Source organism: Magallana gigas, chromosome 5 (assembly GCF_963853765.1).
Source record: "Magallana gigas chromosome 5, xbMagGiga1.1, whole genome shotgun sequence".
NCBI classification, from domain to species: domain Eukaryota; kingdom Metazoa; phylum Mollusca; class Bivalvia; order Ostreida; family Ostreidae; genus Magallana; species Magallana gigas.
In genome coordinates, this window is record NC_088857.1 from 17142021 (window position 1) to 17419364 (window position 277344).

General features: G+C 33.8%; 12 protein-coding genes and 3 long non-coding RNA genes across 64 annotated transcripts; 10 read left to right on the forward strand and 5 right to left on the reverse strand.

Annotated features, from left to right (window-relative positions):
• The first annotated feature begins 13449 nt into the window (after window positions 1–13449).
• On the forward strand, window positions 13450–14847 carry LOC136275920 (uncharacterized). Its single transcript, XR_010714433.1, has 3 exons — window positions 13450–13613; window positions 13753–13994; window positions 14201–14847. It is a non-coding gene; the product is annotated as an uncharacterized lncRNA (long non-coding RNA).
• Window positions 14848–17750: 2903 nt separating this feature from the next.
• Window positions 17751–18362, forward strand: LOC136275510 (uncharacterized). The gene is made up of 3 exons (XR_010714095.1): window positions 17751–17822; window positions 17948–18046; window positions 18145–18362. It is a non-coding gene; the product is annotated as an uncharacterized lncRNA (long non-coding RNA).
• An 11800-nt stretch (window positions 18363–30162) lies between these two features.
• Window positions 30163–36334, reverse strand: LOC105338504 (alpha-1,6-mannosyl-glycoprotein 4-beta-N-acetylglucosaminyltransferase). The gene is made up of 5 exons (XM_034474056.2): window positions 36148–36334; window positions 32659–32784; window positions 32537–32565; window positions 31838–32006; window positions 30163–31598 (listed from the first exon to the last, which is right to left on the reverse strand). The coding sequence occupies exons 2-5, from the start codon at window positions 32756–32758 to the stop codon at window positions 30478–30480; spliced, it is 1419 nt and encodes a 472-aa protein (XP_034329947.2). The 5' UTR covers window positions 32759–32784; window positions 36148–36334; the 3' UTR covers window positions 30163–30477.
• Window positions 36335–43355: 7021 nt separating this feature from the next.
• Window positions 43356–51775, forward strand: LOC105346846 (sodium-coupled monocarboxylate transporter 1). The gene is made up of 16 exons (XM_011455621.4): window positions 43356–44096; window positions 44332–44400; window positions 44681–44732; window positions 44975–45042; window positions 45169–45249; window positions 45383–45456; window positions 45581–45721; window positions 45986–46115; window positions 46899–46987; window positions 48255–48367; window positions 48883–48953; window positions 49385–49471; window positions 50002–50186; window positions 50824–50927; window positions 51039–51157; window positions 51477–51775. Exons 1-16 carry the CDS (start codon window positions 43758–43760, stop codon window positions 51693–51695), a joined length of 1941 nt encoding a protein of 646 aa, XP_011453923.3. The 5' UTR covers window positions 43356–43757; the 3' UTR covers window positions 51696–51775.
• A 3348-nt stretch (window positions 51776–55123) lies between these two features.
• LOC105346920 (uncharacterized) lies at window positions 55124–58566 on the forward strand. Its single transcript, XM_066085039.1, has 6 exons — window positions 55124–55558; window positions 56154–56393; window positions 56946–57175; window positions 57371–57519; window positions 57617–57733; window positions 58056–58566. Exons 1-6 carry the CDS (start codon window positions 55249–55251, stop codon window positions 58309–58311), a joined length of 1302 nt encoding a protein of 433 aa, XP_065941111.1. The 5' UTR covers window positions 55124–55248; the 3' UTR covers window positions 58312–58566.
• Window positions 58567–59823: 1257 nt separating this feature from the next.
• LOC105346986 (trichohyalin) lies at window positions 59824–105549 on the reverse strand. Of its 32 annotated transcripts, XM_034474094.2 has the most exons (24): window positions 105411–105549; window positions 103478–103606; window positions 92831–92903; window positions 81982–82083; window positions 77212–77292; window positions 74683–74760; window positions 73670–73754; window positions 72978–73031; window positions 71681–71923; window positions 71023–71340; window positions 70779–70868; window positions 70570–70659; window positions 70380–70463; window positions 69666–70193; window positions 69267–69332; window positions 68940–68999; window positions 67411–67503; window positions 66263–66413; window positions 64745–64845; window positions 64395–64438; window positions 63585–63623; window positions 63367–63463; window positions 62516–62561; window positions 59824–61058 (listed from the first exon to the last, which is right to left on the reverse strand). In XM_034474094.2, exons 4-23 carry the CDS (start codon window positions 82041–82043, stop codon window positions 62553–62555), a joined length of 2373 nt encoding a protein of 790 aa, XP_034329985.2. In that variant the 5' UTR covers window positions 82044–82083; window positions 92831–92903; window positions 103478–103606; window positions 105411–105549; the 3' UTR covers window positions 59824–61058; window positions 62516–62552. The 32 variants fall into 32 exon arrangements, with proteins under 32 accessions (XP_034329985.2, XP_034330002.2, XP_034329994.2 ...); XM_034474111.2 differs by lacking the exons at window positions 103478–103606; window positions 105411–105549 and adding an exon at window positions 103286–103400; XM_034474103.2 differs by lacking the exons at window positions 103478–103606; window positions 105411–105549 and adding an exon at window positions 101148–101230.
• LOC105348710 (ankyrin repeat domain-containing protein 49) lies at window positions 81309–109419 on the forward strand. 3 transcript variants are annotated; one of them, XM_011458257.4, is made up of 4 exons: window positions 81309–81376; window positions 108007–108114; window positions 108229–108389; window positions 108577–109419. In XM_011458257.4, exons 3-4 carry the CDS (start codon window positions 108273–108275, stop codon window positions 109195–109197), a joined length of 738 nt encoding a protein of 245 aa, XP_011456559.3. In that variant the 5' UTR covers window positions 81309–81376; window positions 108007–108114; window positions 108229–108272; the 3' UTR covers window positions 109198–109419. The 3 variants fall into 3 exon arrangements, with proteins under 3 accessions (XP_011456559.3, XP_065941119.1, XP_011456556.3); XM_066085047.1 differs by having other exon boundaries at window positions 108007–108103; XM_011458254.4 differs by lacking the exon at window positions 81309–81376 and adding an exon at window positions 106787–106941 and having other exon boundaries at window positions 108007–108103; window positions 108577–109418.
• Window positions 109420–109832: 413 nt separating this feature from the next.
• On the reverse strand, window positions 109833–125026 carry LOC105348706 (vacuolar protein sorting-associated protein 18 homolog). 2 transcript variants are annotated; one of them, XM_066085040.1, is made up of 31 exons: window positions 124866–125026; window positions 124310–124401; window positions 123937–124010; window positions 123601–123710; window positions 122164–122312; window positions 121859–121943; window positions 121524–121603; window positions 121225–121251; window positions 120441–120553; window positions 120052–120140; window positions 119761–119859; window positions 118975–119056; window positions 118643–118729; window positions 118347–118404; window positions 117843–117946; window positions 117585–117645; window positions 117280–117344; window positions 116441–116576; window positions 115867–116019; window positions 115130–115223; window positions 114728–114801; window positions 114445–114600; window positions 113841–113981; window positions 113356–113487; window positions 112839–112923; window positions 112259–112386; window positions 111980–112101; window positions 111665–111782; window positions 111180–111317; window positions 110484–110542; window positions 109833–110083 (listed from the first exon to the last, which is right to left on the reverse strand). In XM_066085040.1, the coding sequence occupies exons 2-31, from the start codon at window positions 124388–124390 to the stop codon at window positions 110020–110022; spliced, it is 2964 nt and encodes a 987-aa protein (XP_065941112.1). In that variant the 5' UTR covers window positions 124391–124401; window positions 124866–125026; the 3' UTR covers window positions 109833–110019. The 2 variants fall into 2 exon arrangements, with proteins under 2 accessions (XP_065941112.1, XP_065941113.1); XM_066085041.1 differs by lacking the exon at window positions 121225–121251.
• Window positions 125027–127931: 2905 nt separating this feature from the next.
• Window positions 127932–134605, forward strand: LOC105348705 (CD82 antigen). Of its 5 annotated transcripts, none has more exons than XM_034474268.2 (9): window positions 127932–128089; window positions 128731–128813; window positions 129491–129700; window positions 129864–129938; window positions 130196–130291; window positions 132035–132100; window positions 132304–132399; window positions 134214–134297; window positions 134410–134605. In XM_034474268.2, exons 2-9 carry the CDS (start codon window positions 128748–128750, stop codon window positions 134470–134472), a joined length of 756 nt encoding a protein of 251 aa, XP_034330159.2. In that variant the 5' UTR covers window positions 127932–128089; window positions 128731–128747; the 3' UTR covers window positions 134473–134605. The 5 variants fall into 5 exon arrangements, with proteins under 5 accessions (XP_034330159.2, XP_034330168.2, XP_034330162.2 ...); XM_034474277.2 differs by having other exon boundaries at window positions 127943–128089; window positions 128735–128813; XM_034474271.2 differs by lacking the exon at window positions 127932–128089 and adding an exon at window positions 128173–128286.
• Window positions 134606–137475: 2870 nt separating this feature from the next.
• Window positions 137476–162531, forward strand: LOC105348704 (low-density lipoprotein receptor-related protein 6-like). Its single transcript, XM_066085789.1, has 16 exons — window positions 137476–137685; window positions 141464–141854; window positions 144935–145341; window positions 145688–145822; window positions 146238–146438; window positions 150115–150310; window positions 150716–150978; window positions 151520–151660; window positions 154606–154898; window positions 155386–155615; window positions 155980–156161; window positions 156364–156567; window positions 156833–156973; window positions 157208–157422; window positions 157593–157792; window positions 158034–162531. The coding sequence occupies exons 1-16, from the start codon at window positions 137640–137642 to the stop codon at window positions 159541–159543; spliced, it is 4755 nt and encodes a 1584-aa protein (XP_065941861.1). The 5' UTR covers window positions 137476–137639; the 3' UTR covers window positions 159544–162531.
• Window positions 162532–166297: 3766 nt separating this feature from the next.
• On the reverse strand, window positions 166298–168088 carry LOC105348703 (uncharacterized). Of its 2 annotated transcripts, none has more exons than XM_011458229.4 (2): window positions 168015–168088; window positions 166298–167699 (listed from the first exon to the last, which is right to left on the reverse strand). In XM_011458229.4, the coding sequence occupies exon 2, from the start codon at window positions 167685–167687 to the stop codon at window positions 166815–166817; it is 873 nt and encodes a 290-aa protein (XP_011456531.3). In that variant the 5' UTR covers window positions 167688–167699; window positions 168015–168088; the 3' UTR covers window positions 166298–166814. The 2 variants fall into 2 exon arrangements, with proteins under 2 accessions (XP_011456531.3, XP_019918056.3); XM_020062497.3 differs by having other exon boundaries at window positions 166298–167718; window positions 168015–168082.
• A 158-nt stretch (window positions 168089–168246) lies between these two features.
• On the forward strand, window positions 168247–184468 carry LOC105348702 (actin-like protein 6B). Its single transcript, XM_011458227.4, has 14 exons — window positions 168247–168394; window positions 175386–175462; window positions 176270–176432; window positions 176882–176982; window positions 177297–177394; window positions 178718–178812; window positions 179144–179250; window positions 179387–179473; window positions 179842–179903; window positions 180357–180471; window positions 180947–181030; window positions 181441–181536; window positions 183853–183939; window positions 184227–184468. Exons 1-14 carry the CDS (start codon window positions 168370–168372, stop codon window positions 184305–184307), a joined length of 1278 nt encoding a protein of 425 aa, XP_011456529.1. The 5' UTR covers window positions 168247–168369; the 3' UTR covers window positions 184308–184468.
• A 3133-nt stretch (window positions 184469–187601) lies between these two features.
• On the forward strand, window positions 187602–210131 carry LOC105349010 (secreted frizzled-related protein 5). 2 transcript variants are annotated; one of them, XM_011458655.4, is made up of 5 exons: window positions 187602–187756; window positions 204241–204420; window positions 204722–205281; window positions 208092–208169; window positions 208490–210131. In XM_011458655.4, exons 3-5 carry the CDS (start codon window positions 204792–204794, stop codon window positions 209068–209070), a joined length of 1149 nt encoding a protein of 382 aa, XP_011456957.2. In that variant the 5' UTR covers window positions 187602–187756; window positions 204241–204420; window positions 204722–204791; the 3' UTR covers window positions 209071–210131. The 2 variants fall into 2 exon arrangements, with proteins under 2 accessions (XP_011456957.2, XP_011456959.2); XM_011458657.4 differs by lacking the exon at window positions 204241–204420 and having other exon boundaries at window positions 187618–187756.
• Window positions 210132–217204: 7073 nt separating this feature from the next.
• Window positions 217205–229918, reverse strand: LOC105349011 (glycine N-acyltransferase-like protein 3). 10 transcript variants are annotated; one of them, XR_004602428.2, is made up of 6 exons: window positions 229675–229918; window positions 224522–224644; window positions 223415–223519; window positions 220241–222627; window positions 218213–218321; window positions 217205–217999 (listed from the first exon to the last, which is right to left on the reverse strand). XR_004602428.2 is itself a non-coding variant. In XM_066084558.1 (6 exons), the coding sequence occupies exons 2-6, from the start codon at window positions 224597–224599 to the stop codon at window positions 217573–217575; spliced, it is 840 nt and encodes a 279-aa protein (XP_065940630.1). In that variant the 5' UTR covers window positions 224600–224638; window positions 229675–229908; the 3' UTR covers window positions 217205–217572. The 10 variants fall into 10 exon arrangements, 9 of the variants coding, with proteins under 9 accessions (XP_065940630.1, XP_034330233.2, XP_065940634.1 ...); XM_066084558.1 differs by having other exon boundaries at window positions 220241–220361; window positions 224522–224638; window positions 229675–229908; XM_034474342.2 differs by having other exon boundaries at window positions 220241–220361; window positions 229675–229908.
• Window positions 229919–256489: 26571 nt separating this feature from the next.
• On the forward strand, window positions 256490–257669 carry LOC117690356 (uncharacterized). The gene is made up of 3 exons (XR_004602430.2): window positions 256490–256638; window positions 256749–257313; window positions 257444–257669. It is a non-coding gene; the product is annotated as an uncharacterized lncRNA (long non-coding RNA).
• The last annotated feature ends 19675 nt before the right edge of the window (window positions 257670–277344 follow it).

Here is a 277344-nt window from a genome sequence, read left to right on the forward strand (position 1 = left end):
TTACCTGAACCCAAAATCTTTCACGAGTCTCCCCAATGAAGACTTGAAGAGCCTGACTCCCCTTTCTACCAGAGCATCTGACAGTTGACGCAATAAAACGTACTGTCCCTTCAACTGCATGTCATGGATTTTTTTTTTTTTTTTTTTTATGTATATATTTATTTCATAACATACAAAAGAGATTTTGAGGCAAAACCTCCACAGAGGCCCTCTAACTATTCCTCACCTGGGGTGCCAGGGGCCCCCTGGATCGGAAGTTTGTTATATACAAAACATTTTTAAATATAATCATAGATTGAAAAAGTTTACATTCTTATATTGATATATGAGACATAACATACAAAAGAGATTTTGAGGCAAAACCTCCACAGAGGCCCTATAACTATTCCTCACCTGGGGTGCTAGGGGCCCCCTGGATCGGAAGTTTGTTATATACAAAACATTTTTTATATGTAATCATAAATTGATAAAGTTTACATTCTTATATTGGTATCTGAGTCAAAAGTAGATAAAACTGAGAAATAAGAATATACACTGTACGTGTCTATAAATATATGCATATAATGCCTTTTTAAGCATACGTATGCGTAGTTATATAAATATTCTGATATATAATTATGTTATATAGTTCAAAATATAAATATGCAGTATAGTAAGGTATAACAAAGCAAGTGCAAAGTAGCAAAATATAATGTATTAATACATGAGCCACTCTCTTTCAACCGGAGGTAGCATCCCAACACATCTCCAGAGTCTCTATAAAGCTACCCCCGGACTGAATTACCTACATGGTGGCTGATCTACCATGTAGTGAGTTTTGTACAATTATAGCTTTAAATATAATTTTTTAAAGAAGATTCCATCACAGGTCTTACGCATATATTTTAAAACATTTGAGTAGATCAAAACAGAATCTTTTACCGCATAAAACAAAGATTGTTCTGTTTCTTCAGTGTTCTCAAGTCGACAGTACATTTTATGTTTATATATTTTATATGAAATAAAAGAGAAAAGTAGGTTGTACACTTTGATTGTGTTGTTTTGTGATGAGTAAAAACCTATAATCACATGTTTCCACTGAACTTGAAAAGTTACAAAATCACTGATTGCATTCCATATTTTCTGAACATTTTTACAATCAAAAATTAGATGTCTTATATTCTCTGTGTCATTTTGACACACTTTACATTTTTTATTTACTTGACTATTCCATTTGCTTAAATACAAGTTATTACATAAAATGTTATTAAGAAGTTTATAATTAAATTCTGCTATTTTTTTTATCTTCCATTGATTTTATTTTATTGGAATAGATACGTTCCCAATCTGACTTCGATTACTTACTTTTGTTATGTATAACAGTTGCAAAATCATCTAAGGATTTTAGTTTTCCATTTGTATTGAAAAGGTGTTTTGTAAATAAAATTCCACTTTTTATCCAATTTTTAAAACAAACAGTTTTGCCCTTGTAAGTAAAAGAGCTATTAGACCAAATAGGTTGCTTCAAAAATGATTCTGTAGTTTTAAATTCAGGTCTCGTTTTGCAAATATTAAAACACGAAAAAATTTCTTTGTAGAATTGGGGCATTTTTTGAACAATATCGAATTTCTTAATTGATATTTCTGATGTGATAGAGATAAAGCGAATGTCTATGTTTAATTCTTTGAAAAAGCTGTTTACAAAGTCGTTTATAGCATGTTTAGTTTCTAATAATCTTGGTACCCATGCAGCTTTTAAAGCTTTTAATTTTGATTCAATATCTATTAAACCTATTCCTCCGTCTTTTATATCCCCTATCAGAGTATTTCTCTTTATTCTATCATGGTTGTTCCATAGAAATTTAAAAATTAATCTGTTTATATTTTTTATATAGTTTTCTTCCGGTAATTCTAGTATTGTGGATAAATATATTAATTTCGGGACTGCTAGAGTATTTATTATAGAGCATTTACCAAAAAGTGTTAATTTTCTTTTCTTCCAAGATTCAAATAGTTTTTCTATGTCATGATAGACTTTCATCCAATTTTGTGTATAACATTCTGTTTTGTCGTGGCCTAGGTATATGCCTAGACATTTTACGTGCTTTGAGACATTAATTCCGCTTATGGTTTCGTATTGATCTTTTAGAGTACCCAAAAGTATACATTCCGTTTTGTTTAAATTAATTTTTGACCCAGCATGTTTACCGAAGACCTCGATTGTATCAATTGCATGTGCCAAAGATTCGATATTTTTAAGTGTTAGCGTCATGTCATCTGCATGTTGTATATTTTTAATTTCTTTATCTGAATTTCTGTGTTTAAACCCCTGAATATTTACATTATTCTTAATTTTTGCCGATAGGATTTCCGCTACAAAAAGATATAGAATCGCGGATATTGGACACTCTTGCCTGATTCCTCTTTTCATCTGGCATGTTTTTGACATCCAACCATTATTTTTTAATCGAAAGAGTGGGTTTTTATACAATATTTTTATCCAGTTTATGAAGCATTTCCCAAAATTGAATTTTTCTAGGGTTTTAAACAGAAAATTCCATTCAACCGAATCAAAGGCTTTTTCAAAATTTAGAAATAAGAGTATCCCTTCCTGATTGTTATTTTCGCAATATTCAAAAATGTCTAAAATCAATCTTGCATTTATACCTATAAATCTACCTTAAATATACGCTGTTTGTTCATTGCTGATGTATTTGTCTATGATATTTTTTAAGCGTCGAGCGAAGATAAAAGCGATTATCTTATAGTCCGTATTTGTTAAGCTGATTGGCCTGTAATTTTTTAACAAACGTTTACTTCCCTTTTTATGTATAAGTGAAATAACTGAGAGTTTTTGTGTGTAGCTCATTACGTCATTTATGTATGTTTCTTTCATCATACCATAGAATATGGTATATAAATCTTTCCAAAAACTTTGATAAAATTCATTTGGTATTCCGTCTAGGCCCGGGGATTTATTTGATTTTAGATTCATCACTGCGTCTTTACATTCTTCAAGTGTTGGAAAACTATCACAAATTTTTTTATCGTTTTCTGTTAAGTATTTTATTTCACAATCACCTAGATATGAATTTATTTCGTTATCGGGTATTGAGTTAGAATTGTATAACTTTTCATAAAATCTGCACATTTCTCCTAAAATATCACTGGTGGAAGAGCGAATTTCTTTTTTTTCTGTTTCGATTTCATTTATCACATTGTTTGATTGATGTTTTTTTTCTAGTCCTAAAAAAAAATTGGTGTTTTTTTTCACCCTCTTGGATCCATTTAGCACGAGATCGAATTTGTGCACCGTTTGCTTTTTTATCGATAAGGTAACTTAATTGAGTTTCCAATTCTCGTTTTCTATTCATATTTATTAGGTGATGAGGTAGAAGTTCGATTTCTGATATTTCTTTTTCAATATTCAAAATACTTTGTTTCAGTGTTTTCTGACGGTTTTTCGAATAATTTATTGAAAAATCTTTGACCCTTTCTTTAAGCGTTTCCCATTTTTCAACATATGATTTTTGTAATTTTTCTGTATCTCTTATTATTTGAATAATATTCTTTTTAAAATCATCTTCATTTAAAATTGAAACATTCATTTTCCAGTATCCTTTTCCTCGTTGGTTATTATAAATATTAAGTTCAAATTTAAGCGCTCTGTGATCTGACATCCTTGTACCGTTGCTATGGGTACCAGGGATTTTTCTAATTAAGATGTTTCTAAATTGATTTAGCAGGTCATTATTTACAAAAACAAAATCTATTCTACTTCTTGGTGTATCAGATGCATCGCACCATGTAAATCCATTTAAATCTTTGTGTTTGTCAAACCATAAATCGGTAATGTCTAAAATTTGTAAACATTCTTTGAGAATTTAAGTACTTTTATCATTCATGTTATTCATGTTGCAGTTAAAGTCTCCACAAAGGATAACATGAGACTCATATAATTTATGAATGTTAATATAGGTCTTCAATCTTTTAAAAAAATCTATTCTACTCGATTCTTTGTTTGGAGCATAAACATTAACCAAAGTAATGTTTTGTTCATTAATCTTGACATTGACAAGTAGTTTTCTACCATCTACTGATTTATGAATATCTATAATTTCTACATGTGTGTTTTTTTTAAATAAAATTGAAACTCCTCTGCTAAAATTGGAATCTGAAAATGCATGAATTGATTTTCCTGACCAATTACAATTGTACTGGAATTCGTTTTTTTCAATGTAGTGTGTTTCTTGTAAAAAACATATGTCTATATTTGTGTCTGATATCCAGCTATAAAGTTTTTCTCTTTTTTCTTTTAAATTTAAACCTCGAGCGTTAACCGAAATTATTTTTAGTGCACACATTTTGATTAGTTCACATAATATTGCATATATATGGTAATAAAAGAAACATAATTAGGCAAACAAACAAAAGGTATCATTGGTATTGCTACTGTGAGTCTTTGGGGTAGTATGATCGATCTATCCGGAGTTTGGCGCCTTTTTTGCGCTGGTTTTTCGAGAACTAGCATTTTTATAATCCTGTATCATCTGTGACACATCCATCTGACCTGACTCTTTCCCCTAAGATCTCGAAGCTGATGCGAACCTTACCGACGGCGAGCGAGCGCGTAGGCGAGCAGACATGTCAGCTAGGATTTTTCCGAGGGTGTTCCTGCCGGGCCAGTGTTTAGCATTCGTATGGCTTGTTCCTATGACGTCTAATCCTGATGCCCAGAAGTTGTCGTATGTGGACTCTGCAAAAACTGTTGATTTTTTCGCGGCTTTCAGAGTATCGGCAAAAACGGGCACCTGTACAGCCTTGGCCTCTATGATCTCGGTCATCAAGGAGACCTGCTCAGCAGCGAACAACGGTGAAGGGGTGACCAGGTTGCCGATCTTTTTGGCCTCAAGAGCCGATTTAGCCGATTGGATGGCGGATGCTCGTGGTACATCCCCACTTCTCATGGCTTTTACATATTGGTAAGCGTGTTCGGCCGATTTGTGGTTGTGACCAAAGATAGAGATGTCGCAAGGGAAGAAGTTAGATAGACAACTTTTTTCCCCGGAGAAGGGCACAACATTTGTCGCAGGTTCTGTGTAATGCTTACATGCTGGATCGCCCGGAGTGTGTCCTTCTTCCTTACATACCTTACATCTAGGGCTGTTAGGACATTGTTTTTTGAAATGGGAGTCTTCCCAGCACTGGGTACAGTAAGGGGTGCGTTTGTTAGAGGGCTGGCCTCTATAATAAATGAAACACTTTAGACCCGCGCATGTACTTGTACGGGGAAGGAAAGTTCCTTCGCTTAAAGCTTTCACATAAATGAACCTGTTTCCATTAAAAATGCCCGTCATTTTATGTGTTTCTGGGTGTCGGATCTTTTCATATTTGAGATCACTGTTAAAACTGAGGTTGAATTTGTTGAGCATTTTCAGGACTTCATCGTCATCAACTGACAGAGGTACCCCCTTTACTGTTATTTTCAGGACTTGTTCATCAGGAGTTGATAGACCCGCAGAAAAGGGTCATGGATGGTCCTCTTCACCAGGTCTGCATCGAAGTCATCCAGCTTCCTATCTGGTCCAGGTTTCTTCTTTGGAACAGGGACTTGCAAGTCCTCCACCACCATATCGACTGGGTTTTGAATCACTTTTCTCTTCCGTGTATTCTCAAATATTCCTATAGATGTAAAAACAGATTTTATTAAATATGTATTTAAGTACCATATAAACAAAACTGTTGTGTTGCATGGATTTATTCAAATTGATGCTAACAATTTTATAAATGTAGGTCTCTAAGCTAAGTCACTCGGAGAACCTACTGGCTTGCTATCTGTGACTGTAAGTTGTCATCCATGGTGCTTTGTGCCAATGTTGAATTAAATTTTCATCATTTGTATAAGAAAAATAAATGCATGCAAAGTATCGAAAAGGATATAGATTTTTGAAAGGAATGGGTTTTCTATTTACAAAGACTTATTTTTACCGGTTGCGGTTGTGAGTCTTTTCAAAGGGTTTTTGATGTTCTTCACCATCCCCCGCTTGCTTTCAATGATAAACTGCTCGTATATCTTCTTTAAAAGATCTGTAGGCTTAGAAAAGAACATGTGTGTTTTAGATTTAGAGCATTAGAATCATTGCATAAATAGGTGTCGGAAGCGGGGAGGGGGTATGGAAAGTATTACCCAACCACAAGGCACATAGCATCAGGGAAGGGCCAACCCCCCACACCCCCACCCCCCAATTTTTCTCGAAGCAAACAATTGTTCATCCCCCCCCCCCCCAATTTTTCGCGAAGCAAACATAATTGTTCATAAATTTACCCTGAAAAGATTGAAATATCAAATGAAATATCAAAAGTGTTATTGAAAATTAGACCCAGGGATCAGGAATTTTTCATGATTTTGGGAAAAAAAATGTTTGGTAGGTAAGATTTTTTTTTTGGAGTTTTAGTTATACCCCCCCCCCCCCCCCCAACACCCACCCCCTCCAACGGATTAGAATTTTGTTGAATTTGGGATTAGATTTTTATTGTCAAGATTTCTGATGATTCTTTCTAGTCCCCCCCCCCCCCCCACTTTCAATTTGCTTCCGACGCCACTGCATTGATTCAATACATACATGTAATCATGTATAAACTTATGTTATTTGAATTGGGAATTATTTTGATTCTTGGAATACTCAGACGAGTAACATGAATTTTTATTGTTTGATGTGTTAGTTTTAACTCACTTAGTCAACTAACATGAATTTTCCTTTTAAATAGTCTAACTAAGGGCAATTTTCGTAAAAGCCCAAAAACATGAATTTTCCTTTTGAATAGTCTAATTAAGGGCAATTTTTGTAAAAGCCCAAAATTCCTAGAATTAAAATAATTCCAAATTCATGTCATGAGTAAAATTGGTTCTAAACACTGAAAGTATTAATGAAATTAATAATTATTGACAAACCATTCGATAATTTTACAATATCATGGAATTAAGCTCAAACAAAGTTGGACTTTTTTGCAAAACAGGAAATTCGGACTAAAATTTTCAGATTTTGTTTTTCACTTAAATATTTTTGGTAGGACTGTAATATTCAAAGTTAAGTTTTATATGTTAGTCAACATGATTTTGCATATTTTCTGTTGGTTTTATCTCACTTTTTCGTTTAGATATTCGAATGGCACACACTACAAAAATATTGAAAATTGCTTAAAAACGATAAAAGACATCATATCTCAAAACTTTGATCATCAACATCATATAACTTTTATGCCTCCATAGTAAGGTCAATATACCTAGTTTAATGCTATAAATGTTTTAGTATTATCATTTTTGTTTTGGTAAAATTCAATCTATAAAGGGTAGGAATTTGAAAACTAATAAAGGAAATTCGGACTAGAGTTTTCATTAAAATTGTGAATAAAAACTTAGCTTTGTGTCTGTTTAGTGTCACAGCCATTTATAAACTATTACATTTTTAAAAGGGTTTAGCAATATGTATTATTTTCACAATTAAGAAAACTTCAATCATACTGATATATTTTTGGGGGACTTTTCTTAAATTTCAAAAAATATACAATGGCCATTATCTCAAAAAGTACGTCATTGACCTACTTTTTTGAAAGTGAAAAATAGCACTCCCATGATAGGTCTTTAACACACAATAGATGGTTTTTCATTATCATCAGTGGAATTTTTTTTTCATTCTGAGAAAACGTATACCTCAATTACTATTTTATAGTATTTTTCATGGAAAACAGATGGTGGCACTTGCAATTTTTTTAATAAGTGAAAATTTTGATTCATGATGAATATTATCTATCTTTTGCTCATTTTTAATTATATTTTTTAAAATTTCAAACACTTATTTGAAATGCAATTTTAAACCTCTATTATTTCCCTTGCAATTTGTTTATGCAAATTACCTGATCTGATGAAAGAATGCTTTTTGCACATTAATGGAATTACCTTATATATATCAAGATATATATAGCATTTATACACAGGTACCTGTTGATAATTTTTTAAAATATTTTTTACAAGAACTGGTTCTATATTTAACAAAATAATTCCATGTACTATAATAATAATTATATTAATTATAGTACATGGAATTATTTTAATGCATTGGGGTCTAAAATGACATGGTACCTGTTTGTATTTATACAAAGGTCATGGTTCAATTTTAGTGACATCATACAAAGCGCAGACAGCAAGGAAACGTTGGGGATGTAACTTAGAATTCAAATCTTGCAGTGCTATGTCCAGGTGGTGATATATGGTCTTGCTTTTGGATTGCTATGGAAGTTTTAAATATGATACATGTAATTGTGTTGTTCTTCAGAGGATAAGGAATGGTTTCAACGATGATTTCAAGATAGGCCTATGTGTTTTTAAAATTCTGTATTAATCTCAAAGAAATAATTGAGAAAGCGTACATTTGGATGGAAGATTTTAACGTTATACGGTTTCAAGTTACGACAGGTGGATATCATTAACGTGAATACTGAAGAATAAATAGAAACAATAAAGTCCTTTTTGCAATAACATCGGAAAAACTCGTGTTGCAAAAAAATACCTCCATTAAATTGACCGTCTTTCCACCCTTATTCATAGACATATTTTTTCTTCTTCTTGTTTATAAGTTTTTAATTTTACTCAAAAGCGGACTATATAAAGCCTATACATTTGGGGGGGGGGGGGGTTTGGAGCAGAAGTGTTAAATAAAACGGCAAGTACAGAAACTTTCCGAACGTAAGCGCGAACGCGAGCAACGTGCGCGACGTTACATACGCCACAAACGTAAAATTACGTATAGATACGAATTTATGTGAATAATGACAGGCCCCTGCCGAAGTGGTAGCCATTTTCTTCAATGTTAAATTCCCATAAGGATCGAACTTTTGGCTGTGTAGGTTATCAGTTTGACTTTTAAAAACTATGAATATGGCAGATGTCTTGGAAATTTTTCATATTATTGAATGAATATCTTTTTTTTAACTCAGTGATATGTATAAATATCGAGTAATCGTGCAAAATCTGAATCCAAGATATCTTGGGACCGACTTTAGATTTCTCTGTTCTAGAGGTAACTTATCTTTGATAGTTAACTTTGCGAGAGCCTGCTGGTCTAACGGAGGAGCCTGTGGCTCTACTATGCCTGAAACGGAGGGAGTTCCCAGCATCACTCTCTAGATAGGGGTTATGGAAACTGAAATCCTCATCGATTAGGTCTTCGAAAGTGTTGCTCTTTAAAGCCAAAGCCGTTTCTTGTAATTCTGCTGCAGGTGCAGTTGCAGCTATCTTGGGGTTGAATCCGGAAGTGACAAATGATACTTTGCCCCAGTCGAACAAAGAAGTGACCAGTGTCGCTTGATTCCCTTCTACTCAGTCGTATATAATTGACCCCCTCGGTAAGATATGCCAGGTTTGGATTAGTCCTTAAGAATTTTTTCTTGGTCGCTTTGATCTTCTTAAAGGCTTTTGCCGCCCCCACGTGTTTTGAATACCCCTTTACATATGCTGTCAGTTTGTCGTGTTCTGCTTTCAAAAAATGACATTGGGTGCAGTAATACGGCACTTGGTCAAGGGAAATATGGTATTTGTACAAGTGAGCGATGATTTGCCGCCTCTCCAATATACTTGATCATTATATTGGTAAAAAAAATTATTTTTCAAAGGTCGAGAAAAGATATAAAGATATGTTTTGAAATGTTAATGTCCTATTTACAAACCTATTACAATACTGAAAGGAAACTATTTACTACTGTAGACTTTACTAAGAGATGGTCACCATGGAGTTGTCTCTTTCCAGTATAAATATTTAATTAACACATCATTGATGATATAGATATTAATCTTCTTTTTCTTTAGATAATTTGTACTGTATGTATCTTTAAATATATATAGGTGTATACAAATACACTGTACCATCTTGCTGTGTGTGAGAGTCTGTGAGAAATGGGGTGTTCTGTCTGTCTGTCTATATACTATAAAAATTTGAAAAAAAATATATATATACTTGATCATTAGCTCCTCACAGTCGAAGCATTGGTATGCCCTGCCACTTTTCCAAGTTTGAACCTCTGCCTTATTCTTTCACCAAAATAAACAAACAAGTCCGATGTCCGTTGTTGTTATTAGGGTTTATTTTTAAGTAAGTACAATAGATTCCTTTCCCACTCTTATTCTATCTACCTGGATAAATAAATTAAATAAATCCCACTGTTTTTGTAGCGATGTGCCTTTCTTAATCTCTTCTTCATATAATGTTAAGCATGACGAATCATGAAAAACAAATGCCTCATTATTGTGATCCTTCAGTCTCTCTATACTTATTTAAAAAGAACTCAAATGCATTGTCAGAAATAATTGTTAGTCCATGTGAAATACTTTGTTTCCTTTCAGTTTCTAGTTACTAATAAATAAAGCCATCTGGTGAAGGAAATCTTCAATTCATCAGCTCTTTTTGGAGATTTCTTAAATTATTCGAGAATATTGATTTGATAAAGCCAAAAGCAACCGAATGATGACAAGGGACAATTTGTTTAATAAGGCTTTAATTTATAATGACGCACAAACTTATACAATTGTAGGTGACATTTGCTGAGTTCTGTATTTTAAAGGTAATATTTGACATCTTTTGTACAATGGTACATCAACTACAATTCAAATCTCCCAATTTCCTATCATTATAGCTCTCATTGAGGAACCAAACTTTAACAACTTCTTTGTATTGATTTATAGAATTCCTAAAATTGAAGAGGTCTGTCTGAGAACTTTATAATTTTTTCCGAGCTATACAGTGAGATGCTTGCAGCTTGTCTCCGAGATTTTCTACTTAAGTTCCATACTCTGTTACTAATTGATCATTATTTCATGTTTTGGACCCACATATGATTTCTGATTAAACCTAAAACTCTCTCCCTCATATAAGGAGATTAGGAGTTAGACCACTAGACTTAGGCAAAATCGATCTGTATGAAGAGTCTGTTTTATCATCTTTGATGTAACTTCTGATCAGTTTAATTTGTGTCCTATCGAATTGCTAGGTTTTCTCGCATATAATACAGGCATTGATGAGACAAATTAGTAAGAGGACAATCAAAATAATCAATAGTTCCATTTGAAAGAACTATTGTCGTAGTCACAACCGTCAAATCACAAATTTGATGTATTTTAATCAAGTTAGTAAAATGGTCAATCGCTGTGAGTATGTATTTTGCCTCGGACAAGGGCTCAAGGATGTCACAAGAGAGTCTTTCATGAGTTGACCCCAAGGTCAGGTTTCTCATCTTTGCCCTAGAAGCAGGATAGGGTCTTCTTCCAAAATTTCTTGATTTCTACTTTTTAACAGTTTAACTCATGCGCAGATCTAGAGGGGGTTTTCAGACTTCCACCTTCCCGGAAAACTAGAGGTACCGTGTGCAAGCTCACAATTGATACCTCCCGAAAAGAAAAAAATCGTAACTCATGTATTTTTTGTATTATAGAAAATATTGGATGAACCTATTTCACCCGCCATTTTCTATAAATAACAACTGCTCTATTTTTTAAAACTGTTTATACTAATATGAGTACACAAACCAATATCTATTCTTTAAATTCCATTTTAGTTCCATTGAACTGTTAATGCATGAGGGCATTTGCATCCTTATGTTAACAAACATGACTCGAATCAAAAGAATTCCACATGTTAAGCAGACATTTGATATAAACATTTTGAATAATTGGTATACTGAGCCCGATTCTTTTCCAAAATTTTTATTCCACACCTTTTTTCCAAAAAAAAAATTACATTGGGGCAGGCCATTTTCAAAGAAACGGGGATGAGAATCTAAAAAATAGTTTTATATGGCCTGAAACAAGCGAGCTTTGGGTCAAATTTTATCTTATTATTATTTCCATTTATACAAGACATGAATGACACAGACAGGAATTAAGTATTTTCTAAACAATGACCTTGAACTTCCTCAATTGACCGTTGGTCAAGATCATAACTTACAATATCTGACCATTAGAAAGATATGGACTGGACATGAATTTGCACTTTTCTGCCAGTGACCTTGGCCTTACGTAAATGACCTTGGGTCAAGGTCATGACACACCCTTAGGTCATAAGCAATCTTTGTATGAACTGAGAACTTCCAATGTTTCTCCATAAAAAAGATATGGACCGGACACGAATTTTGCACTTTTCTGCCAGTGATCTTGGTTGAAGGTCATTACACACCCTTAGGTAATAAGCAATCTTTGTGTGAAGTGAGAACTTGCAATGTTTCTCCATAAGAAAGATATGGACCGGACACGGATTTTGCACTTTTTCTGTCCTTTACCTTGCCCGAATGATCTTGGTTCAAGGTCATGACACACTCTTAGGTCATAAGCAATCTTTGAGTGAAGTAAGAACTTCTAATGTTTCTCCATAAGCAAGACATGGACCGGACGAAATTTTGTACAGACGGATGGACGGACAAGGTGATTTCTATATACCCCCCCCCCCCAAACTTCGTTTGCGGGGGAGTATCAAAAAAAGTTAAATTCAGGGGCTGACAAATCCGATTGCCCGACGCCCGGGGCTAGTGCTTTTTGTGATCGGGCAAGTGAAAAATCAATAGGAACTTGCCCGAGGGCAAGTGAATTTTTTAAACACAACAAACGACTACACTGAAAATAGATTTACGTACGAGTTAATATTTTATCTAACTTAAACTTTACATTCGGCAAACCTCGGTCGATTCCCTAACCTACATCAAACTATGAGATACGAATTGGCCGAGGTGTGCCGAGTGCTAACTTTAGTCACAAAAACGCTTTTTCATGTCTCTGTAAAAAGTAAAGGTAAAGCGCAGAAAAAACGTATACATGTGACATACGGCGCGATTTAGAGCTCGACGATGGACTAGTTTGTAACAATAACGAAGAGAAAATGTACTGATGATCAGACAGCTGATAAAAACAACAACGAAACTACATTAGCGAAACATGGTAAATACGAAAAGACCAAACGGAAAAGATGCTACGTGAAAACGTGGGAGGAAACTTGCGCGAACTTTGACGGTGCAAATGTCATGCAAGGTAAGAAAAATGGAGTTGTGGGAAAACTCGTAAAGGAATACAATCATGTTTTGGGAATGTGGTGTATTGCACACAAACTTCAACTGGCAGTGATGGATTCAGTCAAGGATGTTCAAAGTCTTCAGAAATTGGAAAGCACTTTAAAAGGAATCTATAAGTATAATCATGGATCACCAAAGAGACGCAGAGAAATAAAAGCCATAGCAGACATTCTTGATGCTGATCTTGCACATATTCCAGATGTTAAAGATGTAAGTTTTAAAATGAAATACATTTTGTTAGTTTGAAATGTGTACTGATTGTAAAGTTTTTCATATTATTTTTATAAATGACATTGATTGATATGTTGTCTCTATAGGTGAGATGGGTTGCGAGTCAAGGAAAAGTCCTAAGAGCCATCCAAACAAATTTGCTTGTTGTCACAACACATTTAGATGAAGCTGCAAGCAGGACAGACTTGTATGCAGGCACAGCAAAGAAATACCTCAAAGATTTGACATCTGCCCCAGTTTTGAAAATCATGTTTTTACTCATTGATGTCTTAGATGTCATTACAGATCTGTCCAAGGTAAAGTGGAAACTAACAGTAAACTAATTTAACTTATTAATTTTAATTGATGTAAGTGACTTAAATTGATTGATTTGAAAATTTTAGACTCATTTTTATCTTCTGAAATCTCTGCTTAATTTTACATTTTTCTGAGCAGTTCTTCCAAACAGAAGATATGCTTGTGTTGGAAGTGCTTCCCAAAGTTGAGGCAGTCATCTTGAGGTTGACCTCATTGAAATTTCATCCTGGAAACAACATGAGGGAGTTTATGTCCAAGTATAATCCAGAGGAGAAAATGTTTGGAGATCTTAAACTACATGGTCCCTGCAATCCTGTTGACTACATGGACAGTGAAACAAGAAAGATATTGGATGCTGTGATAAAGTCTTTGGATGAAAGGTATTGGCACTGAAATATGCACATAATATTTTTTCTTGATCTACAGTCTGAGAGAGATCAACTACTAATTCATTGTCAATATCATTTATAGGTTAAAAGTGAATTGCTGTAACTGAGTAAATGACTATTATGTATAAGGTTACAACTAATTTCTTATAATTTATGAATTTGACACAGAACTATATTTGATTTAAATTTCATTTCAGATTTGGCATGTTTAGAGAAAGTCCACTGAAGGATTTTAACACTGTGTTTAACTTCAAAATCTGGCCATCAGACAGAACCTCTCTAGCTCTTTATGGAAGAGATGGTCTTGAAAACATTTTGAAATTCTTTGAACCTATATTTGATGAAACTAAGGATTCAATTTTAAATGAATATCTTGATTTGAAAGTATGTATTGCACATTATAAAACTATGTCTATCTATGATGCATATTTGCTAGTGTCTGAAACAGCTTCCCCAAAGTTTACACATTTGCAGAAAGTCATAGATTTAATGTTGAGTGTTAGTTGTAGTTCAGCAAAATGTGAGAGAGTTTTTTCAAGCATGAAATTAATGAAAACAAGACTAAGATCAAACTTAAGTCAGGAAAATTTGCAAGCTCAGATAAATGTTATGGTTGAAGGCCCACCCCTCCATGAATTTAAGGCCTCCAAGGCAATGGAACACTGGTTAGGGTCATCCAGGGGTAGACATGTGAATGTACATCAGGCCCCTGAGAGAAAATCCAGACAAAATGAAAATGATTTGTATAACTATGATGAATTTGAAGTGTATGAAAAATGAAATAAACAAGTACACAACACTTTGTATGAAAATTGTTTTTATTTTATCAAAATAAAGATTTAGGTGGGGCAAGTAGATATCAAGGTAGGGCAAGTGAATTTTGCCTAGTCACTTGCCCAAGGGCAAGTGCTTTAAAAATGTATTTGTCAGCCCCTGTAAATTGCATAAAATCTAACAAAACATAGGCACCCCGGCAAACAAATTAATCCCCCCACTCCGCATGGTTTCATTTACTTTTTAAGAAGGGGTGAAAACAGGATAGATTTTGACGTCATTGGGTTTGTGACTTTTTATCTCAGAATTTAAAGGGTTCAGACTTCTAAAATAATTATGATCTATCTATGAATGAAGTTTGCATGTATAGGATCAGGCATTCGGTGAATTCTACTATTTGCGCACACATTACGATTCGCACTAATAACTTTGTTAACTATGCAGTGACAGCTTTGTGTAAATTAAAAATTTCATATTTTGATGCATTTTTCTTGAGATTTAAACTTGTATACAGTGACATAATTATTCAATCATACTTAAATGCTTTGTTAACTATGCAGTGACAGCTTTGTGTAAATTAAAAATTTCATATTTTGATGCATTTTTCTTGAGATTTAAACTTGTATACAGTGACATAATTATTCAATCATACTTAAATGCTTAAACATGTTTAATTGGGAAGTACTCTAGCCTCTACTATAAAAGTAAAGTTAAGTTACATGTGTATTCGGAAAACAACAAAACATTGCAAATTATGCTATTTGATGCATGTTGTAGTTTCGGCATAACATTAACTTATTTCATAATACTGATAGTTCATATCACATGCCAATAATTTCTTTAAAAGGAATACTTTGTTTCTGTACTGTTAGCGACAACTTTACAATTACAGCGCCTTTGAACTTATGTGTGCATATGGCACGGAATCCCGAACCCGATTTAGATAAACGTGTGCTAGCCTGGTTCCCTGAGCTACCCATTACGCACAGGAACCATGCTAGCTCATGCGCAGGCTGAATTTTCCCCATAGCATCCGGTTTAACCTCGCTTATATATTTTCTGCGTGGACCTCAGGGTCCACGCAATTCAGATCTTTCAAAAATATGTTTAATTCTGTCGACGTCTTCCCACGTTGAAGGGAGCGGATCAGAAACTGGAAAGATGTTATGTCGATTGCCATCAGCCATTAATTTTTTATCCCCTGCGTTGGACGGTCTTCACCCCCCCCCCCCCCCCCCCAACCACTCACACCACATTCGGACATTCTTAAAAAAAATTAAAACAGCTATTCATGTCTTTTGAAAAAAAGTATGTCTTAAACTGTAGTCGAAAATATTATTTAGAAAAAGAATGTGATGTGCAGAAATTAATTTCGTGCTCTGAGCGTTTATTGCTCTGTTGGTTTAAATTGAGTTTAAAAAATCGTTTTTATGTTACAAATTAGCCTAACAGTATAATATAGTAGCATAGATCGTTACTTCGCAAAAATGTTAATCCCACCTCGCTAAAGGCTAGTTATTTAAAATTGTTTAGAACTCGCCCAGTCACAAATTTACTCGCTGACAAAGAGGACAGAAGGGGTAAAAATAAAAAGATGGCAAATACTATTTAGCACAATGGAAAAGTATAACAATTGAAAATCATTTTTATTTTCATCCACCACAAGTTCCAATTAAGCTTGTGACGTCTTAAGGATCTGATGTCATAATGGTCATAGAGAGAAATCGTCGTCATGATCACAACCAAAGTCACAAACTTTTCCGTACAGTGTACACGTTTTATCATCTGACTTATTTTTCACAGATCGTCAAGATTGAAAAATGGAGTCTAGCGCTCATTCAGAACCAAGGGATGACAGTCACCACCGTGGTGAGTTCCCTGATAGAAATATTTTTTTGTCTTATAATAAAGTTCGTTTTTCATCCGTTTGTTTGGGGTTTTCTTACATTATTGATTTGTTAATTCCCACAGTTTGAGACACATTTTACACAACATAAAATCTTAAACAGAGCTTGTTACCTATCATAATGACATAAGCATATTTTTTGTACTTAAGCAAAGACCACCTAAATATTGGGATGTCCCGTCGTTTCTTGAGAATGTTATACTTTTGTTACAGTATAGCCGGCGTGCTGTAGAGACAATGGACGATGGGCACTGTGCAGATTATTTAATAAAAAGGTTAGAAGAAATGTTGCAAAAATTCCAAAAAATATCCCTAAAGACAGATGCGTAGAACGGTGAGGACGAAGAAAGAGGAGAAAAGACAATGCAAACCAAAGAGGCCGGCAAAAAAAAAAGTCGTCACCTACAATTAGCGAATCAGCAAAGTCGGAGGACTTGCGGATGCTGAGAAAGATTTAGAAATGTTGCAGCAGATAGAGAAAAATAGGTTTACTTTCAGAAATGGCTTTAAAACAACTACCGTGCCTAGAGATCGAAGTTGAAGTCAGAGGAGGAGATACAAAAAATAATGAACCTGGCCCCCAAAGACACGATAAGATAAAAAAAAAAAAAAAAGCGCATACGCGGGACAAGAATTGCAAAAAGGTTGAAGAAAAGAAAACATATTGTAGATATTAATAAAAACCGTAGGACTGAGCACTTAATAAATTCATATAAATCTACTTCTGATAACGTTGAAAATACTAATCCGTGTGTGTGTGGTTGGGTTGGGGGTTAGCAGCATACCCATTACTGCAATCTCGCAGTTCATTTCCTTATTTCACTTCATTTTTTACATGATTCTGAAATGTGGAGTGAAGGGCCAATTCCATCTTGCATGTAATTAACTTTTTATAAGCAAATTTAATATAAATCTTTCCTGTACCAAAAAGTGGGACCCACATGTCTGACTTTAAAACGTATGCAGTTAAACGTATGAAGGAGCATAATGATATTGTCAGCATTTTTTTTTTTAATAAAATCACATTTTTAAACAAGAATTTCATCCGTCTTAACCTTTATTTTTTTAACAGATCCATAAGTGAAGAACCATCTGAGTTTGACGAAGCCAGTTCCGTTCAAAGGCTGGACAATTTGAATGTAAGCTCTTTATTTGTGAATCTAATTTTGTATTTTCTCAATAACATATTAATCAGATACATGTAGTACACTAATCACTAGTATTTTGAATTCGATATTCTCACATGATGCGATTTGTTTTTCAGAGCACATTCAATGCAGATGCATCTGAACCTAAGACGGCAAATTACGAGAAATTAAAACAAAAGAAAGAACAAATGGAGGCTGTTTACGCAAAATTGAAGGTAAGCCACTATAATAATAAAAAAAAATTCTTTTCTACATCTAACATCTACATTGAACGATTATTTTACGCCCTAAGAATTCGTCTTACTATTTTCAGGTCAAGCATTTGTCAAAGACTTGGATGAAGTGGGGGAATATCATACAAAATATATCAAAACTGCCACATGAATGTAGATTCTGATTGTAATGCAGCATTGTTTTTGTGATAAGTTAAAAACCGACATTTATTAGAAAGGTTAAAAGAAAAAAATCTTCCTTTCAGAAATCCCGTACGCGAGTGAAATTTTTTAAAAGGCTCGGGAAAAGTTGCTGAATGAGGCAACAGCATTGCGGGTAATCCATGCATATATTTGTAATTAAAAAAAATAACAACATGGAATCGCTTAACATCTTTTTTTTCTTTTGAGTTAATACGGAGGTCCTATCATGTTTATTATTGACAGTTACTTCAATGTGGATCTATAGAAATATTGGTATACATGATTAGAAAGAATTGTTCTTACAAACATCACATAAAATATTTAGCGCTTATAAATTATTTTCGTTTTACAGGCAAAGACAGATGTTGAAATTGAGAAAATTAAGGTAAGTAACCCCCCCCCCCCCAAAAAAAATCTGGTTGAATAATTTTCTCTCTCCTCTTTAATTGTTTTTTCTCAAATAAAGCGAGAATGTCCATTTGTTATTTGTATATTTGTCGGAAAAATCGTGTAGAGAAGGCCCGTGAAAGCGTGATGCAGGAGTCTGCATCTCTGAAGGTATATTTCTGTGTAAATGAATTCAAAATTCTTTTAAACTATTCTATGCATTGTAATTGTGCATAAAACATAAAAAGGGTTGTTGATACTTATAGTCTCTTCAGGTTCCTCAAGACCCTGCATCCCTGAAGAAAGATGGAATCGGTGAGATTGACATGGACATCAGAAAATGGGCATTGAAAGCAGTGCACCAGCAGCTACTGATAAGAATTTAATTATTTTTATATAATAGTTTACGGATGTACATTTTCCTCCACGAGAATTGTTTATTTTTTTTTTTTTAGTATATTATTAAAGGTGAATCTGGTGGAATATATTCCATTTATGTTATGTAACATCGGCTATGCGGGCGTTAAGTTTTATGAAAAAAGTATAGCGTAAAAAAAATCACTTTGCTACGGTTTCTGAGCAATGTTTAACATTTTAAACAAATTTTTTTTTGATTTATCGGTATTAAAGGCAAAAATTCGAGTCTATTAATTTGATTTAGTAGTATAGATATTGACCCTACCCAATTGGTCCTTAAATCCTGACCCAAGACTGGCCAAGAGCCATGAATTTTAAAATCTAGGAAGAAGGCTTTATGAATATCATAACTATGCATTCAGTATATCACCCCTGCTTTGGATGAAGACAAGATGTTTTTCTAAGAATAAATACATTTTCCTTGTAAGGCCATATTTGCCCCGCCATAGGGTTTAAACCCCTGACCCATGGGTTTTCACATTTTACGTTCAGGACTTTGGAACATCAAGGCCATGCAAATTGTTTATTTCAAATAAATAGATATGTCTAAAAGGTTAAGTGCTTCATGGACATCATAACCGTGCATTTATTTTTTCTGAAATATGAATGGGAGATGAGAAAATTTTCTAAGATTTTATAAGTTTCCCTAAACAGCCAAATTTGCCCCCATCCAAGGACCTGAACCCCTGAATCAGGGAACATGAGTTTGACATTTTACGTTAATGTAAGAGGGCAAAGTATATTTAACATCGGGTTCGAGATTCACATTTACATTTTCTATAAAAGTTAAAATTTGGAAATAAAAAAGAATTTTTATGTTTATATCCTAATTGAATAACTGTTATAATATCAGTATTCGGTTGTAAGTAATTTTTATTATTAATTTTTTACACTTGTGAATCTGTCAATTGATTGGTCAATTAACGGTATAGGCAGTAGGCCATCTTTTGGCGGCATTTTCATCGTAGATGTTGACGGGGAAAGACCTTTTTGTCTAATAGATTGCTCATATGCTGACGTCACAGTCACAGTGAACGGAAGCCCTAATACAGCATTCCTTACTTAGGTTTGTAAACTGTGTACATTATTATTACATTACTTATACTTCATAGTATTTCTTACTTAGATATTATGTTGTATGATAAAGTGTAATAGCAAGAGGTCATAAACATTTTTTATGAAATTATGTCAGTTGATGTATGACTATCATTTTCAATTATTTATATTGTTTATTTTAGGACCACTGTCAATATTACCAAATAATAAACTATCAAGAATAAAAGGACTGCAACATATAAGGACTGTGTATTCTTATGTGCTACATTAAGGACATCATGGACATCATTACCGTGCATTTAGTTTCATTCAAATAAATAGATTATATTGGAGTAAAGATTAAGATTATTTTTAAAGATTTAATACATTTCCACTAAATTGTCATATTGGCCCTGCCCAAGGGCCATAATCTTTGACAAAGGGACCATGAATACCAGAATGAATTTAGGTTAAAGGCTTCATAGACATCATAACCTTGCATTTAGTATTTTTCAAATATGTGTGGGAGTAGAAAAGACGATTTTTGTAAATTTGGTCATTTGTTTGCTTATTTTTGCTCAATGAGGACCTGGAATTGGTATGGTCAAACATTTCACAATTTTATATATATTCCTCTTATAAAAACCTCTTCTCTACATCCGCAGCAGGGATGAAAAACTGAATGCATATTATGGTATTCATAAAGCCCTCTACCTAGATTTTAAAATTCATGGCTCTTGGGTCAGGACTTAGGACAATTGGGTAGGGTCAATATGTCCTCATAGTGTAAATGTTTCTTTTAAAATATGTAGTTTTGCAGCCGATGGAGACTATATAACAAACTACAAACTAAATACGTTGTTATTATATACATGATGTCCTGGATCCGGTTGTATCAATATTTAATGGTTTAATAAAGCATTATTATACTGCATATATTTAATGAGTCATTAATTTCCGTTGCGTAAAAGCTTTAATGAACGAATCGGTTAATTAAAACTTCATTAATTTCTCACATTTTAATGATGCCAATGGGGCTTAAATAACGCTAAATAACAATGGCGGCTAACGTAATGTTTCATCAATTTGGACGAAGAAGAGCTGACAGAGTGTTTCGAGAACGATTTTCCATCGACAATATGTGTGAAGAGGAAATTAAGAGGAGATATCGGTTCGGTAAAGATTTGATGATCTGATTGATCCAATCATTGGCCACAAAACAAAGAGATCACAAGCTTTCTCTACAGCGTTACAGGTACAAATAAAACTGACTTTCCCATAAGCTCTGCATAACGTTATATGTCTATGGCCTCTGTCAAGCAAGGGCTAGCTTCCCTTTGTTTTACTTGATTACGTCACATATCCTGGCGTTACCAGTTTTCGATAGTGTAAAACTTTTGTCACAAATAAAAATATTTGCATCTATATTTTCTGCCCAAGGCTATTTATATCAGCATTAATTGACAAAAAATAGATGATTTTCACCTTAATTGTTTGGAAATCATCAAAAATCGGGAAGCGATTTGACTTTCTTTGGATCTGCCATGATCAGAAATGTTTTGGCTGACGTCACCTATTTTAGATAGCAAGTATGGCGCGTTGTTCGTGATAAAAAATAAAATAAAATTAAGTCTGTTTCGAATTAATTTTAATCAGCCTTAACTTAAAAACAATAATAACAATTCGATATTTATCATTTTGCAATAATAACAATTCGATATTTATCATTTTCATGGCTGGCTTTTTTATAAAATTTGATGAAAATGATCATTGAAATCAAAGGTAATTAACTGACAGAGATTAAAGTCATACACAATGAGGGCATATATTAAATATATCATTATTGGTGTGTGTTCTGTGGAGTTCATATCGGATGTCTTTTCGCCTAAATCTTCTGGATTTAATTTTTGCCGATTTGTATATTGCGCCAAACTTTTCCCGAACTTTTTTTTCGGGCCTCTCGTGCGTTACCGTTAAGTCAATGACATTCGGAACACGGGAAGAGTTATCGTTCTTAGCATACATTTCTCTGTGCAGTTAACTTCCGTAGCTTCTACTTGGAACGTTTTAAAATATCGTGGGCGCGAGTGACACATGTTTATTAATTGGATAGATTACGGTTCAGCGTGCTAATTTATATAAGTTTTCAGATAGAAGGATATGTGTGGAAGTGAGAAAAATAACTGCCAAAAAACTGAATACATGGTTATGATGTCCACTAACTCCTCTACCTAAATTGTGAAATTCATGGCCCTTGGGTCAGGGGTTCAGGCCAAAATGGATGTATAGGTGATAATGCATATAATGTTAAAAATTATCTTCTTTACTCCCACACACCTGAGAGGAAATAGAATTTATGATTTTGTAGACCAGATCTTTTAGTTTTTCGCCAAAATTATAGGTTTCACAGTTCTTTTTCAAAGATTTCAGGCAGGGAGGTGGTCATCATTACAAATTCATAATTTTTCTAATCCAGTATGAAACCTAATTTATTAGATGCATATATGAGACTCCTCGACAAGTTTGTGTATTGGTTATATGCTACTCGGGTGACCGTTAAGGCCAATTGGCCTCTTGTTAAAAAGCTATCAGCAGGACAAGGAACTTTCTCATCAGTGGTTACATCAGTTGTTGAAGTGCAATCGCACCTTCTCGGGCCTTTCCAGCAAGCTCGGAAAAACACCTCGAATGTATTACCTAGACGTCCATGACAACCCCCTTTTTATAAAACTTGATATAAATACAACACATTTTACGATCTGTTGAGATGTAAGCTATAATTCATTAGAGTAAACAATATACACTAAAATATAAGAAAGAAGCGACACACAAGACTGTCTAGCCGATACTTATTTTAATGGGAAGCGTCTCAATTTGGTATGAAATTCTAACATCCGGTGATGTTAATACATTCGAGGTGTTTTTCCGAGCTTGCCGCAAAGGCCCGAGAAGTTGCGATTGGTTGAAGTGTCGCTGATGTCTGCCTTGCCTTTGAATACCAACGATGGTAAAGTCTTACTTTCACTGATTGATGATTCATTTATTGGATATATGCCAGTTTTCCTAAAGGCTTATCTTAAGTTTTGGGGACTAAGTGCAGTGTCATAAACTTTACATACAAGTCTGCATATATTGTATCTTGTCACCGATGGACCGGCACATCGACGCATGAATTTATGGGCTTCCTGTTAAAAAGGGGTCTCAAACGGCCCAAAACACCCAACATCCATTGGCTGCAAGAGATGACTTGTATGGGGAGGCAAGACAAAAAGAATTATGTTGTTCTCTCTGGCCCATAGGATTAGTGAAAGGGGGGTATGGCTCCTGTGACCCTCATACAGTAGCAATATTGGGTGTTCACGGTTTCCAGAGTGTACATATTTGCTAAAATGATTCTTTATGTAGCTGTTGAACATTTTAGTGTTTGAGTAGCATGTGTCACTCATAGCTCCATCACAACCAGTAGTAGCAACATCTAATAATTCTGGCAAGAAACGTTTGCCTGGAAACACCAGAAATGGGGAAATATATGATCCCACAGCATTTCAACACCCAAATACAGTAATGGTTTGGGGTCTCTCAGAGGTTACAACTTGTGCTGCAATCCCTTTAGCTGCAACAATGTTTGGAGGCTTTGATCTACCTGTATTTATTCCCTTTTCATAAACATTGAATATAAGTTGAGGTTTATCTGCAAGTCCATGCTTGTCAATGATGGCTTTCAGCTCTTTGAGGTACTTTGAAATACAATCTGGAGATACAGCTTTAGCTCTAAGTTCCAACAATCCTGATGGCTTAACAGCGTGTAGTTCAGGCCACCTTCTCATATAGTACCACTTCATTGTCAAGTCTTTTCCTTTTTCTCTTATGCCAAGATCCACGGCATAGTCTGAAGCAAGATTCAAGACCTCTGCACGGGTATATTCGTAACCTATCTCGGACATCGTTTTTATATGCTCAACTATGTACGATTCCTGTTCCTGTGTGAACAGTGGTGGAGGTTTTGATGAGACAACATCAATGCTAATCTGTCTATCCACCCTATCTCTTAAAGTTGTCAGGGGAACTTGATATTGTTTAGCCGCATCATGGACACTCATACCCTCTTTTATAGCTTGGAAAGCATTATCTAAGGCCTTTGAGCTATAATTAATGTAACTCCCCCTCTGGATGGACAATATCTAAAAGAAACAAGCAAAAAATTATTAGAAACAATTTTTTTATGCATGGAAAATTTTCTTAACTTTATGTAAATATAGCAATTATGAGTTTCCATACTTTTTTTAAAGCGGAATTTTGTTCAAAAGGAGGCTTATCTATTTATAGAACATTGCACTAAGCTTTATACCAGACGACAACATAAGGTGATATGGTGCCGATTTCATAATAAAAAGGGATGTTTTTAAGGTGGATTTTTTTTTACCTTAAGGAAAAAGACGTTTTATGAGTAAATGAAAAAAAATAATAGAATCTTACCACTTCAAAAGGCATAATTCCTGATCTTTTCGGCTTTTAAATACTCGCAACTACAGACGCTAATTATTTAAGAATCGTTCCGAAAAATGACGTCACTGTTTCCAAATGATCGCTAAAAATAGCAGCCTATCGAAATTAGGATACTATCGAAAATAGGTAACAACACGATATGTCGTCATTTTGGCCGCGGATCCTAGACGTTTTTAATGCTGATACTGAAGAATATTGATTTATATCTTGTCACTCCAAAAAATGTAACTTGTGTTACGGTCGGTCCACCAACAGTTTCCGTTCATTTTCTTTGCAAAGGATAAACATATTGAAATGAAATTTTGTGGTTTATCATGATAATATCTAAGTCAAGTTCGATATTGGGTACAATCGAGCAATTTTCGACAGAGTTATGGCCCTTGGACTTAGAAAAATTCGGGTTATATGCAGTGTCCGCTCATTTTCTTCGCAGAGGGTGCAGATATTAATATGAAATTTGATATGCAGGTTTATCTAATTAATATCGAGGTTAAATTTGATTTTGGGTATGATAGAGCAATTTCCGACAGAGTTATGCCCCTTGGACTTAGAAAAATTCCAAATATTTGCAGTTTACGTTCATTTTCTTTGTGGATGTTTGAATCTTGAACTATCCCGATTTAATAAAAACGGGAAATTTGTATACTCGAATTTATAAAGACATGTAAAAGGAACGGACTTCAGCGGATAGAATGAGAAAGATTTATTAAACTTGAGATGATGTTTTATTCAAGTAGAAATTACAAACGTTCTTAATTTAACTATAAACAATTAAAAATAAATTACAAATAAATATTAGATCAACAACAGCTGCAGACTTCCCCAAAAATATACTAAAGATCAATTCAAGAATTTAAATATTATGATAGATTGCCTACTGTAAGTCTGTTAAATAATTTAGAAGAGAAAAATTGTTAAAAGTTCCTATTCAAAAATAAACCTACGTCTTTACAAGATGAAGAAAATGCTGAAGTCCTCGTCAACGGACGCTGACGGGTTAATATACTACCGTTAATCAACGGATAAACGGACCGTTGGTTTCCAACTTAATCTGTGCAAACCCAACGGAGAAAATTCCGTTGAGAAGCAACGGAAAATAGATCTTTTAATTAGAAAGTACTTTAAATGTTTAAAACATACTAAAATAATGTAAGTTTAATTCATTTAAAATTATATTTCTAAAATAATTACCTTAAAACTCATTTTACTTGTATTACAATAAAATAAAAGAGTATGGATATATTTAGGCGGATCAAAGAATATAAACCGGAAATTAACCATAATGCAATGCGCCGCCATTAGAAATAGAACCATCAACAGTATGTCTGCAGCATGCGTGTTTACACCCGAATGCTAAACACGTGGATTATAGCATAAGTAAAATATTACATAGTAGAATGCATACGTAAAGTATCCGATGAAAAACAATGTAATGCTTACTCAATTATACCGTATGTACAAAACGTGTCTACGTTCACTTTATAATTAATAGATTGACGAACGTAGTTAGACTTATATACAGAAAAAAATGTCATAACTTTACATATATTTTGTTGTGAAAGGTTAAACATTGAAATAATATAAATTATATAAAACACGTATCTACAGACTTGATAGAATTTTAACTTATGCAGTATTGTTGTTATTTATCGTTATATCTAAATACATGTAGTTTTACGTGGGTTTTTTCAAATACTACTTAAATAGAAATTTATTTAAGGGGTAAGGTCACGATTTTGGTCAAATTTTTACCAATAGTGGTTTTGCACAAGGGCCTCCACCGGTCTTTCTCTGGGACAGCTTGTTGCTACTAAATTCTTTTTTTGCTGTCTGGTGCATATTTGTCCACTCTGTGGCGTGATATTTTCCCAAATTCTTCTTTTTTCGTTCGTGATGGTATTCGTAAATTTGCTGTTTATTATATCGATATTTTTTTTTCACCAAGTATGCAACTACTTGAATTTCGCTTGTATCAAATTTTCCCCCTGTTTCTACCTGACTTTGTTTGGACGTCGGCGTCTGTTATCCTGGCAGAATGTTTACAAACAAAGCAGACGCCCCGGAAGTTGATGTACATAGCATTATCGGTAATATTGAAAGATAAGAACGTTTTAATGACTCATTAATATTTTATTGCTAACTAATAAACCTTTAATAACGGTTTTGTACAACAACCTTAAAGCTTTAACGTGTTTATTAACTAATGATTTTTTTTAGAATTTAATGATTCATTAGGCTTAATAACACATTAAATTGAATGAACCGTTGTAACAAGTGGATCCTGCTCTCAAATTGCGAAATTTGCTGTGGGGCAGGTCACGGGGACCAAGCCCGTTTTAACATTAATTTCAATGTAACCATAAATAAAGAAAGGGGTCGAACTCTTACCCAGATAAAAAAAACTACCAGCTCGCTTCAAAAGCCTAATTAATCAATTAATTTTAAAACACTCGCAATATGCACGTATTGTTCAGAAAAGTAATGTCTGAGATACACTCATGCCGAATTTCAAGTTGATGGGTCTTAAAATAGCGGAGATGTACGTCATTATTCTCTCGAAGTCGCGAGTTTATTTTTACTCGGACATTTACCGGTCCAGGGCTCACGATTTTGCCTATGACAACGGCAGTATTGCAACAAGTCAAGAAACATTCGCACTAATCTTTTAAAATCTCACAACAAACGTATGCTACTTATATCCTTAAATTCCGATTAAATTCCTTAAATACTCTCCATACTGAACTTTTATTCTGCAACCACATTGACTTCCGACGAGGCCAGCCATTTTGACGTCTTCGAGAAAGACTGATTCTGATTGGACAATCAGGAATATTAACCAATGAAACTGAGTTTAACATTAGCTATCACAATGGCCGGTCTGGTCAGAAGTTGATGTGGCTGCAGAATAAACGTTCAGTTTGGAAATTACAAATTTTGGTGATCAAATTTGAAAATCAGTCGTATAGTTATTAGCACAATACAGGGCTCAAATTCTTTGTCATGTACACAAGGCTCGTGCCCTGTTTTTTTTTTACATGGGTTCAATATACCAGTAAAAAATACTTTTCAAGCAGATTTGTCTATTTTCTTATTCATTGCATGCATAAATAAATAGTTTCTAGCGTTTAACACATTCACTTTAGTTATAAAACTGTAATTTTTACTTCAACATTCAAAATGTAAACAAAAGATTTTGGTTTACATAGCTAATAATTGTAAGCTTTATCACTCGTTTATAACTATACGAATGATACTCAAATTTTGGTTGCCTATTAAAATGCCTAAGTGAAGAATTGTAAACATTGAAATAGGAAAAAATGATTTTTTTATAAAAACTGTGACCAGGCTTCTTAAATTTCCTGTTCATTTTATGCGTGTAGAAATGAATTGTATGTATGCTATAGCTATGTGCATTATTTGTATATAAATGAAGCTTAATATTATAAAACATTGACCATTAAAGGCCTGCAAGATTTATTTTTTACCAAAAGCTTCTGGAGCTAGGGTAGAAATAATTCAAGATTTCTCCGACTCTTTGCCCCACTCCCCCTCCATCTTAATTAAGATTGGAGATCACAGTCAGAGGAATTTCGAATAATGGCTAAGATTTCCAAACGAAGCTTAAAATGCACTCAGGTGTAGGCCTCTTGTTTTTGGTTCAACGCGGCTGGTGTTAGCTGTAATAGTAGACATTTATTTTATCTCCTTACTTCATCAAAACTGAAATTCAACTTCGTTTATATAATCTTCAAGGCATGTCAAATAATCCCGAAACCCTCGACCAACTATGTCATCTTTCTTTACCCAGTTGCGGATTTTGATATTTGCCCAAATTTTGTGGCTTGACCTAGTAATGTGATTATAATAAGTCAGTTATCGAAAGATTAAATACAGGTTTATCAAGTTGTCTTCTATAGTATGTCCCAAGTTATTGCTTCCATCACTTTTTGATGATTTTTAATAAAACATACACATACCTGTGAAAGAAATACAGTTTAAACCGATAAAAGGGAATATATCCGAGATAACTTCATTGTACAATTATCATTTTTTACTCATAAAGGTCCACAGGAATGAAAACAAATTTCTTACGAAGATTTATAATGGGAAATGTTTACATCTTTTCTCCATTCGGAAGTACTCGGGATACCTCGCACAATTTTTCAACGTTATCATCCGGGCTTAATAATGGCTGATGCAATGCAAAATCCCCGTAGACTTTCTATTTTGTTTACCAAAGTTTGGTTGTCTAACTTTCCTCCACGGAACGTTTGATAACGTTCTTTTCTACATGATAGTACATATTCTCTGATTGGTCAGTGCATAAGAACCGGGAAAACTGACGATTTGCGATTTTCAAAGCATTCAAAAAATGTAGTTAGGCCAATGATTGAGTTATTTGCTAATTTAGTTTTGACTGTCCTTACCCGTGATGACTTAACTCTGCCTTCTACACATTTAAGCATATGATCAAATGAGACTTCTTAAAGGACTAAGTTTATCTTTATCAGTGAAGTGTCTCCTTCAGTGTTTTTATGTCTTGGTATATTTTCTAAGTATTTAATTCCAAATACCTTGTGTTAAAAATGTGCTATCATTCCGAATATTTCTCTGCAAGGATGTTGGAGTTTTCAAAGCATTTCACGCAATACAAGTTCTAAATAAATTATATTCTTTTCAAATAAGTAAATTAAATTTTCTTTTAGATTATATGAAACCTTTTCAAGTCTGAAACTTCTCTCTAGTGAAATATTTTCAGAATATGATATATCTAATAACAAAGTCTTTGATTAACAGACGGTTTTCCTCCACTCTATTAGTTTTGACAGGCATTGATATTATTCATGCATTGAAAACATGTGATTGCTTTCAAGATAAGATGTTGTTTTGCAGATCGATTGAACATAATTATATCAGATATGTGCATAATACTTTGATTTTGATTTTTTTATTGTGAAAAAAAACACCTGTTGAACTTAATTAATTTTTTGGCAAAATATTGCATAAAGGATGTCCCTATGGTGTGGATGACTCCTCATGTAACTTCCATAATAGGAAGTTGTTGTTTTGCAGATAATTTGTATATACATGTATATCAGAAATGTGCATATTACTTGGATTTTGAGTTTTGAAAACTTATGAAAAAATACCAGCTGAAGAACTTTTGCAAAAAATATTGCATACAGATTACCCAATTCCTCTGGATAGGGAGTGCTTATCAATTTAGGTTTGATTGACAAATGAATTATGGATACTGTTCTCACAAAAGAAACCCGGGTTTCTGTCACATTGACAGCTTTTCATTTGAATTATTTTTATTGTGCCTGTAGCTTGTCATAAAGGTTTATATATTCCTTTTTTCATTGCTTCTAAAACACCTAAGCAACCAACAACTCGTTTATGTGTGTGTGTGGGGTTTTTTAAAGAATTTTTTTTCTACAATTGCAGGTACATGTATTATATGGACTTTGAAGTAAAGACTCATAACCAGTTTTCATAATTACGAAAAGATGTCGATAACTAAGTCCGTAACGTATATTTTGTTAAAAAAAAAAAAATTATGACATCATCAATTGAAAACTAGGATTATTTTGTAATGTTATTATTGCATACGTTTTATCAGAATAAGAATTCGTTGTGTAAGAGTAAGACAAATCAAAATATACACTTATTTGTATTCTCACAATTTGATTCGCTTACTTTAACTGAATTTTCTACCAATACACTTGTCTAACGTAAAACAATGCCTTAGGTCTCGCACATATAACTTCTAAACGTATCTGATAGCGTCCAAGGAACGGTAACTGTTTGTTTTCTATATACGGTACTTCAACAAAATTAATACGTTTACTTACTGTGTATTCTTTTAACACTCTGTCAGTTATTCACAGTTTTATTACTTGCACTAGTATATTCCGCAGCATTAACCAATCTGTCTGTCTGGATTTCACAATGATTGATAAACAACTAACATTATACAAAAGATCAGTATCAATGGTATCTACAAAACCGTCTATGAACGCCCACTGCATGGTCAAGTTTTTACACTCTCTTGTGTCCATGTTAAATTCTTGCCCTGTCGTCAGAATGCCGGACATTAATTTGTCCGTATTAATGTAACTTCCAGTATTAACAACTATCCGTTGAATTAATTGAGGTTTGAGGAAGAAAACTGTGACGTAACTTCCGATTTGAAATCCATTTGACCAAAAGAACGTGTGTGGGTTCCTATCGTATACATATTTTAGTTCATGGTCATTATATTGGCGCATGTCTGTGAATATTTTTGCAGCGGGATTAATGGTTTTGCTTTTGAGTATTTCTTGCACTACTTCTCGTCTGCTGTAGTAAGACACATTGGTACTTTCGCCCGTTTCCACGTAGGAAAAGAGGGCTTTCTGTGGATATTGGAAATAAATTTTATATATGTTCAGTCTCTCTTCTGTCGTCAGCCTATCGTATGTATGCAGAGCATCTTCGGCCATCGTTTGTAAATGATCTGTGCGAAACAATCGTCCATATTGAGGATTTTCTGAAAAATGGATCTGATCCCATTTAGTTTTGAAGGAATTCACATACATACGCATTGTCTTGAAAAAATATGTCGCACATGTTGAACCTGGCCGAAGTTCGATGAAAAATTGGGAGAGACCTCTTGAATACAAGAAAAGAAAAGCGTCGTCTATGTTGCTCTTTGCAGAATTGAGTGAAATAAGTTTGTTGGCCTTTCGAAGACTAGAATACAAATATTCATCGAAGTAAATATCAGTAGCTGGTCTGATTACTTGAATCAACCCATCGTCGACAAAATCCTGATATCGTCTGCCTATTGTTTCCTGTAGTAGGAGTCTGGTTCGATCCTTGGTGAACGGCAGATAGAGAATGATGACGTAATGTCGTCTGTCCTTTATTCCAGTGGTCTTAAGAATTGAACCTATGGTTTCCCTTGCTAGTTTGAAATCTTTAGGATTGGTGCTATTCAGACGAATACCAATGGTGAGGAAAACTAAGGAAAAAAATCATTCATTTAATTTAAACATTAAATATTAAATAACATTTAATATTTTTATGACAGACTCTTTGTCTTACTCTTTTGTCTAAAGGAAAATAATTTGCGTTTGTATTATTCACTAAACACATTTACTTTTTACCCAGCATTTAATGGAAAAACAATTTTCTGTGTGCTTTCAGGGTTCATTTTCAGCCTTCAAATTTATTTTACCCGTTATATTTTTAGTGGCACACCTTTTTCAGAAGTCGGAAGTCCAAGGAGATCTACTATGTCACTGTCTGCATGCTGGATAAGTTCAGAAATTTTCTTTAACTTTGGAATTAGCAGTGGAGGATCCATTATGTTGACAGTCCCGTTCTCGGACATACGATTTTGACGTTCACGCCGAAGTTCAGGAGAAGTCTGACAAAGATCAAATCAACTTTAAATGTAATTTAAATATATTGAGAGTATACTTTCTAAAAATTTTATTCGCGATAAAGTTATTACCACTGATATTAGTCCGAAATATCTTATGTTTTTCTGGCTTTTTTAACGATTTTGATATTTACTTGCCAGGGTTTCATGCAAGTAAATATCAAAATCGTTAAAAAAGCCAGAAAAACGTTTCCTGGCAAGTAAATATCAAAATCGTTAAAAAAGCCAGAAAAACGTCAGATATTTCGGACTACACTGATATGCAAGCGTGTTTCACTAACGCGCTTAATGTCACTTTTTATCTTCCAAAATTGATAACTTTATTACGTATTTGTCACAATAGAGATACATTGAAATTGATTTCAGATGATCTGAAATTTAACCATAGTAAAAATCCACTAGCAGATTGTATTAAATTTTCCAATAAAACACCTGTGTTTTAAATTGATCGATGTAGCTATTTGTGTAAATGTTATTTACTGAAATGAATATTACTTCCTAAAGGTCATATTTACCTGAGCTCTGCGAGTTGATGATTTTGAAACTGAAAACAATAATAATCATAAAATTTATGCATCAATATTTATGAACCATTAGACCATTGCCAGAAAGGTATGTGCGTAGATAATTAAATCACCTGAGTGAAAGACCAGCATCTGGGAGATGATATAAACTGTTAAAACCGTCACAAGCAAGCGAAACAGTCCCCGCAAGGCGAACTTTATTCGTATTGCCATTCATACAACAAATGGGCGCCTCCACCCTGCACCAAAAAAATATATATATACATATAAATATCCACGAAAATTGATACCCTTGAACATTAATATAACCACAGTAGATTTCCAATGAAGACTAATAGGTCAACAAATAACCAATTAGATCCATCTACAATTAAAGAACACAATTCTTTTAGGTAGAATTTTTTTTTAATAAAGAAAAGATCTAAACACATAGTTCTACTTTTTTTCAATATTCTTAGCTATATTTTCTCAAGAGTTTTAATTAAAAGGCTGGGGTCATCATCGTCAAGTTTTTTAATGAATTAGCAAAAATAAAGAATAAATAAAACTGCATTGCATGTACTTCACTCAAAACAATAACAATCATTCCATTTTGTACGGTTTGAAATACTCTTTTACATAAAACTGGACCTTTATTTCTTTTACAGTGATTGACGAGTAAGTTCAGGGTCAATCGTTAGCACGAGGGGGTCCATCAGAGTGGGAGGAAGCCGGCATATCCGGAGAAAACAACTGTCCAAGCGGGCGACCACCAAACCTTTCCGGATAATACGACTATCGCATGTACCTATCTAGCACTCTGGAATCAGGAAAAGTTATACATTTTGCAGATAATATATAATGAGGCTATTAATCTTTCATATCACATATCCAAACCGGACTAATTTTATTGTTGTTCGGTAGAGGCAACACATTCATTGATTTGCAGTATTTCAATTAATATATATGAAAGAAATGAATGGAACTGATGAGGAATTCTTTGAACATAATTATACAGCTTTAAAGTTTAGTGAGTCTTTTTATGTACCATCATGAATGATATATGGAATAACCAAAGCTTGCCATTCATGGCGCTTATCGCTAACATGCAATGTATCCGGTATGACAAGAATTTTAAAAGTAGTCAGTAAAATGGTGTTCGATCAGAGGTTGGATGTGTAGTCTTAAATAGGGGGGAGGGTGATCATCAAATTAATCATCAGATCTTTCTTAATTTCTTAGACATGATTTGTTTAAGCCTAACTGTAAATTATCATTATGTAAGAAAAAAAAGCACATATTAAAACTTAGTTTTAAAATTGGAAATGACCATATATCTTAGAAACTGTTAGAATCCTGACCCCTAAACCATATTTATTCTTGTTCCATGTGTTAAGGGGCATCAAATGGTATATAGGTCATGAGCCCTGGGGATGGTCCTGACCCCCCTTAAACAGGAAGTGCCCAAATATCTTGAAAACGGTTAAGATCCCCACCCCTTAACCATATATATTCTTGTTCCATGGGTCATGTTGGTTCACCTGATGTATAGTAAAGGACCCCTGGGGAACATCATGAAACTTCAGAAATAAAAATAATAAAGTTCTAATTTTTTTGTCTGTAAAATTTGACCCATGTGGGTCATCCCTACTCCCAATGAATGCCTTGTTCGATTGGGAGACTTTATAATCGCCCCGATTATAATTACATCTTGTTTTAGTTGGCTTTGTCCTTATCATGAAAATATGTTTATGATTACAAATTTTATTGAGCACCTTATAACGACATTGTTTTCTCGCGTGTTTTTCCCTCTTAAAGATCTCTGATCTTTATCACGTCAAGGTCATTGACGGACAAGCAATTAGTGCTAATACACATTCTGAACGAGTTAAAGCTTTGATGTGCGGGTATATACGATAGATTCTAGGATCTATATACCGCTTGTAAACAAAATCTATTTTGAACTTAACTCTAAAAGAGACTAAATCGATACTAATTCCGGTGAGTGTTACTATCGATCACCCTTAAAAGACTAGAGAATTGCAAGTGAAATGATTTGATTAGAAATATTGAAATGAGCTTTTCATTTTTGGAATTCCACAGTTATCATGGAGATTCAAATGGAATGTGTGTTGAAAGACCATTTCCGTTCCACACTTTCATGCAGTACCCTTTGTTAAAGCTGTAGCAGCTCTGTGTAACATGAAAACCCCTAAATAAATCTTTTCATTTAAATTATATATATTTTTTATTAACGAGGCGTAAAAGCTTTACGGAGCTTGAACGACCCCGCTTTGATTAAAACGATTCAGTTCATTTTCTTATCAATAAAACACAGCATACCGTTATATGTTATATGAATGAAAGTAATAGTTTAATATGTACATAGTCAATAAGATAAGCACTTGAATTATAGCCTTATAATTAAAATTTTATGAATAACGTTATTTCAGTATACACGTAGATAATTCAGACTCTGTAATTTTGTTCTGATTCATATTAAATATAAATGAAGGATATATATGAAATTATGTTATCATGGTCCATGTACTTCAGATTGTTCAAAATTCATTTGAAGTTATTTTTATACTTAATAAAATCGTATCTGTGAATCTAACCAATAGAACAGCTTAAAAATTCATACATAATAGTATTGACAAAATCTATGACAATAATCAGAATCATACTGGGGTCAGAATAATTTTTTTCTAGATACCACGTGACATATTTAATACAATACATTCAAAATGCCTTGGTCTCATTGACTTCAAAATCTCAAAAAGTCAGTTTCCCTTATGTAACATGCATACGTTCATTTCGAAAACAGAACAATTAGATCAACGTATATATTGGCTTTATATGAAAAGAAATAAAAGTTAAATGGGTCTTATTCATTTACCAATGCAAAACCTCTTTGTTATATGCATATGGAAAAGATGACGTATTTGTGTAAGCTTATACACCCCTTAACTTATTTTTTTTACCATAGAAAGAGGCAGTATGAGAATCTTTTGTTTCTTTTTTGAAATGATAATTATGTAGACATACTAAATATAGCTAGCGCCCAAGAAGTTACCTGCAGGCCCTGGGTTTGAATGCGACAATGAGTTTCTTAAATGAATACACGAATTAGTGTTTAGTTTAAAGTTTATGTTTATAGGGAATTTGAATTTTCTTTTTCTTTTTTTTTTTTTGAATTCGTTCTGATACTTTTTGAAATTGCTACATTAAATCAAAGTTAAGTTAAGAACTAAAGTAAGTTGACCTCATTTGAAACACCTAAATTCAAACGATCGATGTTTGGGAATCTTAATCAAATTCAATACATGTATGTAAAATATCAAGAGGTATCTTTTGTAGTTTTAAAATTTTAAAGTTAGATTAAAAGTGTTTCGTACACAATTCATTGCAGCAAGTATTGTTACGAGGAACTAGTTTTAAATAGTGGTCTGTTTTCCCTAGGCAAATTGTCCATAAAACTATTTGCTGCACATAAATGCTTAAGAAAAATAAAATAAAACTTAAAAAATTAAGTTACAGAAATGTGCAAAGAAAATTGACTGATAAAATAATAGAAAAAGAGGAAATTATCAAAGCAACAAAATATGAACTAAAACACTTACTGTGGGTTGTGTAGTTAAATACGAAAAGTCAGACTTGGATCACCGTTAATTTGATTACATAAAGTAGCACTATGCTTGTAGTCTTTGAGTACTGCTGAAAACACCGCCCGGACGAGAACTGTCAACTGAGTCTCAAGATCTGAGAGCCACAGCAATAACGACCTTTAAAAAACTGAGACAGTTGTTCAAAGTATAATTGCAAAGCATTGATCGCCATCGATTGGCTGAGGCACTCGACTTAGGTCTTCAGTTATTTTAATTTATTTTTAAAACAGATCAATAAGCATCAACAGAAATGTATTATAGGTTTACGACTCTCGACCTTTTTCAATTGTTTATCTAGCTTTGCTACTGGACGCTATCGTGTAACGATCTAGGCAGGATATATTCGTTCTGCAGTGGCTTAGTCACAAATGTAATGAAGGAGCTAGAATCAATGGAACGTATATGGATAACAAGTAAACTATTATACAAATATCAGAGAAACATGCACAAGTCTATAGAATGCCAATTGTGTATACACTACTTAAGTTTGCCCGATTTCACATAAAAGTATTGTTTTGTTGAAACCCCTGACGCATTTTTACACAATTCACCCAAGTCCTGTAACAAAATTTTCATTAAATAATATATATATATATATATATATATATATATATATATATATATATATATATATATATATATATATATATATATATATTGAAACACAATAAAATCCACAGTGGTCGGCGAGTTATAGATAAAAATTAAATAAGAAAACACGAAAAACGTTCAATATAGCTTAACGAGGCCGGTGTCATATAATATTTTGATACCGCGAAATATTGAACCCGGGTTCAATATATTATGCGATATTATGAACCCGGGTTCAAAATATCGCTGCGATATATTGAACCCCCCCATAAAATATTGAACCCCGGGTTCAAAATATTATGGCTGCGATATATTGAACCCTCTACCTATTTCCAATTCCCATTGGAGAGGGGGTTCAAAATATTATGGCTGCGATATTTTGAACCCCCTACTGTTTCCAATTTCCTTTGGAGAGGGGGTTCAAAATATTATGGCTGCGATATATTGAACCCCCTACCTATTTCCAATTCCCTTTGGAGAGGGGGTTCAAAATATTATGGCTGCGATATATTGAACCCCCTACCTATTTCCAATTCCCTTTGGAGAGGGGGTTCAAAATATTATGGCTGCGATATTTTGAACCCCCTACCTATTTCCAATTCCCATTGGAGAGAGGGTTCAAAATATTATGGCCGCGATATTTTGAATTCCCCTCTATTTTTTTTTGCTATTGGAGAGGGGGTTCAAAATATTATTGTTTCTAATTCCCTTTGGAGAGGGGGTTCAAAATATTATGGCTGCGATATTTTCAACCCCCTACCTATTTCCAATTTCCATCGGAGAGGGGGTTCAAAATATTATGGCTGCGATATTTTAAACCCCCCTCCATTTTTTATTGCCATTGGAGAGGGGGTTCAAAATATTATGGCTGCGATATATTGAACCCCCTACCTATTTCCAATTCCCATTGAAGAGGAGGTTCAAAATATTATGGCTGCGATATTTTGAACCCCCTACCTATTTCCAATTCCCTTTGGAGAGGGGGTTCAAAATATTATGGCTGCGATATTTTGAACCCCCTACCTATTTCCAATTTCCATCGGAGAGGGGGTTCAAAATATTATTGCTGCGATATTTTGAACCCCCCTCCATTTTTTATTGCTATTGGAGAGGGGGTTCAAAATATTATGGCTGCGATATATTGAACCCCTACCTATTTCCAATTCCCATTGGAGAGGGGGTTCAAAATATTATGGCTGCGATATATTGAACCCCCTACTGTTTCCAATTTCCTTTGGAGAGGGGGTTCAAAATATTATGGCCGCGATAATTTGAACTCCCCTCAATTTTTCATTGCTATTGGAGAAGGGGTTCAAATATTCCCTTTGGAGAGGGGGTTCAAAATATTATGGCTGCGATATATTGAACCCCCTACCTATTTCCAATTCCCATTGGAGAGGGGGTTCAAAATATTATGGCTGCGATATATTGAACCCCCTACTGTTTCCAATTTCCTTTGGAGAGGGGGTTCAAAATATTATGGCCGCGATAATTTGAACCCCCCTCAATTTTTCATTGCTATTGGAGAAGGGGTTCAAATATTCCCTTTGGAGAGGGGGTTCAAAATATTATGGCCGCGATATATTGAACCCTCTACTGTTTCCAATTTCCTTTGGAGAGGGGGTTCAAAATATTATGGCCGTGATATACTAAACCCCCTACTTATTTCCAATTCCCTTTGGAGAGGGGGTTCATAATATTATGGCTGCGATATATTGAAAACCCTTCTTATCACTGGCTATTGGAGATCTAGGGGTTTCAAAATTTAATGACTGTGAAATTTAATTATAAATAAATGCCCCCCTTCTTTTATTGCTTTTGACCCTCCCCCCCCCCCCCCAAATCTTTACTTCATGCATATACAGAATTCAATTTTTTTTTTGGGGGGGGGATAGATGGGAAGGGGGGGGTATAATTGTGCTTTTATTGTCGCAGCCATAATATTTTGAACCCCCTCTCCAATACCTATGAAAAATAGAGGGGGATTCAAAATATCGCAGCCATAATATTTTGAACCCCCTATCCATTGAGAATTGGATAAAGGTAGGGGGTTCAAAATATCGCGGCCATAATATTTTGAACCCCCTCTCCAATACCAATGAAAAATAGAGGGGGGTTCAAAATATCGCGGCCATAATATTTTGAACCCCCTCTCCAATGGGAATTGGAAAAATAGAGGGGGGTTCAAAATATCGCAGCCATAACATTTTGAACCCCCTCTCCAATACCAGTGAAAAATAGAGGGAGGTTCAAAATATCGCGGCCATAATATTTTGAACCCCCTCTCCAATGCCAATGAAAAATAGAGGGGGGTTCAAAATATCGCAGCCATAATATTTTGAACCCCCTATCCATTGGGAATTGGATAAAGGTAGGGGGTTCAAAATATCGCAGCCATAATATTTTGAACCCCCTCTCCAATACCAATGAAAAATAGAGGGGGGTTCAAAATATCGCGGCCATAATATTTTGAACCCCCTCTCCAACGGGAATTGGAAAAATAGAGGGGGGTTCAAAATATCGCGGCCATAATATTTTGAACCCCCTCTCCAATACCAATGAAAAATAGAGGGGGGTTCAAAATATCGCAGCCATAATATTTTGAACCCCCTATCCATTGGGAATTGGATAAAGGTAGGTGGTTCAAAATATCGCAGCCATAATATTTTGAACCCCCTCTCCAATACCAATGAAAAATAGAGGGGGGTTCAAAATATCGCGGCCATAATATTTTGAACCCCCTCTCCAATGGGAATTGGAAAAATAGAGGGGGGTTCAAAATATCGCGGCCATAATATTTTGAACCCCCTCTCCAATACCAATGAAAAATAGAGGGGGGTTCAATATATCGCGGCCATAATATTTTGAACCCCCTCTCCAATACCAATGAAAAATAGAGGGGGGTTCAAAATATCGCGGCCATAATATTTTGAACCCCCTCTCCAATGGGAATTGGAAAAATAGAGGGGGGTTCAAAATATCGCGACCATAATATTTTGAACCCCCTCTCCAATAGCAATGAAAAATAGAGGGGGGTTCAAAATATCGCGGCCATAATATTTTGAACCCGGGGTTCAATATTTTATGGGGGGGTTCAATATATCGCAGCGATATTTTGAACCCGGGTTCAATATATCGCGGGGTTCAAAATATTATATGACACCGGGTCTAATTTTTTCTGCCCTAGATTTTTGAATGAAATTTTTTACATCAATTTCTACTGATATAATTATTATTTTAAGATTAAAAAATAAGACATTTACCACACCGTTTGTTTAGGGGGTCATCTCAAAGTTTGTTAATCTTTAACATAGGACCCTATGGGATTTTGCTTGAAATGTATCAATTTTGCATATTTTTTACATTTTTTCAAAACTTCTGCCCTAGGGATTTCTTTTTCTGTTCTACATATTAAAGTTATTGCTAAAAGGCATCAAATGGTCAAATAAAAAAAACCTTTTACCTCCTGGTTTGTTCCAGGGGTCTTATCAAAGTTGATTTTTGTATGCCCAATTTCCCAGATTCGTCAGATAATGGCTATTTTTTATTTGACAAAGGCGGAAAAGGTGATCTATATAGTATTATTAAAACATTCAGACATATTTAAGTAATAAAAAAAATATATAACATCACATATTAAGGGTCATTAATATAAAATACATGGTTACTGTCTTGAAATGTATGAATTAAGCTATATTTAGGCGGGTTAAGAAAACGTGACAGAGGGCTAGGCTTGCTGAACCCTCTTCTCGTTTTCGACCCGAGCCCAAATATAGCTTATACTTCGAGACATTTATGTTTATTCCACAATATAACATTATTTTTACGCATCAAACGAGATTTTTTCAACAATTTTCGCTGAATTTCTGCAGTTCAAACTATCACGCCATGGCGTCAAGCAAGCAAAAAGATGACGTCACAATACAAATGAAACGCTGTGCGAAAGCGTGCGTACTCGTTCTGTACTCGGCCTCGTTAAGCGCTTTCATTTTAAAATCTTCAGAAGCTATATAATGGTAACATAGTAACGTGACGTCAAAAAACTTGAACGTTGAACGGCAATGTCTATTATGACGTCATAGTTAGATTTAGCGGAAAAAATATAATTTGCAACATAGTATATAACATACAATTCAATACATTGTTATTACAGACAGTTCAATTTGGGTTTAAAAATACGGATGAACTGTTTTTCTTTTTCTCTTCTTTGCACATTACTGTCACTCAACAGTTTGTAAAATGGAAAGATTTTAAACTGTTTATTGCCGCAAGTGTCCATATTATATTATATTATATTATATTTTTTCCGCTAAATCTAACTATGACGTCATAATAGACATTGCCGTTCAACGTTCAAGTCTTTTGACGTCACGTTACTATGTTACCATTATATAGCTTCTGAAGATTTTAAAATGAAAGCGCTTAAGCTATATTGAACGTTTTTCGTGTTTTCTTATTTAATTTTTATATATATATATATATATATATATATATATATATATATATATATATATATATATATATATATTTCATCTACATGCATGTTAAGGCAAAATTTTTAGGTCTGTTTTGCAGTTATAGAGATTCAATGATTTTGTAGATATCTTAAACGAACGACATTTGTCTACTGAAAGAAAGTCATCAAAGAATTTATGAAGTTCTTCGAAGAGACTTTTGTTCATCCAAGTACATATATAATCTGATGATGTCATAGATGTTAACGACTTAAACCGTAAATGAAATCGGACATTTACTAAATTTAGACATAAGATGACATATTGCACTGACACATGTTAAGCAATGGCATAAAAAGGGAGGCTTGATTTTAAAATGGTGAAGACAAAATCGTATTCAGCAAAGTGCATGAGTAACAGTCAAACGGTAGATTGAAAGAGGAATGTTTATTGAGGAAAAATTTTAATATGAAGGCTGAAAACTGCAATCAGATGAAATTAGTTTTACAGACGGCAATACTGTTAAGCTCTATCATAAAGACTTTAAAAAAAGACAACGATAAAAGAAATGGAGACTATTACAAAATTTGATGTGGAAGAAACTATCTACATATCTACATTCTTGAGATGGAAAAAATATAGAAAATAACAGTAACAGATTTGAACTGTTTGAGGACAGCAAACAAACCAAATGAAGAGAGTATTTGAAATTCCACAGTTTTGAGTTAAATTGAAAAGACATCTCATTCAAAACAGTAGTCATTCTAATAAGTCTTTTAATCTTTCTATGTTATAGCACAATGCCATTTCCCAGATTATTGATTAAAATAAGGATAGGAAGAAATTATTTTCACCAAATAGGTTCCTTTGTGACAAATAATGACCACTCCATGAGTCGATATTCCCCTGATATAATATCATTTTGCTAAATAGAATATTATACATATTTCTTGCTCTGTGTTTGGCTGTTATATATCAACATTCCAGAAAAAATAAAAACTGTTATAAACACATGGGCTGCGTTTTACAAAAGAAAGACCAAATTAATGAATGCTAATTAGTCACCAACTAATCAATGATTTATTCTTATGGCTTGAAAATATAATTATGGAAATTAAAATATTTGTAAACAAATGGTGTTATGTCAATTGTGTACTTTAAAGATCATTTTACGAGGCTATAAATATTTACGTCTTTGTCGTACGTTCTTTTGTAAAATGCAGCCCTGTACTTTACTTACGGGATGAATATCACTTTTGATTTTTTTTTTCTACATTGCTACGCTTTTTTATCATCTTTCCTGTCGTCCAATGAAATTTCACGTTTCTGCCTGTGTTAACTGTACTACCTAACGTTAATAAACATCATGTCTGTTTCAATTTGTTTCAATTTGTCATTAAATCATATATTAAAAACAATATTGCTGGGTGATCAAAACGATAGTTAAAGCTACCCTCGAAGTCAATTATTTCTTCGCCCTTCGGGCTCGATGAATATTTTACTTTCCGGGAAGCAAAATCCTTTTATTGAACTTTTTTTTTTTAAACTGTAGTTTTAAAATGCTTATTGTTGACACATACATGTATTTTCGCCAAAGGTGTCGATGATCTTCGAGGGGGCAGGGGTCCACGAATGATCACTTTACCCACAACCACTGCCATTTTCGAGGATCGAACTCCAGTCAAGCGGTGTGAAGCGAGTGCGTTTATTCTTACGCAATAGAACAACAGTCATTTAGATTATAAAAAAAATCCACGGATATGATTTAAGTGTTAAATATTTTATATTACCAGGTGTTCAATGGGTCACATATATTCTCGAAGTCCTTAAGTTTAAAGAGTTTTCTGATGAAAAAAAAATGCTATCGTAAGTAATTTTGGTCATTGTGGATACAAGGGAAAATTTGGTTTTCTTTCTCATCTCGTTATCTACCTTACAACCAATCAATGCAGTGATAAACTTTCTTCTTGATCCTTTTTAACAAACGCACACAAAAAAATGTATCAGTTGACGCGAGCGTGCACAGTCATACACTTTACTTCTTTTAGGAAAAGACAGTATGATAAATATTTATGCAACCGAATAAGATATAGACGTTTTTTTGTAAACTGAACAGTAAACGACGGTCCACCACGGGCAAATTTCGGGTTTGTTTGTCTTTGTCTGGCTAAGTTTGAGGTGATACTTAGAGGGTCTCTAATGAGATGCATGCCGCCCGGGACCAGATACCTCATCACAAAGACAAACACGGCCATTCAAGCAAGGTCAACATTGCGCAGTACCCCACTCAAGGGGATTCAACATTCCGGCGTATACCCAATGCGGTGCTTATCATTTCATTCACGACTACTTATAAGTAAATCAGCGTACAAATCAAACACGTCTTAAACCAGGGTGACTTATTACCAAAACGATTAGATAGGGGGACTAGGAGCAGCTGCTATAGCTGACAAGAATAGGTGCAAGTGTTGGGGTGTTCAAAAAGGATATACAGCTGCATAAAAATAAAACTACCCGAACATGGAGGAAAACAAATTTCAGTTGGCGGACTATATCATCTTCGGAGTGATGCTATTAATTTCTGTCGGCATTGGAGTGTTCTACGCTTGTGCAGGAGGAAAACAACAAACGAACCGGGAATTTCTAATGGCAGATCGTAGCATGAGGTCACTTCCGGTTGCATTATCTGTTTTGGCCAGCTTCTTTTCCGCGTCAACACTTTTGGGCACTCCGGCCGAAGTCTATGTATATGGAATCCAATACTGGATTTCTGTATTTGGCGCTATTTTAGCGCCGTTGACCGGCGCTTTCTTATTTGGGCCGATGTTTTTTAAGTTAAAACTTGTTAGCGTTTATGAGGTGAGCTTTAGAAAAGGAAGGCATTGATTCACTTTCGTGTCCTCCATAAGGACCTCCATTTTGGTCAAGGCATTGATTCACTTTCGCGTCCTCCATATGGACCTCCATTTTGTCAAGACCCTTTTCCCCGCTTTTTTTGTTTTTGAGATGGAATCTTTTTCATTTCATTACATTGTATTCAATTAAAAATAATTTATCAGTATTTTATTTCGATTTCTTTTTTTTCCATTTTCAGTATCTTGAGTTAAGATTTCATTCCAAGTCCGTCCGTTTGTTTGCAGCAGCCTTGTTTATCTTGCGACTGGTAAGAGACAAATTGAAATACTTTCATTTTTATAAATAAATGTTTATTTTACATGTTTGTTTGAAAGTCAGGTAAGTTGGAATGGTATTCAACTTGACGCACCCCCCCCCCCCCCCCCTCAATTTAGAATCCTATATGTCCTATATTATTTTCTGTTACAATAGTAGCATATGACATGTACATGAATATTATAGCTCATCAGTGGTTTGCCAAATAAAGATTGAAGAGCCCTAAACCAATTATACCAGATATATCTAATAACTGTACTTCTTTGTTGTAGATTATGGGAATGGGCATCGTTCTTTACGGACCTTCGACAGCTCTAGGGGCAGGTATTTGTTCTGAATATCTTTTTTAGTTTTAATTTTTGAACTAATAATATCTAGTGTATAAAAAAGAATTGCATGCTTTACTTTTGATTTTTGACACTTACACAAGTACTCCTTCTCAAACTTGAGTAATGTTTATCAGGAAGAGACTGAATACTTCCGGTTCGGGATTGTTTATTTGAATGGTTTTCTAAATTTATTAATTTACGACATTATCTGTAAATAAATGTCTCATTTTATTGCAGTGACGGGATTCCCAGTATGGGCCATTATTTTAGTAGTGGGCGGAGTCTGTACGTTTTACACGACGCTGGTTGGTTCCACGCCTCTTGACTCATAAACAAACACAAAATAAACAAAATTATATACAAATTCCTTTTAAAACAATATTCATCAAAATCAATCACTACTATCTAATTATGAGGTCCTTAATTTTTAGGGAGGAATGAAGGCTGTAATTTGGACAGACGTCTTCCAAACGTTTGTCATGTTCGCCGGAATGCTGGCCGTTTTTATTCAGGTTTTGTAATGAGACTGTAAAACGCATTGCAAGTTAAACGCACAAAACACTGCAATTTAAATGCCACTGTTGAAGAAAATTATGAGATCACAATAATCATATATTAAATTTCATGCAATAAATATTTCTTCAGGGATGTATAAAGGTGGGTGGCCTTGAGGAATTGTGGAACATAAACTACCAAGGAGGGAGAATAAATTTCTTTGAGTACGATACATGTATTTATCTTTATAAAAATCTAATTTTTTTGTTCGAAAAAAAAAACAGTGCAATTTTCTTCCTAAACAAAAACAATGTATATGTCACACTGACAAATCATTTTTTTTTTAAGTTTTGACCCAGACCCTCACATCCGCCAGACATTTTGGTCTTTGACTATTGGGATGTATTTTGTATGGCTGTATCCTTACACTGTGGATCAACAAATGGTTCAGCGATTTTCTTCAGCGCGCTCCCTAAGCGACGCAAGATTGTAAGCAACTATCATCAATCTACCTCCTTGATATCAACAATTAAAATGTCTTTAAATACTTTAGGAATAACTATTTTTACTCTTATTATGCAAGGTCTGACTCTGTGTTTGTCAAATATTAATTTTATACTTCCATTCGAGCACTATGTAAATATTTTAACTTCACTACCACAAGAATGGACATTTAAGTAAAATATTGGTTACTGTGTAATGAAATACATGAAATCAATTCAGAAAGTTGAAACGTCAACGTTTTGTTTGCAGTGCTTTGATTTGTAATGTTCCCGGGATGTTTCTTCTGATTACGCTGTGTTCTTTTACCGGATTGGCTCTTTATGCAAATTACGTCACATGTGATCCTCTTAAAAATGGCGATGTAGCAAATGAAAACCAGGTACATCACAGAGACTTCAACATTTATTTTAATTAGAGAAGTATCCACATTTCATCCCAAATATTCGTATTATAAACATTTTGGTCAATATAAAATAAAAAGGCTTGATATTCATTTTTAATATAGATTTTATGTAATGCATTCTATTCAAGTGGCTAATTGGAATTCCATCACATATTTTTCCATGGGAGTTTGATTGTGAAAGAAAATCAATAATTTGAGAGATTCTTGCTAGAAAACATTAATAGTTTTTATGTTAATGGGGATATGTTCAATTAAGAAATTGCATCATATTTAATGAAGGAGGACAGAAAAAGCTGGCATGATGCTTGGGGTTGAAATTGTCTTGAATTTTGAATTTAAAAGATTAAAAAAAAAGAAGGATTTTTCCATTTAAGAGGGTTCAATAGTCGTGGCAATTTTTGGACTGTATTGATCTCTTTTAAAAGGAGAGCTCTCTGTAAGAATATAAAAAAAATATGTACGCATTTAAAAGGTTAAATTTATTGACTTTTTCTCTATAAATTATACTTTATAGCTAAAGGCATCTTATCTTAAAGTTTAAAGAAAATTTGATGGCTAATTTGTTAACAAACACAAAAGGTTTTTTTTTACTTTTTACAGTCAGGAAATTCTTATTATCCTCATTTAAGTAAAAATATTACGATTTTTCTCCTCGACTTTTTATGTAGACACGACTTAAAATTATTCTTAAGGGAACATGTGACAGTGTACATATGTATAAACATGCCTCGATCGTTAACTGCTGTTTTCATATTTCAGCTCTTACCACACTTTGTGATGGAGGTGTTCCAAGATCTGCCAGGCCTACCTGGGCTTTTTGTAGCATGCATGATCAGCGGTGCTCTTAGGTATATATATAACACGTACAAACTATGTCTTTTTAATTTTAAGCCCAATTGTTGTAATTATAATTAATGCAGATTTGCAAATATAAGTTTTAAAAATACCAGATCAACAGCAATACTGGTTTTGTGGGGTTTTAAGAGGAATATCAACAACTGTAAATACCAAATATCAAGTTCTTCAAGTACATTATTTTCATAAGGCTCAGTCACACTTCATCGGATAACAGAAGCTTCTGGCGGGTTTTTTTCCAAATCTGATCGTCTTTGATTGCGCCTTAACTGTCCATTTTCGTATTTGGCCAGAACATCCAATATCCTGTGAAGTCTGTACTTTTCAAAAGAAAATATTGAGCAAGCTCAAATCTTGGAACGGTCACCCCCTTGCAAGTTGTTCGTTAAAAAAAACCGTATTTATACGTGTTTTGTGCAGTTTTCATGTGGATCCTTTCTTGAATTTACGTTATGCTTCCGTAGATTTCCGATGGACTTTAGACTCGACCAGATGACTACCGAGCTTGCTTCGGTCTGACCGTTACACAGCCGTTTGTCCACCGTTAAAAATTCTATCTGAAAACCGTTTCTTCAGTTGCTTTTGTTTTTTGTTGGGAGCTGGGGTGGGGTAGGCATTCGACATAGCATACATGTGTGTGTGTATATATATATATATATATATATATATATATATATATATATATATATATATATATATATATATATATATATATATATATATATATATATATATATATATATATACTGTAGACGTATTTTTTTCCACGGGGTCATAATTCCGCGGAATCACAATATCAATTTAATCCGCGGGTAAAAATTTACGCGGATTCTTTGAACGGAAAAAAAATCATTTGAATAACTATTATTAAATATAGTTCTGAGCGATTTTCATTACCTAAAATTTGTCAAACTTTGGACTTAAATTGTAAGAACTGTTCACAGTGAACAGTAATTATCGATTGTGCACTGGTCGGTAGTCATTAGTTAGCCGTCAAGATGTTACGACGCTTGCTAAAATGTGTGTGTGTGTGTGTGTGTATAAACGATTGGTAACCTTGACCATTTAATACACGTTAAATACAATTATTGCGCAGCGATGATGACGTTTTTCAGCAAAGGATTGCGTCAAATCGCTGTTGGGTTTTTTTTTCGTCCGTGGGTGTGACGGGGGAAGTTCCAATTAAATTCAGCTCTATTAATAGTCAGAAATTTCAGTTTTTAATGATATTAATGAAATGTTTTCATTATCACTTTACAGTTCGATTTCCTCCATGTTGAATTCGCTGGCTGCTGTCACATGGGAAGATTTCCTGAAATTGAGATTCAGCTCTTTGTCAGAGAGAAACGCAACAAAAGTCACGCGAACTCTCGGTAAAGTGTTGCATTTGGAGATGTGACAATTTAGACCATACATGTCCTGTGCTCAATATATAACAACTACTGCAGTTTCACAAATATTCGTGTGTATCAATTTTCGCGGGTTTAGTGAAAATGACAGTTTCATAGATTGTACCCAAATTTTAAGCTAGTCACTTTATCAATATAATATTAGATATGTTATTAGATATTGCACTTCAATGAATATATAATTTGATTTGTCAACTTTACAACGAATTCCAAGAAAATTGGCGTTCAACGAATATTGCCAAAGTTATATATTTGAACCTATGATGAAAATTTTAATTTTAAATAAGTCTATGTATTTTGTTCGGTTATATTACACACGTAACTATACAAAATGGATTTCACTTGCTTGCGGAAAAAAGCGAGATATGAAGTTTTTCTTAAGCCTAAACCATTTCTGTGCATTTCTATACAACTCCTTGACCATTTTTAAACTATTGATTGTGTTTTTAAGAACAAAACGGTTTTGAACATTTTTCCAGCGTTCCTATATGGATTGCTTGGTATAGGAATGGCTTTCGCTGTCAAAGAGATGGGTGGTACAGTTCTACAGGTAAATGTCTCTTTAACTTATTTCAAATATTGACTTTCTTTTCTCGGTTAGTAGAATATTTCAGGTAATCAATAAAGATCACGAGAAAGCTGTTAACCTTTTTTCTTTAATCTTCGGACTACATACAACTGAAGTAACTTGTGAAATGTCCAAAACATTACAATAGGAATGTGACAAAAATATAATTTAATGAAAGATGACTGTAATTTTTCATTAACAAAGAAAGTATAGAGAAGATTTGGCACACACATAAAAGAGAAACTAATCCTCATTTTTAAAAATCGGAATTTGAATGTCAATGGATTTTGTTTTTAGGAAAGTAACGTCACTGAGTATTCAGTGCGTATACAATGTAATAGATTTATTAAATTTTCTATGTAAAGAACCAATCCATGTTTCTTTTCATTTTTAATTTCCTTCCAATTGACCAGGCATCCTTGGCTTTCAATGGCTCTGCTGGGGCACCACTAGTGGGCGTATTCATTCTAGGGGCCTGTTTTACCAGCTCCAACTGGGTCGTAAGTATGATTTTTATTTATTTGCATAAAAGTCCATCCTTTGAAGCCGAGAGAAACAAGAGACTCATAATTAAATTATGAGAAAGAAAAAAAAATCAACTTACATTATTGCTTTTATATTCAGGACAGACGTATAGTCTGGTGCCAGCCTTTTACATTTATATCATTGTAGATGCATTTTCTTAAATCATGCTAACAAACAATTTGTTAAGAATATACAACGTACCAAAATTGAAATATTGATTGACACAATGTGCAGGTAACAGACAGTGTAAGATTCCATACATCTAATATCATATCAGACTTTTGGCTCAATACTTCAGAATAATATCTAGCAACTTTGTGATTTGAATTATAATTAGCCAAATTTTGTAATAACTTTAATTTTTTTATTAGTATTCCTTCCCTTCATTATTTTTTTTATATCCGTTTATTAATAAAAAAAAACGACAACTAAAAAAAAACAAAAAAACAACAACTTTGTGATTTGTGACGTATTATGTAAAATTTTATATGTATCTTTTACCCAGGGTGCCCTGGTTGGGGGTGTTCTGGGATTCGCTTTCTCCATGTGGGGTCAGATAGGAAAGTACCTCTCCCTACCAACAAACGCTCGTCTCCCCACGTCCACCTTGGGCTGCCATTCCAACACAACCACTGTTGATGACGTCATCATGTCGAGCGACTACAAGATAAATAACCCGGATCCCTCATTGTAAGAATGCTGAGCGTCATACGGTTTCCATAAAAGTTACGACAACGTAAAAAAATATTTTATCCCAATGGAATTACCTTTAATGCATAACATTTATACGAAACAATTTCTTTTATTAAAAACTATTATAATAATTTTTTTATATTATTGTTGAATCTATTTCATTAAAAATTTGGTAGCTAATATGGTAAAGTCATGGGTTGTTTTGAAAAGCATGGAAAATGTGCAGTGAATTTTAGATGTCAGTGCCATAGAAGATCTTTTTCTATACGCATGATTCTTCACTCCTTGGCCAAATTTTGTTTCTAACTTCACATCACGAGTTTTCGTCGGTACAGATATACGTCAAAGAATGCAAAGATCAAACATAGTTTCTTGTTGTCAGCATTCTCTTCTTTTCCTTCCTTTGACCAACCTGTCTTATACGTCAACCAAAACATAGCGTGTACACAATGATCTTAAACTAAGCTTTAAAAGTTCTTTATATCCTTTGCCATCATTAGCTAACAGCGGGGCCCTTTGAAATGGTCATTATCTCTATAATTTACAATATTTAATGTGCCAATGGTCATTTATTAATTGTTTAATGTGACTTTGTGCCATAGTTTTAAAATACTTCTTGCTTTTTGAATTTCAGAGAGGGACTAGATAGGTTCTATGGGATTTCCTACTTGTGGTTCAGTGCCCTGGGTGTTATCATCACAGTGTGTGTCGGTCTGTTCGTCAGCTGGTGCACAAAGGGTAAGGGAGTATACAAGCATACAGTATTCATTGTGGTCAACACATTTAATTTATTAATTAACATGTTATAATTAGGGCAAGATTTAAATGTCTACCTTGCAAACATTGCAGGGCAAACGGAGAAGACTGGTAAAGTACCAGATCGTCTGAGGCTGAAGATGTGGGAGAATATTTGTATGGGTCTGTGCTTCCCACCACATATCCTCAAAAAAGAAATGAAACAAAAGCAGGTATTTAAACGTGTATATTTTAGATATACGTTAACATACATGTACATGTACCATGTGTTGTTTTCTGATCCAAGGTCCGGAGTCCGAAGAAGGAATAAGTCTCTGCGACGATATTGCCAAATTGCTGAATACATCTGTGCCATTTTAATGGTTTTTGAGACAATCATCCGCTGTTGTTTATGTTGTGTTTTATGATGATATAGAGTTGATTATGTGTATTTGTGGAAAATATGACGATCATTAGGATAGTAAAGTTCGATACAAGACATTTAACAAAAATGAACATGTGCAATTCGTATTGTTAAATTCCTACTTTCAGCTTCAAGATCAGCTAAAGGATGTCCCCTCTATTACCTATACATACAGGCAACCCAGGTCTAGTATACTGATTCTGCAGCCTTTGGAAGTTACATTGGATGTAAAACTAGATCAGAGGGCATCGAGTTCCGACGACGGACCGGATGTCAAAACACAAGCAGACGACAACAATTCCTTGGCCGATTCCTCTAGTGTAGACAAAATATTGGCGAAAAGTTAGGAGGAAAAATGTTGATGACTATTGTTGAATCGGGTTATATTGTATGGAAAAGGGAAATAAAAATATTTTTAAAATGCCAATTTTTGAACTTACATTTTACGTGTAAAAGAAGTGTATACGCATTATTTTCAAAGCTATAAACTTCAACATGCTGTTTTTCTTCCCAGCAAAATCAGATGCATTCTTGGTATTATTCTAAATATCTTCTAAATCGGATCTCGCTCTTTTTGGATTAAGATTAAAGTGTAGTAAAAGTCCATAAACTGTCCTGATAAAAGTATATATATAAAAAAATAACGCCAATGTTGAATAATAAACAATTGAAATATTTCAAAATTCAACAATTAAACTGTGCAACATCATGGTGCAATAAAGTTACAACTAACATTGTTATCGGCAATTAATCGTTTTAATCTTAGTACCTCCTTGCTGCGAGCTTAATAACCAACTGCAAACAGGTCGGGTGTAAGGGGGATACCTTTCACCCTCGCCCCTCACTGCGTTGTTCGAGCCTGCGATATATTCTGACGAGAGGTTGATACTTTCATTTATAAACAATTTATAAACTGAAGAATTTTTTAAGAATGCTAAAAATATAATCAGTTTTATAAAAGTATAACATGTAATAACATTTTTAAAGATTTCCTTTATTAGCTCACCTGAGCTGAAAGCTCAAGTGAACTATTCTGATCACATTTTGTCCGTCGTCCGTCTGTCCGTCCGTCTGTAAACTTTTTACATTTTGAACTTCTACTCTAAAACCGCTTATCCAATTTCAACCAAATTTGGTACAAAGCATCCTTATGGGAGGGCGAATATAAATTGCAGAAATAAAAGTCCGATCTGTATTCAAAGCGGAGAAAACCTTGAAACTGTAGAAAAAGGGGGGTGTATTTTTTAAAAATCTTCTTCTCAAGAACTACTGAGTCCAATTCAACGTAGTTTTGCTTAAATTATCCTTATGGCAAGGAAAATATAATTGCAAAAATTAAGGGCTAATTCTGTTTCAAATCTGAGTTATTACGAAAATAATCAAAGTACTGAAGAACTGACGGGAGTTGATTTTGTCGATGTTTATTATTCTTAAAATCAATAATATGTTATTTTGCATGACAAGTACATGTAGTTTCTAATTTGTATTACGCACATTTTTATAATATGAATTTTTGGACTTTTTCGACAAGAATGTCTAGAAACCCCCATATGAACCATGTTAAATAATATTTAAAGATAAAATTAATTCAATCAAACTTTGTATCAGTCATAGAAATATTTCTCAAAAATTGTATGGATCCAAGCAATATTGAACTCTAGTCTCGTTCAACCAAACGCTCGGCTGACACCGTAAATCTCCGACAAGGATTTACGGAGACAGCCGAGCGTCGAGTTGAACGAGACTATATTGAACTCTGGCGTAGGAATACATACGACTACAAAAAATATTTAAATTGTTCGTACCATTTAAAATCTGAATATTTTCAAGGTTTTTATAAATAAGTTTCCTTGAAAAACAATGCTTTAGCATACATTACATCGAATTTATCGATTATTTTCAAGAACTAAGTCTTGTCAGCAGCAATGATTTATGCTGAGGTCCAAACACTGATTCACTTTCGGTTTGTCTGAGTAACTGCATAGGAGAGTTGATTAAAATCAACTCCCAATAATAAAGGAAAGGCGTGTTTCAGCTTCGGGCTCGGCATCCGGTAAAATGGATAGGCAAGACTTGGACTGGGCAAAACAAAAGATTGGCAGTTATTAATCTGCCAATCTCATTAGAATTTCAGGATATTTGATGGACCAGTATATTTGGATTTGCTGTAAATATTGCTGCAAAATAATGCGTATTTGGAATTGACGATTGTCGATCTGCCCCGGCTTTTATTTTGCCACGGCCCGGGTTTGCATACCCATTTTACCAAGACTCGTATTCCATACTTCTAAAACGAGGTTCTTTGTTTTAAGCAGCCATGACATTATACGAAAAAGGGTCGATCTGACTTGTTATGCAACAGTTCGCGTATTACGGGAAGTTTTTGAAACATGCAAAATATATTGGTGCCGATTTTGTGAAGTAAATTGAAGCTAAATATTTCAATGCGTTGACAGTTTTCACACATGACGTTGGTGTTAGCTTATTCTGATTTTCGTTTCATTTTCATTATTTATGCTTTGTAACCGTGGAACTATCGTCTGTATTTCGTGATTTTTACGTATCAAATCAAACAGAGACTTCGGTAAATCAAACAGTTAACTGTTTACCTGCGCAAATTAAGCAAAACCTACGCGAACTGTGACCTCTGTATCTTGCTTATAATTCTACGATTGACGCTGAAATTTTGGTTGAACATTAGAAATTCTATATGAATTAGAGTATGTTAAATACTTGTACAAACAAAATAAAAGAATGATATTCTGTATATACCTACTCTCTTTATACAATAAATAATGTGAAATATATATCAATTTTGATAGTTATTCAGACACGAGTAAATAAAAACGACATCTTTAAAACAGTTTCCATAGTTCTGACACCTTTCTGTTGTGGGGATAAAGTTATTATCGCTATTCCTAAGAAAATATCACAGCGAAAAATGATCCTGGTTTGTACGCGAGGTAAATAACAGTCATTTAATTATAATGGAGAAGACAAATTAAATTTTTGAATGTTTTTAATTTAAGGAATTGAGCACATTGTTACAATTTTCTTCTTCACATCTATACATGTAGGATTTTTTGAATAAAATACAATAACTATTATATTTTTTTTAAAAAATACAATAACTAGTAAGTAGTTGATGAAAAAAATGTATATGCTCTCATATATTTCGATCGCTTTACAAAGTGGGGGGGGGGGGCAGAACATAAATATAGGGAATTGGAAGTTAACAACTTAACAGTGTACCCCTACCAAATGTTTAGTTTTATATCTTGCGTAGGATTTTCTTATTCTGGTAAAAAATAGTATTTCATGAAGGTACAATGTCAAAGATTACGTGTATGCAAAAATAAGTGTAAAATTCGAATACTTGACAATATTTATTTTTTGTTATTCTACCGAGAGACCATATGGCACAATATCTTTTGAACGCCCATTGTTTGCTCAGGTGAGCGATGTGGCCCCATGGGCCTCTTGTATCCTGCTTTGTATGAAAGAAAAGTAAACACTATTTGAGTCTTTTGAAGAACGGTATACGATTCCGTTTGATTATGACACTTTTTATAGCAACACTGGTTGTGAAAAGGTGAAAAGGTGAAAAGGTCACCCAAGTTAATTCTTTATATAGAAACACATGGTTAATTACATGTATCATCAAAACCAGACTACAGCAGACATTGGACCACGTGAGTTTTTCGGTATCCATAGCACTAAAAGCCCTTTACACAACCAAGGTCGCCTTATCGCCTGGAATAAAAACTCACGCTTCCGCCAACGCGAGATCTTTGTTTATATGTCCATATTGACACGATACTTGTACAGAATTACGAGAAAATTGACCAAAAAGGGGTGTATTGTTTTACCAGATTCAAATAATTTTCCAAACTCAGAAACATGGAGAGGAATTTCTTATTAACAATAATCGTGGGATGTGTCATAGCATCGTTTAGCAATGCCGTGCGTAATGTTGGAAAAATTCCGTTGAATTCAGCAGCATTCGCGAACCTTTATGAGAATCCAAATGCACAGTCTCCGAGTGAAAAATATGACTTGCTTTTATCAACATTCTCCGGAAATCCTTTCACCTCAGGTACGGTCAATCTTTACCGAGGAATCGGACAGCAAATTAAAAACATCGGGAGTGTTCGGAAGGAAGTTCTTGCCAATAGAATGTCCTGGCCAAATGAAGTAGCTGGTGTTCCAGGTTTGTTTCGCATATATGCTTTTATTGAAACTTTGGACGTCGCTGAAGTGTGAATTCTCTCCTCTCGCTGAAAACATTGCATGCTTACAAACCTTTATGATCATCTTCAGTTATATTAATTTTTTTAGGAAATTTGAAAAAAAATGTATAATAATATTTTGCAAAAAAAATATCACTACATCAATGTTGTTATTATAACCTTTGATTCCTTATTATAATCATACATTGCAAAGCTCCTCGGAGTAAACGCTTAGATGTATCTTTTTACGCGATTTTCATTTTTGGTTGACGCTAACATTCGGGATCTGTCATTTTTGCTTTGTTACCCCATGCTAATAAATCATGCTACTAAATTGCCATGACTCAATTAACAAAATTATTATCTTTTTACAAATAAATGCTTTCTTAAGTTCTTTTAGCATATATATCTGACAATTTAAGTACTTGAATTAGACTATTGACCGCAATAACAGAAAACGTCTTTGAAAAGAACATGGTTTATGCATTTTCTCTTGATGTTCTCTCATAGCTTATATGAGTTATGATTTGTAATTAGAGTTTTGATAAAAATACAAATTATATACATTTTATATAGAAAGCGTCTTTGGAAAGCGCATGGTGGCCATTCCAGACGGCTTCCTTGTACCGTTCAAAGACGACGGGTACATTTACCTGGTGGATATCTCTGGGAGCACCCCGCAGGGGCCGTACAAACTGACTGACCACACGGAGGGTAAGTGGTTCTACCACCGCGTGGTGTGGAAGGATATGGACGGGGACGGGGATCTGGACATACTCACCTGTCGGGCCAGGGAACCGGTCTTCTCCATCTTCTGTAAGTTGCTGTTCAATGAATCCACTCTTATGTAAAAGTTATACGATCCTAGTACATTTTATAAAGTCGAGCTTTGGATGTCTTATTTTCTTTATCTTTACAATTTGAGGATCTTTTCTTTTCATATGGCCAACATTTACGGTGTTAGATATTTTTATATTTTTTGTATATTTGTTTGGAGGTTGGTATGGTTGGGGGCTGAGAGATTATTAGCCCATAAACATTTAATTAGAAAGAAAGACAAAATTTGATGCAATGCAAGCGATATCGCAAAGATTCAATCAGACTGAAAAATTCCATTGTAAGTCGTTTCGATCATTAAATCGGATATTCTTTCTTCGTCATAGATAGTACATATACTTTTCTACAAATTTAAATCAGAGTTCCATACTGTTGAACTAAATATTATATTGAATTTGAATAGATAATTCAACAGAAAGCAGCTGACTTTTACGCGGCAACATTTTCTATTAACCTTGAAGATGAAGGTATGGACTATTTTATCAATAATCTCGTCTTAACATATTACTGTCTTTCCTTCACATATATTAGCCACAAAAGACACGGAACTACTTTGGTTAGAAAATCCTGACACGCACCAATACAGATCACCATGGAAACAACACGTCATTACTCACGGACCCGACGTCTACTTCAGGAATCTGAAAGTAAATACGACTGATGGAGTATATGACGTCATCGTCACGACAGAATTTTTTGCAAAAAAGCTGAGCGTTCATTGGACCACTGATAGCATGAACAGATGGAACGACTTATCAAAGGTTGTCTGCACTATAAGGAATACAGTAACAATGATTGTATTTGATATGAGAAATATTTTATATTGCGGGGGGAAAATAAAATGCACTAATGTACAATGATATGTTAAACAGAGTTTTTACGTGAATATGCTCAAAAAAACTAAGTAAGATAAAACTGAATTCTCTAGTATTTCATGAGTTTAAATCTTTTAAAAGGTACATTCTAGAACAGTAGATACTACAGCCGGGGCTCTGTTTGACGTAGAAATCAATGACGTCAATGGTGATGGACGAGAGGATCTCCTCGTGGTATCCAATGGCATGAACGGAAGTGTACTGGTCTACGAAATTCCCAGCGATTTCCGGTTAGTTGAAGTTAGACACCGTTCAACATGAAATTGTCTGATTACATTATTTTGAAATTCAATAATAAAGCAACTTTATATTTATATTTGAAAACAGAACGGACAACTTTCCGAGACACACGATAGCGACCAACTTTGTCCCTCGGTCGACGGGTCAAGGAAAGGGGGCCCCAGGGTCAGCGTTCTGTATCCGATCTCGGTCCTCCGACAGAAGGTACGTTGATAGTGTGACAGAAGGTATGTTGCTAGTGTGACAGAAGGTATGTTGATAGTGTGGTACAAGAAAACTAGAAGAATCAAATATTAGTACTTAAACTTGGAAAAATCATATTGTTTTATTTCCTATGTTGGCAATATGTGGCATAAGATATTTTCATTTATTGAAAAATATCATCATAATAATTATGCGTTGACAATGTAGTATCATTTTAAGAGATCGTAATTGATCAGTTGTAAAAGAATCCCATACATGTACATGTAATTGGGAAATTTTATACACATTTTTCTAGGCTTAACGATTCACATTATTCTAACAGTTCTCGTCCCATGATCCTTGTGTCTGGAGACGACGATGGACGGGCCTACTTCCTGGAACCCAACAGTAACTCGACAAAGGACTGGTCCTACACCAAAAACGTGTTTCACGACGCCGGAAGCGGAACTGTAGGACAAATTGCGTACGCAGACGTCGACGGAGACGATTTTGTTGACCTCTTTGTTCCTAACTTTAATCTAAATGATATATCAATTTATACATTTGCGCCTTCTGAACAAATCCCCTTTGGTTATTAGTACTATTCTGTGATGTAACGTTTCGTAAGAATTTTATTTTGGTGTCATTCCATGTTTAGTGTCCAGTACTTGTACTGATAAGAAACATCGTGATAGTCAAATTCTTCAGTACATGTATAAGGAAAATTCCACTTGTGAAACATTACATGAACTCATTTTATGTTGTTGTTTTGTTTTAAATAACTGTTACTTATACATACATTTTGTACTATATGTATGGTATGAACTCATTTGTTTAATCCAATTAAAACATATGTGCAACTTCTACTTTCTGTCAAAGAATTTTTTCTCTTCGAATAATATCTATTCAAGAAAAAAGGAATCTCCCGGTCTGATTGATTGATTGTGGTTTTACGTCTCTTCAAGAATATTTCTACGGAGGCGTCCCAATTCCTCAATCGGGGTCTTTTGGAAGTCTTGTCAGTTTCTAGAAGGTTTTATTTATTCTATTTTGAGAAGTGGACAGGCATATGGCCTACATCCACTTCTCTTCGCAAGCCCTCGTATTTTGATTCTGGAAAACGTGTAAATGTCGGAACCGAAGACGAGCTACACTTCGACCCATGTTTCGACTATAGTTTCCCTAAATTTTCGTAACAAATTTCGCATTTTTGTTTTCCAGAATCAAATTTGAGGGCTTGCGAAGAGAAGTGGATGTAGGCTATGCCTGTCCACTTCTCAAAAGAGACTAGGTTTTATTAAGACCCACAACGTAACTGACAAGGAACACTTGTTCAAAGATTTGTACGAGTTTGGTTTGTCGAAATTTAGGATCGATCCCGGGACCTCCCACACATAACAGTACAATATAAAGACGTCTTTCTTTTGTTTGTTTTTAAAATTCATCTTAGAAGTCCCCTTAATTAAAATATTTCGGTCTATATAGATACATATTTCAAACTAGAGTTACTCGCATAACGCTATTTGTCCAGCTACATGATCAAAATTTTAACTAAGCTCAGTGCTTTTTTTTATTTTTGTTTGACATTACGAGGAAATCATTTATTTCAGCTTGACCATTTGCATTTTCTTTTTTTTCTTGAGCACAGAAAATAAATGTTCAGCTTGCAACTGGCATACAAAAACACTCATATATGTACACTATTTTAAACATTTTGTCATATTTCTGTAACTGTGCGAAACAATTGCTTTAATATTTTTTAGTTTAATGCAAATTTATACACGAGATTATTATCCAGTTCCGATCTTTATAACTGTTCATCTTCAGTCACATACGAAACTAAGGGTTGTACATATACATGGCTTTACACAGTGAATTTAGAGATGCAGACGATACATTGGTTATATTTGGTATATGACAGTATAGAACGCAGTTTTTGAAGGGAAAATATGTTCTAAATCATTAAGTACACCGGGAAAGCTACTATAATGCTCAATGCATCCATATAGAGTGGCAATATGAATTTATGTGACAGGGATAAACTGAGACTACACTCTCAGTGTCTGCTTTCCAGTCTAGAAGGCAGTTGACACAAAAACTTAAGAAATTGGTTTTTGGCAAGGAATGAGTTTATTGCTTGAACAGAATACCTCATCTATATCTTACAGAAATTTCTTATTCACAGTGAAAGAAAAAGAAATCACTACTTGGATGTTATATTCCATCCTGGTCAAAGTGAAAGTAAAAGTAAAATTGCTATCAATCAAATTTTTGGGGGGAAAGAGGTTTGAAGATCAATTTTTGAATATATGCATACATAGAAATAAACATATAGAGCCAAAGCATTTTTGTTTTTGTATTTTTCATAAGGGTACATTATTTGCCTAAGACCAATGTTTAATAAAAAGCAATATTTATTAATTAAAACATATATGGATAAATCTTGAATATTATCTATGGAACATATAATATATTAGATAATTTGAACAATAATTAATTGTAGTCATATTAATATTAATTATATTATTATAACCCTGCTGCTATAGTTTTCAGCAAGGGGTCTCTATCTATTTCACACATATTTACAAGTACACAGCAACTGCCACAATATTAATAAATACAATAAAGGTATATCTATAAGGCTTTTCCTAAAGTTTTCGGTCATTAATTAGTTGTTAATTATCATCTGCAGGTGAAGAAGCCTTCTTTGGAAGCCTAAAAATCTATTCAACATAGTTTTACTCCAATGCTGTCCTGCTAGCAATTATTAAAGAAGTACTATAAACCTAGTTCAAAGAAATAAACTCAAAACTAACTTAGTTTTGGCATGACATTTTTGATGTTAGAAAATAATTTAAAGATTACTTCTGGGTATTCCAGACACAGTCTGCATAGATTGATTCACAATATGTGAAAACGACTAACTTCCATTAAGACAAAAAAAATTTAAGATCAACCTTTCATACATTCATAACTGTTTTACACGATATAACATATTATAATCGTACATGTTGGTATGAAAGAGAAGAAATATTATGTAAAATGTACACATATACATTCTAATAGAATTGCTATGAGATTAACCACAGTCCAGACAAAACAATGTTTCAGAAAAAAAAAACTGAACAAAAAATTCTACTTCGAAAGATGAAACATTTTTATACTGTGTCCCACACATAAATTAATTGATAATTAGAAGAAAAAATAAAATTGGTTGAAAACATCGAAACCACACAGGAGGACGTTAAAATCATGGGTAATTTTAGGACAATCGCCAACTACTGATGTTTCTTCTTCTAATTTCTCCGACACTGCAATCATTGCCTCTGGGTTTTTTCTATTTAGCCTGCATAAAAAGACAACAAGAAAATGATTAACATAAATAGTTTTTTTTAATTCTTTCAAAAAGTCTTTCATGTGTATTAAAAACTGCATATTGGAAGTTATTTAGGTTACTCAAATGTTAAAAATAAATTATGCAAGACAAGCAAAACTATCTTTCTTTATATTACAAGCATCAAAAATTTGGTTCTGAAAAGGTCAAGTAATTGCTATTATTAACAATAAAGGTGCAAATTTGTCTTGTTCTTGGAAGTATAAATGACCTGCAATGCACATGCTATCCATGGCTTTGTCTTATCTAAGCAAAGATGTCAAGCATAAATAATTGTTATTGATAATATATATACACTGTATATATTTACAGTATGATAAATAAGATTCATATAATGATATTAATCATGGTCCATAAAAGCTGTGCAACAAATTCATTATTGGGTTTTAATCACTTGTTCACGGTTACTTATCAAATTAAACAATGAAACATGAAATTATAATTTCATTTCATTGAATTACATATATTAATTTCCTTTTTTTAAATTCATCTAATTAATGTTGATTATTGATTTAGCTGAAAAAGTGAGAAGAAAATACAGTACCGATAAGACCCGACCTAACACCAAAGTAAACCACAACTAAACCCCGGGTTTACTGCTTTTTGAAAATCTGGGTTTACGGTACTCAGGGTTTACTTTAGGTTTACTTCGGGTTTACTTGGGAATTGCTTTTGGGGTCCACTGTACGCACTGAAGTGTGAAGCAGGTTTACTTTAGGTTTACTTTGGGTTTACTTGGGAATTGCTTTTGGGGTTCACTGTACACACTGAAGTGTGAAGCAGACCAGTCTTTTATCTTACCATCCTACTGCCTGTAAAATCTGCCCCTTGAATATTCCAAATACATAGTGTCTGATTTCAGGGGTACACTTCTGATCGGGGTTTACAGTAAACCCGGAGTAAACCCAGGGTTTAGTTGGGGTTTACTTTTTGTTAGGTTGGGTCTGATCAGCACTGTATATATTTATGAAAACCACTCCAAACAGTTGTATTTTAAATAAAGTTAATGCATACTAAACAAAACTGCAAACATCTACATTGATCGAATCTTTGACTGGTTCATCTGAACTCTTGTTATTAAGGCTATACAAGTACTCTAATCAAAAAAAGTGCATTCTATGTAATATACATTAGAAACCAGTTCTATATTTTGCCTCAAAAAAAAAAAAAAGAAAAAAGAAAATTGTAAATTAATATTTAGATGCAACTGCAAAAGAGATTAAAGGTACTAATAAAAGAAATAAACTTAAAGATTACTGGAAAAAGGAGTGCAAACAATGAATGTGTTGATGTGTCATTAAGGATTTCTGGAACAGTGTAGTAATTGCTGAGGATATAGAGTAAAATAATCTAGTCATGGCAATGCAATTTCTCTTCAAAGGGAAATAACTCCTCTACAATAAACATACCTCAATTTATAGCTAGCGTAGAAACCAGGTTGATAATTTATTCCGCCTGAAAAGAGTATTCAAGTTCTCTAACACTCCAGAGCACAAGATACTGCATTTAGCTGGACTAGTTTAAAACACCATAATACACTGGTGAACTAGTCGACCAACAATTGATTCCAATGATTGGGTACGTAGCATAATGATAGTCATATAAGGGACACAAATCACTCAGAAAACACACACACACACAGAAGTTAGTGTATGACAAAAACAGACTTAGAGACACAGTAACATAAGATTAATCCCATCAGCCCCTGCTCAGCGACATTTTATATGTACAATGTACATGTTTCATAAGATTAATATTTCATTTGTCTAGCCCCGCCCATCTTATATGTACATGTACATTCAAGTACAAGTCATCAAATCCATTTAAATTTCGAATTATGCATTGTACTACACAACATATTTTCTATTAACAATGTCAGATCATCAGAAATTTCCATTAAGTACACTTTTTTATATTTACAAAAAAAAAGACATTAGTTCTTTTCCCTATTTTACAAATTTACATTTGATATCACCCAATATCCACATCAGTAATTTCAAATTTTAACAACAACACAGGGGCCAAAAAAATCTATTAAGATTTCTTGTTAAATTTAGTGCAATGAACTCAATTCATTTTCTCTTATTCATAACCACTCTCATTTTTCTCAATCTCCTCCAAAATTGATTATAAAGCACTATTTTATCTCATACAGACTTCATGCTTCATTTTCCTCTTTACCCCTCTTTGCAGTGAAGACATAACACTTGATTTACAGAAGCAACACAGAAAATGGACAGAAAGCAGAAGCAATTCTTACCTTTTCTTCCCCTTCCTCGTCCAATGCATATTTACTCTGTCCTGTGGACTTCAAATTGCCACGGAAATCTGATTTATCTTTCTTAAGCTTATCAAATCTGCAAATGGTAAAAAAGAAATATGTAGTAAATAGCCTTCGCATCAGCTCTGTTTCCAAAATAATACTGAATGACTGTCCAAGTTGTTTAATCACATCTTTGGTTATTTAGAAATACTTACTTGCTTTCTTTGTTGACTTTTCTAAGAACAGGCTTAACGCTGAAAATGTATGATATGAAAATATAAGATATCATTGTCCTTATGAAAATTATCATATTTAACCCAATTTCAGTCTCAAAACTTCTAAAAATTTAAATATATGAAGAGTACTGGATCTTTCTCAACTTCTGGATGAATATAGTTATGTGCTATTTAAAAACATCAGAGCATGTATAACAAATGTCTCTTGTCAGTTTGTTGATTTTTGAGTTTTCACATCATACTGTAGACCCTCAATAATATGAAAACTGAATATTACAGTACCGATCAGACCCAACCTAACAGAAAGTAAACCCCAACTAAACCCTGGGTTTACTTTCTGGGTTTACTCTGGGTTTAGTAGAGTGCACCCAGAGTAAACCCCAAGTAAACCCAGAGTGGACACAGAGAGTAAACCCCGATCAAAAGTATACCCTGAAAGCAGACGCTACATGTGATTAGGAATATATAAGGGGCAGGAATCACAGGCAGTACGATGATAAGATTAAATACAGGTCTGCTTCACATATAGTTGACTCCAAAAGCAATTCTTGAGTAAACCCAAAGTAAACCCAGAGTAAACCCCGAGTGGACCCAAATTTTCAAAAAGTAAACCCAGAAAGTAAACCCAGGGTTTAGTTGGGGTTTACTCTGGTGTTAGGTTGGGTCTGATCGGTACTGTATATATTGATGTAAATGTAGTAAACTAGGATCTTCATGGCCATAACTTTAGGTTAACTATATGTTCATTTTAAGGTCAAGATCACACTTGACCATGTCTTTTGCACTTACAATTTTCCTTTGGAATCGTTCACTTTGAGAGATAGAGAGTTGATCTACAAAGAAAAATTAGCAAATATTCATATTCACACAATTTTTTTCACACACCAGTCAAACTTCGTAATCTCAAACTAGATGGGACTGTTTAAAAACTTCAAGATATCCGAGTATTCGAGATACTGAGGGTAAAATACTTTAAAAATAAGGGGTTGGGACTTACAAATCACTTCGTCATATCCATTGTATTCAACATATCAGTGTTTGAGATATCGAAGTTCAACTGTATGTATCCATTATAAAATACGAGCAGAGTTTAGAATGCTGTAAGGAATGGTTACAAATATGTAACCATGACAACTTACTTCTCCTTCCTGTTTCCTAACTTTCATGTTCCAATCATAGACTTCTTCCTCCAGGGTGGCCATCAAAGTATGAAGGTCCTTGCATAGTTTAATAAGAGCAGCTGTTAAATAAGAATACAATCATTGAAAACATAATGAATTTTTATGCTGCTTAGCTGATGTATTCAGATTTTTATGCCAGGATTTTTGTAAAAAAAAATCATTAAGAAAATATCATTACAAGTAAAGGTTTTGTACAAATTAAAAAATATGTTTTGTACAAATTGAAAAAAATACATTTTCTACAATTCTCATGTTCATGTACGTATTAACAAATAATCAATAGCAGTGAATCATTAATTTTGTTCTTTATGATGAGACACACAGCAAATTTTCACATTAAACGACTTAAATTATTATGAATTCTTAAATAACTAGAAACAACATTCAAAGAAAACTATAAGACATGGTAATTCAAAGAATATGTAATGTTAAACTCTCTATTTAAGGATGCAGGAAAAGTGTATATGATACTCAGATAAGAGAAAGGGTAACACATCTCACAAGAGCAAATAGAAATAGTAAGTTGTTCTTTTTTCATATTGCTTTTCAATCTTCACCAGAGTAGATTTTTCATTTTATATACAAATCAGAGCAATATTAAACTATATATAGACAGACATGCAATCTTTCAAACAAACAGAAAACGTAGTACATGTATTTCACAGGAGTGTTCATATCATGCAAAAATATAAAAACCCATTTTAGACTGAATGGGCTTGTACATGAAATCAGTCATAGATGTATCAATTTTGTTCAACAAATCAACAACTGAGCATCCACACTCCATGCTGCACTATGCTTCATGCTTCTGCAGCCTACCCTTGTCTTTGCCCTGGGTGTCACAGGGCGGGACCCGCTCGTTGATGAATCGCTCCTTCTCCTCGGCTTTAGCCTTGGCTTCATTTCTCAAGTCTTCTGCCGCTTTAGCCATGATCAATGCCTTTAATCAAATTCCCACAAGTTTCACTTATATTCTTGCTCAAATATATTTTAATTTATCAGAGAACTTCATGCCACTCCATGCCAATTATTTAGAAAGAACTCGTGAAACCCAAAGAAATCCATGCCTATGTCTACATATATAACATCAACAATTCTGTTTGAAATTTTCATCTCTATACACACTACTTACCAAAATGCAGAGTTAAAGTCATGCTTTGATTGAAATTTCTTATGTGTTTTGAACTGATACAATATTATGCTTCATAATTTGTAGCTGTAATGTTTCATTTGTTTTGGGCTTGTCCATATCTGTAATTTTCAAAGGAGACTCTCTAGCTTAAAATCAATCTTCTTCACAAACATTCTGGTTCCATGGTCACATAAAATGGCAAAAATGAAAACCATAACCACCAATCAAATTTAGATCCAAAAATGGAAAACCAAACAATGTGCAATGAGAACACAACACAAATCTGTACAAAAAAAATACATAAAAGTGCAACTGGACAACAAAAAAGTATTCCTCAATGTTACCTTTACTCATGCTTTCCAGGTCAGATGGGAGGGGGGTGACTCTGTGCATTGGCCGGGGGTTTGAGTGGGAGGTGTGAAAGGAAGAAGAATCACTGGATGACATGCTTTCCTCGTCTTCGTCATCCGCAGAATCAGAGTCACCATGCAAATCCTGACAACAACATGCTCACAATCATGCTCACTTTTTCAATGATGAAAAAATTCTTTACTTTTATTTCTTTAAGGAGGTATGAGACACCTCTATAATGTGAAATACTTTCTTTCAAAATAAACAATAAAATATCATATACATGTACAGGTAATATTACTAGTTCTGTCTTTTGCAATATTGATGGCTAAAGGTATGGCACAATTATTAAATGGTCAGTTATTGATCTGCAAGTTTCGAGTTTGAAACCCAATTTTTAATAATTTTATCTTTCGATCTTCATACTTTAAAGTGAATCTTATTGCAAAATATTGTACAAAATGATCATTTTAAATTGTGATTATATTTTGAATATGATGTTCCTTCATTCACATGAATATCCTGAGATGTCCCATACCACCTTAAATATTTCAAACCAAAAAAAACCAAGTACAGCACAAAAAACGTAAAAATGGAAATTAAAACCTTCAAATTCTTAAAAGAAATATTTTCAAGACAGCCTCACTATTTCATATATCAACTAATTTTGCAAAACAATCATGCACAAGATATTTAATTCTGTGGTTGTGTGGTCAACATATGCCATTTTTTCTATCATAGTTTGAGTGATATTTTTGGGGTCTTTTTTCAGGTTTCTGCATTTAAATGAAGTAAGTAAATCAAAATGCTCCATTTCTACTGCATGTACTTTACAACAAAATCATGCAAGACAGTAGAAAAATAAACAGCAAGCAATTAATGAGGAGGATGATATGATTTTTTTTTCATTATTGGTTTAGTTAACCTTTCAAACAGTGGGGGGTAAAAATTTTGAAGCTGGGGTATATTCTTATGATAAATTTATAAAAAAAAAATAACATTTGGATACACTTACAGGTTGTTACGGATAAAAAAAATCGGAAATTAAACATGGTCGTTTATTTTTTTCTTTCAAAAACTCAATTTCTGGGTTTTGTTGATTGTGTGAATATGACCTACTTTCTGAGAGGAAGTGACCTACTTTGAGCTTATTCTTCTTTTCTTTGTCAAGTCCTCCCAACCCTTTCCTCTTGCGGTTTCTCTTCTTTTGTTCCTCTTCCATCCTTCTTGCTGCCTACGAAATGGAAACAATGACTGTCCAAATACACACCGCCTAAAACGGCCACCATCCTTTCTCTTGTGACACAATTACTACGACCTCTCTTCAGCAATTCTTAATCAATTTCCCTTTAACAGACTATATCCCTTCTAAATATCTAAATTTTTCGAAAAATTTCCTTCATCTGGTAAATATTTTTTTGGTGCACATTATTAATGGTGCAATTATATGGGAGAATACATGAAGTAACTATTACAGAAAAGTCGTTCACAACTAAGAGACAGTTACAGACTTTTTACTGGTGTACGAATAAATGTAGAGGGGTGAAAACTATTTTGTTCTGACTGAAAATCTTTCCTTTTTTTAACATTGCGTCATCCTATAGGACATGATGAAATTTTAAAGAACGTATCTTTTTGAGAAAAGATTGGAAACGTAACAAGAAATAGAAATATATGAAATGTGAGATTAGTTCATGAGACACAGGACAGATGGGAACACGTCACGACGCTAGACACCCATGGACCATGTGGCAATGTCTATTTCTATGGCATTCTCTCTATCCTAGAATGCTAACTCTCATCTTCTTTTTTAAATTTTGTAAACATGCACAGATTCAACAGTGGTGAATTTTCTACCATGCATCTATTTTTCTTTTTATTTTAACCTCTGAGACAAGTCAGCAATTCAAATAAACAAAAATCTTTTCTGAGGAGGCTACCAAGTCAAACAACTTGTTATTTTTTTCCAATTCTTTCTTTTGACAGGCAGACAGAAAAATAAATGTCTGCTTGTCAGAAAAATAAAGAATTGTTTGTATGACATTTTCAAATGTTTTTTTTAAAGATCTCGCCCCATCCTCCGATTGATGGAAATCATCACTGTTTCATCTGATGTCATGTGATCACACCTTTGACAAATCAAAAACCTCTATATATTGATGAATAAAGAGGAACAACTGCCATGCAGATCTGCATGTTCATATATTCTTAAAAGCAGAGGGAAGGAATTCTACTAAAAACGCTGAAATCACAACTTTATAATCCTATGTGCTCACACAGATACATATTTGTGCTGCCAAAACATCAACAAAAATGAAAATTTTGCAAATATATAACAAAATTATTTTGGCTCATTTTATAAAAAGCAATAATTAATTTATATTTTTCAAGTTGCACAGTCTGAACTTGACTCTGTTGAATATAATCTTTGTTTAAAGATTCTGCCATTTTTGTTTCTTTACCTCAATCTTTTTTTTTTAACAAACAGAAATAGTACAGTTGCTACACAAAAGTCTACGAAAAATCTATTTGCAAACAGAAATACACATTGCCACTTTAAGAATTTAGAAATTTTTGATAAATTTTTTATAAGTGAAGTTTTCCCTTCTTTGTGACACATTTCAATACCATTGGCGAGAAATGGTCTCCCTTTGGTAATTTAATACGTACTTCTTCACGCTCCTGTTCTTCCCGATCCAATCGCTCTCGCTCAATCCTCTCCTCTTCTTCCTAATTGTCAAATAAAAAAAGAAAATACCATCAATATCAATAGTTTATTGTATCCTCTCCTTTATTACTTCAATCAAGACATCAATCATTCGTCAAAATTTATAGCTTCATCCATACAATCCTTTATAATATTGTGCGATTCAAGACATATGAAACTATAAAAAATTTTAAAAATCTTTGAGAAATTTACCTATTCTTCAACACTTACCTCAATACAGCATTCATCTAACATAATAAATTTATCAGGAGACTAATTCCTCGACCTACCTTAGTCCCGTTTGTACGATGCCAGCCATTTGTTGTTATGGTAACAGGGGTTGCAACAACAACGTCCTAAAATTTGAACAATCACATGCCAATACAGCCTGCTTTTCATGCGATATGTAAAATTAGTCTGTGGGGTTTTATTCTATTTCTAAAATTAAGGCTAGTTCAAACCAAATGTAGGTGTTAACATTAAAACAAAAATTCAAAATAAACAAAATCTTCAAACAAAGTAAACAATGCAAGCAAGTAATTAAGTAAAAACAAAGATTTCATGCAATTACCAATAGCAAGACACCTGTAAATCAAACAAATTTGTATATCACTGATAGTTTTTTTGAGATATAAATTTTATTAAAATTTAAAGTATAAAATAAAAGAACCATGTAAGGCTTGACCTACTTTCTGACTATCACTGGAAGAAGCTGACAGTGGCCTTGACCTACATGGAGAAATGAGTTGACTTTCTTGATATGACAGTGATTCTCTGTTTGATTTAAACGGAGATGATGGTTCCTTGTTATTTTTTGATGAGGATGCACCATCTTGCTTCTCAAACTGCCATCTCTCTGAAACTTTGGCTCCCATAGATTTCTGCCTCCTTAAACTAGTAGGAGCAGGTTCCGATTTTTCTGTCAAATCTGTGCTCTCTGACCAGTGTCGTCGTATTGATGATACATCCTTAAAAGACCCAGAATGCTTCAGTGTTGTGGGTGAGGTCACATGATTATCGTTCAGAGATTCTTTGGATGTGGCAAATCTTGATGCCAAGAGTGTCACTGTGCCAGATTTGCGTGATGCACCACTGTCCATATTGGTTGTGCTTGTGGCTTTAAAACTTGTTGCCAAGGGAGATTTCTGTGAATTATGGGCTGGCTGCCATCTGTCTAACACTTTTTTACTTCCAAATCGAGGAGACTCTGTTTTCTCCTGGAAAGTGTTTTTGAAATTGCAGGAAATTTTAGACCATCTCTTTTATATCTTTTATTTTAAATTTCTAAGCAAAGTGCATTACTTCATTGGTATTGAGAGAGAGAGAGAGAGAGAGAGAGAGAGAGAGAGAGAGAGAGAGAGAGAGAGAGAGAGAGAGAGAGAGAGAGAGAGAGACTGGCTTACTGTAATATTGAGATGAGTTTCACTTGCACTCAATCTCCCGAGTCTATTATTGCTGAGATCCCCATTTGATTTCTCCCCCTCAAACTATCAAAAGTTTAGAATTTATTTATAAAATACTTTTCAAGTAGTACAATGAAATGTGCAATTTCAATGCTACTGTTTCATATAAGAAATCACAAGAGTAGCTTACTCTTTTTTGAATATCTTTTAAGCGATCTGAGCCAGGGGAGATAACTTTAGCATGGTAGACATGCAGATCTTTGGGTGAAAGCGATGCATCCTAAACAGTGAAAAATAGCTAAGTTTTAAAATTAATTGATAAAAATTTATTACATATTGTAGAAATGTTTCCATATTCAATTTCAACGGCAGATTGAAATATCTTTAATCTGTGTTTACCTTTGGGGAAATTTGAAGTGAAGATTGATATTTGATTAGCCTTTCTTGAACATGAGACTGGCTTGACTCATCCAAACTTAGGTTACCTGGCTGAATAACCAAGAAAGTTTGACTGATTAAAGCCTCACTAAGGGTTTCAACTGGTAAGAAATAGATCATCTATTTACATTTATGTATAGTCTTTTAACATGATCTAAAAAAGAAAAATAAAGAGTAAGGAATATCCTTATAACAAATGTCTTACATGCTGGCGTTTATTAGATCCATCTTTCCTGTGGATTTCAAGATGGAGTTCATTTGATTTTTGCTCCTCCATTCTATCCTCGAAAAATGTCTTTAACTGACTGGTTTTGTTGCTTTCTGATTTTCTCCTCTCCATGTCTGATAACTTATTTCCGTGCACGCTGTTGTTTGTGTGATTATTCCAGTCGTCCTCGTCAATAAACAGGTCGTCATTCACCGTGTCATTAACACTCTGTAAGTTGCGTATTCTTTCGTTGATTCGTATTTCTTGCTCTTCTCGCTCTTTTTTCTGTCTGTCTAGTATGTTATCTATTTCTTCCTGTTTATGGCATGCAGAAATAAACATGCAGGAAATATATCATGCATGATAATATTGAACAAGCATTCAAAGAAAATTTGCATAAACAAGGAACATTGAGTCAAATAATATTTCAACTTTTATCACTGAACTGTTTACAGTTAACTTAAAAACAAATCTATCATTTCAATTTTTATAAACAAAATCATTCAGGACACACATGCTCAAACATCACTTACCTTGCAAAAAAGAAGGTTAAGACTTGCATTCTTTTATTTGTTCAGCATGTCAACTTTTTTAAAATTTCACTTAACCTACCACTCACGTTGAACCTTTGACCTTCAGTTGACCTATGACCTACCCTCTTAGCACGCTCAGCCTCCTCCTGTTTTCTTCTCTCTTCGTCCTGTTTCCTTCGCTCCTCTTCCTGCTGGCGTCGGACTTCCTCCTGTCTCTGGCGCTCTTCTTCTTCCTCTTCTCGTCGAGCTCGCTCCTCCTCTTCCTGTCTTTCCTGCTCGGCTTGAGCTGCCCGGCGCTTGCGAGCTGCTTCCTCTGGGTCTACTTGTGGTTCCTCGGGAGCGGCTTCTGGGGTTTCTGGGGTTTCCTAAATACGCCACAGAATATTACAATTCATCACAGATTATTACAATTCATCATTGCCTGTTACAGTCCATCACAAATTGTTACAATTCATCACAGATTGTTTACAATTCATCACAAATTGTTACAATTTATCACGTCATCATCTTAAAATGATTCTAATTACAATTCAGGTAGAATTCAAATGCAGGTAAAATCATTCATCTGCTTATTTTTTTTTTACATGATATAGATACATGTATTCATCAAAATGCCTATTATTTGACTACCTTTAAAAGATTGAAATAAATACTGCAGAAAAATGGATTTAAATAGGCCCTGACACAATCTGTCTTTAGAGTTTATATGATATAATTTCATATACTTCTAATCTATCTACAGCAATACCCGGTATATAATAACCTTTATAAAAGCCCATGTACATATAAATACAGATAAATACAATTATAGATGACCATAAGCATGTAAATACAAATTTATGATCTATATAAGCAATATTGATATGGCAAAGCAGATATGTAAAAGTACATAGATGTAAAATTGCAACACAATTTTCTTAAACCAGTATCTTGAATATCCAAATAGAAATGCATTAAGGAATCAAGTGCATTGGGTCTCACAGTGACTTTTTGGATCAGTTAATAGAACCTGGAACCCCAGACTCATAAAAATGAGATCTGAATAGGAATTGTCTGGAATAATCTACGGAATTGTAGTGACTGGGTATAAATCAAACAGCTTGGGTTGTTTCCTAATGGGACAGCTTAATGATAAGCTTATACATGTACATGCAAACTACTACATACCTCTAATGGCCATGCTTTTTAAAATTAAATGTTCAATTTTCCCACTTTTAATAAGGTAAAATATTTGGGGTATAGGGTGGAGATCTTTCATTTAATTTTTTTTTAAATGGTTCTTTTCCTTGGAAACTGGTCTTTGAATTGGTGCGATGTTAGGCATAATGACAATGATGTTAATGGAGCTAGCTCTACATAATGTGATGGAATTTATCGGAGTATACGTCCATGGAGACAACACCAGATTTATTTTGTTACCTCCTCATCGTATCCACGTCGGCGACGAGAACGCGTGCTTGTGTATGAAGATTCCTGTATGCAAATGAGTGATCAAACATTGATGAAGCTCTTATTACTCATGGCAAAACAACTGATGAAGATCTTTTTACCAATGATAAAACAATGTAACACAAACAGTCCAGGTCTGCTATTCATTGAAGAAATCACTATCACCAAACCCTATCTAAACTGAAAGGGTCTATCTATCTAAGAGTAAAACAAGTCATACAGAATCTAAGGCAATTAATCTGATTTATTAAATTGCTCAAAAATAAAGTTTGATTTATCAAATTTTTTAGGGGATCTTAATGATAAAATCCAATAATAATTGTTTCAATAGTGGCCATCAATTTTCATGGATTTTGTAAAACGCAATTTCAGGGATACCTATATTCAAGAATAATGCTCTACACTGATAGAAATTATATTCAATTATGGAATATTTAATTTTGTGTATCAGCTCCCATTTGAAATCCATGAAAATTCCTGCTCACTAAAAATTGATGAAACCAGAGTACCATAATCCAAAATTTTAAGATTTCATTCCAAAATTTGCAGTTCCATTTTCTCTATAAATTTTTAGCTCATAAACTAATAGGTCATTACAAAATGAGGTGACTTTCTAATTAACATCAACAAGATTGAGACAAGTTTAGATTTGAACCTATTACCTCTGTAGCATCTATCTCGTCCTCTGTTCCTCTGCGACGCGTGCGGCGACTGGAGGTGCTGGTATCCTCTGCGACCTCAGAGGACCTAAAGAAAAATACCACAAAACTCTTAATGACCTACTTACACAGCAATGCACCTGTAATCTTTTCTACTTCTTTCCCTCGTTAATTAAAATTATTTTGAACTTTTGTTCAAAGAAAATTAAAGTTTAGTTTGAAATATTATAAATAGTACCTTTTAATATTTGTAACTTTATAATTTTTAGTCCATATGCATATCAATTCAACTTAAATAGCTCTTTTTGCAACAGAATTCTTAAACACGATATTTAATAAAATTAAATGCCTCACAAACAATGAGTTATACAACAGCATTGTTTCTAGATAACAAAGAAAAAACCTAAAACATATGCAATTCTGAAATAATTCTAACCTTTGCTTGACCAGAAAAAAATCCCAGGTCTTGCTCCATATATCAAAGTTATTTATTAAAAGCAGAACCTTCCCTTTTTGTCAGGTTTATTTAAATAGCTTGTGCTCTATATACTGGCCTGAATGAAAACTAATGTACCATTTACAAGACTACACTACACTCATTCATTTCCAATTTCTTCAATTTAAACCACCACTGATATTGCCTGATTCATGAAAAGAATTCAATTTAAAAGGCTCTGAACATTTTCATAAAATTCTGTAACTGAATTTGGATCCAATACCATATGAGACTTTTATTTACTTTTGTCACCAAATTTTAACATTTGACAAACATATGTTTAATTTGGAAATTTGTGACAAGAATACAAAAAAAATAATAACTGTATGAGAGCAAGAACTCGATGTTTTTGCAAAATACACAAAAACTTAAAAGAGAGATAACTCTCAATTTGACAAGTTGCTGTTGCAAGAAAGATAACTAACAACAATCTTAACAAATGGTTGCCACATTATATACACTGTGACTGCCCCACACAATAGATACAGTGCCACGTTATAGGGTGGCTAACTCATCTTGCCTGAGCCGTTGCTCTCGCCTTTCCCTCCGCCGACGTTCCAATTCATCCTCTCCGTTTATTGCATTTACACCCGCAGCTCTGTGTTAGTTTCGGAAGAAAAACAATGGAGGTAAAAATTCACACACACACACAAACCAAAAACTTGGGATGCTGGGAAGAGTCGAGAAAGAAACTGCACTACTTTTTTACTTTTTTTTTTCAAATGTATCTGCAACAGGCAAATCAAAAAGACATGATATTTAATGTCATTGATGTATTATCTCAACCACCAACTGAAATGCTTGATTTTCTGTACTCCAAAAGGAAAAAAAATAAATTCTTGTTGTTTGAAATATTCAATGATATTTACTTTATATAACATAGATGCAAGTATGCTCTTATAAGATACAATGTTTTTTAAATATTTTTTTAATGAATCCCATCTACATTTCAGTTGGATATGATCTACTTGTCAATGAGTCACAAACAGTTAAAACAAACTTTTAAGAAATTACCTTTAATTTCTATCTAATGGAACAATTAATCATAAAAATTAAGGATAAGGAAAAATACATGCTAATCTTATCATAAATTTCCTTAACGAACAATGTATTCATAGAAAATTATTACAATATGTGTTAGAAAAGTAATAATTACTGTAAATGTATTTGTTATTTGGTAGGTATGTTTACATATGCATGTACATGTAAACCATACAATAACATGATATATATGATAAAAGAACTTCCAAGATATTTCATATGATTGCTGTTTAGATAACATTCTAGCTTATTTGCCAGTGGTGCCTCTTCAACACTGATACATATCTCATTCCAGGAGTGATTGCCCATTGAATACAACACAGATATATAGTACCCATGCTATGTATATATTTATAATCTTAAGAATGTGGAGAGCCAGCCAGATTGAGGAGAAAGATTCTTATCTTTCTCTTACACATAATTCCTCCATCTTTACAACACTGACTACAAAATATATCTTAACAGATCCTTAAATCAGAGAAATATTTTCATTTATATCATATGAGGAGCCCCTTTCCCTGTAAATTCTGGCGACATTTTAATCTATATCTTGCTTTGAAAAAAATACAAAGAAAGATAAAATCCTGAACAACGCTGCAAAGATGACCTATTCCTCCTCTACGCATTATATGTTTGTTAATCTCTTCTGTTTTCTAGATCTAATCTGTAACCATCGGAATTGTTTGGGGGAAAAGCCGGAAAAAGAAGAGGGCAAAATAAGAAGGCAGAGTGCTAACTTGCAGCCATAAGTTCTGACTGATGGTACCAGTCTGTTAGATAAATCATAGCGTGCAACTTCTTGGAAATCGTCCAACATATTGCTGCCTCCTCAGCCTCTCCTAATGTAGTGTTGTACACTAGTGAGTTCTGCCCATGCAATCTGATGACTCTGCACTTACTGCGGCAGAGAGCGGGAAAAAAACAGCTAGCTCGAATAGGAGCAGACGTTAACCTAGCTCAAATACCAAATACTACGCAGATAATAATAAAAAAATAAGATTGAGCAATAATATGTTTAATATGTTTTCTGGTGCATTCCTATAATTAACAATCAGTCACCTTGACATTCGTGTTTTGCGGCTCAACAATATATGAAATGTAGATCAAGGTTTTGATCATGCTAAAGACTAACAGTGAACATCAATAAATGTATATTTTGTGGATTATGAGAATTTGTATGCTTTGAAGACTTTACAAGTTTTGAAGTATATAGTTACACATGGCAGGCTTACTATGCAGCATATGTCAGAACTGAGATAGATAGATAATGATAGGGTAATATGAACCATATGCAGTATTACATAAACTTGGTACACATATCATCTTTCCTATCTCATAACATCCCTCTGTAAAATGCCTACATGTGCCTATGGCTTATATACATCCCGCTGAGTTTCATAATGGCTTTGTATGTGGTGCGAAAGTTATGGATCATAGTAGATATAATTGTGTTACATCTTGCATGAAAAATAAAATTGAAATATTGAATTACTGTTATATCTCTTTTTGCACGTTATCCTTTCACTTATTGAGTGTAAATCCAAAAATATCTGGCGGTTGCTTGAACGATAGAGATATTTTCCTCTAAAAAGTTTTCACAATTTACAACTTCAGTTTTGAGATTATCTTGAATTTTGTGTATCAAGTAGCTGAAATATCTTGTTTTCAGTTTAAAAAAAGAAAATCTTAACAGTTTTTGAATTCCCATGCCCCCCAAAAAGCTAATGGAGCTCTGCTTTAGATTACCTCCTTCCAACCAGTTTCAAAATGAAAAGTGCTAACTTTTTTTTCAAATTATAAATATACAGTAGCCAGAAAAATTTAAAAGATCAAACTAGAGGTAAAAATATTTAAATTTTACAACATCAAATTAGTGTAAGTGTTCTAATCACATGTATTGGACATGCTAATATCTAGACTAATTATAAGCTATTGGTGTTGTAAATTATATGATATTTAAGACTCTAGAAATGAATACATCCATCTTTATGCAGCAAGATGCACGTACATGAGTTTCAACCTTGATTCCCGTTCCCTTCGGCGCTGACTCAACCGTTCGTCAAGGTCATCGTCACCGTTCAACTGAGGCCTGTGTTCAATCATGCACAGCAAATCATGCAAAAAATCAAATCAATTAGAAAAAAAGACATCAAAGCTAGTGCAATGCAGGGGGAAAAGGAAAAAGATTATGAAACAAAAAAGCTAAATACTGCATGTACAAAAAAACTTTTTTGATAGTAGTTGCCAATCTTCATATTTTCCTTCTATTTTCATATAATATACCAGTAGTACAAAATGTAATTAAATTGATCATTCCACACAGATGAAAATGAATTTTCAGAACTGTAATATTCAATATTTCTAATCATAATCTGCTTTGTTTAACCTGCTTGCACACAGTACAATGTATCATAATTCTGAGCTATTATGAGTGGTGGTAGCAATTGGCTGCTGAGGTGAATTAAATTTAAAATCAAGATATTGTGAAGACTGAAGACATCCTCTCTATAAAAGAGTCAGTCCTGTATGTAACATAGATCCATCTTCAGAATTTGCTGATGTGGGAGTACAGAAGCAAGAACTATAAAATCTGTTCTTCTTTGACAGCATGTAAATTAGTACCATTCCAAAGGAAGGCGAACCATTATACAACTATGTACACCGAGTTCAATCACCTCTCAGGAAAAAATGGAGCTTCTTCAATAAAAGGTTTTTAAGTCAATTCAGCACTTGTATTAATGAATAACTGTTTCAACTGAATCCAACATTCCAGGCATTTCAAACTATTTAACAACTTGGTCCCACCCTCAATTAACATGATTAAGCTTATTTGTTGCACTCAATTAAAAAGCTAGGTTAATGGTAAAAACACAATGTGGGAAATCTTGTCTTACAGTATGTGTAATGACCAAATGTACCCCCGGCATCACTTTTACAGAAGTTACTTGTTCTGAACCTGAGCAGCTATTACAAGCATCTATCAGGATATTGAACAGGATTTACTTTATTTAAGTTTAAAATTTGGATATTCAAATAAAAAATTCAATCAACTGGAAGTACAACGTTCTTGTATACCGATCAAGTGACAGGAGAACAAATGTATATCTTGTTTTTTTAAATTCGACCCCCTTCCTCCAATTGCATTTGTGAAAGGATGATTTCCACCTGCTTAAGAAATCTTAAATAAGCACCCTTTTCTCTCTTCAGATTAAATTTGTGTTTTCTAGAAGGAGCCTGATAATCTCTTTAATATATTTTGACAAGATTTTTTTTTTGTTTTGATGTGTGTAAGCGGTTTTTTTTTCTGCCTCTCAAACTGAGAGAGAGGCTTCCAGTGTTGATCTAGAAGTGGTTTCTATGTGGGTGTATACAGGCAGCGCATGCTACACATCTTCATGTCTATATAAAGCACACTCTGTGCCGTCTAGCTGCTGTTTCTGACGCACAATGAAACGTCTGCTGATGTCAAGAAAAATCGCAGATTTTACGAAATATTTCACTGCAGCAGCATTTACGTTTTAATCTCTGGACATGATCAGATACTAAACTATTCTTTCATATACACAGTGCACACTTGAATAAAAACATACTCTGAATTATTTCATCATGAATTCCAACTATTCTTGACCTTTTCAGAATACTTCATTAATCAATTTGTACATGTACGTTGAGGCTGAATGGTCTAGCCAGTAGATGATGCTATTCTGATGAAATTAGATTTTAGAATTTAGAGCTAATCTACTTTGGCTGTCCAACCCTTGCTAAATTTCAAAGTGTTGTATTATTCTTATCTAAATGTGTTGTCTTTACTTCATGCTTCATACAAAGGCTGAAAGCAAAAGAAATCTTTCTTTCACATTTAGGGTTTTCACAAATTTGTAGCATTTTTGCCTAGCTGATTTGTATTGGAAAGTGTAGAAAAAATGGGGAGTTGTTAAAAAAATTAGAACAGCAATCTGGATTAACTGATGAATCCATGAGCCTTCTTACAAATGATCTATTGATGTCCTCTGTTTTACCACTGAACCATTCCTTGACAATTAACAGGTAATAGGACCACTATATAGCCAAATTCTATGATATAAACAAATAATTTCCATAACAAGGGACTATCAAATCTAGGCATGGGCTAATATAAACCCTGATGCTTCAATGTTGGTATTTTCAACAGATGGTGTCAATCAATTCATATACTGTATACAGTGTTATTTTCGCCTCATGTAATTTTTGCCCTTCTAGACTTTATAACAGTTTTGCCTCTTCTTGAATTCCTCCAGACACAGTTGTGTTTAAAGAGAGATATTATGAGACATTGGAATTCCCCCATTTATAAATTCACCCACTGACAAGGAGGGCAAAAGGGGCGAAAATAAAATGGTGGTGAATATTTACCTGTGAACAGTATATATATTACAGATGACCATATAAGTTAAGTTAATATTAAGATCAAAAATGATAAAATAAAGTCAAAATCTTTCTGGTCTTCAAAAAGCAATTCCAAAATGGTCATGGGTGATACAATATTCATTTACCAGTAGATGATAAATTGTATAGTGATAGCTGCCTAGCCTAGAACCTGTGTACTACGAAATTTTCTATATGCTGAAACAACAGTATTGCAGAAAAGGCACTGACCAAATATACAGGGTTGTTGATTTGAAATCATGATAATCATCAAATTTAACTTGATACAGACAGCTATGAATACATAATCTGACATAGATCTGAAAAATTCATTTGCAAAAAATGAGAATGGTCTTGAAAGAAGTATTTGACATTGACGGGGCAAAAAAATACATAATAAAGTTGATCTACAATTCAAAAAGAAATCAAAAAAACTTCTTGTGTAAATTTTTACTAATGAACTTTGCACCAATAAGATCTTCTTTTCACATGAGCAGATACTGCTAATATAGATTTTCACCAATATGTAATATACCACAAAATTTGTTGAGACATACTAGACAGTGCAAATGCTTTTTAAAGAACTCTCTCCAGCTTAGAGGGTTTAATACAATTTATCATGATTTCTTTGTTTAAAGGGAATTTATTTCAATTTCATTATTTATTTAAATGAGACAAAATAATGTATTTTCCTTAACAACACTCTTTGATCCAAAATGCAGCAATGTATAAGCATTTAACAATAAATACATGCATTCAGAATCAATTGTAAATTTTGCAATGAAAAACTTTAAAAGCATCCCTTAAATTGTCAATGAAAATGTAAGCTATTTTATAGATATTCTACAATCAATACAGTTTACCTTGCGTGAAAGCAGTCCAAGATATAAATGCGAAAAAAGACAGAAAAGAATTGCGATTTGTAGCAAATATTATTATCATGCTAATGGACAATATTAATTAACTGTGATGTGCATGTTTGAGGCCTTTCCATAGGGAACTTAAAAAAACGACTTTTCCATTCAATATATTATACATGAAGCACATGATATAATCTAAGTCTTCACCTTCCTCTTTTTTAAAGTGATTTCTTCAGGCCTATTTTGCCTCAACCATGTGAAATAAAATGTAGGTACTAGTCCTTAAACTTTGTCAATTCTTTTATTGAAAACAATTTACCCCCCAAAGTATCCCCCATACCTCCCCCTGCACACGTAAAAACCAGTATTCTTACTATCAGCATCATATGTGTCATATCAAATTTATTGCTGGGACAAGAAACGAATAATGTTGCTGTGGAAACGTGCAACCGAATTCCCATCCATTGGCTAGTACATTGTCTGTAACATGTTTATCATCAATATGGAGGTAAATCAGTGAGGTGGATCAAAAGAATCATACATGTTTATCTATATATCTATATACAAATGTATATATACTCAACTAGATTTTAAATCATATATGACAGCTAACTCGGCATTGTTTGACCATTTGCAAAATTCTCAAAAACCCTTTTAATATAGTTTTATAATTGACATATTTCTCTCATAAAAGACTGGAAAGAAATACTTATTTGATATATATTCTTTTTTAATTCTTGGAGAACAGGGGAGGAGGGGGCCTGTAAGAAAAATTAGTGCATCAAGGTATTTAGACTGACACCATGATACAGAAGAAGGCATTATTGGTGTCAGAGGCTCACTTCCTCCAAGAACCTCAACCAGTAAACACTGATCCAGGGGAACCAGAAAAACAGATGAAATTAAAAGGTAATTCTACAGACATCCATCATCTTTATATATACAGTGCTGCTTGTAGAAGATGTTTGCAGAAGTTTTCTTCAAAGGAAGGGCACTTTTAAAGTGGTTTCTGATTAGAGTCTTAAATCATGTTGCAAGCAAGTTTAAACAAAGCAAAATGGGCAGGAAAAAAGAAAATTCAATGGGATATGGGAATACAGGTCATGAATCACTGCCCTAAATATTCTAGAAAGTTGTGTGCACTCTTCGGTATCCATGGTTTCATGGTCTAATGGTGACGACTATATGTGATTAATTGTTTTAAATGAATGACTGATCATTTATAAATATGTTTGAAGGAAGATTGACAACTGAAACTATGCAGCAAAGGTTCTTTTTCCTACCTAGAGGGTTTTCATTAAAGAATTTTGGCATTTGTTTAAATTGCTTGTTGAACCATGCCAAAAATCATGCTAAAAGTTAGTTACAAATCTCAGGGAAAATCAAGTCTCTATTTGTACTTAAAATTATTAATTCTAAGAGCATAGTTTTCATTCAATGGAAATTAACACCATGGTAACTAATTTTCTGGGAAATAAAAGTGTTATTCCAATGTTGACAAGAGCTCAACTTACCCAGACTCCTCCTGTTGTCGCCGCCGGCGACGGGCCTCACGTCTTTCTTCTAATGTGCTCATGATGATATGTATGGATTAGTCCCTACGAAAAATGAAAGCCCTGTAAAGAGAAAAATCATATTCAATTTAGCCATTTCTTTAACAAAATGTATGACAGTAAGATTTTCATAAATGTATAGTCAATATCCATTTCTTGTGAATTACTGATGAGTTTAATCACACACATCTTTTTTTTTTTTGGTTTCAAACTCTAAGACAAGAGAAACCGTTTTCATGGACATGTCACTTTCTTAAAAAAATTTACTAAAATCACGTAACAAAGACAAAAATTAATCAAATTGTTTGTTGTTTCAACATTATATTTTTGTTGTATCAAACTTATGGCTACAATAGTATATGTAGGTTTTCCTACACCTGTTAGGGTGTCCAACCAGTAGCATGCATATGATTCATAGCCTTTCAAAACAACTTCATACAAGGCTAGGAAGTTGTGAAATCTGGAAAGATCCATTTGATACCGTTCCGATCTCACTGGTCTGTATAGAGAACAATACTTTGATATCTTTGAAAAAGGGATGCTCTCACGTCAAGAGATTTTTAATTGAATTGATGATGATGATGCACGTTAAGTGTAAATCAGTACTTTCAGTACTTTGATTATTGTTTTTCAACTGAAATATAGAAACCTTTTAAAAATATAGAATTTCTTTTTTCATTCATTTTCTACTATTCTGCCAAATATAATTGAAATGCAAACGATCATTTAATAAAGAAACAAGCAGCTAACACAGTAGGACCCCATCATAAAATTTTGATTTGTCTCCCTGTATGCTAAAGAACACATCACATGTTGAACAATACATGAACCAGTTCACCTCCCCGAAGGATCATGCAGAAGACAGTATATATCTAATGGAGCCAAGATCAGATGAAATGCACAGGTTTGTATCCTGTAAGGCATGATTTCAGACTGAGCAAGAATTTAAAGACATTCCAGAAATAGTTTTCCTGTGATTTTCCACTACCAAACTATACACAATGCTCAGGGGATGATTTTTTTTATATTTTTTGGTAAAAGTGCAATTTCTACGTATTCTTGTTTAGATTGTGTAGTAGAAAACGTACAAGTCTGTGTTCATCGAGAAAATTACGCACTGCAGGAATTCTGACAAGCACAATTAACATTTGTTACGTGATTTCCATCAGGCTCTGGAGTTCCTTCATCACTGTGTATTCTAAGCTTGGTATTTTGATGTTGTAATTACTCTGGATTGGGATTTTAGAGCAGCAAAAACATATTACGATACCTACACACAGAGCTTAATGGATATGGATTTCATAATTAAAATTTCACCCCTCACTGGTCAAACTTGTATCAATCGACTCTTGGTCTTGGCCACTTCCTGGTCTGAACACTAACCAAAACTCAGTCTGACCACATGGGATCAAAGCATAGGGCCATACATTAACAGGACATGTCACACTGTCCAAAAGCCTGCTTTTATTCATATATAAATAAGCTGCACCTATTGTGGAATCAAAACCATTTGTGGTGGCTAATCCATTTCCATGGATTTCATTGCCCCCTCCCTCTCATCAACAAATTGACATCCTTGACAATTTTTTAAACATTCTTGATTCATTTAACATAAATGCAAATTACAGAGATTTATGTACGCATGAACCTGTAAAAATTCGTAATTCACAAAAATTGGCCTCCATAAATTTTCATGATTTCATAGAATTTCAAATTATCAGACATCTATCAAAAATCTGATGCTCGAAGATTTATCTGTTTTACTTTCTTGAATGTTGAACATAATCAACCAAAAATTTAATTTCTTGAGGCATAAACCAGATATATTATGGTACAATGTGACAGTGTTTTAAAAAAAAATAATTTAATTGGCATATCTCACTGTTTTTTAGTACCTGCTGACATTACTCCAGTGCAGATTAACAAAGGCCTTCTTTTCCAGTGATTTTAGATGAAGTAGCTATCTTCAAGCGTTATGGCAGATACGATAATAATCAAGAGCCATAGAGAAGCCAGTATTCATTTTTAATATAAAAGTCGATTACGCAAAATTCCCATTTCATCTTGTCTGTATGATGTCATAGATAATGCCGGGTAGACAAATTGCAGAGCAAGCTCTTTGGAATGCAGCATAAAAACTGTGTCTTAATGTTTCGTGATTCTCCATGATACTACAGAAAAAAGAAGTTTTAGGGAGAAAAAAAAAAGATAAAACTTTATTACTTGAAAATATCGATCATATTAGGCACTTATGAGCTAGGAAAGTAGGTCGGTCTAAATTGCTGGCATCAAATCAATTTTTTTTCTCTCTCTTCGTCTTCACTATCTTTTGCTTATCACTCGAAAACCACTACAAAAACCTGCTCCTCAACAATGGCTGCTGTTTTTTCAGCTTTTAGTAGCTCAAGGTGAACCTAGAAAAACCATTCACACCCTGGGACATAAAACATTTCCTAAAGGAAACAAAATACACTCCCAAAATCTCCCCAATTTTTACAACTTAAAAACTTCATATCACCAAGGAGATGGTAACTAAAGCTGCAAAAATTTGTACAATCTTTTCAGAATAAAATTTTACCAATGGCAATAAAGTGGAGCCAGTAATAGTGAAATGCATCCTAAATATATGCTTAATATTGACCCTGCAGAAATGACCAAAAAATCGTCTAAGTCAATGATAGAATAGATAAATTAGTTAACATATTTGTCAACAGTAAAATATGAAAACCAAATCTTCAGCACACAAAGCTACATTGTTAATTAATCCATAGATAAAGAGTTAATAAGAGCACCAAACTATTAACTGGGGCTGCCAAAATCACAGGGGAAGACCTTTCAAGGTCAAAACAGGCTAAGAAATACTTTTACTTTTCAATATTGTTTTATCAACATTTTTCTCTCCTCTTTTTCTATAATAAGCTACTGTAACCTAGTTTAAATTATATATATGGTTTCATATAACAATGAATGCAATTCCTCCATTATAATATTCACTTTTAGGTATTCCATTGAAATTTCCTTCAAATGGATGCATATAAAGTATGAGGATTTCAGTGAAGGAACAGAATCATCATCAAATATTATTGTAATTTTAAAGAAAATATATTTCCTTAAACTCCATTTAATGGCAATGCAGTCATATCATTTCAAATTCTTTAGAAAAAGTGGTAACTTACCTAATTTTGTTTAGTGCTTAAACAAATATTACAATGCCAGTTTACTCCAAACACATGAAACTGCTAAATTATCCTCTTATCAAAAACCTGTTAAGCCCTAAAAATCAGAGGAAAGGAACTCGAAAGTTTACAAAAAGAAATCCAAGATTTTGACAGATCTTCTTGTTCTTCTGAATGTTTAGGAATCTGTGACAGAAGGGGCGAAGTCTGCAGAGCCTCCGATTAACCAAGACCATATGGGAGGGGCTCACCAGGGGGCACACTGTGGCAGAGGATGTTGCATTGGCAGCTGTGTGATCTTTATCAGTTGATGCTGATCTTGTTTAGTGCCGGTCTGGTGGCTCACAAATCATTCATTAGGCATCCGCTAATTGACATGCCCTCACACTTTCTTGTCTCAAATCTCATACACTTTACAACTCACCTATATCAATATTTTCTTCTCTGCAAAGAACTGGAGGGTTTCATAAAAAAATCCAACTTCACTACTTTTAACAATGATGACTAAAAATTATTCCTGGGTTTTGTTTTTTAAAGTAGAAACCTTAAGTGTACCTTAAAAAATCTGCTGCCAAAGAATTTTACAACCGTAGAAACTGTTCTAGGCCTCTTATGAAGAAAATATTTTCATTCAGATGATATGTACAGAGCAGATAATGACCTGGAGAGGTTAGCTCAAGATGTAACCAATCAAACACTTTAGATCAAGTTGGAGCTGAAGATGCAACTGTGTACCTCTTTGAGGCCCTCCAGGGGAGATGATGGCCAAAACCACATAAATATCTAAATCTCCCTAAATTACCTCAATAAAAATATTCATGTCATGAAATCTCCATCTGTAACTTCACTTTTTTGATGACTTTAATTTTTCTATCATTAGAAATTTGGAAATGAAAAATATCTCCCTACAAGTGTACCCCTTTAGGGCTCTCTCACCCCTTGCTGGGCAAGCTCTGGTTTACATTCCAAAATAAGTTATTTGGGAGGCATATAAAAGTTATGCAAAGCTTGTCCTGTAGTATCACTAGTAAAACAGGCATACACTCCACACTATGATGATCAATATAGGCTTAGATCTAGATTTGATCCCCTTGAGTCTTACAAGCTATATCCGTGCAATCCCTGGTTTACACCTTCAGAAACCACAAACTGTAATTTAAAATAAGTGTGTACAGAAATGTTCAGGCAATTAGACAAAAACTGCACTGTTGCACCTCTACAGCAGTCTATCGCTAGACGTAAAAATGCTTAGGGATTGACTCACACTAATTGATGTAAAGTTCAATTCACCACTGATGAAGAAGTATCAAGTTCTAGTGTTTATTTTTTTTTTAATATTTTCAAATCAAAGACCCCTCTGCAACATGGTTTGTCTCAATCAAGATCCTGTCAACTTTAAGGCTTTCACAGACAATAGTCAACGCTGTAGTAGCTTATCAGTGGTTTTACATGTGTATGCCAAAGATGAATGCCATAGCTGATGACAAAACAGCAACTTCTCAGAGAGGGAGATAACTCTAATTGCTAATGACAGCTTGAACATTATTTTCTGCACGCACATACTTATTGCAGTGTATATAAAAGGTGGTATTTGTGCAATCTGCAAAATAAATTGCTATACAAAAACTACGAAGTCCTGCCATATCCTCATATATCAAAAGAAACTCATATGAACACATATCTTAAACAAGTCAACCAGTGAGCTTCCAACACCATATACTAGTATAATATTTGCATCACAGGTATGTGAAAAAATCAAAGAGAGAACATTTCCCAACCCTTTAAAGTTTCAATTCCTCCTCCCCCACCCCCATTACCACAATATTTGGTCTTTTAATTTCTTAATATGATGCCTGCAGATTCTTCCCCTTTAAATGACAATTTTTCATTCTGTACAACTGAGCAATAAAGGTCAATGTCCAAGGTTCCTTAACAATGGGTGCTTCAGAAATGTTATGGCCACTGGAGCAAGGTTTTCATGAGGCTGTTTGATCCCCAATACACCCTTCACTGTTTGGTCACTTTAAAGAGGATGAGATGATTTTCACACTGTACCTCCAAGTGCTCTGTTTACTCATGTTTCCCTTTCCGACAAAAAATTGCAATCTCCGTAAGTGATATATTTTCCACAAACAATCTTTTAACCATTACAAATCTAAAGTAAAATGGCATGATGGTGTCAACCCTCTGATAATGGGGGACTGCTGCCAGTATAAATAAGGAACAGGGTAAATATGTCACCCATTTTAATGTCCTGTTTTGAATACATTAGCTAATCTTTGTTTAAAAGACCATTGGAAAGAAAAATACAGGGCCCCTTTTTATTCGGATGTTTTATTAGGTGTGACTAAAGGCTAATTGCTTTTGTTATATTCATGAGGTAGTTCAAGTCTTAAAATCCAAAATGTGGAAGCATAAATTTGTTTTTCTCTAAACAAGAATTTTAAAAATTCCTATTTCATGCTTAAGAATTAAATGACGTACCCGGTATGTTAGTGTTACAATATTGGAGAATGTCCTTCTTGTTTGAGAAGAGAAAGAAAAATGTGCTCAATAAATGAACACAATAAATAAAGCCTCTCAACTTTACATGAAATTACCATCATTTAACATCAAAATGTAAAAAATAATGATAAAATGTGTCCAATTTAAATTCTTCTTAAATTTTTTGTGATTTATAACTTAATTATGCTTCCATATAATCATTGTAGCATCATTAGACATTTTTACATGTACCTCATCATATATTATCCTGGAGAGGGTCTGACAAACAATATGGTGTCAAGAAATTAAGATTACTGTGGCATATGCATCAGAAAGAGTCTGGATTAGATTTAGGAAGATAATCCCTGTAGAATAATACTACATCAGCAAATAATTAATCTAATAGAAACTTGAGATGGGGGGTCAAGATAAATGGCCGCCCCTCCTACTGGGAGCAGACAAGCTGTGTTAGGTGATGTCGCACACTTAATTGATAAAATCCATCAAGATCTGTCTGGTCGCCAGTTCATTCATAAATTTTGTCAGTTTCCCACATGACTGCTTCAGCATGAAATTGATTATTAAGGTATGCAGGCATAAACTTACCTGCCAGAAATGTTTACCTGGGTCATTGTTTCTTTAGACATGACAGGATTAAAGCTATGTCGTATTTCAGATGTTTCATAGACAAAATTACAACCACTGGCACAAAAATAAAGTATAAATTCTAGATCTAATCAAAGAGCATCAAAGAGCATCATATAGTTCTTTAGGTGTATATGATCATCAAAACTGCAAATTACAGTCAACACGTAACCAAAACTGACTTGGTACCCAAACAGACTTGTGATCAAATAGTCCGAGTGAAAAATGACTTCAATTCTATTATCATGCCTGCCTTCAAAGTGTGAGAAATTAAGAATTTATAAATTTGTCAATACAAAATAATTGCATGTAAATAGAAATTGTCTATCAAATGTTGATATTGGAAACTCTTTGGCAAACTTAAAGGAGATGACATTAAACTTTGTTAGAATATATCTTAAATTCTACTATATAAATAGTGCCTGTTTGGGAGGGTAACAGTTGAAATTGACACCCCGAGAAAACCATTGTCAACCGACGCGAAGCGGAGGTTGACAATGGTTTTCGAGGGGTGTCAATTTCAACTGTTATCCTCCCAAACAGGCACTATTTATTTTGTTATACTGAATGTCTTTTTTAAAATTTTAAAGAAAATTTTACTGCTTTTATATAGGAATAACGTGAATTCTACAGCGAACCGTACGCGCATAATTTTCGCGCATGTAACATTTTTTAATGTTACCCGTTGCCAAGTGCGTTGCTAACGCTGAGGGTAATAGTAAATATTATTAACTGCGTCTTAACCAATCAGATTTCAGTATTTAACATGAAAGTAAAACAAATTCAATTATCTCATAATTTCTAAAATATTTGTAATTAAATCAAAACCTAACCTAAACAGCTTATCTTTTATATTTTCAAACCAAATATCATTGTTTATCAGTGGACGAAAGGATTAAGAGTGTGTTTGGGTAATAGTCAGTTTGGGTATGACTTCACTTGATTCCAACCACACAGTGAAGGTGGCAGGGAACAGTTTTTTAATACAATTCACCGTAGCCAGGGGATGAGTATCTTCGGCACTCCGAACTAGAATTTCCTCAGTTACCATTCAGCACAAATACCTTTGATTCACTCCTTATGAGGCCAATCACCAATTCTGAGGAAAATTACTTGTCATAATGTGCAAAATTTTCTACATAGTGGTTTTTCTGAGATTTCGACCATATCCTACTCCGCCCTTTTTTCATGATTTTTCAGCTTTTTAGACCTCCCCCAGCTAATTCCCTTGAAATTAAGGGTTGACCCACCATACCGTGTGCATGTTGCACCATCACATGTCAGAAACTTAACGGTGTATAGTTTATAATGTCCCATCCACCTATTTTTCGTGTTATTTTACATCCTGCTATCAACAACTAGTACAGTATACATAACGCATGAATCTTATAAATGAAAGTCTTTGCAATTTTTGTAAATTTTAAGGGTTTCTCTTTTTAGTAACAACACTAAATCAAGAACTATAGAAGTCTTAAAATGTCTGCTCACCTGCCTTGTGGAGTTTTTCTTTTATATATATCTGACCAACTAATCAGTGAATAGGAAACGAGTAAACAAACACTGACATGATATGTAAAGATGCTGTCAGGGAAATGATGAAATGCGAGTGCCTGCTGTTGCCTAATCATTGGGATATGTATAAGGACCATATCTCACTAAGGCACCATGGGAGGTAGGCCAACTCTTTACATATTCATAAAAATCCTTTTTTTTTCCAACACATGTCCACTTTAACAGAGCAGATTAGTGGAAACTATACACCGATGGACTAATAAAAACTCCCTGCAGAGACGAATGGCAAGATATACTGGTGGTAAGATGTGCTAGTTAGAAATTAGCCCCTTTCAAACCAATAGTCTTGCTTTCACTAACAATCTAAAAAATTATCTCCATGATTGAAAAATCAAAAATAGCTTAAATATTTTTTTTCTCCATTCACTCAATTAAAGACCAGAAAAGGCAATGTAAAGGCTTGAAATACCTTGTTATGAAAAGAATAAGTGGGACCTATTGTGTAAAGGTTGTAACAGTTCATGCTTGGTTTCCAGAGAAACGGTACTAGGTGGTACTATCCGTACCCTGATGAAGCACCTGTGCTCAAAAAGTTTGTTTTGTTTTCTATACAGGTAATCTTTAACCCTCATAAATAAGATTATTTTTTCAGATGCCATTCAACAATATGTCAAATTTGATTTTGCCGCTTGATAATGTCATGTGTATGAATGGATTTTCACACCCATGGCAAGGGCATGTAGATTATAAAACATAAAATCTGTCCAGCTTTAAAGTAAAATCAACAGCTTCTTAAGAAAAATGTTTCGTATCCATCTTTTGAGCTGTCCGATATTAGAAAAAACACCAAATGCCACACCTAATAAGATTGATTTTCCCTTCAAATTAAAATATGGGTTTTTTTTAAAATGTTACTGTAAACCAATATTTTTTCAAAATCATTTTTTTTCTCAGTTGAAATAAATGCAAGTCTTTATCTCATGACAGATTGCTGCTATTAACAGCAGATGTCAACTTTTCTTACTTTAACGAAACGTGATGTGTTAAAGGAGCACATTAAAATAAGAAAAATCTCACAAGGAAAAATGGAAAGACTCAGAAAAAGTGATTATGAAGAGATTATATCCAGAGATTCAGCAGGCAAATCCCAAAATCGTGATACATCCATAATCCATATTCTATATTATTCCGAGAATCTATGAAAAAGGAAACAATTTTCAGAGGCTGTCTCGAGAAAAAAACAAGAGCATTTAAAAGCTAAATATATTTCATCTCACAGACAATGATCTGGTATATATATAGTAGTGAGATACATTGGTTATCTCTATTAACTTGAAAGGAAAAAAAATAAATGATATCATTCATTTATGAGCATGTGTGAAAGAGAATTTCCTGGTGCAGTTTCATGATGAAAGATGAGATGTCTCTACATTTGCTAAAAAAATACTTCAACCATACACTTGTGAGAGGTATCAATGATATTTTGGCATAAAGTAAACCTCTGGCTCCCATCTACATGTACAGTATGTAGCAGTAACAAAACTGGACTATCAAAGACAAAGAAAAATACCAAGAGGTAACTGACTTCTTAACTTAAAATACCAACTGGCTTCATTGATAAAACACAGTGTTTTCAATGAACACTAAAGCCAGACCAAACTTCAAACTAGCAACAAGTCAAAGCCTTGGATTTTTGTTGGTCTCAATAAAGATTTTTCTATGGTTAAGAACATCAGAGTGCATTTGACCCTATACTGCTACATGTACTAGAATACAGTTTTGATTTAGCTAGATTGCGTGTCATTCAAATCCACATTTTTACATTTCAAATTCAAACTATTCTGTTTAAAGGAACTAAAATAGCTCATTCTTCAATAAAAAGTGAAAATGAATTAAGATTTTTTAGGGCCTTGAAAATATAGTATAACACATGTACAGATCAAGATCTTGATAAGATTAGCACAAAACCCTGGGCTGGACCCTTAAAGTGCAGTTCTGTTGACTTTAATTCAGACATGCCTTTCAATTACAGCTTCAATGAAATGTCGATTCAAATACAAACTGCAATTAAAATGGCAATTGAGTGTCATCTGCACCTTGCCCCTTTCTATTATATCAGAATCTAAATCCTTCAATGTCAGGTACTACTTAGATCAGGCCAGCAGAGTGGAATCTCACTTTGGCAAATACCAACATTACATTCTTGTGTAATTGTGAAGTTCCTGCAGTTATCAATCAAAACCTCTTTTGATAAAGATCTGTCTGTCTGATTCCTATCTTGGTCTAACTTGGTATGGAAAAACAATCAAGAAAAACACTTAATATCTCTCTCTCTCTCTCTCTCTCTCTCTCTCTCTCTCTCTCTCTCTCTCTCTCTCTCTCTCTCTCTCTCTCTCTCTCTCTCATATTTATGTACATAAGTGCATGTAAAAAGAATAAGGCATAAGAACCAGCATAAGACTGGAGAAGTGAGCTATGACTGGTGGTACTATGCAGTGTATACAACAATACTGGCTGTTCCGCCATCTGTTTTGAATTAGATCTATACCTACATAGCTGTTCCTATCTGTCGGTTGATTACAAGGGGGAGGTGTGTTCTTCAAAGATCATTACAATAATAACCACAATATGGCCACCAGACTATCACACCTATAGTCTCATATTCCTCACACATGTATTCAACATGGCTGTTTTACTTATATCAAAACATGCATGTACAAAAGAAAACCAATTTTATAATTCTTGTATTGGTCTAATTAACACTGATTAAAGATGTGTATGAAATTGCCTTATAGTCACTACAACAGTATATATATATAAACCACAGAAAAGATGACTCAATTCTGCTCATTTATATACCGGTACCTATTATTAATTGTCTTAAAAACTTGAGAGTCTGTTATACTGGTGCTGCTGCAATGTAAACTCCAAACAGCTAGTTGATGTAAAAGGATTTTAATAAGGAAATTTGTACATAATTAAATCTAACTTACCCTGAAAAGCTGTTAATTGGTCCAGACAGCTAATCTGGATATCCTTCTTTGTGGAATATGGTCTTCAGATGGTCTACAATGATAAAGGATGCAACATTTAAAACAAAAGAAAAACTTAAACATTTACTTTAATCATCATTATAAATTATATTATATACTATATATCATCTTTTTAATTACAATACATTTCTAATTTACACCACTAATCCCCATGCATTTGCATACTAACTGGAATATTAATTTTTTTCATATTTCAATATTTACTTTACCTTCAACAATAACACAAGTTCAGTTTACGATACCAAGAAATGTTCTATCAATGAAACTTGTGGATATCATGTACAGAATGCCCCTTACCTTAGACCGATGTAAAAAGCCCAACCCAATGAGAGGCAGAAAACCAGAGACAGAGGATAGAGCACATAATCATAGACATAAAATAGATCCATATGGGGGGCCATGGAGGGGGAGGATGTACGCACATTACATGTATTAACATGCCAATACAAAACAAATATCATAGAATTGTTGCACATGTTTCATCTGTTCAAAATCTATATTATGTGGCAACAGTGGCACAATCAAGTGGTCTCTGTTTGACTTTTGGAGCAGTTTTACACACATGTAATTATTGATGCTTCATAATTTAAGTCTGCACTGCATTTGGGACAATGTTGAACAGAAGTTGATGCTGGTCTATAAACAAATGCCATATTTTACCCTGGAGATTGCTGCATGGAGCTCATTCTGTCCCGATCTAATGATTTCACAGGTCGCTCTAACTGGTAAAACAAGTCAGGTGCAAGTATTTTTGTAGACAAAGACTATCCAGCTTGTAAGAGCAATTTGACCAAACCAATGAAATTACAAATACCAATGCACGTGTAATATGAACTTTAAAAAATTCATGACAAATCTGTGGTTTCTTACTGTGCTTGAAGATAGAAATTCTTTCTTGGGTCACTCTATGAACTATGCATGTTACCAATATATATTAAAACTATATAATGTTTTCAATTGACTGATAGGATGTATCTTTCACTGAAAGACAAATAAATTACAAACATGTACTAGCTAGATAGGTTAAACAGTGTCAAAGGTGTTGCTTCATAATACATGTACATAAAAATGTCATTCAATGACTTCTTGTAAATAATGTGATCCAAACTGAAAGCAGCATGAGTGAAATATTAAGAGATGAGGGTGCAGCAATAAGAAGCTGCAACACAACAGAGATTGAGGCAGCTGCCCCTATGTTGCACCTCTTTCTATCTATATGAATGTAAGAATATAATATATCTAGTTGGTTAATTGATAAAACCTGCGGACCTATCTCCTGATAATTGGTAAACTGTAGATCCCTTCACTTACATCATGCCTGATACCAGCCATTACATTGATACCGCCTGTCATATCTTCAGACTGTTACCACATTCATTCAGAAAACAGAAGAAATTGACATGATTATGTAATATTTTCACTTTCATTTTTTTCCCTCAATTTTTGTATTTTACGAGTGTTTCCTCATTCTTGTTCTCTTACCAACCAATGGCCAAATATTTCTATGAAGCTTTTGTTACAATGTTAACATTTCATAAAAATTAATAATTTTTCCTGGTCAATTTCAATATGCATTAATTAAACAATTTTCTCATGTGAATAATCTATAAGGTAACAAATTCTGTACTCAAAACAACTTTTGAATCATTTCAAGTAAATAATTCTAATTCACAGACTGAAAAGATTTAATTAATTGTGAAATCATCACAATAAAAATAAATGCCTCTCTCTCTCTCTCTCTCTCTCTCTCTCGCTCTCCATTGACCTTCTATAATACCATTACCAGCCCAGAGACGAGGGACAGTACAGGAATGTGTAACAGAACTTTGTTACTGAATTAACTTGTTAGAGGGTGTTAAAGCACAATGATGACAAGATTAACTGCCTGGCTTTATCACAATCAGAGCCCTGTAATTACACAGATAACACAGGCTCATGTCAAAACTCTCACTTAATTCAAGATATGACTTCTTGTCTTGCTTCCAGACACAAGATTTAATGAAAATCATCAAGTTCTTATAAACAATTACACAGTATAAATTCAATAATTTCAATGTTTATATACTAAATGCTTAGGTGATACTTTTTTCCCCTCAAACCAAGAGAAATTTTAAATGATTGTTCGCTTTAAAAAAAATAGCTAAAGTGAAATAATGAAGACTTACAATAGCATTATTTGTTCGAATCCTATTCAAATTTAAATTCATCTCGCTTTTTGCTTTCTGGTGGACTCTTACCAGCAGAAAGTTTTAGTGGACAGGATCATAACTTGCAAATGGTATATTACATGTATCATACTAAGAAGTCCACCACTGTGTTTGCCGGTGTTCTGCAAGAATCCTAAACAGATATTTTTTACTACCAGAACTTAACTCTATTGGAAGTGATTTTTAACAGAAAGTACCGACAAATTTCCTTTACACTGTGACCTTTACACAACTGTTAGTCTACTGTTAGAACACTGTTTCATCAGTTTCTCATACGTTTAAACACATATCATATATAAAAAGAATCAATATACAAGAAATTTGTCAGTCTTAAGAATATGAAGTAATGCAATAACAGCATCCTATTCTTCAACAAAACTTAATCATGAGTTGACAAAAAAATTCAATTAAAAAATGTACCAGATTTCTGCAGTAAAATTTTTATAGAATTTCAAGGAATTTTTGCTATTCCCAAAATGCAGATCACTGCAGATTGCAATAGGACAAAAGCTTTTCCAATGGTTCCAGCAGTTATCCCAAAATAGTAACACAAGCTGCCAAAAATATCCTCCGAGGTCCCAAAATAAGAAAGCAGTTAACATTCACCTGCCGTGATGAACCGAGCATCAAGCAACACTTTCATTAAAAGTGCATCATTTAAACCTATTTCATTGAATTACTCAATTTGATGACTCATCCATTCATTTACACAGTAGACTTGATCCGAAGATCCCAAAATATGTCTGCCAAGATTTAATCTCAGTATATCTGAGGTTATCACATTAGGAGCTTCTTCTCTTTACATGCATAGATACATCAAAAGCAACGCCATTGGATGCAGGGATCAAGTCAAAATAACATTAAGTTTCTAAGTATATTTACAGTTTATTTAATGGCTTATAATCTTTTATTTTATATTTTACCCTCTTTCAATCAAATCATTAACTTATCCCTTTTCTTCCTGAAGTCCAGGTGAGAAAGTGGGGGATGTTAGGGGGATGAGGGGGGGGGGGGGGGTCAAACACAGGAAATCAAACCATAATTGGACTATCCAATAATAAATTGAGCAAATAAACCCATTAAAGTAGAGCTTCTGTAAACTTGTAAAAATTATTTGATAGTGTATTCATGAATGTTTTGAAGGTTAGTCAACTGGACTTTAAAAAACTTTATTATAAATTATATGTATGTAGGTGATTTCTTTTTTTATTGGTTTAGTTCTCTAAATTATAGCTGTTTTACTTAATTTATTAATTTTTATCTATTTGCAGATCAAAAATATACATATAAGGCTTATGGTAAAATGCAGGTAAACCTATATTTACTAATGAAAATGTAGGTTTTTATTTATGTGATAAGTTAATGATACATTTAAAATATACAATGAATTCAAATCACTCTGCTATAAGCATCATTTCATTATAATGTTGTTTGCTATACCCATGATTTACCATAGCTACAATCCTTCCTCTAAACTTTTTTCATTCAAAACCATGTTCCAAAACCCTTCGAACCCCAAGATATGACAGATTCAAAACCAAAAGCCATAGAGTTGTTTTGTTTTGAACATATTTTATTGTATAGGGTACATCAAAGAATTCAAAAGCTTCAGACACAGGTTCTAACAACTTACGAGATCTTAACCTATATTTTTGATACATTCCCCGATATTTACGTATGGTACTGGATGCATTTATAGATTGTGTTCTGTGTCATACTTAGAGAACAGAAGAAGAAGTACTATGCACATGCAGTATTGTGTGCCGCATAGTTTAAGAACAGCTTGTGCTAAGTGACACAATGAGAGAATTAGTCTTATTTATAGCAGAATGAGAAGTACTATGCGCAGTATATCCCAGAATCCCCATAGATCCAGTCATAATGTTCAGTACATGCAGCCCCAGGAGACAGACATCTAAATACCTGACTTAATGACTAACTATCAACATAATAAACACGGAATCTATACCACCCTCTAGTCTGGTGCGCAAAAGCACAAACGTAGAAGTCATCTCCAATCTTCATTTTTATCATTGTTGTTATACTTCAAAACAAATCCGTTATACTGCGAAATGACACTTACGGCGAGCTGAGGCAATATTTTAAAATTGTTGGAACACTTGTGGCTCTCATAAATCCATCTGCATTTCATCTTAAATAAACATCCAGTACCAGGTATATATATATACAATGCTGAAAAAGGATGCCACATTGGGCTAAATATATGAAAATATATCAAATCGTTACACAATTTGAATCTGCTATATATATCAAAGAAAATTGCCTCTTTACTATTTGAGAGACAACCACATCTTAATCATTATTTTCTATTATGAATTTCAAAGTAAGTATAAACTATATAATGAACAAATTAATACAATATGTACTTCAGAATCAAAAGTTACAACCCTGTAAGAAAGAATTTGATTTACATTTGCAAAGAAATATCAATACCTGTAGCAGTTGCAACTAAATGTGTTGGCCACATCAAAACTGTCATTAATTCATCTACCTGGTCTTATAGCTTTATTCCCATTCATACATGTTCCTTATATATTTTGCTGCCAAATATTTATATAAGCAGAGTACTGGTTAACACAAAAAGCCAAACAGTCAAGATAGACGGACTTAAAAGTATCTGTATATAATTAGGCTTTCTTATGAAGAAATCGCTGAGAGAAACATTCTTAAAAACAGATGACAAACAGACACTTATAGAATCTGTAATTAAATATCATTAAGCTCCAGCATTTCAGAGTAGACCTTTTAATTATAGACCATCTTCATTGGCTATTTCAAGAAAGTAGTTGGTTCAGTAAACATACCCAAAGTCACCACCGAAGACACTCGAAAGTTCGAATAAATCCAATTAGCAGGAATAAATTCTTGTTAGTACTTAACCTTGTATAGTGATCAATGGATCATCAAGACGAGATGGGAGAGAATCTGCTGAGTGAACAACATCTACAAGTTAAGGTACCCCCCTTGAAATACACTTCAGAGACCCCAAAAGATCAATCAGTCAGCCACCTATACCTGTTTATCAGCCACTTGGCTCACCTACGGAGAACGAAATCTGTAATTGTAGCCAAAATAGATTTCTGACATGATTTTAAAACTGTTTAGGGTGTAATGACAAAGGAAACTGTTTGCTAACCTCATTGGTGGTTGAAAGAGAGGAGGAATTTACGTTTGCGATAAGATTCTTATCGTTTCTTGTTGCGGCCATTATTTTCGGTAGCAGGCGGGTACAGCACCAGGTGGCACCCTGTACCTGTCCATGTTAATGAGGGGAAAAAATAAGCGATTCCAGATAGAAGGAAAAATTCAATGAATAATGAAATGAAAATAAGAATGTAAAATATTTAATTCAGAATTTCAAAAGAAAAATTTCATTGAAACATTATGAAGGACATGAGAGATTTTATCAGGAAATGGTTAACTTAAACCTTTTAATTTTGAAGTTTTTCTAAACACAGGTGACTGGAGAAGAATGCATATTATCTCAAATCACTGATGAAAGAAAAAGACCACAATACAAATGAGATTGTCATTTACAGCACACCGAATTCCACAGCTGAGGAATTGGCAACTGTCCTGTCAGAAATATGAACTGCGACCAAAATGACAAAGAATCCATGTTCAAATCCAAAACACCCCCTCACATCAAATCTTCTCTTATTTCCTACAGGTTTAATTTTAGAGTGCAGAATCTTGCATCCAGATAAAAAATTGATATTACATGCAATCTAACAATAATCATCCTTAGCAATACGAAACAATATTCGCAAACCATGATTTGTAGTCTATACATGTATTTTCTTTCATGGAATCAAGCAAAATGATTGATCTTGCTGTCATATTAGTCATTAAAGATAAATATGACATTAATGATAAGTTTATAAATACAGTATTAATTGAGAGATTTTTTTGACACCCTTTGTATGCACTGTAATTTGTCAAGATTTTTACATTGCTTAAATCATCCCTTAAACACATATTTTGGTGCATGTGTGGTCCTACCAAGTTTGAATCCCATTCATCACATATAAAGAATTTCAGCTGAAGCTTAAAAAAAACGGTACTTATAATAATATATAATCACTAGAACAATGTATTGTATTCTGACCAACCTCAATTTGAAATTAAAGCAATTTTCAATTATAAATAATATGTCATTCAAAATTCTACTAGAATTGGTTAGTGAATTTGCCGTTTAAAGATGATGGCTATTCTCGATAGGAATCTAATCAACAACAACCAATCAATCACTTTATATTTTTATATTTTTACCATGCATTAGATCTTAAAAACAAAATTATCAAAACTGTTAATAAGAATGGTATATTTAGATATCTCCCTAACACTTATTATTTCCATGTCCCAACTTCTCTCCTGAAAATATTAGAATTATATTCCCTTGAAATAGAATTACTATAATAACTTCATATATCATGTCTTTGATAAAATCTTAAAAACTTAACTTCAAGAATTCAAATGAATTCTTTTTTTTAAGGGGCACAGTAAGCAAAAGTTGATGATCATGTTTGAATAGAAATATCCTAAATATCCAATGACTAGGACATACTATGATGATTTGTAAAAGTAATTTTATGGGTGGATAGCACTGCTTGATAAAACACAAACCATTTCAGATTTCTGTCAAGATAATAAAAGATTTCATTCAGATCAACTGAATCCAGCAAAATCTAACCTGGACTCCAGTGAGCATTTTCGGATGGAAAACAAATGCCCTGTGGGATAAGTGTAATATGGATAAACATGAAAAAGGTCTGGCTTAATACCATGAACAGAAAAATATTCAATTCAATCTGCAAAGCCCAATGCTTTTAAAAGGCAATATAGCCAGATTCTTGTAAGTAATGGAAAAGATAGGATCTACCATGCAATTTCAATTTCACACCAGTTTAACAGCTAAAATATCCTTTGTGACAGTGTTTTGCTATAAGTGTGAGGAAAACCGTTTTTGACACACCCTTGATTCCAAAGAGTTACTACCTATGCTGGTCATAAAAATGATGGGAAGCAATTTCCTGGATATAAACCACTACAAATGGTGTAAAGCTATCTCTGTCCCATCTCCTTCTTTAATGACTTCTTTTTATGTAAATTTGAGCTTACAACCCATCCTTGCTCAAGTTTATGAATGAACGAAATGCTCAGATATAGACAGCAAGTTTTCACATCATCTACAATATTCCTTTCTCTTCCTTTGAAGAAATTGTAAAATGCCGAGAAAAATATATTTTTTTTTTCAATAAAATCTGTTGCAGAAGCTGACTCAAAAATATAAATCGAGCAAAAGAATGCACATAGATGCAATGCATAATTACTTAATTGCACAAAAATAGAATTTTTTTGATGCAGCATTACTTTTTTATGCAATAGTCTAAACTCAATCTGCACTATTATAATAAGTGCATAAAATGGTCGATTTTATGAAATCAATAAGATTTGATACCTTTTAATACCAGAAATTGATCATACAAGTTGTAGCTCCTTAACCTTTGTGACCCTCGCAATGATTACAAAGCACAGAGGTCCTTTCCAATGCCTTTATCAGTCAGGATTATCTATCTGCAAACAGCGGTCCAAAGCCTTCCTCAGTATGGAGTCCAACTGAACCTTAGTGATTCATTACCTAACACCCCAAACTTATCATCATTACTATCAACGAGAATACACAAGGTCAATTTCTCTAAACGATAAGAATATACAAACACGCAAATATTAAAATCTTATTTCTTTTCACACCCAAAGACGTCTTAATTAAATCAGTGATCATAACACTTCATTCCCTGAGCAATCAAATTTGACAACAATATTGCATAAAGCTAGAAATAAATTCTGACTTCATTAGCATATATGAAGAAGTGTTCATTGCAAATGAAGTCATAATGGAATAATATATCACCTTACCAAAAAAAAAAAAACATGCTTAAAAAAATGATTTTTTTTTAATTGTTCCTTAAAAGCATTCGCCTAATTGAATCTAAGATATAAACACACGCAGTTTCATGAAAGCCTACCTGAAGTTAAACACAGATGAACAAGAATTAAATTCCACGCCTTTCAAATAACGACCAGAATTTCCGGCCAACTTTAAAACACTGATGCCAGTGAAGGAATTGAACGTTCCGTTTCGTATCTGTCATGTATATACATACACACCTTGATAGCTTTGGGTAAAAAAGAAGAAAGAAAGCCGGGCTTAGAATCACCTGGGTCATTAAAACATGCTCCCTTATCCCGCAATCTAAACATTATACCTTCATTACTAACATTTTAATTACCTGAACGATTAATCATGTACCGATTTGACATAAGACTTTCTTAAAATGAACTTTATAAGCCTTTATTAAATCTGCATGCAGATTTCACAAGATGGATTAAAAAGCGATTGACCTTTGTAATGTTTTAATGATTGAGAGAATGGAGAGGGGTGGATTAGAAGTTACTACCCTTTGTGTAATCTGATTAAAGGAAGGCAGGAAACATTATTTCTGGGGAGAGGTGTTTAGTGATCCCCATGAAGTGTTCTTGAGAGAGAGAGAGAGAGAGAGAAAGAGAGAGAGAATATATGGGTATTCCTGCATTGGTGTCCTCACACTGTTGAAACAATGGAGAGGCATGATCAATGAATGATTCAATGCCAATGAACACATTATGTATAAATACATGTACATGTAATTAGAATAAAGATGATTTAATACTGGTTACAAATCTTACTCATAAAAGAAGATTTTAGCATATCGGTGATATCACTATGAAATAAAAGTGAGACACACAGAGAGAGATAGAGAAAGTGTGTGCATGTGCAAACCAGATAGATAAATAATTATACATTACATGCAGTCTGCTCTTCATGCTAACACAGGCATGATGAAGGCATATGTTGAACCTGTCCATTAATTTTCATCAATGGTGAATATTAATAGCATGTTTCAAGTACCATGGATATGAACAAAAGCAATCACAATTCATAATACCTAGTGTTAGAATCGTCTTAACACTTTAATCCACGCCCCAATCAGATACCGGTTCATGTTTGTATGGGATTGAATTATTAAAATATTTTAAGATGATGAATATTTTTCTAATCTGTCACACCCTAATTAGGTTAGAAAGGAAGGCCAAAGTAGCAAGCAGTTGACACAAAAGCATTTATTATATACACCTGTCTCCTTCAAATAAAATATCTATCATTAAATAATTTAAAACTTGATCCTTACACTAGTGTCAGCCAATGCTGTCATATTGAGATAGCTTAAATACCCATATCATTAGCTGTCAGATCCATCATGATACAGGTGACGATAATCAAGTTTCTGTACTTTTAATTTGGTCCAACAAGAGCATAAAGTCGTTATCTTTTAACTTGGTTTTTGATAGATTGCGATCAGTTTTAGCATTATAACTCATCGTTTCAGCCCATCAAGATTTGGAAGGAGCAGAAAGACTCTCTCGGATTGGGTTCCCTGTGTCATTTGTAAGACCTTTTAGTCTTTAGTCTGTACCACTTTAGTGGCTAACACCACTATTTGTCAGATAAACGTGTCAGATTACTTTTAAACCAATTTAAAAAAGAAATGTGGGGTACATTTCTTGGATCAACAGAAACACCTGTCCCCTGACATGTATAAGCACCCTTTACATTCCTATCTGTGAAAAAATGACATTTCATTCACAAATTAAAGCATTTAACTTCACAAAATAGACAACCCTTTTATGTTCATTTCTCTCTCTCTCTCCTCCTCTTTCTTTCTTCTTAGTGCACAATCACCGATTATGATAATAACTGACAGATTACTATAAGACCTTTTCATTTTCAAAACCGCAATACTACATTTAATTTTATATTACATGTACTCATCTCCTTTAAATTTCATTTTTAGTTTATCAATTGCAATTTTTGCTCGAATTGTTTTTAAAAATTATTACTTATACGCATTTTTCATGATTTTTTTTTAGGTTTTTTTTTCCCAATAAGCATTGATAGCTAGATTCAAGCTTTAGGTATTATTATACTAAACAATGTCAGACTATGATATCCTATCATAAAAATAACTTTCTTTTAAATTCAAATTGATATATCTATTAAATTTATAGGAATGTACCTCAGTTTAAAAATTTGTAAGTTGAAACAATTTCAAAAATAAAAACAGACCTGATAAGCCACTGCAAAATCTGATGCATCTATCCAAAACATAAATTTCAGTTTTTCCTCTTTTTTTCCTCTCTCCAAAAAGTGACCAGGAATTCAATTTATGAAAAGAAGGGAGGCGTGCACAGTCAAATTCCTGTCAGATATTAAAGCGCTGCCTTCATGTGTATTGATGCTAATTCGGTATTTTGTTACCTGCCGTTCAGTCACGCATGACTGGAGATGACCATGAGACAGCTGACCAGACCAGACGACACATCACCTGCTAGCCAACTGGGTCCCTGCATTCTTCTGGTCTGGGTCTCCACTAATCGCTTACTGTACCTGGCGGAATAAATAAACAGATTTTTACCTGAGCCTTAGTAAAGACCCTGTCCTTAGTGAATGAACAGCTCTCGATGCTAGGGACAGAAATAGCATGCAGCATACAGGAGAGAAAGAATAACACGGGAGTTCATTTAGTGATTAATAGTTCTTAAACCACAAATCAGACTTTGGCAACAAAATGCCACAGACTCAGAACTATAACACCAGACATCTTATGTTACACATGTGTCACATTAAATTTGCATTTCCTATTGAGATCATCGTGATTTAAAAACTGGTTATCCACAAACCTGCTGGAAAAGTATCATCATTTTTTTTGTTTTTAGAATCAATAAATCTATCATAACCAAATCAAGTTTGATTGGAGCAAAAGTAGTGATGGTCCTTTTCATTTCAATTTTTTTTTTTCAAGAAAATTAAAAATCTGTTGATTATAATGTTATGTACATATAAATGAAATCCAACATTTCCTGCTAGTGCTACTTCAGGAAAAAATATTAATAATTATGTTTTGAAATATTTGCTTGGAAGTTTTTCATTTTACTCACAGGAAGCTAAAAAAACAAACAAATTAAAAAGCAAGGAATCTTAGTCATCACCTTAAAAAATACTTCTCTAGGCATGTAAATTACATAGATTCTCAAATATGTGGTCATACTCTCCTCAGGCTTGTCTGACATGCATACTGCAGATCTCAAAACAGAGTGAAAAATATTACTCATCCATAGTTTGAAATCATTTAAGAAAGCAAGGACTCAAAACATTTAATATACTTAATGTTGTGTCAAGTTGATTTACTTATATACATGTAATACCAAAGACTTCTGCAAATTCTAAAATTACTGTTGAAAATAGTCTGCAGATAAATCAAATTATTAATTACTGTAGAAGCAGAAATATTAGTAGAGGATTTATATCTTATCATTTTCGTTGGCTGTATTTATCAACGAAATTAAATCCATGACAAATTTTTAACCCAAGTATTAATGAATACAAAAAGAGTATGCTTTGACAAAATAAACTGCCAACGAAATTTTATTTGGTTTTAAAACAAAAAATCTTGACCCAACGAAAATATGTGTTCATAGTAGTTCATAAATTTTAAGGAGCATGGCCATTAGGAGATAAAAAGGAAGAGCTCAAATCAGTTTTCATATTTCCATTCTTTGAATATAAAATTGAGTTAAGTATTGAATCCTTATTTTTTGAAAGATATAGTCTCATAACTGCAACGGTGTGTGCATACAAATTGAATAACGCGCGTTAGCGCGTTATGAAAATTTGTTTGCACACACCGTTGCAGTTATGAGACTATATCTTTCAAAAAATAAGGATTTAATGCTTATATTTACATTTTTTACCTTCTTGCCTTGTACGCAAATGCGAATTATACCTCAAAATTACTGTACTATCCTATGGGTAAGTTTAAATTAATGGAAGAGCCACTGCAACAGCCACAAGCGTGAACTTTGATTTTCGCTTGTGACGTTGTATTTATCAGCGTTCAACGTTTGTGACGTCACAATTAAAACTCGTGATTTAACCTTTTAGTACCATGTCTGTGTTATGGTGCTATATCTGCAGTAGCTTTACATGCAAAATATACGTGGAATGTAAATATAACACAATATCGAATAAAAAAAATTTATTGGGGGGGGGGGGGGGGGGGATAGGGATTTCTGAAGTCAATGATTGCTAATCAATATGATGAAAACTTAGATTAAGTGATAGAATAAATAAACCAAGGAGGAGATATAATCACCACAAATAGTATTGACAACACTAAACAAAGTGAACTCACATCTCTGGGAATTACTGGAGAGTACAATGTAGGACTGACTTGAGGGCGTGAATGAAATCTGCAATACACATTCACAGTCATGCTCATGCTGACCCCAGGTGTATTCAAATGGAATATACCGGTACCTTTGCTACAGAAAGCTGATAATCTTCTAAAAAATAATGGATCCATTTTTTTTAAAGAATTAATTATGACAATCATCACTGACAGAGATCTTTTCCATATTGAGTGCTTATACATAGACATTAGGAAAGTGATATTACCTGATATTAATACCAAATCAGTCTCAGATTTGGCAGTCATCACACATTTTATCTAAAAAAAAAAAAAAAAATTTAATTAAGTGAAGGGCCATCATCGGAACCCAGGGTTTTCTATCCGTTACACTGCTTTCATTCGTGTTGAAAGCAGTGTAACGGATTGAAAACTAGTGGGTTCCGACGATGGTGAAGGGCATTTCTTGATGTATTCGATATATAACAACAATAAATCAATGGTCTGATATTCTTTATCATGATATCATTTTGAAGGTGTTATCAAATAAAAATACTCCACCAGAGGAATTTTCAAAATTTTGATTATGGTCCAACTAATTACACCTTGAATTTTGCATTGAAGTCTTTGGGCAATGTATGTTTTAAGATATTGTAAAAAGTTACTTAAAATTCGAAAAACTCTCTTTAATAAAATATTTAATTTTAATATTTATTTAAGTTAATAAATGCATAAACTTTCTCTTTATTAAAATATGAAATAAAATAAATATCATTTACCACAGATATTTCGACAAAACTAAAATTTTCTTTTTTTCATCAAGGGGAGATAACTCTTTAAAAAAAACTTAATGTGCAAAATGACCAACTTCTTATATGTTGTCAGTCATGTGAATTAGGTCCATTTCACTTTCGTTGTTATCTAGCAATACATATTTAACTAGTTTAAAATGATTCAAAATTGTTCAATATCCCTTCATTATACATTGAATACCTTTTATTTAAACAGAGTTATTCTGACCTTGACTTTGAGTCTTTATTTAAAATCCATTCAAGGTCACTTCACATCCTGCATGTATAACCATGCATGTACTGTAAGAATGAAGTTTGACCCTACCCTGACTTAAGAGGAAGTTATTACATGCACAATTATTTTAACGTTAAAAATGAAATACAACGTGCAATTTTCATTGACATCAACATTTTTCACGATTGCGTTATATCTTCATCCACAAATTCTGGTCAAAGTTGATATTCTGTAAATGAACTACATATAGCACATGTACTCCCAACCCTACGTGTCTTCAAAAGTGTTGTCCAACATCATCATTTCATAAAATCTTTTTCCCGGGGATTCTTTTATTCGTCGGGTTCGACATTCCACTATAGTGATTGTAAACAACAAACACAGATAGTCACAGTGAGACACCAAAGAACCTAAAGGGTTAAAAGATTTTGATATAAAACAGTTTGTCAAACGGTTGATACACATTAAAGAGCCAACAATGAATCCGCTTGATCCAGAGTTATTAGAGGCTGTATGTATGAACTAATATCGATACATTTTGATTCGTTATGATCAGATGATCATCAAGGCCACAGGGTTTTGACACGACCTGTGCTAAAAAAAAAAAGTCGTATCATTAATTCCGGTATGTTTACGATTTTTTTTTTGCACAGGTTGTCTCAAAAACCCTGTGATCAAGGCCTACTATTGCTGATTAAGCCTTGTCAACATGTTCCTATTCTGATATTAAGCACTATAGTTCATTCACAATCTTTGCTTGAATATATTTCAACAATTTAATAATGTTTGAATATTCTTGATATTCATAAGTATTTGTGTGCTATGGTCATGTTGATGTGGACCTGATGGCCTATTTTTTATTTAGTATGCAGTATACCACTGTTTATGTTATACAATCGGCATTGTAATCCTTTTAATTGGGGGGAGGGGGGTAAAAACTATTCAAGATGCATAGATTATTTTGAATGCTAACACCAGAGAGTACAATAAACCTGTGATTTGATTTCTGACCTGCTGTATTAGACTTCTTGCCTGCATATACCTTTACAAATGTAAAAAAAAAAATTGTCACAGCCAGAATTGTCTTGTTGGTAGAGCTTCTGACTTCTAAAAGCTCTATATTTTCTGATTCATCAAGGTTCTCAATACTTCTCATAGACAGTGGCATAGTGTTAATTGGTACTGTGATTCAGCCACACACTAACAAGTAAACAGGTTAATGTTCTTCCAGAGGACTTGATTGAAAACAGATCAGAATTGTTTTTGTTCCCATTGATTTGAGGGTTAGGAAATCTATGGGAATGTGATGGTAAAATGGGCTTGATTGTTGGTGCATGTCCAGTGTGTCAGTTTGTTGAAATACTGTTTTGTAATTCGTTGGGCTCCAAGACAGCATTCTTGGCTGGTCTTTCAGATTTTCTTCCTACTATTAAGTTACAGCCAACATGTCTTGGTTTCTCTTTGGCACTATTGTTAGAGCTGAGTAACTTTAATAGTTTTAAGATGGTTCATACTCAGAATTATGGATGCAGAATGCTCATTTTCTTTACACAGAATTTTTTTTTTCGATTGATAGCTTATGATTGCCAGAATGAACAACCCTGGGATGTTTCAAAGTTTCTGGGAGTTGGATGAACAAGGGGTAGAAGAAGAATCTGAGGAGGAAATACAGAGTATTGAACTGGTTATTTGTTGTTCTTTGCATAAAGTTGAATAGATGATGAAATAAATCACAAATAACCAGAACTAAATTCAAGTAACATATATTTTTTCACCGTATTTTTATTCATGACTTTAGAGGATCCAAAAAAGAAGATCTTATGGGCTGCAGAGAATAACTACATGGACATCGCCAAGAGTTTACTTGATGAAGACCCTTCATTGGTGAACAGTCGAGACAGTGACTTGTACACCCCTCTACACAGAGCCTGTTATAATGGACATACAGATATGGTGAAGGTACATGTATTAAACTCCAATTACTAAGCCTGAAAAATTCTTAGAAAGAGCTTGAGACATCCACACAATTGCTTTTCAGAGCCCAACATCTGGGTAATATTTTTTATTGGCAAGGAATCATGTAAGTGCATGAATTCCATATACTAAATCATTCAAATGCTAACACTATTATTTTTCTCCTCCCCAGTGTCTCCTAAATCACAATGCAGACATTGCAGCGCGGACAGAGGATGGCTGGTATCCTATACACAGTGCGGCAAGGTGGAATCAGGCTCCGGTGATTTCTATTCTGCTGGAACATGGCGCTGATATCAATGCCAGGACCAACAGTGGACAGACCCCACTGCATCTGGCAGCTTCAGAGAAAGAAAATGGAGAAACAATTTCACTGCTTTTATCCAACTGCAACCTTAATACGGAGCTGAGGAACAGTTTGGGTGAAACTGCTGAAGACATTTGTGCCAGAACAAGTGAACATCATAAGCTTTTTGATGAAAGAAAAAAACATCAGCAGAATTATCCAGGTAATATGGATCACCAGGAACATAATCCAGGTTGTATGGATCATAAATCCGCATCACAGGAACATCAAGGAAATGAAAGAGGAAATGACAGTTGTACAAATTCCACAGAGACATCTATCAATGAAGATCCCAATGGGGAAGTATTGAACTTGTCAGACAATGTTGCTCAGGGATTTGAAGATTTAAGTGTTTCCATGGATACATATGAAAATGATGATGAAAGTCAAGATCAGCTTGAAAATTGTCAAGATCCAGATCATAATGCCATGGATGAGAATCCATAAATCTTGTTTCAAAAACCCATGCAGTTTAAAGACTTTAAATCATGTAGAGGAACATGTATAGTGTTCAAGTTTGTCCAAGAAACTCATACAACATCATGCTTAAAATCTCAGGTTAAACCTGTACAATCACTTTGTTTAACATTTTTTTTATAGATCTCATTTATTTGATACATCTTTAAATTAAATGGAAACCAGACAGGGTATATATTCTTAATAAATTAAGTATACTCAAAAAGTCTCTTTGTTCTATATTTTACATACCCGGAACATGTGAAGTTTAAAGAAATGGTTTAGTTTTAAATGATAGTGGTACAAGACATTTTTGCACATTACTGGTACGTTATACAGATAAAAGAACATCATATTCAATATACATATATATTAAACCAACAGAGCTAACCCATTGGATCTAAAGATGAAAATTATAAAGTTATTGTTACTTTTGTTATTACATTCATTCAAAGCCATAAATTTAATTACCTGGTAAATAATTAATATTCAAAGCTACTGGTAATTTTTTGATTGTGTTAAATCTCACCCTAGTCTGCATATCCTTTTTCATTTGAGGAAATTTTATATTCCAGCATATAATCTGAATAATTCCATTGGTATTCAAAAATGACTATCATTCAAAATAATTATAAATATAAAATTTATTCTGGTACATACATTGTAATACATGTACCATACATGTAATATTGCACATCAAGAAATACAACTTTCTTACAAACAAAGCAACAACAGGTTTTCAAGTTAACAGTAAGCACTTGATGTTTGTTTTCACAAAATAGCGAGTCTAGATATCGATTCTTGAAACTCGATTCAAAGCCATCCACTAAGAACAAGATCCTCTTCGCCTTCATCCAGAAACGGTTGATCTATGCTCCTGTAGAACAAAGTAAACATGCTATTATAAACATTATATTATATTTGAATGCAGTGGGTTTTTTTATTTTATGGTCTACCATAATTTTGATGATGTGATTTTTAACTCATTTAACATATGCATTCTAAATTGTATCTTAATTTTATGATCCCACTCTAACAAAAGCCTAAATTAAACTGAAGCCTCCCATTGTGAAACTACCCAGTAAGCAACTTGCTGCTAAATAAAAAAGAAAAAAAGAGCATTGTAAGTGGAGTTTGAGTAACTAACAGGTAAAACATTTAATTAACTCTGATTTCGCCAATAAGGAACTAATAACAAGTTTCAGAAGATACTGGGCTTTTCAATGCTTTTCAACCACCAAAAAAAAGAAGACATGCTTCTTTTCTTAGATCATTACCTGACCATTAGGTCTCCACAATAGATGCATTCTGATGCCACTAAATCATCTAACTCAGCCTGTTAATTAAACAATGAAGAAAATTTGAATGCATGATCACCAAAACTTTACTCTATGACAACAGCAAACATATTTGTAAAATATACATTGAAGTTTTAATAAAGGGAAAATCTTAAGTACAAAGACAGAAAGCTACTATTAACTTATATTGATCTGAAAAATTCTGTTTTCAATGTTCTTTGCTTTCACAAAATTTATATCTATACAAAAACTGTGCTTATAATGAGAAATTGCAAAATACTGCCCCTTGAAAATTATTTTCAATTTATAAATAAATAAAGTTCTGTCTATGTATAGATAACACAAATGATAGATCCTTGTCATGGTTTTCATTACTGTATACAGGGTTTATTTTCGCCCAGTGTAATTTTCGCCCTTTTTCACTTGCAAACAATTTCACCTGGTCTTGAATTCGCCCAAACAAAGTTGTGTTAAAGAGATTATATTTGAGACACTGGAGTTCGCCCAGTCTTAAATTTGCCTACTGACAATGAGGGCAAAAATGGCAAATATAAAACGAGGGCTTGGGGGGGGGGGGGGGGGGGGGGGGGGCGGTATTTCCCTTTATACAGTAGTTTTCTTTATGTTTTACTGAGTACTCTTTCAGTTCTGGCTTCCTTTACCCTTCAATATTACCTTTGTGTCTTTTGATTTGTCTGTTGAGTTGTCTCCTCTTACACCGACAGACGAGACTCTTGAGTCCTCATTTTCAGCCACTTTTCTTTGTAGCTCCTCAACTCTCTGTCGCTTTTTACTGGTCAAGTTTGGCAGCACCTAAATTAACAAAACAACATATTTGTGTGCAGTCAGACTTTATGATATACAAATAGAATTTTAATTTTGCTTGGTTTTCATTTTTTCTTCAGTACTAATGTTAGATAGGTAGCAATTCCTTTTTTACGTGAATACATGTACCGGTACTTAATTTTGCGATTCAACCATTTTCCATCAAATCACACAAACAGAAAATCCCAAACACTGAATTCTTTTCATAGTTTCATTAAGTTATGAAAATTTCAAATTTGTGAGATGCATTTCTCGCTAAATTACGCGGATATTAATTCCTCGCGTTTATTAGTAATCTACATTACCTTTTGAATACAAAAAAAAGTACGAGTTACCTCCCCTATCAAGCAGTCACTGTGAAACTTGTGATGGCATGGAAATAAATAAAAGCTCCTGGCCATTAGAGGAAAGTTACAGGCAGCACATTTGTCTGTTGCACTCACAAAGGCATATCTGAAATAGAACAACCACTGAATAAATTTTAAAATGATCAAAACATATGTTCAAGGGACAGCAAATACCAATACTTAATGCACATGAAAGTGGCTCTACATAAAGTATTTTTACATTTTCAATTATTTCACAAATAATGCTTCAGACAGGAACACTGAGTTTATGAACTAAATGTAGATAATGTGACAAAATTTTACTTGTTTCTAAAGCTCTGGATCTCCTTTCGGATTTCCTCTGCACTTTTAGTGGCATCATCCATTTCTTCCTTCAGCTGTTCAATGTGGTGGTTGTATTCTTGTAGAGATGTTACTATGGCATCCTGTAATAATTTAATAAAATAAAATCAGGGTTCTTTAAGCATATAAAGAAAGAGTACTGGCACCCCTCTCTCTCTCTCTCTCTCTCTCTCTCTCTCTCTCTCTCTCTCTCTCTCTCTCTGCCTGTCTATTTCTCTCTGACTACACTAGAAAGCCCACCTTGAAGTGGTCAATGGTAACAAAGTCGGGGAAGAATGGGAGGATGTCCTCTATCTTGAGCAGTTCACAGTCATGTAAGAACTCCATGGCTCGCTTCACATCTTTCTCTTCTTCCACAACATGGCGGGCTACACGAAAAATTAAGGTCTTTAAAAGTAAAATAACTACATTTTCTGTATCTTGAGGTATCCCTTTCTAATAGTAAAATTATATGTAAATGTGACTATTTTGGCATTCATGAAAGCAATTTACTTGTATCAATTCACTGAAGTAGTCTTGACACTAAAATTTGATTTAATACTGTAAATTCCTTATATTACGCAAGTACAGTACTTAATTCCGCGATCCCATTGTTTTGAGTCAAAGCATATAAAATCGCGAACGCAGAACTTTTATCCAAATATTTTATAGTTTTTGACTCTCAGAAAATAATGGCAAGATTTTAAAATCCGCTAAAGGTGCTTCTCGCAATTTTATGTGGATATTAACTCCTCGCGTTTCATTAGGAATCTACAGTACTGTATTTTTCACATCAAGTTAATGTACATGTTTCTGAGACTGACAGATTATCGTTTAATACCGATTCTTAACCAGAGTTTTTTCCTGAGATCATTGTCATCTTCATCGGGTTTGTCTGCTTGTTGTTTGGCCAGCTCAACATCCACCTACAGAGATAATGACATCATTGTAAATATATGACATCATCAAATAGAGACTGTAGAAACTATACACACCTCTTTTAATTAGTCATAAGTAATCTAGAGTACCGGTATTCTATCTGCTCACAGTAAACTTAATTCATCATAATAAGGAGGAGAGTTTTTTGTGTGCATTCAAAGAACCACTCTGCATCTTTGGGGAGTATTTCCATGTGTAACTGTCACAGATGACTAAATGCTGTCCATGTGGAAGTTCTTATGCATCAGATGTAAATTCACTCATTAAAGGAACATGTATATACAAGACCCTGGAACATTAAGCCCCTTAGAGCAATGACAATATCTTAGTACCTTCCTTCCATCAATAGGTATACATATGTAGGTCATATAACCACCTAGTGTTTATTTCTGGTAACTGTCGGGACTTTTGATACATACCTGGAGTGCTAGATCGACAGCCTCCTCATAGAGTCCCATCAGGGAGTAGATGTGGACGCAGGCCTTCTTGTGTCCATGCTCAGCACACAGTCTCAGGGCATACTTCAGGTCGTAGCATATCGTATCTTCATCCTACAGAACAGCCAAGAGATCATGTTTAGAGTAAGTTTTTTTATTACTTTAACAGTTGAAAAGAGGGAGGTGAAGTTTGTTTAAAAATAACTAAACAAATTGTACGATATTGGAACTTTCCTATTTTTTAAGGACCTAAATTTGTCAAAGTAAGAAAAAGAACTAGTATAAATATATATGATTACCAGTAAGTATTTATTAACTCAAAACATAATTACAAACATTTGAATGCCAATTTTTTAATCAAAAGTGACTGAAAATATCCAGCACTGTACATGTATTTAAAACTTCTTCTTTACATATGAATTGCCCAATGGTTACAGTAAGAAGAAGATAATATGAAGAAGTCTGACCGTTCCCTGTATGTTGAGGTATGTCATGAGTTGGTCAGGTTTAAGTTTGGCATACAGAGACAATAGGTAGTTATGGATAGCCTGGTCCTTGTTATCCAACTGTTCTATACAAAACTCCAGGTATTTAATGGCCTCATTTCCCTGTAGAAAAAAAAATGACAAATTACCACAAGGCTTCGCCAAAATGTGCTCATCACACTGTATCTTGTTTTCATGCAAAATAAAGTTTGTCTAATGAACTCATCTCTCTTTGACAGAACATACATTATTTTTAAATATGGCAATGTAAAACATTCCAAGACATTTGATTGTTCTGCGTGTTCCTCTATATATATATTGTAATCTACCTTAACAATACATACAAGCTACTCTAAATAATCGTAATGCAGTTTAAGATACTCTTTAAAATACTATTTAGCCTTGACTTTTTTCAGAATACTTGTACTACTGAACCTAAACCTACTCTCAAGAACGCTATTGAACTTTGACCTACCTTCGAGATTACTACTGAACTTTGACCTTCTCTCGGGAATACTGACCAAGTACGGTACACACTGAACTCTGACCTACCCAGGATACGTAACCAACAGACAGGACTACTGACCTGCTCCCGGTTCTTGTTGTGGTCGTACTGGACCAGGGCGGGGATCAGTTTTATTGGCTCCAGGCTGCCCCTCAGACTGATCCACAGACTGACCGTTTCCCTGGGAATGTACTGCATCAGCAGGGGAGAAAACTTGTACACCAACTCTGTGTCCGTCTGTAATAAGTTTCAATACACCCATCAAGTATTAGTTATTTTCTACTTTATTCAAACACATGAACTAGCTTGCATATCAAAAGCAGGTGTTTACACATTACATGGTGTTTGGAATTCCATATCCTACCTGTTTTGAAAGCTGACCCAGGGCCCCTTTATAGTTGTCATGTTGAATGTGATGGGTGATCACCTTCTCAAAATCTACAAGACAGAAGCAAAGCAACAATATAATCAGCAAGTTTAATTAACAATCATCATCATCAGTGCAAGGTGTGCTTAAGGTGTTCTCAGAGAAAATATTTTTGTAAAAGAGATGTCATAATGCTGTGAAAACCTTTACAATATTTAAAAAACAACCTGAGGATTTACACTGACACCGAAGCAAAAAATAAAAATTATTTAGAATTAAAAAAAAAATTCATTTCAGAAGATACTTTATACAAAATTTTTGCTCTTTCTCTCATAACTGCTAATATTTTAATACTAAACTACATTAGAAATATAAAACAGTTTTATAATTGATTCTTGCCTTGCATTAACACAGCAAAGAAGACCATGTCCTCTACATCTCCGTGACTGGCTATCAGGTCATACACCACCCCTCGGTTATTACTGACACATTCCTGGAATTAAAAAATGTCCAGTAGAGAAATAGAGCACCACTGTCTAAATCAGCATACTGTATTTTGCAGAAAATAACATGCACTTTTTTAAAGGGACTTGGACACAATTTGAGCTCAAAATTTTCAAAATTTATTTTTCCATTTTTAATGTCTAGAATGGTTAATATGGATATTGTTATTGCTTCCTAAAAATTTTAAAGTCAAATATTGAGTTACAAGCAAAATACAGAGTTTGAAATTCTCTGTTTTGTAAACAAAGCTCGAGTCTTGTTATTGTTTAAATATGTGTTGTATTGGTATAAGTTTCAATGAAAAAGTGCTTTCTTTTGTTGATACACATTGAATCAGTTTATCTTGTTTGCCACAAGTCATTTTGTCAAATAAATGGTAATTTCTTTACTCGATATTATTTGACTCAAGCAGTAAATCGTGTCCAAGTCCCTTTAAAAGAATATTTCTATGCAAGAAAAGGGTGTGTATTAAACACCACAATGGGTTTTTGACGCATTTTTCTTTTAGGTAAAGAACAGTTGCTTTTCACTCTCCCTTAATCAATTTGTACACCCAATCCCCTAAAATGGTTGAAAATGATGCAAAAATCTATGATCTAGTTCAAGCAAACAAGACAATGTGCAGTAGATACCTTGTTTTTGGGCTGAGCTAGAAACATTCGGAACTCCTCTTGAACCTTTCTGTACTCATCAGACTCATCCTGCCCTTGTTCCTTCATCTCTCCTAGTTGGTTCAGGAAAATCTCTATCAGCCATGTCACCAGCATTGTTATCTGGGTTTTATCCTTAGAATAAAACATTTGCAAGAATGTGAATTAAAACCAACTTCTTTGTGATCTTTTGTGCCAACAGGAATAAAATGTTTAGAAAAGAAGCATTAGACAGTTGTTTTTTTAAGATAAAACCAACAGGTACTTGAATCATTTTTATAAAAAAACATCTTTTATGTGAGGTGCTATTTTTTGCTAAGATTTACTAAGATTTGCAAATTCATCTCAAATAAAAAATCAAATAACTCTTATTGGTTTATTTACTGTATAGCATCATAGTTGTAAAAGACAAAGTAAGTTTCTGGAATCAAAATGCAAGCAATTTCAGGAAAAAAAGGACCAAGTCACTTATTGTCATCTTTTAATCTCTGAGCGATTGCATACATAGCGATCTACATCTATAAATCTCTAGCTTTGCAAAATTAATAAAAGTAACCTGAGGTCTCAGAGCAGACAACTTCTTCTGTATAAAGGACTTGAGTGCATCTTTCCCGTCCAGCTTGATGAACTTTAGAGCAATCTCCTCAAACGAGTTCTGTGTCTGAGCATACATCATGGCACTCTCTTGATATCTACAGAAACAAAATAAATACATACTGAAGATTCATAATTAAACGCAAGGAATTAATAGCCGTGTAAGATTGTGAGAAGCACACCTCGGGGAATTTAAAATCTCGTTATTATTTTTCGGATATATATAAACTAAATAAAACTATGCTAACAATTCGGTGCTCGCGAATTTATATTCTTGCGATTTGATGCAAACCTATTGAATCTCAAATTAAGTACTCGCGTAAAATAAGGAATCTACAGTAATCCCAAGCCAAGCTCACTTATAAAAATCATGATGTACGGTATAAAAATTTAAAAGTTTTGAAAATATTAGCAACAGAAATGTTGTTTCATCAATATTAGTTAATACCAATTTATGGATTTTGTTGTTACATTGAAACAAAAAATTATATACAGTTGAACTTTGATATCTCGAACACTGTTATCTCGAATACTGTGGATAAGTGATTTGTAAGTACCAAATACTTTTTTAACAGTCACATCTAGTTCGAGATAACGAAGTTTGACTGTATATTTACAGAAGTGCAATTGTCTAATAACATATTGTATTGATAATATCAACGTCCACAAATTTATGTCTCTTTGAAAGTGTGATTTCAATAAATCCACGAAAAATTGATGCCTATTAAAATTAATGAAACAACAGTATAGAAAAAATTGTATGAAATACTTGATTAAAAACCATGTAAAGGCAGCACTTACTCTCCTTTTTCAAACAGGTACTCTGCTTGTTTTGTCAGCACTCTATCCAGCTGAGCCACATTGTCCTAAAACATGAAAAGTTTTAAAACTCAGGAAGTTCTTCCATAATTTAATGGCAAAATCTACTTTATGCACAGATTTTCTTGGAAAAATAAACATTGTCAAGCAATTTTTTGAACATGTACACAAATGCTGAAAGAGGTTTGATAAGACTTCTTGAAAAGAATCCTCTGGCATATAAATACTGGTACATCTACTAAATGAAACGAATCTATGAGAGAACTTAATTTACAACCAAACCTTACTCTGCAATATTCCTTTGCTAGCTCAAACTCATTCTTGTCCAGGTACATTTGCCAAACATCTCTGGAATAGAAAGTTAACAAATTTCAAAAAAATTCACTAAAAATTCAGGCAATAATATGATATAAATGGATCTTTCCCATGAATTACCCACATCAGCAGCACCTTTCATCTAAATCAATTTTAAAACCCTGGAATTTGAATGCCCACCTTTTCTCTCCTAACCAATGAATGAGTGGTATATTGGACCATGTACATACCTGGCCTCCCGAGTCACTTTGTACTTGAAGATGCTCTGCCCTGTAAATGCCCAAATAGTTCCCTTCACTGGGTCAGAACACAGCCCAAGTAACCTCCCAAACCTCTGTACACACAAAAAAAAACCATGAAAATTATATTCATTATTTGAAATATTTCTCAGATATTTGAAAAACCTGTTTATTTCTCTCTAAGATAAATAATCAAATCAAGCACATCTATTATTTTTTCTCTCAAAAGTAGCTACCAGTAGTATTAATTTTTTATTGTTTTATCTTACAATTACAAAGACCTAATAATCATTAAAGAACCTTTCCTTAAAACATAGCATATTGACCCTTGCTTTCTTTAAAGTGTAAAATTGGTCTTAAAGGGCTAAAATCATAATATGTTTATCAAGTTTGTGGATGGAGAAACAATCATTGGGGTCCCAAACAATGGCGTTTGAAACCTTCTTAAAATCTATCAATACCAAAGACATTTCAAGTTTTTGATATGTAACTTACATCTGGAAAGACATCCTCGTAAATCAGCTGCTCGTTTAAAACACACATCACTTTTAATCTGTAAATAGAAAGCAAATTTTAATCTGTAAATAGAAAACAAATACAATATTTTGTCAGGTACAAACCAGTAACTACAAATGATTTTTGGTGTACCTCATGATTCAACATTACCAAGACTGGGATGGATCAAATTCTTTTAAGATGTTTTAAGAAATTTGAAGACATTATGGGACTGTTTGATACTTGATAAAATGATTAAATTTCAATTTAAAAACAATGATAGATTGGAAAATTACCTGTCTGGAAACAAAAGGAGAACATGGAATTCGGTCATCACCATGGAGAGTGGATTCTGGGATTTCTCGTCTCCATCACGAGGATATCTGCAAATGTATACACATATCAAACATTCCACAGAACTAAATCAAAAGTCAAGAAAAGGTATGTGACTACTGTACGTAGTTAATGTTCATGGCTTATCCAAAATTCTTTGATGCTTCCATCTTCAAAGTAAGCAAGGAAGATGAAATTTTTATTTGATTAACATATGCTTAGAAAAAAAACTACATGCATCTGACCCCCTTCCTCACGATTTCTAGTACATGTACTGTGATAGACAGGTGCTGACCTGATTAGTTTGGTGTTGACGGTCACCGACTGAGGTCCTGCCGTTCCTGAGACATCTATCTCACCATGGTACACACCCGGACCTGCAACAAAACACAACAGATAATTTCATAACTCTGTATATCAGGAAGTATGACAAAACACAACAGATAATTCATAACTCTGTACACCAGGGCCTGTAACAAAACACAAGAGATTATTTATATCTCTGTACATCTGGACCTGCGACAAAACACAACAGATAATTTATTACTCTGTTTATTATATTAATACAGTGTATCGTATTTTTTCCAATCACATGAAAGTTGGATTTCTGTCACATGATCTTGCTTTAAATTCTATTATAGACCTAACTATACTAAAAATAGAAATTTATAGACCACACTATACTAAAAATAGATTTTCATGACAAAAATTGGTTTTGGCACGTGTGACATTGTGACATAATAGCGAAATGAACACCTATACATTGTGAACAAAATATTTTACAATTATATGCTTGAAGAAAATTAAGAGGATTACTTTTTGAGTTATCATATAAAACAGTTAAAGCCTTTAGATATCGGTCAATACATGGTTTTATAGACCTGGTGAGAGTATATCAACCTCGGACTTCGCCCTCAGTCAATATACTCCTATCAGGTCCATAAAACCATGTATTGACCTCATCAAAAGGATGTAACTGTATAATACCTGGACCTGCAGCAAAACACAACAGATAATTCATCACCCTGTACAATCAGAGACCAGTGGGTTTTGATTCCCAAGATGCTTCACTCTTTCTCACCTGTCATCCAGGCAAAGCTTTTGACACATTTGGCATGACGGGGTCTGTACATGGTCAGTTCACTGTATCCAAACTCTCCGGGAAGCTCCGAAAACTGTTCTGTAAAGAAAAGGAACAATGGATCCAGGAAGAAGTTCCAGTAGAGTGAAAATATACAAATCTTAAAGAAATGTCATTACATGTTGTATATACACATTTAGTAGATATATTTCAAAAGTTAGTGTTGAAATCATTCCTTTAATCACATGTATTTCTGTTTAAATGTTTTATTTTTTGTTGCTGTTTGTTTACCTGCTCCACTTTCATACTGCATGAACAGCTGTTGAAATAGAGGGGGGTCTGTGGACTTGGATACATTTCCAACAAACTGATACAACCTCCTTCAAATACAGATCAGAAAATCTTAGAAATTTTCAAACATAAATGTGTGCAAATGAATGAGCATACATAAATATGGAAGGAATAAACACTGAAAGAATTTCTTATCACAACAAATAAAAGAAAAACCTGAATGTATTTGGCAGAGATTTCTTCCAATTTATATATTTATTTCCCTACTAACACTGTTCTTAAACTCATTTAATCTTTTCATTAAATCAATCCAAAACAAAAACATAGAGTGATGTTCTGTCTGTCTGTGTGTCTGTCTGTCTGTTTATCTGTCTGTCTGCTTTACGTACCCTGGAGTAGTAGCCAGAATGTAGTATTTGTACTCCGTCATGGAGTCTGATGGCATCCTGTCGAACTCCAGTCCAGTGATGGGGACTATCTTGTCCTTGGCCAAGTTAAAGAGCTGCCAAAACAAAACAGACAGACAAGTGTACAATGCTTTGTTAGAAAGTGTTTTGGGATTGAGGCTTTTTTTGACAGCAGAACTGAACAGTTGAAAAACTAGGCCTTTAATATTATGACATTTTTTCAACAGAAAAAGAAATACACAGTGTTAGGAGATGAATGTAATCTGATCAAATATCCTTTACAGACAGTAGCACTCTGTAGTAATGACAATTAAATATATAATGAAACATATCTTTCAAGTATGTCTCCTTTACAATATAATGGATAGTAAACAGACATTGTCTATTAAGGTAGCCACTTACAATTAAAAATATGAGGTCTTGTTATAGGAGGGCAAATGACAACACTCAATACTGGTATATGTATTGTAACACACTTTTCACCCCCCCCCTCCCCCCAATATCTTCTCAAGTACAAAGAAGTCTGACCTTGACATTGTGACCTAAAAAAGGTAAGCAATATCGTCACAAGCGTTACAATGAACTTAAAACAGATCTAAAAATATTGCACATGGTGTTTACAAAATGATACTCAGAAAAACTTATAAAACAGGAAAAGAGGCCAAAAAAACATAAAATGCACATCAGCAACTTAAAGCTTAATAAAAGTACTTTGTAAGTAACAAAAAGGAAGCATTATCACACTCAGCACTCCTTGATACCTCACCTCATCAGATTTGACCAGCAGTTTAAACTTAAGAAGATAGTGAAATTCAATACAATTGGTTATTTAATTTAGTAAATATCTTGAATCATGAGAATTGAGTTCTGCATATAGGCATACTCTAACAGGAACATGACTCTCTTTTATAGAATATGAAGTAACCATTTCACCAAGGTGCATATCTAGTGGTAATTTCAAGATCTTCAAAAAAAGAGATGTACCAAACAGGAGTTAAGAACACATACAATGGTTTTTCCAATGGTCGTTATTTAAATGTGACAGGTCCTCTCTAGATTTCTCACCTGTTTCAGGTACTGGTCCAGACTCCCCTGGAAAAATCTGCTGTCACCACTGTCTGTTAATTCTGTCTCAAATATCAGTCCTAAAATTTAAAGAGAGATCAATTAATACCTGAATCCAAAACAAAAACAAAGTTCATCACTTCACATGTCTAAAGGCTAAAGCACAGAAATTGACTAGAGGGGGTCATTTATTCTTATTGACAATGAAACTCGTTTATGAGTCATTTTTGTAAAAAAAAATTATGCAAGTTTAACTTTCATTTACAGCATCATAAATTTAACAAAATGAAAAATGTCAAACATTAAGATTTACAAATTGACTATCATAAACACACCTCTACTGGTTCCAAGTAAAATGGCTCCAGTTGTGTTCTCGTTTGTGTTCTGCAGATTCCAAGCAACTGCATTCACAAGATGACCCTAAAAATAACAGACATGGAAAAACTGAGTTACAAAATTTATAACATTAAAAAATAGCTTCTTTTTTTCCAAAGTAAAAATCTGTTTCACCTTCCCATGCTAATTTTTTTTCTACAACCAACAACAAGAGTAGAAAAAACTTCATTTGTATCAAAGAGTATGGCACTGTTTGGTGTTGCACAAGACTTTAGATTTACTTCTGTTTGACACTGTTCTTTACCTTTAGTTTACCAATAGATCTGGGTTTTCTGGAGTTTCTGGATAAATACAGGTTTTCAGTGGACTCCATACAAATGATGAGGTGTTTCCCGGTCGGGTCCAGAAACAATCTGTACACTTTGTCTTCTGAGGCCTTTGGTAGCTCAATTTCTAGAATTATGAAAAATCTCCAATTACAGTCAAACTTCGTTATCTCGAACTAGATGTGACTGTTTTAAAAAAAACTTTGAGATATCAGAGTTATTGAGATATTGAGGGTAAAGATTTAAAAAAAATAAGTGGTCGTAACTAACAAATTACTTCGACATATCCACTGAATTTGAGATATCAGTGTTCGAGCTATCGAAGTTCAACTGTATAATCAAATGAAATTTTGCGAAAATCACCATGTATTACAAACAATATTATCCCTTCACACACATTCCTAAATCTAAAGATCAGAATGTATCCTCTAATATCAGCAGCAGCAAAGAATACTAAGTAAAATCTTTATCATATGAAGTGGATTGTTTCCTGATAGAAGCAGACAAGTGTATACACATTACATGTTCAATTGTTTTCTTACTTTACACTGTAGATTTTCAACAGTTGAACTTTACTAGTATAAAATAATATACATGACCAAGTACTGTAGACGTATTTTTTTCCACGGGGTCATAATTCCGCGGAATCACAATATCAATTTAATCCGCGGGTAAAAATTTACGCGGATTCTTTGAATGAAAAAAAAAATCATTTGAATAATTATTATTAAATTTAGTTCTGAGCGATATTCATTACCTAGAATTTGTCCAACTTTGGACTTAAATTGTAAGAACTGTTCACAGTGAACAGTAATTATCGGTTGTGCACTGGTCGGTAGGCATTAGTTAGCCGTCAAGATGTTATGACGCTGGCTAAAATCGTCTTGTGAAACACCACATCGTTTAAATTATGAGTTGATCAGTTTTATCAATTAAAAGTCAGAGCACAAAGGGATCTAAAAATTACGGTAAAAACACGGGTCTTAGCGTGTAGTTAATTGGGTCATTGAATGTCAGACCCGCTTGGGGCTATTTGTCGTCTGACACGTGCCGTTATCTCAAGCTGGGAGAAGTTTAAATTTCATGCAAGTAAATTTACAGAAAATTCAAATCTTTAGGAGATTAAATTATTTATTATGTGAATTCTCAATACAAATTTCTTTGACAGTTTGCATAGATAAAGATGATATATATTGGGTACACGTATATGCAAGTGTTATATAATGTAGTAACTTCCTATTATCCTTATCCGTGTAATGCAATTCCAAAATTTCATTCAAAAATGAACTTTAAGTACACTGGGAAAAAATTCCGCGGAAAATTTGTGCCCGCGTTCATAGCGTAAATTAATACCACGCAAACAAAAGTACGTCTACAGTATACCAAACAAATGTATAATATACAAGCGGACTGACCTTCCTGTTGGTCCGGGTGTTCCAGGTCCAGTCTCAGGAGAAGGTTGTTGCTCATGGCCATCACCAGAAAGTTACTGGATACCACAACATGTGTGAGCGGGTCCGAGGGTCTGAAAATCACAAAATACATTCACGAGTATTTCAACATCAATTTTCTTTTTTGATAATGATGCAATCTAATATTTTAAAATGTAACTGTTGCGGGGTTTTTTTCAATGATATTTCCACTATTTAGATACATACAGTTTGGTATTAAAGAAGATTTAAAGCATTCATTATTCTTTACACTTTTAATGACTGTGTAAAAAAATACATTTTTGCAGTGAATGTACTTACTTAAAGTTGATTTTCTTTTTACTGAAGATAGGTGTATCCAAATCTGTCCTTGCATCAATGTATCCTGGGCCAATCTGTCAATGAAATATATGATCAAGTATGCATATACAGAGATGTGAGTTACATAGGTAGAAAACAGATGAAATCAAATCAATCAAGGGTCTGCATTGATCTCAAGAATGACCATTTAAACTTTTAAATGCGTGTTTCCTTTGAAAATTATAATTACTATTAAGTAGACAGTCATATTTAACTGACAATCTAAAATCAAGATATGAAAATTTTGTATATTGATATGTTTTAATATAATTGAAAATACAATATACGTAAATGTACCTTCAATGTGAGTTGAGTGAAATATATTTGAACTTACTGGGACCTGGATGGGGGTGACGGAGGAAATGCTGGTGGCCCTGGCCGACTCCTCTTCATACTGATCCAAAATAGAGGCCATCGGGATTGCTTCTACAACGGGTTTGTAAGAAACTTTGTATTCTGTTTTACAAATGGATAGCTATACCATGCCAACTCTTTTAATTATGTGTTAATCTGTTGATAAGGGGTTATCATGACAATATCTAATGCAACAATACTTGTTCTGTTGTCGACTAATTTTCATATCATAATGTTCTTATCTTTACTTTAGTGGGATGCCACAAAATTATAAATAATGAACTGCAATTGCTTTCATCAATCTATTTGAAAGTATTCTTAAAGTTGTAATGCACACGACCCGTCAGGGACGTGTGTTGCATTTTCAAGAACATTGTATTTCATAATAACATACATTGTCAAGGCTTTGGGTTTGAAAATAGCAACGCACTTTTGACGATTAAATAAGAATACAGGCTTAAGCCTCAACAAAACTATATCAAATCGATTGCTTTAAAAACGCCCATTTTAATAGCGTGAGAGTTATCAATACTTACAGATGAAATTTTTAAGCAATCGTCTGTGGATTTAATAAATATAAAAATCTGTTGAGAAACAAACAAATAAAAGATCGAGATTCAGCGCGTTGTAGTGAGTTTTTTTCATTCTCAGAAAAGTTCCATGGGCGCAGCCATCTTTGTTACTGACAGGGATTTAGTGCGCATCATTTGGCGCGCACACTCATTCAAGAAAGGTGCGGATCCGAAATAAAATGTGTTTTGACAATAGATCTAAACAAAACGTCAGACGCATACATTATGGATCTGCTGGGATCGGATTCTTCCTGGGAAATTCAAACTTATTAAATTCACAGGTAAAGATAATCGAAAATAGGCCTCTATTTATTTGTAAAATCTTTTAAAAGTGGGAGAAGTGTCTTAAATTAATTTTACGTTTTTGAAATAACGATTTTTTTCTTAGGAAGAATAAGATGCCTGTAATATATTGGCTTTGCACTTTTATCAGTGTTCATTATTCGATAAAACATTACCACTATATGTATATCGTATAAAAACCATGAAAATATAAAAAAAAAAATAATTATAAAAATACAAAAAAAAATACACGTCAACAGTAACGACAACAATATCATCGATATCATATATTTTAAGAGTCCGATGTTCATATACAGAAAACCTATAGAGCATTTAAAAAATCTTTACTAGTTTTTATAAGAACCGGATGTTTGCAAAAAACAGAATTGAAAATTATACATATCATGTAAACACAGCATTTTATCAATATTGTCGACATATCGCTGTCGACATGCAGCGTCTACGATGTGAACGTAAAAGAGTGAAATATCCTCGAAGTAGAAAAGGTCGACGTACGATGTCAGTGTCAAGGAACTGTCGACGATGTAAACTCGATATCGAATCAACATCGTCGATGTCGCGATATCGACAATGTCGACGATGTGAACGTCAAAGAAATATCGGCAATGTCGACAATGTTTAAATCTATGTCGGTTTAATATCGTACGACGTTATGTCCACATTTTAACAATATTGTATACATCGTGACGTTGACGATATCGAAAAAGAAATATGTATATAACATGAATGCTCAAATTATCCGAATTTGGATGTGTGTTTAAGAAAGGGGGGGGGGGGATAAATTTTCTTCAAACATAAAACTGATGAATATTGTCGTGTTATTCTTTCTTCAGTGTGGAAGAAATCATCGTGATTGTTTTCAGTCAGCGTATTGCGAAGCGTCAATTGGACATTCAGCAGGTTACGAATCCGAAGCGTTGTTTTATCATTCAGCAAAGGACAGCTAGAACGTCAGTGTACACAATGATACTTACTTACTTACTTACATATCCTGTTTGTGCCATGGATGACACACGAGGCCGTGCAACTAAAGACGCCACTTACGACGGTCGCTGGCAACAACCTATATATGCCCCTCTCCAACATTGCAGTGCCACCCCAGTTTTTCTTTCCCTTTTTCACTGCGCGCCTTCGGGTGCTCTTTGGCCTTTCTCGCCTTTTTTCCCGCAGTACCTGATCCCAAATCAGAGGAGTTTTGATGTTCGAACTGTTATTCCTTTAATTAGGAGACAAGGCCTAAGCATATTTCCAACGCCTTCCTTTGGTTGTTCTTGATAGTGGGATCGTTGCTGTGTTTATTTGATATATTGTCTTGCCGATGTATCTTCAAGATTCTCTGAAGGCACTTTCGATGGAACGCCTCAAGCTTCTACTCATATTTTTCGGTGGTTCTCCAGAGTTCAGAGCAGTATAGTAACACTACCATAGTGTTGGTATTGTGTTGTTATTCAGCAACTGACAAAGTGTCAGCGTCAATGTTGTTGGGTTGTCAATCAACAAGGGACAGATGTTGACGTGTTGTCATTCAACAAAGTACAGATGTGTTATTGTTGTTGTGTTATCATTTAGCAAAGGACAAAACTCAATGTTGTTGTTTAAATTACTCTGCAAAAGACAGAACGTCAGCGATCATAATGATGTGATATCATGGTCCACGCGACCATCAAAATAAAGGAAGCTAGTGGAAGGTTTTATTTTAATCAGACTGGATTTAAAAGAATAACTAATGGTGATACCGGAGTATCAAAAGAAAAAATAAACACTCTATGATCATAGTTATCCACATAAAAAGACGAACATTAATGCGGCAAGAAACGAAACGAAATGTCACAACACGACTTAAAAAATGCCAGAGGTCGTAAGTTTCAATAAGCAAGGACAAGAACAAGCGTCATCGATCGTGGCGTGGGTTGTGATGTGAGTGGTATGGGTTGTGTTGTGAGTGGTATGGATTGTGATGTGTGTGGTATGATTTGTGAGGCGAGTGGTATGGGTTGTGAGGCGAGTGGTATGGGTTGTGAGGCGAGTGGTATAGGTTGTGATGCGAGTGGTATGGGTTGTGAGGCGAGTGGTATGGGTTGTGAGGCGAGTGGTATGGGTTTTGACATGAGTGTTATGGGTTGTGAGGTGAGTGGTATGGGTTGTGAGGTGGGTGGTATGGGTTGTGAGGTGGGTGGTATGGGTTGTGAGCTGAGTGGTATAGGTTGTGAGGTGAGTGGTATATGTTGTGAGGTGCGTAGTATGGGTTGTGAGGTGAATGGTATGGGTTGCGTGTTATGGGTTGTGATGTGAGTGGTATTGGTTGTGAGGCGAGGAACTAACGGATTGTTACAAGCCGTGGATTTAAACACTACACATTCATACAATTCTTATTTCAAATACGAAAATTAATAATCCGAGTTTCCTATCTACTGCGATAGTTTTAGAATCGGTGGCGTTTGGAATCACCCAACACAACCAAAAAGACCAAACACCAACACCTTATTTTTGAACTGCAACTGAGGAAACAATTAACGGAGATTTATCAGTTTAATCACCCTACATGTATGAAGCAAAATTGACTCATATACTTAACGGACTGATAATGGACAGTTTATCTCTTCGATGCATTTACATAAAGATACCATGCGCTTGATAACCGTAAGGTCATGTGAATATAACTCGTATAATGAACACTTTTCATGTGACTTTATGTTTATATAATCTATATAAATTGCTTCAAATAAAATGTGTCATTATATACAGTTTCATACTATATCATATGCTAGCTAAATAAATCGTAATTAAACGGATATATTCCCTTTCGTTCGCCTTCAAATCATAATTGCTTGCACAAAACAACTAAATTCAAGTGTCTGTACTGAGTATTGAAACACACGCATAAGGTATGTTGATTACACTATTTTCCGGTTATAATTAAAATCTCTAAAGTAAACTAACTTTGTTAATATTTTTTTAAAGTGTAGACATGTATGCACGTAATATTAGCGCAGCTGTAAGGGCGATGCACTTCCCCTCGGTCAAAGTTCACATTCAATTATTACTACGCATTCATTTGGAATAGGGAGCTTGTTTTAGAACGGTGGGTATATATATCTATAAATTAATTCGAATACAAGTACAGTATTATGAGTAATTATAATTATCGGGACTTGAAGTCGTTTTATAAAATGTCTTCAGAACCCTGGTAAATATTTGCTAACTATACTACTATACTAGTATTAATTTTAGGAAGATAATTTATGACTGGTATAATATGAAAGAATAAACGATTCGCAACTGCTGTTATTAAACCAAACCATACTCTCTCTCTCTCTCTCTCTCTCTCTCTCTCTCTCTCTCTCTGTGTTATTTTCACCATTATTACAATGATACACGAGTATTACTAGCAAGAAATTATGTAGTTAGTGTTAAAATGAAAATGATAATTAATTCGATACTGTTACAAAACTAATAATACATGTAGTATTATGAAATATCATGGTTTTTTAAAAATGATTCAACTGAAAGTTTTTTTTTTGTCAAGTCAGAAAAACCAGAACAATGGGGGACGGATGTTGCACGGGCTTCGCTAGGTTTATACTTGTAGTGTTCAACATCATATTTGTGGTAAGGAAGCATATTTTTTTTATTTTACACCATTATTACCTTATTTGTTTTTATAGTATGATAATCCATTATCAAATCATGAGACAAAAATGGGCTTATGGCGGAAGATCGGTAAAATTATCACACCTGCTATCTTTTTTAGCTCACCCGAGTCAATGATTTCATTAATATTTGTCCGCTTGTCTTTCTGAATGTTAATATTGTCCCGAATGTCAATGTCAACCAAACTTATTACAAAATATCCATTTGGTGAATGACTTTAATACTTATTCGATCAAGGGTCATACGTACACATTGCGATATGGAATTATGTTAGTAAAGTTCTGGTAATATTATATTTGTCGGAGAAAATATTTTAAAAGCATAAAAATCTTCCTATTCCGCTTCATAATGTGTACTTTGTAAAATAACAATGCAGAATGACACTGGATTAAAAAAGGAATGTGAATCAAATTCAATAATAATCGCAATATCAAAAAGCAACATTCTCATAAAAATCCATGCGGTTCAAAGTCTTCCATAGGCAGAGTTTATCCACATGGAAAGTCAATGTTTTTAATCAGTTATAATTCATGTACCTAAAATGGTTAGGAAAACTAGTACTTATAGAATAGCGATATGGTCCACGGGCCTCATGTTAAATTCAGCACTTAATTATCCTAAACGCCTACTTTCAGCTGTCCGGTGGTGGCATACTCGGCGCAGGAATCTGGCTTAAAGTAGACCCAGACTCGGTAAACATCCAAAAGCTGATATCCGTCGACAGTCACGACACAGCCATCTCCTCCACGGCCTATGTCCTGATTGGCTTTGGGGGAGTTGTTTTCCTGGTCGGATTTCTTGGATGCCTTGGTGGAATTAAGCAATGGAAATGGGCCTTGGGAATGGTTAGAATATGTTTGCTCTTCTTCTTTTGAGTTTTTTTCCCAATGGTTTTTTAGATCTTACAAAGATATATTGGCTGCAATTTGCAAAACCTACGCAGTCATTATTTACTTGTAATTAACATGTCATGTAAATATTCTAATACATTCGTTGTTTATTTTATAGTACATATTCTTTTTGGTCATTATTTTTCTCGGAGAGTTCTCGGGAGGAATTATGGCAGCGGTTTACAAATCAAAGGTATTCAAAGCAAAGAAATAGTCTACAGTATAAACAAAATAAAACTTAATATCTAGTAGAGATTACGCAAATAGTTTGAATACTCGTCTACAGATTTCGTTTGTTAAACATTGTAAGATTTCAAAATTAAAATCCTGTCTATCAGCAAATCCCGGATACTAGTGTCATGTGAAATTCAAATGACCTCTAGCATCTCAGCCTAATTTGAACCTTTGGATAATGTTAGGCAATGTTTCTATTGTTAATTACTTGAAAAGGTAACCGACGAACTTGGAACAACGCTTAAAAAGTCCATAGCTGAGTACAAAAACAGTTCCATCATAAAAGACGCATGGGATGCGGTACAGAAAACGGTAAGTTTACCGCTCATACGTAATGTTGTCCTACTTTGATCAATCAGCATTGCAGTTTGTTAAATAAATCCTTGTTCTGTAAATACGAGGATTGTGGGGTGGTTTTTCGCTGTTACATTCACCTGATGCAAATTTCGAGGATGAAAAAATTGTTATTCATTATTTCTTTAAATATCCATATGAAGAAAGAAATCATAAGTTAATGACTAGTTGTTGGTTAGTACGTAGCATACATGCAACAAAACAACCTTTATATTTTTAGAAGGTTCACTCTGCACTTTTCCAAATTAGCCAATGTTTGCCTAAATTATTAAAGGAATGAGGAATCATTCTTTGGGTAATATGTGATCAAATCCAAGTAAGCCCAAAGGGCTTTATGATAGATTTTACATGTACTACGCTCCGGCCGAAATTACCACCTCATAATATTCAAATAATGATTCATTATTACTTATATTACTTATATTTTTATTATTTCGAATTTCTTCTCTTTGAAGCTACATTTTTAAACCACGATTTTGATAGCACATGCTTTGTATTATTACGCGGCGCAGCCAATAACGTTGTTCAGTTATGCTATAAGACACGCCCATATTGTGTCGCCCATTTTTTATGAAATTATTGGGCTATATGCTTCAAAATTGATTCAAAATGTTATCACAGACAAAGACAGTCGAAAATGTTAATATCTAGACGTCAGTCCGTGTTGTTCGTACTGTATTAGTATAGCTAAAGCTTCAATTGATAACGATTAAATAAAAAAAAAACTTTAAGAAATCGTGCACGTTTATGTTGCATTTGTAGATGCTGTGTGCAGATGAATTCCACTTCATTCTAGAATGTACAAAATACAGCCATTCACGGTGTATAAATCTTAAGATGTATTATTGGTCAAAGCCTTCTTGTTCCAAGCTTGTTTAATTGCTTAGTTTGAGAATAAAATACAATTAAATACTAGTAAACGATGTATTTTTTTTTATAGAAAGCCACGGAGAACAGAATTAATTTGTTCTAATAAATGTGTACATCTTCGACTTGATGTGAAAATATACGTAAACAGTATTACATGTGTATATATATATGTTTATTTGATCATTAAATTATACATTTGTGGCAATATCTTATCATGGCAGATGTGTCTGTGTACTGGCAAATTTGTTTACACTGATTTTGCATTACCATGTATTTCATTACCATGTATTTATACAATGTCTATAAATTATCTTGTTTTGAGCTAAGAAACTATACTATGCAATTCCTCCTTTCATATTCCCCTCCCAGATTTTTATATCCTCAAGATAAGTCTGTAGCTGCGCCATTCTAAGTGATTAAAAAGGCACTGTACTGTTTTCGAACGTAATTTGCATACATAAAAACCATGTAAAACCTCATAATTTTTGATTTTGTAAAAATCTGTTGACAACAGGTTTAGTCGGCAAAAACAAGCCTGTTCAATACATGTTTACATTTTGGTTCTCACATGCCATGTACAAGATGGCCGTACATCCTCCTTAAAAATCTTCTTTTCGAAAACTATACAATGCTTCAATTTTTGATATAACTACATGTATTTGCAAGCAATCATACTTCTTATAAATGAAACATCTAATAACTGTGTACCATCTCCCACCACATCTCTGATTTTAGAGTGTAGCATGAACATTCTTGAAAGATACAAGTACTTGTTAAGAACTGTAGTCATGTGAGCTATGTGACCCATGTATCTCTTGTATTTTGTTCCAGATTCATTGCTGCGGAGTAACTTCGTACAAGGATTATAAGGACTACGCCCACTTCAACGAAACTGTGGTATCTCTCTTTCTTTTCTCTCTTTCCCACATCTTTTAAAATACAAAATGAAATAATTAAACGTTTACATTACAAAACAATGATTGTTGACAATTATAGAATCTGTTACCTATAAGCGTTCATATTATTGACCCACTTTAATTTCAGTAAATTAAATATTCTTAAGTTTTTGTCATTCTAATTACATGTTTTTGACATTGCAGTCAGTTCCAGAGTCCTGTTGCCGTGGCAATTATGTGGATTGTTATACGGAGGCGAGTAACAATGCTACCAAGAGTTATAAATCTTTGAACACTGAGGTGAGTTTTTCGTTTTCAATTTCAAGCTGAAAATCCGGTGTTTGAAATATCCCTCCGAAAAGAAAGACAACTCAATCCTGCAGAGTTTGATAGATCATTTATAAATTACCGTCATAATTTCGTACAGTGTAGATCGCAAAAGTATGGTGTCCGGATAGGGCCATTTGCGTTAGCGCGACATCGCGTTCAGGTAAACGAGACATCGCAATAACACACAACACGCCGTCGCGCTAACGCAACTTTGCATAACACGCCGTCGCGCTAACACACAACACGCCGTCGCGCTAACGCAACTTTGCACAACACGCCGTCGCGCTAACGCAACTTTGCACAACACGCCGTCGCGCTAACACACAACACGCTGTCGCGCTAACACACAACACGCCGTCGCGCTAACGCAACTTTGCATAACACGCCGTCGCGCTAACACACAACACGCCGTCGCGCTAACGCAACTTTGCACAACACGCCGTCGCGCTAACGCAACTTTGCAAGTTTCACAGTCTAGTAGGAAGTCGTGTCCGGAAATATCAGACTGCGCATGCTTAAATATGTAGGCATGCACGCAAGCATGGATGAAAAATAAATAAAATGTACTTTGAAATACATATGTACATATATTATTTTCAATTATTATCAATACATATGAATAAAAATATAGTTACTAGTATGTCACTGTATAAGGATATGCTAGAGTGCATATAAATTATTAATAAATCTACCAATTGATAAATTTAGCTTAAATATTTGATGTAATTAATTAATTTAGCAATGATATATTTATAACATGTACATGTCACAAATTCATATTAGGTGCTCTGTATATTACCAAAGCAAAGAAATTTTAAAATGTAAAATTACAGGTATATAACATGTCACACTGGCGTCGGAAGCAAATTGAAAGTGGGGGGCTAGACTGATCCTCAGAAATATTGAGAGAGGAAAACCTACTTCCCAAAATCATGAAAATCCTAATCCGTGGGGGTGGGGGGTTATGCCTTTTACTCCAACTTCTAAATATTTCAAACGTACGTTACGGAACAATTATGTTTCCTGCGATGGGGGGGGGGGGGGGGGGGGGGGGCTGAACCCTATATTCTGCTATGTTCCTAATGGTTAGGTATTACTTATCAAAAAAAAAAAGAGGGGGGGGGGGGCCCCACCCCCCACCGGTTCCGACGCCTATGTGTCATGAATATATTATTGTTGATTTAATGAATTTTATTAAATATTTAAGGTAAATGTATCAATTGGTAGATTTTATAATAATTCATATCCTTATACAGTGACACACTAGTAACTATATTTTTATTCATATGCATTGATAATAAATGAAAATGATATATATATTTCAAAGTACATTTTATTTATTTTTCATCCATGCTTGCGTGCATGCCTACATATTTAAGCATGCGCAGTCTGATATTTCCGGACACGACTTCCTACTAGACTGTGAAACTTGCAAAGTTGCGTTAGCGCGACGGCGTGTTGTGCAAAGTTGTGTTAGCGCGACGGCGTGTTGTGTGTTAGCGCGACGGCGTGTTATGCAAAGTTGCGTTAGCGCGACGGCGTGTTGTGTGTTAGCGCGATGTCTCGTTTATCTGAACGCGATGTCGCGCTAACGCAAATGGCCCTATCCGGACACCATAAAAATGGACTTCACCAGACCTCCCCAGACAAATGATTATATTTGCTGAATGAGAAATTGCGCATGCGAACGGATTGAGAATTGTGTCGTCTGTTTGGTGACGTTAGGCGTCACCCCTGAGCTATGATTTGGGCTTTAGATGATTTCTTGTATTTGTTTGTTGTAGGGGTGTTTGAATAGTCTGCAAGATCAACTGAAGAGCAACCTTTCTATCATTATTGGGGTAGCGATTGGAATCGCAATGATACAGGTATATGTATTTCAAAGTCATAGCAGACATTAAACGATGTAAAGTAGATAATTTTTGTTAGTCTTACGTCATGGTATACATCACTCTTTTCTCTTTTTCTTAAACTCCAAAGCTTCTGGGAATTCTGTTGGCCTGCAAATCGTGCCGTTCCAGTGATGTGGATAACATGGTGTAATGGCTTTGAAGAAAAATAGTGTGATTCATCAATCTGTTTCCCCGTACCTTCAAAGCTTCAGATGGACATTGAATGATGCCGCATTATTGTGAGAGATCGATATACATTTGATCACAACTTTGTCATAATATTGTGACTAACATCTTCGCTAGCCAAGGGTTTTCGGTCCACTTTGCTCCCCATAAACCCTTGGCGGATTTCATTGCGAAAACTCGGTGATGTGGTGGCGCTATCTAGCGAGCAACTGGAGTTGCGCCCCTTGCATATTTACATTTTAATCGAATTAAACAACGGGTTATATACACACTACGGCATTAATACAACTTGAAAACATGTTGACTACCGAATATCGGAACATAATTAACGATGCTATTAAATACGAATTAAGTTATAAACTAGGGAAAGCATGGAATGTTTTATTCGTAGTGTTTTGTAAGGACCTGTACCAGGAGTGAAAAAGTCGCGATTTATATCAAAGCTTTCATGTCATAAAACCAGGTATCGTTGTCGTAAATATTGTGAACCAAAGAAATTAAATAAAATAAATCTCAATGAACCTTTAAAAGCAATAAACATAAGCAGGAACGTATATACTAACGGGATGGGCAGCTTCTACATTCGCCATGTTTACTTCCCATGCTATCACGCGAGCCTTGACAAGTTTGTAGAACTATGTTCAATCCCAGTAAAATATATAGGTTTTTTAAGCGATCTGGTTAGACCATCGTTGGCGAGGCACTGTACTCGAGAACTTGTGTCTCAATTTGTTAAAAGCACCGAATGATTTACCTAAGATCACACACGTGTTTTCTTTTAAAGTTTATATTTACAAGCACTGCGATTGGATCAGCTACTCGCAGCTGCAGCCAATCATAAAACGGAGCTCGTCACCGAGTTTTCGCAATGAAATCCGCCAAGGGTTTATTGGGAGCAAAGTGGACCGAAAACCCTTGGCTAGCGAAGATGTGTGACTAAAGGCTGCTGTTGATTAATTTATGATATTGTTTGAGAGTTTTAATAAATCATATTCATGTGGTGAAATCAATAAAAATATAGTTTACTCGAAATATTTACCGATTTATATGTTGTGATTTTTAGTTGTGCAATAAATTGTTTTTTACTTGTATTCCGAGTGAAATATTTTTGAATCGTTCAATTACATGATGTACTACTTGATTGCTCAATTCAAAATAGTGACAAGTATTGTGCTTGGCATGCAAGATTAAGTTTGAAAAGTAAAAAAAATTCGAAACTTAGGTAAATAAACATAATGAATATTATGTCTTTGAAAAAACTTATACTTTTAATGTATCTCCATGAGATGGTAATTTTTAAAAGTAATGGTCACAAAGGACAATAACTCTAGAGGACGTACGGCAAGTTTTATAAAAAAAAAAAACCCTAGATTCATGTGCATAAAATTAAATTAAGTTTGATTTGAACCCTATATGCATTTGTACTTGTAGTAAGGATAATTTTACATACTGTCTCTCGATTTGATCGAAAAAAAATTATTATTTCAAGTTTTTAAAAATATACATTGGCGTATGTACTATATAATCAAAAGAGTTATTTTGTTTGTATTTAGACTGATGTAGAGGTATACGGAGTCACAAGCACATGACCCTATTAAAATATTTCATTTATAGATTATCATAACGGTACAGGAAACTATATATCTCTAAAAAGTTCAAGTGCCCGCATGTGGTTTAACTAAGTCATAACATCCCCCTCTAAAAACCAAACAACAAACATATTAAAAAACAAAACAAAACATCGAAAGAAATAATAACAAAAAAATTAAAACAAACAGCCGTTCTGCTCCACCCCTCCCGCATTACCCCCCCCTCCCCCCGGCGAAACAAAACATAACCCTAGGAAATTGTTATTGTGTGAACATAATATCTGCGACACTTCCCTGTAGCAGCATGTGTGTATCAGTAAGTTATAATAAACATGGAATGTTTATAATCATGTATACTACATGTATATATCGAAGAAAGGTGAAGATTATCGTATACATATATACGTATTGATTATTTCTTTTTTTCCAACCAAAGAATAATAGAAATACATAGCAACTTAATTATCTGATTCCACTGTACAATATTTTTATATAAAGTTACACATGTAATTACAATTTAGTAAAAAGAAAACACGCCAAAAAAACAACCCCTCCCCCCCCCCCCCCCTCCAAAAAAACCCAACACCATGTAGTTATATTTGGCCGACGGAATGAATGAGAAATGTTCAAAGAGATCACAAAATTGTTAGACATGTTTTTACATAATTGGTTAGGCGTGTGTGTTAAGTTTGCTACCCTTGTTTCAAAATCTATATAAGTTTTCAATGTGTAGATAGTTATATAGATAGCACTTCCTCCCTTTATTTAATGTGTTAAATTCTGATCTATTTATGTGGGTTTTTTTAAAATACAAAATTAGTATACTAAGTATTAAATTCAATAAGTGAAGCTAAAAAAATGTTTTTTCTCCGCAAAATAATTTAAGCCCCTTTGTTTAAACCCAAGAAAAAAGCGGATGAAAGTTTTGTATGAGTAAGACGAAATTTTCAAATAATAACGTTAAGATATTCGAGATGTATGTTACTTTTTCCATAATAAAACATTATTGAATAAAAAGGACTTTTAATTCTCTTATTTTTTCGGGAGGGGGGGGGGGGGGGGGCTCTAGAATGAGAGAGAGAGAAAAATTCTAATTTTCGTTTGACAGTTGCCTAAATTTTATCCTGTAAAGGTCAAGAGGTATTCCGCCTGAAAAATTAAACACTCTGTTTTCCCTTGATGTTGCATTTTCAAAGTGTAGATTCATTAACTCCTATAAAGTTGGTTTTTAAAAACTTTCAGTTCGGATATTAATGATAAATCAATCCCCGATTCTTTTTTGTTCACTGCATTAAGATTGTTTTCGAAATGTAAACAAATTAATCTTGACCGAATCACGAGCCCTACCTGTCATGCGTAGTAATAATTCTGAAAAATAGTCCCTGAAGATCTAGTTTTTTGTAATGGCCGGGTTGATTGAACGCAAAATATGTAAGGGCCACGAAAGACAACAACATTTGTCACTTTATCCGAAGCTCATTGATGTCTGCTTCAATTCAGTTCTGGACTGTCAGACATTGGTCTGCCGATAGGGCTTCAAAAAATGTTATTTATATTAGTCTTTCTTGGAGTAATTTACACGAGTTCAGGTGAGTCCTCTAACTTGACCTAGATAAAGTGTTTGAGTTGTATGATAGGGCCTAGTGAGAATTAGCACATGCTCGATGAATGAATTTTATTTAATGTATCAAAAATGTTATACTGAATCAACATGGTGAAGTCATATATACTTGATTTTACGTCAATTCGTCCTATACTTGGAAAACGCAAAAAATACAAAAGCATGTTTTTTATTTAAGGATAATGGTCCGCCATGTTGAAAGAGTTATTGTGATGGAATATGACCCAAATCTTTGTTGAGAATGACCAACACATTATAGTTGCTTCTTAATCGTTCTTCATTTGACAAATTGAAAAGTTACGTTGTCAATACACACCTTGGAAAGGTACATGAAAAGACAGAAGGATGGAGAAATTATTTCGAATTTTCTCTGTCATGAGCACATTTTAATAACTGGTGATGGTAGGGGACATTCAGATTGGGGTTGCTATGTGAGTTTGGGTTGAATGATAATCAGTTTGTGTTTTATTTTATAAACATCCATTGTATCACGTGTATTTCATCTACAGTTGTTAATCTACTTTTACTTGCTAATTAGCAGATGATTTATCATATGAATTATAGCTTATTTTGTAATTGTTGGGAACGCTTTGTCCATGTGTCTGTCCATGGGTGTTTTACATGCAAACATTAACTACTTATTTGAAAAAGGTCTGTCTTGTTATGTTTGAAATTCCATGTATTGATGTTGATCAGAAATTCACTTTGCACTTTATTGTGTACTGTAAACAGGGGGATGGGTTCAGGGTCTAAACTTCAATGTCTGACCTGTCATCTAGAACTAAATTTTTCATAGTTTCATCAAGATCTTCCATTTCAATGATTTTAAGTGCTTCATTGAGGAATGGTGAATATTGATCTGAATTTGTAAATCAAGTAGACTAATTGTTATTTATTACAGTGCACAGAATTTATATTTCCCTTTTTTCCTAAGGAAACTTTTCAGATATGAATATTTTTATAACATAGAGTCCCATATACAAAGTTCACATTTTAATATTATTATTGGACAAAAACTTGGGCATTGGGGGGATCAATCAAGCTAACTACCAACGATAGTTGGGCAGTAAAAAGTTTTCTTTACATTCATGTACAGCAGAACTAAATAGTACTTTTATGATTTAGAGCATGCAGTTGGATTAAGTCTCATGATAACTATTGACATTTAAATGATATGTAATGTTTGGTGTTGAAAGTAAACTGTTTTACTATTAGGTACTTTAAATTGGTAATGATGTTAAAGGGATAGTTTAATTGTCAAATCATTACATGTGAATTAATTCACACAATTCCTAATTCACTCAGTCATTTGTTTTTATGTTTTAGTAATATGCATATAGTTTCATATGCTTGAATGTATATTATTTTTCATGTTTGTTTGTATTTTGAAGAAGGTAGAGTGGGTTGGATAAGGTGAATCTTATTTGGTCTGTCTGTCAAAGGCAGTTTCCTCTCTTCAATGGAAAGTAATTGACATTTTTTTTTTCTTAAGGATAACATGTTTGCAATGTTTAAGAGCATATGGTAGATTGGTTCAGGCATATTATATCTGGGACATGCAGTCTGCTTTTAAATGAAAACACACAACTTTTGGAATGGTTATGTAAAATGAACCTAATATATACGTAACATTGCTACCTTTTGAAAACACATGAAAAGTTCCTCGTTGCATTAATAAATTTTCATTGAAAAAGTTGTGCTTGATTACCTTGATGATAAAGACAACTGAATGGTGTTGTAAACAAAATGTAATTTCACTACAATGTATAAGTATTGTCTTTAGGCCCCCCAAAAATATCAGTTGCCGTGACATACCATTAGTACAGATCGTTTAAACCATAAAGATGAAAAGACAGGCCTATAACATTGAGAGGCAAATGAATAAAAATTCCTCTACTATGGAGTGTACACAATTATAGACAAACAGTTGAAGAAAAACGCCTCTTTATTGATTTTGAAAGGTGTTTTGACACAAATCAGATTAGCAGTAGTACAAAAGGTACCAGTATTTGAGCCGTGCCATAACTTAGTGTCAGGCGCTGTCATGACATAATAAAGTCTTTTGGGATCTCTTGATAGATCCAGGTATACAAAGAACCATGACCTCTAGAGCATTTATATTGGGAGGGGATGAAACAACATTAAGTGATAAATATTTTGAAATTAAACTCCTATAAAAATTCCTGTAGAGGATGAGGGTGTTTGTTATTGTTTGTTCTAAACATAATTTCCCATGATAAGTAATTTTATTTATCTTAGTTTTATTTTAGTGGCAATGTATCTTCATTCGAATGGTTAGGCATCCCAAATCTACTTGTCTGGCTTATCTTTATTCAAAATACCATGTATTCTTTAAAACATGGAGTGTTTTGGCAGTTGGCTAATTAAGAAGTACATCTGAAGTATGTTTATACATGTAGCAGTCCTAATAGGATTTTTTTCTCTCAAAACAGATGTTACGGATTTTTTCCCTGATTTCAGAAACCATTAGAAATCATGCAAGGGGAGGGGGTCCTCCTTCTCGTAGATTGCTTCTGACAGCTGTTACGCAAGACATGTCAGAGTTACAAAAAACACAAGTAAAGAAATGGTCAAAAATAACTCCTGATTGATAATAGAATTACCCTTGTTATTAGTGGCTTCCCACAAAACTGGCTGTTTTTAATTATGTGATTTATTGTTTGGATAGAGAGAAAAGATAAAGGGGAAGATGGATATGAGAGAGAGAAAGGATGAGAGATGGAGAAATCTCTCAGTCTTATTTCATGCTCTTGACAATTCGAGAGATGGTAACTGTAAGGCTCCTGTTGAGATGTGATGCTATATAGTGCACAGAATTATGTAACAAAAAATCCAGAACATTTTGTACATGATCCAAAAAAATTCAATCTCGTTAATCATCAAAAAAGTTGGATATCTGACATGATAAATGTCTGAAAGTCTGAAATGGTTTTATTTCAGAAAACTAGATAAAAATTGTCTTCTTTCCTCCTCTTACCAACAGCATGTCTGAAAATGAGATTGGTTTCTGCACGTAGATGCACATTATTATATCCCAAACTTATTATTTCTTTATGATTTTATTAAAGATTTGAGCTCCACCTTAATGCTCCAGTCAAAATATTAGAAAGCATGATGTGACTGCTGTCTTTGCAATGTTGTTTTTTATAAGCTGAAGAATTGTTTGTTGCGTTGTTGATGACTCAATGTCATGTATATTTGCTCTCAGTTATTGATACTAGTGCAACTTCATGGTCAGAGGTCAATTGAAGAAACGATACAGGAGGGAAATGTTTTCTGAAAACTTTTTTTTACATTTACTAGGATTTGTAGTGAAAAATTCTATTTTGATCAGATTTAGTTTATGAAGAGATCACCATGAGTTTTTGGCTCTTTTCGTGCATATTGTGTCCAACGAATATAGTTAAAATGCTATATCTTCAAATCAATAAGCCTGTTAATGAAAACCCCTGAGATATTAAAAGATTTTATTTATTTGGGGTAAAAGAAACAGGCATTGTTTCTTCTTACTCAGTTTTATAATGATATGCACAGTATTCAAAATATCAATGTTTTAGATACAAAAGTTAGAATATGTGTTGTAAGAAAAAAGCATATTGCTGTATAATGATTCTTTGTTATATTTTTTATTCATTTGCTTTATTGACATGTTTTTCTTCCCTTTTAAAAACTCATGATCATATTCAGTGAACTGAGATTTTCATAATTATTAATTTTTTTTTTAGCTAAACCATATTTATTACTGGCAAATCGTCTAGACGTACAACTTATTGATGCCGCCTATAGTGCTAACTCCACCATTGTCCAGAATGGTCTGGAAGATGCGGCCGCCTTAGACTTCTGCTACAAGGACAAATCAGTGTTCTGGACAGACGTTAGTCTGGCCAAGATCAAGAGGACGTGGATAGAGAGACCGAAGAATGCGGAGGATATCATCGTTTCAGGGCTGGTGTCGCCCGACGGTCTCGCCTGTGATTGGATTGCAGAGAAGCTGTACTGGGCCGACTCCGAAACAAATCGACTCGAAGTGAGCAACCTGAATGGAAGTTTCCGCAGTGTGCTGTTTTGGGAAGAGTTGGACCAACCCCGTGCCATAGCCCTGGATCCACTCACGGGGTAGGCTTGTGGTCTAAATTGTCCTTGCTGGTAGTTTATTAAGTTATATTATATATTCAGGCCAGTTGGCAAACAGTGGCAGGGATTTGGGGTATAGGATCTGTGAGAGAAATAGCTACCTGTTTTTGAATCATTAAGTAGAAAAATTTCTGACAAAGTAAATATCGGGCCTATCCATGTGTATACATGTGCCTGCATAATGTATAGTAATGAGGGATTAAGTAAGCCTGCATTCAAGGTTAAAACTGATAAGTAAAGATGGAAAGTGCTTTTTGATCTCTGTATTGCCTACTGGAAACTGTAATCGGTGCAATCAGGTTATAGGTTAGGCCGACCAGGAAAAAAAAGGATCTTTGTTTCAGGCCTCAGGACTAAAACCTGTTATCATTTGCATCAACATTGGGAATTTTCAGAGTGGATTTTTCCTTGTATACCTACTCATATGGGAGATTTGTGTACGTCTTCTCCATGTTCCGTGTAAACAGATTATTTTGTATAAACTTTTGCTGAACCAAAGTCATCAGCCTTACAATGGGCCAAATTGAGACTTATGATCCACTATGGTTTTTAAAATAAATTGAGTTATTTCTTCTAAATAAAATGGGATAAAAAATTGTTAGAAAATCAACATCAAACACCTGCAGTATGTATTCTGATTATTGAGAGATTTTTTTTTTTTTTCACTCTCTGACAGGAATGTTATCTTTGAAATTTACAGCATGCCATATATTTCAACCTTCAACAATGTGTGCATGAATAATGATTTTTGTCAGCCTGGCAAAGGGTCATTGATTGGAGAAATACTTCACATAGCTGAATTGAGAGAATTTGGAGGTTCTTTTTTTTTTGTCTTGGTCTTGCTGTGAAAAGGGGGTTACTCTGTCAACATCAAAGAGCCCGAAATGATTAGGGACAGTTGATGAAATGAAGGCTAAAGCTAACTCTGAATGAATAGAGAGAAAAGTGGACTGCGATTTAATGGAGGTAAAAGGGGCTATTTTTGGTGACACTAATTGTACTGAGAATTGCCAGTTCACAGACTGTCCACTAAGTTTTGAGTGAGAGGATGTATAAAGCTTTAAGCAAGGGGAAAAACTGAAGAGGTTTTTTTGTTAAATTAAAAAAGAACAATTAAGTTTGAAGTAGGCATTGTATGATTTTTACAATACCCTTGATAAAAACTTGACTAATTAATCAAGTGTTAGGATGAAGTCGGTAAGTGTGGTACTTATTGCAATGTTTATTGGGGTTAATGTACTAAGTTTTAGAACATTTGATAAAAGTTTAGAAATTGGGGAAAAACCCCATATGCAAAATAAATTAGTACTGTTGAAGTCAGGATGACTAAGGGAAAAGCTCCTCTTATTTATTGAATGTGAAATGTGTGGTAGGGTTTTGGGGGGCTGTTTGAACAGATGAATAAATGACACATTCAATGTAAGCAGAGATGTGCATGGGTTGAAATGAGGCTAATTGAACCGCACATATCCGTGGATTGTGTAGTGATCTTATTATTGTCACACTGTCTACAAACTGAAACTAAATTGGGTAATTTGTAACTACACTTGAGTGACTGTAAAGCATCAGATAATAAATAGATACACCAGTCAAATACAATGACGAAGCAGGTGTCGCCAGTGCTTGGAGTAGGGAAAAACAACTTTCCGCGGCCCGCGAACTTACGAGGTGTGCCTAAATTGATGATTGTTGGCGGTGACAATATTATACCACCAACCTGCCACTAAATAGGCTTTTTAATGACAAGTGTCAAAACACAAGTGCAGTGCACCCTTGAAGGAGAAATGGCGCTCGAAAGCTTCATTTTTCACTGCCATTAAGACAGTCTGCCTGACTTTGGGAGACCTTCCAATGGAAGGATTAAATGTCATTTCTAATAGTACTTGTATATTTAATATAGTTGTTCTTGTACATAGCCTGTCAGTCAATCAGCAGCGACATTTACTCTACATTTGTTTGAATGAGCGTGTCATAATGCCTGCTTGTTTGTTAAGCCATTCAGAGGCAATGTTGCCTATCATTCACAGCAGTGTATTTGTTTACAACTTTTAAACAACATTTTTAGGAATGGAAAAAAAAAATCTGACATTCCAGGCCTTTTCAGTATTCAAATTATGAGAGTTTGAGGTGAATTAATGTATAGATGCATCAGGAAGCTGATCTAGTATTTTGGCAGGTGTCCCTTTTAGCCTACGTAACAACAGCACTGCAAAATGCAGGGTGAATTAAGATTTTAAAATATTTACTGTTGACATAGAATTTATAAATGTCCATAGGCCTGCCAGCATGACAGCACTAGTCATTTACCTGTACTAAGTAGCTGGGCAGGCCCAACTACTGAGGCTCTCCAGGGGGTTTATGGGTCTTTCATGACAGGCCAATCATTGTCTTGACAGCCCTATTTTGTGACTGTGTGGCCCTGAAGTGTTTCAAGGACAAGGTTCAACTGCCCGTAGATGACCATTAAACACCTGAGTAGTCATAAATGGTACACGCAATATTTACTCCCATTCTCAAGAAATGTGTCAAGTTACTGATTGGATGCATGTACCACTAATTAAAATGTTCATGTAAATGCTAAATGATTAGTAAAAGATTATGTTAACTATGTTGACAAGTTTTTATGAAGTGATAAGGTTGCTGGGTGGACAGTTTTTACTGACTTACCACATCTTTGTGCACTCAAAAAATGATTTTATACTGAGAGACTTTTTTACAGCAGCTACCTATTAAAATACTATAAAATGACCACAGCCTCTTCTCATTGATAAGTGTTTTCTCATAGAAATCTCTTGAATTTTCATTGCATATTCAAAAACTATATAAAAGTTGGTGTGCTTTGTTACATGGGAAAAAGGTGCTGCTGTTTTGCTATTTTCATAGTTTACATGCTTTAATATATGATAATTAATTTTATGAATTCAAACTTTTCAAATGTTTTTGTAATAATCAAAGTTAATTAAAATCTTAATTTTTTTTATGCAATTTACTAAATTAAGGTCAAAGTCATATGTCAAGGTTTTAAGTTACAATTTTCAATAACCTCATTTTGTGTTTTTTAGATGGATGTTTTGGACGGACTGGGGCGAAGTGCCAAAGATAGAGCGTGCAGGTATGGATGGCGATCGCAAGACTCGGTCCATTATAATTGACAAAAATATTCATTGGCCCAATGGTCTGACCATCGACTATGCAGACAACAAAATCTACTGGGCTGATGCCAAAGTCAAGTACATTGCCAGCTGTGATTATGACGGCAAAAACCATAGGGAGGTAGTGGCGGGGGAGAAGATTCTGTCCCACCCGTTTGCTCTGACCCTGAGTGATAGAACCCTGTTTTGGACTGACTGGCAAGAGCGCTCCATCTTCTCTTGTGATAAAATAACTGGCAGCAATATCCGACCAATCATGGAGAACATTTACTCTCCTATGGACATCCATGTGTTCAGTGCCAGCAGACAACCTAGTAGTAAGTACAACTCTATTGACAGTCCTACCACAATCTCTTTTGATGGTAATTTTATAGTAATATTGGTGTTTGTGGTCAAAAACAGCAATTTCAATCGTAAGTAAAATATCAGAACGTGTTTTTTTGCAAAGCGTTGCTCACAGGGATAAACTGGTTTGTGGCAATGAATATTTTGTATGACAGAGCCTATATTGATTATCATATATATATTAAGAAATTCTAAGAAGGTTTCATGGCAAAAAAATTTGGATGCTATTATAACTTCTTGTTGTTTTCCATTTCACAGTAGCAAGGAAAAAGCTACTCTTGTATACTGAATACATAAGACGTTTTCTGTGTGTTTTAGGGCCAGATCGGCATCCCTGTACAATCAACAATGGGGGCTGTTCTCATCTCTGTCTGATCTCGCCCAAAAAGCCATTTTTTGCCTGTGCCTGTCCAACAGGGGTCAAGCTCCTGAACAAAACCACCTGTGCAAAAGGTAGGACCTAGCCTACAGAGATTTTATCTTGGTTTGACAATTTGATGAATGACAATAATGATGCAGAATTAAGGATATATTTAGTAACTTGGTTACACTACTTGCATCCTTCCCAGAGATAAAACTAGCAAAAAGTGGGAAATGATGTTGTGAAAGCCAATCTGTGGTTATTATGGTATAATCTGGCTGCAAATGTTATTTTTAATCCCTAAGCAGTTTGACATGTATAACCTTAAAATAGTGTGACATACAGAATCTAAGGTCATCTTTTCAATTACAATTCAGCCTTTGGGAAAGAGACAAATATGACTCACAAGGTCTCCTATGCTATATTAATGTAGACAATTTTGTGTCTGAAAAATGACATGCTATCGTTTTCATCAGACATCATATAAACATTTTAATAAATTTGTAGGCGTGGAACAGCTGTTGCTGCTGGCCAGACGTCGGGACATCCGTAAAATCTCGCTGGACATGCCCGACCACACGGATGTAGTGCTGCCCCTCAACGAGATCAAGCATGCCATCGCTATTGACTACGACCCAGTGGAAGACCAGGTGTACTGGACGGACGACGAAGTCAGGGCCATCAAGAGAGCGTACCTGGACGGAACAGGTGAAAGAGCTTTGAAATACTGACAGAGTTTTCTATAGCATTTAAGCAGAATGTTATGTCATTGCAGCAAAGCCAAGCAGTACAAAAGCAAGCATTCTGTGATGATTTTTTAATAACGAATGAAAACAAAGTGTATGGCAGTAGAATGCGTAAAGAAACCAGGGTGAAATGGGTTTTTTTAATGTCTGTTTTTTGTGTAACTTTTTAGCTCACCTGAGCTGAAAGCTCAAGTGAGCTATTCTGATCACATTTTGTCTGTCGTCCGTCTGTCTGTCTGTCTGTCCGTCCGTCTGTCTGTAAACTTTTCACATTTTCAACATCTTCTCAAGAACCACTGGGCCAATTTCAACCAAACTTGGCACAAAGCATCCTTAGCCTAAGGAGATTTAAATTTGTGAAAATTAAGGATCACGCCCTTTTGCAAAGGGAGATAATTGGGAATTTATGAAAATTTTCGAGAAATTTTCAAAAATCTTCTTCTCATGAACCATAAGACCAGGAAAGCTGAAACTTGTGTGGAAGCATCATCAGGTAGTGTAGATTCTAATTTGTGAAAATCATGACCCCCGGGGGTAGGGTGGGGCCACAATGGGGGGTCGAAGTTTTACATAGGAATATACAGAGTAAATCTTTGAAAATCTTCTTCTCATGAACCATAAGACCAGGAAAGCTGAAACTTGTGTGGAAGCATCCTCAGGTAGTGTAGATTCTAATTTGTGAAAATCATGACCCCCGAGGGAAGGGTGGGGCCACAATGGGGGGTCAAAATTTAACATAGGAATATATAGAGTAAATCTTTAAAAATCTTCTTCTCATGAACCATAAGACCAGGAAAGCTGAAACTTGTGTGGAAGCATCCTCAGGTAGTGTAAATTCTAATTTGTGAAAATCATGACCCCCGGGGGTAGGATGGGGCCACAATGGGGGGTCGAAGTTTTACATAGGAATATATAGAGTAAATCTTTAAAAATCTTCTTCTCATGAACCATAAGACCAGGAAAGCTGAAACTTGTGTGGAAGCATCCTCAGGTAGTGTAGATTCATAGTTGTGAAAATCATGATCCCCGGGGGTAGGGTGGGGCCACAATGGGGGGTCGAAATTTAACATAGGAATATACAGAGTAAATCTTTAAAAATCTTCTCATGAACCATAAAACCAGGAAAGCTGAAACTTGTGGGGAAGCATCCTCAGGTAGTGTAGATTCATAGTTGTGAAAATCATGACCCCCGAGGGTAGGGTGGGGCCTTAATGGGTGGTCGAAGTTTTACATATGAATATATAGAGTAAATCTTTAAAAATCTTCTTCTCAGAAACTCATCAGCCAGGAAAGCTGACACTTGTGTGAAAGCATCCTCAGTTAGTGTAAATTCAAAGTTGTGAAAATCATGATCCCCAGGGGTAGGGTGGGGCCACAATGGGTGGTCGAAGTTTTACATAGGAATATATAGAGTAAATCTTTAAAAATCTTCTTCTCAGAAACTAATCAGCCAGGAAAGCTGACACTTGTGTGAAAGCATTCTCAGGTAGTGTAGATTCAAAGTTGTGAAAATCATGACCCCCGGGGGCAGGGTGGGGCCACAATGGGGGATCGAAGTTTTACATAGGAATATATAGAGTAAATCTTTAAAAATCTTCTTCTCAGAAACTAATCAGCCAGTAAAGCTGAAACTTGTGGGGAAGCATCCTCTGGTAGTGTAAATTCAAAGTTGTGAAAATCATGACCCCCGGGGGTAGGGTGGGGCCACAATGGGGTGTCGAAGTTTTACATAAGAATATATAAAGTAAATCTTTAAAAATCTTCTTCTCAGAAACTAATCAGCCAGGAAAGCTGAAACTTGTGTGGAAGCATCCTCAGTTAGTGTAAATTCAAAGTTGTGAAAATCATGATCCCCGGGGGTAGGGTGGGGCCACAATGGGGGATCGAAGTTTTACATAGGAATATATAGAGTAAATCTTTAAAAATCTTCTTCTCAGAAACTCATCAGCCAGTAAAGCTGACACTTGTGTGGAAGCATCATCAGGTAGTGAAGATTCATAGTTGTGAAAATCATGACCCCCGAGGGTAGGGTGGGGCCACAATGGAAGGTCAAAGTTTTACATAGGAATATATGGAGTAAATCTTTAAAAATCTTCTTCTCAGAAACTAATCAGCCAGGAAAGCTTAAACTTGTGTGGAAGCGTCCATAGGTAGTGTAAATTCAAAGTTGTGAAAATCATGATCCCCAGGGGTAGGGTGGGGCCACAATGGGGGGTCAAAGTTTAACAAAGGAATATATATGGTAAATCTTTAAAAATCTTCTTCTCAGAAACTAATCAGCCAGATGATTCTTAATAATTGTTAAAACTTTGGCCCCAGGACAATTCTTTGGCCTCACAAGAAGGTTCAGAGTTTATGTACGTTTATATCCCATATATAAACAATTGTTAAGGATCTTTTTGAGAACTGCAATACTCAACATATGATATGACTATAAAATCATCCTGTTAGAAAAGATTATTATAAACATAAGAATATCCAGGGGAAAAATGGATTTTATTTATACAGGATCAACATGTAGTATTGTACATTGTCCAGATAGTTTGTATTATGACTCCATTAAGCTGATTTTATCATACCTATTGTTCCTCAGGTGAGCGATGTGGCCCATGGGCCTCTTGTCTAAGTTTTCATAATTAAAATCAGAGTGTTATGTCACAGGAAAAGCTAGGTAGTAGATAGGGAAGCAAGCACTCTGACAGTTTTGTAATATTCAGTAAAAACATTGTCTACAGTAGCTAGAAATGTTCCAAATAAAGTAGGGTGAATTTAGGTCTTTTAGTGTCTGTTTCAATGTTAAATGAACAATAGAATGTTCAAAATTTAAAGACGTCTTTCAATGGATGGAATTGATTCTCTCTGTTAAAAAAAAAAGATGGAAAAACCCAAAAGTTGATAATAGGATAATATCTGATAAAAACAATGTAAATGCCTGCACTTTAATGTCATAGATCTATTTTAAAACAGTTGAGACATGAAGCATTACCTCATTGAAGCTTGTTTGAGGCCTCATGGCTTGTCGCCCACGAACTATTGCACACCTTGTTTGTAAAGAGGTCTAAAAATTTCTTCTTCTGTGGGGGTGGATTGGTACAAGCCTGCTGATTTGTATGCTGTATGGGACAATTGTTTACAATATAAATCTAACAAAAACCTACAAATGCCATTGTATAAGATTGTATCTTATCAGATGAACAAAAATCTTAAGAACAATATTGTGCCTCAAAATGTATGAATTTTCAGTTAATGCGTATAAATTCCTGATGTTTTAATATTCTGCAAGAAACAAGTCTCCTCTTATGTAATATTTAGAAACTCCTGTTGATTTGATAATCAACTAGCATGTTTCAGCTAGTTGGCACTCCAAAAATGAGGAAGAAATGTTTCTATTATTTAACATGTTTAAATTTTTTAAATATTTTTTTGATGTCCTTTTTATTTTTAGCACTGAATAACTTTTCATCCAGGTTTGATTTGTAAAATACTAGAAACTAATGCCATTTTGATATTGGTACACAACACCAGTCCCCTTCCAAAAATGAATTGATTTCAATTGAAGCAAAAACAAATATTAACAAGCAAACAACTTAAACACATGCCAAAAAAGTATGTCCCTAAATTTTATTACTTTGTTGCAGGAGAAGAAGTTGTTATCCGGACTGGAGTTTATCATCCAGACGGAATCGCTGTGGACTGGATTGCCCGGAACTTGTACTGGACAGACACTGGGACAGACCGAATAGAAGTGGCGAGGCTGAACGGGACCTCCAGGAGAGTTCTGATCTCGGACGACCTGGATGAGCCCCGGGCTATAGCTCTGGATCCAGCTGCCGGGTGTGTACTAAGTGCTGACTACTCCATTACCATTCTAATGATCAAATAAATTAAAGGGGAAGGCTTTTCATGTAATGGTGGTAAATGATTTTACACTGAAAGTTTTATGGCTATTTGTTATGATGTAAAGCAGGGTTTTTGAAAAGGGGAGGCACAAGTTGAATTTTTACTGTCTCAATGATCAGAATTAGCTGCTTTTTATTTCATAATTGGCTAAAAAAATTCAGAGAAAATAATTCTAAAAAAGCCTCTTTAAAAGAGTTATTCACCTCTTTATTTCAAAGTTATTGAAAGCCTTGTTGTAATGTTTAAGTACTCTCTTTCTAAAGGTGTGTCTAGACATTTTCAATGTGCTCTGACAGAGCAATAGCAGTAATGTTTTGTTTCTTGTTTTTGCCACATTAGGCAAATGTACTGGAGTGACTGGGGAAAAGTGCCAAAGATTGAGGTGGCCAACTTAGATGGAAGTAGTCGACAGGTCCTCATTAACTCCTCCCTGGGGTGGCCTAATGGACTGGCCATTGATATCCATGCCACCCCTAAGAAACTCTACTGGGGGGATGCAAAACATGACAAGATCGAGGTATCAGATGTGGATGGGACCAACAGAATTGTACTGGTGGATGAGAAACAGAACATTCCCCATTTGTTTGGATTCAGTTTACTAGGTACAAGACACAGTCATATGTAGCCAGTCTTTATGTATTGCACGTATTTGAAAGATGGGTGGAGGATTCTAGAACTGCATGAATTTGGAAGAAAATAAATAATCAAAAAGTGTTTTATTAATTGATTATTATTGATGCAATTTTTTAGGCAGTGATCTAGGGTTATGTAGTTCAAGAAAGGACAATTTGGTTAAAAGAATTTTCTGGTTCTGACCAGTCTTGAAAATACATATATAATTATAAACAATGAAGTCAGTTTTGTAGGGGGAGGCTACCAGTAGAAAAACAATTCTGGAAAGAGTTATTTCTCTTTGTAAAGTTATTATAATAAGGACTCATTGAAGGGGAAAATTAATATATATAACTTCAATAACATTACACAAAGTAAATTTGAATTCCTTGTTTAATATGATCTTGTTTGAATAGATTGCAGATCCAAATACTTTTGTTTGGGATGTTATAACTGAGTTTTGAAGAAAAAAGTATATTAAAGGAATGCGTGAAATGCTATTAATGATTTCGGATTTATCTATACTTATAGGGGATTACATCTACTGGACTGATTGGCAGAGGAGGTCTATAGAGAGGGTCAACAAGCACAATGGGACGGACAGAAAAGTCATCGTAGATCAACTCCCAGATCTGATGGGGCTCAAGGCCGTCAGTGTGTTCAATTACTCAGGTAAACAACACAGCCAAACAACCGGGGGGGGGGGGGGGGGGGGGGATGTACCGTCTGTTGAATAGTGTCTATTGGTGACCTAAACAATCTGCCATGTGTGTATTTCATCGTGAGGATTCAATGCAAAGATGAAATAAAGGGAGAGCCCCAAAAATAACAGAATAATTTACAAATTGTTAAGATTGAAGTTTATCGTCTGGATTCTCCAAGTTTCCATATGATCATTTAGGGATCTTAGACAAGACAGCAAAAAATAGAAATAGTGTTATGTCATATATCTATCTGTTCTGTTAAACAGGTTAATTTGTTTGCTTTTTGGGAATTGAATTTTTTTGTGTAGTTAGGTGGATTATGTGTAGCAAGTGGAGTGATATGGTTGTATGCATCTTGAGTAATTTTTTTCTCGAACAGGAATTCATGTGTGGAAAATGATCCTTATTTTAGAACAATTATAGTGCTTTTATTGTCACATTGTTTGTTAACTGGGCTTATGATCTGGAACATCACCTGTGAATTGGGGAGTTTTACGATTCACTGATAGGATTTAAGTGTTCAAAAATTGCAAGATGACTGCATAAAATTAAAATTCATGGAGGTTTCTCTCATTTTCTTCTTTTATTTCTTTATCCTTTTTCAAATTGTTTTTGAAATTGTTATCTCTGAATCAGAATGGGAATGTGTGATGTGATAGTTTTCTTTTATTGTAACGATGAAGGATAGACATGTAATTTTAAAAATTAAAAATCTTCAGAGGAGGCGTACGCGACTATCCTGGTAAACTACGCTCTGGTATTTATTTTATTAGTCATCAGATCCGATTTTATCATCAAACAATTCTCAACTCCCCAACTTTTTAGTTTCAGTGACTGTGCCATCATTATGTGTGTGTGTGTAATGGAGTGGGGGTGGGAGAATTAGGATGGGGTGGGGATGAAACTTAATATGAACACCGAGTCTTTGTTTCCTAAAGTTGTGCATTTTTTGTAGTAGACATGAGAAGTAAAATTTTATTGAAACATAGACTTTGAAAATTTTTTTGTTAGAGAACTGTTTTACGTTTTTGTGCTTGCAGATAATATTCAAATTTATCTGATTTTTATGTCATAAGCAAGAAGACAATATCGAAACATGAAGATGTTTGATATAACTATTATAAAATGTGAATAAAGATGGCAAAGGATAGATTAGGGTCAGTTGTCAGGTATGCTAGGATTAAACTTAGCAATAGAAGGTTATGATCTCTTTGATGTATGACTAAATGCGACAAAATCTTCGCCAGTAATCCCTGACAAATTAGAAGCTAATTTGCCATTTTTGTTGCATAAAACATTTGATCGCTCTCTCGTAGTTGCCTGAGAGTTTGATCAGCAGACCGTATCACTTTTATCTTCTCCAATAGTAAAGGCTTCAGTGAAAATGGAGGCAGATAGTTTTTTTTTTTTTTTGCTCTGTATAAACATAATTGATGAAGCGGTGAGTATGATTGTGAAGAGTTCAGTCTTCAGTTGCACTTGGAGAAGAGGGTAGGACTTTTGTGGACTATGCATGGCGAGGACAGATGTTTTTGTTGTGATCGGGGTTTGGATGTGGATCGGTTGTGTTTTCTGTAAGTACCTAGTGTCTGGGGGAAAGTTGTCACAGTAGAGGTCTACGAGATAGGGACGATCCTGGAGCAGTTAGAAGTAGTTAAAAGTTTTACTGTCATTATGGTGGTAATAAGACATTGTCATTAAAAGTCCAAGGTACGTGTGAAGGATCCATATCCTCCATTTATGAGTATCAATTTGGGGGGGGGGGGGGGGGGGGGGTGGTAATATAAAAAATTTCAGGGTCAATTTTAAAATTAAGAATAATTGATAGTGATTGAACTGGAGGAACCCATCTGAAAAAAACTGTACTTGTTGACAGAATACTGTTAGCTAGAGATTCATTTTTGTTTTGTTATTAATGAACATATAAAATATTCACATAAACATGATAAAACTGAAGAACGGATCAATATACATGTAATATCATTTTATGTGATAACTTGCATTTTGGTATCACTTTATTACAAGGAATCTTGTTTTTCTGTTTTCTTATGAATTTATAAGGTATTGTACATCAAATTAGTAAGGTTATTTATGATTCATGTACTAACAGTATGAACGCAAGTGTTTTGACTAAAAGGCTTCTAAATTAAGAGAAAAAAAAAATTCAGAATGAAAACAATTTTTTTATGTAGTTTCCTATTAATATTGATCAACAAACATTAAAATTAAAGTCCAATTTAAAAACCAGAGGAAAGCTTTTAGCGAAAAGTGTGGCATTTATTGTATTGCTGCTGCAGTAATTGTCCAAAAGATGACAAGAATGGGGGGATGGGGGGTGGGTGTATGTGACAAGAGAGGACATGTCGGGTGGGGGTCGGTGAAATAGCAGTATACCGTACAGCTCGAATCAATTAATAGTGGGCTTCAAAGGCCAAGGATCTGAAAACTTGCCGCAATGGATGAATGACTCCAATAACATATTTTGGATTTGATGTTATCATCTCATGCATATTATTCAAAATTACAAAAATGTAACATCTCATATACAATGAATAATTCTCTTTCATCCCAACCCTTCTGAAGTAATTATATTGATGGGGACTTCAAAAAGTCTACTGCAGTTAAAGGTTTGAAAACATTAAAAATTAGTAGGTTTTTTTTTAAAGGACCATGATTTTTTAAAAATATGGTAGCTTTCCCTTTGGTGTTTGGAAAATCCATCATGTACCTTCATGGGAAATATTCTCATGATTTTGATGCCAAAGAAATGCGTTTTGAGTGATATGTTCAGTTTTTGTGCTGATATTGTTAGTTCAGACGGCATCATTTATGAGATGTTGAATTAATTGCAAGACAATTGCCGTTGTTCCATTTTCATGAATAAAAGACAAGCCTTTGTTTTTCGTTGTACAGGTACCAATCCGTGTGCCCACTACAATGGGGGATGCAGTCACCTTTGTCTGTACACGGCCGACCAAGGAGTGGTGTGTGCATGTCCAATGGGATTGGAGCTTGTCAGTAACGGGAAAACCTGTATTGTCCCTGAGGCGTTCCTTCTGTTTACAAGTCACCATGACATTAAGCGCATGTCGTTAGAAACCAATCACCGAATTCGTCCCATACCAATCAAAGGGGTCAAAACTGCTCTTGCGATAGATTTCCACATTGCTGACGACAGAATCTATTGGACGGATGGAGATCTGAAGGCAAGATGATCAGACATTGATTGCATGATTCACTTATCTAATATTAATGGAATTCTAGGACCTGCATTTTCTTTGATTTTCCTGTCTTAGGAGAGGAGGGTTTTTTCCCTCCTAACTCTTGTGTTTTAATAGGCAGTGACATGCGAAAGAATGATCCATGTCAGATATCAAAGGCTTATATAATACCTTTGATAATGAGATAGGGGACTTACATTATATAATATAGGCTTTTATCCTTAATCTAAGATCGGCTTAAAAGATGAAAAAGAATTTATTTTTTTAAATGCATATTTCAATATCAAAGTAATTGGGGAGTTAAGGTTCACTAAACAAATTCATCTCTTGCACTCTACCTTGAAATTCCAAAAAAAAAATCTTGTTTTTTATTACATGTATTATTAATATTTAGATAAACAGGCATTTTAAAGCAATGAAATAAAGAGGAGGAAAGGATTCAAATAAAAAAAAAACCATTTTGTTTTTACAGAGAATCAGCAGGGCTTTCCTCAATGGCAGTGCATTGGAGCCCATTGTTCAGTATGGCCTGACTTATCCAGAAGGAATAGCTGTTGACTGGGTGGCTAAAAATATCTATTGGATTGATACAGGCATGAAACGACGGATTGAGGTGGCTCGACTAGACGGGTCCTCTCGACGAGTGATCATATGGAAAGATCTGGAGTCACCAAGGGCTTTAGCTGTCAATCCTCCTGATGGGTAGGTTACTATATAGCCATTTTATCACAGATGACAGTTGGTTAAGTTTAACTAGAACTTGAACTAACATCTTCAGTGAATAATCAAACAAAGTCATTTGCCACCTATAATAACTTACCAATGAAATTCTGTTCCCATGAACCTGTGAAATTTTGGCAATAATTGAATATTGGCAACCACATATTAAATGTTTTTAGAAAACAACATTTATTTATCAAATATGCAGTACATGTATTTTTAACTTAAGCCATTTTTCTCATGGTCATTACAGTTAACTAAACCAAATATCACATATTTACCCGATTTGTTGGGTAGAATTAAAATTTCACCTAATTTTATTTTTATTTGCTTAATTTGTTTGCAGCTACATCTACTGGACAGACTGGTCTACACAGAAACTAGAGAGGGCAGCTTTGGATGGAACCATGAGGGAAACCATTAGGAGAGAGATTGGACAAGTCCATGGCTTGACCATTGATTATGGAGAGAAGAGACTGTACTGGACCAGTTTAGACCAGAAAGTCATTGCCTCTTCAGATCTGAACGGTATTTAGAATACTGAATTTCAATACAAGCATATCTGCTATTAAACTTATACTTTTTTCCCCTTCAGACTAAATATTTGAATAATTGTGGTTGTTGAAATGGCAAAAAAGTATGATTTGTTGTTATTTGGTAAACCAATGATGGATTGTTAAATTATGCAGTGTATATGATTGTGAACTTAACATTTTTTCTGTGTTTCCAGGACAGGACATGGTACGTGTGATTACAGACCAGGTCCCCCAGCCCATGGGTCTGACCCTGTACCATGACTTCATATTTTGGGCAGACTGGCAGAGACAGACCATTGAGCGGGCCAACAAGTCCTCGGGAACCAACCGGACCACCATACAGAGCAGTATAGACAATGTCCGAGATATCCTGGTCTTCCACTCCTCCAGACAGTCTGGTTAGTAGCAGCCATTACATCAGCAATCCTCATATATTTGATCATTTTGATGTGCATTTTCTTTTTCTTTTTTTGACATCCATCAATAAAGCTAGTACAAGACTTAAGTGGGTGGAACATTGACTCAGTTTTATGAATCATGTTAGTTTCTCAATTATAGAAATAAAATACACATATTTGATTCTGTGGAGTTAACTTATAAATCTTGTTGATATATCCAGTTTATATGTACATGTGGTTGATAGTTGTGCTTGTATATTTGTAGGGATTAACAGCTGTAAGGACAACAATGGGGAATGCTCACACCTGTGTCTGGCCCACCCTGTCAACCACTCCTCTGGAACCACTCATCACTGCGCGTGTCCCACACACTTTCGGCTCAACGTGGATAATAAGACATGCTCAGGTAAACCCAGGTGTATGCAGAAGTTTTTGAATAGGTGTGAATAAGAGGGTCGGCAAATTAAAAGGCACTGATCTACAAAAGAGTCAAGAAAGCCGATTTGATTAGTGCGAAAGTACATAAGTAAAGCTTCTTTCAAAGAATTTTTCAAAAAGTTGTCAACAATGTACTTTGATTGAAAGTATCATATCAACTATCATTCACGTATTTGAACATAATCCACTGATTTTTTGTTAGCTCCCAAGACATTCCTGTTGTTCAGTCAGAAGAACACCATCAGTCGTCTGGTGATCAACAACGACGATTTCGACCCGGACACTCCAGAGGTCGTCCTGCCCATCCCACAGCTGAAGAACATCAAAGCCCTCAGTTACGACCCAGTCGAACACTTTCTTTATTGGATCGAAGGCAAAAACATGGTCATCAAGAAAGCTGCAGCTAATGGGACTCTGGTAAGTAGCTTGTCAATCAAATTTATCACCTACCTATAAACTTGTCATAAATCAAATTTTGTGTAGCTAGAAAAGGGTCAAGATTTTTAGCTTCTTGTAGAAATATTTGACTTTATTTATTTGTATGAGTTGAAGTGTGTCATTTCTTAATATTTCCTGTTTTTACCTAGGTATCCACTGTTGTGACCAATCAGAATGGAGAGCACCGACCTTTCGACATTGCTGTTGACCCTTACTCCCGTGTTCTTTACTGGACTTGTGCCAAGAAGAACACCATCAACATCACAGGACTGAATGGCACTCCAGTAGGGGTCATCGTAGAGGGGGATCATTATGTACCAAGATACATTGTGCTCAATCCTTTGGGAGGGTATGTAAAAGTTGTTGGGGGACGGGGGGTTTGGTGGGCTTACAAAAACAATTACTTTAAGTAATTTGATATTTCATGAAGTTTTTGGTTGATTGGTGAAAATAATGTTTAAAGCAATTTGTTATGACCTTTTTTTAAAACTAAATAAACAACATGATGTCATTGTATAAAGTGACCTTCTTTGCTCAAAAAGTGTTTGATGAAATTTTCTTAAATTTCTCAATTTTATCATTTGTTTTAGGCATATGTACTGGACAGACATGGGAAGCCATCCTTCCATTATAAGAGCATCTATGGATGGAACAGCACGTATCAAATTGTTTGACTCTGAACTGGATCGCCCTGGACCCCTAGCTATTGATATTGAAGGCAATAAGTTGTACTGGGCTGATTCTCGCCTAAATCGCATTGAGTGTTCAGACTTGTCTGGTGGAAACAGAAAAAATTTAGTTGATCAAGATGTGTCCAATCCGCGGGGTATGGCCATTTTTGGCAACTTTCTGTACTGGATTGATAAGCAACAACATGTGATAAGTAGAGTTGAGAAAACCACAGGGAAAAATCGTTCTTTCATCCAGGGAAGACTGGAGAGCTTGAGTGATCTTCTGGTGGCCCGAGATTTGGTGTCTGAAGATCTCAACCACCCTTGTGCCAAAAATAAAGGTGAATGCTCGCACATCTGTGTACCTGATAACGCAGGGAAGGCAAGATGTTCATGTCCATTGGACCTGATGCTAAAACTAGATGACAAGACTTGTGCCGATCCACCGACCTGCTCCCCAGAGCAGTTTACGTGTGAGAGTGGAGAACTGCACTGTATCCCAACAGTGTGGAGGTGTGATGGGACAAACGAGTGTGCAGATGGGTCAGACGAGAAAGGCTGTCCCATTTGTCATACACACGATGAGTTCAAATGTGACATTGATAACTGCATCAGCATCAAGCATGTGTGTGATGGGGAGGCTCAGTGCTTGGATCATACTGATGAATCTAACTGTGACCCTCATAGTGAAACTACTACTAACTGTAAGGATGATCACTGCCCTGCCACAGAAGCCAAGTCGTCACCCAGCAAAGTTGTGGCGACATGGACTATTGTCATAGTGGTAGGGCTACTTGCCATTGTGCTAGTGTTTGTGTTTGTGTTTGCATGTCGCCGCAGGACTCCACGGATAATATATGAAGACCGCAGCGACATGAGTCAATTGAAACCGTTGAATTCTTTGCCAACGGGAGAAACAACTCTAAATACCTTGTCCTCACATGGGGGTAAATCTCACGAGACAGGGTTATCCTCTGTGTCAATGCCCATGTATGATAGAAATCATGTGACAGGGGCTTCCTCCAGCAGTAGTACAGTGACTCAATACCCCAAGGAGACGCTGAATCCCCCACCTAGTCCCGTCACTGACCGGTCTGTGTATGCAGGGGCGTACTCTGGGTACTCCTCAAACAGTCCATCCACGGTCAGGTCGTACCGACCGTACAAACTCCGAATACACAATATCCCCCCTCCTCCCACCACCCCATGTAGCACAGACGTTTGTGAGGAGAGTGAACCTTACTGTACCAAAAAATATTACCATCAGTCTATATCAGAACTGTATTCATACGATCCCTACCCTCCTTTACCCACCCCTTATTTTTCAGATGATATGAGTGGTCCCCCTTCACCCCCATCAACCGAGAGGAGTTTCTTTAATCCATACCCCCCACCTCCCTCACCTGTGGCCGAGAGTTCAGACTGTTAGTGTATGCATGTTCTATTGATTTTTATACAAAACTTCATTGTGTCAAATGTGATTTTTTTTTTATATTGAGTGCTAGTACTTTGAGATGTGTGATAAGACAAAATGAATTTTATATACATATTTTCTTTGTTATTGTTTGACAGTATTTATACACATATGAAATGAGAATCAGCATTGTATGATCCATATAACTCTATGTATCTTCTACTTGTAGAATCTCTTTCTATTTATATAGAAAACAAAAAATTGGCACTTGTTATTATTATCCGTGTAGCAATTGTATCCTCATCATCAGCTGGTTACCTGAATGCAGACATCTTTTTCAGATTAGCTTGGGCATTTCATTTAATTCATCAAGATGAAAATTGTTATGTATTTTATCATCCTCAATCTTGATGCATAGTTGTACATATCTATGTGAACTTACTTTAATAACATGCTATGGGTTCTTTCAAAAAGAATTTTTTTATATCGTTACTAATAATCCTGAAGCTTGTAAGTCATGTTCGTTACATCAAAATAAAAAATCTTCAACAAAATAATTGTTAAAAATTAAAAAGACCAAACTATAAAACTGATTTAGAGTCAGATATCAATTCACCCAAAAAAATTTGGACACGAACAGCTTGATTATGAATTAAGAAAAAAAAAGAGTTTTGAGATGACCCATGGTGTGTGAACAAGGTTGTATATTTCTGACTGTATGGAAATCCTGGTGTTTGTATAAAGAGGTGCTTCGCTGAGTTCAGTTCCAGGAGGCTGCGGCTGATGTGTTCACGGTAATATTTGTTTTTATTTCTACCTCTGGGGGCGGAGCAGTCCTTTGCGGCGGTCAGTAGCAATCTGTTGGTCACTGCCCCCCTCAACACCCTCTGTGTACCCCCTCTTACACGGGGGTCACATTTTTTATTGATTGAAGCTTTAATTCGTCAATTTTTACAAGTTTTGGGGTTTTATGGAATTTTATAGAATTTGAAAACAGGCACATCAATAGATGTTCTTATGAAGACATCTTTGAACCTAAAAATGTTATTAATGTCCTCAAGTTTCATTATTTTTGTAATATTTATGGAATTGATTACGGTTATAATTGTCTCTCTTAAATAAATTTTCACTCCAAAAAAAAATAAAAATCACCTAATATTCTGCAATATAAATTGCAGAACATTAGTCAGTACACGATGTATAACGAGTAAAGTGACCAACAGATTGATGTACAGTGTGATTTTGTATAAACTGTAGTGTGTGTTTTATATTGAAATCAGTGTTATTGTGTTATGTACATATGATTTCCTGTGCCATATTTTTATTAACTGAGCAAGAGAACTACACTTAAGAAATTTCAGAGAGATGTAAAAGGGTAAATTTACTATTTAAAAAAAATACCATGTACAATCCTTCAGCAGGCAAAGACATTCAAGTTTTGGATGGGAATTCTCCGTCTTCGTTCTTTTTGAAGTTTGTTTTGTCTGTCACGGACAAGAACTCTCAGACATCATTGTTTCAGAATATAAAACTATATATATATTTGCTAATGTCAGAGGCAGCAATGGAATGAATTTCGTACATGCAATCTATGTAAAATTATATCTGTGTATTTATGACTTGATTGAGAGAGACTCCCTGTGTCTATAGAATTTAATACATATAGTGATGTTTGTGATGTTTACTACAGTTTGATTTTTATTACTGTGTTTTTAAGTTCTGTAGTGCTGCCGATGTACTTTTTTTTTACCGAAGGAAAAAACAACTATGTGCTTAAAGTCTGTTTGACAGACATAAAAAGAGTTTGTGATATTTATTTCTTCATTTGATGCATGCTGAAAATTTTATTTAATATTTGTTAATTTTTTAGTTTTCCATTTAAGATTCTTTAGCCAATCGTGTTTAAAATGTAAAACTTTTATTTTATTTTTAACTCTATAAAGAATTGCTGTTATTCTCACATACAGATTTTATTATCAGGTAATATATATATAATGTGCATAGGAATGCCAGGTATAAATGGCATGTAAAATTCACACAACTCAGTTTAATTTGTCTTCCAAGAAAAGCGTACAGCAGAATTGATTTTGAACTGAAAAAAGCCAATGTGCATGCGAATTCCTCTACCAAAATAATAAATCTTTGTAAGGCTGTAATAGTGCAGCATATATTTCTGAAAAGCACAGACATTTCACTTCATCTTCCAAAATTTAAAAGTTGTTTTGGTATTTATTTTACACTTTATGTTAAGGTTTGGTATAATTTTACATAATATTTTAGAAACACAAGGTTGTATTTTTGATTTGTTATATTCTTAAATAAGAATAAGTGATTTTTAAGATATTTTGGTTGCATAAATATTCGATAGTTATGGTAATTTTCATAAAAAGCATCATGTTTAATTAAAGATGTTTGTATGTACATGTATACATTTATTGTAATTATATATATTTAACAAGGTACTTAATTCAGTGAACAAAATAGACTGGGTTTAATAATTAGTTCTTTACATACATTCAGAGTATGTTATGCTTATGAAAATTAATTAAAAATTAATTGAGAATGAAACTTGAAATGGCACCTTAATAGAACCATTTGTTTATTGATGTATTATGTGTAACTGTTCCTCTCTACAGCAAACCACACTTGTACTCAACTTTCTTGTATTGAACGTGTAGTTTCAAAAGAGGGAATGATTTTGATATATCAAATCAGTAAAACTAATAAACACATATACCAGGTACAATATTGTATTTCAACAGAATTTGGTTTTGATGTGTTCAATATAATGAGGTTCTGTGTAAGTGTGTTTCACTGTAGGATTTCTCTCACATCGATATGTTACTGTACAAATCATTTCTGTAGCTTCATGTTTGTGCCTTAGATGTTGCTCTGTATAAAAGCTTCACAGATTATGACTCTTGACTTTACTTGAAAGGCTAGGTAGAAATTTAGCCACATAAAAATACCATAAAAAACCAATAAAACATAACAAAATAAGAAGCTCTGAGTTTGTGTTCATTGAGTCTCTATATCCATAATTTATTAATTTAGCAGGACAACTTGCATCTTAGGAAATTTTAAAAACAAGCAATGTACTTGGTTTTTCTGGTGCAATCGGTAGAATAGGAAATCAATACCATACTTTACCTGTATACCAGAGACTTGTTGTGATATCTTCTGCCCTCTAAATGTTTGTCGTATAAAAATAAACTCGGGATTCAACTGTAGCAAATATTGACAAGTTCAATAATGTAACAAGTACTTCAGGGTTCGTGCAGCCATTCTCTTTCATGTCAAATGAAGAGTTTTCCATGTGTGGGAGTACCGTTAAAATGGTCTACTGAACATATCGAATGGAAATTTGCCTAAACAGGAATATAGGGGTCTGTAGTCTGTACCAAACATCCCTCTTTGATCATGCCATCAATTTTTTACAGAAAGCTGTAAACTTCAAGAGATGAAAATTATGAACAGATCAAGTTTAAATAAGATGAAGGGACAATATATCAACTGAGTACATGCATCACCTTGGTGATTGGCAGGTAAAACAAGAGGCCCATGGGCCACATTGCTCACCTGAGGAACAATAGGTATGATAAAGTCAGCTTAATGGAGTCATAATACAAACAATCTGGACAATGTAAAATAATACATGTAGATCCTGTATAAATAAATTCCATTTTTCCCCCTTGGAACTCGGATAGCCGATTGCTGCCAATGTTTACAAGAGCAGACTTTAATCACCGCTCCTGCTCATATATAGGGACTCAACGTTACGCAGGCAGGGATGACCGCACACTTACGCAACTCAACAGGTACCAACGTTAACGCAAGCAGGGATGACCGAACACTTGCGCCAACAGCTTAACCTAACGCAAGCAGGGAGTGCCGCACACTTGCGCTAGAAAGGCCAGAACACCAGCAGGGATGACCACACACTAGTGCTCCGCCGCAACCACCACCAATACAAGCAGGTATGACCGCACACTTGTATTAATGCGATACAGGGCATGGATGACCACACACTCTGTATTGTAGGTTAGAAAACATGGAGATTAGATAGAGCAGGGATGTCCACACACTCAATCTATCCATATCTGTTCAAATTTAACCCCAAATAGTCGCTACTCATAACGCAATAGACACTGTCCCTATATATGTGCCGGCCTAAAATAATTCATAGTATCTAAAAATTGGAAATCAAAAATAAACAAACTAATCTGGCCTAACCCAAAACTACTTATACAGAACAACTTATATACATTGAATATTTATTATTGTATAAAAATAATCATCACAATAATTGGTTAACAGTGGATGCATTAATTAAAATAATCAAGAATCAATAAATCAAGGGCAAAAACTCAATACAGTAATACAAAAAGATTCTAATGAAAAAATAGCTGCCTGCTTCAATTTTATAGTCATATCACATGTTGAGTATTGCAGTTCTCAAAAAGATCCTTTACAATTGTTTATATATAGGATATTTAGCTACATCAAACTCTGAACCTTCTTGTGAGGCTGAAGAATTGTCCTGGAGCCAAAGTCTTAACAATTATAAAGAATCATCTTGCTAATTAGTTTCTGAGAAGAAGATTTTTAAAGATTTACTCTATATATTCCTATGTAAAACTTTAACACCCCCCTCCCCAATGTGGCCTCACCCTACCCCCAGGGATCATGATTTTCACAACTTGGAATCTACACTACCTGAGGATACTTCCACACAAGTTTCAGCTTTCCTGGCTGATTAGTTTCTGAGAAGAAGATTTTTAAATAGTTACTCTATATATTCCTATGTAAAACTTCGACCCCCCCCCCCATTGTGCCCCACCCTACCCCCAGGGATCATGATTTTCACAACTTTGAATCTACACTGCCTGAGGATGCTTCCACACAAGTTTCAGCTTTCCTGGCTGATTAGTTTCTGAGAAGAAGATTTTTAAAGATTTACTCTATATTTTCCTATGTAAAACTTCGACCCCCCATTGTGGCCCCATCCTACCCCCAGGGGTCATGATTTTCACAACTTTGAATCTACACTACCTGAGGATGCTTCCACACAAGTTTCAGCTTTCCTGGCTGATTAGTTTCTGAGAAGAAGATTTTTAAAGATTTACTCTACAGCAAAACTCGTTTAGTACGAACACGGATATTGCGAATATACGGATATAGCGAAGTCATCTTGGATCCCCAGCAATGTAAATTTAATGAATTTCTTATACGGTTATAATGAATTACGGATATAAAGAAGTAATTTCTTAGGTCCCAGTGACTTCGTTATAACCAAGTTTTGCTGTATATATTCCTATGTAAAACTTTGACCCCCCCATTGTGGCCCTACCCTACCCCCAGGGGTCATGATTTTCACAACTTTGAATCTACACTACCTGAGGATACTTCCACACAAGTTTCAGCTTTCCTGGCTGTTTAGTTTCTGAGAAGGAGATTTTTAAAGATTTACTCTAAATATTCCTATGTAAAACTTCGACCCCCCATTGTGGCCCCACCCTACCCCCGGGGGTCATGAATTTTACAGCTTTGAATCTACACTACCTGAGGATGTTTCCACACAAGTTTCAGCTTTCCTGGCTGTTTAGTTTCTAAGAAGGAGATTTTTAAAGATTTACTCTATATTTTCCTATGTAAAACTTCGATCCCCCATTGTGGCCCCACCCTACCCCCGGGGGTCATGAATTTCACAACTTTGAATCTACACTACCTGAGGATGCCTCCACACAATTTTCAGCTTTCCTGGCTTTCTGGTTCTTGAGAAGAAGATTTCTGAAAATTTCTCGAAATTTTTCATTAATTTCTAATTATCTCCCCTTGAAAACGGGTGTGGCCCTTAATTTTCACAACTTTGAATCCCCTTTGCCTAAGAATGATTTGTGCCAAGTTTGGTTGAAATTGGCCTAGTAGTTCTTGAGAAGATGTTGAAAATGTGAAAAGTTTATGGACAGACGGATGGACGGACGGACGACAGACAAAATGTGATCAGAATAGCTCACTTGAGCTTTCAGCTCAGGTGAGCTAAAAAAGAGTATAAAATGAAAAAAAAATAATGAAGTGCAATGACCATCTTAAGAATTAATAAAACTATCTTAGTTTGTCCTGAAACCCCTAGCTAGTGTGCTGAATTTAAAGTTTCAGAAAACTATAAATTATATTATAATGGGGCTCTAAATTGTCCATAACTGTTGAAAAGCATGGTTCACAACTCATAATAGGTACTTTTTTGGCAACTGAAAAATTAATACATGTATTCCAAATATAAATTTCCAAACTCAACAATTATTTGAAAGTCATTTTCACAAACCATGTTCAAAATGTACAATCTGATTGCATGAGGGAAAGATCATACATGTTCATTAATGTAAAGACCAATGTGAGTAAAGCATACATTCAGGTGTTGACCTTTGATGTAACCTTTTATTAACCAATTTCTGTTTACCATACACATGATACATGAAAGGTGTTGTTTACTGCAGATCGATCACAGTGGACTAATTGTTTACCAGTAATTGAAACAGGTTTTAGATGTGATATAACAGATGATGTATGAATATTTACCTTCAAGATAATTATGTGATTAAACAGCCACAGGTAGGAGAGAGCTATGCAGACTCCAGACTGTGGCTTCAGTTGATACAATGTTTGGATGTGTAGCAAAACAGAAATAAGTTGATACCAAAACACAGGAAAACCAAAATACAAGTTTTATATTGTATAATTTTTCCTGTAAAAAAAATCCCAAAAGTAATGCAATTTTAAAATTTTTTAAATGCCCCACTCCCACTGCCAAAAAGTGGAATGAGAACACTACACATATAAATATAAACTAAATGAGCATAAGGATGGATGGTGAACCTTTATGAAACAATTTGTACAAATGATAAAAATTTCAAAAATATGTACATGTACCATGAATGATGTTAATTTGATGCTTTTGTCTATTAAGTTAAACGTGAAGTTTGATGTCTGGTAAGAAGCAATGAAGTCAGCATTGTCAATATATGCTGCCAGAAGATGAGCCACATCAGAATGAGTAGCTTATCTTACTGTCTCTTTTATCACCTCATTTGTCATTCAATATACAACAAATTCAGGAATTTAAAAGTAATACATGTATTCAATTTTTAAATGTAAAACTAAATTCACTTTCAAATGTTAAAAGGAAACTAAAATCATACTAAAATATTCAAAAAGGTACTGATACTGGAAAGTGGAACTCAAGAGAATTTTAATAGTTTGCATTAATCCAGAGGCAGTGTACTGTATCAGTCATCGTCATCTGTATCACGGCTTCTAATGCTTCTCTTGGACTTTTTGAGAGACTTAAATGTCACTTTCTCTTCTTGCACTTTTTCTGTCTTTTCTTCCATCTTGTTATCTTCCTCTTCTCCTACACCAGCACTTATATCATCCTCTTTGGAATTCAGTAACTGGTTACTTATTTTTGAAGACACTGAACTTTTGCCCTTTTTATTTTCATTTTTCACTGGTTTCTTAAAGGTAAAGATTCCTTTTGAACATGATGTATTATCTGTATTTACTGCCTCAACTTTCATCTCACCTTCTCGCAATTTCCTACGCTCCTCCAAGAATGCAAAAGCTGCCTTTGTATTAGATGATTCAGTCATATCCTCATTATCAACATCCTCCAAGGAATATTTAGTCCACTTCTCTGGGTTCATTTTATAATCAGGAGTCCTTTGTCTCCTATTCCCTCTGCTGTTATAATAAGGATGCCCTCCTCTTCTTCCCACGAACTGCTTTGGCTGAAGTTCCCTCTGAATGCTGCTGGACCCTCTGTCAGCTGACCTGTCCTCTCCCCTATCACAGTGCTCCCTCCAAGGTGGGGGACCCCGGTCCCTGTGTTGTGCTCTATGCCTCAAAGGCCCACCTCCCTCTCTGTTTGAACCTCTGCCTAGCTGGGGAGTTTTGAAGGCTGAAGTTATCGTCTCTGTGTCCACATCCAGATGATCGGATTTCTGAATATCAACATCATCATCTGTTCGAAACTTTGTGTTTTCTTCATGCTTCTTTTCAAGTTTTTCCAGATTTCCAAAAATATCTTTACACTTGCTGGAAAACTGAATGTTGTTTTCCGTCTTTAGCTCAAAAGGAGTCTCTTTTTCAGTTGCTGACATAGTGGAAGGTATCTGGAAATATCATAGAGGTCTATCAAAACAAATACAAAAATTATATTATTTGGGAGTACTTTAAAGTGTGAACCTCTGAATCAGGTGTCAAATAAACATCTTCCATCAAATCAACATAACTATATATACATCATTATTTCATTAATTTATTTTGATTGTATAACAGTTATACATGTACTTGTGTACATAATAAGTAAATATGCAAATGGATGATGCTTAGGCCGTTAGGGCTCTTATTTTGTGGAAAAAAAACTCCGACAATAAGGTTAGTGTCATGTCAAATAGTGATGAATACACGATTTGTTTTGAACATACCGTTGCAGCGAGAAAAAACCCAAAATCCGGATTGATGCAAGGTACGGTTTTCGTTATTATGTTCTTGAAAGAAGTTGTACATTTAGTTATTCGGAAACAATGATTTTTGTAAAAATACTTGCTATTAAAACGTTCTTAAAACATTAAATACCTTGCATCAATTTTTTTTGTACGATATTAAAAGGATAAATAAATAGATATAAGGCATTAAAACCAGGCGACCCTTCACAATCGTGTATGAATAAACACAGTACAACTTAACTAAGACATCTTCCGCCGGCTTTGGTGCTTTGTTTTTCGTTGAAAATATAAATCTTCGAGGGTTTTCTTTTTATCAACACGATATTTAGTAAAAATGAGTGGTGGTGTTTATGGAGGAGGTAAGTCAGATTCAAAATGTTTTGATTTTCTATTGTGTGTTTAAAGCATTTTTGGAGAAAGTAGACTTTCACTTCTCAGAAATATTCTGCATAAAAAGTAAAAATTATATGATTCTTGTATTTTTTGTTAATGCTACAAAGATAGCAGCTGCATCAAATGTGTTAAACATAAAATATTATGTCGGCAACATAAAAGTTTTAGAAATTTTTGTGATTAACATGATATGTTAATATTCACTAAGGAGTGAAATAGTGTACAGTAGAGACACCCATCAGACGGGTGATACTAAAACAAGTCCCACAGAGAAAACAAGTCCCACGTAAGTCCCACATAAGTCCCACGGCAAATGCAGCTATATATCGATATAATTATGATTGATTGTGATTAAATGTGATAAAATAATCATAATTAACACAACAAAATATTTTTATAAGCTTTTATTACGGATTTATCGACGAAAAATCAAAGATGTTGGTAAAGGTAGATAACTCGTACGTAGAATTCATACGGCAGCAGAAGAAATCTGTACACCCGCCGTTTATTGATGGATAATTCAAATTTTCTTTCACAAAATAAAATCTAATAGCAATAAAAAAAATGACTTTATATTCATCAAATAACACAAACTAAGTAAAAGTTGGGTAAGTAGACAACTCCTACGCAGAATGCATTCGCCGCCGAGAAAAGAGCACACCTGCCGCTTACCTGATGGGCGATCTTAATGTTTTACTTTTATTTTCTAACTTAAAAAATGAACATATTAATATTGATAAAAAAAAAATACCACATTTATTAATTAACACTCACTAAATTAGTAAAAATCATGAAAGTAAAAAAAAAATTACGCAGAATCCATAATCTAAACAACTAATTGCTATTTTTTTATTGTATTTATTTATTTATTTATTTTTTGTATGTTAGTCTTTTATTTCATTGTACTAAAAAATGCATAGATAAAATTATTAATTTCTTTACGCAAATTTAGAAAAAAAAAGCGCGAATGACTTAAAAATAAAGGGAAATCTCTAACACAGAATTCTTACGACTGTGGATTTAAAATGTACGCCTGCCATTTATAGTTATGTCATTTTATTTGTAAAATATTTCAGATGGCTGTAAAGTTAACATTTTGCCTTATGATTATGTTCAGAAGAGAAGTTTACTTATTGCTGTGATTAATTTATTATATTACATGAAGTTGGGTGATACGAGTTTTATATAGTCCGTATATCACTCCTTTTAAGTTTGACCCAGTTCTGTTCTCTCTAAGAACTGTCATGTTGTAAATTTTGAATTTACTGGGTGGGTGTAAATACAAAATTTCCGACATGTGTAAATTTTGTATTTAAACCCACCCAGTAAATTCATGCGTTCATTCAGGGTATTTTTTGGGGGGTGGGGGGGGGGGGGGGTATTCAGGTTTGTCGGGGGAGGGGGTCGAGGCATATTTTTGGTCACTTTACGATGAAAATTTACGAAATTTGATTTTTTTTTTCCGGGGGGGGGGGGGGGGGGGGTCCACCCTATTTTCCGAATCCAATCTAGATCAGCTCATGAAAAGTCTGTTAGTGGTAAAAATCTTCCTAAAAGTAAAAGAAAAAATCTTGCATCTACTCCAAAAAAAAAAAGAAAAGAAAAAAGAATGATGACTGAAATAAATACCGGTATTTGATGGAAGTTCATGAGTTATACTAACATATAGATGTATTGTTATTAAATTGTTATTGTCAGCAAGAACATGCATTCTAGTCTACGGCAGCTTACCGTTCACAAGACTGTTCCACGATCTTTGGGTCTAAAGACCAACTCTGTTTTAAATGTTTTTTTCTACATAATGAATGAAAAATCGTGTTTCAAAAATAGAAACCAGCAGAGATCGTCATATTTTTCGAAACCCTTACGATAAAAGAGAAGGCTTTAAAAACAAGTATAAATATATAGTTGTTTGCTTGTCAATTTTCAGGAAGGAATCAAGCTGTTTTCTCGAAATTTCCATTATATTCCCCCAATTTATTCGGAAACCTATGGAAATCTATACATATGTTAAAAGTAACTTTCTACTGAAATAAATGTTTTCGACTTCTTATTTTATCGAATTATTCATAATAACAGCTAGAATCACACAATCGTATATGTATACAAGTATGTACTTGTATATTTATAAACATGCATTTCTTTCTCTCTTTCTTTGTCTTCCCTCCTTCTTTCACTTCATCTCTTTCTCTGTCTTCTCCATCCATCTTTCTTTCTTTCTTTCTTTCTTTCTTTCTCTCTTCAATAACGGAAAAACCATACAAACATCGAGAGAGAAAAATACTTATATATATACATATATGTAGTTGAACCTGCGTTTAACTGTTCTAGTACATGTATATTTTCAATACAATTAAAATACATGTATAGAGAAAACTATCAAGCAAACGGGATTGAATGTGTAGGAAAATAAATAAATAGCTATAGGACATGCACAAAAAATCTGTGCCAATATATCAATCATTTTCAAACTGGTAGACATATTTTAATATTTTTGTAGCGAGTCGGTAAGAGTTCCACTGCAACATTCACATTCTAAATGTTCGAAAAGCAAAATGTTATTCCGACAATTTTAATGAATCACACTGAACAGAATGAATCGAAGGTCGAGAAATGTTTTACATTTGATAAAAACAGGGACGTATATACGTCCCTGATAAAAAGAAAGTCAAGAATAATGCAAGAATAATGCATGGCTGCATTACCAAATATTATTGATTTTTTAATGTATATACATTTATTTATTGACATGTGTATATGTTTTTCATACGACAAACAATTATCACTTCACTTTCCCTCAAACGGTTACACGCAGAGTTTTGTATAAAAAAAGAAAAGAAAAAAAAGAAGAAGCGGGACCATTGTCACAATCTGAATACAAACACGTTGATTAATGTATTTTTTTTATCTCTATAAATCATGTACTAATTACAAAATAACTTGCTCATTATTTCCTTTACTACTTTACTATAATATTTGGGGCTAGTGGAAGGGGGGGGGGCTACATGTCCAAAGATGATTGGTGATCGTTGGCTCTACCTATACACGTGTATATATACACGTGTTAGTTTCTTGTATATTCTGTGTGAATTGAACGGTTTTTTTGTCGCTTAAGAAACAATAGACCTTTACCTACCTGTATATTGGGAGACGACCGTGAAGCACAACGTGTACACAGCCCCCACACCATCTCTCTCTCTCTCTCTCTCTCTCTCTCTCTCTCTCTCTCTCTCTCTCTCTCTCTCTCAAATGTAGATCTACGAAACACAAAAAAGTTATGTTTCAAAATTCTATGCAGTCCACTTTTATTATTCCCGTTGATAGAGCAAGGTCGCTACATGCAACAGAATTATCAGAGTTTCTGACACCCAATTAAAACTTATATGTAATCTTTATGTGATCTATATGAAATTGAAGACGAATAACACTCAATCTTTATATATATCATGTAAACTTACACTGAACACTTAATCAAAAAATATTATAAGCCATCAGTGTTTTAACTAGTCAAACTTAAGTATAATTTCTATAGTACATTCATAACCGTAAACATTTAAACGTGTGTTACTATCTTCGAGAAGCTTATAAAATACAGAAAAACAAAATTGTTTTTGTAAAGGAAAGTATAATTCACTATTATTTACTAAACAGACCAGACATATATTAACCAAGAAGATTGCCATGTCATTGAGTTGAATCATTTTACAACGTTAAACATTGAACCGGGTGCTTTTTTTTCCTCCATTGAAAATTGAAACCAAAATATACCCGGTTACATTCGTTACACTGATATCATGCAATGTAAAATTTTGCTACAGTCTTATGAATGACGTATGTAATGTTTGTTTTTAGAAACAAAATCAGGACTTGAAGATTTACATATAGTTTAGTGAACTAGGCAGTGAAAGTCTTAGATCTAGAAATGAAAAAGAACAGGCTAACGTACTTGTGTAAGCATTCCAGATTTTATAATTATTTGTTCTCCAAAATTCATAATTTTAGTAAATTTATATGGAGAAAGAATATACGTTTAAAGCAAAGTGCACGCACATGTTCGTATATACACAATCAGTTCTGTACAATGTTAGTAACTGTTTACATCTTGAAAAACTTGGAGAAGATGTAAGAATTTTTCTTTGGCTTTGTAGATGATTTTCGATCACATACTTTTCATGAGCTGAATCTAGATGGGATTCGGGGGTGGGGAGTTGGAGTTCCGCCCCCGTGGAACAAATCAAATTTCTTAAATTTCCTCGATCCCCTCCCTTAACAAACCTGAATATACCCCTCAAAAATATTCTGGATAAACGGATGGTTTTTATTACGTTTTAATATTAATAATAATCATGTATACGAGGGTTATTAGAAAAGTTCGCGGACAAGTTGACTTGTGAGCGGACTATTTACATAATACTATCGAAACTTTTCAGATTTAACTTTTATTTTCTAAGAAATATGAAACGTTTTGTTTGTTTTAAATGCACCATAAAAAATATACAGCTTAATTATTTGATGAATATGCTTCACGGAGCATGTCAGTTTTTTTTTAATTTTTTATATTTTGTACGCATTTTTCCTTATTAAGAAAATGTACCGTTGAAGTGCATAAAAATATTTTTAAACGATATTTCATATGACATCACAATAACTTATGAGGGTCAATTTATGAAAGTTTTAAGTTGAAGAATTTCTGACCGTTTTATCGCCGAACTTGGACGAACAACGCTTGAAAATGAGTCAACAACTTTAACGTCTGTTATATTTATGGACATCTTGGAGCACCGGGCCGTCATTTAATTTTGTATGCACGCAGGAAAATCTCCGATGGAGACCAAAGGGTTCTTATATGAATGCTACTATTTTTTTTTATAGGAAAAACGTTTACAACTTGAACCACAGAGGTTTAAAGATGGAAAAACTGGGGGTTTTTTTTTAGCCCTTGCAGCACCCCCCCCCCCCCCCCCCCCTACAGCCGGGATCTTGCACTTATAGATTTCGCTTATTTACCTCATCTGAAGTCGAAACTGTGTAGACAGAAATTTTTGGACCTAAATGATCTACAATATGCCACAAAAGGCATTATACAAATGCTTGACAAATAATGGTATGAACGTGCATCTTATAAATCGGTTAAATGTCTTAAAAAGTGTGTGGAACTGAAAGGTGTTTACTTTGAAAAAGAGTAACATGTTTGACTTTCAGTTGTTTGACGTCACCTGACTTCGTGGAAATATGAAATGTTGCTCCGTAAATCTAATTCACGCAAAGTAAAAATCGCCGTATCTTTTGGGGAAAAAAATTAAATTCACATGATTTTTTGCATACTTATTTTCAAATGGTAGTCATTTAATAAAAATACGCCATCCTACAAAGTTCACAGTAATTTTGCCGTAAATCACTGTCCGCGAAGTTTTCTAACAACCCTCGTACGTACAGTTGATTAAAAAAAAAACTAAGGTAATGAAAAAATCATATCCTTAATATAGGTAGGTATTCGACAAGGGTAATTTAAACGTACACATGTACATTCCTTCGGGCTTGTGTGTTTCGTATAGACTAGTTCTTAAATCTTTCACTATATTATAATTTATCATAAAAGCCTCAGTGAAGGCATAATAATTTTTTTTTATTAATATGATCATTTTTAAGTTAGAAAATATAAAACATTAAAATAACCCATCAGGTAAGCGGCAGGAGTGCTCTTTTCTCGGCGGGCGAATGCATTCTGCGTATGAGTTGTCTACTTACCTAATTTTTACTTAGTTTGTGTTAATTAATGAATATAAAGTCAACTTTTTACTGCTATTAGATTTTATTTTGTTGGAGAAAATTAAAAATATCCATCAATTAAACGGCGGGCATATAGATTTCTTCTGCTACCGTATGAATTCTACGTACGAGTTATCTACCTTTACCAACATCTCTGATTTTTCGTCGATAAATCCGTAATAAAAGCTTATAGAAATATTTTGTTGTGTGAATTATAATGATTTTATCACATTTAATCATAATCAATCATAATTATATCGATATATAGCTGCATTTGCCGTGGGACTTACGTGGGACTTACGTGGGACTTGTTTTCCCCGTGGGACTTGTTTTAGTATCAGCGCATCAGACAACTATAATCATAGACAGTATGAGTCTGGCTCCAGTCATAGAAAATCTTGTTACCAGACTTTGACATTTCTTCGTATCCTAATTTCTTATATTAAATTTTGATTGTGAAGTCACAATCAGAAGTTTGCATTATGGAAATTCTAAAAAAACACGTTTACAATTTAACATGCTTTAACAATAGAACAGACACTGCCTGACTTTCTTAAATAGTTTTTGAAAAAAAAAACTTCAACTATAGTTGATTTTTGGGTGAGCTCTGATCAATTTCAATTTAACAATGTTTTGAATGATAAAAATCATTTAACCACCAAATGGGACTCCTACAACCAAACGGGGGTTGGTGCCCAACCTGATAAAGACTAAACTCTATCCCTTAAGATTTAGATGAGGTCAGGAGACTGTCTAATTTTAAAGCACTTAAACAGCAAGGTTCATAATACCTGCAGTTTTTATATGTATCACAATTCACAAATACCTTTTTCTCCTACTCATTTGAATGTAAGAGAACCAGTTTTCAGTGTTACCTCAGTCTTATTTTTAAGCTTTGATAATGTTGATTATGCTTTCCTTGACAAAGTAGTGTTATTATTCTGAAAATGTTATCTGTTGGCATATTTTATATCAAGGAAATTTTTACTTTCAAATTGATTTTTAGACATTTCAAAATAAAAGATGTCAGGTAACACATAGATTTAATTAGCAATGTTGACAATCTTTGAGGACACTACACAGCAGTACAGTCTTAATTTAAGAAGTCCAGTTTATACAGAAACACTACCCTAACTTCTTCAAAGTGTGTGTGTAATACTTATAAGTATGTCAAAATTCTATTCGCAGATGAAGTAGGAGCTCTTGTCTTTGATGTGGGTTCATATTCCTTCAGAGCTGGTTATGCAGGGGAAGACTGTCCTAAGGTAGTTTTATTATACATGGTACCAGGTGTACTGTACTGTATAAGGTGTTTGTTCCATCCATGTGTCCCAAACCTTACATATATTAACAATGTGCTCTTTTTAACCCTGAAATTTACATTCATTTGCTTTATCATATTTTTCTGATCTTCAAGTATTCATAATTAAATGTTAAAAAGACCAAAATTGTATGGTTTTTGTTTGTCTATATCAAGTTAAATACCATAAATTTTTGTGTCCATATCTTTAATGGGAATATACAATCATGCAACAATAATTTTTTCCATCCTACCTATGTGAATAAGAGAATTTTTTCCTACCATTTGTGTCCTAATCAATATAGGAAATGCTTTCATTTATAAAAAGATTTAGAATTTGTAAGAAAATCACACTTGTGTCATGCTGTAATGAAAATAAGGCATGTATCACTAGATGGAAGGCATTTAAACTACATAAAATTACAAGCCTTAGGAATAAGCTAACTGTATTCACAAATTCTATTAACCCATATTGAGAATTGTCAAAGCTTAAATGTGAACTGGCTTACGTGTAATTTTGTAAGTTTATACAAGTTAAACAAGTTTTAATCAGTGCGGGAATAAATTTACATGACTGGCTGACTGTGTACTTCTTATGCAATGTCACTACTATTTGACCATGTATTACATAATGTAGACCTCTAATTACATTAACCTGTGTAGCACAAATTGTCAATGTGAAGTAATATAATTGTTTGAATTACCACATGCTTTACACACTTTTCAGTCCTTCACTATCAGTTCTTTGATTCTTGAACTTTGATTTATATAGGCAGAGTTGCCTACTCACGTTGGGGTAGTGGAAGAAGGAGATACAGCAATGGAAACTGATGATAAAAGTGCACAACCAGAGAGGAGCTACTTCCTGGACACCAACTCCATCAAAGTACCCCGCAAAGGAATGGAAATCAACACATTTCTGAAAGACGGAATGAGTATGAACATTTAGATATATGCTTTTTAATTTATCAAACTTAACCCAAGTAGATTTATTATACAAAATATTGGAGTTGTTTTTGCAATAAAGGTGTTTTGTTTTTTTTTTACAGACAAATGCTTGTCCTATAACATATTACTGTGATTTCATTGATATTCATAAGCATTTTTATCTTCAATGAATATTTGTTTACATTGATCGACTGAAATATTGAAGAAACCACAGAAATGTATGAGCTCTCTATTATATGAGAAAATATGCTTATCAGAAATCGGAATTTTTTTGGAGTCATTTTTGCTGATAATTAATTAAATAAGCCCTGATTGAGACAAATACAGTATGAAATGTTAAGTTTTTAAAATGTATAATGAAGCAATTGTGATCAAAATGAAAGATCTGGGTGTGTTAATTAATTCTTTGTATGGTACTGTTTGTTATTCTTTGAAGTTGATAACTGGGAGGTGTTTGAGAAAGTGTTGGACCACACCTACAGTCGCCACATCAGATCTGAGTCACACCTCCACCCGGTCATGATGTCAGAGCCTGCAGTAAGTACCCGGTAGTCCAATAAGTCCAAATCAATGTTCACTCCACTAAAATACAATAGCCATCTCTGTCTAGCTCTCTATTCCCACAAACATACACTGCACACACGGCAAAAGGTTTGTATCCAGAGCCGAGTAATATACATGTACTGTTGTATTAATTGAATTGTTGATATAATTTTGACATTTTTAATTCATTTAAAGAATTTTTAATATCATTAGCTTTTTAAAACTGTTTTGTTACCAATTTCAGGAAGGGCCTTTATTTGAAATGTCAAAATACAGTATTTAGTCAATTTACATGTTATTTTTTTCAGTGGAACAGCAAAGCAAAGAGGGAGAAAATTACTGAATTGATGTTTGAAAAGTACAATGTTCCAGCATTCTTTTTATGTAAAAATGCGGTGCTTTCTGCGTATCCTTTGAAACATGATAATATGCTTGTGAACATCTGTGTTTGTGTAAATAGCCTTAATTCAATCTCCTACAATGAATCGAATTTTTTTTTATATTTATGAACAATAACTTTGTTAAAGCAGCAGGGGCATAGTCAGGATATTTGTCAAATTCTATTTTTCTGTTTTTATTATTTATGATGCTGTAGGAATTCGTTTCTTATGATCAACTGAAACTGAGAGTCAGCCGTAGAGTTATAAGCAAGATACAGGGCTCAGAATTCTTTGTCATGTAAACAAGGCTTGTGTTTTTGTTAACATAGGTTCAATATACCACTGAAAAAATCTTTTTCAAGCTGATTTTTGTATGTTCTTTTTCTTTTTAAGCATAAATACACAGTTCCTAACTTTTAACACATTCAATTTAGGTCTAAACCTGGAATTTTTCACTTCAACATTAAAAATGTAAAAAAAAACTTTGTTTACATAGAAAAGGCTTGTAAACTCTGTAACTCGCTTATAACTCAATAAATGACACTCAAGTTTTGGGTGCCCATTAAAAATGCCTTACTAAAGCATTGTAAAAATTAAAATCGTAAAAATAATTTTTGACCTAAATCATGACCATGCATGTCCCTTTAATGCAGAGGAAAGAACTATATATGATATGAGTTAAACTTGGCCCCCATAATTCGCCATTTTTCAAAGTGTTTCGGGTACAATAAAATGTTTTGTTATTTTTTAGAAGAGTTGATATAAATTATATTTTTCACATATGTATTTGATTAAATATGCACTCACTTGCAGTATATGACGTCAGAAGTGATGCTATTTCTTTAATTTAATCAAAATCAGTCAAAAATTGACGTTTTTCTCATTTTTTTACGAATGGTAAATATAGAGCGCATGCTTGAACAAAGAAAATTTTTTTGTCGCTTATTAGTCTTGGCTAGATACATCTCTAATTAAGATATTTTGTTTGTTCAAGCATGCGCTCCATGTTTTCTGAAAGAAAAACTGCGTGAAAACAAGCTGTTTTATGTTAAAAATGCAAAAATGGCAGGAAAAGGTTGTCTTTACAATGCCATATTTCTAAATTGTTGGCACTTAAATCAAAATGAACATTAAGTAAAAACATCACATATATATCTGTACAAAGAAAACAAAGAATTACAGTAAAATGATGATATTCATTTTAGGGGGCCATTTTAGGCCCATACCATATATAGTCCTTTAAAGACGTTTAGATTTAAAATCATATTTTCTACAGAAAATATATTTAAGTGAATTTGTTACGCTATTCCTCTCTAAAACCATGAACCATTCCTTAATCAGTGGATTAGCTTTGCCAATGGTCGATCCACAGGTTTGGTTTTAGACTCTGGAGCCTCCCATACCACAGCTGTACCTGTGTATGATGGCTATGTCATCCAACAAGGTAATTCTTCCATTACTCCACACAGCAGTAAAAAAACTAGAATTTTTTACAAGTGTCAGCCTCCATTTCCAGTGTCTCTGTTTCATTAATATTTTCCATGAATCGTGTATTATTGCTCTGAGTATGCATTGTTAAATTAAGATCAAGGTAAAAAAAAAAACCAATGAAACCTTTGCTAAATGAAATTCAATACAAAAGAGGTTCATAAAGAGACATTTTCTCTCTGCTGGTTCTTACCATAGTGTTGTAAGCAAAGCTGCATGCTTTGTGATACAATCACCTTTATCAGCCAAGAAATGTTTTGCAGAGAATTTTATTTTTTTTTCTTCAGCCATAGTGAAGTCTCCTCTAGCGGGGGATTTTATCACAATGGAATGCAAAAAACTCATGGAAGAACAAAAAATTGAGGTTATTCCACCATACATGATTAAAAGCAAGGTACATTTACCAGAATTTTATGAAATGAAGTTTTATGAAATAAAAATATATAATATTATATTTTGTCTACATCTTCATAACTACATCCTACCATGGATTTTGGTCATTCAATGATTTTTTAAAACTTGTTATTAAGGAGCCAGTGAATTTCATGGACCCTCCTAAATGGACCAAGAAAGAGCTGCCAGAGGTCACTAAATCATTTCATAACTACATGGTCAAGGTGAGATTCATCCTTTTAAAGTGTTTTATCATCTTCTCCTGATCCATTTAACCATTCATATTAATTACCGGTACAAACAACATCTTGTAGTAAAACTGGTACCAGTACATGTACATACTGTCAAAAAATTGGTATAACTCGGATTTGACTACCGGTAATTGAAATAAACTTTGTCTTGATGTAAAACATCTTTTAACAATAACTATTAAATAAACATACATGTATGTTTTCCTAGAAATTTGCAATAACCAAGTTTAACCATGATATTTTATTATCCAGAATCATTAATTGATGATTCAAAATATTTTTAATGTCCTTTAATGCATATTTCTAATAAAAATTATTGGCTATCTATATTTATTTTATAGGATGTGTTACAAGACTTTGCTTCTTCAGTTCTTCAAGTTATGGATCAGCCATATGAACAAAGGTAAGTTTATTTTTGATAAATTTTAATCTCATTAATGCTAGCTTTGGATGTGCAACTTACACTCACAGTTTGCTATATGTATGTTTATATATGCATTACAGTCAAACATGGATACAGCAAACACTTCTATAACAAATTCATGCTTACAACAAAGTTTGTTTCATTCCCCTAATCTTAGATACTCTTATAATGCATTAAAATAGAATGTACCCAGCACTTTGCTACAATTGTGTTTTACTCCAATTTGATTCAGAGTAGATGGTGCCACAGTAATTTATGGTTCTGTTTATCCAGATACTGATGCTAGTTGATATAACTTTGTCCATCTACTGTCAAATTGGTGAAATAAATATACCTAAAAATGACCTATGAAGATTTTAATTTATTAAATCTTTTAAAGGTTTAAAAAATCTACTGTTTTAGTGAGATCAGTTGATTTGTTTTACATTTCAGTCAGGCAGAAGCGATGCCCACTGTGCATTATGAGTTCCCCAATGGGTATAACAGGGACTTTGGTGCAGAGAGGTTTCGGACCTGTGAAGGGCTGTTTGACCCATCTGTTATTAAGGTAAATAACAGTTTCTAGGTGGAAAAGAACAACTATAGAAATGAAAAATTTCTATTTTATACAGATAGATAATATACATATGTAATTACTTTCTGTTTATGATTTTTTAAGAATGAAAACAAAAAAACCTAACACAGATCATTTGATACTGAGACATGTTTAAAGCTGGTTTTGGTTCTCTTTTTAAATGCACGTATTCTCTTTTGATGAATGGAGAATAAGAGTTATCTCCCTGTTATTAATAAAGAGAAGATACTTGAATTATGAGACTATTACGTGTAGCCTGAAATTTGTCATTTTGACAATTTAAAATTAATTGGACGTTATTTAAGATTGAAATTTAATCATGCATTATACACCTTTAATCATGGTATGATACCACTATTTTTGAGAAATTATATGAAAAGAACCAAATGTAGTTACATTCAGTTCTTGTACTTTATGCTGACTAATGATAGACCTATTTTCTGTTTAGGATCTCCCGAGTGGAAACAGCATGTTGAGTGTGGGGCACACAGTCACCACCAGTGTGGGAATGTGCGATATAGACATCAGACCTGTAAGATATTCTGTTTTATGCAACTTCATCATGCATGGATTTGATGGGTTCAAAAATTTGTCGTTGTTAAGTTAAAAAAAATACACTCAGCTACGTACTGTGGAACATTTTGAATTTTTTGGGAAATAAAAACAAGATTCACCCAATAAGTCTTACTAGTACATTCATAGCCCTCTGTTTCTGAATAAATAGAAATGCATACCAGTGTATTGTTTTACAGTTTGTGTTTGAGAAAAGAAAATAAACAAATGTAACTTGAGAAAAGAAAGAAACAAAAGATAAGAATGCTCTTATTTCCCTTTAGGAGAAAAGCATGTGTTCGAATATTCTTGTTGATAAATACAGGAAAAAATATTGTGGGTGCTTTTTACTCTAGTCTGAAAACAGAAATACCCATTTTTCAATTGCAGAGTTTATACAACAGTGTGATCGTAGTGGGAGGTAACTCTCTGATGCAGGGATTCACAGACAGGCTGAACAGAGATCTGAGTGCTAAAACACCGCCAGTAAGTTCTCTCCCTTGGCTTGCTTCATGTGATAACCTCTGTGGACCTATCATACATAACTTTGTTATATACATTTCTTTGTGTCTAAAGGTTTTTAAACCATGACACGTGTTACTCAAACTTTCTTCCTATATATAAACTTTTTTGGTCAATTTATTTTATCCTGTAAATAGCATATAATCTACATAGATACAGAGTATGCAGACATTATTGTACAAGCATTGATTTTTGTAGTTTAGTTGATAAAGTGATGGATTACTATTTCTAGGGATGCAGATCAAAATTTACGCATCCAAATCTGTAGATAACTGCAAGTATTTGCATCAGTGGGGTGACTAATGGCATGAATGAGGTTTGCAGGTTTTTTCCCCTTCATGTTCTTCTCCCGAATAATAAAAGACAGACTCCTAAAAATGATACAGGATATGGTCGCTGAAACATTGAAAGGGATGAGTAGTTATCTTGATTTATTGGCGCTTAATTGATACCATATCACTCAAAGGGAGAGCTATCGGAGAATGCGACGTCAGATGCAATCGGAATCACGAATCATTCCGTTGGTGTGCGTCTATTCATACATTACTGCACCGAGCAAGCCTAACTCGCTGCGCATAAGTCCCAGCACTCAAACAACTCAGCAAAAAGTGTTGTTGTTCCAGAGATGTCATAGTCCGTCATTATGCACCGGTCTAATTAAGAGCTCATTAGCAGATAAACTTTTAATTCAGAATTTAAAAAAAAAATGACACTCTCTACGTATTGAGTCCTTATCGTACCTCGCATCTTTCCCGTTTGTTTACTTTAACACCAAGCGTCCTCTATCCCTCTTCCAGTTTTTAGTGGGGAAAGGAGGAAAATCTCGGAAACAATTCCATGTGATTATTTACCCTTGCCTTTGCGCCATGTTAGGCCCGTCCAAAGAAAACATGAAGCTCGTGTTATAACATTGTTTCTGCAAGTGCAGGAACTACTTTACAGGGGGACAAGTGGTGTTGTTGCGTAATTTGTTCGACGTTTTAATGCATGTTGTGGGTTTTTTTGGCGGGGTTAATCGGGGGCGTGGTAAGCAAGGAAATATTTTCCCGGTGATTCGGTGTAACTAGACAAAAACCCGGCGTTTTCGTGATTTTATTTATCAGAAATCGGCTTTGAAGGATGAACTTCGACAGACGACATTTGTGAGAGAGCTTATAGGCTCTCTGGTCCAATGAAGCCCCATTTTTCTTTTCTTTTGAAAAGAAATGAACATCAAACAATTTTAGCAATTAACTAGTCATTTGTGTAATTATATTGAAGTCAATTTTTTTTTCGATGAAATTTCGTTCATGTGCGTAAACACACAGTGCCAAGATAAACTTGCTCGAATTTTGCAATCCTCTTTTTCAAATAATGTTTGATGTACTTGGTCAAATGTTTAAACATTAAATCTTCACATTAACGATTCATTAATTTAACATGTTTTCTTCAAAGTACAGTCTCCTTGTCATTCCTAGCTTTGATCATCTGGGTCCCCCCACCCCCGTATACGACTTAAGGTGGCTCACTACACCGTGAACCATTTTCTCAAATCGGCAGAAAATTACTTGATTATGATAGATATCATAACGGATAAGGAGTATTTAAGTCTAATAGGCAAAACAATGTGCAATTTTGGATGAAAATTACATTTTCAAAAATTTAAATCACTTAACATGAACAAATGCTCCAGGCGGATTCGGACTCATTATCTGCGGTTCAGAAGCCCAATACTTTTACCACTGAGCTACGACGATATACAACCCTATCGAACAATATAAACAGTTTAACAAAACATTTAATTCGCCATCTTGTGCCGTAGTGTCTTAAAAAGTATAAGTGTAGGTGTAGTGAGGTACCTTAAATGGCATAATATCTGTATGTTTCTTTTTCAAATTCCTACAATACCACTAAATATTAAACAAGTATACTAGTATGATGTTTTATGAAGCTTTCAACTGCTGTGTAAAATACAGAATTCGTCACAATATTGCGCCCAGAGGTTTTGTGTAAATTATCTAAAATGACGATCAGCACGTGTTGTTGAAACCTATTTCAGATCTGCAAAGATCGTTCGGGTAAAAAAGTTATGAAGCAAAAAGTTCCTATATATACACTTTATTTCCTTTCGAGATTGTTTAGATCAAGTCATCAACCGCAGTGCTAAAATTTTTTATATATTATATTGAACACAAACATCATGGCTCATTTAGATTCACACAAACTGCAAATGAAAGGTGTGAACAGTATCTGTTCTTTATAAGACACCCCAGGCACCAATATCTGTTTTATTTCTTGCAGAGCATGAGGTTAAAGATTATTTCTGCTACCGGAAGTGCAGAGCGCAGGTTCAGCAGTTGGATTGGCGGATCCATCCTCGCCTCATTGGTAAGTGACAAGAAATCGTTCACCCGTACAGCAGACGTGTTTTCGTGAAATTGGCAGGGTTACAACATCGTACGAACTGCGTGAATCAGTTGTGGATACCACAAAAATCGTGTTCATCATTATGTAATCTGTGGGAACTAATACGATATAATTGCGTGTGGAAAGAATGAAGATAAAGTTTCTTTTCTCTGAGAGAGAGAGAGAGAGAGAGAGAGAGAGAGAGAGAGAGAGAGAGAGAGAGAGCACATATCATGCCAATATTAATGTTTTGTAAAAATTACTTTCAGGGTTCTTTCCAGCAAATGTGGATCTCTAAGCAGGAGTACGATGAAGGCGGAAAAGGTTGCGTGGAAAGGAAGTGTCCGTAGTTGAGGTCATCAGTTGACTGTTGAACTTGGAGAATTCAGTGTTCAGTTCATGTGTACATAGTCATTATCATTATCCCATTACCATCTTCATCCTAATTATGTAGTTCATCTAAATGTGTATTTGTCACCTACATGTATAATAAACGAGGCCAAACAGCTAAGGTTTGTTCTTCATTGATTAAAAGACTGGCTGCTTTGAGAATCAACTTAAAATCTTGGGCTAATCTTCTATATTTGTCCGTCAATGTGCCGAGTATAAGGTGGTATGGGCCATATGTCGATATAGCTGCAAGTCTGTAGCTCCCGGTCTGAAAAAATTCGGATGGACGACCTGGGAGCTACAGTGCTACCCTTTGAAAGGTCGTCCATCCGAATTTTTTAGATGGGGAACTACAGTCCTGCAGCTAATGTCGATATTAATTTGGATTAAAGTACATGATAATGGAAATATTTCCACCGGTTTAGAATTTTCACATATTTTAAAATAATGAAGAAAAAATGCATTTTAAAAATGGTTGGAAAGGTTAAAATCCGCGTCGAGACTCGAACTCGTGCCTCACAGATTTGTAGAGAACACTCTAACCCACTACTAGTGGCACTAGTACTGCGCTTCGCTATTAGGTGCATGACAATTTTGGGAAAGAACTAATTATAAAATTACACTTGATCTTTTTGTTAATTTCGATAATTAGTACGTCACAATATGGATCGAGATACCCCATACCAACTTAAAACACTTGACGTCATATAAACAGTAACACTTGATGATATATTTTCTAGTTTTGAGGATGATACCTTAATTTGCGGGAATTGTAAATTAAATGCGATTCAAAGTTAAACTATTATACCATCTCGCAACTTGTTGGAATATAGCACTAAAAATCATCAACGTTTGCATACAAATTAGGCTTTGCGATATGGATACATTGTGACGCTACCTTCATAACCAGTTTGAACGACCAAAAAAATTTACATACTTTGATTTTTTTTTATAATTATTCATCTAAGAATGTGTAAAAGTGTTTGCCCATAAAAATATAACTGATCAGTTACAAACTTAAGACGGAACAACTAGGCTGATATTTTAAATGTTGCTAATGCTGTCGTGGGTTACATTTTAAGTTTGTTCTGTAGCTCCCTGTCCCATGTCATCTGTCCAAATTTGGGAAATCCAGACCGGGAGCTGCAGACCTAAAGCAAGTTTCTTCTGCAATGCTTGCTTTTTTTCTTGCTTACAAAAAGCAAATTCTTTAAAACAATTCTAGAAATCTGAATAAAACGTACACTAGAGTATAAAAACATCGACGACGAAAATATTACGTTCATTACATGACAGTAGATCATTTCATGTTTTATGACGTCACCATTCATACTTAATACCTAAACAACACCAAAAAGTAAAGAAATTCCATACATACATTTTTTCTTAATAAAAAATTACCTATCTAGATAGGTCTAATCGCCCCAAATGTCACATATTCAGACTTTTGCTCGTACATGTACGTACTCTAAGAGTTTAATATCAGAAAGAGAAATGGAGCACGTATGTTACTTGTGCATGTAGATTTCGTTTCTGACAGCTAAGACATCTACATCAGCTGCCACACATGACGTCTGAGTAAATTTCACGTTAATTTCCATGCTTTGTCGAGATGTCATGTTAAATGAATGTTGGTGAAGAATTCACATCTTTCTGTTTAAATGTCTCAGTCTATATCCCATAACCCCTAAGGTAAGCAGGTTAGAAAATGTCGAATTTTGACAATTTTCGACAATTGAATTACATGATTATGCCAGACGCATTACAGTTTAATTTGTTAAATGACTATGATTATATTGGCAGACGAAATGAACATTTGGTTGTTGCATGAGACTTGTACCATTAACAAAAGGACGAGACATGTAATAATGTTAAACAAGAGAGACGCCAAGTGAGGCCAAATCATGAATAGATAATTGTCAAGGTCAATAACGAAACACTATATATGATATGACAGTTAGTTGTTTCTCTAGACTACATGTATATATAATTACATTTGAGCCTGTATTAAATAATTTACACATTTACTAACTGAAAAAATCAAACGATTTTCACCGTTGTCTTACTATCTAGTAGTTTTTTGTATTGATCAATGCTTTGTGTGCAATGTATATTGAAAAACAACATGCAGAAATTGATTCGAGCACAACTGCTAAATGCATTACCAATATGAGGTAAATATATTCCTGATAAGATTTCACAATGTTTACTAATAGCATACAGTTGTTGATTATTGGGACTGAATTGAAGACAGAAATACTGCCCGAGCCCGAAGAAGGCCAAGTGTAACGTTTTAAGGCTCCTGTGCCTATTGTTTGTTGGGGTTTTTTTTTTTGCTTTGTTCAAACGTTTTAAATTCAACAGTCGTTATCCGTCTTAACTTTAGTTTATTGCTATTCGAATTTGTTAAACTTAAGAGGATTCTTTATCACTTACGATTGACCAATAAGACCCACCGACCTCTTGCATTTTTTTAACAAACCATCAAACAGAACTTGTATATATGGTTCTTATGGGGGTTCACCACCAAAAAATGAGATCGTTTTGCACTTAGCCAGTAGGGACATATTTCGGACGAACTTCATGGGCGTTCAAACGAAAATTCGTTTAAATTAATGACATTTGTTGAAACTGGTGTTGGGACAAATTTGTGAACAAGAGCCGCGGACGTGCCGGTTTACGGTGAATGGTGCGTGGGATCAGACAACAAGGCAATTTATTACCAATCGTTCTGTACCAGCAAGATGATACACCAGACAAACACCTGAAATACCTGTCTTTCCGAGGAAGAACATTTCATAATCATTGACAGACCAGGTCGTAGTTAATAAATCTGTGTTTGTGACCACGAAAATTTTGAGGAGGCGGTGTGTGTTAATCCCTCCCTGCACCCCCTTCCCTCCTTCCACGAGAGCCTGCTATGCTGCATTTACATGCTTTGATTTAATTTCATATATTATGTTAGAATTTAATCGTCCTCGGGGAAATTCTCATGATCGGAGTTCTACAATGGATTAGGAAAAGTGCTACATCTTGCCACTTTTAATGCAATGGGGAATCTAAACATGCTTAAGATAATGGCCTCACTGTAAATACTAGTTACACAGAATCTAAATCAAGCATGCTCTTGCATCCTTAATTCACAAACAGTTAGATAAATACCTCTGTATGACACTGATTGACAGGCACATGGCGCTCTTATCGAAATCATGCCACGAGGAAATATTGTTTACATGATTGTTGAATACACTTCACAGTTATTCATCAACACACGACACTTTAAATGTATTATTCAAATTTACATTAGCTCTAAGAAGTTTGTTTTAAGACGTGGTACCAGTACCACATTACGTGAAAAATATATACTTCATTATTTGTCATCATTGGTTTAAGACAGGTACACTTTAAGGTAAGTTCCTAGTATTTCCTGCGAAGATCTCTTTTAAGTATTAAGAGTCTTGTCACTATGTAAATGGAATTTTAGCTGTTTTGACAAGTCTTGTACGCCAAAAATAACTCTGATAAATCCCGATCTAAAAGTTTGAGCTAATACATATTACAGCTGCAATCTTTACTCAAGGTAATGTGTATTCAATTCTTTTATAAACCACCTGCAGTGTAACACCTTAAGAGCTACTATGTATTTATTTGATGTATAACTGTATAGGATATTTCCGTTAAAATCATTTGATCTAAGTTCACATTTTATTTTGTTTTGGCATCTTAACGTCCATACATGTAACGGAATGAAATATTTTTGAAACGTAGAATCAAAACTTAAAGAGGCTCGATGACCCTTGCCTTTTTAAAGTGTTTTTCTATCTTCTCACAAAAAGAGTTACTATCTAGTATTTAAAAAAAAAATTCAATAGTTTATAAAGAATAAGTGCAGTGGGTTTATACAGTTTAAAAATGTCAGTGATGTTTGATGTCGATGATTTTATTTTAAAAAAAAGGTTCAGATGAAACCAAGTTTCCTTGATCTAAATTATAGAAATGGGGGTTAATAACGAAAATGCAAGAATGGGTAAAATAAACGATTGGTTAGCAATTCAATCCCAATTTTTCGTTCACCCTTTTATTTTTTAAGGTTTAATTGGGTTGTAATCTCTATCAATTAATATGTAACGTCTGAACGTGTTCCAAAATCTTGTAGGATGTTTATTCTTTTGTAAGAGGTATACCCACAAAATCCATGGAAATCAAACCATTACGATTTTTTTCTGATTAAACAGTATGTATGTCAGTAAGATCGTTAGTGGTTCTAAGGTTGATTTATTAGTACATGTATATATAAATATATATATAAATCTATGTCTTTTCGATGAGTATGGAAATGACTCACATCTGATATGTCAAATATTAAGCCAAAGTGCAAAGCACATCTCGGATCTTGTAAAACAAATCGTACACTAAACAAAAAAGGTCTACTATACAATACATATCTCTGAAGAAGTTTTTCAGGAGGCCAGATGATCAGCAAATTAACCATCAGATCTGCCTTAAGCTTTGGCCTGATATTTTTGGCCATTAACTATCATTAAATAAAGATAAAAATCTTAATATTTTGGTTGAAAAATCTGAACATTTTCCTATACATCTTTATATACAAAGCTCTTCATCAAAAGGAGGTAAATATAGTATAAAAATGACCACGACCATTAAATTCAAAGGAATGAATGCCAAGCTAGTTCGACTTGTATAACAAATGATCAAACAATTACTCTAGCATATCATCAATAAGGTAGAAACGTATCGATTTTTATTGAGACAGAATGACTTTTTAGACTAAATCGCACGTATGACGCTAGGAAGATATTGTAATTGCTTTATAAATCTTTATTAGAATACAGTAAGTTAATCTGACAAGTGCAATTCCGAAAGAAATAAAGATGATCGCTCTGTGTCTTTTTTTGTCTCTCTCTTTTTCTTGCTATATATTTTGAAAGCTCCTTAGGTATAGAGATAAGCCGAATGATTCACTCAGTAATATAGGGTAATTATATCCATCTCAATGAAAGAGGCCTGTCATTACATGAATCATATCCTCTCTGTCAGTGTAATGTTAAAAACACCCCCAGTTCTGTAAAACAAATCTCCAGAGATTATCAGAAATGCCTGTAACATCAAAGCAATCTGTATTCACAGCCGAGACATTGAAACTTCAATAATTATTCTATACCTATATGATTAAAGTTTAAGTTCGTCCTCGAAACTCTCAATTATTGATATTTCTTTTGTTTCTTCCAAATTACCTTTCAGCCATTTCGTCTGTATTTCATAATGAACATTGCAAAATAATACCAGCAATATTCTGCAGCAGAGTTTCACATGTTAAAAAATGGTTTCCATTTCAGTAAAAAAAAAAAAATGACTGTATCCAGAACAAGCATGTCGATTGATCGATGCAAACCTCATACTATTTTGAAAACGAAATGCCAGAATATGCGTAACACTAAACAAAAAATAAACTATAAGAAAACGAACAATTTATTTTTATATACTCTTTGATATCTTGAAAAGCAGATTGTATTTGTGATATTTACATTTTATTTTGTAATTCTTTTAACCAAATTTAATATTTTTTTTGGCGCTATCTACATTTGTGAATGTATCTTTATCCTCTTCTTTTGAAACCTGTCGAATCATCCCCTTGTAATATTAATAGTGTGTATTGAGGAATGTCACGCAATTAGATGAGATGTGATTAATGTTTTTGGGCAGTAAAGATGTCTAAAGAGATTAAACTATCCTTCGTAAAACTCTTGATGAATGACATAAAAGCCAACTTCATGAATCTATGAAGTATTTAGATGTCAAAGATAAGTACTCTGGAGCTAAAAAGCATTTTAATGCATAGACAGAAAAAAATCCCATTTTTCATTCTTCTTATATTTATCTTTATATTTTTTGAAAATAAATCTTCCTTATGTGTGCATGAAAATGTAAAAAGGCACAAGCTGACCTACATTTTAACTGAATAGTTCAGGAATTTTGAATAGGTAAGTCTAGAAAACATTTGTTTAATAAAAGTTAGTAAGATGCATGTATATATGTTTAAATACATGTATATTTCCTAAATAAATTATTTTATTTCAACTGTTTAATTTGGTTCAAATCTTTTATGACAAGGGGAAAAATTATTAGTTCGTGTTTTGCATTGGCAAAAACTTTGAGTTCAATTTCTTTTCCTAATAAAAGTTAAGAAAATATTCTGATTTTAAAAAGGAATATTGATAAAAAAAAAAATACTTAGCTGCTATAAAAAATATATTCATGCCTTATACGTGCTTCTTTCTCTTCAAAATCGATAAAAATTGTACCACTCAAAAATAAATAAATAAATAAATAAATAAATAAATACCCAGTTGTGAAACTGTATTTCTTGATGGAAGCGCTCGTGAACAATCATATGTACGGTTAATGGAATTGAAAAGAATTCATTCGCATTTTAAGGAGGTATGAGATCCATCCATATAATTCAGATTTAAAACATGCGAAATATCTATATGATATTGCAAGTGTTCCGTTATTGCGGTTGGTAAATTTCGTTACATGTACCATTTTTTTTATTAAGTTAACGCATTGAACCTTTGTGTTCTGTTACATACTCATGCAGTAAGGCAAAGATATTCAGTGGAAAAAACTTCATTTTCGAGGACCAAAACAAGTCATGTTAAACTTCTTGATCCACGAAACTACTCATCTCTAGTTAGTACCCTTGAGGGAATATTTTATATACCAAAGACATTTGTCCTTCAGTCACTAAGGGGTTCCACAATGTTTACATTCTATTGCTTTCAATTTCACTTTCAATAAACTGATGATATTGAATGATCAAAGGCAACAATGCCTTTGAAATGTAATCCAGATTTCAATTAAAGTGCATGTAAAGGGAGATTTAAACAGAGATGCATGCAGATATGCATTATAAAGCAATTGAAAACTGCCATAACCGTCTGTTTTAATGTATTATTTAAATCATTATGTTTAAAAAACTCCCCAGGTAATGTCAGGGTTTCTTGTTAAATGATAAACATGTAGGTTGCTCTGATCAGGTGCGAGTTTGCAAGGTGAGACACAGGTCTTTAACCAGGTATCTAGTTCGTATTTCCCACGGAAGATATGTTTTCACTGCACCCGTATCTTTTCTTTTCACAGCCTAATAAGAATATATTTTCGGGCATGTTGTACGGGGTAACTTTGATGGTGGTTAAGATAAAGGAGGAAACTATGTTCTTAATACAAGTACAAAATAAGTTCCTTTTTGAGCCACATTAAACATGAATGCTACACCTTGCATTTTACTGGTTCAGCTATCTTTTGGCCTTTGTGATTTCAACAACAGGAACGTTTCATAACAACCATGTTAAAAGATCATAAAACCTATTAGGAAATTCCTGTTATCTAGAACTATAAATACACATTTTTTGCACCAAATTCGGGGAGAAAAAATATAAATTACAATAAAGAAAAACAGCATGCAAGTGGAACATTTTTTTTTTTGCAAAAGTGACCGGGTTTTTTTGCACAGCCAATTTTGATTTTTGAACTAAGTTTGGTTGAAAAAAAAAATCAAGATTGGCTAAGACTTTATGTGTTTTATGAAAAACTTTTTCAATTGATAACCAATTAGACATCGTCATTGCGTTTATGGCGTTAAATGTTAAACTGAACGTGAAACCTTTTACGGGAGGTAATATACAACTAAGATTTAAAAATGATATTTTTTTTAAGTTTGAAGAAAGAGTTATGTAATCCGTACTAATCAACCTTTGTACTTCGATTACATTGTTTTTTTTGTTGACCTAAATAAAAGTAGAAAAAAAGTAAACATTAAAATGTTATATTGACATTCTAGTGTGTTTTTCTTTAAGTGCCTCTAAATGCAATAACTAATTACTGCGTATGAATGTAGATGTAATATGCATAAGTACATGTAGTTCCCAAACAGTGATTTCTATGTTACCGGTTAAAAAATACCTAGAGAGTGTTTGAAAAGTAGATGAATTGGTTTTTCATGGGCAAAATTGAAATTGTTGGCAAAGTCCTATATTGACAAACGAGCAATATTCTACTTGTTGTTAGTCTGACTATGCATGCAAATAAGGCGTATAGACGATTGTTAGGCAAACCTTATCGTGTTTATTGGCCCTAAGGTTGAGTAAAACCGCCATTCTTATCAAACAGGCTGTTTAATGTTTGACAGTGTGTTTGTGTATTGGTTTACGTCCCGTCGGGAGTATTTCACTTATTTAAAGACGTTACAAAATATAACATATCGGTCTTATAATTATAAAAACTGACAAAAATTCACATTTCAAGAATCAATGTCAGACAAGTTCTGTACTTTAACTAAATTTCGCTGCATGTTCGTAAAAGACTGCTATAGAAAGGAAGCTTTCATCAAAACAAATAAGCATAAATTAGGAAATGGGGTTTATGCATGTAAGTCACGTCCATTTTGTGCTTTGCCAAACAATTAGAATCGTTTTAGGATTGAACCTGTTGTCTGGAGGACCACAAATGGCGTGTTCTTCCAGCCATTAAAACCCCCACAAAATCCTGAGACATCGGATATCCTGTGGAACAGTAGATACTTGCTTGTTGTGGAAGAGAAATGATGTAATAATCCGTTCAATTATAGCTTAGCAAAGTTGAAGAGGACTTTGGCAAGGCTTGATTCGAAAATGAAATTGCAACCATCCTTCTTATTAAAGGATAAAGCTATCTTAGAGTTGCAGTGTGACAGTATTTGATGTTTAATCTGTTGCCCTATATGCACTCCTAGTTCAAGGGAGCAAGTCAGTGCAAAGGGCAATTATGTATACATTCAAAGGATGTAATATTTAATGGTATAGGTGTGATCTAGACTATTTGAAAATTGTTAAAATATCTTCTATAAGCTTTATTAGTTACAAGCGCGATTCGCTGAATTCTTTCCGATTTCAGTTATCAACTTAATAAATAGAACTTTGTTTTGTTATTAAGCACACAATTGCATAAATAATTTCGATATACTAGTATCTACTCTTTTTGGATTTTGTTTTGTTATGATTTTAATGATCGAATCTCCTTTTTCATGTGGGTATTTGATGAGATCGATGATTTCATTTGGTTAAGATAAGGTTTACTAAAACTTTTTCCCCAGCATGTTTAACCGTCGGGTAATTGGCCACAAATAATTGAAAGCTTTAATGCTTGGAAAAGAAAGATTGTACGCTTCCCTTGTAAATACTTTGAATTTATACTTTCACGTTACCTTTATTTAAATCAATCTCCGAAATTTTAGACGGGAAAAGTGTACATAAATTACAAACATAATTATCAAACCACCGCGAATTTTAGTCATGTGATCTATCGTCTGCTGCAGAAAGCTACAAGGAAATGTCTGTTTCGGCTTGAAATCCCTCCCGGGGTGTTTATTTCTGAGGCAATAAAACACGAGTTTCTAGGACAGCTTCCAGCCACCTGATATATGGCTCGTGTCTGGCCAGGAATCTCTTCGTGCTAATATTTTCGTCATAATTCCTTGGTTAACCTTAAACCGCGCCAGGAATTCACGAGATGGATAGAGAAGCCTTATAATTGCTGCATACTGCTGTGCATCCTTCCTATTGTCTTCTTCGTGTCTATACAGTTCTCGGAATTCCCTTTCTCATTGTCTTTTACTCGTCTGGGAGGACAATAAAAAGGTGGAACACCATTTTACAAAATTGAGAGACTATATCTTAGAACACAATAATTATTAATTGAAAGCTTTCCGTAGCAATAGGATGAACAAATGATGAGAAATATTGAACAATCCTCAAAGCAATAATTTTATGACCTTCTCTCTTTAGCTGTAAACTATATACTCACTGTTCACTAACGGTGTTATACAAACTTTGAATGTTATAATAATTGTTTTAAAAATCGTTTTGGATAATATTTGAAACAACTTGTTGATAGCAATTTGTGCGACTATATCTTAATTATAAATTATATCTCAATAGTTGAGCGGATTCCATTGGTATTGGTCATAGGTACGAATTCCATTGGATTTCCATTGAATTCTACATCATTATTTAAAATAAATCTGGTTAATATGATAATATGTTTTCTTTCGAATCGAGTTTGATAACTCTGTATTCGAGTGATATTCTTGATTGGACAAGATAAACACAATTTTCTTTATTGTTGAATTTTAACAAAGGTTGAACTGCATGGAATGCATACTAATAGTTTGTTGATATCGGGGAAAAAAGTTATGTTTATTATTTTTTTATTTTTGAAATGTTTCGCTGGACTTCCTGCATTTGTTTTGCAACGAGCCATTTAAAGGGAAACTTAAAGTGCATGAAAGATTACGAATACCTTTTTTTATTTAAAAGTCTAAATCCCAAAACAATTTCATGAATAAAAAACCGAATGAACTAAAGGGAAAGAGCATGATTATCTATTTCAATTAAGATAATTCAAAATGATGTATTTTATCATATAAATTAGATGTGTTTGGTTTTGAATTGTTTCAAATGAAAGGCTCTCCATCGAAGTAAATGATCTCTGTTAATTAAGAAATAATTAAGCGGGTTTTCCCCCGTTACTCTGTTCAAAAACTTAAACAAACCACATGCAGACCAATGATAGATTGCACATGCCATGAGGCATGCTGTTTTTCAAATTTTTTATTAATTAAAAAAAATAAAAAGTTTGAAATTGAGATAAACCATAATTTATGTTTGAAAGAAAAATGTGGATAGCTTTTTTGATTGATTTATCCGTCAATTCTAACATTTTGTTTTCATATAAATTTAACTGAGTAAGTGTAAAAAAAAAAAAAACCTTCCAAAAATGATAGGAAAATATAGAATGTTGATGAATATACATTAGAAAATTAACAAAAACACCAGCTAGACCTGTGTGGTATTTTAGGATCGGAGAATATCTTTTTTCTTTTCTTTTAAAGCTGCTTGGTCCGATTTTATATCAAATTTTATGCACGCTTTTAAACGATGGTTATGCTAAGTATATGTATAATAATAAACATTGCAGTAGTTTTACCAGTCAATTAAGCCAAATTTCAATGAAGATAATTAACGTACAAAATTTGCGAACAAAACAACCGACATAATAGGGTACCGCGTTATTTCGCCTCATGTTAAATTTAACCTCTGACAACGAGACGGGTATGGTTGTATTACGACTTTGACATCGCTTTAAAGCTGCTTGGTCCGATTTTATATCAAATTTTATGCACGCTTTTAAACGATGGTTATGCTTAGTATATGTATAATAATAGACATTGCAGTAGTTTTTTCTAGTCAATTATGCCAAATTTCAATGAAGAAAAATACGTACAAAATTTGCAAACAAACAAACGACATAAAAGGGTACCGCGTTATTTCACCTCATGTTAAATTTCACCCCTGACGACGAGACGGGTATCATGGTTGTATTAGGACTTTGACATCGTATTAAATGAAGGTCGAAATAATCAGACAAATTACAAATAAACATGTGTACGTTTTGTTCGCTAATATTTCTGAAGTTTGCTTTCTTTACAATCGATACATAGCATGCAGGTTGAATACTAGTAACCCCAATCATTCGGGGGACGAAACCAAACGGTTTCCTTTTCTAAAACTCCCGTGATGCACTTTGGTTTGTTTTTTCGTTTGCCCAAAAAGAAATTATTTTTATTTACTTTGAATATTTCTAACTTTGAAAGGAGACTGATTCTGCCCGTGTAAGTAGGAGAAAGTCCATAACTTTCTAAGACAAATGGTTTGTATGGGAAAAATTTGATACTGTAATAACAAAAAAATCGGACCAAGCAGCTTTAAATAAAGGTCGAAATGATCAGACAAACTACAAATAAACATGTGAACGTTTTGTTTGCTAATATTTCTGAAGTTTGCTTTCTTTACAATCGATGCATAGCATGCGGGTTGAATAAGCATAATCATTCGGGGGACGAAACCAAACGGTTTCTTTTTGTAAACATTCCCGTGCTGCATTTTGGTTTGTTTTTTCGTTTGGCCAAAAAAAAAAATAATTTTTATTAAGTTTGAATATTTCTATCTTTGAATGGAGACTGATTTTGCTGGTGTAAATAGGAGAAAGTCCATTACTTTCTAAGATAATTGGTTTGTATGGAAAAAAATTTGATACTGTTTTTAATTTAACAAAAAATCGGAACAAGCAGCTTTAATTAATGTACTACATGTATTTAGTTATTTATTTGATCCAGACATAAAAAGTACAAATGCTCTCTTCAAAAATTCAAATATGGATTTATTCGTTTAAACTGTTATATAGACATATAGAACATGTAGTATAAATTATTTTTTGAAAATAAATCTCTTTGAATTTTCGGCACCGTTTATAGGAAATTGAAAAAAAAGCTTTACCAAGAGCATTCAGTGTTGATCTTATCTTACACATAAAATAATTCTGATTATACATGTTTATTTACTGAATTTGAAATATTATATAAATACAGCCATTTATGGGGTCTATTAATATTAACACTATTCCTCTGAAAGAAAATGTTTCTGGAATAAAAAGCTAAAATGGTTATTATAATTTTCTGGTACAGACAATAAAGAAACAAAGTAATTGTTAATTAATTTGCATGTTTCAATAAAATACACCTTGAATGGTCGTTTAAAGCAGGATTTTTAAAACACGTGGCATAAAGCAACCAATCAGATTGGTAAACAATTACCAGAAAACAATTTTAACGTTGAGTAAGATGTTGAGATGATGTAACAGGTCATGAATTAATATTTTATTCTGTAAACACTGTTTACGAGATATAAATAAATAGTCTATTAAAAAATTTAAAAGTCCAAGGATGTTTTTTTTCATATCTGATTTCTGAAGAGCATGTACCACATTAATCAAATATTTCAATATATAATTATTATGATCAAAAATGTTAAAGTAGAATTATAACAAAAAAATATTTTAATTTTTGATATGAAAAGTTCAACATTTGAAAACTTGTTTTCTGTGAATTTTTAATTGTTCAACCGCTTCTCAAATAGAATATGATTGCAGTTCATTTATTGCAACATGTTTAAAGTCCTGGCGAGGTTGTTTCACCAAGTCCTATGAACATCTATAATTCATTTTCTACACATTCATCCTAGAAAATATGTTGGTTGTTTATATATATATATTGATTCTATTATATTAATCTTTATCATTTCTCGATTCATTTATTCCCCCTATGTGTACGATTATTTACTTTAACTTCGAACATTTATTTAAGCATTTTTATGTTTAAAACTTAGAACTTAATATACGCGGCTTTATTAACTATTTGACGAGCTTTTTTTGTTTGCATTTTCATTTATGTGGTTATTTTTAAATGTTGCAAATTCGTTTCAGTTCTGACTTAATTTCTGATTGTTTGGATGTACAATATAACTAGACTGGTGAACACTCGATTCGCTCATGCTGATGTACAAGGCACGCCAACAAGAATTCGCGAATACATGAAACGCGCTTAGAAAGTGCGTGTATTCTTTGTTCCTCTGCATTTTCTTCCTACATTTAAAAAAAATATTTCAAAATAAAATGTACGTGCATGCATCTCACTTCATTATTAGATCAACATAAAATCTTTTTCCAAACATATTTATCGATGCATGAGCCATTTGACCAAAAAATAGCACCGATTTAGAAAACCAACTTATCTGAACAAAACTGTTGTTTGCGATGGTAAAAATACACTGTACGCGCCTTTATATTAAATAATCTATAAATTTTTAAGCGTCAAATGTTTTGAATCTGACTGAAAGTTGCCAGAAATCTGATATAGTATCTGTAAAAGATTCCAGTTGCATTATACACTGCACATCAAACAATGTTGATTATCGCATGAAAAAAGGAAGTGAAAAGCTATTATGTAGATTTTACTTAAGATTTGTATATACACGAATACAAATATTTCAAAGACATTGCATTATTTACAACGAGAAAATAGATTTTCACAAATACTGTTTTTTGCAATCCTTTCTCTATCAGGGAAATTAAATTTTTTTATTTAAAACAAATTTATAAAAATTTTCAACCATATTTATGCAAAACCTTTAATATATTTTCATAATTATCCATTTTTTTGTTTTTTTCAACAACTGAATCCCGGTGAGATCTCTCAAATAAAGAAATTAGCAATAATCCAGAGCCGCCATATGTATATATATATTAAAAACATTTGTACTTGTGCAAACACGATTTATTTAGATATATGTATGAAATCCATGAATGGAAATAAATAAAGGATTGCTTTAAATGAAATTTTAAATAAAACCGCCAGTAGGTATTGACAGCATAGGGAGCTGTAAGAGAACTGAAGCTTAAACGGGTAACCGGATAAATGTTTTTCAAGTGCCCGACGAGGATGAACCAGATTTACAGTTTTGCACCTTTTTCCTTTTATATATCAAGGGATTTTTCTACCCTTTTTTGCCTTTCTATACATGCTTTTGGAATTGCTAAAAGTAAGTTTTATTTTAAAAATATTTTTGATAGAATTTAAAGATAAAACAAGTGATGTTGTTACATGTATATTAAAGAATATTTTACTTAGAGACTCAGTCAGCTGCAATGTGTAATTTGTTAATTAATTTGTAATAACAAGCTAAGAATGTGATATAAAACATTATACATATATTACATGGCTTCGAGGGCGACATACCAGAATATTTGCCCCGAGGTGACAGGAAAGCCCTGGAGTGTTATGTCGCCCGATGCCGAAGGCAGAGGGCGACATAACACTCCAGGGCTTTCCTGTCACCGAGGGGCAAATATTCTGGTATTGTCGCCCGAGAAGACATGTAATATATGTTATATAACATTTTTAAACAAATCAAACTCAGGTTTTCATCATATTTATTTAATTCACAAGAGTATTTAATGGCACATGCTCATATTTAGTCAATGTACAATGTACAACGTCAAGTAATACGCTGATGATTTGGTGATTCTTAATCAATAATAATGATAGTGTACATTGACACTGCTGTTGTTGATATGCATAATGGGGGCTGGCTGAATCTTTGCAGGGCGGTTTTCTTTTTCCTGATACAGGTTGAGGTTTGTTGTTCTTGTTTCATGTGTGACGAATGTTTCCAGAAGCCTTCGTTCCTGTGAATCTGTGATTTCAAGAAAATCCATATCTGTTTGAAGATAACATTATCCCAATTTACATATACCACAGAAAAATAAAATATCGAAGATAAACGATTTGTGGTTCAGCTCTTTACCTTGAAAGTGGGATTCAGCTATATCGTCATCTTGCAGAAGTGACATGGTAGAAGAAGAGTTGCTACCTGTGCGTAAAGTGGCGGCGCTGTTTTCAGCTGTTAAATTGAAAATAGTTGCTTTATAAGAGAATTGTTGTGTCATTAATGCATTTTATAAAAAAAAATTCCTTAATAAATAAACTCAATACAAGTATTAAAACTACATACCATGAATAGAATCTCCAGTTATTGCCTTTGAAATTGACATTGCCATGTCTAGCTTTTTCTTATCATCAACATGAGCTGAATAACTTCGGATACTACTTTCAGACTGATGGCCAGATATGGACATGATATGTCGAGCTTCGAATCCCGATCTGTCTAATTCTGTGATAGACGTTGCGCGCAGACAGTGGTTCGTATATATCTTTGAAAGTCCGGCTTTTTTGGAAAGATTCTTCATTTTGTCCCCAAGCGTATTTTTTCCGACAGCTATTTTATCATACTTCAGTTCATTTCCTTTACTTGGTCTCTGCCAAAGCACATCAAGATCTTGATTCAGCTTATTGATATAGGACAGAAACGATCCATAAGGACAAAGAATACTGTCTTTAAGTTCGTACATTCTCCCACCTTGACTCTGGTTTTCGTCATTTCTGTGGTTTTTCGTCGCATGATCCCTTGCCATATACACAAATCGTCTACCTTCAGCATCCGTACCAGTGGAAAAGTCGCTAATCCGTAGTTATCTAAGATTCTCCCTTCCCCTATTGCAGAAATACAGCATATAATCAACAAACACTTTGTTTTGTAGTCCTTCGGCTTCCTTTAAGTCGAATGAAGAATACAGTTTTTGAAGATCTGGTCTACTTATGGGATCCTTGTGCACGACAGCGCCTTTGCCTTCCTTTTTTATTTTCGTACACATGGCAAGAAATACGTTGTTTGCCTCTTTGAAATCGGGATCGTTTACTATGTCAAGCTTTCTTTTTTTTAGGAAATGCTTCTGAAGTCCATACCTTATTGATATCATGCTTCTCTTTGCGTACGTTTCCCCGTCTGAATTTCTCAATCCAGCGTAAAATGACTTCAAGAATTCTTGCAACTCTGGCTTGGGTGTTGTATACAATTCCATTACATTCGTTCCGGATTCATTACAAAATGTTTTCAAAACACTCACGCTTGAGTTTATCACTTTTGTCGTATTTGCCGAATTTTTTTCATCAATTAAGCTATCGAGTTCCTCTGAATTTAGATGAACAAACCGCAGACGTTGGCCTGACATGTTTGAAATTCGCGGATCTGTTTACGTTTGCTTGGCAACTGGCTTGTTGAATTTCGAACCCGACGTAATTAATATGCAGAATTCTTGCACGCGATGGTGATATTACAGTTTCGGGAGGGCAATATAACTATTTCCTGTGAAATATAACTGTTTCCGGGAGGGCAATATAACTGTTTCCGGTGTGATTCAGCAATTTTCAGGGCATAGTAATAAAATTATCTCATTTGTGACATAACGAGAAAACTTATTCAAAAATGTTATATACATGTATGTGCATTAACTTAAATAGGTCAAGGTATATGCATAATGACTTTAACCCAAATAAAATGCAATCACTAGCATCATGAATTAAAAATGCTAATTACATTTTTTAAGAAAATGCACGTTTGGTTGAATTCACTTTATTACGACAGACTATTAGTTTTAATGTGAAAAAATGGTTTCTTGAAAAAAGTCAGAGGACGCATCCCTAGTTCCGCTGAACCCATAATTTAACTTTTACAAAATCCTTCCATGGAGGACATAGCAGTAAAAACAAGAAACAAGAGATCTAGACTTCTGTGAGACATTTAAATAGATGGCAAAATTATGGAGATGCAACTCATCTTTGTCAAAATACACCGTGGACCTATTGAAACTGAGTAAAAAATGTTAAACCTCAAAATGCTGATGATCCTGATAATTCAATGTGAAGACATCAGAAACGGAAAAAAACAGGTGCGTGCACTTATAAATACCTTTATTTGAATAGTAGAAAGACTGTATATGACATTCTTTCACCTGTGTACTATTGGTAAGACGATCCCGTCGTTCAGACCGCGGATTAAGCCCTAGGTGTCAAATAGCTGGGATATAATTTGTAATGACGACAAATAAACAGATTAACATCAGAAAAGGCGTAAAGAGGCAGCGAAATACCGTAAACTTAAAGGATCGTTTGCCCTTCACGCTTTCTCAGAGATTGGATGTTTTAATAAAATGATGGAATTATTTCGCTGATCGGTCCTGGGTATAGGTTTATGTAAATGCAAAGAAAAGTACAGGTTGGAATAGTTTATGATTTTGACACCTGCTGAACAAAGCTTTTAATGAATGATCGAATACCCATAAACTGTATGACGTTTCCTTTTTAACTTTTTTTCTAACCATAGTTTAATTATGAAAATACAGTACAGTTCCATCTATTGCGTGGAGATCTATGTTGGTACCAAATTAAACAGTTTGCTAAGTAATATTACAGCTGTATCATAATATATATATATGGGTTTAATGTAGGATATTATTGAGAACAATTGGATAAAGACTCATAAAAAGGCCTGTACAAATTGGTTAGAACTAAGCTCCATTACTACCTTCAATAATCCTCAATGTTTTTGTTTCCGTCATATTTGGACAATTTTTAATAAAAATACACATACGTGTGAAAAAAATACATTTTAAATAGATGGAAGGGAAAATATCCAAGATATCTTCATCGACACATTTATCATTTCTTCTCTTGGAAAAATTCACTGAAACGAAAACAGATTTCATTCGGAGATTTATAATGAGAAATGTTGACATCTTTCTCCATTCGGAAGTCACTCGGAATACCTCGCAAATTTTTTTCAACATTACCTACCGGGTATTTTCATGTCGTTTGCAATGCAAAACCCCGTAGACTCTCTATTTGTAGTTGCGTATTGAAACCTGAAGCGGTAGGGTGTGTGTTTAAAACAGATACATGTAATCTGGATTTTTTTTTCAAAGGTATTATCGAAACATCAAGCAAAAAGTTGTGCAAGCAGAAACTTAGGACAGCATACATGTATTGAAAGAATCATTTCTTCCCACCCGTTAAATTCACATCTTATTCATTTTTTTTCACGAAATATAGTAAAAGGTAAACTATATACATAATCATGAAAATCAAATTTGTTATATTTATATTAAATTATTTCTTTATTTCGAAATCGTCAGCTTAATATTAGATCTGCAATTTTCACTGTTCTTATATTGCTAACATTATTGTACCAGCGATAATGAATACTATCGGTGGAATAGAGCTATTTAGAACGAAGCAATCGCTGTATGAAATACATGTATATCTAAAAATACTTAGATTGTAACATTTTAAAAGCCATTCATTTGACATGAGGAATTGCATGAATTAACTCTTTAAGTTACTCTCAAGAGAAAGCGATGGTTTACGGTTTCCTAAAATACTCTTTTCCATTACCATAACGTATACCCCCAAAAATACAACATGCATCAAGATCATGGGCACAAAAAAACGTTTTAGAAATGAACCACTTCGTAGCGTCTGCGTAGAAATATGAGAGTGGGTCTATAATGAATTAACGCGTTGTTATGTTAATTAGAGGAAATACTATCAGGAAAGGCGCATATTTAACGTCTATTCTAATCTACATATTATTAGATCAAGGGTACAGCTAGCATGGGTTCATGAAATATTTCGATCGCTCTCTGCGTAAATTCATTGCTAATATATAGGATCATATCGCGATGTAGTGAAGACCACTAAGATTATTTTCTTTCTTATGATTGGTTGAAATAAGTACATTTGTATGTATGCTTTGATATTTTAAACTGTTCATAAGAATAAATTTCATCAATTATGCTCGAATAGGTTCCCTATTCGATGAACAGCCATGCATAAAATGCATTTTTAATCCATTTCCCTTTTTTTTTCAATTTAAGGTAACCAGTCTTTTTGATGTATCGTTTCTTCTATAATTCACTTTAATTCTTAACATTTTTTTTATTCAATTTAAATTAATCCTCTCTCGTCCTCACCTATTTTAATTTGAAAAAAAAAATCAAAAAGGAATCGCACCTTCGTTGACGTCTTTCGGTACACATTGTACACCAAAGATAAGAATGTAATCTCCAGCTTATAACATTTTTATATACCTTTTTATCAATGAGCTATTTTCATGATTGCAATAGTTGGGAAAAAATTGGCGAAAGCTCACGGGTTAGTCGCTATATTTGCCTCATTAAAATTTATCAACGGGCATGTTGATATGTAAAGATTCTCAGACGCGAAGATGATGATAAATGAAATGTTAAAAAACCCCAATGCACGCGAGTGGTCGGCCTCGGTTCTTTTGATCCTCTCTCTATAGGTATGACAACAATTTTGCATACGTAATCATGCGCGCAGTGCGCTGCAAATTTTTATCCATCTTAGTTTATAGTTTAAAGCAGAACACAAAGAGGAAAAGGGTCTAAAAATCATATGAAAATGGCAAACAACATGTATTGGGCTTTTTAAAGTCTCTAAATCGATCATGATGTTTTATGAAAATTAATTTCTACACTCCACACTGAATAAATATACATTTTTTCCTTCTCTCCTATAATTCACAGGTTGTTGAAATGAAAGAAACAACCTGTCGATAAAAAAAACTGGGAACCCAAGCCAAGAAGAGAGGGAGAGAGAGAGGAGGGTTTTGTAATTTGCTGATTATGTAATGAGTAACCACAGAAGGGGTGCCTATTTTCCACAAGACATTTTCTTCGGCGAGTGAACTTGCTTTAGTGTAAAAGGTAAAAGCGCTGGCGCGTCTGATTTTCTCTCTATTTAACGTGAATCCCGGCAAGGTGACGTCCCATCGGACTGATTAGAAGTTGTTTAAAAATATTTAACATAACCACACCGCGACTTAAACCTATAGAAGTAGCACGCATCGGTGAGGCTTTAAAAAAAGTCGCAGAGGATTTAGTGTAGGAAGGAAAGGTCCGCAATTCAGACAGTTTTTTTTATTTCATTTGGAGACAATGTGATAAAACTAGTGAATGTTCGATTTTTTTAACCAGCGAAATATTTATAGTGTTTTATCATTTGCAGTATGTGATTGTGGAAATGACATCACACAAGTGATATAAGAAATTCTGTGCATTCTTAAAAGTTTGCCACCATGTGGTTTATTCCGTCGCTTTGTGTTCTTCTCTGCCTCTCGGAGTGCTATTCCTATGATTACAAGGAAGGCTATCTCCAGGACATAGACCCGGACTGGGCATCAATTAGTGGACGGATTAATCAGCCCAAATGCATCGACATTCCGTCGAACTTGACTCTTTGTCAGAACATCGGGTATACCCAGATGAGGCTACCCAACCTTTTGGACCATGATACAATTGAAGAAGTCAGACAGCAATCCAAGTCTTGGACATCTCTCCTTGGGGTGCACTGCCATCCGGATACCAAGCTGTTCCTGTGTTCCCTCTTTACTCCAGTTTGTCTGGATAGGAAGATCTACCCGTGTCGAAGTCTGTGTAATGCCGTCAAGGCGGGCTGCGAGCAGACGATGCTCTTCTACAACTATAGTTGGCCTGATATGGTCCGATGTGACAAGTTTCCCGAAGACGCAGATCTCTGTATAAAGCCATTACATAATGTATCAACAGGTGAGATAAAGTCATCAATCAAATTTTTATTTGTATTTCAAATAACATATAAAGATTTCTCCCTCTTCATGTTAAACATTTTGTCTACTTAAAACAAATACCAATAAAAATATTTCTACATTAAAGTTTTTGAATTACTAGTAAAAACCACATTTTATTGAGACAAGGTCTGTCTGTGTAACCTTTTACGTCTCGCCCCCCTTTGAATTTATCGTATTTGTCAGCGTAGGTTGGTCCGGTTGGCCGTAAATTGGTCTCTGCAATGGCCAATGTGACACAACAAATCTGTTAAACAAATGACTCGCAAAGATATCTCGACGATTAATACGCAAATTCTTTGTCCTCACCAGAGTTCATCTGAGTTCACACGACACCTTGATATTTATATCGAATAAAGAGGCTATACCTATTTGAAATTTTAATCTCACAAGAATTTTATAACATCTTTGTCGGTCGTTGAGCTTATGGCAGTTTTATATTTACCAATGATCAATTGATGTATCGATCACTTGAAATGGTTAAAAAAAGGGGAACTTCTTTGCAATGCAGGCATTTGCGGGGTTATTTTACTGGGTCCTCTTTAAGCATCAATACCCATCGTCTTCAAGCCGAATACCCGCCATTCTATACAGATTACTAAAAGCAGACGAGAGTTACGTTGCTAATTTCACGCTTCCTGCACATATTTTATGAAAAAGGCATATTTCATATCCCTGGCGCTCAAAGGGATATATACACAGTTTTGAAAAGAGCACATTAATGTTTTAGAATTATCATTCTCTAATGTAGTTTTTTGTACAACTCTAACAGCTACATCAATTTGAAATATTTCCTGTTACATGCTCAAGATTCTTCAATAAATCATCAAAGGTTCTTCTGGTATAATTAACAATTTCAGGAGAATGAATAGAGTTATAACCATCAATTTTACAATTATGCAATATGCCTTTTTCTCTCTAAGACTAGAAGCTGGGAAGAATATTTTCTCGGAGTTTTCTTGCGCTCTTAAAATTAAAGTTGATTACACAAGCGCAACTTAAAAACGCGTCTCGACGACTTTCTTCCTTAGTGCTAATTAACTTCGATTTTGAGGATTTAGAAATGCTTGAAATTGTTAACAGTTGAGAAATTTGAGTTTAAGTCCTCGTTAAAACCCTTATTTTTATTTTCGGTTGACGTTTACCATACTGTCGATGATTCAAACGTTTCAAATCAAGGAATTGTGAAATGATGAAAGGGGTAACAACCTATTTTTTTTTAAATCTCAGACAGCAAGATTTACTCCGGGATGAACAATTTAAGACTCTTGCCAACAAACATTTAGAAACAAGATAGCTTATTATATACAAGTATTACATTATAGTTTGGTCAGATGTCGTCTTTATTAGACACTGCTTTATTTAACATTCGAACACGCGGACTCTTGCCCAATCTGAGGGAAAAGAAAATCGGTCAGATAAAGATGGCATCAGGTTTCAGAAATTGCAGATAAATTGTTTATGCATACAGAGTTCACCATCCTAAGTCGATAAAATTATGAAGTTGATTTATTCACGTTGGAATAATTTCCATTTATAACCTTAGATAATTCGTAGGACGTTGCTATTTTCATTATTTAAAATGCTTATGATTTAGTTCATTTTCTTCGAAAGGGTAATAGTTTCCTCTACGTAACTTAATGGGCGTATAACAATGATTTACCACTCGCCCTCCTTCCAAACATATTCCACTCACAAACCTATAACCTGGCGAGGAACAAGTGTGTCTTTTAGGGGTTTGACACAAGTTATATAGATAAGAATAAGTTAATCCTTTCATATGTACGTATTGTACTGCTTTTTATTTTGTGTAAGAATTCATACACCATTGTCAGTTTCACCATGAACACTTTAAATTGATATCTTGTGTGAAATTAATAAAAGTCAAAATTTTCATTCCTGATCTGCAAAGGAAACAGTTCATACATTTTTGTTATCTTTGGCTGGCGTGCAACATAATTTGCAACTTAACCGCTTCACGGGTTTGTCTGTCTCGCAATGTGCCGATTCTCTGTCGATCAGATTACACCAAGCATTGTAACTCGCTTTCAAAGTAACGTAATCTAGACGGGAAAAATTGCACTGCCCGATAAATACCCGCTAATTACTGGCATGTAATTTTCCATTCATCCCAGAAAGAGTGTGTATGTAATTCCCATATGCCAGTTGAGATGGGATATGCCTCTTGAAATGTATTAATAAAGCGTCAATTTTCTTGGCTTAATCTTCTCCATTTATAAAAGCGGATAAAATTGACACGACGGGTGTCAAGATATTATTGTACCACTGTAACAAACACAGCTTGCCATTCAGACTAATCTGTGTCACATGGTCGTTTGTCACCTGAAGTTCTCACGCAAACACAAAAAATTCGCCTCATCATCGTATATGTATATCCCCCTTTTCTTCGTCCGTGCTTACATTTTGTTTGCGATCACCCCCCCCCCCCTCCCCCATTAATTTATCAATGGTATAACAGACACGTTTTAAATGAAATATGATGATTCTTTGAAATTATATATGATAATTTCTAATTTCCGATTTTTCACAGAAAGAAACTTATATTTATTTAATTAAGTTCTTTCATTCCATTGCTATTTTTTTCCCATCACATCGATAACATCTAGAATGAAATAAAACAAAATGAGAAGTTTTGATCAAGACTCCCTGCAAATTCATACATTTAGATTACAAAACTAACAAATCTATGAGGCGCTGAACATTTAAAATCAAATACAACCCTTATAATCTGTTGATATGACTGTTTTGTAGTCCACAATCTCTGCAGTGCTTGCCGACACCCAGAGACGGTTGAGGGACTAGTGGATGGATTCTGTCGCTCTACATATGGTATGCATATGCATAGGCATCTGACGATGCTGGTATATTCTTTGTTGAAAATCATACATACCCTGTTAACTAGATATTTCAATCGAACACTGTTATTCTGAAAAGAGTTTAATAAAAGAAAGTATATTATAAAAAAAAAAAAAAAACGGAAGCTGAAATTTAATTATTTGGAGATATCTGCAAACGTGTATTTTGTTGTTGTTGTTGTTTTTTTTTTGCTTTTCAAATTTTGGTATAGAAAAAGTCAAGACAAAGACATGTAAAACTTTACTCGAGGATTTAATTCCCGGTATAAATGATGATTTTTTCTACATTTACAGTGGTTCGAGCAAAAATTAAACAAATCAATCATGACAATGAGAAGAAAATATTGGTTTTACAAAAGAAGAAGAAATTCTTCAAAAAAGACGGGCTTCGAAAGAAGGACAAGAGATCACTCAGTCCTTTCATTCAAGGCGGCCTACATTGTGACTGTGACCGCATCAACGTCACGCTGAACGAGAATTACATCATAATGGGAAATAAGACAGGACCCGGAGAATTCACCGCCATGTACATAGCAAAATGGCGAAAGGATAGAGAGTTCCGTAAAGCCATAAAACTCATGCGTAAGAAGGATATATGTTTGAAACCCTTGGACATCGGAATTGGGACTTCGTCGGGTGGTAAAGGAGGCAAAGACAAGATAAAAAATGATAAAGGGAAAGGCAAAGGGAAAGGAAAGGGGAAAGGAAGAAAGAAAAAAGGGAAAAAGAAGAAGGGAAAAGGCAAAAACAAAAAAGGCAAAAAGGGAAAAGGAAAGAAAAATAAGAAAAACCGCAAGGGTAAAAAAGGTAAGAAGGGGAAAAAACAAAGGAAAAGTAAAAACACAGCTCTAACTACATTAGCGCCATCTCCCTAGACAGGAGTAAGGGGAGATAAATCCAATGTTCGACCTAGAAACGTCTGTGATATGTTTAAAATTGGACAGAGTGACGAAGATGTGCAATGTGAATCATGGTACTTAAGGGGATGTGTGTGCTTTATATGTGAACTGAATGGTCCAGAAGTGCAAAGCAATGTGATAGAGATGTACAGAATTACTTTCGGTCCTGTATTATAATCATTATCATATGTTATAATGATATATATTTTAATGCAGTCTTTGCAAAAATATATATGCTTTTTTTTAATTTTAACATTTTAAAATTAATTCATTTAACATACTGGCTCTGGTGAAAACTTTTACACTTTAAGTGTGAGCTGTTTGAACGTCTCCCAAAAACTGAATTGCTGTGGGGAGATTAACCTACAAATGTAAGCCATATAGATTTTTCCCATCTGTTCGCCCATGTATTTGATATTTGTATTTATATTGATAAAGAGGGCCATTCTTTATCCTATCGATTAGCGATTTTAGATCAAGGTTAATTCTTAGCCCCCCTTTGCTTGCTCTTCATTGCAAATGACAACCGGGAGTTCACTGTTGAATTTGATTGAAATGAATAGGTCAAAATTCAAGGTTTCTAAACCATGTTTTGTCATGTTAAAGGTATATGCTTATCTACAGAGAGTGATCCATAATTTGGAACAATTTTGTATTTTAGGGTCTATGAAAAATTATTTTCTGTGTATAAATTTTGAAATGTTGCAAACAATTAACTTTTGGCTCTATTTTAACATAACGGGGTGTAAATTTTATCTCAAATAATGAATGAACTAAAAATTAAAAAAAAGATTAAAAAGCGATTTTTTGTCTATAAATTATATCACTTATCTCTAATATATTGCAATATAAGTTTCACTTGAATTTTTGTAAGTAAAGAGTATGTAATATAATTTTCAATTAAAATCACAAATTGGGATTTGATGTACAGTAAATCCATTTGTGAATGTCGTAATTACGAAGATAAATGTACATTACTTTGAGATTCATTTGTGTTACAATTTATTGAAATAATTAAAAAGAATACAACCATCATGTATTTTTTTTATTGTTTTGTTTTGATGTCTAATTCTCTAGTCGCTATTCTCCTACATATTTATCTTTCCTTTAAGTTCAGTCATTATTTCATCCCTCTTTATTCATTTGTAACTTAATAATTGCCTTCCGAACTTCATTACAATTTTATATTTATCATACTTTATCATAACTTTTGATTATGGAACGGATTTTCTCATCCATCTCATTTTGCACAAATTAAAACTATATTTAAAGCTGCTTGGTCCGATTTTTTTGTAATTACAGTATCTAAATTTTTTCCATACAAATCATATATCTTAGAAAGTTATGGACTTTCTCCAATTTACACAAGCAGAATCAGTCTCCTTTCAAAGTTAGAAATATTGAAAGTAAATAAAAATAATTTCTCTTTGGGCAAACGAAAAAACAAACCAAAATGCATCACGGGAATGTTTCGAAAAAGAAACCGCTTGGTTTCGTCCCCCGAATGATTGGGGCTATTCAACCCGCACGCTATGCATCGATTGTAAAGAAAGCAGACTTTAGAAATATTAGCGAACAAAACGTACACATGTTTATTTGTAATTTGTCTGATCATTTCGACCTTTATTTAAAGCGATGTCAAATTCGTAATACAACCATACCCGTCTCGTCGTCAGGGGTGAAATTGAACATGAGGCGAAATAAAGCGGTACCTTTTAATGTCGTTTGTTTTGTTTGCAAATTTTGTACGTATTTTTCTTCATTGAAATTTGGCACAATTGACGGGTAAAACTACTGCAATGTCTATTATTATACAGATACTAAGCATAGCCATCGTTTAATAGCGTGCATAAAATTTGATATAAAATCGGACCAAGCAGCTTTAACATATAAAGGTGACCGGGTCTCAAATGACCACGGAGCGAAATACCGGTAACTGATGATGTGTAGATGGGGTTTGTCCGTAAATTAAAAAAAATTATATCCCATAGCTTTCATCTTCAGCGAAGGAGTTATGTGATAGAGATTGAAACTCTTGCAGTTTCGGTAAATGTAATTGTAAAACTCTTTTCAACTTGGATTTGATTGCTATTGAAGAAAATATAAAACCGAAGAAAACTCATCGCTGAGAACCAAAATCTTTGGTGGCATGATATGCGGAAAATTTTGCTCTATAAAATTTTTATAACTTTTTGATTGACCTTGCAAAAAGACCCAGCTCAATTCACGTTTTTTTCTTCAAAATTTGGATTGGTTTTTGTTTGTTCAAAGCCCACAATTTGCACTTAAATATAGGTATCAATTTTTTGAGGTCACTGGAATAAAAAAAAATGTTAATCCAGGAAATTAACAATTAACAGACCATTGCAATATCATAATTTTGTGTAAATGTTCAAATTCTAGAATGATGTCATGCTCGAGGCAAGTTGATTTATCGTGCGAAAGCTTTACATGTTACATATGGTTATGCCCATATATCCTGAAGCTTTAGTACTTTATAATAATTTAACAGAACTTTGACCCATTTTATTAACAAATACAACCATCACCTCAAGCGTCATGTTCTGTATGCAACAACTTGTAATCTCTAAAATCAATTTTAACTGATTTTTTGTTATGGCTGAATTATTGCACCCCCCCTTACACACACACACACACACACACACACACACACACACACACACACTCTCTCTCTCTCTCTCTCTCTCTCTCTCTCTCTCTCTCTCTCTCTCTCTCTCTCTCTCTCAGTATTCGGAAGAGATATAAATATGATGTCTAAAACGCAATAAGAAAAGCTAAACAAAGCTTTGTCAGTAAAGTAATATGCACTACAGGGATTATAAAGTCCTTTTGAAGCTGTTAGGGCAAGTATGTCCTAATGTTGAAACGTCAAAACATTGCCTGTCTTAAAGAAATCAAATAATTGTCTTTAACCGTAGAGAGAAATTTGATTACATAATATCCACATGTTTTGAATTAGCCTACATTTTCAACCGTACATCCTTGTTAGAACCATTGGCACATTTCAAATCCACGAAATCTTTCATCAAATTACTTTAGAAAGTACATCTGATCTACTGGGTCTTCAATTGTATATTTTCGTGATTTCCGCATTAATGAAATTTTTTCGTCTGCATTTTACACAATTAAGTCTCATTATTGAAACAAAAATCAAATGCAAATATTTAAAGAGTCCTTGAGGCTTCTTAGATAAACGTGAAGTGTCGCCTGTATGACTTTGACAAACTTGGCCGAAAATACTGAATCCAAAAGCAAACCTTCAATTTTACTGACTGATTAAAGCATTTTTGTTTTTGCTAAAAACCGTAAATATGTCAATTATTGTATGAAAAGTAAAGATATGCTACGCTTCTACATACAAATTTACATGCATTGCAAGTCATTTTTCTATTTTCTATGAAATGTGTTAATAATTACGTTGAGATCTATGTCAACATGCAAAAATGAAATTGTTGATCAAAAATTTAATCTGTTAAGATATGTATTAATTAAAACCATTTAAATGACTGAAAATTGCTCAACGTACAAACAAAGATGCAACTTATAAATGTAGAAAAACAAATTTAATTATTGATATAGACCGGCTACTTACTAAGTAATATCCACATGCAAATTGTTTATGATGACAAATAAATATATGCAACAAGTACCGTGATTTTCGTCTGAACCTACAGCTTAAACTACTTCGAATGTCAACAGAAATAACTTTATTGTCAACACAATTAAGTTGCATATCAACATAATTAAGTTGCATATCAACAAAATTGAGTTTCATGTCCACATAAGTCTAGATAAGTAACTAGGTATAAATATATATGTAAGTTGCACGTAAACATGATTATCTTGCATTCACCATAAAGTAGTTGCACCTTGTATTTCAATTGTCGCATAGGTTGATGTTAATATTTTGTAAAAATATTTAATTTACAATTATTTTATCAATTCTTTTTATCTTTCATGATGACTTCAATTTGTTACAAGTTGACATTATGATAATAATTTGGCACGCTGCATGGCACAATCTGTTAAAAAAAACATGCATCTGGGATAGACATATATACATGTATCACTTATCTTTGTATGTTCAATATTCAATAAGAATATATCAACATTGAATTGATTAAATAATTTTCAGGAGGAAATAAAGACAGATACATGTAGATATAGAACTGCATTTACTCATTTTAAAATTATGACCTCTGTTCAACGGCGATATGTTAATAAAACACGACTCATCAAACTAATATTTGAATTAATTAAAACTAGAAAACATGCAACTTTAAGTACTTATTATTTATTACAAAACATTGCGAACTGCATTTTTTTTCAATTCTGGCCTTTTCTTATTTAACTTTTCAATCGCTTTGCTCTTTGCTTTATCTTATGGGTAAAAGAATGAATAATGAAATGGAAAAAGATGTATTGTATGTGCGCACTTTTTAATAAAATGATCAATTTAATTAATTAAAAATTTTTAACAATAGTGAGGAAAAGGACTGATAGTTTCCCTTCCACGTATGTGTATCATGGACAACTTACATACTTTTTCTCTATCGTAGTTCATTGGCCAAACTTTTAAAAAGAAAACAACCACAAAACAACAACGAAAAAAAAAACAGCGTGAAGAGTTTGTAGTCTTATAATATACTTTTTGTTTAAAAGGCGATTAAAATCCTTGATCCCTTTCTTGTTGGTGGCAAACGCTTGACAAACTAAGACGGGTGGCAGTGATTGACAGTTGTCAACTGCACTTTAGGTGTGACTAATGACTGAAAACCCCTCTGTGATACGATAGAATTCCATTCTTTTCAAATAAAAATTGGAAGAGTGACTCGCGATTAACCCTACTTTGTGCCACCTTATATTCTGTCCCCGAGATAATGGCGAGCTGCTCTCTCTCAGTTTACGCCTCGTCACAGGGGTAATTGTCCCCAATCCGTGGTCTATACGTATCTTTTTTATACATTTAAAAGATGTTGACAGTTTAAAAGGGATATAAATGTCTGAGGCGCCAGTGATGAGAGAAACACCCCCCCCCCCTTAAAAAAAATCATTTTATAATTGACTATCATCGATTAATATATATTTTTTTCTTCTAAGATTCATTTTTTTTTAAAGAATTCTAAATGAGCTATTATTTTAGCTTCTATATTTCATTTACAATTTTACGTGTTAAAAATAAATTGTAATATATTAATAAAATAAATTAAAATACATAGTGGGCATAGTCATTTCTTGATTACAATCGCTCCAAAAATTAGATAAGTTTGATCTTTAGAGTTTTATTACGAAATATGAAAGTAACTTTTTTATATAACATTGTATAATGCACGCAAATATATTTTGAAAAATGGAACATCCTACCAAACACTATCTCAGACATGTTACGAGAAATCACTTGTATACCTTCCTTTGATGAAAAAATGATAAAATGTTTATCCCAATTATACTAAAGTAGCAAGAAGTTTACTTAGTAGTAATGTGGGGCATTGTATAAAAACTGTCTATCATTCCCTTGTGGTGAAATTTACCACATGGGCATGCAATTTACATCCACGGCACACCAGGCAAATTAAAAAGGCTGCATCGGTTACATCATTGCAGTTTGAAAAAAACATCAACTCTGCAGGTGTGGGACGAATGCCACATGGTTAGCCCGTGTTAGCCGTCTTCCAATCATTATCACTACTTTGGCGCCGCCCCTAATTTACGTCAATGACAATTAAAACAACATATATATGATTACGCCAAATAGTTGTTCGCCGGAAATACGAGGAACGTCACTTCCGATTATAGCATTTCAAGATATTTGCTAATTACTATACCATTTTCCTTGAAAATCTTTTCTATCCTAAAGATGGAATCAAAGCTATGCTTTGACTAAAAACTTTGTTCAGGGCAATTGCGCATCCCCTATCCACAGGTATGCTTTTGGTAAAGTATGCGCTATATAAGGAAAACTTTTTTTTTTTTTTTTTTTTTACAAAGATCTGCCAAGACACTATTAAACCTATATTAACTGCACATCACTTACTCCAAATCCCTCTATGGGTCTGTACCAGTAAAGTCGGTCAGTCTACTCATCAAAACATCGTCCTTAAAATTTTGCACGTTAAAATATTTTAAGCAATGTCACCTCTTTTTTGAAGTGAAGAAGGTGAAGAAAAGGTGCGCTAATGCCTGACAAAAGCTAATGTATAGTTTTTTTTTTAAAAGAATGTACACGACTCAAATTCTGTTAAGACTAGGAGATAAGTACATGAACATGTATTTCGAATGTTTTAAAATTGTATTAAGGTTTATTTTATCGAAGCAACAATGAATTTAGTAAGAGAGAGCGAAGCAAGATCTTACATCACTCAATGCCAGTACATTGTCTTACTGCTTAACTTCTATCGATAGAAATGCATGTATCAGTCGAAATAGTTCTAAGAACTTTACAGATATGGGTGACAATGAATTGCTTAATAAACTAGTAAGCTTAAATAAACAGACATGTTTTTATAGTTTTTTGATGATAAAACATTAGTATATGGTTGCCAATTGTTTAACACGAAATAATTATGAGAAGAAAGTTAAAGAATACTCGGAATTTTTCAAGTCATTGCGTGGAATCGCAATTTTGATAAAAAAGAGTGTAGATTTAGGAAGACTGCAAATGAAAATATGGATCAAGGAGCGGGGGAGGGGGGGGGGGTCGTGAAAAACGGGCGTTTTATCAATAATGATATTTGCTTTAACAGTGTTTTAGAGTAAACCTGTATATATTTATTTATGTGTAATCTAATTGTTGTTCATAGTACTTGAAGAGAGTGAGATATACTCTTACTATTAAAAGAGCGATAATTCAACATAAATCGTTGGCCGTATAACTGGCTTTACCACAGTACCAAAACCGTAAATACAGTAGGAGGGATTTTGGTGTGATTGTCGAAAAACCGTCCATCGACATCCTACCCGACTTTGGTTGTTGTTGTTTTTTCAGGTGTTCTTTGGGCAAAGTTTTTTTCTCAAGTTGATTCTTCGGTAGTTGACACTAATGACGAAACTTTTTTGAAAGGCGAATGCACGTGTGAATTGGTCGATGGTCAGACGTACATGAAACCATCGTTCGACAGTCTATCGGTTGTCGATCGACTAACTATATGTTGCTCGACAGCTCCTCCCGTTGCTTGGTTATTATAAAAGAAAAAGTAACTGCTCCTAGTCGAACGTTCTTTTACCACCAGCTGCAGGTCTGTAGCTCCTGGTCTGAAAAAATTCCAATTGACGACCTGGGAGGTACGGTGCCTTCCAGAGTAAAAAAAACTGCAATGTACGGCGCACAGAAGATATTTTTGGACTGATAAACCTTATTTTCACACACATCCTCTAAAAAACTATGGTACCTTAAAATTCTTCAGGTAATTTACTATTGATCAATATCGGCTGTTTACTTGCCTTAGCCTTTTCCCCCCAAAAATACTAACCGACCTCAAAACAATTTCTGGTCGTGCAATCATCAGGTGCCAGTTGATAGTTTTTTTGTCGAGGAAATGTTAAGCAGATAGTGCTCATATATGTGATCTAATTTTTTCAGTGTAATTTTGAATTTGATAAAATTGGTTCACGCGCAAGGAACAAATGGTCCTGAGAAACTCTTGAGAAATTTTAAACATTTCAGAATAAAACAAGTACAACTAATAGCACTATATAGAATACAAGGACGATCTCATTTGCCATTTTTTTCACACTTTCACAGGTTTAGCACCGCGCTCCAGTCCCGAGCAACTGCCATAAACTACTGTACCATTGAATTTGTAGGTTAATGTCTACCCATGCAAATAATCACCAATTATGGGGGGGGGGGGGTGTCAATCACCTTCTTTCCGAGTGGCATTTCGTGTTCTGAACCCACCCCCTTTTTCAAGCACAAAACCGAAAGTAAAAATTTTGTCCACAGTTTCGCATTTTCATTCCGTATCTTATGAAAAGTGTTACCAATACCAGAGTGTCATATATCAATGAAATGGACATGAGCTCCTCTATCCACAAAGTGATTTTAATAAATATTCTATCAACTCATACCAAACGAATAACCAGTCAAATCTGAGGTTCTTCCTTTATTATAACATTAATTTCAGTTGAAATGTGACGTGACAAAAAGCACTGTATCATCCGGTAATTATTGTTAAACTTTAAATCTGTCAGATAAAAACAATAAAAATTTCATCAAGCATAATTTCTGAAAGCACTAATGCTATAAATAGTTGCACAAAAGTTGACAATATCAAGCGTTAAGGAGGCTGGATGGCCAATCACTGTATACATGTAATTATTAACGTAAACGTGTTTTAATCTGCGAGTACTGCACGTTTACAATCAATGTTGATACCCACCCCTCTAATTCAAATGAAATTAGAGGTTTCTTTGGGTTGTTGTTGTTAAGATGGTGTCTAATCATTCTATTTTAAAATTTTATTTCTGCAAACCATCTTCATAAGGGTACACCACAAAGCCGACCGAGAAGGGACTGACATATTCAAAATTGTTCCTTTCGTGGAAAGCGAGTGACGGTTTGTTATCAAGATTAACGGCAGAATATAGGTAGTCTTCTTCCTTTAGTAATTTCTCCATCAGAAGCATGGTAACAGCACTTCCTAATTTAGCTCTCCTATATTCAGGAATAACATGTAACATGCCTATACAGCCGTAGTCCTGTTGTAGAATCCAGGCCACGGGATCTCTTTGCTCGTTTTCAATGCAGACACTTGGATTTTGTTTGATCATATCACTGACCCACTCCTTGCAATCGCTGAAGATTCCGGAATATGGCCATTCCTGGACGACAGTTTCAACGTGTTTCTGTTTTAGATTCGTCACCGTCAATCTATTAGGAATTGGGCTGTACCAAAAAAGGGTTACTTTTAATATACACTTTAGACACTTATGAATTTGATCATGTAAGAATAAACAATACATTTTGCATATACTGTACATGTATATTTTGTATGGTGGAGGAAAGTAGGACGTTTTTGAAATTGAGTAAATAAAAACCCGCCCTAATAACGACAAAACTTTACGTTAGCAAGACGCAAAAATCTTAAGCAATACAAACATTTGGCTGATGTTTTCCAGTTGCATGTTCATAATGACTCCGTCAGTACTGACGCGATATGCGCTACTACGATGGCTTATCAGCTGATCCAGAACCTCGGAACGTAAACCTACGCATAGTAAAAAATACATCTTTAACATATCTGTATTTACAAATTCTTCCACATTTTATAGAGGAATAGTATTTGGAAAAATATGATTGACTGACAATTATGTCCCGTTTATTATAAATGAACAATTTCTAAAATGTAAAACCCACATATCCATGAAAATCCGCCACACAAGTTTTATTCCTCTCAGGTTTGATACATCTTAGTTAAGGATGACGTTTACTCAGAATGAAAAAATATTCCACTGATGATAATGAAAAACCAACTATTGTGTGTTACAGACCTTACATAGTAGTGTTATTCTTCACTTTCAAAAAAGTAGGTCAATGACCTACTTTTTTGAGTTAATGGCCATTGAATATTTTTTGAAAATTTGAGAAAAATCCATAAAAATTTTAGACTATGATTGAGATTTTCTTAATTGTGAAAATAATACAAATTGCTTAACTCTTCAACAAATAAAATACAGTTTATGAATGGTAGTGACATTAAATTTTTATAGATATTCTAGTCCGAATTTCCTCTATCAGTTTTCAAATTACTACCCATTTTTGATTCAATATTACAAAAAACTGAATGATGATAATGCTAAAACATTATTAGTATTAAACTAAGTATATTGACTTTTCTCTGCTGGCATAAAGTTTATATGAGGTAAATGATCAAAATTTTTGAGATATGGTGTCTTTTATCATTTTTAAGCATTTTCAATATTTTTGTAGCGTGTGCCATGCGATTATATAAACGAAAAAGCAAGATAAAACCAACAAAAAATAGGCAAAATTATGATGACTAACAAATAAAATCTTAACTTTAAATATTATAGTACTGCCAAAAATATTTCAGTGGAAAACAAAATCTGAAAAATTTAGTCCGAATTTCCTCTGTTTTGCTAAAAGTCAAATTTTGTCAGAGCCTAATTCCATAATTTAGTAAAAATATCGATTGTTATGTCAATAATAATTCATTTCATAAATACTTTTGTATTTAAAACAAATGTTACTCATGAAATTGAACTTTTTAACACTCCGGATTTGAGAACTCAAACCCTGAGTAAACAACGTCCTTAAATATTGTGGATAACTTTATTTCCTTAGTAGGATGCATTGTAGAATACAACATTGTGGAATTTCAGACTTCTTTTGAGTTCATTTTTTTAATATACCATGGAACTATAAAGTTTAACGTTATATGTACTGACTTAGATTAAAAGTGCAAAATGACTAAACAAAATACCGGGTAGCTGCGAACAAGAGCTCAATAGTGATATTCCCGCTCTGATGTGAATATATAAAATAAGCAAAGTTGACAATTAACAGGAAGTTGAAAATAAATTTGTTAAAAAACGAATCCATTCATACGGCATGCCTAAACAAAGAATGTGATAAAATTTCAAGCACCTGCAGTTAATAGTGCTGCAATATCTTTGACGAAAATTTGTTTTCAAATTTTCGAAAATTTAAACTACAAATAAACAAAGCCGTCATCTAACATGAAATTAACGTCTGATTGGCACAAAGATGAATCTCAATATATGACAATACCTAAGCAAAGAGTTTCTTAACATTTTAAGCATCTGCGACTGCGATTAATACTAGAAGTTGCTGAGAAAAAATGCGACAGAAATTTACTGACAGACACACAGACAGACGGATACACAGGATAAAACAGTATTAGCCCTCCTCTTTGGAGCGGGAATATTATAAGATAAAGCGATACTATGATTTGCAATCATACTGAAAAGAAAATGTTATAAACATGCCTTACATATAAACCCCCTAACTGCCCTTTGCATCGAATCCCTAACTGTCATTTGCATCAAAGCCGTTCTGTCCTTTGCATCGCAGATAATTTTCAGCTTTTACAACAAACTTAAATGAAATCTATTTTCTTTTGACATACAACAGAAAAATGCTTACCAAATAAGAAGAGAGTGTTCGAAAGTAGTTTCGTTACATGTTGGAGCACGGCATCTAATACCAAAGTACTCTTTGTGTCTCTACAAAAACAGTACACCCTCTGTGAATCAGCAGTCTTATGCTACAATAAATAGGGTACAGGTCAGTAAGAAAACAATTATAGTTGATCATGTTAAAAGAGCTTAAATACATTTGTTATTCGACATTTATTATGAGCCGGTCATATGATATCGCTGTAGTTAAAGGAAAATACGGAAATATTTCCAGAAACTGATGTTATTGTGAGATTCTCTTATTACATATCTTCATTACTTTCTACATTATTTAATATTTATACATTTGTTTATCTATTTAAACCGCCTGGAATTTTGCACTACTGTTTACTATCTTCAAGCGAGAGAGTTCTATGGTATCGCGGTATCCGGATTGGCGTGATCTACGGTGGCCTAGTAGTGTCTTATTGTGGGGAAAATATAAAGTAGTTTAACTTGACTTAAAATTAATGGATTTTTATAATATTTTAATTAAAATAATGTTTTTAAAATGATAATTATAGATAAAAAAATACTAAACAGCTGCTGAAAGTGATAAACATGACTGAATTTTTATTCATTTTTTTTTCAATTATTTTCACAATGGGGACACTTAAAAGTGTCTCCCCGCCTAAACACTCGAACAGGAGTACAATACTGAAGGTGAGTCCAATGGTCACAGAAGTCACATTTGCTCCACTTCACAAAACAACACATGTACTGTTTTGAAGCTTCTTTGTCTGCCAGTCATGACAAAAACAGCATTTTTCTTCCTCTGCAATGCTGTCTCCATCGCTGGTTTCTGGCCACTCATCCTCTGACAGGAGCGGAATTGGTCCACCTTTTCTATTGATTCCCGACGTGCTTGGGCCTTCTTTTTCCATGATTTTTTTCCCAGTCTTTTTGCTGGTTTGCTGGATTCAGCGGCAGCACTAGATACTGGTACTTTTTTCTGTTGCTTTGCATCAATGGAGTTCAGGATGTTGATGTTAGTCTTTTTGGTTAAATTTCCAGACAGAAATGGAGGGAAAAATATCTTTTAAGGTCTCTGTATAACTGAAGTGATTGTTCTGCTGCCAAAAAATGTTAAATTGTTGGCATTTTCAGAGTCTTCTGGTTCTTCATTCTAACTGTGAGGCTCAGCAGAGGAGACAGTAGGGGCATGGCTTGAAGACAGGTGGGTAACATCATGCTGGTTGTAAATCAAAGATGATGCAATGTCAGAATCTGGAATCATGTCTTTGTTAATTGGATGTATCCCAGTCTTTCTAAAAGCTGATGTCAGATTTTCAGGTGACATGGCCCTCATCATATATGGTCTAGCAGTTAGTTAAGCTACCTGATATTTTGTTATGTGAATCCCAGGATTCTTCTGCATGTACAGCTGGCATTCTTTGTTGAACATTCCCTTCATTGGACCAAACACGCCGACACCCAGAGATTGGGTCAAATGACTAGTGTGCAGGGGTAAAAAAAGAGTATGATATTGTGCCTCTTCGCCCTATCCGTCAAGGGATTTATGCTCATCATACAGAACAAGGGTTGGCTGCTCAGAAGACCTGATGTGCTTGATGAAGAATTTTGTCAAGTAGATCGGGAACACCTGACTGTTGGACCATCCAGTTTCTGACATCCCTCCATCCGCTCCTGGTGTCGCATTTTTCATGAAATCTGGGTTCCAACGTTTTCTCTTGAACACATAATATTGTGGAACATAATTCCCTAGAGCGTTGCCAGCTGCAATGACAGCAATGACAGTGGTCAATGTAGATCTGTTGGATGTAACTGCTTGTGGTTTAGTGCTCCTGTCACAAATGACTTTTAAATGGGGAATGTTCAGTACTGAATCCTGTCTCATCAATGTTGTATATATTTTCAGGTTTGTCATGGAGATTGCTTTTAGTGAGGATGGTGTGGAGTTCTTTGTAGTACTTATCTAAATTTTCTCTGGATGCTGATTCTGCTCTGTTCATCGCCAGTGACTGTGGTTTAGAAACTTTAAGGTCCTGCCACCTGCCCAGAAATCCATAAAACCAACAATTCAAAGCAAGGACCCGGAATCTTTGCCCCTTGTACTCTTTCCAAGAGAGACTGCATAGTCCCTGGCCAGTGACTGAATTCTTACTCCCATGTATCGATGTGGTCCACTAATGCTTTCTCCTCATTTGCAGTAAAGATTGTTGAATAGCCAACATGTGCATCCAAAGGAATCTTCTACCTTGTCCTGTCTCTCAGGGTTGATTCAGGAACAGAGTAAATAATTGCTGCCTTGTACATCGACATCCCACCTTTACAAGCAGTATATGCCCTCTCCAGATTTGCCCGGTCATACTGTAGTCTTTTCTTTTTCACAATCTTAAATTAAAAAATTTGATATCAATGTAACATTATTTTGTAATTTTTTTTTAATTTTAAAAACGCACACACAACACAAACCCACAAAATATTCACGACAGAGAGAGATTTTTAAAAAAATGATAAGGAGTTTAATTGAATTCAATTTTTTTTTTAATTTGATCTTTAAATAAAATCTTTTAAAGATTTTTTGAATTTTAAAATTTTTATTGTTCTTAAACAATTTTTAAATTTCAACTTCAATTTTATGAATAATATTTTATTTTGTTGATTTAAAAAATTCAATATTTATAAAAATTGTCTTTATTGTATAAAAAAAAATACAATGCATTCTTATGATTTTTATACCAAACAACAACCAAAAAAAAAAATGCGCAAAAAACTCTTTTATTGCTAATTTTTAACACAAACTGCTTTCCATACTTTTTTAATTATGCAGCATTTCCTTATCTGGATTTAACATGATTTTTTAACAGCCTCGTTTTCAGTGTAAAAACCACACGACAATATGTGCCGGTTCAATATTCTAATTTTGAGATTTTTATTGGTGATGTTTAGCGTGCCTCTGTTTACTATGTCTAAAAATATCCAGACGTCACATGTCAATTTCTGCGCGTGCTACTACATAAATAGAAATACCACGATACCACAGATACCGCGATATAGTAGGAAGCAAGTATAATAATTAATTGAAGAAAAGTAAGCACCCACCTTTTGACAAGTGTTGTTACGTTGCATGAGTTGAATTACTAAATTTTAAATTTTTTGATGCAAATCACCGACAAACCTTGTCGTCTGATACTACTACAACACTGTAGTCTGACCATCTGTCGACCCACACCATTCTTTTTGTCAGGGACCCTTTCCTCAACTGTTTGACAAGATAGTGTGCCTTAAAAGAAATCATATACAATATATATCATTTTGTAAAGTTTGATTACCGGGTAGCAGTAAATACAATTTACAACATGGCATGTAAATTTTGTATTAACTGCCAACCGGTAAATTTTAAATTTACAACATGACAATTTCTTCACGAGGCCAAGACGAAACGCCTACTTGAATTCTGGAAGACTTAATATCCCCGAAAATTCTGGCAAATTGTTTTTCTTTTATTATTACTAAACACCATAATATAATTGAAGACAACGTTGTAAGAGAACTTTTATCATCTTAACCGTTACCAAAGTATAAAACAACTTTGAATTCTTAGAATTCTTGAAGCTCCAACGAAAAAGTTATAAAATTAAAGGGGAAAAAATAAACTTGCCAGAGGAAGCTCATACACAAAATAAAGCTAATGCTATTCAAACAAGTATATTTTTTCCAGACGATGCCCAGAGGCAGTTTAATATTTAGTTTTACCCCAAATTGTAATCATAATAGGGAAATTTAGTTTCACAATTTATGTTCTTTTCTTAAACTACTAACTAATTTCCATGATGGTTTTAAGGTGGTATGGGACACCTTCATACTGTGAGGAACTTCCAGTTGAAATGATCGATAAAATGAAACATTTTCTTTCACAAAATTTTTATCCAACAGCGTAGCCCAATAAATTCGAGCGTTTACTACGAATATTTGTCATTAGTTTAAATATCGTTGGGGCTTTTATAGTTTTCACCTTTCTAAAACAAAATTAAAACGTATTTTTGGCCGAATATTATAAAAAATTACACATTCTAAACCGGAGAAAGAATTTAATTATAAGGTACTTTTATCCACATTAATATGGATAGGTGTCCCACATACCGCCTTCATAGGTTTAGAGAACGTAACAGACAAAGACGGACGATCGAAAACGGAAAGTGACCAATGTAACAGAAAATGAAATAAATCTAATAGTCAAACCATCTTGATTCTAAATAATTGATTAACGTAAACCCAGTTTTACCGATGCTGAAAACGGCAGGTCATTTCTCAAAAACTTTTCCAGCGAACAGTAGTCTTCAGACAAAACTTGATGTGCCATAACAATCGATCGAACAAAAAAGAAACGGCTTTACTTGACCTGAAACTTAAAACAACACAATGTATTTTTTATCACTGTTTAAGCTTTAAATATGATATTTCTTTTGCTAATAATTTAGTTTGCAGTACTTTGAAGTTGAAAGTATAGACACGTATATGAATAAAATTGTATAAAAACATAATCGTAATTCAATTTGTTACCTTTTATATAAAACCATTGTAAGCAAACAAGAGTAAAAAAGTTTGTAAAGAGTTTATTATATCCCCCGCAAACGAAGTTGGAGGGGGGGGGGGTATAAAGGAATCACCTTGTCCGTCCGTCCGTCTGTCTGCGCAATATTCGTTTCCATTCCATATATATATTGGAAGTTTGTTTATGACCTGAAGGTGTGCCATGATCTGACCAAAGGTAATTTGGGCATGTTCAAAGTTATTGTTAAAGAGATGTTTAATTCCTGTCTGTGCCATATCTTGTATGAATGGAAATGATTAGAAGGTAAAATTTATCATAAAGCTTGCTTGTGTGAGGAAAAATTCAATCAAATTTAGATTCTCATCCCCGCCCGCCCCTCTGAAAAAAGACAAGTTTTTATTGATAGAAAATGGCCGGTTAAATAGATTGCATCCATCATTTTCTATAATAGAAATATACTTGACTTATGATTTTTTCGTGGCGGGGGTATCAATTGTGAGCTTGCTCCCAGTACCTCTAGATTGGTAAAGGTCCAGATTGTATGGAGGATCTTCGAGTATCTGTATATCATTGCTTGCATAACTCTAATTTACTTACAAAAACAAACAAATTAATATTCAAGTAAACACATTCCATAACAAATTGAGCTCATAAGTTCTATAATAATCTGTAATATAATCCTAAAACACACAAAAAAATTCATATTATACATTTCTACAGATTTATTTAAAAGTTAATATAATGTTGGCATAATTTTTAACGATGTTTAGTTACTGTTCCTGTATCGCCTTCCCTAAATAGATGAATATTAAGATTGTCCTTAATCCAATTAACAGGTTTGTTCACTACTTTGAAAAATGATTATACATCCTGATCAGATTAAAGGTCAATGTAGTTTATCGTAAGTACATTGTAAAAGGGGAAGTACTATAGTAACTGCACTTGTTTCTATGGTTGTGCCAGCTTGGACCAAAATGTATAATACAGTTTGAACGAATATATACTTTTTACTGACTGTGAGATTATGCCTATTTGGTACATTTCGATTTATTCCAATGTTTGCCAACCCCCCCCCCCCCCCCCCAAAAAAAAAACAACTTGTGAAACTATACTTGTTCAAGATATTATCAAACAAAAATTAGCTACTCAATATATAACTCTTAATAAATCTCTAATACAAATTGTATGTAAACTGTATAATTTTTTAGAAATGTCTAAAAATATGAAAATTTGTAATTTTTTTCTTCGAAAGTTGTGTGAAGAATAAATGAAAATTTTTCGTTTTTTTCTGTAAAAAAACCCATGAGACTTTTTCATTTATAACGACTATCATTAGATTTTCTTAATTTATAACCTGATACAAGGTGTCCCAGGATATCTGACTTAATAAGCAATACGGAGAAAAAAAGGGGACCGGTTTGTGAAAGGGAGTGTTTTGGTTTAGTCTGGACACTAAGCGTATCATTGTCATGCAATTTATTTTTGGGCCACATCGCTCACATGAGCAACAATGGCTTTAAATGGGCGTTCAAAGGATATTGTGCCATATGGCCCCTCGGTTGAATTATCCGAATTTTACATATACATAATTTTTTGCGTACACTTACATGTAATCTTTGACACAAGTACCTTTATGGAATACCTTCTTTTTTTTTTTACCGAAAATATAAAATCCTATGCAAGATATGTATCTAAATTTTTGGTAGGGGTACACTGTTAACTTCTAATTTCCATAATTCTAGCCCCCCCCCCCCTTTAAAAAGCGATCAAAAAATATAAGATACATTTTCTTCCTCAAGTACTTACTGGTTATTGTATTTTATTGAAAAAAAATTTGTATGTGTGAAAGAAGAAAATTTTACCTTAATACACTAAATTACTTAAATTACAAACTTTCAAAAATTTGATTGGTTTTCTGCATAATAAAAGACTGTTGTTTACCTGGCGTGAACTCGTGTGACGTTTTAAAACCTTACTTGGTCGATGAATACACTCAAAAGTTGTTGTCATGTGATCTATATGTTAAAGAGCTATTTCAATATAAGCACCTTAACAAAACACATGGCATTAATCAAACATTACGCATAGATCATACCTAATGAATTGTATTTTATTATGTTAATGCATCATGTTTTGCTTATATTGCGCAGGTAAACAGTCAACTGTCTGATTTACCGAAGTATATGCTTGATTTGATACGTAAACATTACAAATACAGACGATACTTCTCTGAATTATTAATGAACATGAAACGAAAAACAAAACAAGCTAAACCGCCGTCAAAAGTGAAATGTCAACGCATTGGAATATTAAAATCTCAACTTACTTCACAAAATCGGCACCAATATATCTTGAATGTTTCAGATTCCCTTTGCATGCGAAGTGTTGCTCAACAAACAAAATCATTGTTAGTATGACCTGTTCCAAACATGAAATACCGAACCCGAAGTTATAAACCGACTAAAATAAACCCCCTTCAGTATTATTTTCATAATAATGTAACTCAAATTTGGAACAAAAGTAGCCCTTAGGTTTTGCAATTTTTAAGGATAAATTTATGCTTAATTACGTTGAGCACAGGGGCATCGTATCCGCTCTACACTCTATGACATATATATAATAATACACAAGGGAAGGACACGATTTGTAAACAATGTCAGAAAACAACTTACTTCACAAAAGTTACGCAAATCCTCGCACACAATGTTGCAAATGTTGTCAAAAAACACGTTCACACTCAAATATTCATAATAAACTCGGTAAAAAGCGTTTTTATCCCATTAAAACTGCTGTCTGCTGCAGAAACCCAATCTCTTCGCCCAAGAAAAGATAACTCTGTACTTTCTCTCTCTATATGTTCAGTAATGATAGTAGAAATTTCGGCGGTAAACTGTAAAATGTAGATCGCTATCATCAGCACCGCTCCGATCGACATAGATTGTCGTTATAAAATTCTTTATAATTTTTTGGGGGTTTCAAATTATTGTAGGGATGAGCGCAGTCTCTGTATCTTAATATGTGCATAAAACTAATTAAAGTATGTTTGTTTCCTATTATAAATTAATCGGTGAGAAAAAATCTCTCTTTCTCTCTCTCTCTCTCTCTCTCTCTCTCTCTCTCTCTCTCTCTCTCTCTCTCTCTCTCTCTCTCAGTTTATCCGGTTATTAAACAAAATAAAGATAATGAACCAAACATGCATGATTTAATTTGATAATCGGTTTAAGGTTTGTATTTTTTTTTTCAATTTTCATTATTTCTAACTCTAGATCTGCTAGATACATGTTAAAGATGAACAGACTCTCAACTGCCTTTGTTATATCGGGCAGGATATTACTGCTTTGTTTGTCTAGACATAGTTTTGTTCGTTTGTGTATATCTAATTAGAGTCTATTGTTTGTCAAACTTAAGAAAACCCCTGGAACTAACACAGAATATACAAGATATACACAACAGGTGTGTCGTGTGCCCAGGTGCACGTTAGGGTTTCTAAAGGCGTTGAATCTTAGTATGTACGAGTATACGATAAGTCTAGTGAATAAAAGTTAATTTACATTTGTAATTCATTTTCAAAGTATTATTTCCTAGCTCTGGGTTTCAAAAATGTTACGTCTACAAATTAACGATACATGTATGTAAGAGTAAAATCTTGACGCTAATTAATTAATGTACCGGTGATCATAAATAGGGGTTGATTATTTAAATATATGTATAAGGGTAAATATGTCAAATATACCCGGCCTGGCACATCATACAATTGTATGTACAAGTCATTTGCAATTGCCACATGCAGTAAATATGTCACCGGTAATTGGAAATTTTGTTTGTTATAGAATTGATAGTTTAAAAATCATGTAAATACAATTGCATGTAAATATCTAAACATATTGGAACGGCGCTGCGATCATGAAAACCGGGAAATTGCGGGAAATTGAACAAATACCCTAATAGTATCAATGCATTTTATAAAAGAAATGATTTCATTTTCTTTCTTACATTTTTATAGCTATTAATTAGATGAACGTATATCTACTCGGTTTAAATATTAACTAAGAAAGCCTACTATAGTGAACCTAACGGTTTCCATTTAGGTATAATATATTTTTGTTCACTGAAGACCAAGTTCCGTATTTCATTCTAAATACATGCATGCATGTAATTTATAAATTAGATATAATTGATTGTTACAAACTGAATGGTTTGTCAAAATCTTTTCAAGTAAACACATTCAATACAGTGATTCAATATCCACTGATATATAGGATATAAAAACACACATATATATGTAAGTTGCCGTGGCGCAGAGGAAGTGTGGTGATGATAGTAAACTAAGGGTCCCAGGTTCAATTCTCACCGTGGTCGTTTTTTTGTGTTTTTTTTTCATTTTTCTTTCTATAACAAAAACCGTTTTAATACCTTTCCTTTCATAAAGTTAATACATTTTGTTAGAAATTAAGCACAATATTGAAATAAATTTTTTTTAATGGCTTAAAGGTGGCTTAAAGAAGTTTGGACATTAAGGACCTATAAGTTGTCCTTAAAGGTGGCTTAAAGATAGTCTTTAAGCTGCCTTTAAGCCATCTTTACGCTTTCTTTAAGCCACCTTTAAGCAACACATATAGCTTAAAGGTGGCTTAAAGATCGTCTTTAAGCTACCTTTAAACACCTTTAAGCTATCTTTAAGGAGGACTTAAAGATGGTCATTCATCCTGTGATACTTTTCTATGGCAGTCTTTGTCTGGACGTCCGTTAATATATATCGTAGATTCAAACATATTTTGTGTAAAATATACACATAAAACATCCACACCTTAGTGCAACTATACAAATTCGCAGTAATATATTGCTCTAAGAAGTAAGCAGTTTAAATTTCGGTGTATTCTTACCATAATGAAATGAGAAGTCCAGTTACAGATGAATAATGGTTCTTTGTTCTATTCAAATGTCCAGTTTATATCACACTGCTAAATTAAAAGCCCTGTGATAAACAGGGGGTACAATGGAGTCAATGCCAAGTACAGACTCGGTCTAAAATCACTTCAAAACTTGAGTTTAATTATTTAAGGCATCAAAGGTTTAGTTACATTGCATGACACTTGCATTGTTTCTGACAGACTACATGATATCCCGCGCTAGCACATGAATATAAAAAAAATGTTACACATTGCAGGTTTTTATTTTGTGAAATCGGAGCCAGATATCATAACAGTATTTCAGCGAAGGTTCACGTCAAAACATTTTACATTTTATGCAATTTCATACATCACTTGTCATTTTACAGAGACAGTACAGGTGAACACACATGTGAGTTTAACTTCAGATTTAATCTACACTATCTAAGGATGCTTACAAGCCAATTTGAGCGTTCCTGGCTTAATGGTTTAAATTTTTTTTTTTTAAAGATTTTCTCTATATATTCCTCTATAAAAATTCATACCCCATTTGTGGCCCCACCCTACCCCCGGGGACCATGATTTGAACAAACTTGAATATACATATCTGAGGATGCTTCCAGTCAAATTTGAGCTTTTTTTTTTTGAGAAAAAGATTTTTTAAGATTTTCTCTATATATTCCTATGTAAAAATCCATCCCGCCATTGTGGCCCTGCCATACCCCCAGGGACCATGATTTGAACAGACTTGAATCTTTTCTATCTGAGGATGCTTCCACTGATATTTGAACTTTCATGGCCTAATATTTTTGAGAAAAAGATTTTTACAGATATTCTCTATATATTCCTATGTAAAACTTGATTCCCCCACTGTGGCCCTGCGATACCCCCGGGGACCATGATTTGAACAAACTTGAATCTTTTCTATCTGAGGATGCTTCCACTGATATTTGAGGTTTCCTGGCCTAATAGTTTTGAGAAAAAGAATTTTAAAGATATTCTCTACATATTCCTATGTAAAACTTGATTCCCCCATTGTGGCCCCGCCATACCCCCGGGGACCATGATTTGACCAAACTTGAATCTTTTCTATCTGAGGATGCTTCCATTTTAATTTGAGCTTTTCTGGTCAAATAGCTTTTGAGAAGAAATTTTTTTAAAGATTTTCTTTATATATTCCTAGGTAAAACTTGATCCCCCTATTGTGGCCCCACCCTACCCCCAGGGACTATGATTTGAATAAACTTGAATCTTTTCTATCTGAGGATGCTTCCACTGATATTTGAACTTTCATGGCCTAATAGTTTTGAGAAAAAGATTTTTACAGATATTCTCTATATATTTCTATGTAAAACTTGATTCCCCCATTGTGGCCCCGCCATACCCCCGGGGACCATGATTTGAACAAACTTAAATCTTTTGTATATGAGGATGCTTCCACTGATATTTGAGCTTTCCTGGCCTAATAGTTTTGAGAAAAAGATTTTTAAAGATATTCTCTATATATTCCTATGTAAAACTTGATTCCCCCAGTGTGGCCCCGCCATACCCCCGGGGACCATGATTTGAACAAACTTGAATCTTTTCTATCTGAGGATGCTTCCATTTTAATTTGAGCTTTTCTGGTCAAATAGCTTTTGAGAAGAAGATTTTTTAAAGATTTTCTCTATATATTCCTAAGTAAAACTTGTTCCCCCTATTGTGGCCCCACCCAACCCCCGGGGACCATGATTTGAACAAACTTGAATCTTTTCTATCTGAGGATGCTTCCAGTTTAATTTTAGCTTTTCTGGTCAAATAGCTTTTGAGAAGAAGATTTTTTAAAGATTGTCTCTATATATTCCTAAGTAAAACTTGATCCCCCTATTGTGGCCCCACCCTACCCCCAGGGACTATGATTTGAACAAACTTGAATCTGCACTACCTCAGGATGCTTTCATTTTAATATAAGCCTATATGGCCAAATTGTTTTTGAGAAGAAGATTTTTAAAGATTTTCTCTATATATTCCTAGGTAAAACTTGATCCCCCTATTGTGGCCCCACCCTACCCCCAGGGACTATGATTTGAACAAACTTGAATCTACACTACCTGAGGATGCTTTCATTTTAATTTGAGCTTTTCTGGCCAAATAGTTTTTAAGAAGAAGATTTTTAAAGATTTTCTCTATATATTCTTATGTAAAACTTGATTCCCCTATTGTGGCCCCACCCTACCCACGGGGACCATGATTTGAACAGACTTGAATCTGCACTACCTGAGGATGCCTCAACACAAGTTTAAGCTTTTCTGGCCAAATAGTTTTTGAGACGAAGATTTTTAAAGATTTTCTCTATGTATTCCTATGTAAAACTTGATCCCCCTACTGTGGCCCCACCCTACCCCCAGGGACTATGATTTGAACAAACTTGAATCTACACAACCTGAGGATGCTTTCATTTTAATTTGAGCTTTTCTGGCCAAATAGTTTTTAAGAAGAAGATTTTTAAAGATTTTCTCTATATATTCTTATGTAAAACTTGATTCCCCTATTGTGGCCCCACCCTACCCACGGGGACCATGATTTGAACAGACTTGAATCTGCACTACCTGAGGATGCCTCAACACAAGTTTAAGCTTTTCTGGCCAAATAGTTTTTGAGACGAAGAGTTTTAAAGATTTTCTCTATGTATTCCTATGTAAAACTTGATCCCCCTACTGTGGCCCCACCCTACCCACGGGGACCATGATTTGAACAAACTTAAATCTACACTACCTGAGGATGCCTTCACACAAGCTTAAGCTTCTCTGGCCAAATAGTTTTTGAGAAGAAGATTTTTAAAGATTTTATCTATATATTCATATGTAAAACTTGATCCCCCTATTGTGGCCCCACCCTACTCCCAGGGACTCTGATTTGAACAGACTTGAATCTACACTACCTCAGGATGCTTCCATTTTAATTTGAGCTTTTCTGGCCAAATAGTTTTTGAGAAGAAGAATTTTAAAGATATTCTCTTTATATTCCTACGCCATACCCCCGGGGACCTTGATTTGAACAAACTTGAATCTCTTCTATCTGAGGTTGCTTCCATTTAAATTTGAGCTTTTCTGGTCAAATGGTTTTTGAGAAGAAGATTTTTAAAGATTTTCTCTATATATTCCTAAGAAAAACTTGATCCCCCTATTGTGGCCCCACCCTACCCACGGGGACCATGATTTGAACAAACTTGAATCTACACTACCTGAGGATGCCTCAACACAAGTTTAAGCTTTTCTGGCCAAATAGTTTTTGAGAAGAAGATTTTTAAAGATTTTCTCTATATATTCTTATGTACAACATGATCCCCCTATTGTGGCCCCACCCTACCACCGGGGTCCATGATTTGAACAAACTTGAATCTACACAACCTGAGGATGCTTTCAATTTAATTTGAGCTTTTCTGGCCAAATAGTTTTTGAGAAGATTTTTAAAGATTTCTCTATATATTCCTATGTAAAACTTGATTCCCCTATTGTGGCCCCACCCTACCCACGGGGACCATGATTTGAACAAACTTGAATCTGCACTACCTGAGGATGCCTCAACACCAGTTTAAGCTTTTCTGGCCAAATAGTTTTTGAGACGAAGATTTTTAAAGATTTTCTCTATGTATTCCTAGGTAAAACTTGATTCCCCTATCGTGGCCCCACCCTACCCCCAGGGACTATGATTTGAACAAACTTGAATCTACACTACCTCAGGATGCCTTCATTTTAATTTGAGCTTATCTGGCCTAATAGTTTTTGGATAGAAGATTATTAAGGATTTTCTCTATATATTCTTCTGTAAAACTTGATCCCCCTATTGTGACCCCCCCCCCCCCAGGGTCCATGATTTGAACAGACTTGAATCTACACTACCTGAGGATGCTTCCACTGATATTTGAGCTTTTCTGGCCAAATAGTTTTTGAGAAGATTTTTAAAGATTTTCTCAATATATTCCTATGTAAAACTTGATTCCCCTATTGTGGCCCCACCCTACCCACGGGGACCATGATTTGAACAAACTTGAATCTACACTACCTGAGGATGCCTCCACACAAGTTTAAGAGTTTAAGCTTTTTTAGCCAAATAGTTTTTGAGAAGAAGATTTTTAAAAAATAATAACAAATTTACAATAATTCTCAATTATCTCCCCTTTAAAGAGGGCGTGGCCCTTCATTTGAACAAAGTTGAATACCCTTCACCCAGTGATGATTTGTGCCAAATTTGGTTGAAATTTGCCCAGTGGTTCTGGAGAAGGTGTGAAAAGTTTACAACGTCAACGCCGCCAACGACAACGCCGACGACAGACAACGGACAAATTTTGATCAGAAAAGCTCACTGAAAGCTCAGGTGGGTTAAAAAAAATTGCATGCAATAAAGGTCGATGATATATAAAGTCTTTCATTCTGAGTCAATAATTTAAAAAAAAAATACCACGATGCTTACAATAAATATAATAATAGATGCATATAAAACGTAATAAAAAAAAGAAAATATCTTCATGTGCAAAGACGAAGTACCGCTGTTTCATTTTCACTTTACACCCACAGCTCTAAACCTAAGCATATCCAAAGCCATATATATATGCCTATTTATCATGTATTATCATTAATAATTTCTTTAGAATAATATCCATGCTTTAAATGAAATCAACATGATAGTTTGATGCAGAAGATTTTAAGACATTAGCTGGATTTAAAAAAAGTTTAAGCTTGATCATAATCTGATTATATTTAACAAACTTTATGCCCTGTTTAATATGATGACTGTTTAATAACAGATACGATGCTAAAATATTACAATGCTACGTAAATACAAAGGGAGTAAAACAAAGAGTTTTCAATTGGCTGTCAAAGCCTTACTTGGGAAGCAATGCATTAACTGTATGAATGTTTCAAGATTAACATATTTTTAATTTACATTTCAAAACGAAGGATCACGTTTAAGGTAGAATCAGCCTTTCAGAAATCTGTGTCAAATTATGTTTTTTTCATTTGGACAGTTAAAACAACTCCTCAATAGTTTACTAAAACAAGCAATATATTAACACCTTTGCACATTTGTAACATTATGTTAACATTTATTCAGCTCGACCACATTGGCATTAAAATCCAAAGGCCAAATTATAACACAATGAGGCAATTATGATATATAACACTTATATAACTAAACATACAATGCATAACAAAAGTGCTGCTTATATGTACTACACGAGATGTATTGATGTGTAATTTGCAATTTGCAAAAACCATTAAAAAGATTAAACATGGATATATGAGATATTGAACAGATTAACAAAAATCACTAAGCATGAAGAAATTTTTGAAAAAGAAAGCATGGTCAAAGTTATGATGAAAATGAACTTTTTTGGTCAGCACTTCTTCCTGCTCCACCCTCTCTGTTACACAGGAATCTCGTATGCTGCATTGCGCACCCAGGCAGTCATGCATAAATTTAGTCTTTTAATGACGTTCCTTGCATGAATGGCAACAACCTCATTTCCCAAATGTAATTTTGGACAACCCAGTGAATGACAACTTGTTGAACACTCTGTGGCCTTTTTTATTTTTGCCATCATCTTTGTTTGACTTATGGTAGGCAAAACTATGATGAATGAGTTCTTTGAAAACTCCACAGCTCTCCTGATGAAGAAGTAGTCAATATACTGTAGACGTATTTTTTTCCACGGGGTCATAATTCCGCGGAATCACAATATCAATTTAATCCGCGGGTAAAAATTTACGCGGATTCTTTGTAGAAAACAAATCATTTGAATAAGTATTATTAGATTTAGTTCTGAGCGATTTTCATTACCTAGAATTTGTCCAACTTTGGACTTAAGGTCTTTCGATTGTCGTGTGACGTCATTGTGAGCAATCCGGAATATTTTACCGTTATCGGTTATAATAATAGTGTTATGTGGTGCATAGTTTTGCCAATATTTCTTGATTTATACTTGTGTTTAACACATTTTAAGCTATGTAAAGTGAAATGACACCAATGTTTAACAATTCATAGAGAGTAGTTTGAGTTGAAATCGCTGAATTCAATGAAAAACTGATAAAACCGTATATAGGCAAACTTGACAGAGACCACAATTCATAATTTTTTACCAGGCAAGGTAAACATTTCTTTGCAGATTTCGATAGGATATATAATGAATTACAAATGTACCAATTTTCAGTGAGTTTGAACCATTATTTCAAAAGTTATAGACGTTTTATGTTGCTAAACTGTACTTATTCATGGTTGAAAAATCGTATCAAAATGCACTGTAAATGTGATAGCTTTCATACTGGCAATTTTAAATGGCCTTAAAATGTTAAAATACTTAAAATAAAGGATTGCGATTAATTTCTTTTAAAAATTGCTTTATTATATCGAAATTAGTTAAAATAAATGTGATGTTTGATAAGAGAGCAGTCGTTGCTATAACTGTCCTGATAGTGTACTTGTGTTAGCTCCTACAGCATGAACAAAATATTTGCAACATACCAATATTTAACTTTAATTTGATTGTTTGCATATTAATCATCAAATTTAAACAAAAATTACACAGATTAAACCATAAAAACATCGAGGGTGGAGAAACCTTAAAAGGACTTAGACACGATTTGGCTTAAAATTTTTAAATTTTATTTTTCTATTTTCAATGTTTATAATGATAAATATAGAAGTTGATAATGCTATGTCAACATTTGAAAGTCAAATATCAAGTTATAAGCAAGATACAGAGTTCATAATTCTTTGTTTTGTAAACAAAGCTCGAATATTGTCATTTTTACATATGTATAGTATTGGTGTAAGTTTCAATCAAATGTATTTTTCTTTTGTTGATAATAGTATTTATGAAGATACTGAATTTGTTTAAATTGTTTTTTACGTGTCATTTTGTCTATAAAATGGTAATTTTCTACATTATATTTTTTGTAAACAACTATAAGACTCGAGCTTTGTTTACATAACAATCAATTTTTACCTCTGTATCTCGCTTGTAACTTGACTTTAACATTCAATATTTTGATCAATCATTTAAAATGCACCAGTAAACCATATTATACATAAAAAATAAATTTTTTTTTTTTATCACAAATCGTGTCCAAGTCCCTTTAAATTGTAAGAACTGTTCACAATGAACAGTAATTATCGATTGTACACTGGTCGGTAGTCATTAGTTAGCCGTCAAGATGTTACGATGCTGGCTAAAATCGTCTTATGAAACACCACATCTTTAATTAACTGTCAATTTATGTAATGCAATTTCAAAATTTCATTCCAAAATGCACTTTAAGTACACTGGGTAAATATTCCGCGGAAAATTTGTGCCCGCGTTCATAGCGTAAATTAATACCACGCGGACAAAAGTACGTCTACAGTATATGGAAACAATGCATGCATTATTGACTACATGCATATATAAATGCACACATGATGACCCAGGGATCGTAAACTCACAATTTTGGAAGAGGCACTCTTCCACATCATAAGTATGTATCTATGTCAGAGTTCATCTGCTTCATAATCACGAGCCATGAAGATTTTCAAAGAATGCATTTTCACTATATAATCATTACAGCCCCAGGGGCCATGAATTTCACAATTCCCCCCCCCCCCCCCTTATACCCATAGATGATATATGCCAAATTTGGTTGAAATTGTTTCAGTGGTTCAGGAAAAGAAGCTAAAAATGTTTAAAAGTTAAATGTTCAAAAGTTAAAAGAGCAACGAATGACTTATGACAAACAACAATGCACAAAAACAGATAGCAATAGGTCACCTGAGTGACCCAGGTGACCCAAAATGAGGATGCTCATAATTACTTCACTCTCCACTATCACTTTAAAATGTTATACCTACATTCTCGCCTGGTTCCGATACTCCACCCAGTCACCAGCATTGACCATTTTACCACCTGATGTGACTGTTGAATCTCTCTAAATTTTGTCATCTGGGAACCAGCAGGGAGAGCATCTCGTCTGTAATTTCCTCAGTCATGGTATATCTGTTTGACTGTTGATATAGTTTTTGGACTGTACTATGCTGCATTTTTTTGTCATAAGTGACCGACTCTCCCATAAATTTCTGTATCTCTGTTAAGTATCCAAACTGCAGAACATGTGCAGAAGCATTTTTCCTGCAATTCTATATTTCTGCTAATCCATGCAACTTAAGTCATAAATCCTTTCAGTATACTTGTACTAATACAGAAAGTTGTTGAAAGTAACGTAATAAATTGAAAATAAAATAATCCAAAAGGTCTCTAGCGTTCTCTGCTTAGTAAGACCGGAGAGAGAGAGAGAGAGAGAGAGAGAGAGAGAGAGAGAGAGAGAGAGAGAGAGAGAGATGTAGTGAAAAAGTATTGGGTTTGTTAATTTATTACACATCTAATAAAGCAAATCTCCATGAAATTGGGTGTGTACATGCAGGTTTCTATGGGAAGGATGATAATGTGCGTATAGAAAGTCCCATTTAAGTAATGGATATACCATACAATTGTGACTCTTTTGTGGTGTATTGTAAATTATACCATGGGTTTGGTTTCACGACCCTGGGTTCAACCTCACGAGACGAAGTCGAGAGGTTACCCAGGGCGTGAAACAAAAAAAAACATGGTATAATTTACAATACACCACAAATTAGTCAAAATATGTATGTTATATTTGTTTTAACCTATGATACATAAATATTAAAGTTATCTTATAGGTGCATAAAATATTTATCAATATCAATATAAGTTTATTCAAGCATTATCCCTATGGAACCTCATATAAGGCATTGTTAAGAAAGAGCATTTCTCGACAATACATGTAGGTGTGTAAAAAGAGGAAACTTTTATCAACCAAAAAAATAAATATTTATTTTTTTTTAAAAGAATTTGAAAAATACAATATTTATCATCGCATTTTCTGTAGTTTTATAGAACTGTAAAGTAAACATAAAATAAAATCGCAATAAATGTAAAAAATATAGATAGCTGAACCTCACGGGGAGCCTCTCTCAAATGATCACGTGATTTAAATTCGGCGTCAAGTGCGCAGAAATGAACAGATGAGTTGAGAATGACGATGGAGGACGACGGCAATTTTAACGATCTTGATATTTTGAGGATGAGTAAGAAAACTTTACATTGAGTCAAATAGCCGATCGTATAGAACTAGATTACGTTAAATCAGAGTGCATGATATCCGATTTTGCAGACATGACTTTGAAACTGAGAGTGAAGAAACGAGACCCAGTCATTCTAGCATGGAAGTAACCACCGTGCAGGAGACGTTTACTTTTTCGGAGAATTTGTCAAGATTCGGAAATACAGTCAAAGAAGAAGATTTGGACGAACTAATCTCCGGGACAACTCCGGCCAACACTAAGAAGAGTACAGCGTAAGCAGTGTGTTCAATGACTGGCGCATTTCACGAAATGCTGCTCTCGAAAATATTCCAAATTTGGACCATTTTTCCGTTGATGACTGGGACAGTTCTGCTGCGAGCTACATCAATTGTGACCTGATTAAAATATCTATTTACTGTAATGATTTACAGAGAAACTGGATTATTAACCTTTGTTTACATATTACGATGATTTTCGGTAATACAACGCATAATATCCGTTATAAAGCCCATATATAAATATGAGCACATGGAACTGTCAGTACATGCGATCGGGATCGTATTCCATGCGTATTCCGCCATGTTGGTATAAATTTAGAATGCACACGTGACTTCATAGGTTGATCGATTTTAGCAGCAATACATATTATTTATAAACATCACCTACCTACGTATATTATTAACGTTCTTTAATAACATCTTACCTATTTTTCTAGACTGGCACCTCAAATATTTCATTTAAAACGTATTTCTGTATTTCCCTATATAATCATGTTGGGGCTGCAACATTTCCAGTTTGTGAATGTTACCAATCGTGACGTCCGTAATATACAACGTCATCAGTCTACATTGGTAACTTCGTATTTCCGGTAGAAAACCTATATATATGCGCCCCCTTTTTGGGACTTGGGTATCAGATCATCATCATCGCTTACACTAACAAGACCACTTTCATAAAGTATTAAACAGTGAGATTCATAGTACGATTAGCAAATTATAGCACGTACAGGGACCTACCATATATACTCTGTTCAGGAATTATTTCATTAGGAATTTTAAATAATATTTCGGTGCCAGTCTGCTATATATTTATCATTCCCCTTTTTTCACCATTGGATTTTATACATTTACGGTGGATAGTTTATTTTACTGTTAAAATAATAAAATAGTGAAACTGTAATTAAGGGACGGGTGGAAGAAACAGTTATTTGACAGAAGGAATACTTGAGCCCTGTAGCGAAAAGCTGACTCAGGGCGGTGTTGTTGTAGCTCGAGCACTTGTAAACCTTACGGATGGCTTTGTGTCCATGCGAATTGGAAATTTTACAAATGAAACCATTACTGTTTTCAAAGATACTGTCGCTGGGAAGCCCCTTAGAGATGGATCTCTATGGACTGGACGGGCCAGCGGACACTCCACCTCGAAAGGTTTTGCTAGACAAAAGCCATCTGAAGCATTTAGACCAACTAAAGCTCCATCACCCCTCCAACCTTTAAGAGCCGTTTCATTGCTGACCAGGCCTGTTCCAGCTTTGGCTTTCACTGCGCCCGATCCTGACCTGCCTTTTCAGAGCAAGTTTGGTCTGCAAGCTCCGAGTCCCTGTTGACCACGTCTTCCGTTCCGTGTCAGCACCTGTGCCATTATCTTCTTCCACTGTACCAGCCGTTACTTCTGCTGAGTCTTCGTCGGGACCCACTTTGCCTTCATTTGCAAACCCAGTTGTGTCTTTGGCCAATGAGACGACGTCAGGAACTCCCTTTTCGGCATCAACCGAACCCTTGCTCCAGAAACTGTTTCCTGATTTGTGTCCCTCTTCCTCATCTCCTGATAAGAGCTCCCTTGATGTCAATACTGTCAGTACCGTCGACCTAACAGCTAGTTGTCAACCAGTCAACACACCGAGTTAGGTTCTACATCGATACGAGAGGTCGGATCCAGCCCTGACATCGTCCCATCTGGCCAATGACCCCAGGCTTTTCTTTCTTCGCTGGAGCTCCAAGTGCCCAGGAAGATGATTTCGTGGTTCGCATTATGCCGACCGAGAAGTCACTGACATATTCAAAATTGTTCCTTAAGTGGAAAGCGAGTGACGTTTTGTAATTTAGTAATTTAGTAATTTCTCCATCAGAAGCATGGTAACATGGTAACAGCATGGTAACAGCACTTCCAAATTTAGCTCTCCTATATTCAGTACAGCCGTAGTCCTATTGTAGAATCCAGGCCACGGGATCTCTTTGCTCGTTTTCAATGCAGACACTTGGAGTTTGATTGATCATATCACTGACCCACTCCTTGCAATCGCTGAATATTCCGGAATATGGCCATTCCTGGACGACAGTTTTAACGTGTTCCTGTTTTAGATTCGTCACCGTCAATCTATCAGGAAATGGGCTGGACCAAAAAAAAAAGGTTACTATTTATATACACTTTAGGCACTCATGAATTTGATCGTTTAAGAATAAACAATACATTTTGTATAAATACATGTATATTTTTTGGTGGAGGAAAGTCGGATGATTTTTGAAATTTAAATAAAAACCCAATGTAATATCGACAAAACTTTAACAGGACGCTTAAGCAATACAAATATTTGGCTGATGTTTTCCAGTTGCATGTTCATAATGACTCTGTCAGTACTGACGCGATATGCGCTAATACGGTGGCTTATCAGCTGATCAAGAACATCAGAACGTAAACCTGCACATAGTAAAAACACACCTTTAACATAACTGTATTCACAAATCCTTCCACATTTTGCAGAGGAATACATGTAGTATTTGGAAAAATATAATTAACTGACTACATGTATTATGTCCGATATATATATGAACAATTTCTAAAAAGTATTGCGTTCAAATGTAAACCTCGAAATAAGCACATATCCTTGAAAACCCGCCCCATAAGTTTTATTCCTCTCAGGTTTGATACATCTTAGTAAAATTTTGTGGAAAACGTTCTTTCCTTAGTATGATGCATTGTAGAATACAACATTGTCGAGTTTCAGACTTCTTTTGTGTTCATTTTTTCAATATACCATTAAACTATAAAGTTAAACGTTATAGGTACTGACTTGGAGTTAAAGTGCAAACTTAAACAAGATACCTGGTAGCTGCGAGCCAGAGCTTATAAATGATATTCCCGCTCCGATGTGAATATACAATATAAGCAAAGTCGACATATAACAGGAAATTGAAAATAAAATTGTTTAATTATGAATCCAATCTTATCTTTGATTAAAATTTGTTTGAAAATTTTCGAAAATTTAAACTACAAAACTACAAATAAACAAAGGAAATTATTGTCTAATTGACAAAAACAAATGAATCAGTTACCATATGGCATACCTAAACAAAGAGCGATTAATACTAGTAGTTTCTGAGAAAAAATGCGACAGAAATATACGTACAGACACACAGAGAGACGGATACACAGGAGAAAACAGTATTACCCCTTCTCTTTGGAGCTCCAAATCTTTTGAATATAATAAGGTAAAGCGATACTATGATTTGCAATCATATTGAAAAGAAAATGTTATAAACATGTCTTACATATAAACCCCCTAACTGGCCTTTGCATCAAATCCCTAACTGTCATTTGCATCAAAGCCGTTCTGTCCTTTGCATCGCAGATAATTTTCAGCTTTTAAAACAAACTTAAATGAAATCTATTTTCTTTTAACTCCCAACAGAAAAATGCTCACCAAATAAGAATAGAGTGTTCGAAAGTAGTTTCGTTACATGTTGGAGCATGGCATCTAATACCAAAATACTCTTTGTGTCTCTACAAAAACTGTACACTCTCTGTGAATCAGCAGTCTTATGCTACAATAAAGTCAGAAAATCATAATAGTTGCTCATGACAAAAGAGCTTAAACACATTTGTTATTCGACATTTATCAATAATTAGTTGAAGAAAAGTAAGCACCCACCTTTTGACAACTGTTGTTTAGTTGCATGAGTTGAATTACTAAATTTTTAATTTTTTTTATGCAAATCATCGACAAACCTGGTCGTCTGATACTACTGCAACACTGTAGTTTGACCATCTGTCGACCCACACCACTCTTTTCGTCAGGGACCCTTTACTTAACTGTTTGAGAAGATAGTGTGCCTTAAAAGAAATCATATACAATGTGTAACATTTTGTAAAGTTTGATTACCGGGTGGCAGTAAATACAAACTTGCCAGAGGAAGATCATACACAAAATAATGCTAATGCTATTCAAACGAGTATATTTCTACAGAAGCGTATTAGTGCCACATATGCACTTCACATTTTTTCATTTTCAACACTTCAATCTGTAAAATTCACACTTCAATCTGTAAAATTCACACTTTCATTTGTAAATTTTACACTTTAATCTGTAAAATTCACACTTTAAAGTGTAAAATTATTCAGACTTTAATCTGTAAAATTCAGACTTTAATCTGTAAAATTTACACTTTAAGGTGTAAAATTCACACTTTAATCTGTAAAATCTACGCTTTAATCTGTATAATTCACACTTCAAAGTGAAAATTCACACTTTAATCTGTAAAATTCACACTTAAATCTGTAAATTTTACACTTCCTTCTGTAAAATTCACACTTTAAAGTGTAAATTTCGCACTTTAATCTGTAAAATTCACCCGTTTAAGTGTAAAATTCACACTTTAATCTGTAAATTTTACACTTTAATGTGTAAAATTCACACTTTAAAGTGTAAATTTCACACTTTAAAGTGTAAAATTCACACTTTAATCTGTAAAAGTTACATTTTAATCTGTATAATTCACGCTTCAAAGTGTGAAATTAACACTTTAATCTGTATAATTCACACTTTAAAGTGTAAAATTTACACTTTAATCTGAAAAATTCACTTAATAGTGCAAGTTTCACACTTTAATCTGTAAAATTTACACTTTCATCTGTAAAATTCACACTTTAATCTGTAAATTTTACATTTCCTTCTGTAAAATTCACACTTTAAAGTGTAAAATTTGCACTTTAATCTCTAAAATTCACACTTCAATCTATAAAATTCGCACTTTAATCTGTAAAATTCACACTTCAATCTATAAAATTTCCACTTTAATCTGTAAAGTTCACACTTTAAACTGTAAATTTAATTTTACACTTTGATGTGTAAAATTCACACTTTAAAGTGTAAATTTTACACTTTAAAGTGTAAAATTCACACTTTAATCTGTAAAATTTACATTTTAATCTGTATAATTCACGCTTTTAAGTGTGAAATTTACACTTTAATCTGTATAATTCACACTTTAAAGTGTAAAATTTACACTTTCATCTGTAAAATTCACACTTTAATCTGTAAAATTCACTTAAATCTGTAAATTTTACATTTCCTTCTGTAAAATTCACACTTTAAAGTGTAAAATTTGCACTTTAATTTGTAAAATTCACACTTCAATCTATAAAATTCGCACTTTAATCTGTAAAATTCACACTTCAATCTATAAAATTTACACTTTAATCTGTAAAATTCACACTTTAATCTGCAATTTTTACACTTTAATGTGTAAAATTCACACTTTAAGGTGTAAAATTCACACTTAAATCTGTAAAATTCACACTTTAATCTGTAATTTTTACACATTTATCTGTAAAAATCGCACATTTACAATGTATCTGTAAAATACTTTGCAAACACCGCATGGCTGTTTTAATGAAATGTCTGGCAATTTTTTTTTTATCCTTTTTTAATAAACATTGCAACCGACAAATGAGTTCTCATTGCAAATATTTAATTTTCCAAAAAGTGAAACAGTAATTATATAGTACTCTTAGACAGTGACCCATGGCCAAAAAAAAATGTTCAGCGCCACTTTTTATAATATAAGCCGTTTCACTCGTCTTTTTAAATCAGATTGAACTTTTAACAGAAACTGGAAAAGTGATAATTTTAATGTACTTAAAACTTAAATCACCCTGTCTATAACATATTTGTTTCTGAATTTCAATATATGTTATTAATCGTCATGCATTTTATTAAGGTCTTTCTTTGTTTTTCTTCGCAGCATTGATAGAGAATGAAATTAGCTATAATTTGCAATGTTAAGAAGATGTCATTAGTTCGTCAAACGCGTCCAGTTTTCTTTTTTTTAACTGCTTTTAAAGATTTTTTTCATAAACGTTTTAAGATTCAATGATGAGACGTTCAGAGATATTAAATATATGTTAAAAAGGGCGTAAAATACACGGAAGCCGGAAAGTGACCGGTGGAAAACATATTTCATCAGACGGCCGCGACATTATAACTGGAGGTCGCCACGAGTTAATTATCTGACGGCCACCAAAAATAAGGTTTCTGCTTTTCTGGCGTATGCTATATTACTATGTGGCGGCCGCCAGATAATAAGTGGCGGTCGTCATAGCGACCGCCACTTATTTATCTGGCGGCCACCACACAGATTTATATACAGCCGCAACATAAGATTTAGAATTATCTAGTCCACTTATCTAGTCTATCTTAATCAACAATTTGTGTTGGTTTTGATTTTTAGTTCACTTTTATGCAAATACACAATCTTCAAGCCTGCTAAATGTATATCAGACGTCACCTTTTACTAGTTTAAAGCTTCAATTTTATTCATTCGTATGCAGCACAATTTTATTTAATTATGTATTTGTAGTACGTACACAACTCATAGTACTGAAAGTACTTATACTTAATGGTGGTTTCGACATAATATATATTCTCTGGATGATCAGTAATTCATCATTGTTTATTATTTTGAAGGCATTAAACCATTTATATCTATTTGAAAAACTCACAATTTTTTCTTTCAATTATCACTTTTGTGTAATGATGTCACTGTATTTAAGACAAAGCTTGAAATATTCAAAAGTTAAAACAGTTTAGTCCATAATGTTTCTATCAAACCATCGGAAATGATAAATACTCTCCAATGTATGTGTATATATGAGCGAATTTTAAAGGATAGTGTGTAAATTTTACAGATCAATGTGTGAATTTTACACTTTAAAGTGTGAATTCTACAGATTAAGGTGTGAAGTTTACAGATTAAAGTGTAAAATTTACAGATTAAACTGTGAAATTTACAGATTAAGGTGTGAATTTCAGTTTAAAGTGTGAATTTTACACTTTACAGCGTGAATTTTAAAGTTTAAAGTGTGAATTATACAGATTAAAGTGGAAATTTACACTTTAAAGCGTGAATTTTAAACTTTAAAATTTACACTTTAAAGTGTGAATTTTACAGGTTGAAGTGTAAAATTTACAGATTATAGTGTGAATTATACAGATTAAAGTGTGAATTTTACAGATTAAAGTGCAAAATATACAGATTAAAGTGTTGAAAATAAAAAAAATGTGAAGTGTATATGTGGCACTAATACGCTTCCGTAATTTTCAGACGATGCCCACAGGCACTTAATATTTAGTTTTAACCCCAAATCGTACTCATAATATGGAAATTTAACTTCACAATTTATGTTCTTTTCTTACTTTTCTTTTTCTACTAACTAATTTCCATGATAAGTTTGAGGTGGTATGGGACACCCTCATACAGTGACGAACTTCAAGTTGAAATGATCGATAAAATGAAATATTTTCTTTCACAAAACTTTTATCCAACAGCGTAGCCCAATGATTTCGAGCGTTTACTAAATAAAACACAGCATGCCGTTATATTTATGAAAGTAATAGTTTGATATGTACATAATCAATAAGATAAGCACTTGAATTATAGCCTTATAATTAAAATTGAATGAATAACGCTTTTTCAGTATACATGTATATAATTCAGACTCTGTAATTCTGGTCTGATTCATATTAAATATAACTGAGGGATATATATGAAATTATGTTAACATGGTCCATGTACTTCAGATTGTTCAAAATTCATTTGAAGTTATTTTTATACTTAATAAAGTCGTATCCGTGAATTTAACCAATAGAACAGCTTAAAAATTCATAAATAATAGTGTTGACAAAATCTATGACAATAATCAGAATATTTGTCATTAGTTTGAATGTCGCTGAGGCGTTTATAGTTTTCACCTATCTAAAACAAAATTAAAACTTATTTTTGGCCGAATATTATAAAAATAACACATTCTAAACCGGAAAAGAATTTAATTATATGGTACTTTTATCCAAAATAAAATAGATAGGTGTCTCATATACCACCTTAATAGGTTTAGAGAATGTAACAGACAACGAAGGACGAAAACGGAAAGTGACCGATGTAACAGAAAATGAAATAAATTTGATAGTCAAACCATTGAAATTCTAAATAATTGATAAACGTAAACCAATTCTTACCGATGCTGAAAACGGCAGGTCATTTTTCAAACACTTTTCCAATATACGTAGTCATCAGACAAAACTTGATGTGTCATAACAATCAGGAGAGATTCAATTCGATCGAACAAAATAGATACGGCTTTACTTGACCTGAAACTTAAAAGGACACAATGTATTTTTATCACTGTTTAAGCTTTAAATAAGATAAAATTTCTAGTGCGAATAATTTAGTTTGCATTACTTTGAAGTTGATAGTATAGACACGTATATCATAAAACATTAGTTATAAAAATATAATCGAAATTCAATTTGTTTCTTTAGAATTGTTACTTTTTATATAAAACGCTGTAAGCTACCAAGAGTAAAAACGTCTGTAAAGAGTTTATGTTACCCCCCGCAAACGAAGTTGACAGGGGGGGGGGGGGGGTAGGTATATAGGAATCACCTCGTCCGTCCGTCTGTTTGCACATAATTCGTGTCCGTTCCATATATTTCTTATGGAGAAATATTGGAAGTTCTTACTTCACACAAAGATTGTTTATGACCTGAAGGTGTGTAATGACCTTGAGCCAAGGAAATTTGGGCAAGTTATTGTTAAAGAAATGCTTAATTCCTGTCTGCGTCATATCTTGTATGAATGCAAATGATTAGAAGGTAAAATTTTACACAAAGCTTGCTTGTGAAAGGAAACATTAAATTAATTGTTCTTTTCTCATTCCCGCCCGCCCCTCTGAAAAAAGGTAAGTTCTTATTCATAGGAAATGGCCGGTTATAGATTGCATCCATCATTTTCTATAATAGAAATATACTTGACTTATGATTTTTTCTTAGCGGGGGGTATCAATTGTGAGCTTGCTCACAGTACCTCTAGTTTAGTAAAGGTCCAGATCGTATGGAGGATCTTCGAGTATCTGTATACCATAGCTTGCATAACTCTAATTTACTTACAAAACAAACAAATTAGTATTCAAGTAAACAAACTCCATAATAAATTGTGCTCATGTAAGGTGGAGTATGGACCTGGGAAGATAATCAAGTTCAATGTACCAGATAAACCGTGTACTTATGAAGAGTTAAAGTGTGATATACAGGCAAGAATTAATTGTTTGAAGGACAACGCGGGTAGGTTAAGGCAACTCATAGTTTAATGACCATCAAAATTATAATCAATTTAAATAATGTTTATTTTTATGAAAACAGCGCTGGATATTAATACCAAGTGAAAGAGTTCACCAAGATATTATTTTTCTACTTCGGAATCGAATCAATCTTTGAAGCTGCCGTGCCATGGTATCACGTGACAGTTAAAAATAGATCACTTTTTTACCTTAACAAAAAATCAAAAAGTGTAACACTGCCCCGAAGTTCATTTGTATGTTTTGTACAATAATTCGATTGGGAATTAGTTCATATTTATTAGTATTACTGCTAGAATCCTATTGTACATCGCATAAAATAAATATTGTAAATATTTATCGGAAACCCTCTCAACTTCTAAAATTTCATTGAAAATAATACGTATTTTTCGTTTAAAACAACAAAGCACAGGATTCTAGCAGCACTTTTCATATAGTTTAGGTCATATACCGTTGATATTTACCAAAATCATCTTTCCTAATATCCAGGGTAGTGTTACACTTTTGCCATTTTTTGTACACACTAACAGAGGAAAGGCTGGTCAAGCCATATAAATGTCGATCCGCTTACCTTATAACACTCGCTGATTAAACAAAATATCCATGCCTGTATTATCCTGATTATATTCGAACTGACACTCATCTAAATCTTAGGTATCTGTATTGAATAAGTCTTATTTCTGCATTGTTTACACTGCATACCGATAATTTGTCTCCCGACATGATCTTCTCTTTTAAACATGCTTGTGACGTCATCAATGATAATTATACGTAATAGAGAGAAATCGAAGATACATTCAGTTAGAAGAGTTTCTAGTGATATTTTATGTCTGTAATTTTTATAATATAAACCAGAGATAAAGTTAAAATCGACATGTTTCTGAGTAAAATATGACATCATGCTGCTTATTGTGACGTCATATCGATCAGAGGAATTTGATCGCTGTTAGTTGCCTTATCATACCCGCGAAGGCTTTTGGAATGCAATATCTCGACGATGATGCTAACTGGATAATAGCAATCAGCAACACCTGCATTGCCGAAGCATTCAGGTGCGCCGTTCCTGTCGCCGGATCGTCCATGCGTCGGATCAAAATGAGAACTTTTGACCGATGTTCCCCCCAGCCAGTATCATGGCAATCTCAGGAAGCTATCAAAACTTTGAAACCGAAATCATAATTTGTTGAAGAGCAACATGATTCACCTGATATCACTATCAATTTAGATCTTCATGAACGTGACCAGCGCCAACTGTCAACACCTATTTATAAGTCGCTGCTACAAATTTTGATTGAGGAATTAGAAGATTACTTCGGCGTAAAGTCGGTAGAACTTGATAGTGCACGGGACCATCTATCTCATCTAGGGAATAAGTTTAGTAACCCAAATGTCAAAATTGATAAAAAAAACTTAACTCCAATGTGGAAACTGTCACTTTAGACTTGGACACACAAAGCGGAATTGTTCTTTAGGGCCATGTGAGGGGCTGCAATATTGCGGAGATATTGACAAGCATGACTACGAAAAGAAACAAGTCATTGATGCCCAAAGCCCAAAGTGCCGTGAAAGTTTTGTCAAGAGATTTTGGATAAATTAAAACAAAGTATGGCAATGAAAAGAACCGCCTTCGAAGAAACATGCGACACTTTTTTTTAGCAAGGTTTTGCTTTATTTGGTTAACACAGACATCAACAAGTATTACCCCGTAGGAAATTTTGGATTGTGGGCACTTGCAATGGGTGCAATCCATCCAGATATTGCTGTTCTTGAAAAGTATTTCCGAGGTGTGGTACCTAAAAATTTAGAAGATGCATCGAAAACGTTTCAATACATTCTAAAATCTCAAAAGTCGACGCATATTTCATTTGAAAACAAACGTGGGAATCCTGTAAGACGCCTTCTTGAGGAACAAGGAGTCCAGTTTCCAAATTTCAGCGAGCCTACCAGTCCCCGATTCACTACAGTGGCTCACAGTGTCCAACACATAATGCCATGCCACCAAAAAAAAAGACTTTAAGAACCAACCATGCATAGCCATACTATAGCTACTACGCTGTAAACTTGTCATTTGGATTTTCAATTTTTAGCCAAAAAGGCTCAATTACGTTATGTGAGAAAATCACTTCTTTTTAATGTTTTTTTGTACGTAATACTGATTTTTCTATCATTAAACGTTTTGAAGAATAAATAATCGTTGTTATAGAGAATCATATAGTATATTTAACACTTAAGATTTTAATATTAAATGGAAGACAATCTAAATAAGATTTTCTGACTTTGAAAAAAAATGTGAATGTGTAAGTCATGAGTTCGAATCTCGCAAGGGTTTTTAAAACTTTAATCTCTTCAAATATTTTTAAAATGTTTTGTTAAATATGGTAAAATTTAAAAATTCTAAACCGGTGAAAGTAATTCAATTATAATGTATTAATAAATCGCAAGTGTCCCATTCCACCTCAAGTACAGACATCCACGAAAAAATTGGTTCGGGGGGTACATAAATCACCGTAAACAACCCCTAACGCGGGGGAGTCGACAAAAAAGTAGGGAGGAGTCGATTCCAACGCATGGGGGAGTCGACTTTCTTCGCTTCGAAGACCGAAGTAATTTAGGTCACGCCTTTTGTAGGTATTTATATGAAGTATTTCCAAAAAGTATATACCGCACGGAAGACAGCGATAGTCAAACTTTGTGTCGGTCATTGGTCGGAGTGCTCTATGCGTCTAGTAGTCTCAAACACTTCGAAACTATTTGACAGATATCAAATTCACGATGATCGGGTGATCAAAATATGCATGATTTGTAAAATATACGACTTACTTTGGGATACAGACAGTTGAAACAGGCGAACAAATGATCAACCTTGTAAGTGCAATAATCAAATCTTAACAAACCTTAGGGAAATATGAGTAATCAAGACATTTTGTGTTCAGATGTAACGGTAACGTAGGGTAGAGTCGATTTTCGGAAAACAGAACGCACGGGGGAGTAGAAAATATTGTTAAAAATGCAAAATATGCGTTAAAATAAAACGATATATCTTCATAACTTGACTTTTTCTCTTTTCTATGATTTTTGTATCTCAAACCATATCAAAAACACAAAAGGTTCACACACTGTATTTTTTTTTTGGTCATCTGTAAATCATGTGTGTATTTGCTATTGAAGGGTGGTTGGTGGGTGCTCTTGTCAATATGATTATCTAGTAAGGTCGCGGCGTCGTTGACTTGTTAAATTGGGGGGGGGGGTGTCTGCAAAATAGTTGTATTTCTGTGGACTGTATGTGAACCGAATGCCTGCTTTTCATTTTGTGCTGATTGAGGCATCTGTAGTTAAATCATTAATTTTATATTTGACTGTTGAATTATATAATTATCCATATTTGTACTTCTATTGTACGCAAAATAATACAGTCATCAACTGTGCTTATCTGAACAATAAAATGCTTTTTTGGTTATGTATTCGGGTATGATGGTGATTAACATTCAAGAAAAGTACATAAACCGAGTTATCAATTTACGTTTGTATATATCATGATATGCTTGCTACTATCATAGCCCTATTAATCACTGAAGAAAGCGTTTTTACTGTTTATTTTGTGATAGTGTATATATAATAGGCTCAGTACTACTACGCATTGAAGGGTCGCGGGTTCGAGACTAGATTTGTCATTCCTTCTTTTCTATAACTATATATTTACATACACCAAGTGTACCTTCCTCTATTTCTTACGGGCATTGATTGTGTAATTCATAGATCTGTAGAAACTGACAGGGCTGAAGTCTACACGCCTCGTTTATCAACAGCTCGAAATCTTCATCAAGCTAGGAAAAATCACAGACTGCACGAAATGATCATGATGATGTCAGACTCAATTTCTAATTAAATACGATTTGGCTGCTGCTTTTATAAAGCGTATAGATGTACATCGACCGTAATTTAGCTAGTTTTACTTTTTACGATCAATTTATTAATCTGTTAAAAGAAAGATGTAAATATAAACAATGAAATGATTTTTTTAATGATTCATACAGTTAACGAAGGTAGCAATCATTGCAGAAAAAAATACGTGTGACTATTTCTTTTCTGCAATGTTGCCATCTTCATATCCCGCATGAATCACTAAAGAAGGCATTTTATTTTTTATTTACTGTCAAAACGTTACACATAAGTAACAGCCATTTAACGTATATAAAGATGATTACCAAAGTATTTAGAACTATAGCTACTTGGAAGTTTGAACTTAGCCCATGTAAGTACTAATAGTCCGTGCTTTCCATGTAGCTTTACTAAAATGTAAAATCGCTCAATCAAGAAAGAAAAAACGCACGCAATTTCAACATTAAAAGTACAAAAAGACATCAATGACCAAAAAAAAAAATCAATTTAGATCTTCAAATAATTTTTAAAAATTTGATCAGCTAAACAATGGTTTAAAAAGTAGTTCTTGAAAGTCAATTAAACGTTTACGAATACGTTCAAACACATGTGGTTCGTTTCAATGGGTCGCGTAACTGTAAAGAAATAGAAAGAAAATACCTTTTAATAAATGTTTTCTCTTTTAATTCAATTAAATAAAAATGAAAACAAAAAACGAAATTGAATGGAAAACATGAGTAGTACATGTACCTGTCTTTATTGCTTAAATATCTGTGAATAAGTAAAACCATTTTATCTATTTGATGAAGTCGACTTATATAAATAGACCTCGTCTGAATGCTAGTCACTATGAAAAATGAGTTGAACATTCCCGATAGAGTGAATTGGATTTTATTTTTCTACTCCCCCATGCGGTCTGATTTCCGAAAATCGACTCTCCCCTACGTTACCGTTACATCTGAACAGAAAATGACTTGATTATTCATTTTTTCCTAAGATTTGTTAAGATTTAATTATTGCACTTACAAGGTTGATCATTTGTTCGCCTGTTTCAACTGTCTGTAACCCAAAGCAAGTCATATATTTTACAAATCATGCATATTTTGATCACCCGATCACCGTGAATTTGAAATCTGTCAAATAGTTTCGAAGTGTTTGAGACTACTAGACGCATAGAGCACTCCGACCAATGACCGACACAAAGTTTGATTATCGCTGTCTTCCGCGCGGTATATATTTTTTGGAAATACTTGTTAAAAATACCTACAAAAGGCGTGACCTACATTCCTTCCGTCTCCGAAGCGAAGAAAATCGACTCCCCCATGCGTTGGAATCGACTCCCCCCTACTTTTTGTCGACTCCCCCGCGTTAGGGGTTGTTTACGGTGTAAATGGCAAAAATCGTCCTTCATTCAGCTAAACAGAAATTAAAATGAATTTTGATTGTAATATATGCTATGAGTTTATTTACCCCAAAAATCATGTTTCAAAACCATTTCGTATATCTTAATTTGATGTCTTATTATATGCATTATTGATTAAGCATTGTCTCATTTGCTTCAATTAGTGCAGGGGAAAAGCAAAGTGAAATGCGTTTTGTAGATTTGTTACATAAGCGATTTTGTCATAATTCTTAAAATGAAATTCAATCCAATGTTTTCTCAGACGTCTGCGTTGAATAAAAACCCGCTTCTTTTTTTTCTGCTGTCCACGTGCGCTATTTTTACTGCATCGCTGTAAAAATAGATAGCACGCTGATGTAATGACTCCGCCTACAACGATCTGATTGGACACAACTCAGTCAAAACATTACGTAGAAACTTTTCTGGAGTTAACGCCTATTAAACGCTTCAATGTACTTTGCTGTAACTGCATGAATGTTTCAGGAATAACATACATTTATTTTTAATTTACATTTTAAAACGAAGGATCAGAAATATGTGTCAATTTTTTTCATTTGGACAGTTAAAACAACTCCCCAATAATTTATTAAGAAGGCAATATATTCATACCTTGGCACATTTGTAACATTAGGTGAACATTGATTCAGCTTGGTCACATTGGCCTTAAAATCCAAAGGCCAAATGTTAACACAATAAGGCAATACCCGGATTCACAACCGCTATATCATGACGCCTCCAATACTATTTTATGAAAGCCTACTAGGGGTTATATGGAGTGTTATGATATTTATTTTTTTAGATCCTCGAGATCTTTGTACCAACATGCCCACACCTGGCGGGTACCCTAGCCAAGGTGTTTCCGGAATGTTTCCTCTTCTACAAGGGGAGCATCCCGTGTCCCAGTCTGTATAAAAAGATGAGGCAGAAAGACAGCCTCCAGATGACTACTCTTTTATTTAGATATAACAATTTAATATGACATTTTAACAATAAATATCACTATTAATTACAATGAAATTTATCAACATTAATATTTTTTACAACAATCTCTGAAAATAACATATTAGTTGAACCCTCTGAATCTATTAACTTTACTTTTGAGAATGCACGCAAGTGTTTTAATTTATCATACCTGTATAAAAAGAGGAGGAAGTAAGACAGCTTCCAGATGACTACTGGAGAGCTGTGTTCCCCGCGGATGCAAGACTTTTCGTGATCCGGACCTTTCGGGACTTGGTTCACAAGACGTTTCGTGACCCGGACCTTTCGGGTCCTGGATCTTTCGTGACTTGCATTACGACGGTTCGGGACTTGATAAAGATACTTAGGGAGTTAATCAATTCATTAGTTTTTCTTTATTTTACCGTTGATCTTTCATCTCAACCGTAATTCTTACATTAATTAGAAACATCTAAGGAGGGTGGACTACCGATAATTGTTATAAAAACAATCGAATCACACCTTGTAACCTGGCCAGTATAGGTGTGCCCAGGTGTTAATTATGAGGAGACTAATGAAGAGATTCCCCTGTCAACACACACGCGCTAGCACCTATCATTTCTACTGGATACACAGTCAAGAGAAGATCTACTATTACAGGTTTGTTGTTTAATGATTATATAATTTCATTCTTAAAGATTTATATTGATGCAGATTTGTTCATTAACAGAGGTTAATATAATATTCTCAAATGTTTCTACAAAATTATCATTTGTACATTATACATTTATTTCTTTTTCCTATTATTATTTTCAATTTATGAATAAGATAACTCCCTATCAAATGTAGCATAAATCAAAAATATTCTAAGACAAACTATTAGTTTGAAACTCTTAAAATGATATCTATCATTATTAACAACCTATCTACTTGAAAATATTAAAAAAAACTATTCTAATTGGTGCATTATACCGGTATATTGGAATTAGTTTACTAACTTCAAATTAACAAAGTATGTAATGTAATGCTGAGTAGTTATACATCAGATATACATGTACATGTACATGTACATCATATATAAACATTTATGTAAGGTTATAATAAGGTTACATTGTACATACATGACCACTCATTCTTTATTCTAATTTTATTATTAACATATTATCAACATATTTTATTGAGTAATCAATTGAATAATGCAACAGGCAAAGCCTATATAAACCCTCTCCAAAACACAGGATCGAAGTGGTGTTATAGAATAATCTATAGAATACAGTGTACATGTATTATTAGTTTACAGAGTGATATATTATTGATGTTTTTTGCATACAAGACAAGGGATAATTTGATATTAAATAATAAGCTTGACGTTTGTCATATAATTAAAAATTGTAAATTAATTTGTTCTTTAACATATACATGAACACATTCATACCTACATTTATAAACTCGTCACCTCATTCATTCATACCGACAGACAAACATATTAAGTATAGAGTTCTCCTGATCTATTTGAAAGAAACAGTTATTAAAAAAGTACTAATGAATAAAAAAAAGTCAAAAACACTTAGAAGCTATGATATATGATATGTAAAATCAAATTGGCTTCAAAGAAAAAAATTATTTAATATTCTTCTTTCCATGTACAGCAACACAACCAGTAGGATAAAATTTTCTGATGGGTTAGGTAAAATATTTAACTCTGAATGTGGTGTCAAACAAGGGGATGTTCTTAGCCCTACACTTTTCAATATTTATATTGATGGTATTGTCAGTGACTTGAAACAAAACATAAAATGTGAACCTGTACATGTAAATAATCTCAATGTAAACTGTCTGCTTTATGTTGATGACATTGTTATTCTAAGTGGTTTACAAACTAGTTTAGATGTTCTTTATAACTATTGTTAAAATTGGAAATTACAAATCAATGTTGATAAAGCGAAAATCATGATTTTTAACTCAAATAGTAAACATCAAAGCATCAATTTCACTCAGTGAAATACATGCTTTGCCAATTCTATTCATAAAATTGCTCTGCTAAATTTTAGCGCTCCAAAGGTGATTTCTGTTACTGGAGGTGCTGTAAGAGAGTGAAAAACCATCTATGCGCTGCAACGGTGATCCAGAGGGGAATGGATTACCAAAAAGGACATGTGTTGCACAACCACCCTGCAGAACCCGGAATACACCTTGCAGTTAAAATGAAAATAGAGGTACAAAAACTTAATTTGTAAACTGCATTAACTAACCTCGTAAACTGCATTATATTTCATATTCTTAAAATTATTTTGACTTGATGAACAACAAATAGTTTTATTTTTAGGTAAAACAGAATGCAAGACACAACATCTTCACATGTTCAGCCCCTCGCATATTGGAAGAAGTGATGTCAAAATCTGCAGACGTGAATGCACCCCCAGCCAGCAGACCAAAAACAACCAACCTAACAAGAATGGCAAACAGAGTGGGGCTAACAATGAGACCCAAGGACCCAAAGTACTTGGACTTTGAGGTAAATAAATAGAAGTTTAAGAGATCAAATGTGTTCTTATTATAATTGTTTTTGATAGTTTATGTAATTAAATATTAACAAACTTTTGTCGTATCTTTTAGCTGGATCAACAGCTTCTGGAGGACCAAATCCCCAACTTTAAGACACTTGATATATATGCATCTGGACAGAGACACCTACTAGTCTACTCCGAAACCAGCTCGAACTCCTGTCCAAGGCAAAAACATGGTATATGGATTCGACCTTCCATGTAGTGAAGAAGCCATGGACCCAGATTCTCAGCATCCATGCCTTCATCAGAAGTGGCCAGCACATGAAGCAGGTTCCACTGGTATTCAGCTTCATGTCTAGGAAGAGGAAGGATGACTATTATGAGGTATTATATGTACTTATAATGTAGTGTTATATGGGTATCATCACAATAAAGATTTCAATCTTCCGAAAACATGCAAATTTCAAAAAATGAATATAGAATTTATCCATGATGCAATTCAATTCTTTTGCAGAAACTTCTCCAGATTGACCATCTGATTCCAGAGCAAATCTGTCTGCAGAGTTTTGTGGTCGACTTCGAAGCAGCAACGTGAGAGAGCCATCCAGGATCGTTTCCCTGGATTCATCATTCAAGGTTGTGCTTTTCACTAGACCCAAACTGTCGTCCGGAAAGTGCAAGAATTAGGGTTGCAGGTAAACACTATTATCTTAATTAATGTTTCCATAGGAAAAAAATTCTATTAGCTTGATAACAAATTGGTAATAATGATAACAAATTGAAAATAATGTATGTATAATGTTATTTTTATGATCACTGGTAAGTAATACTGTTTTTCATTTTTTTTTTCAGAGAGCTTACAATGAGAGAGGGGACATATTCTCCTTCCTGGGGCAGGTGATGGCACTACCCTTTCTTCCGCCTGAACACATTGCGCAAGTGTTCCAACACTTGGAGCAGAGGGCAAGATCCAACTTGCTGATCACCTTCATGGACTACATCTGGAGACAGTGGATAACCAATCCTGTATTTCTATTGAAGAACTGGAGTGTCTTTATGGCTTTCTGCGAGGACTAATAATAACCTTGAGGGCTAGCACAACCGCCTCAATCGACATGTGAACCAGCAAGGGCCCGTGCCGTTCTATCTTCTTCTGAGAGAGCTGTACAAGGAGGCAGAGAACATTCCTCTGCAGGCAAGGCTGCTTTCTGATGGAAAAATGGAACATCTGCACCGAAAGAACTCTCTTGAACTAAATGGAAGACTTTTCCAGAAGTTGGAGGAGTACAACAACGTTTTTGTGCATCCCTGTATGGACCAGTTCCAGTGTGAACGGAAGTAGCTGTTAATGTGATTATGCAGTTGTGATGTGCAATGCTGTTGTACATAACTTTGTAGCGCTTGTTATGTAACTGTTAGATTTCAATATAATGTTTCTTTACTAAAAAAGTTTCTCTATGTGTATTTGTTAACGCGCATGTAATTGATTTTGAGGTGCATAATGTTTTGATGTGTAATGCTGATTTTGGTGATGCATTATGTTTTGATGTGCAGTGCTAGCTGTTTGTAGATGCAGTACTAGTATTGGCATTTAACAGATTTACCTCTAAATGATGTGCAGTGCTAGCTGTTTGTAGATGCAGTACTAGTATTGGCATTTAACAGATTTACCTCTAAATAATGTCTAACTGTTTATATGCCTGTTATATGTATGGCTTTATTAAATATTAAATGAGTACAACTTATCATTGAATTTGTTTCCTTCATAATGTAAAATAATGCCCAGGTCAATGAAAAAGAAGGTAGGATGCATGTAACAGTGTTTTTTTTAGTACATTGTACTATGTTGACTTCGATGAGAAGAAGAAATATATAAATTATTGTCAAAAAAATACATCCAAGCAACAAGATACTAATTAGATATAAGATATGATCCTAAATGAATAATAATATGTCCACCCAGCCTTATATATGGGTTTATGTAATGACAATAACAAGGAATATAATTTCCTAATAAACATGATCAGATAAGGGTATAAGTCTTGAAATGTTAGAATTATACACACTATGTACAATGGTATCCATGATATATAACGTTAATGAAGAGACAAAGGAATACCGTATTATCGTAGACATGATAGAACTAATTTTATTTTATGTTATAACTACAATGCTACAGTTTATTTAGATTTATTAATCAAATAATAAAAAATCATATAAAAATGACGAATTTAACTTACCTTTTATCATCCATGAAAAAGTTTTACTTCACTCACGATATCACGTACAATCAATCCGCATTTCCTCTGATTTATTAAGAAATTGATTTACTGTATTACATTATTAACTACGCAAAATATAATTACAGTACTATACTGTGTAACATACTTCAATCTTTAAATTTTCTCAAGTCACGAAACATCTTATCAGGTCTCGAAACGTCAGGGTCACGAAACATCTTGATCACGAAACGTCTCGAATTCTTTTCCGACCCCCCATTTTCTACGCACGGACACTGCGCTACAGCATTCTCCTCCTAATAAGTAAATGCGATCAAGTGCATACAAATGATCTGACGCACCGTGGTCAGTAGTAGGATTTTATTTAGATTTTAGCGTCGACAGGCTCATCACTGGACTTAATAACACATTTCTCCAGGAACATAAATAAACATACGCTATCTATATAACGCATGCACTTTAACCAATTTCTATAGAATCCGTTATGATACACGTACAATTATGACATATAACACTTATATAACTAAACACACAATGCATAGCGAAAGTGCTGCTTATATGTACTACACGAGATGTATTGATGTAATTTGCAAAAACCATTAAAAAAATAAACATAGATGCCTAGAAATATAGAAAAGATTAACAATAATCACTAAGCATGAAGACTTTTTTGAAAAATTATGCATTGTCATAGTTATGATGCAAATGAACTTTTTTGGTCAGCACTTCTTCCTGCTCTACCCTCTCTGTTACACGAGTGTCTCGTATGCTGCATTGCGCACCCAGGCAGTCATGCATAACATTGTCTTTTAATGACTTTGCTTGTATGAATGACAACAACGTCATTTCCCAAATATAATTTTGGACAAATCAGTGAATCACAACTTGTTGAACACTTTGTGACTTTTTGTATTATTGCCATCATCTTTGTTTGACCTCTTGTAGGCAAAACTATGATGAATGAGTTCTTTGAAAACTCCACAGCTCTCCTAATGAAGAAGTATTCAATATATATGGAAACAATGCATGCATTATTGTTAAATTATTATTATTATTATATATAAATGCACACATGATGACCCAGTGGTGGTAAAACCCAAGGGGCCATGAATTTCATAATTTTTACCCCCTGTTACCCAGAGATGATATATGCCAAATTTGGCTGAAATTGTTTCAGTGGGTTCGGAAAAGAAGCTATAAATGTTTAAAAGTTTACGAGCAACGAATAACTTATGACAAACAACGATGCACAAAAACAGATAGCAATAGGTCACCTGAGTGACTCAGGTGAGCTAAAATGAGGATGCTAAGAATTACTTCACTCTTGGTGTCCGATACTCCACCCAGTCACCAGCATTGACCATTTTACCACATGCTGTGATTGTTAAATCTCTCAAACTTTTGTCATCCGGGAAGTGATTGTTGGAGGCCAGCAGGGAGAGCATCTGTAATTTCCTTAGTCATGGTATGTCTGTTTGACTGTCGATATAGTTTTTGGATGTCATAAGTGACCGACTCTCCCATTAATTTCTGTATCTCTGTTATGTCTCAAAACTGCAGAACATGTGCTGAACCATTTTTCCTGTAAGTCAATATTTCTGGTAATCCATGCAACTAAAGTCATAAATCCTTTCAGTTTACTTGTACTAATACAGAAAGTTGTAGAAAGTAAGGTAATGAATCCAAGAGTTCTCTAGGGTTCTCTGAAGTTCTTTAGCGTTCTCTGTTAAGTAAGACCAGAGAGAGAGAGAGAGAGAGAGAGAGAGAGAGAGAGAGAGAGAGAGAGAGATGTGCTGAAAATGAATTGGGTTTGTTGAATTTATTACACATCAAGTTAAGCAAATCTTCATGAAATTAGGTGTGTAAATGCAGATCTTTATGTGAAGGAGGATAATGTGCATATAGAAAGTCACATTTAAGTAATGGATATACCATACAATTTTGACTCTTTTGTGATGTATTGTAAATTATTCCATGGGTTTGGTTGGGGTTGATTAATATAAGTCTATTATATTAATATAAGGTTATTATTGTTTATTCAGGCATTATCCCTATGGAACCTCATACAAGGCATTGTTAAGAAAGAGCATTTCTCGAAAAATAGGTGTGTAAAAAGAGGAAACTTTTAACAACCAAAAAAAAATCAGGCGCGCAGAAATTAACAGATGAGTTGATAATGACGATGGAGGACGACGGCAATTTTAACGATCTTGATTTTTTGGAACTTCTTGGGGAGAGGAAGAAAACTTTATATTGAGTCAAATAGCAGATCGTATAGAACTAGATTGCATTAAATCAGATTGCATGATATCTGATTTTGCGGACATGACATTTGAACTTGGATATCAAACTGAGTGAAGAAACGGGACCCAGTCATTCTAGCATGGAAGTAACCACCATGCAGGAGACGTTTACTTTTTCGGAAAATTTGTCAAGATTCGGATGCATCGGTTGATAGATTATAGCAGCAATACGTAATATTTATAAACATCACCTACCCACGTATATTATTGGCGTTCTTTAATAACATCTTACCTATTTATCTAGCACTGACACCTGAAATATTTCCTTTATAACGTATTTCGGTATTTCCTTATATAATCATGTTGTGGCTGCAGCATTTCCGGTTTGTGAATGTTACCAATCGCGACGTCTGTAATATACAACAGTCTACATTGGTAACTTGGTATTTCCGGTAGAAAACCTAAATATATATGCGCCCCCTTTTTGGGACTTGGGGACTCTGTTCAGGAATTATTTAGTTAGGATTTTTAAAGCTGCTTGGTCCGATTTTATATCAAATTTTATGCACGCTTTTAAACGATGGCTATGCTTAGTATATGTATAATAATAGACATTGCAGTAGTTTTACCCGTCAATTATGCCAAATTTCAGTGAAGAAAAATACGTACAAAATTTGCTAACAAAACAAACGACATTAAAAGGTACCGCGTTATTTCGCCTCATGTTAAATTTCACCCCTGACAACGAGACGGGTATGGTTGTATTACGACTTTGAAATCGCTTTAAATAAAAGTCGAAATGATCAGACGAATTACAAATAAACATGTGTACGTTTTGTTCGCTAATATTTCCAAAGTCTGCTTTCTTTACAATCGATGCACAGCATGCGGGTTGAATAACCCCAATCATTCGGGGGACGAAACCAAGCGGTTTCCTTTTCTAAACATTCCCGTGATGCAATTTGGTTTGTTTTTTCGTTTGCCCAAAGAGAAATTATTTTAATTTACTTTGAATATTTCTAACTTTGAAAGGAGACGGATTCTGCTGGTGTAAATAGGAGAAAGTCCATAACTTTCTAAGATAAATAATTTGTATGGAAAAAATGTTGATACTGTAATTACAAAAAAATCGGACCAAGCAGCTTTAAATAATATTTGGTTGCCAGTCTGCTATATATTTATCATTCCCCCTTTTCCCCATTGGATTTTATACATTTACGGTAGATATTTTATTTTACTGTTTACTAGGCGGTATATTTCCCCTCTTTATGTTGTCTTCAATTATAGCATTGTTATTGATTAAAATCTATTTGAAATTTTACCTTCAGTTAAAAACTAAATACAGTCTAAGACTGTGTTACCCCGTATACCTCAGGCAATATTTCCCTTTGTCATTAAAGAGCATGAATATGAGCAACACATTATTGTTGCTAGTATTGATGAACCATTAGTACTTAGATTTGATTTTCTGGCTCAGTACAAGTATACAATAGATGCGGCTAGTAACAGTTTACAAATTGGTCAAATACCTGTGGAATCAAAGGTCAATAAGTCTCCTTGTAGAACCAGAGTGAAGACACATTACTACCCCCTTCTAGTGAAACTGTAATTAAGGGACGGGTGGAAGGAAACAGTTATTGCCTGACGTCATGACGTCAGGCATATCTAAGGTTTAAAAGTTGCAATCTCCGAAACAGTGCAGACAATGGGACAAGCAATATCATGTTATTTCACAAAAAAGATTAACCGATGCATGTTTAAGATGTCAGCATTTACATTCACAATTGATGAAAATGTTATATGGCATGTAATAACAACATCGAGCAAGTGTTTTCAAGTAAAAGGGACGTTCACCATGCAGTACACGTGTGTAATCCTGATTTAAAAATAGATCAGCATTCCACCATATTTGAACGGTGAAAAAAGGGGAAGGGGGGTCATCGCAACAAGTTGTAACATATTGTCTATTACGGTACAATGTAAGTAATAATTGGTGTTGGATTATCATTATTACAAGAGAGTCATCAGTTTGGATTAAAACAAATATATATTTATACAACTGTAGGAACTAAATCGCCAAAGCGGGGTGTGACCCGATTTTCGTTCAGTTGAATCTTGAAAAGGGATCATAACTCGCATGTCTTACTAAACGTACATTACTACATTTAACAATTACTAATCAAATGTGTTTCTTAATTCGATAGATTTCTTCCAAAACATCCGAACCAAAGTATAATATACATGTATATAGCTGTTACAAAACAAATGTCAAAAATTCATCTGACCCCCCTCCCCATTGCTCTCGGTAATAGCAGGATTTCGCGCCATAATGTGTCATTCATAGTTTTTGCGCGTGAGTTGACGAGTCCGTTAATTGGGATCATGCGAATACCCCAGAGCACACCATGTGTTTACATCACAGGCACGTAGCATCGGGAGTTGGGTTGAGGGAGGCTGCTTCCCCCTCCCCACTTTTTTGGCAGCTGGTACTTTTCTTAACTTTATAGGATAAATGGAAATATCATGGATTTGCCCCCCCCCCCTCCACTTTTGTAGGAGCATGCAATAAATGAAACTGCAAATAAGGAATTCTAATTGAATTGAAGTTACAGTTAGGGTTTTTTTCATAAATTTGAGAATTCACCCTTTTTTAATTGCTTGTCAAGATGATTTTGATTAAGCTGCCCACACACATTCAAAATCAAAACGTGTTTGTATACCCTTTCATATTTCATATGGTTGGAAATTTTTTAAAAATGCCTTTCAGTTGATTTCGCATCTTAATTAATATAACAAATGCATGTACAATAAAAAAAAAGACTATTTACTCTCCAGCTTTCAAGCTTACATAAACTTATATTAATAAGATATGTGTACATTCCTAAAAAAATGAATTAATAAAATAAATGAATTTCAATTGATATATATTTACATGTTCTAGATCGAGGAAAAGACTGACATTTCGTCCTTAATTTGCACGTTCCGTTTATAAATTAATGATCAGCAGCGAAAATTAAAATTCATTTCTGATAAGATAGCCTAATTGATACATGCATGCTTTATTTGAATAATTTTGTTTAGTCAGGCAAGCTTTTTGGAAAGCTATTTCTTGTTTAACAGAAGGAATACTTGAGCCCTGTAGCGAAACGCTTACTCAGAGCGGTGCTGTTGTAGCTCGAGCACTTGTAAACCTTACGGATGGCTTTGTATCCATGCAAATTGGAAAATTTACAAATGAAACCATTACTGTTTTCAAAGATACTGTCGCTGCAGTGTGCGACGAAGCTTCACAAATTGAGGCAGATAACCCCATAGAGTTGCAGAAAGTTTATCAAATAAACCAAGTTGAGTCACAAGCAATTCCTGAGCATTTAGCCATCTTGTAGGAAACCTCATGCAACTTGTTGAACGAGGAACAGAAATTATCTCTCAAGAATTTGTTACTGAAGCATCAGAAGAAGATTCCCATTTTAACTGGTCAAAGAGTTCTAAAGTCTCTTTCAATACATTGAAAGATTGCCTCACTACTGCCCCCGTATTGGAATACCCTGATTTTACCCAAGAGTTTTTCTTAGATACTGATGCCAGTGCATTTTGTATTGGTGGTGTCCTCTCACAGGTGTCAAAGCCTGAGCGCAACTACTGCGTGACTGGTCGAGAACTTCTGGCAAGGGAATTATACATATTTACCATTACTTGTATGGCCCACACTTTTCTGTCAGAACTGATCATGGTGCTCTAAACTGGTTGATGAAGTTCAAAAATTCTGAGGGACCGATGGCCCGCTGGCTTGAAGTACTTTCTGTATAAAATTTTTGGGAGTTGATTTTAATAAACTCTCCTATGCAGTTACTCAGACAACCCGAAAGTGAAATAGTGTTTGGACCTCAGCATAAATCATTGCTGCTGACAAGACTTAGTTTTTGAAAATAATTGATTAATTCGATGTAATGTATGCTAAAGCATTATTTTTCATGGAAACTTATTTATAAATACCTTGGAAATAGTAAGATTTTAAATGGTACGAAAAATTTAAATATTTTTGTAGTCGTATAACGTATTCCTACGCCAGAGTTCAATATATCGACGCTCGGCTGTCTCTGTAAATCCTTGTCGGAGATTTACGGTGTCAGCCGAGCGTTTGGTTGAACGAGACTAGAGTTCAATATTGCTTGGATCCATACAATATTAGAGAAATATTTCTATTACTGATAGTAGTAATATATGGTGCCCAATGACACCCGGTAGGTGGTCACACCCGGTGCGGTGTGGTTAATTTGTGGTTGTGTGGTTATGTGGTTAATTTGTGGTTGAGTGGTTATTTGTGGGTATATGTGGTTATTTTGTGTGGTTGTTTCATGCATGTGTGGTTGTTATTTTGCATGGGTTTAATGTTTTTGGTTATGTGTTTATATTAGACACTTAATATAAAACACCACATCATAAAATATCAGTATGATCATGGTGATATAGGTGGATAGATGACGAATATATAACAAATATAATTAATTCCTATATTTTACATCTTAAGCTTATGTCTTTTTATTATCATAAGCATTGTCTTATGTTTTATTGCATGCATAATGATGGCAATTAGTGCATTAATCACTCTTACATTACCACATCATAAATATGTCAGAACGATTAAGGTGTATGTGGTTAAAGAAGTATATGTTGAGTTCGTGGTAATTTGTAAATGTAATAAATGCACAAAAAGCGACCATTAACATACATTTTATATATTTTTTTATTAATATAAACATGAATCTTTGTACATTTTTGGTAATAAAACAACTATTAATCCATACTTTTACTAATGTAAATAGGAAGGATTAATTCATTGTTTTACAACGTAGCTGTTATTTTTATTACATTCTTCCCTATATAAGGTGAAGATCATATGCAAAGTTGTTTCAAATCATTTAGATGAAATATGGATGTGATTTTAGAACAAGCTAAAACTTCTTTAGAACACAACGTAAGTGAATTTATGGATGTTAATAAGTTGGAAGAATGGGCAACTTTAAATGGTTTGCAAAATGATACTGTGGTACAGAGAAGAATGAATGTTTTACAGAAAAAATTTATTTGTATGGTTTGTTCTAAAAAGTATGCCTACAAACATACATTAAAAAGACATGTTCAAATTGAACATTCGAACAATTTTCGTTTTGATTGTAAAACCTGTCAGAAAACATTCAACAGGAAGGATGTATTGTTGAGGCATTCCAAGAATTGTCAGAAGAAGGTAAGAGATATTTAATATTATTTTTTTTTTATTATTATTTTGTTAATTCTTTTCCTTACACATGTATTTTTTTTTCTCATTCATATTTATCTGTTTATAGAAAGATAACAAAAGTTTAACAGAAAAAAATGTTAGAACAACCAATTCCATTGCTTCTGCAGTTGAATCTGAGGTAAGAAACAAAAATATGTAATTGAAATTATTTTTTTTTTTTTGTTTACTTTTTTTCTTTTTTAATTGTGTAGTTTTTAACTATTCATTTGATTGTAGCCTTTACCTACCAGAACCCAAGAGTGTAATATTCCTACATCAACCATAGATACGACGGAAGTGAGGACAGCCTCAAATACACCTGCTGCTTCAGAAAATGTAGCAGAAGAAATGGATATCTCTACTTTTTCTGGATTAGAAGTAGGAAACACACCTACATCCGTTGTTGAGATGGAAACAAGGGATATCCTTCCTGATGTAAGGGATGGAGAGAAAAATACCACCTCTGTAGAACCGAATGAAACATCAAAAAAGGTTCGATGTAGATTATGTAATTCTTATTTTGATAACAGGAAAGAACTTATCCATCATAGATTAATGGTGCATTTATCTGGAAAAGGAGATTATCCTTGGGAGGAAAATGATGCACCCTGGATCAAAGATGGGAATGTTGATCATGAATTAAAAGAGTTTTATAATTTATATAATCCTTTAATTAGGGAATACACAGAGCAAAAAACTTTAAATGTGGTATATAATTATCCCCTTTCACCTTCTTTTACACTTGATGATATAATGGTATTTGCAAATAAGATTTACAATTTACAACAAAAAGCATTTCGCCTTAATCTAGTGTTTGGATACATTTTATTTAATCAAGAACTAAATGAATATCGTTATTTTAAACCTTATCAAAACAGTGAAATATTTGATTTTCCTTTATACATATCGAAACGTAAAGATCTCCAAAATTTTGAGAGGAAATTACAAGAAATAGATATCTGTAGTTACGTATTGAAAGATCGTCCTAACACAAAATGGAGAGTAGTTTTAGTTACAAATGTTACATTTTTTGTTTATTTTTTAAAGCATATTTTAGGTGCACCAACCTGTTTACCAGAGTATATTACAATGAAAAAAAATGCAATTATTAGCCTTCATAAAAATCCCAAAGATTCAAAACTTTACAAGGATAATTTATGTTTATTTAGATGTTTGGAATATCATAAATTAAACTCTTTTCGTGATGCATTTGAAACACGTGTAAAGAAATGTTTTGAAACTTGGTGTGAGTTTATGTTTGAAAAAGAAATATATGATGTTCGATATATAAATGTTACATCATTTCAAGGTGTAGCTTTAGAGCATATTCCGCTTGTTGAAGAATGTTTTAAGGTTAATATAGATATTTTTGAATTAGATCAAGAAGCAAACACTCATATAGTTTACAAGTCTCCATCCATCTATGATGATCAGATGTACTTGAATATGTATGAGAATCATTTATCATACATAACAAATATGAAACGGTATGCAAATAAGTATGTATGTTCACTTTGTCAAAAACATTTTACTACTTGCAAAAAACTCCACCGACATGAAAAGGGGTGCTCAAATAAAACACTTCATATATTTCCTGGGGGATTTAATGAAATAAAAAACACAATTTTTGAAACATTAAGAGAAATTGATATTATTATTCAAGAAGATGATGAATATTTTCCATGGTTCATTGTTTTTGATTTTGAAGCTATTTTAGAAAAAAGCAGTGCTTGTAAATTAACTTCTAAATTAGAACTTGAAAGAATTCATAAACCCATTTCAGTTAGCATATGTAGCAATGTTCCTGACTTTGAAATGCCGTATTTCATATTAAATGAAGATGTAGAAACATTATTAAGGGAAATGATAACCTATATGGATTCAATTTCACTAAAAGTTTTTCAGTTAGCACAAGAAAAATGGTCTATTGTTTTTGAAAAATTGCATAGGCTTTTAGAATTTTGGAAACCAATTGGTAAAAATCAAAGCAGAAATAATGATGTTAATGAAACAAGTGAAAGATATGCACTGGAGTGTCAAGATTTCGAACCTCCATCAAAACGATTTCTTAAAAAAATTCAGAAAAAAAATGTTTATGAAGATTTTCAAAAACGTCTTGCAGAAGGTGATTGGAAAATTGATTATAACGATCATTCTACTGACTCTGATGGAACTGAAAGCGAGACCGAGTCTTTGAATGAATATGATTTGGAAAGTGAAGATATTGTTAATGAAAACAACAGAATTCGAAATATGATGTATAACTATGTTCAGAAATTATTAACAAATTTTACAAATTATTGTATGCAAACTCCTGTTTTAGGATTCAATTCAAGTAAATATGATATAAATCTTGTAAAAAATAAACTTACTAAAGTTTTAGGTATGCATGAAAAAAAAACATCTTATGCTATAAAACGAAATAATTCATACACTTGTATTGCAACTTCCAGATTTCGATTTTTAGATATGAGTCAATTTATTGCTCCTGGAACATCATACGCTAAATTTTTAAAAGCGTATGGTGTTGAAGAAGAAAAGGGTTTTTTTCCTTATGAATGGTTTGACAGCATTGAAAAACTTAATTATCCAAAACTACCAGAGATTGGAGACGCTTGGTTTTCAACACTTAAACAGAAAAGTATTTTAGATGATGGAAAACATTCTATCGAAGAAAATTATTTATTTTTAGAAGAAATTTGGAATCGATTTAGTATGAAATCATTTAAAGACTTTCTGCAATGGTATAACAATTTAGATGTAAAACCATTTGTACAAGGAATTATAAATTACTGTAAGTTATACTGGGAAAAAAAGATTGATATTTTCAAAATTGCAGTTTCAATTCCAGGAATCGCAAGGTTAAATTTGTTCAATACTTCTCAAAAATGTGGTGCTATATTCCCACTATTTGACTTTTCAACTAAAGATATTTATCGTTCTATTCAAGACAACATAGTAGGGGGTCCTTCTATTATATTTACAAGATACCATAAAAGTGGTGAAACTTTCATCCGTAACAATATTGATAAACCATGTGGTCGAATTGTAGGATATGATGCAAATGCACTTTATCTGTATTGCATTGGTCAACCTATGCCTGTAGGATATTTTGTCATTAGACGTGAAAGCAATAAATTTAAGGCAGAAAAGAAAACCAAATATTATAATATGTACATTTGGATGAATTGGTTAATCGAAACACACGGATATAAAATTTTACATAAATTAAATAATAACCGTGAAAAACGGATCGGACCGTTTCCAGTTGATGGATATGACCCTTTTACAAAAACAGTGTATCAGTATAATGGGTGTTACTATCACGGGCATTGTTGTCATTTAAATCGATCAATGAATAGTAATGAACGACTGAAACGATTTAATAAAACAAAAGATTGTGAGAAATACCTAGTTGATTCTGGATATAAAGTACAATCAATTTGGGAATGTGAATTTTTACAACTTTTATCTAAAAACAAATCTCTTCAACATTTATTAAATAAGAGTACACCAAACTTTTATAAGAAATGTAAAGGCGGAGCTACTATGAATCAGATACTTAAATCAGTAAAAAAAGATGAACTTTTCGGAATAATTGAATGTGACATTGAAGTGCCGTCAAAGTGGAATGACAATGATAAACCAAATACAAGTTTATCTCCTGAAGATTATTTTAGTGAAATGGCTCCTCTATTTTGCACGACTGAAGTAGCATTTTCAGAGATAGGTGAACATATGCAGACGCATGCAAAAGAAATAGGACTTTCTGAAAATCCAAGAACACTTTTGATAGGAGGGAATAGGGCAAACAAAATAATGCTTGCTACACCACTTTTAAAGTGGTATTTAGAAAAGGGTTTAGTAGTAACTAGAATTTATACTGTTATCGAATCTGCATTTATGAAATGTTTTTCGGAATTTACTAAAAATATATCTGATGCAAGAAGAAAAGGAGATCGTGATCCGACTTTAAGTGTTATATCTGATACAGTTAAAGTTGAAGGAAACTCTGCATATGGAAGTTTGCTTTTGAATAAAGATAAGTTTACAAATATTTCTTTTGTTGAAGGTGTGGATAATGCATCAAAGAAAGTTAATGAACCCTTATTTATGAAATTAACGGAATTAGATAACACAAATAATTTTTTCGAAATTGAAATGGCAAAGAAAAAGATCATACATAACATGCCGATTCAGCTAGGATTTTTTGTTTTACAGTATGCAAAATTACGTATGCTAGAGTTTTATTATGATTTTTTAGATCAGTTTGTGGATAGAACAGATTTTGAGTTTATGGAAATGGATACTGATAGTGCGTACTTTGCAATTTCCGAATCTAGTTTATCTGACGTTATTAAACCACATTTAAAAGACAAATATTTTAGAACAATTAATGAAAATTGTACAGATAATCATAATGTTGATTCTGTTGTATGGTTTCCAAGAAAATGTTGTATGAAACATGCAACATATGATAAACGTACTCCTGGGTTGTTTAAACTTGAATTTGATGGAGATTCAATGATTGGTTTGTGTTCCAAAACATATGCAATTGTAAAATCTGATGAGGGAAAAGAGGAAGTTAAGTTTTCTTCTAAGGGTATTTCAAAACGAAGTATTCAAAATCCAATGGAAACATATAAAAAAGTTTTGGATACAAGGAATGGAGAAGAAGGATTAAATCGAGGGTTTCTATTAAAGGATAATAAAATCTTTTCATACAACCAAACAAGAAATGGTATTACGTATTTTTACTGCAAACGGAAAGTTTTAGAAGATGGTGTTCATACTTCTACTTTAAATATAACAATGACACCACGCAAAAAGCAAAAACTCGAAAAGGATTAGATATATTATTTCCTTTTTTTTTTTTCTTTTTTTTTTCATTTGTTACTTATTTGCATACCATTTCATATACACTTATTTGTGATTTTTTTTTTATGTAAACACATTTAACAATGTGTAATGATTTTTTTATTAATTAATATTTATGATGTAGTTATTTACTACAGTCTTAATTAATTTTTTAATATTATGTGTATGAGTTTCTGTCATCAGTATTTGAATCTAATAAAAAGATTTAAAAAAAATTGAATTCATATATGTTCTAATGAATAAAGCATGTACAATAAAATTATTTCTGTTTTTTTTTTTTTAGTTGTATACCATTTTTTATCCACTTATTTGAGACTTTTTAACCATATTAAATGATGTATTTTGAATTATTTATATTGATGTAGAAATTTAGTGATATCTTCATATGATTTCTAATTTTTTTTTCATTATTATGTGTATGAGTTTCTATTATCAATATTTGTATCTAATAAAAGATAAAAAAAAAACAAGTTGAAATCATTTTTTTTTTTTATTTAACACATGATGAATAATAAATATGTTGTCACTCCGACACGTCATTGATGGAAGGACCTAATAAATAATAAAAGAATTCATTAGATATATTCATTCATATTTTATCACTTAACAAAAAAAGATGTATCCTTTCCATCCATGCTCCACTATATGTGTTACTGGATGTACCGGGTCAGGGAAAACGTCATTGGTCTTTAAACTACTATCACAAAGCTCAATCATGTTTTTAAATGAACCACCAAGCAAAATTTTGTATTGCTATAACGTTTATCAATCGATGTTTCAAAATATGGAAAAAACAATTGAAAACATAGAATTTTTTCGAGGTTTACCTGGAGAGGAAAAAATTAATGAACTTTCAAAGAACAAGAAACATAACATAATTGTTCTTGATGATTTGATGCAAGAGATTTGTAATGACGTGGAAATGGAGAAGCTTTTTACACAAAAGTCACATCATTTACACTTCACTGTTATATTCATAACACAAAATATTTTTTGTAAAGGAGTGAGTTCTCGAACAATTTCTTTGAATTTACATTATTACATATTAATGCGGAATCCAAGAGGCATGACGCAAGTAAGAATGTTGGGGCATCAGATTGGACAGACAAAAATATTGATGGAAGCATATAAAGATGCTACACGTGAAAAATATTCTTATTTACTGATTGATCTTTCACCGACATCGGACGATGCACATAGGTTTCGCACCAAAATATTTAACCAAGAGGATACTATTTTATATATCGAAAGCAAAAATAAGAAATGAGCAGTGCTGTTTTAAAAGTGTTCAGTTTCATTGATCTATTAACAGATTCAACAACAAATAAACAGCAGTGCAAATATTTATTACAAACCGCTAGTGAACGCCAGGTGAATGGTATATGTGAAGTGTTATATAATATTGAATATGGAGAGCTACGAGTTTCAAAGAAGGAAAAAAAATCTTTAAAATCTCACTCAAAACTTTTGAATTTTCTTTTTTCCAAAAAGAAACCTCTTAAATACAAACAGATCTTATTGGTAAAATACAAAAATGTGATGTTGAATATTTTAAGAGCTGTGCGAAAACAATTACTAAAAGAATTAAAATGAGTTCAGTTGATAAAATGGTGATGCTTCCTTATGATCGTTATGAAAATCTTTTATCCAGTGCTGAAGAAAAGATAAATTTGAAGACGTATGCAAATGTTTATTCGCAGACAGAAAATGATATTTCTGAGAAGAACTTGCAGAATGAAAAAACAATCTTAAATCAAAATGGATATGGATCAACAGTGGAGAACCAAAACAACTTAAATTTTCATTCAACAGAATTCAAGGAAATAAAACAAAAGAAAAGAAAACCTCCTCCTGGAATTCCAAATAAGAGAATTAAGTGGTTGAAATTTTCGTAATATGAGTTCCATAGATGAAAAAGAAAAGCAAATTGCTGCGGTGTATTACGGTGCCAAAAAGTCAGCGAGTTTTTCTGGACCTCAAAAAGTTTATCAAGTATTGCGAAAAGAAAACAGTAAGATTTCTTTTGGTGATGTAAAAAGATGGTTTAAAAAGCAGGAAGTATATGGATCGCATAAAAGAATTCAACGTAAATTCAAACGAAATAAATTTGTAAGTTTCAAATCTGATTATATTTGGGATGCAGATGTATGTATTATGGAAAAATATAAGGAATATAATAGAGGATATAAAAACTTTCTGTTAGTTATTGATACTTTCTCCCGGTTTACATTTACTCGTATGATTAAAAGTAACACTGGAAAAGACATCAAAGCAGCATTTCAATCTATTTTCAAATCAAGCAAGCGAAAGCCAATGAAAATAAGAACAGATCAAGGTAAAGAGTTCAATAACTCAACTGTTAAAAATATGCTTCGAACGAATAAAATTGATTATTTTACAACTCAAAATACTGAAATAAAGGCACATTTTGCTGAAAGGTGTATAAGAACAATAAAATCTAAATTAATAAAATATATGCACAACTCTAATACATTTAAATGGATTGATAAACTTAAAGATATCACTGATTCATATAATAATACTATCCACAGATCAATAAAAACAACACCTGCGTCTGTTAAAAAAGAGGATGAAATTAAATTATGGAAACTGTTATATGAAGATGATGAAAAATCACAGAACAAACCACTTAATCAATTTAAATTTTTAGTTGATGATGTTGTGCGTATTTCATCTATAAAAAGGACATTTGAAAAAGAATATGATGTTCGGTGGAGCACAGAGCAGTTTATTATAGCTAGCAGACACGTTAAAGAAAATATTGCTAAATACGTGCTTAAGGATTTTAATAACGAAATTATTACTGGTGAATTTTATGAGCAGGAACTACAAAGAATTTACGTGGATGATAAAACAATGTATAAAATAGAATATGTTGTTAAGAAACGAACACGCAATGGTAAGAAAGAAGTATTAGTAAAGTGGATGGGTTACAACTCTTCATTTAATAGTTGGATTCCCGAGGAAAACATTGTTAATTTTGAATAATCAGATATACTATTGTTTGAAAAAAAAAAATGAGTTATTTTTTTATGATTAATTCAAATGATTGTAATCATATTCACACTTATAACACATCACAAGATTTTACGACTGAACTTCCCCATGAATTAGATCTGAGCGGTGATTGGGAATGCGGACTTACAGAATTTTCCTTTCAAATGAAATCAGAATTTCTTAAATCGATTTCAGAAATATATATATTTTGCGATATATGTGAGGATATATTTGTAAGAAATCAACAATTACCTGTTTTAAGAAGAGTACAACTTCAGGAACATGATGATAACACTTACTCATTTATTTTTTGTAAGCCGTTTTATATGAAAGTTATACAAAAAAGAATTAAGAGAATTCGCGTGTATTTATTTGATGAGAACTTGCAATTATCCTCATTATCTCAAGGAACTTGTAACTGTACACTTCATTTCAGAAAAAGAGTGCAAAATTTATTTTATCTATAAAAACTTTTGTTATAATTAAAAAGGAAATGATGACCAATCTTATTCCATATGTTTCTTTTGCTGACAAATGGAAGACACATTTTTTGAATATGGTTACAAATGATCAATCAAAGCATAAAAAGGTCTATATAGTAGGGAAAAATCTTCACGGCAAAGGAGATGATGCAATAATCAAAATGGTTACTCCAACAAAGGAAGCAATTGATAGAGCACGCGCAGTTATTGATAAGGAAACGGAGTCATTTACATGCAAGAAAGCAACATGTTGTGGAGATAAAAAGAAAATATCGAAGAAACGTGCTCATTCTAACCGACGAAAGCCGGCGAAAAAGGATCAGTCTAAAAAAAAGAAACATTCCACCGAAAAAAAAATTAAGTTTTTGTTATAACAATATAGTGATCATGTTTAAATTCCAAGGAGCACAGGATGGACACTCTGACAACATCGCAGTTTTTAATTTACCTACAACCGATGCAGGATTGGAATCATTTGAATGGATTGAATATCGTCCTTCTGGACAATTACTTCCAAATTCTCCGATTGAATTTAACATTTTTGGATCCTCAACTTCTTACATTGACTTAAAATCAACATTATTATATATCAAACTGAAAATTGTTAACGGAAACAATACATCGGTAACATCAAACGATAATGTTGGATTAATTAATTTACCATTACGAACACTTTGGTCTCAAGTAGACTTTACTCTTCAACAACAAATTTTAACGAGTTCTGTTTCTACGAATTATGCTTATAAAAGTATATTAGATATCATGTTAAACAAAGACTTAAAAAATCAAAGCAATGCTTTACAAAGTGAGGGGTACTTTACAGATAATGCAGACGGTATGGATGATGTTGACGCTCTACAAGGAAGGAACAGTGGGTTATATTACAGATATCAATTAACAAAGGATGGAGAAATAATTGAATTAATGGGAGGATTGAGCTTAGATTTAATGGATGAAAACCAAAATCGATTTTTAATAAATGGAATTCAAATTGGAATTAAATTGTGGCCGAATAAAAAAGAATTCTGCTTGTTATCTTCAAATGAAAATGCTGACTTCAAAGTAAATATTGTGGATGCTAAATTGAAATTAAAACATATTAAGTTAACTCCTGGCGCTTTCATTGGTCATCAAGAAGCAATTTCACAAAGAGATGCTTTGTATCCATTTTACCGATCAGACGTAAAAACATTTAATATACCAACAGGACAATATTCATTTAGTGCAGATGATTTATACTTAGGTGCAGTACCCTCTCATCTTATTGTAACTTTGATATCATCGGAAGGGTTCAACGGAAGCTATCAAAAAAATCCTTTTAACTTTAAAAACTTTGATTGTGGATATGTAGGGTTTTTTATCAATGGTCAGTCAATTCCTTCATCTCCGTTTACTCCAAATTTTTCTTCAAATAACTATTTAGAGTCCTACTATAGTTTGTGTAACAATTCAAAAGTTGTAAATTTTTCTAGAGAAGAATATTCAAAGGGATATTGCATTTATGTATTTGATTTGGATTGTTGCGAAAAGGAGGGAATGTTCCCTCTTATAAGAAAGGGGCATACAAGAATAGAATTAAAGTTCAATACACCACTGAGTGAAACAGTTACTCTATTGTTATATGCTAAATTTCCGTCTTGTTTATCTATAGATGCGGCACGTAATGTTAATGTGAAATAATGAATTCCAGCGAAATATTTGATTTGCTGATGTCTAATAAGACTGTTGAGAAACAATTCAAAGGTGTTTTAGCTTCCGATCAGTTGAATTTCATAGAGACACAGAGACCTGCTTTATATGTGGTTAATACAGATACAAGTGATAAGGCGGGATTACATTGGGTGTGTATATATCTACCAACTACACATTCCTTTACTATAGAATTTTTTGATCCCTTAGCTAATAGCGTGGATAAATATAATCATTACATTTCAACATTTTTAATTGCAAATGGTCCAAATTTCATTTACTCTAACAAAAGAATTCAAAACTATTTTACTTCTTCTTGTGGACTTTTTTGCATATTGTTTTCAGTGTTAAGATGTGAAGGAAGATCTTTTTCAAATATCTTATCATTGTTTACAGATGAACTTGAAAAAAATGAAAAAATAATCGACAATTTCTTCGTAAAATAGGATATTTATCGTTTAACAAATGATTAGCATTATCATTTTGCATCGTTGAGTCGAGGAGTGAAGATGTTAGTTAATGAAATGAATATTGAAACAGATGAACATGACATTCTTAATAATTATAAAAAGACAAGAGGAAGA

Bases quoted from the DNA above. Each gene is read 5' to 3' on its own strand.
- LOC105338504 (XM_034474056.2), bottom strand. From the start codon at position 32,758: ATGGCAATACGAATAAAGTTCGCCTTGCGGGGACTGTTTCGCTTGCTT. The intron at 32,566-32,658 runs GTGATTTAATTA...TATTGTTTTCAG, and splicing joins GATGCTGGTCTTTCACTCAG to TTTCAAAATCATCAACTCGC. The intron at 32,007-32,536 runs GTAAATATGACC...GATCTTTGTCAG, and splicing joins CATCAACTCGCAGAGCTCAG to ACTTCTCCTGAACTTCGGCG.
- LOC105346846 (XM_011455621.4), top strand. From the start codon at position 43,758: ATGGAGGAAAACAAATTTCAGTTGGCGGACTATATCATCTTCGGAGTG. The intron at 44,097-44,331 runs GTGAGCTTTAGA...TTCCATTTTCAG, and splicing joins AACTTGTTAGCGTTTATGAG to TATCTTGAGTTAAGATTTCA. The intron at 45,722-45,985 runs GTAAGCAACTAT...TTTTGTTTGCAG, and splicing joins TCCCTAAGCGACGCAAGATT to TGCTTTGATTTGTAATGTTC.
- LOC105346920 (XM_066085039.1), top strand. From the start codon at position 55,249: ATGGAGAGGAATTTCTTATTAACAATAATCGTGGGATGTGTCATAGCA. The intron at 57,176-57,370 runs GTTGTCTGCACT...ATCTTTTAAAAG, and splicing joins GATGGAACGACTTATCAAAG to GTACATTCTAGAACAGTAGA. The intron at 57,734-58,055 runs GTACGTTGATAG...TTATTCTAACAG, and splicing joins TCTCGGTCCTCCGACAGAAG to TTCTCGTCCCATGATCCTTG.
- LOC105346986 (XM_034474094.2), bottom strand. From the start codon at position 82,043: ATGAGCACATTAGAAGAAAGACGTGAGGCCCGTCGCCGGCGGCGACAA. The intron at 74,761-77,211 runs GTACGTGCATCT...AAACTAACACAG, and splicing joins GAATCAAGGTTGAAACTCAT to AGCTGCGGGTGTAAATGCAA. The intron at 70,464-70,569 runs GTAAGCTACTCT...AACTTTTGATAG, and splicing joins TAAAAGATATTCAAAAAAGA to TTTGAGGGGGAGAAATCAAA.
- LOC105348710 (XM_011458254.4), top strand. From the start codon at position 106,909: ATGAATCCGCTTGATCCAGAGTTATTAGAGGCT. The intron at 108,104-108,228 runs GTATTGAACTGG...TCATGACTTTAG, and splicing joins ATCTGAGGAGGAAATACAGA to AGGATCCAAAAAAGAAGATC. The intron at 108,390-108,576 runs GTACATGTATTA...TCTCCTCCCCAG, and splicing joins GACATACAGATATGGTGAAG to TGTCTCCTAAATCACAATGC.
- LOC105348706 (XM_066085040.1), bottom strand. From the start codon at position 124,390: ATGGCCTCTATTTTGGATCAGTATGAAGAGGAGTCGGCCAGGGCCACC. The intron at 117,345-117,584 runs GTAAGGTTTGGT...TTCATGTTTTAG, and splicing joins TAGCAAAGGAATATTGCAGA to GACAATGTGGCTCAGCTGGA. The intron at 110,084-110,483 runs GTAATGATCTAA...TTTGTTCTACAG, and splicing joins TGTGGAGACCTAATGGTCAG to GAGCATAGATCAACCGTTTC.
- LOC105348705 (XM_034474268.2), top strand. From the start codon at position 128,748: ATGGGGGACGGATGTTGCACGGGCTTCGCTAGGTTTATACTTGTAGTG. The intron at 132,101-132,303 runs GTATCTCTCTTT...TTGACATTGCAG, and splicing joins CCCACTTCAACGAAACTGTG to TCAGTTCCAGAGTCCTGTTG. The intron at 132,400-134,213 runs GTGAGTTTTTCG...TGTTTGTTGTAG, and splicing joins ATAAATCTTTGAACACTGAG to GGGTGTTTGAATAGTCTGCA.
- LOC105348704 (XM_066085789.1), top strand. From the start codon at position 137,640: ATGTTATTTATATTAGTCTTTCTTGGAGTAATTTACACGAGTTCAG. The intron at 137,686-141,463 runs GTGAGTCCTCTA...TTTTTTTTTTAG, and splicing joins AGTAATTTACACGAGTTCAG to CTAAACCATATTTATTACTG. The intron at 146,439-150,114 runs GTGAAAGAGCTT...ACTTTGTTGCAG, and splicing joins AGCGTACCTGGACGGAACAG to GAGAAGAAGTTGTTATCCGG.
- LOC105348703 (XM_011458229.4), bottom strand. From the start codon at position 167,687: ATGTCAGCAACTGAAAAAGAGACTCCTTTTGAGCTAAAGACGGAAAAC.
- LOC105348702 (XM_011458227.4), top strand. From the start codon at position 168,370: ATGAGTGGTGGTGTTTATGGAGGAG. The intron at 179,251-179,386 runs GTACATTTACCA...CTTGTTATTAAG, and splicing joins CATACATGATTAAAAGCAAG to GAGCCAGTGAATTTCATGGA. The intron at 179,474-179,841 runs GTGAGATTCATC...TTTATTTTATAG, and splicing joins TTCATAACTACATGGTCAAG to GATGTGTTACAAGACTTTGC.
- LOC105349010 (XM_011458655.4), top strand. From the start codon at position 204,792: ATGTGGTTTATTCCGTCGCTTTGTGTTCTTCTCTGCCTCTCGGAGTGC. The intron at 205,282-208,091 runs GTGAGATAAAGT...ACTGTTTTGTAG, and splicing joins ATTACATAATGTATCAACAG to TCCACAATCTCTGCAGTGCT. The intron at 208,170-208,489 runs GTATGCATATGC...CTACATTTACAG, and splicing joins ATTCTGTCGCTCTACATATG to TGGTTCGAGCAAAAATTAAA.
- LOC105349011 (XM_066084558.1), bottom strand. From the start codon at position 224,599: ATGGCACATCAAGTTTTGTCTGAAGACTACTGTTCGCTGGAAAAGTTT. The intron at 223,520-224,521 runs GTAAAACTGGGT...ATTTCTTTTAAG, and splicing joins ACCTGCCGTTTTCAGCATCG to GCACACTATCTTGTCAAACA. The intron at 218,322-220,240 runs GTAAGCATTTTT...TACTATGCGTAG, and splicing joins GAACACTCTCTTCTTATTTG to GTTTACGTTCCGAGGTTCTG.